Source organism: Acinonyx jubatus, chromosome C1 (assembly GCF_027475565.1).
Source record: "Acinonyx jubatus isolate Ajub_Pintada_27869175 chromosome C1, VMU_Ajub_asm_v1.0, whole genome shotgun sequence".
Classification (NCBI taxonomy): Eukaryota; Metazoa; Chordata; class Mammalia; order Carnivora; family Felidae; genus Acinonyx; species Acinonyx jubatus.
This window is the reverse complement of record NC_069381.1, coordinates 178,503,360-178,791,717: the sequence shown is the minus strand read 5'-3', so window position 1 is coordinate 178,791,717 and position 288,358 is coordinate 178,503,360. Positions and strand designations below refer to the sequence as shown.

Below are 288,358 nucleotides of genomic sequence, written 5' to 3'. Positions count from 1 at the left end.
TTATTTATTTATTTTGAGAGAGACAGACAGTGTGGGTGGGGGAGCGGCACAGAGAGAATCCCAAGAAGGCTACGTGCTGCCAGCAGAGTCCGACCTGGGGCCTGAATCCACAAAACTAACTGCCAGATCATGACCTGAGCCAAAACCAAGAGCCAGATGCTTAACCCACTGAGCCACCCAGACGCTTTATCTAGAGGGCTAATTTTCAATGCTTAACTATAGTAAACATTACAGACTCCTTCTTTTTAGTACTTAAACCCCTGACTTTTTTTTCCTTCAATCAACTACTCAGTGAATTTCTCCACTGGCCCATGATCCTTTGTCTGACAAGTTAATAGATTTGGGCTTAACAACAACAAAAAGCTAGTGGTCTTTAAGAATTCTTCGACAGTATAAATCTACTGTGATATCTCCTAACCAGGATGCCCTGGGGATGTTAATTAACCTTACAGAGACTCTCAGTTTACCACATTATAAAATGAGGACATAATTTAGAATCTTTGTGAAAATTAAATAAGGTAATGGATATAAAATGCTCATTTAGAGCCTGGAACATATTGGAAGTTCAATAAATAGCTCTCTGTTCTAGCAGTAATATTAGTTTTGGCTGCTTTCATATACCTTAATTGTATAATTTGTTTTTGCAAGTTAATGAATGCATAGGGTTCAAACTTTAGAAAAATAATTAATCTGACAGAAAAATGAGATTTTCAATAATGGGGATTTTTCTGATTTCTTATATTCTCTGCTAGATATCATGGTTCTGTGACTAGCTGTTTAGGAAGTAGGAAAATTGGCTTGTCAATCTTATTATGGACAATTGCATAATTTATTTCCTTAGTAAACTCAATTAGAGCTACAGCCATGGATGGGAAGAGGCCAAAAAAAGTGATTAGAGCTCATAAAGGCATTAGCAGGTCAATAATTGTATAATGAAGAGCAAGCAAGTACTTCCACAATCATGGAAGAAAAGTAAGGTGTTTAGTTAAATTATTATTTGGTATTTAATCAAACACTATTTTTTCCTGAGAGTAAACTGTTAGTTGTGATTTTATTTATACAGAGTAACTGGATTCGCTTAGATTTTCCTGATATAAATGTACAGACTTTAAGGAATGCATTGTTATTAGTTATTTAAAAGTTACTAGTTTCTGAAGTATCCAAGCATATCATTTAACTTTGAAAGATAATGCAAAAAGGGATAAACTTTAGAAAAGTTGTTAATTCATGCAAGGGAAAAAGCCCATAGTAGACAATTTCAAGAGTCAAAATTCAAAGGGGCATTTGAGTGAAAAAGAGAAAAAGAGAGAGAGAGAGACAGAGATAAAAATTTGTGTGTATGTATGTATGTGTGTGGAGGGGATGTCATCGGTGTGGGAAGGGAAGAGAGAGGGAGAGAAGAAGAGAAAGAGAAGGTAATCACTGTTAGACTATATCAGTGGTTTGTTGAACACTGGGCTCACCTAAGGAAGGATCTTTACAAGGTATTGATACTTGGCTTCCACTCCCAATCATTTTGATTTAATTGGTAAGGTGTTTTATCTGGACATTGGGGATTTAAAAACTACCCCAGGTGATTCTGATGTGCAGCAAAATTTGAGAACAATTGGATTAGACAGAAATGAAAAACCAAAAGTCTGGTTGAGGGTCACTTTTTTTTGGCAGCTATGTAGGAAGGAAATAGTGTTCCGTAAGATTTTAAATTAAAACATCAGAAAATTGCTTAAGCATTCTGCCAGAAATGTTAATTTCTTCCCCAAAGGAAGAAAAGTTTGGCTTGTGTACCTTGTTTGAGTTAGTAGGAGTCAAGAAACTTGATTTCTTGACCTGTCTCTGGCTCTTACTGCCTCATTCACTAGCCATTTTATATTGGGAGCTTTTTCAATAGTCTTTGATTTACTTATCTGTAAGTGATGGCCTGAAGCTAGTTAAATTTTATAATGTTTCCTAGCTTTAAATTTCTGTAATTTTATAAAGTAACAAAAATTATAAGGAGTAGCATTAAATGAATAGGATAAAAAGTAGAAAAGACATAAATTAGTAACTCTAATTAAACATGTACCTTTAATATATGTAACCTGAATAAGCTGAACAAACTTGGTGTTGACAGCAGCATGGAGTTGTATTTAAAACACACACACACACATACATATACTCACGCATGCACACACACACACACATAAGCACACACACTGAGGAGAACTCCAACTCCAAAACTCTTTTTTAGTATACTTGATACATAATATTACATTAGTTTTAGCTGTATAACTTAGTGATTTGATAAGTTTATACATTTTGCTATGTTCACCACAAGTGTAGATACCATCTGCCCTGTTACATTGCTATACAATATCATTGATTATATTCTTATGCTGTGCCTCTTATTCCCATGACTTATTTACAGCATACAGGAAGCCTGTATCTCCCACTCTCCTTCATACATTTTGCCCACCCCCACACTCCTCCCCTCTGGCAACCATCAGTTTGTTCTCTGTACTTATGGGTCTGATACTGCTTTTAGTTTGTTAATTTTTTTTTAGACTCCACTTATGAGTGGAGTCATATGGTATTTGTCTTTCTCAGTGTGATTTATTTCATTTAGCATAATATCCTTTGGGTCCATCTATGTTGTCTCAGATGGCATGATCTCATACTTTTTTATGGCTGTGTAATATTCCTCTTTGTGTGTGTGTGTGTGTGTGTGTGTGTGTGCGCGCGTGTGTGTGTGTATGCATGTATATACATGCACACCACATTTTCCTTATTCATTCATCTATTTTTGGACACTTAGATTGCTTCCATATCTTGGCTATTGTTAATAATGCTGCAATAAACATAGGGATGCATATATCATTTCAAATTAGTGTTTTTGTTTTCTTTGGGTAAATACCTAATAGTGGGATTGTTTGATCATATAATATTTCTATTTTTAAAAATTTATTTATTTTATTTTAATTTTTTTAAGTAAACTGCGTGCCCAGCATGAGGCCTGAGCTTATGACCCCAAGATCAAGAGTCACATGCTCTCTGCCAATTGAGCCAGCCACATGCCCTTCAATTTTTATTTTTTGAGGAACTTCCATACTATTTTCCACAGTGGCTGTACCAATTTACATTCCCACCAACAGTGCACAAGGTTCCTTTCTCTCCACATCCTTGCCAACAGTTGTTATTTCTTGTCATTTGATTTTAGCCATTCTAACTGGTGTAAGATACAAGCTCCAGAACTCTTGGAGGCTGAGAGAAGTCATCTAATGATAAAATTGTCTTCCTCAATATACATATAAATGTCCTGAAAATACTCTTAATCATTTCTTAAATTTCTTAAGCCATTTGATCATTTATTCTATTTCATAAAATAGCTGTTTCCACTAATGAAAACTAACTTTTCCCATTTTCTTTTCTAGGTATTACCCCAAACACCCATATGCTCTTTAGAATTCTTCAGCCATCAGGACTTCTTTTTTCTAGAATTGGCTCAGTAAGGCTTTGTCAAATATTTTTGTACCAAATCTAGATTCTAGAGAACTTGGAACTTTTTATGAAGGGTCCCAGAAATCAACCAGAATTTGATACCCTCATCATCTAGAAGGGTGTGTTTATTGCAGAAAAAGAATCTGGGGTGGTCATTGAATACTGGCTGCAGTGGACCTGGAGTTGGGCCTCCTTACCACAATTAAAACAAGTGCACCTGCTTCAGCCCTTCCTGAGTTTGAACAGTCCTGGGCTGTTATGGATTTTACCTCACAGTGTGAAGCATCCTAAAAAGCCAGAAAACTATTGTCTAGCTGGTAGGTCAATCCTAAGGTAAATCTTGCCACATTAGAAGCAGATTAAAAGAAACACTCAGGTTCTAGTAGGACTTAGGTGCTGGGCTGGCTTCAGGAGGGTCCTACAAATGGATACAAAGGAATCACTTTTTCCTAATCACCAGAATTGTGATGGTTGGGAATCTACTGTCAAGAGACTGAATCATACCTCATTACTTTGGTTCCCTAGAGTCACCCTGTCAACTGTATTATGAAATCAAAATTTGAATGTGCTTCCTGAGGATTGCCATGGTGGTTATGGTCTCTTTCTCCTTTCTAAGTAGCTTTATTAACTGTGATAATTCAAGTCTATGGCAAATCTTGCCTGTACATTTCCTTTGGCACTGATCTAATTCAGCTGCTTCTGGTTCTCCAAATTGCGCTGCACCACAGTTATTCTTGTTGCTTCATTATCTGATCTCCTTATTAGGGAAGAAGCCCCATTTGTGTGTCTCTGAGAAGATTAGCATTGTTACAGCATAATCAAAAGAACATTAATTTTTAACATCTCTAATTGAATATTTAAATCTACACTAAAACCATAGTCCTCCAAAGTTAGGCTTAGAGAGAGAGAATAAGTTGTCTAAATTCTTTAAGCTTCCATTATTATATTAAGATGTAGGTCTGGTGGGTTTGAATATCAAGGTTTCTGTAAGCCAGGAGTAAAGGCAGTTTTCTTCATTGCAGGAAGGAAAGATAGTCTTCTTATAAACCTGATGGAATGAAAAAAAAGGAAGATAAGTGAGAGAAAGTTAGATTTGAGGGGTGCTGGAGTGCGGCTATTGAATAGGTGGAAGAAGCTCTACAGTACAATTAGAGCTATGTCCAACAGTGAGGGAGAACTAGGACAGCATTAGTGGAGAGACATAGGTAGGTAGTTGAACCTAAGTCAGGGCTCCTATTTCCCGTGGCCTATGTGCGGTGGGCTGGGGATCTTGAAACCCTGTTTCCTGTTTCCTGGTGGATGATAGAGGAGGGAGTGAAATGTGGAGGTGCTGAAAGAGCTTGTGGGGCTGGCAAAGTCAGGGATGGATGTGAAGCTATGGGAATTTTTTGAATGGAGGTAGAAGGCTGGGTCCATGAATCTCAGTCTGGACAAGACAGGCCGGCCACACCCCAGGCTAAAGCAGACCTTGGTCAGAAACTCTGCAGTAGAAATAAATGGTGGACCAGAGAATGGATTAGACCTGCTTACAACATCTTGAAGATCCCTCTTGTACCACCATGAAATCCAGTAAGCCCTACCACAAAGCTAAATGCCATGTTGTTGGAAGCAGGGCAAAAAGGAGAATCTCTTAAAGTTTTTACCTACAAAGTGAATTATCCCACAGAATTTAAAATCTATGAACATGAAATATTGTATATTGACATGATGTGCCCCCCAACCCATACCCCGTCAAATTCTCCAGTATTCAGTGGGAGCTTGTAGAAACATGAAATCAGACCTGGGAAGTAACAGAGCTATATTTTCTTTGCATGTTTACGTAACTCATGTGTACATTTTTATCCCCTCCCACATATGAATTCTAACAATTCTTCACCTTGGAGTATGCTCTTTCTGGACAGGTAGACAATTGATACAAAAACAGGAGTCTTTGTGATTATGGGTCCACACATAACTCCTGATTTTAGATCTTAAAAACTTTCACTTAAACTCGGAATTTTTCAGTGGTAAGAGTCTGTCGCCTTTGTAGTCTTTTCTTGGGTCAACTATTCATCCACGTTTATGCACTCAATGAATATTTATTTACTAAGATTTCTTAGTTGAGAGAGAGGCAATAAATAAGAAGGAAAAGTAAAAATGGGAAAAAAGAAAAAGAAAAAAGAAAGAAAAGTAAAAATACTTGCAGCATCCAAGATTGGAATGCACGTTAGATGCGTGTTTCAGACCCTAGCATAGTGGTGCCTGGGAGCAAGCAGGCTTTCTCCAAGGTTCCAGATGTTCCCTGGCAACAACTCGGCTTCCAGGGGACCCATTCTTTGCTGGAGGAATGGAGCAAGGGCTCTGAACAGTTCCAGTCTTCTCCCTCACTACTTTCCTCTTTTCTTTCAGCAAGGATTAAATAAGAAATTGGTTGTCTGTGCAGACTGACGCCCCAGCCTGGAATGCCACATGGAGATTCCTTTGACTTCCTCAATTTAGTGAACTCACATTATGCCTTGTGACCCCATAAATCAGCAGTTCTGCAGCCTTGCACACCAGCATGGCAAAGGCCCAGGCCGGGGATCTGCTCAAACAGCAAATAATCCTTTCTGCTTGGAAGGCAAGAAGGCAAAGACAGGCATGTGATTAGTTATTTTAATAATTTGTCCCTGTCACATACTAATACCTTTACTTTTATCATTTCAAAATCGATCTTTTTCAATTTCAGTTTAGTTAACCACTTTCTCCTGTCAAGACAAACAGCATCATATTCCTCATAAATTTTATATCTCTGTGTTAATATGCATATATATGAGATATACATACATACATATATATGTGTAAGTGATGATTCAGTTACTTTCCTCAAAAATTTAGAATGTGGTCAGGTGTATGAATCAATAAGAAAGCAAAATTAGAAGCCTAATAACTTTAAGTAGGTAAGAGATGTTCTAATTTTGATGAAAGTAAATCTATCCAACATGAAGATTTTTCTCTTTGCCTATAATTGTGTGTTTTTCTTTAGAGCCTCTTTTTTCCTATGTGGACACTTCCCTGTGTATCTCTCCCAATGCTCTAATGCTAGAAATTGTTAGAATTCTTTAAAGGGGAATATGTATAATTGTGGCTATAAATTGGACCCTGTACTTTAAAATAGTTATTATAAAACTTTACCTTAATAAAATATATAGAAATATATAGGATGTACATAAATAGTATATATAGAATATATTAAAATATAAATATATAATATATAAGTTATAATATATTTATAAATATATATGTATAATATAAAATTGTCAGAGTTGGATTTACTGTAATTTCACATGACCCTATTTTTAATTTAGTTTAGTGAGATATTATTTCTAAATTAGCAATTAGGAGACTTGGATTTTAATTATAAAATGTTTCAAGAATACAGAATAGTAGGGAAAATAACGAGGAATACTTATGTATCTATTACCCATCTTGTGAAATGTTAACCATCATATTTACAATAGAATTAAAAAGAAGAAAACACTATAGACATACATAAATATTTACGTGTTCCTTCTCAAATTCATTCCCTTCTGAATTCTAAAAGTTATAAACTATCTCGTAGTTGTATTTATTTTTTTATACTTTTTTGTACTTTTATTACATATGTATGAAATAATAAACAACACAAATATTGTTAAAAAGTAAAAATTTATATAAAAGTTATAGGAATCTTGTGCAAGCTGCTGTTTTTTCACTCATATTTTTGAAATGTATCCATATTGATAAATGTAGTACTTTTTTCTTTATTGTAACTGTTATACAATATTGTGATGAGTAGATAGCTGTGCCACATTTTATTAATTTATTGTCCTGTTGATGGATTTAAAATGTGTCTTTTGCATTTAAGGGCAATGATACGAAGAACATTCTTGTACATTCTCTATTATGTACACTTCTCAGGTGTTCTAAGGGAAGGTCATTATTTCACTCACGATGACTGTTTTTTACCCAGTTCTTTCCTATATTCCTGCATCTTCTCTCTCGCCTCTTGATACTGGTTAAAACAGCTCTATTACTAGCCCCAGGCTGCTTTTTATCACTTTGGGTTCACATGGTTAGTATATCCATAACTCTCCAAACAGTTCCTTTGCGGAAAGGATAGTGACAGATCCAAGGTATTCATTCCAGGAAGGCTTGCTTTTGTTTGTGGCATGCCTCCAGCTTATACTATTTTCAGTGTTCATTTGTTAACACAGGGACCCTCGGGTTATGTAGTCTTAAAACAGGGACTCTCGGGTTTTGTAGTTTACATTCAAATTCTAATCTTACATACAGCACAGACCTGGTGTTACAAATTCTCAGAGGAGATAATTTTCTCCCCAGAGCCCATAACAAACTATGTATATTTCCCAGTGTTGGTAGATATATTTTTATTTGACCCTTTCACTAAGGGTGTAAGCTTCTAGAATATACTAGACACACTGTATGTGTCTGTGTGTGTAAGTGTATGTGTGTGTTTATGTGTTATGTATATGTGCATAAGTGTACGTGTGTGCTTATATGTGTTTGTAGTGTCTAGCAGGGTGAGGGGAGTTCTGACTCCAGCTTCCCTCAGTCCAAGGACTTTTTGTTCTGTTCCCTTGTGGTCTTGATGATCTAAGCCCTTGCATTTGTAGGGATTGAAAGAACTCCCCAGATGCCCCACTGACAACTCACACATCATGATTCTCATTATCAGTTCCCTTGTCTTTTGTGGCCTCTAGAGATTTATCTTACTTTCTTGTGGCTGTCTCTGTGCTTTTCAAAGTGTATTTGCTATCTCTTGTGTAACATTTTTAGTTGTCTTGGGGGCATATTTATGGTTGTTGTGTTTGTACCTCAGTTTTACTACATATTGGCAAGATGATTCTCCAAATCGTAATACCAGTTAGCACTCCCACTAGTAGTACCTTTTGTATCATGTCTTTACCAACACTTGGTAATGAAAGAGTGACAATAAAAAAAAAAAAAAAAAGACTCGGAGTGCCTGGGTGGATCAGTTGGTTAAGCATCAGACTTAAGCTCAGGTCATGATCTCCCGGTCTGTGAGTTTGAGCCCTGCATTGGGCTCTGTGCTGACAGCTTGGAGCCTGGAACCTGCTTCGGATTCTGTGTCTCTCTCTGTCTCTGCCCCTCCCCCACTCACGCTCTGTCTCTGTCTTTCTCTCTCGGAAATAAATAAACATCAAAAAAAAAACAACCCTGAATAATAAAGTGTTGTCAGATATAACTTATTTTGTTACATAAGTTAGTATAAAGTGGTATATCCCTGTTTTTTAATGTCCCTTTCCCTGATTATACATAACATTGACCATCTTTTTATAAATACATGTTAGACATTTTTATTTCCTCATTCATGGATTGTTTAGTTATTATATCTGTTTATTCCTGCTTCCTCCTTATTGAACTTTTGTCTGTTTTTCATTCATTTGTGGAGTAAAAAAATTTTTTTCTTATGCTACTCCTTTGTTGTTTCTCTTTTTTGGAAAATATTTTTTTCCCCAATTTATAGCTTATTTTTTTACTTTGCTTAGCTATAAGGAGGTGTCATTTTATTTTTTTTGTGGAGTTTATTTTATTCCTTTTCTTTTAGGATCTTCTTCATCTTTAAATACTTAGGAAGTACTGCTGATCTTTGTTAAAAAAATTTACCCTGGTCTTAATTATTAAAATGTGCTATTAACTTCAGACTGTATAACTTGTACTCTCCCCCACCCATGATACTTTTTCTGTTCATCTTTTAAAATTATAAGTTTCTGTGTGTGAATATTTCTATAGCTTGATGATTTTAAGTGTTCAATAAATGGTGTAATATTGACCCTCATAGGCAGTGACTATGATTAATTTTAGTCTAAGGTTTAGTCTTTGCATTTTCAATACTGGCTACACTATACTTATGCTTCCCTCAATGGAATGTTATGAGAAAAATAAAAAAGTTTAGCAAGAAGATCATGATTGAGCTATAATCTATTATGATTATTGCTATTAGTTAACAATAATAGAAATTATCTGTGACATATTTATTTTTATTATTAATCAATAACTAGGATAGTCACAGTTTATTTCTGCTGTCCTATTGTCCCAGTAATTATTAATCAATAATGTTTCATATATTCTCAAAAGTCCCTGGTTCAGAAGATAAAGGGCATGGTCACTCCAGTTATATCTCCAGGGGTAATAAATTTCTACATTGAGTTTAATTTAATAAATACTATCTATGGGAGCACCTGAGTGGCTCAGTTGTTTGAACGTCCCACTTTGGCTCAGGTCATGATTTCATGGTTTAGTGAGTTTGAGCCCTGCATCAGGCTCACTGCTATGAGTGCAGGGCCCAATTCGGATCCTCTGCCTCCCTCCCTTTTTGTCCCTCCCCTGCTGATGTGCACGTGCTCTGTCTTTCTCTCTCAAAAATAAATAAACATTTAAAAAATGCTATCTAGGATTCTTGATTAAGATGGCGGCATAAGAGGATGCTGGGCTCACCGCGTCCTGCTGATCGCTTAGATTCCACCCACACCTGCCTAAATAACCCAGAAAACTACCAGAAGATTAGCAGAACAGACTTTCTGGAGCCAAGCGTAGACAGGAGGCCCACGGAAGAGGGTTGGAAGGGTGGAGAGGCGGTGAGTGCTACATGGACTGGTGGGAGGGAGCTGGGGCGGTAGAGGGGCAGCCCGCCCTCAAGGCAGAGCCCCTGAGTCTGGCTTGCAAAAGCGGAGGGGCCGGACTGCGTGAGTTCTGATAGCCAGTGGGACTTAACATCTGGAATGTTGTAAGTCAACAGCTCTGCTCAGAGAGCAGGAGGGAGAGGTGTTGAGCCCCGGAAGACAGAGCTCAGCTTAGCAGGGAACAGAGGCGCTGGCCAGCACCATCTCCCTCTCCCATCCCCCAGCTGAAACCCCAAAAGGAACCAGTTCACTGAACTTGCTTGCACCGTGCAAGCACCCAATGCTGTGCTTCTGTGGATCATCCCTCCGACGGGTCTGCCTGCCTCCCTCCTGGTGCTGCAGGGCCCCTCCTGCAGCTGACCACCAATGACAAATTGAGCTGAGCCTGCCCTTCCCACCCCTGTGCACCTTGCAGATCCATCCCAGCTAATACGCCAGATCCCGTCAAGGCAGCACCACAAGCCTGGCAGTATGCAAGTAGCCCAGACAGGGGCCACACCACTCTACAGTGAGTCCTGCTGCTGGGAGAGGGGAAGATAAGATACACACCAGTCTGACTGTGGCCCCAGCAGTGGGCTGGGGGGAGACATCAGGTCTGACTGTGGCCCCAACCATCAACACAAGTTACTCCAGACAGCACAGGGGAAGTGCCCTGCAGTTTGGCGCCACCACAGGGACTATCCAAAATGACGAAATGGAAGAATTCTCCTCAAAAGAAACTCCAGGAAGTAGTGGCAGCTAACGAATTGATCAAAAACAATTTAAGCAATATAACAGACCATGAACTTAGAATAATAGTCATAAAATTAATTACTGGGCTTGAAAAAAGTATAGAGGACAGCAGAGAATCTATTGCTATGGAGATCAAGGGACTAAGAATAGTCACGAGGAGCTAAAAAATGCTATAAATGAGGTGCAAAATAAAATGGAGGCGACCACAGCTTGGATTGAAGAGGCAGAGGAGAGACTAGGTGAATTAGGAGATAAAATTATGGAAAAAGAGGAAGCTGAGAAAAAGAGAGATAAAAAAAATCCAGGAGTATGAGGGGAGAATTAGAGAACTAAGTGATGCAATCAAACACAACCATATCCATATAATAGGAATTCCAGAAGAGAAAGAGAGAGAGAAAGGAGTTGAAGATGTACTTGAACAAATCATAGCTGAGAACTTCCCTGATCTGGGGAAGGAAACAGGCATTGAAATCCAAGAGGCACAGAGAACTCCCTTCAGACATAACTTGAATCGATCTTCTGCACGACATATCATAGTGAAACTGGCAAAATACAAGGATAAAGAGAAAATTCGGAAAGCAGCTGGGAACAAACATGCTCTAACGTATAAAGGGAGACCAATAAGACTAGTGGCAGACCTATCTACTGAAACTTGGCAGGCCAGAAAGGAATGGCAGGAAATCTTCAATGTGATGAACAGAAAAAATATGTAGCCGACAATCCTTTATCCAGCATGTCTGTCATTCAGAATAGAAGGAGAGATAAAGGTCTTCCCAAACAAAAACTGAAGGAATTCATCACCACTAAACCAGCCCTACAAGAGATCCTAAGGGGGATTCTGTGAGTGAAATGTTGCAAGGACCACAAAGTACCAGACACATCGCTACAAGCATGAAACCTATGGATATCACAATGACTCTAAACCCGTATATTTCTATAATAACACTGAATGCAAATGGACTAAATGCTCCAACCAAAAGACATAGCATATCAGAATGGATAAAAAAACAAGACCCATCTATTTGCTGTCTACAAGAGAGTCATTTTAGACCTGAGGACACCTTCATATTGAAAGTGAGGGGATAGATACAATTTTGCTACTGGAAGTCAGAAGAAATCTGGAGTAGCCATACTTATATCAGACAAACTAGACTTTAAATTAAAGGCTGTAACAAGAGATGAAGAAGGGCATTATATAATAATTACAGGGTCTATCCATCAGGAAGAGCTAACAATTATAAATGTCTATGCACAGGATAGAATACAGGAGCCCCCAAATATATAAAACCATCACAAACATAAGCAACCTTATTGATAAGAATGTGGTAATTTCAGGGGACTTTAATACATTACTTAAAACAATGGATAGATCATCTACACACAGGATCAATAAAGAAACAAGGCCCCTGAATGATACATTGGATCAGATGGACTTGACAGATATATTTAGAACTCTGCATCCCAAAGCAACAGAATATACTTTCTTCTCGAGTGCACATGGAACATTCTCCAAGGTAGATCACATACTGGGTCGCAAAACAGCCCTTCATAAGTATACAAGGATTGAGATCATACCATGCATACTTTCAGACCACAATGCTATGAAGCTTGAAATCAACCACAGGAAAAAGTGTGGAAAACCTCCAAAAGCATGGAGGTTAAAGAACACCCTACTAAAGAATGAATGGGTCAACCAGGCAATTAGAGAATAATTAAAAAACATATGGAAACAAATGAAAATGAAAATACAACAATCCAAATGCTTTGGGATGCAGCGAAGGCAGTCCTGAGAGGAAAATACATTGCAATCCAGGCCTATCTCCAGAAACAAGAAAAATCCCAAATACAAAATCTTAACAGCACACCTAAAGGAAATAGAAGCAGAACAGCAAAGACACCTAAACTCAGCAGAAGAAGAGAAATAATAAAGATCAGAACAGAAATAATATAGAACCTAAAAAAACTGTAGAGCAGATCAGTGAAACCAAGAGTTGGTTTTTTGAAAAAAATAAACAATTGATAAACCTCTAGCCAGGTTTCTCAAAAAGAAAAGGGAGATGACCCAAATAGATGAAATCATGAATGAAAATGGAATTATTACAACCAATCCCTCAGAGATACAAGCAATTATCAGGGAATACTATGAAAAATTATATGCCAACAAACTGGACAACCTGGAAGAAATGGACAAATTCCTAAGCACCCACCCACTTCCAAAACTCAAAACAGGAAGAAATATAAAACTTGAACAGACCCAAAACCAGTGAAGAAATTGAATCAGTTATCAAAAATCTCCCAACAAATAAGAGTCCAGGACCAGATGGCTTTCCAGGGGAATTCTACCAGACATTTAAAACAGAGATAATATCTATCCTTCTCAAGCTGTTCCAAAAAATAGAAAGGGAAGGAAAAATTACGATTCATTCTATGAAGCCAGCATTACTTTGATTCCTAAACTAGACAGAGACTCAGCCAAAAAAGAGAACTACAGGCCAATATCCCTGATGAATATGGATGCAAAAATTCTCAATAAGATACTAGCAAATCGAATTTAGCATATAAAAAGAAGTATTCACCATGATCAAGTGGGATTCATTCCTGGGATTCCGGGCTGGTTCAACATCGCAAATCAATCAATGTGATACATCACATTAATAAAAGAAAAGATAAGAACCATATGGTCTTGTCAATCGATGCAGAAAAAGCATTTGACAAAATTCAGCATCCTTTCTTAATAAAAACCCTCAAGAAAGTTGGGATAGAAGGAACATACTTAAACATCAGAAAAGCCATTTATGAAATACTAGCCCATAGCTAGTATCATCCTCAATGGGGAAAAACTGAGAGCTTTCTCCCTGAGATCAGGAACACGACAGGGATGCCCACTCTCACGGCTGTTGTTTAACATAGTGTTGGAAGTGCTAGCATCAGCAATCAGACAACAAAAGGAAATCAAAGGCATCAAAATTGGCAAAGATGAAGTCAAGCTTTCACTTTTTGCAGATGACATGATACTATACATGGAAAATCCGATAGACTCCACCAAAAGTCTGCTAGAACTGACACATGAATTCAGCAAAGTCGTAGGATACAAAATTAATGTGCAGAAATCAGTTGCATTCTTATACACTAATAATGAAAAAACAGAAAGACAAGTAAAGAAACTGATCCCATTCACAATTGCACCAAGAAGCATAAAATACCTAGGAATAAACCCAACCAAAGATGTAAAAGATCTGTATGCTGAAAACTATAGAAATCTTATGAAGGAAATTGAAGAAGATATAAAGAAATGGAAAAACATTCCATGCTGATGGATTGGAAGAATAAATATTGTTAAAATGTCAATACTACCCAAAGCTATCTACACATTCAATGCAATCCCAATCAAAATTGCACCAGCATTCTTCTCAAAACTAGAACAAACAGTCCTAAAATTTGTATGGAACCACAAAAGACCCTGAATAGCCAAAGTAATTTTGAAGAAGAAGACCAAAGCAGGAAGCATCACAATCCCAGACTTTAGCCTCTACTACAAAGCTGTAATCATCAAGACAGCATGGTATTGGCACAAAAACAGACACATAGACCAATGGAATAGAATAGAGACCCCAGAAGTAGACCCACAAAAGTATGGCCAACTCATCTTTGACAAAGCAGGAAAGAATATCCAATGGAAAAAAGACAGTCTCTTTAGCAAATGGTGCTGGGAGAACTGGACAGCAACATGAGAGGGATGAAATTAGACCACTTTCTTACACCATTCACAAAAATAAACTCAAAATGGATAAAGGACCTGAATGTGAGACAGGAAACCATCAAAACCTTAGAGGAGAAAGCAGGAAAAGACCTCTCTGACCTCAGCTGTAGCAATCTCTTACTCGACACATCCCCAAAGGCAAGGGAATTAAAAGCAAAAGTGAATTACTGGGACCTTATGAAGATAAAAAGCTTCTGCACAGCAAAGGAAACAACCAACAAAACTAAAAGGCAACCAACAGAATGGGAAAAGATATTTGCAAATGACATATCGGACAAAGGGCTAGCATCCAAAATCTATAAAGAGCTCACCCAACTCCACACCCGAAAAACAAATAACCCAGTGAAGAAATGGGCAGAAAACATGAATAGACACTTTTCTAAAGAAGACATCCAGATGGCCAACAGGCACATGAAAAGATGCTTAACGTCACTCCTCATCAGGGAAATACAAATCAAAACCATACTCAGATCCCACCTCATGCCAGTCAGAGTTTCATTTGCTAAAATGAACAAATCAGGAGACTATAGATGCTGGTGAGGATGTGGAGAAACGGGAACCCTCTTGCACTGTTGGTGGGAATGCAAACTGGTGCAGCCACTCTGGAAAACAGTGTGGAGGTTCCTCAAAAAATTAAAAATAGATCTACCCTGTGACCCAGCAATAGCACTGCTAGGAATTTACCCAAGGGATACAGGAGTGCTGATGCATAGGGGCACTTGTACCTCAATGTTTATAGCAGCACTTTCAACAATAGCCGAATTTCAACAATAGCCTAAATGGCCATCAACTGACGAATAGATAAAGAAATTGTGGTTTAAATACACAATGGAATACTCCTTGGCAATGAGAAAGAATGAAATATGGCCTTTTGTAGCAACGTGGATGGAACTGGAGAGTGTTATGCTATGTGAAATAAGTCATACAGAGAGAGACAGATGCCATATATTTTCACTCTTATATGGATCCTGAGAAACTTACCAGAAGACCATGGGGGAGGGGAAGGAAAAAAAAAAAAAGAAAGGTTATAGAGGGAGGGAGCCAAAACAAGAGACTCTTAAAAACTGAGAACAAACTGAGGGTTGATGGGGGTGCGAGGAAGGGGAAAGTGGGTGATGGGTATTGAGGAGGGCACCTGTTGGGATGAGCACTGGGTGTTGTATGGAAACAAATTTGACAATAAATTTCATAATAAAAAAATGCTATCTATGTGTATTAATTCATGTCCCTTGTTTTCTGTATTAGTAAAAATGCCGTCTTTTGTTGGAAAATGAGCAAAAATACCCACAAACGACTCATTTTACATAAGAGAAATGTTAAATTCATATTCTAACTGCTATAATGTATTTGTCAGGTGCCAGAGAGAATCTGCTTCTATTAGATGGGCTCTTCCTTTGTATCTTTAAATGTTTTACCTTGAAATTATTTTTCAAATGGCCTCAGATTTCTTTTAAAATAGAAAGTGTATTGCATCATAATATGAACAGATACTTATGACATACAATTAAGTAAAAGATCAGAATATAAAATTGTATATATAATCTCACTGTATCTATGTTGGAGGGAATCCTATGTATAGAAAAGAAAGCTAAGAGAACACCAAAATTTTAATAATAATTGTGATCAGGGGATGAGATTATGGATAATGTTTTTCTACTCTTTTCTGTTTTCCAAATTTGCTTTCATTTCCTCTAATTATTTTTTTTTATTCACCTGACAGGGGATGGGACAGCCTACTCCCATTTCTAGAAAGCAGTTCCAGAGAAGATTCTCATTTGTTAGATGTAGATAAGCTTGAGCCTGTTGAAACATGTCCTAAAAACTTTACAGCCACAGGTATTCTTTAGAGAGATTTAGCTCCACCTTAAAAGATTCAGGATGAGTGGAAAACAACAAAAACTTAATACTGAAATACTGTATTAAAAATAGAGTTGTAGTAGGTGTTGACTGGTTTAGGTCAGATCAATAAGAGAAACATTAGATAATATCTGTATTTGTTTTCTATAATAACTTGCCTTCTGGACTATCAGTATTATTATTATGCTTAGCTGTAGATACTTAACAAAGTATCTACTTTGAATTATGAAAGAATCACTGTGTAGGGAAAAGTCTAGTTTCTCAGTTTCCTTGAGAAGCAAACCATTTTATGATTCAGTCATTGCGCTTTTGGAGGTAACATATTAACTGCAGGTAAAATATTTGAGCAAATACATAATTCTTTGAGGATTGCATTTAAAACCCAGTTCTTTAAAATGGATAAAGTGGGCCAACAATACTACATGTCTTGGCGGTTTCTGCATTTTTTTAGTCTTCACCCTTGTAGACGTCCTGACAGGTATGCTGAGACAAGCAAACAAGTAATTTGTTTAGGATATAGAGCAATGGATTGTATTCAAAACCCTGAAGGCCTAAAGAGGACCTTTACCCTGGCAAGAATTGAAATTCACCACACAGTAGTCAGCATTTTATGCAGTCTTATGCATTTCCTAAGAGTTTGTGGTTCTTAGGCCTGGCTGTGTATCAGAATCACTTGGAGACCATTTTAAAAATAGCAATACCTGGGCCATGCCCAGACCTATTCTGAGTGAATGGGCCTCAAAGTGAGTATTTTTTAAAAGTTGCTCAGATTTCTAATCTGCAGCTGGGATAATAATCATTACACTGTAGCCATGAGGACATTACTCAGTGTGTGCAGGGAAGCTGCTATTAGTATATTCTGATCATGACAATATATAACACAATCTGCACTCTGTGTGTGTGTGTGTGTGCACGCATGCACACGGGGAGGTGGATGCACGTTTGTTCTTCATTTAATATCCAACCTTGGATAGCACCTTGCTTTATTTTCCGGATAAGAGCTTTATCTTACTTATCAGGAAGAAACTGGCGGTGTGTTATAGATAACTACTGCTTCTCTCAACTCTACAACATAGCACCAGCAGAAAAACAAGGCCATTGAATGAATGAACCAGTACTTGAAACAGTGCTTCTACAGCTCTTAGCCTGATGGCTAGGTGTGCTAACTTGCCTTGGTAAGGTTTTCTTAATTAGGACTCCCTCTACTTCCTCATGTGACTTACTCTAAAGCAGTTGTGGAAGATGCTACTATGTTTGTAGCATTAAAATGCCTAATGTTTGTGACCCAGCAAAGCTTTTCTGCAGAAAGCTCCTGAGGACATATCCCCACCAGCTAATGTCAAGGTAAAGCGGTCTTTGTAACAAGAAAGGAGACCATGTTACTCCTGTGCCTACAAACTCAAGTAATTCCTTGTTGCCTTCATGTGCTTTAAGTCCATGTATTGCCTTGTCCTTCCTACCAGGCCAGATTTCATATCACCATTTGTCTTCTTCCCCCTCCTTCCTTCTTTCATAAGCATTGAATTGGGAAAAATAGTTGGTCACTTCCTAGGCTTGTGAGCATCAAATGAGAAATCCAGAAACGTATTTCGTATGGGGCCCAGAATAAGATAAGACTAATAAGAGCTTGACATAAGACTAAGTACACACGCTGCCCCCGGAAATAAACAACAATAATGACAGTAAATCTACTCTCGTCATCTTGAAGCAGTTGTCTGTTCCTTCCTATTCTGGTTAGCATAATTTGCATATCTGTTTTAAGGCTTATCACATTGTATTGCAGTTGGTGGTTTGCCAGTCTGCTTAATAGCATATGACCTAGTGGACAATAGGCACATAATTAATGTTTATGAAATCAACTGCCACTGATTTAGGGGTTTCAAGGAATGATAGTGGTTTTTTTTCTTGTTGTTGTTGTTTTGTTTGTTTTTTTGTTCGGCCATCTATTTTCTTTCCTCTATTCAGACCCTCAAATATCCATTTAATGAATGGCCGAATGGTTCCCTTTACAACAAAGAACTGATATTAACTATGAACGCAGTTCATGGAGTGCTGCTAACTGGCTCATAGATGGTTCAAAACTTTGAACCTTCACTTCTAAGACCTAAGACCCTTCTCCATAAAACCCTAGACCTAAGACCCTTCTCCATAAAATTAATCTCTAACTGTATCTAAAATGACCACAGAAAAGTTTAAACTAGTTTGGAAAGTCACTATAATGAGTCTCCCATAACATTGTGGTTGAAATTCAGTTGCTTAATCTATTTCATTGAAAAAAGAGTGAATTATCAAGGCACATCTGTTTTAATTTTTCTCTTTTAATGGGGCCAGTAGTGTAAGTAGGTCAGTATTGAATGTGGTTGCCAGGGTTTGATATTATAGGTTTTTATGGTGTAGCTGTTAGTTTTCCTTTCATCAAAATAGACATGTTAGAGGATGGTTGGTTATTCACATTGAATTTCAAAGTCCAGTTTAGGATTTCAGAATAAATTATTGTGTTCTGCTGAGTTGCTAGTGAGCGAATTGTGAGCCTGCGTCTAGCCCATTTTTCTGGGAGCCTGGCCTGGTGCTTGCATAGTGTTCTAGAACAGATTCCCAAGTCCCTCAGGCTGTGTCCTTGAGACCCAATCTGGTGAAAGGCTGGAGCTAAAGCGTTCCTGTTATAACATTTGTTCAGTTAGTATTTATTGAATTTCTGCTGTATGCTAGATACTTTGATTGGTGATAATTTGATTCCAGCAGAAGGATTAACTTGGGAATTCCTGGCGCCATGTCAAAGAGAGACATGAGCTCTGTGGGACTCAGGGGCTTTATGCAGCACTTCTTACATTTCAGCAAGTGATCACAGCTCATGTCATTCACTGAGGGCACCTCAAGGCCTGCTGCTCCTTAGCTCTTTTACACTATTTCCTTAACTTTCTTTTTTCCTTCTTGCCTTCCTTTGTAGTTACTCTGTCTTCAATCTTAGGTTTTTAGATTGCCAACTGTATGAGGGGAGGAACCATGTATATATTGCTCTCTGTTGTATCCATGTTGGGCACAAGTTGCAAGCTACTGTTACTCAGAACAAGGATGTGCTCCGGTTCTAGATTTGCAGCTGGAAGCAGGTTCTTTTTCCTCCACTGAGGGCTTCTTTCCAATGAGACACAACAGAAACTGATAGTATAAAAGTAGAATATAAGAAAGGGGACATGCCCAGGTCAAAAGGGATTATTGATGGTTACAGTTGACATTCCAGTCAATGCTTGGTACATGCTAATGAAGGACTGGGCAAGATGAGAATGTTCTGAGAACCTGTAGATTCTCAGAAATACTGGTCTGAACTTGTTTGGTTACAGGAAAAATGAGTACAAGGTTGTTTCATGGGCCTGGTTGGGTGTAATCTTGACTCCACTATGAGTGGCCAGGCATTTGAGTTCCAGGCCATCTGGGTGACCACAGCTGAGGATTTGAGCTATAAAATAACAACGAACATCTTTCAGAGGCCAGGATGCTTAGTAAAAGGAAACCATCAGTTTCTTACAAATACCAGGTTTAAACCTAAACATACATTTGGATTTCGAGTATAATATTGACATCTGATGTACTTTGCTGTATCAATTTGCAGCAGCCTATTTTATATCTCTGGAGATGCCTGATATATCTAGTAGTTAGCAGCCACTTCATGGGAGAGCCTAGGATTGAGGGATGTCCTATTTTAAAGGATTATTTGCTTCAGTAGTTCTTAGAAGGGGTATTCCAGAAGGAGTATTCCAAGGATCTCTTATCAGGACAAAATTAATAAGTGATTATTGAAGTCCCAAAAGGTAACTGGAATGCCAGGAAGGGAATTGAGTAGCCTTCATATCAAGAATGGATCCATAGAGGCTCAACTAATTAATTGTTCCAACTATGAAGTGGGACCAAGCCTCCAGAATTCTGTTCCAACTCAGGTTGGAGCCCAGTCTACTGGTTGAAGGCATCCACTCTGCCTATTGAGACAACTGGGAAAAGAATGACAAGAAAAGGTGATCTGCTTCACATTCTCAGACCAGAGTAGAATCCATGCTCAGATACTTTTTCAGGAGAGATTTACTATGACAGAGGCAGGGGCCAGAGTAAATAACTGCTAATTTTCAGCAGTCATATCAACAGGACGCTGTTAGTGTAGGCTACCATATAAAGACCCAGGAATGACTTGATTATTCAGAATTTTTTTATATAATGATTTTGACTTATTAGTGTACCTACATTTCCAATATTCCAAATAATTTATATTGGGTTGTATAATATGAAGAAATAAAATTATATTTTGATTACAAAATAATCCACAGACTATGAAGAAACCACACACCCCACTTAAACACCCACTAACCACCCACAGTTTTATGCAATGATTATTCATTTCTCAAATATTAGTCATCCACATTCAAAGGGTTAGCTTCTATAAAGAGAAGTTCATTTTCTTTCTTTCTTTCTTTCTTTCTTTCTTTCTTTCTTTCTTTCTTTCTTTCTTTCTTTCTTTCTCTTTCGTTCTTTTTTAATCTTACTTTTTTGGAATACTCAAGGTTTTCTCCAGCAATTAAAAATAAAGCATAAAAATGATTGTGGCCTAACAGTTTTGATAAAGGAAAAATGTGCTGGGGTTCAAATATATCATCCAAAGGATATTAGCAGCAAATACTCCTCTGAGGTACACGTAAAAACACATACAGCACCTTTCATTAAGTCACATGGCATTGACAATAACTTTTAACTTGTGTTTACTCCAGAGTTTAAAAGAGAATCAGAAAAATATTTAATCTATTCAGTTCTTTTCATCTTGTGCCAAAATATATCTTGGAATTTCAGTGAGATAAACTAGTTGAATAAAAAGAAAAGATCAAAGACAACATTTAGAATGTTGGTGAGAAACACATGGAAGAAATCTAAATAACATCCAAAATAAACAAGTGGGAATTTTTATATAGGACGCAAAACCATAGGCAGTAACAGCCAAACACTGCCAGAACTGTGTGTCACCAAATTTTTAGGTATAAATGAGATCAGAAGGGTTCCCAGGGGGATGTAGCATATCTCCCAGCACCTGCTACACTTGTTTCTTCTGCTTCAGTAGAGCTGTCAGCGATGAACCTTTGTGGTGAACTATTTGGGAGCTATCTTCTTGGCTAGAAATTTAAGTGACACTGCACAATGCCACCACTGACAGATCTAGCATGGGGATTGTGGGAGCCGTCATTCATTGTTAAGACATGTCCAGTCCAGGGACACTGGTTTTCTATGGTGCCCAGCGACAGGGACTTCTGTCTTCTTTTGGGATAGCCAAATAACTGAACTAAACCAGGAACTGTTTATTACACATATGTTTGTATATGAATGTTTATTGTACATAATTATTTGTCAGCATAAAATGATTTTCTAGGAAAATTAAGCAGTTGTTTATTTATCTGAATCCCTGAATAATATTGCTAAGTAGTTTGTGTTTTCCTTACAGCATTCATTTTATTCTATTCTATATTATATTTACTTGTTAACACCTGCGTTAACTAGATGCTAACGAATCAGAAGTGAACATCTGAGAAATTCACACTTAAGTTCTCCACAGTTGGGACATCATTCTTTCAGCTTTCCTAGGCTGTAGAAGTGGTGGCTTCCTAGGCTGGTGCTGAGGTTGCAGAGACTAGGCTGCAGGGTACCAGTAGTGGCAGTAGCCTGTTGTCAGGAGTAGTGGAAGGAGATGTAGCCTGAGGAAAAATGAGAATCGTATGCGAGGAAATGATCCATAAGCCTGTCCTATGTATCATCAGATTTAAAGGCAATGAGTGTGAGCCGCCAGTCAAGAGGCTGAAGCAAGAGGTCTGGAGCTGAGGATGAGGTCATGAAACAGGACGTGAAATGGGTCAACACTGGTGATTAAGATTGGGAACAAAGCCAGGATGCCAGGGCTCAAAATTATTGCGTATAGTAACAAAGGAGCCGATTGACTGATTTAAAGGTACAGGGTTAGGCCAGCCAAGGATTTTTGTTTCCTATTGTAGGTACATAATGAATTTCTTCTGGATGAATCAAAGTTATTAATTGTATATTCCACAAAGAGTGAAAATAAAGTGGCCTAACCCCAACCCTAATAAGCTCTTGACAGAGTGAAACAATGATAGTTTGAGAGTTTGATAAGCGTGCTTTTCATTATTAGAAGGAAGGTTTTTTTGGGTACTATTCAGCCTAGAAGCTTTTCATATTATATCCAAAATCAAATTCATAAAAATTTCCCTGCTGCAGAGAAAAAGCATTTGGCAAGGGAAACTTTAGCAGGAGTATTTTATGAAACATATATTGTAGGAGAGCCACGTCTTCTGAAATTATCCATATTTGTACAGTCATGTGGTAGATTGTATTTTTCCAAAGATGGTCTTCACAATATATCCCATCTCACATGCAGTTTCCACAACGTGAGATTGACAAGTTTTCCATCAGTTGGTAGGGTTCCTGTTTCCTCCCTTTGAACTGGGAAGACCTTTGTAACTGCCATAACAGAGTGCAGCTGAGTGAGGCTATGTGACTTCAGAGATGGGGGAGGGCTATAAAAATGCCACATGTGTTCACATTGTTGTCTTAAGATGTTTGCTTTCAGATGTGGCCATTATGCTGTGAGGAAGCGAAACACCCACATGAAGGACTGTATGTAGATAGTCTAGCCCACAGCTGCACCTAACATCCCATCCATCCTACACCCATCATAAACACTGGATGTGTGAGTGAATGAGCATTTAGATGATTCTGTCCTAGCCAATACATCCCACATCCTCACCTTCTTGCCCTTACTCAGCTCATGGCCTATGAGGCAGAAGTAAGATGTTGCCAGTGACTCTGCTCGCAGTTCATATTTAAGAGCAAGGCAAATGATGTTTATTGTTCTAAACTACTAAATTTGGAGCGGTTTGGTATTTAGCAATAGATAACTGGAACAAGTCATGAATAGAAACAATTACAGCTTGTGTTATAGAAATACCCCATTGATGAAGACGACTCCTGGCCATTCTTATGAACTTGGTTTCAGTTTTTCGGTACTCTTACCAAGGGAGGAAATTTATCATATGAATGTAATACTCCTTCATATCTGATGAATGTTGGTTTCAAAATAAGAAAAAAATATTAGTAGCAATTTATGCTTACAGTATAAAATGTATTCCTAAAAATGGCTACTGTATATTCAAAAGTATTGTTTTTGCTCTCTGAATATCATTGAACATATTACATTGATGATAAAAATAAAAAAACACGATCTTAGGCAGAAATTTTTTTAACACTTTACATGGATAGTGACAAAAGGCTGTCCCTAGACGCTAGTTTTTTTTCCCAGAAATACAATTTGCTAATGTAGAGATGTCAGAACAAATGACTATTGGAAATGACAGCTTATAATTCAATGCAGCACTAATTTGAGTATTTTAAAAACTTAATTATTCATTCAAAGGAAATCTCCAGTTTCCTGTGAATGTCTTCCGTATCAAGAACAGTGTACATTTCCATTATAACATCTTGGGTTGAAAAAAAAGAAAGCATGTAACATTTATGTTTTAATTGAGTTAAATGCCCAAGACTTCAATGATATTGCATGTGATATGCCAGGGAAAATAAAAATATCCTCAGATGAAAGAAGTGCTAATAAGTCCTGCTTAAAATGTCCCTGAAATAACTAGGTATTGTGCATTTGAGCAATTATTCTTTAAAAATATAAGAGATTATCCATTTCAATTTGACTGGAAATGACCGCAAGCTTCTAAAAAGAGGCCCAATGTAATCAACATGGCACTTGAGAAAGGTGATTAATAGCGTTGCATGTGTACAACATCTGAACCATGGTTCTCAAGAGAGTGAGGTTGGAGGGCGTGTGGCAGGACATGGACAGACTGGTTGTTCCCTGGAGAATCAGAACCATTTCTCCCACATCCTCCCTTCACTTCCCAACCTCCACTATACCAGTGGAGTAGTGGGGGATGCTGGGGACTTGAACAGCTTTGGGCCAGGTTGTGGGAAGAGAAACCGAAGGACAGAACAAAGAAATACGGATTACAAAAAGATTTGGCAGAATGGAATTTTTATTTGGGCATAGTAACTACAATGAGAACTTAGTTAAGAGCTTGAGGGAGATTGTGACATAGAGAAAATAGGCTATAAGAATGAGAGAGGAAGAAAAATTATGTTGGGCTACTTATTTAAAAAACTTTTTGCATCTGAGCAATGAATTGTTTAGACTTGAAGAATTGATTTTGTGAAGAAGTTGTTATTTTTGTATTTCAGTGTAACCTGGTTCATCTTCATATACTGGGAAGCTCAATATAATTTTCATACAGATTTTTTTTACTTTGAATTATGCTATTTAATGTGACAAAATGAGTCATTTTCCATTGAAATATGAAAATGTTGGTTTAGAGCATAAGAAATAATATTTTAAGGGTTGCTAATTTATTCTTGGTAATGTTCTTTTTACATTAGTAAGTACATCATTTTTTCTAAATAGAAATGCTATATTAACTTCTAAAAAAAATCCCATGAACTACTTTTGATGGACATATTTTCTTAAGAATGTAGCTGTGGCATACATTATGATTTGCTATCAGACCTCTTTCGCTATCCTTGCTGCCTTTGACCGTCTTCATTTTTTCAGGTTTGTATCCCCCGGCCCCCACCAGTGGTCTGGTTCATCCCCTCATCTTTCTGTTTGCCTCCTTAATCAGGCCCTATGCATCCGTAATCCCTGACAGCTGACCAATGACCCCACTGTGGTTACTGTGGGAAAATACAGTAGGTAGTATTGCAAAGACTTGTTTCCCGCATGTTTTTGTCTGGTGTGAAGAGCATAGCCTTGTGCATTAACTCCATTAACTGCAGTTTTTGATAATGTTTCTAATTCAAATCAAGGTGAAGTTCATAAACACCCTTTGGAGACCGGATGGGGAAGCATAATTGAAGGCACTGTAATAACTAATATGGAAAGGTTTACATAGTTAGCCTAGATCCCTATTTACAGCCTCGAGTATTTTAAAACCCAACATTTAGAGAGGGTGCTGGGTGGTTGGGCACTGTTTAACTTTGCTACCAACCAGGCTTTCAGTGTTAAGGAAGTCTATCCCCCGAAGAAGTGCTTAGTCTCTAAATGTCAAAACATTCTCCTTTTTGAAAGAACCGTTTCTTTTGTGTGCAAAAGGTCTTCCTCTGACTCACTCCGTGTGTTCTCCTTAGCATTAAAAAATAAACAGAAGCGACATATCCTTAAAATAGCTATCTGAACTTGAGTCACCTGTGCATCCCTGAAGCTCTCTAAATGAATGAACTGTCAAACATCACACAGCGGTGGGAATTAAAACTGCTGAACTTAAGGTATTAGAGACAATACAGGGCTTCTTCAGGGCAGCATGTCTGCCAGAGTTCACACAGCTGCTGTGTCTCCACATTTCTCCCAGTGTATTAAAACATTCCCTTTGAATAACACAGTCTCTCTGCTACATTACTTAATCTCCGGGTGATTTGAAGCCTTCAAACCATCATCCAATTAGAGCTGACACTCTTCTAGTTAGCTACTATATCTGGAAGAAGAACAAAGGGGGAATTTAAGAAAAAGACATGTTGCTTCGATTGGAGAAACGAACAAAGATTGATCATGCCTTTGTGGAATTGTGGGCATTTATTAATGGAGCATTTTAGTTCGATGCAGTGCTTATTTATATTTGCTTAAAACCTGTAATGTTGGTTTCCAAACTGCCTGTTTAACTTACTGTAACAGGGATGCTTCTGCTTCTCTGCCCAACCGTCCCCTAACCTCAAACCTTAGTAGCAATTAAAAGTTTGCTCTCCCTGCTGCCTTCTTGCAAATTTCTCTTTTACTGATTCTATGGTTATAGCCAGTAGTGACCAGAGGTGCCAAATCCCCTCTTCTCTGCTGGAGCCCCACATAAAGGCAGTGGAATAACCATCTCCCATTTTACCCTGACCATCCTGCTTCTTCACCAGACTAATATTCTAGACGACACTGTTAAATGCAAAGTTAGGGAATTCTCTGGAGGAAAGGACAATGGAGTTGAAGTTCTGTCTCCCTTGGATACATTATTTTTACACAAGCTCTTCAAGGAACTCTGTGCAAATCTTCTCTTGGGAACCCTCCTGCCTTTCCACAAGAGTAGACATGATTCTTGATTTCTTTCTAAGCTCTCAATTTTAAGTAGGACCCCGAACTTCAGCCAGATGAAAGTTGATACTCATTTCTGTGCTCATTTCTGTGTTGATACTCATTTCACATGTTCCAGGCAAATAATGTGCTCTATTTTATGAGGAAGGATGGAAATGAATTCTCCAGTTCCTGTCTCCTCTTCCTGTGGCCCTACTGTGTCCTTGGCTTGATGATGTAGTTAAATAAGCATATCTCTTCAAGAGAAACCTGAATGAGTGTTTGTTTGTTTTTGGACAATGTAGCCTGTCCCATTGTGAGGAAAGATCTTTTCTTCTCTTTGCAGGGTCTGCCTTGCCCTTTTCCTTTATGGACAGTGGGGCCCTGATTGGGCTAAGAAACTCTAGGCTCTTTTCAGTTCCAAGATACAGTGACATCCTGTGAGCGTAAACTTTTTTTTTTAAGTTTATTTATTTATTTTGAGAGAGAGATAATGAGTGAGGGAGGGGCAGAGAGGGAGAGAGAGAATCCCCAGCAGGCTCCTTGCAGCCTTATGTGGGGCTCCATCTCATGAATCCTGAAATCATACCTGGGCTGAAACCAAGAGTTGGACGCTCAACTGACTGAGCCACCCAGGTGCCTGTGAACACACACTTTTTTCCCCCCAAATTTTTATGTTTATTTTTGAGTGAGAGAGAGACAGAGCATGAGTGGGGGAGGGACAGAGAGAGAAGGAGACACAGAATCCGAGGCAGGCTCCAGGCTCTGAGCTGTCAGCACAGAGCCCGATGTGGGCTCCAACTCACCAACCGCGAGATCATGACCTGAGCTGAAGTCAGATGCTTAACCGACTGAGCCACCTAGGTGCCCCTGAACACACACTTTTTAAATATTCTTTTTATTACCCTGGGAATGTCTCCTGAGCTGATTAAAGTCTTTTGATGGAGATGCTGATGAGATAGAAAGGAGTTTGCTTATATCCTTTGCTGCAGTGCTGCAATGATCTTACTGCACGTGAACTCTCAACCTCCACTGGGGACTGGTGGGTACTTGTGGTCTCCTGAGCATACTCCGTTTTCACCTTTATAACTTGCACTCATTCTGCCACTAATATTATCTTCCATACTCAAGTCATTCCACAGATAGGATCCCTCTTCCTTGAACTTTCTTTCTTCCTCATGCCTGTGATAGTCTCATTCACTCCACATATCCATGCTCAGCACAATTTGTCTCTGCTACTCTTTCGGCGTTCATTTTGTATTAGTCTACTTGGGCTGCCACAACCAATATGACAGACTGCATGGCTTACAAAGCAGAAATTCATTTCCTCACCATTCTGGAGACTCGAAATCCCAGATCAAGGTTTGCAAGGGTTCCGTTCCCAGTGAGAACCCTCTTCCTGGCTTATAGATGGCTGCCTTCTCACTGTGTCCTCACATAGTCTTTCCTCTGCGCACACAGGGAGTGAGAGAACAGTGAGTTCTCTGCTATCTCATAAAAACACTAATGCTGTCTAATCAGGGCTCCACCTTATGATTTCATTGGAACTTAATTACTTCCTTAAAGGCCCATCACCAAATATTTGCATCCAGGGGGTTAGGGCTTTGACACATGAATTTGGGGGAGGCACAAATACTCACTCTGTAACACATTCATTTTGCTTTGTTTTTATAGTCATGGATATAAATATGTGTATATATGTATATATATTTTATTTTGCTTTGTGTTTATGCATGAATATAAATATGTGTATATAGGTATGTATAGTTTATCAAAGCATTGTAAGCTCTTACACATGTGTCTTACACATTTTTACGCTTTGCCTTTTTTTGGTACTGATTTCATGCTTTCTGATTCACATAATATATTCAGATATGAGCCATTCACATGCTAATTTCCACATTCACTTTCTAGCATACATTGTTTAATTTAAAAAATCCCCACTTCCAAGGTTGCTTTACAATTTTAGATAATTCTTCAGGAAAATAACTGTTGGAAAATCTCTGGCTTCTCTAATCTTAAAGAGAAAATGTCAAGAATCTTCTCTTTTTCAAAGATCTATTTTTGTTCATATTCATTATATGAAATAAAGAATTTCTTATATCAGTTCTGTTAACTTCTTCTTTTTTCCTTATAATTTTTGAGTTTCAGTGACTTTGGTAGAAAATTACTTCTCTGTATGATATTTTAGTTGTTATATCCTAGATCATAAGCTTACCATTGTTTTTCTGATGTCTTATAATCTTTGAATATAGTAATTCCATAGGTGTATTCTAAATTGGAAGACTGAAAAATATTGAATGAAATATATAATGAAATAATGGGCACATAGCACATTAATTCATGCTACATGTCCTTGTGAAAAGAAGACTCAGAACTATTTTTCAAATGCTTCCCGTTTCTTTTCCATTAAACACAAATTTTGCTTCTTAATGTTTGTGTAGCATCTAGCTTGTCAGAAAGCAGTTTATCTTGACTTCACATGAGTTTTTCTTTTCCTTTCTTTCTTTTTTTCTTTTCTTTTCTTTTCTTTTCTTTTCTTTTCTTTTCTTTTCTTTTCTTTTCTTGAGAGAGAGAGGGGACGCATCACAGGAGGGGAAAGGGGAGAGGGAGAGAGAGTTTTAAGCAGGCTTCATGCCCAGGGCAGAGCCTGACACAGGGCTGGATTCCATGACCATGAGATCATGACCTGAGCTGGGCACCCAGGCACCACCCCCAACACAAGTTTTTCTCAATTTAATTAAGTATATTTCATATAAAGATTTTTATTTTTATTTATTTTTAAATGTTTATTTATTTTGAGAGAGAGAGAGAGAGAGAGACGGAGAGAGAGAGAGAGAGGGCACATAAGCTGGGGAGAGGCAAAGGGAGAGAGGGAGAGAATCCCAAGGTGCTTGACATGGGGCTTGATCTCATGAAACAGTGAGATCGTGACCTGAGCTGAAGCCAAGAGTCAGATGCTCAACTGGCTGAGCCACCCAGATGACCCAAGATTTTTATTTTGAAAAGACTAATCATCATTAAAATTACACTAGATGTTTCATATAATGGCACTGTTTGTTAATACTGATTATAATATAAGCAAAAGAAAAAATAAAAACAATGTGGATAATTGCCATTTAAATTCTTAATTTCAGAATTTTTAAGTCTCAGAAAGAAAAATATTTTGAGTAATATATTAGGTCAAACCTAAATTGATGGAATTACTTAGTCAACTAAGTTCTATGAGTTTCATTTTATTTATTTCTTTTTAAAATTTGTGTTGTATCTTTAAAAAATTTTTTTTCTAATGTTTATTTATTTTTGAGAGAGAGAAATAGAGAGTGAGTGGGGGAGAAATGGAGAGAGAGGGAGACACAGATTCCGAAGCAGGCTGCAGGCTCCTAGCTGTCAGCACAGAGCCCAAAGTAGGGCTCGAACCCATGAACTGCGAGATCATGATCTGAGCTGAGGTCGGACATTTAACTGATTGAGCCACCCAGGTGCTCTTGTGTTGTACCTTTGTGGGAAAACAATCTATCGATTTTCTAAAACAATTCCAAAATTTTATTTAGCAGACCATATTGATTATTGTTACAGTTTTGGTCTCTTTAACTTTTTAAGGAGCCAAATCTCAGAAGCAGCTGCTGGCAGGATTAACATTCACACTATTCAGGGAATTCATATTTGTTTCAAGAGATATGACGTTGTTGAGTCATTGTTTCTACCTGTCAAGAATCCCTAACATTTAATTTATATCTCACTACATGAAGGTAGTTGATATTCAAAAGTATATATGATATAAACATTAGAAAACAAGGATCAAATTTTTTTATTAATGGATATGCCTCTAATATATTTAATACTGCAATTTTGTGCACATTATTGCTATTGATTTCTTTCCAAGAGAGAGGCAAGATCACAAACTATTCAGTATTTGAAGATTGAGAATAAAAAAGACAGATATGTACGTCACTATGACAATGAGATAATAAGTGTGGAATTCTAATTACTGGACCTGATGGGGAAAGAAATCTGATAGAGTAAACAAGTAATTATTATAAAACTGTTGATAGTGTAGGTAAATGACTTGTCCCTAAAATTAAAAAGTTAAACTTAGTTAATTATATCTTAGCTAATAAAAACTTCAGTGATAAGGTTTATAGATTGGTGAAAAATTAATGAATGCTTTAATGAATTTTCTAGTAAATTATGTAAGTCAGAAGTAACTTAATAAGAAGTCTGAAAATGTTTAGAAGAGATTAGATTTATTGAGATATAAAATAAAGTTAGAAATAGTAAAACTCCATTTTTAAATAGGAGGAATTTAAAATGAAGTCTGCTCTATTAGGTTGTATCTCATTGTCTGAAACAGTCTAGCACAAGGTTGCAGTTAATAAATTAATTATTGCATTAATTATGCAACTAATTATTACATAAATTAATATTAATATTAATATTAGGCACTCTATGAAAATAAAGGGTGCATGTATGTTGTAACTCTGAGGGCTGTAACAACTCAAGGTTGTCAATTTAAAAAAAATGATAGTAGGAACATTTAACATGAGATTACCCTTTTAATAAATGTTTAAGTGTACAGTGTGGTGGTATTAACTATAGTCATGATGTTGTATAGCAGATCTCTCAAACTTATTTATCTTATATAACTGAAAATGTATACTTATTGAATACCAATGCCTAATTTCCTCTTTCCCCCAACTCCTAGAAACTACCATTCCATTCTCTGCTTCTATGAGCTTGGCTATTTTAGATACTTCCTGTAAGTGGAATCATATAGTTATTTGTCTGTCTTATTTTACTTAGCATCATGTCTTCTAGGTCCATCCATGTTGTCACATATTACAAGATTTCTTTTTTTGTAAAGACTAAATAATACTCCATTATGTGTATATATCATGTTAAAAAATCCACTTATCCATTGATGGACACTTAGGTTGTTCCTACATCGTTATTTTATTTATTTATTTTGAGAGAGAGAGACACAGAGAGAGAGAGAGAGAGAGAGAGAGAGCGAGCGAGTGAGCGAGCATGAGCCAGGGAAGGGCAAAAGGATGGAGAGAGAGAATCCTAAACAGGCTCCCAACTGTCATTGAGGAGCCCGATGCCAGGCTCGCCTGAGCCAAAGTCAAGAGTCAGTTGCAGAACTGACTGAGCCACCTGGCACTGTGGTTGTTCTACATTTTGACTATTGTGAATAATAGAGCAATGAACATGAGAGTGTTTATATTTCTGAGATCTTGATTTTAATTTGTTTGAATAAATACCCAGATGTGGGATTGCTGGGTCATAGGGTAATTTTATTTATATTTTGAGGTAACTCCATTTTGTTTTTCATAGCAGCTGCACCATTTTACATTCCCTTCAACAGTGTACAAGGGTTTCAATTTTTCCACATCCTTGACAACACTTGTTATCTTTTGTTTTCTGATAATGGCCATCCTATAACACCCAGTGCTCATTCCAACAAATGTCCTCCTTAATGCCCATTGCCCATTTAGTTCATCCCCCCCACCCAAATCCCCTTCAGTAGCTCTCAGTTTGTTCTCTGTATATAAGAGTCTCTTATGGTTGGGGTGCCTGGGTGTCTCAGTCAGTTAAGCATCTGACTTTGTCTCAGGTTATGATCTCATTGTTTATGGGTTTGAGCCCCATGTCAGGCTCTGTGCTGACAGCTTAGAGCCAGGAGCTTACTTCAAATTCTCTCTCTCTGCTCCTTCCCTGCTTGCACTCTGTCTCTCTTTCTCAAACAAACAAAAAACAAAAAAACCCATAAAACATTTAAAAAAATAAAAAAAGAGTCTCTTATGGTTTGTCTCCCTCCCTGTTTTTTTTCTTCCCTTTATGTTAATTTGTTTTGTATCTTAAATTACACATGTCAGTGAAGTCATATGATATTTATCTTTCTCTGACTGACTTACTTTGCTTAGCATAATACACTCAGTTCCATCCACATTGTTTGCAAATGACAAGATTTCATTCTTTATGATTGCCACAGAACATTCCATTGTGTGTGTGTGTGTGTGTGTGTGTGTGTGTGTGTATATATATATATATATATATATATATATATATATAGGTAGATATCTCTCCCTCTCTCTCTCTCTCTCTCTCTCTCTCTCTGTCTCTCTCTACACACACACACACACACACACACACACACACACACACACACATCTTTTTTATCCATTCATCAGTCGATGGACACTTGGGCTCTTTCCATAGTTTGGCTATTGTTGATAGCACTGCTGTAAACGTTGTGGTGCCTACGCCCCTTCAAAACAGCACTCCTGTATCCTTTGGATAAATACCTAGTAGTGCAATTGCTGGATTGTAGGGTAGTTCTATTTTTTGTTGTTGGTTTTTTTTGTTGTTGTTTTTTTGAGGAACCTCCATACCGTTTTCTGGAGTGGCTGCACCAGTTTGCATTCCCACCAGCAGTGCAAAAGGGTTTTTCTCTCTGCATCCTCACCAACATCTGTTGTTGCCTGAGTTGTACATTTTAGCCATTCTGACAGGTGTGTAGTGGTATCTCGTTATGGTTTTGATTTGTATTTCCCTGATGATGAGTGATGTTGAGCATTTTTCACGTGTCTGTTAGCCATCTGGATGTCTTATTTGGAAAAGTGTTTGTTCATGTCTTTTGCCCATTTTTTCACTGGATTATTTGTTTTTTGGGTGTTGAGTTTGATAAGTTCCTTATAGATTTTGGATACTGACCCTTTTTCTGATATGTCATTTGCAAATATCTTCTCCCATTCCATCAGCTGCCTTATAGTTTTATTAATTGTTACCTTTGCTGTGCAGAAGCTTTTTATCTTGATGAGGTCCTGATAGTTTAGTTTTGCTTTTGTTTCCCTTGCCTTCAGAGACCTGTCTAGTAAGAAGTTGCTGCGTCCAAGGTCAAAGGGGTTGTTGCCTGTTTTCTCCTCTAGGATTTTGATGGCTTCCTGTCTTATGTTTAGGTCTTTCATCCATTTTGAGTTTTTTTTTGTGTATCGTGTAAGGGGTCCAGGTTCATTCTTCTGCATGTTGCTGACCAGTTTTCCCAGCACCGCTTGCTGAAGAGACTGTCTTTTTTTCCATTGGATATTCTTTCCTGCTTTGTCAAAGATTAGTTGGCCGTACATTTGTGAGTCTATATCTGGGTTCTGTATTCTGTTCCATTCATCTATGTGTCTGTTTTTGTGCCACACTGTCTTAATGATTATAGCTTTGTAATACAGCTTAAAGTCCAGAATTGTGATGCCTTCAGCTTTGGTTTTCTTTTTTCTTTCTTTCTTTCTTTCTTTCTTTCTTTCTTTCTTTCTTTCTTTCTTTCTTTCTTTCTTTTAACATTTATTCATTTTTGAGAGACAGAGACAGAGCATGAGTGGCGGGGGGCAGAGAGAGAGAGAGAGAGAGAGAGAGAGAGAGAGAGAGAATGAATCAGAAGCAGGCTCCAGGCTCTGAGCTGTCAGCACAGAGCCCGATGCGGGGCTCGAACCCATGGACTGCAAGGTCATGACCTGAGCTGAAGTCGGACATTTAACTGACTGAGCCACCCATGCACCCCTGCTTTTCTTTTTTAACATCACTTTGACTATTTGGGGTCTTTTCTGGTACCATACAAACTTTAGGGTTGTTTATTCTAGCTCTGTGAAGAATGCTGGTGTTCTTTGGATGGGAATTGCATTGAATATGTAGATTGCTTTGGGTAGTATTGATATTTTAACAGTGTTCTTCCAATCCATGAGCATGGAATGTTTTTCCATTTCTTTGTGTCTTATTCAATTTCTTTCCTAAACTTTTTATAGTTTTCAGTGGATAGATTTTTCACCTCTTTGGTTAGGTTTATTCGTAGATATTTTCCTTGTTTTAAGTGCAATTGTAAATGGGATTGATTCCTTGATTTCTCTCTCTGCTGTTTCATTATTGGTATACAGGAATACAACCAATTTCTGTACATTAATTTTATATCCTGTGACTTTGCTGAATTCATGGATCAGTTCTAGCAGTTTTTTGGTAGAGTCTTTTGAGTTTTCCACGAAGAGTATCATGTTGTCTATGATGAGTGAAAGTTTGACTTCCTCCTTGCCAATTTGGTTGCCTTTTATTTCTTTGTGTTGTCTGATTGCTGAGGCTAGGACTTCCAACACTGTGTTGAATAACAATGGTGAGAATGGATGTCCTTGTGTTCCTGACCTTAGGGGGAAAGCTCTCAGTTCTTCCCCATTGAGGATGATATTAGTGGTGAGTCTTTTGTATATGGCTTTTATGATCTTGAGGTATGTCAGATCTTACATTTAAATCTTTAATCCATTTTGAATTAATTTTTGTATGGTATAAGATAAGGGTCCAGTATCACTCTTTTGCATGTGAATATCCAGTTTTCCCAACATTATTTGTTGAAGGGATATGCTTCTCCCATTGTGTGTTTTGGGACCCTTGTCAAATATCAGTTGACTGTATATGCATGAGTTTATTTCTGGGCTTTCTATTCTCTTCTGTTGGTCTGTATGTCTGTCTTTATGCCAGTACCATCTCATTTTGATTACTATAGGTTTATAATAAGTTTTGAAATCAGCAAGTGTGAGGCCTCTATCTTTGTTCTTATTCAAGATAATTTTGTCTGCTTAGGGTTCTTTACCATTCCATATGAATTTTAGGATTGGTTTTTCTGTTTTTGTAAAAAATGCCATTGGAATTTTGATAGGGATTGCAATGAATCTGTAGATCCCTTTGGGTAGCATGGACATTTTAACACTATTAAGTCTTTCAATCAGGAACATGATTTGTCTTTCTATTTGTGTCTTCTTTAATTTCCTTCATCAGTGTTTTAGTTTTCAGTGTACAAGTCTTTAGCGTCCTTCATTAAGTTTATTCTTAAGTATTTTATTCCTTTTCGGTACAGATGTGAATGGTATTGTTTTCTTAATTTCATTTTCAGATAATTTGCTGTTAGTGTGTAGAAATGCAACTAATTTTTGTATCTTGATTTTGTACTTTGCATCTTTACTGAATTTATTGAATAGTTCTGTGTGTGTGTGAACCCTTAGGGTTTTCTTTTTTTTTTTTTAATATTTATTTATTTATTTATTTGTTTATTTAATATATGAAATTTATTGTCATATTGGTTTCCATACAACACCCAGTGCTCATCCCAAAAGATGCCCTCTTAAATACCCATCACCTACCCTCATTTCCCTCCCACCCCCCATCAACCCTCAGTTTGTTCTCAGTTTTTAAGAGTCTCTTTTGCTTTTTTTTTTTTTAATTTTTAATGTTTATTTTTGAGAGAGAGTGAGACAGAGTGTGATTAGAGAGGGAAGAGAGAGAGAGAGGGAGACACAGAATCCGAAGTAGGCTCCGGGCTCCGAGCTGTCTGCATAGAGCCTGACATGGGACTTGAACTCATGAACCATGAGATCATGACCTGAGCTGAAGTCAAACGCTTAACTGACTGAGCCACCCAGGCACCCCTAGGGTTTTCTTCATATAAGATCATGTCATCTGCAAACAAATAATTTTATTTCCTTGCTTCTAACTTAGACGCCTTTCTTGTTCTATCCTAAATGCACTGGCTGGGACCTCCACTACTGTGTTGTGTAGGAGTGGTTAGAGTAGACACCCTTGTCTTGTTCTTTATCTTAGAGGAAAAATTTCCATTTTTCATCATTAAATATGATGCTAGCTATGGGCTTTTCATATTTATTGTGTTGCTTTCATATTATTATGTTGAGGTTATTTTTTCCTTTACTAGTTTATTGATAGTATTTTGTCACAAACGGACATTGTAATTTTTCAAACGTATTTTCGGCATCTATTGAGATAATATTATTATTTTTCTCCTTCATTCTGCTAATGTGGTGTGTCACATTAATTGATTTTTGTATGCTGGGTCATCCTTGTATCCCAAAGATAAAATCCACTTGGTCATGTTACGATTATTTGCATGTGTTGTTGAATTTGGTTTACTAGTATTTTGTTGATGATTTTTACTTGCATGTTCGTCTGGTATATTTATTGGTCTATCGTTTTCTTTTCTTGCAGTGTCCTTGTCTGACTTTGGTATGATAGTAATGCTAACCTCCTAAAATGAGTTTGAAAGTATTTCCTCCTCTTTAATTTTTGGAAAAGTTTGAGAAGGAATGGCATTAATTCTTTAAATGTTTGCTAGAATTCATCTATGAAGTCCTCTGGGTCTGGACTTTTCTTTCTTGGGAGGTTTTTTCATTACTGATTCATCTCTTTACTAATTATAGATCTGTTCAGACTTTCTTTTTCTTCATGTTTCAATCTTGATAGGTTGTATGCTTAGGAATTTATCCAGTTATTCTAGATTATGTAACTTGGTGGTATATGGTTGTTTATAGTAGTTGCTGCTGTCCTTTTGTTAACATTTCCACTCTAATCTTTATTTCCCTCCTTCTGCTAACTTTGGGCTTAGTTTGTTTTTCTTTACTAGTTTATTGAGGTGTAAAGTTAGGTTGTTTATTGAGGTATTTCTTTTTAATATTGGTATTTATTGTTATCAACTTCCTATTTATTTACTTATTTATTTATAATGTTTATTTATTTTTGACAGAGTTGGGGAGAGTGCATGCAGGGGAGGGGCAGAGAGAAAGGGAGAGAGAAGATCCAAAGTGGGATCTGTGCTGACAGTAGAGAGCCTCATGCAAAGCTCAATCTCATGAACCATGAGATCATGACCTGAGCCAAAGTTGGATGCTCAACTGACTGAGCCACCCAGGTGCCCCTTGACTTCCTTTTTAGTATTGATTTTCCTGCATCTCAGAGGTTTTGATATGTTGTATTTTTATTTTTGTTTGTCTGAATGTATTTCCTAATTTTTTTCTCTCTCTCTCTCTCTTTTTTTTTACTGTTTATTTTTTATTTTTGAGACAGAGACAGAGCATGAACAGGGGAGGGGCAGAGAGAGAGGGAGACACAGAATCTGAAACAGGCTCCAGTCTCTGAGCTGTCAGCACAGAGCCCAATGCGGGGCTCGAACCCACAAACTGTGAGATCATGACCTGAGCCGAAGTCGAATGCTTAACTGAGTGAGGCACGCAGGCGCCCCATTCTAATTTCTCTTTTTATTTCTTCTTTAACATATTGTTCAGAAGTGTGCTGTTTAACTTATACTTATTGTGAAATTTCCAGTTTTCTCTCTGCTGTTAATTTCTACCTTTTTTCAGTTATGGTTGGAAAAGATATTTCATATGATTTCAGTCTTTTAAAATTTGTTGAAATGTTTTGTGATTTAACATGTGATCTATACTGAAGAATGTTATATGTCACTTGAGAAAAATATATATCCTCCTGCTATTGGGTGAAATTTCTATGCATGTCTATTAGGTCTTTTTGGTCTTTATGGTGATCAAATTTTATTTTCTGTACTTCGGACCTCTCTCAACATTTCTTTCTCTCTTTCCCTAATCAGGATATTTATGCTGCTTTTAGCAGTTTACAACATAAATCCTGCAAGCATACATACTTAATCTCTAAAAGTTCATTTTTTCCCCCTCCTAAAATCTCCCATATTTCCAGCTTCAATTTCTATTTCCTCTTTCCACTCTAGTTAAAATACCTATCAGTATAGCTGAATTCCTGGGCTAGCTAATGTTATAACTATTTTGTATAACTAGATCTCGTTTAAGTCTCCCAGTCTATTTACATATTAGTTTTACTCAGTTTTGTTACCAAAAGTTTCGCAGTAATTAGGTAGGGCTCTCAGGGCTCAGGGATTTAATGCAGACCCACATTATGCAGACCATACGCAGGTACAGAGCTGTTCACTGTCCTAATCATCACTATCCAATCTCCTTTATGTGATGTTATTGGAAAACTAAAAGTGTTTATATTAAGAATATATTTACCCTTTTTTACTAAATGTACTGAGTTTTGTCATTGTCTTTATAAGTTATTATACAAAGGCGTAAACATCCAATTTTTGCAAATAAAATTCTAGTGAATTTTAAGGTATAATTTCAAATTTTGTAGGCGACTTAGCTCTCTGGGAAGTGATGTTTGAGAACTGCTGTAATCACGTGTAAAGCCATTGATATTGAGGATCTGGCTGCATTAGACAAGTTAACAATTGAAATGAAAAGTGACAAACATGATGACTGAATACTTTCTTCAAAAGAGAATGATTTAACTTTCAAAGGATTAAGAAAGGGACTTTTGGAAAATGGATGGATCTTTGAGTAATACTGCAAGGAAACAACCCTCTTGTATGATCCTGCTGTCAAGGTTAAGATGAAAACATGTGCAATTGTGTGTGAATAATTTAAAAATTAAAAAAAACAGTTATGATGGATTAATTTCTTGGTAAATTTTAAGAATCGGCATATGGTTGTAAACATATCCTCTATTTCATTAAATATTGGAAGATAAACTTATTTTAAAATGTTATATTTCAAAGTAAAGTCTCATTTATATATATTTGTTATTACCTATATAAAATTTTGCTCTGGTTTTAAGGTGGCTTAAGTGTTTTTTCTTTGACACTCTGAAAATTTAATAAGAACTCTGAGCCATTGTGTGTGTGTCATTATGTAGGTTAAAAACTATTTTTTCAAAAAAGAATAATTTCTTGATTTGTCTGTATAGTAAATAATCTGCCAACTTCCTGGACACTTTCTGTATATGTATAATTAAATAATCTGTTTTATTTAGTAGATGGGCATGCTTGTTCAATCACTTTCATATGATAAAGAACTTATATAACTCTAAAGCAAAAAAACCCAAAACAAAACAAAACAAAAAAACCCAAATGATCTGATTTAAAAATGGGCAAAAGGCCTGTAGAGACATTTTTCCAAAGAAGACATACAAATGGCAATCAAGTTCATAAAAAGAAGCTCAACACCGCAAATCACAAGTAAATGCAAATCGAAACTGCTAAGAGATATTACTTCACATCTGTTAGGATGATTTTTATCAGAAAGATAGCAGATAATGAGTGCTGGTGAGGGTGTGGAGAAAAGGGAACCTTTTTATGCTGTTACTGGGAATGCAAATTAGTACAGTCACTATGGAAAAGAGTATGGAAGTTCCTCAAAAAATTAAAAATAGAACTACCATATGATCCAGCAATTCTACTCGGTATTTATCTAAAATAATTGAAATTAGTATCTCAAAGAAATATCTGCACTCTGATGTTTATTGCTCCATTATTCACAATAGCCAAGGTATGGAAACAGGTTCAGTGTCTGTCCACAGATGAATGGATAAATAAAATATGATGTGTATATATACAATGTAATATTATTGAACCATGAGAAAGAAGAAATAACCATTTGCAACAACATGGGTGAATCTACAGAACATTGTGCTAAGTGAAATTATCCAGACATAAAGACAAATATCATATGATCTCACTTATATGTGGAATCAAAAAAGGCCAAACATTTTTCTTCATGTTCTTTCTTTTGTTGTTGTTGTTGTTGTTATTTATTCTCAAGTTAGTAACATACAGTACAGTCTTGGCTTCAGGAGTAGAACCCATTGATTCATCACTTACATATAACACTCAGTGCTCATCCCAACAAGTGCCCTCCTTAATACTTATCACCCATTTAAACTCCCCCCAACTCCTCCACTCCCATCAGCCCTCAGTTTGTTCTCTGTGTTTAAGAGTCTCCTATGGTTTGCCTCCCTCTCTCTTTTAATCTTATTTTTTTTCCATCCCCTATGTTCATCTGTTAAGTTTCTCAAATTCCACATATGAGTGAAATCATATGATACATTTTTCTCTAACTTATTTCACTTAGCATAATACCCTTCCGTTCCAACCACGTTATTGCAAATGGCAAGATTTCATTCTTTTTCACTGCTGAGTAGTAGTCCATTGTGTATATGTGTGTGTATATATGTGTATACATCTTCTTAATCCACTTCTCAGTTTATGGACATTTGGCCTCTTTCTATAGTTTGGCTATTGTTGATAGTGCTGCCATAAACATTGGGGTGCATGTGCCCCTTTGAATCAGCATTTTTGTATCCTTTGGATAAATTCCTAGTTTTGCAATTGCTGGGTTGTAGGGTAGTTCTATTTTTAATTTTTTGAGGAATCTCCATACTGTTTTCCAGAGTAAAAAAGGCCAAACTTGATACAGAGAGTAGAATGGTAGTTAGCAAGAGCTGGGGGGGTGGAAGAGATGGAGAGACCCTGGTCAAAGGATATAAGCCTTTATTTATAAAATGAATAAACTCTGGGGATCTAATATACAGCATAATGACTATAGTTGATAATAATGTGTCATGTACTTGAAATTTGCTAAGAGAATAGAACTTAAATGTTCTCACCACACAAAGCAATAAGCTAACTACATGAGGTGATGGATGTGATAATTAACCTGACTGTGCTAATCACTTCACAAAGTATACCTATGTCAAATCATAACATTGTACACTTTAAATATATAATTTTATTTGTCAATTATACCTCAATAAAGCTGAAAAAATGAAAAGAAAAATAATCCCCCAATCCCTTTGGTGTAAAAATGTATGTATTACATTTGAACATCATTTAAAATATTTCTCTTAATTTTTGGCATATTTTCCCTTTAAAATTAGAAGAATTCAGAAGGTAAGGAGGAAATAATATGCTTTTAGTCTATTATATACCTATACCTATACCTATAAGTCCCTGACTTATGATATTTTGACTGAAGATTTTTTTTCTCTATGCTGGTGTGAAAGCAGTGTGCATTCAGTAGAAGCTGTACTTCGAATTTTGAATTTTAAGCTTATCCCAGGCTAGAGATGTGTGGTACCATGCTTCTTGTGATGCTGGGCAGTGGCAGTGAGCCACTGTGGCTCCCAGTCAGTCACATAGTTATGCAGGTAAAAAAACTGGTGCATGCAACTACCCTTCTGTACCCATATGACCATTCTGGTTTTCATTTTCAGTACAGTATTCAATAAATTACATGAAATATTCAGCACTTCATTATAAAATAGGCTTTGTGTTAGATGAATTTGCCCAGCTGTAAGCTAATGTAAGTATTGTGCGTACCTTTAAGGTAGGCTAGGCTAAGCTATGGTAAATTTCACAGTAGGTTGGGTGTCTTAAATGCATTTTCAACTCATGATATTTTCAGTTTAGGATGGGTTTCTTGGGATGTAACTGCATCGTAAGTTGAGGGAGATCTATACTGTAGGTGATAATATGCTTATAGTATTATCTAGTAACCGATAATTCTAATGTTGTATCTCAGTGTTACAAAGATATTAAAAGTATTAATATCTTTAAAGGTATAAATATCTTCCCTTGTAGTCATTTTTCTACCTGTAAAAATATTGAGGAAAAATTTTTATCATTGTTAATTTGGAATTTTTTCTAATGTCCTCAAACCAAAAAACAGGCATTCAAACTAACAACAAACAACAAAACATGCCGCCTGTGTAGGCGGCATATACATCCACACTCTGTAAGACAACTTCCAAGAAACATCGATCATATTGCATAAGATTATTAAGGGGGAAGAACTGGCCTTCTTTCTTCCATTCCTCTCCTTTTCCCTAGTCTATGTGAGTACTCTACTCAAGGGATCTTATAAACTTTTAGAGATGTGAGCTGTGGGCCTCAGAAGAATGACATATGTAGCAGTGCTTCAACTGAATACTTTGTAGAAGTTGTAGAGACTGTGACCAGGAAAACGGAGACAGGTGTCTTACTCCCCAGTTGGATGCTTATGCATGAGACTTAATGACCTGCCCTCTGTGCCTTTTTGGAGTGGAAGTGGGGAAGATAATTCAAGGATGGTTGGGAGAAAGAGGGAGAGAGAGAGAAGTAAAGCTGTCTTTCACTCTCATTTTTTATTGGCTGAACATGTGTCCTTTTTAGTGGGTCAAGAGAACATCACAAGGTGTGTGAGCTTCAGTGGTCTGGTCTATGTCCCACCTGAGAGAACTGGACTTTGGAAAGGGAACACCAGTAGGAAGGGCTGTGGCTGAATGCTAGAGCTGGAAGTAGAATGGGAGTGGAGTTATAAGCAGCTAAATGGGAGTGAATTCCCCATGTCAGCAGGCTGTTTAGTGAGGGGCCTCCTTCAGGGCCTGCTGAGAACCTGTACCCGAAGCCTCTGGGAGCATTTGTAACCGGGGGGCTGCAGTAGCTGCAGTTAATAGTATACCTTTGATCTATTTCTGTACTCTCTCTAGCTATCCATTTCTGGAAATGCTGTAAGAAAAGGAGAGGGGAAGAGTGAAGGACAGCTGATTGGTCTCTATTCCAAGCTCCTTCCTGCTGGGGCAAAGGCCGGAATGAACATGGAACTGAATGCAAGGTTGAGATTTTAAAATCAATTAGACTAGACTGAAATACTTAATATTTGAAAGCAACTGGGAAGCTGTAGGATCTGTCCAAGATGTTATTAAAGGATGGAGAAAGGAAATTCAACAGAATGTTTGAAGACAGTGGTTCAAGAAAAGTAAAACCACACCATCTTTGTATCCCACTGAGTTCAAGGGCTGTTCGATAGGGCTGTTTTACGTGCTTATAGAAGCCGAGGTTATGCTGTTGATTTCAGTTTTGCTTTGCTTTTCAAAATTTAACTGCAGTGTCAAAAATATTTTCCTATATTATTAAAAAGTCTCTCTCTATTATTTATGTGTGTTTATGTTTTGAGGTGGTTAGGAAATAAAGCCGAAACTTCCAGAGAAAAGGGTAATCTTGCTTATCCTACTGCTAGTACTCAAAGAAGAGGAACTTGATCCCCACTCCAATTCTGAATTTAGCTCTTTAGGAAGAAGATGCGGAGAGAGAGGAAGAGAGCAGGAGAGAGAGAGAGACAGAGAGAGAGAGAGGGAGAGAGAGAGAGAGAGATCTTATTAGTCCTAGTACCTTTCATGTTAGCACACTAAAATAAGATGTTTTGCATAACATAAAAGGAATTAAACACATTATTAAAACAATGCGATCTATTTTATACATTACATTCTCTTTAATTTCATATTCCTCTAATTTTACAATTAAATTTTTTTTAATGTTTATTTTTGAGAGGGAGAGAGAGATGGAGTGTGAGTGGGGGAGGGGCAGATAGAGAGGGAGATACAGAATCTGAAGCAGGCTCCAGGCCCTGAGCTATCAGCACAGAGCCAGTCACAGGGCTTGAACCCACAAACCATGAGATCATGACCTGAGCCAGTCAGATGCTTAACTGACTGAGTGACCCAGGTGCCCCCCAATTTTACTATTTTAAATAAAGCTGTATATGAACATCTTTGTGTATTAACTTGTTCTTTATTTGGGATTATTTTCTCAGGATGGATTTCTAGAAATGTAACCAGAATAGAGAGAATGCCTTTTTAAAATGCTGAATATATGGAACAAATTGCCTCTTAGAAAATTTGGCTATGAAAGAAAATTAAGACAACAAAAATCATGTTAAATCTCACCAGTCAGAGAAGCATTACTACTATTTTTTCCCAATATTTTGCCTATGCTTAAATATTTTTAAAAGTAAGATTATGTACTCTACATGGAAAACCCAAAAGGGTTCACCAAAAGCTGCTAGAATTGATACACGAATTCAGCAAGGTTGCGGGATATAAAATTAATGTACAGAAATCAGTGGCATTTATATACACCCATAATGAAGCAGCAGAAAGAGAAAACAAAGAATCAGTCCCATTTACAATTGCACCGAAAAACATAAAATACCTGGGAATAAACTTAAGAGGTAAAAGGTATATACGCTAAAAAGTATAGAAAGTTTATGAAAGAAATTGAAGAAGACACAAAGAAATGGAAAAACATTCCATGCTCCTGGATTGGAAGAACACATATTGTTAAAATGTTGATACTAGCCAAAGCAATCTACATATTCAAAGCAATCCCCATCCAGGTAACACCAGTATTCTTCACAGAGCTAGAACAAATGATTCTAAAATTTGTATGGAACCAGAAAAGACTCCGAATAACCAAAGTAATATTGAAAAAGAAAACTGAAGCTGGAGGCATCACAATTCCGGACTTCAAGTTGTGTTACAAAGCTGTAATCATTAAGAAAGTATGGTACTTGCACAAAAACAGACACGTAGATCAATGGAACAGAATACAGAACCCAGAAATGGACTCACAAATGTATGGCCAACTAATCTTTGACAAAGCAGGAAAGAATATCCAATGGAAAAAAGACAGTCTCTTCAGCAAGTGATGCTGGGAAAACTGGTCAGCAACATGCAGAAGAATGAACCTGGACCCCTTTCTTACACGATACACAAAAACAAACTCAAAATGGATGGAAGACCGAAACATAAGACAGGAAGCCATCAAAATCCTAGAGGAGAAAACAGGCAACAACCCCTTTGACCTTGGACGCAGCAACTTCTTACTAGACAGGTCTCTGAAGGCAAGGGAAACAAAAGCAAAACTAAACTATCAGGACCTCATCAAGATAAAAAGCTTCTGCACAGCAAAGGTAACAATAAAACTATAAGGCAGCTGATGGAATGGGAGAAGATATTTGCAAATGACATATCAGAAAAAGGGTCAGTATCCAAAATCTATAAAGAACTTATCAAACTCAACACCCAAAAAACAAATAATCCAGTGAAAAAATGGGCAAAAGACATGAACAAACACTTTTCCAAATAAGACATCCAGATGGCTAACAGACACGTGAAAAATGCTCAACATCACTCATCATCAGGGAAATACAAATCAAAACCATAACGAGATACCACCACACACCTGTCAGAATGGCTAAAATGAACAACTCAGGCAACAACAGATGTTGGTGAGGATACAGAGAGAAAAACCCTTTTTGTTTGGTGGGGACGCAGACTGGTGCAGCAAGTCTGGAAAAAAGTATCGAAGATCCTCAAAAAATGAAAAATAGAACTACCCTAATATCCAGCAATTGCACTACTAGGTATTTATCCAGAGGATACAAAAATGCTTATTCAAAGGGCACATGCACCCCAACATTTATAGCAGCACTATAAACAATAGCCAAGTTATGGAAAGAGCCCAAATGTCCATCAACTGCAGATGGATAAAGATGTAGTATATATACACAATGGAATATTACTCAGCGATCGGAAAGAATGAAATCTTGCCATCTGCAACAACATGAATGGAACAATAGTGTATTATGCTAAGCGAAATAAGTCACTCAAGGAGGTAAATATCATATGATTTCATTCACATGTGGAATTTAAGAAACAAAACAAATGAACATAGGAGAAGGGAAGGAAAAATAAGATGGAAAGAGGGGGCAAACCATAGGAGACTCTTAAATGCAGAGAACAAACTGAGGGTTGCTGGTGGGGTGCTGGGTGGGGGGATGGGTGAAATGGATGATGCACATCTAGGAGGGCACTTGTTGGGATGAACACTGGGTGTTATATAAGTGATGAATCACTAAATTCTACTGCTGAAATCATTATTACACTATATGTTAATTAACTTGGGTTTAAATAACATTAAAAAAATAAAGAAAGAAAAAAGGAAAAAACAGAAATTTGCAGTAAAAAAAAAATGAGATCATGATTGGTGCACTTGGGTGGTTTATTGAGTTAAGCATCCCAGTCTTGATTTTGGCTCTGGTCATGATCTTATGGTCATGAGATCAAGCCTCGTGTGGGGCTCTGTGCTGACAGTGAGAGCCTGCTTGGGATTCTCTCTCTTCCTCTCTCTCTGCCCCTCACATGCCTCACTTACTTGTGTGCACTCTCTCTGTCAAAATAAATAAACTTAAAAAAATTGAGATCATGATATATAATAAGATCTGTGAACTGCTTATCCGAACCAATTTGGTATCATGAGAATTTTTCCATATTTAAATATTTTTGAAAATTTGATTATAAAGATGAATTAGTTTTTTACTGAATTGATTTACAAAAATTTAGTTTTTGTTTTCTTTATCATGGATGCTTAGACTGTTTTAACTGTTTTGGAATTATGAAATTGCATTGAACATCCATGAATAAAACTTTTTCACATGTATCTGTGATTTTAAATATTTTGCTAAATTGCTTTCAAGAAAGTACTCATCTTTCAGTACTACCAGCAAATTATAAGAGACATATATTTATATTCTTGTTTGTGTCTCAGTTGGCATTGAGAATTACCATGAAAGTTTTTGTAAGTTCCATGAGGAAAAACTGATATTTTAATTTTCATTTTGATTATTAATGAGGTTGAACTTTTCATTTAATGTTTATTAGCCATGTGTGTCTCCTCTTGTGTGTTCTCTGTTCATGTTTTTTGCTCATTTAGCTATTTGATACATTTGCATTTTAAAAGAGGAACTCATTTACATGAATAAATCTCTAGGGAACCTATGTAGGAAATATTTTCTAAGCAGAGAGGGATCTTCTTTGCTCTCTCTACTTTTTTTAGGAAAATGCATTCAACAAAAATAAATATTGAGCATCTACTTGGTATAAGAAAGTGTGCACTGTATGAAATAGATTGAAAAAAAAATCTGTCCCTCAAAGAGGAGGCTTGTATTATTTGAGTTTAAAATGGTTAGTCTGCAAGGCGCCTGTTGGCTTAGTCGGTTAATCCTCTGACTTCAGCTCAGGTCATGATCTTGTGGTTCATGAGTTCGAGCCCCGCCCCGGGCTCTGTGCTGACAGCCTGCTTCTTCGGGTTCTGTGTCTCCCTCTCTGTCTGCCCTTCTGCCATTCATGCTCTGTCTCTCTCTCTTTCTTAAAAATAAATAAACATTAACAAAATTTTTACATGTCCATTTAAAAAAAATAAAATGACTAAGTCTGTTGCTTCTTAAAGGTCACTGATTTCTCATTAAGAAATCATAAAAACTAATCAGTATGCTAGAGAAAATATAAGCAATAGCAAAAATGAAAATAATTACTCAAAATATTATCACCTTAGTACATAACTTTTATACTTTTTGGATAGCCTCCTATTGCCTTTGCATTTTGACATAGTTTTAATCAGACTCCACATAGTATTTTGTATCTTGTTCTTTTTACTTCACATTATAGCTTAACTTAGTCTTTTGTTACTAGAAGTCTTTATTCTAATGGTTGGATCTCCCCACAACTTATTTAATTATACTCATTTGGGGGCATTTAGATTTTTTCCCTTTTCTAATGGAATTTCTTTAGGTCTATTCTATGCTTATATTTCTTGGAAAGTTAACTTTTTTTCACTTAAAAGTGTATGGTGGCCACAATTCTCAATTATTTTCATTTAACGCATGAATTTATTAGAAAAAAACTAATTAAAAAGATTTAGGGAGTGACAAAGCGTAATTTTTGGAAATATTGCACTTACTGTTGGTGATTATTTTTTGGGTGGTTTCCTTGTGTACCCCAGATCGTACCCTGTTAATTGCTATGAGATGCACTGGAGAGAGCAGTAGACGTCAATGATAGAAGACCTTGCTCAAACTTCATATGATCTTGGCTAAATTGTGATTTTAGAGTCTCCATTTTTTCATCTATAATGTATGGCTTCTAAAGCCTGACCACATGATATTGTTATGAGGATTCAGTAGAATAGCATTCAGTATCTACTACAGTATGTGCTCCAAACTGGTTTAAGTTAATATTAGATTCTGCCCCCATCCCTGCTGCTCCATGCCCCCCCCCCCCCCCCCCCCCGTCTCATTTAATCCATCATCTTCATTCTGGCTATCTGAGAGCTTGGCTTGGCTTAAGGGGTTAGATTTTTAATTTTTCTTTTTCACATTGTTGTATGAACAGGCTCTTAATCGTGGCCTTAAGTTTTCTTGAAACCCCTAAAATATAGTAATTATTGATTTTCCATCAGTCTATTCTAAGGCAATTTGTGAATATAATTTCAGTTCAAAGAAATCTTTTTTTCTGTGGTTGACATTTGCCAGAGTATCTTACAAAGAACCAGGACCCTGAGTCACAGCTCATGAGTCTGCTGTTTTTTTCATAAATCCAGGCTCCTGCCCCTCCTTTTTACTTCTTATAAACTTTATTCTCGATAGTCATGTCCTTGAAACTTGTCTTTCACATATTTTGCTTATCAAGTAATTAAGATTTTGACACATGTCGAACAGGATTACTCAAGATATTCTATCCTAATTCCATAGTAATAAAGTTACATTTTAGGAGGGTGAAATGAGATTCTGCAAGTGTACCTTCACACAATGCCTTTCATTCTCATGAGATAAATGATACGTGTATACATGTGCTTTCCTTATCAAAAGGCATCACTGAAATAAAATGGGAAATTCCTGTTCTGCAAAAGCTACCTTCTGTTTGGAACCCAAAGTTAAAGGGAAACTGAACTTTACTTTTATCTGTAGTAAATGTATCCTTTACTATATAGCATATATTTTACTGGACATGAACTATGTCATAATGTCAGAAGTTTGCCCATGAGCAGAATGAAAGAACATTATGCATATGCATTTCAAAAAGAAAAATCCATTTCTCCCAGGCTGTTTTGAAGAAGTAGAGATGCCGTGTTTATTTATTTTTTTTAAAAAGGAAAGCCTGTTTCAATATAACTATTGTGTACCGTGTGCAGTTCATATTTTTCTGTTTTAGTGTGTTAGTATTAATATAGTGGATGCAGAGGGAAAGTACACAATTCTATTGAGTTACCTAAATAACGTGTATAGGGTGGGATGAGAGGCAAAGGAAGGGCAGAGGTATAACGAGAGCAAAGCCTGGGTTGTGTTCCACAGTCGAACTACTTCACTTCAAATCGGTTCTCTGTTCTAACCTACTTGCTTGACCTTTAGCAAACTATTTAAATTCTTTAAGCCTCCATTTCTTTACCTATAAAGTGGGATAATGATTATATTCACCACACACTGTTGCTGTGAAAATGAAACTACTTTGGTGGTAAAGGCTTTTGCAGTAGAGAGGTATTCTCATTCTTAATGCATCTTAGATTTTACCAGAAAATAATTTCACCGAGAGTGGGTGTGGTCAGTAGTTGATAGCTTAGTAAATTCAAAGGAGTAACTAATGATTTGGGTATTATAATTTTTCCCCATACTACCCATCCTATCCAAATTATGGGCAGGGATAAAACACAATACAAAACAAAATAAAATAGCTATTGAAAACGATATGTGTTTCACTAAGCTTTATGTGAAAACAATGATAGAAGAAGCAAATTTTAGGAAAAAAATATTCATAATTTTAGAGGATTATGCTGTCAGAAGTTGTCAGTATTCCTTAGTGCCTGCTTCTTTTGAACTAGCACTTTGGTACAGATCATTTATATCAGTCCTATTTTTTTCTTCAACGGGAAGACACTGTATGAAACCACTTGAAGAAAGAAATGAACAAAATAAAGGTAAAGAGAAAATGGGAAAAGAAGGTGGAAATGAGAGAAGCAAGAACTGTCACTCGAACTTCCTAGTTCATAAATATTAATGTCAGCCATGTGCAGAATAAACATTCTGCTTGATATCTATGATATCTTTAAACATTTTCTTTTTTTAAAAAATTTTTTAATGTTTATTTATTATTGAGAGTCAGAGAGACAGCGAGACACAGAATCTGAAGCAGGCTTCAGGCTCTGAGCTATCAGCATATAGCCCAACACTGGGCTCTAACTCACAAACCATGAGATCATGACCTGAGCTGAGGTCAGATGCTTAACCGACTGAGCCACCCAAGCACCCCTCTTTAAACATTTTCAAGAAAGATGTCAAATCAGTTACTTGGAAACACTTTTTAAAAATTAAGCATTTTGAAATGAACATGCAGTGATACAAATGATAGTTAAGTGTAGTATCTGCTTTAGTTGATGACTCCACATCACCCCTTTCTTTCTTAGCTATATTTTTTTCTATTAAACCATTATTTATATTTCAGTAGAGTTTCTAGTAATGTCTTTTTTCAGTTCCAGGATTCAATCCAGGGCATCAGATTGCATTTAATCTCCTTTGGTCTATGATAGTGTCTCAGTTTGTCTTTGCCTATTAGTTTCCTATTGCAGCTACAATAAATAACCACAAACTCAGTGGCTTAAAACAATGCAAATGTATTATCTTATAGTTCTGGAGGTTAGAAGTCAGAAAGTGGGGTTTACTGGGCTACAGTTAGGCTATACACATGGCTGTGTTGCTTTCTGGAGGTTCTAGGAGAGAATTCATTTTCTTGCCCTTTGCAGTTTCCAGAGGCTGCTCACATTGCTAGCTCTGTGTCTCTCTTTTATTTAAAAGTTTGAAAATTTTAAAATTTGACATATATTTGACATATATGTTTCAGTTGTGTGACATAGTGATTCGACATCATGCAATTATATATGCATTATATACAGTATGGAATGCTCACTACAATTAAGTGTAGTTACTGTCACCATACAAAGCATTACAATATTATTGACTATTTGTAGCCTCCTTTTATTTTCAAAGCCAGCAAGGTCCAGGCATTCTCATAATGCCTCTTTCTCATTCTAACCCTTCTGTTTCCCAATTTCTCATTTAAAGATCCGCGTGATTATATATGAGGATCACCATGATAACCTAGGATAATCTCCTTATTTTACAGTCAGCTGACTGGCAACCTTAATTCCATTTATGAACTTAATTGCCTATTACTTGGTAACATAACATGTTTATAGGTTCTGGAGATTAGGATATGGACATATCTGGTGGGCCATTATTTGCCTACTACAGCCTGTCCTCCTGCTCCCAAAGATTCATGTCTGTTCCGCATGCAAAATATATGCACCCCATCCCAAGGTTCTCAAGCATCAAGTCCAAAATCTCATTTCAATCTTATCAGCTCAAAAGTCTCAAGTCTCATCATCTAGATCATCTAAATCAACCATGAGTCATGCTCTGTGCATAATCCATCGGGGATACAATTTCTTTCAATCTGTGAATATGAAATTTAAGAAACAAATTATTTACTCCCCAAACACAATGGTGGGATAGGCATAGGATACCAGTAATAGATGTTTGGTTCAGAAGAAGAGAAAATAGAAGAAAACGGGAAGCCATAGTGTATTGTAACCTTTAAAAATTTGTTTTTTCCTGCTTCCTCAATATGTCTACAAATAGGTTGTAAACGCCTTGCCTAGGTGGTCAAGTGCATCAGTTTGGTAAGGCTGGCTCCCACCAGAAGTTCCCTTCTTGCCCTCCACTGACTATGACCTAGTGACATTCAAATGCACCAGTGAAATCCCCTAATGCTTTTTTTTTCTTGCATTCCCCACCTTGACCCCCAGTAAAGGAACTTGCTCACATGGCCTTGCTCTCTCTTGGCTCCCCACCTGCTTGGATGAGCTTGTTTCCTTGGTGGTCCTTCCCATGTCGTCCTTCTCTCAGAATGCAATGACTCTCTCTGGGACCTAAAAGTATAATACACTTTTTTCCTTAGGCTTTCCTCTGTCTCTCCTCTAATGGCCACACCTGACTAACCATCTTATAAAAGAATATGAAACACACAGGTCCCAAGCAATTTCACAATCCCTTGAAGCTCTCCGTTCTGCCCCCTGGGGTTAACACTCCATCCTTGGAGGCATTCTTCCTTTTTCGTAAAAGGTAGCTCATGCTTGCAGCTGAGTAGTTTTATCAATCTGTTTCTTGCTTGCAGAACTTTGGGAATCTGACAGCCTTCTTGCATTTTGCTTTCTCTCTTCTAGTCCTAACTTGCAGCATTTCTACTGGTATGACATTCTCAAGAACCTAACAACATCATGATTTTAGGCCAGTGAGTACCATGACAGATGTCTGAGCTACAGGGCTGTGAGAAAATAAAATTGTGTTGTTTGAAGCCACTAAGTTTGTGGTAATTCATTAGTATAGCAATAGAAAACTATTACAATTGGATTTGGCAGTATGGAGGTCATTGGTGATATTGACAAAAGCTGTTTCAGGGAAATGAGAAATGGAAGCCTGTTTAGAAGAGATTTGAAAGAGAAGGGGAGATAAACAATTGGAGGGAGCGCATATAGACCACATTTGAGTTTTTTCACATATTCTACACTTTTCTTACCTCCACCTTAGCGCATTGTCTGTCTTGACTAGCTTGTTCCTTCTATCCTAATTCAACCCCATTTTTATGGTTATTCCTATCATTAAACTTTCCTTACTTTCTTAGTCTGGACTCTTTCTACTTAGAATTCCTACCTGGACATTGACTACATTATGTAATGTAATCTCCTCTTACTGAACTCCTTTGCATGTTCAGGACTGAGTAGTGTGCTTAGTTGGAATAGAGGTCAATAAATGCTTATCGAATTAGTAATTATTTGGGGGGCTCTTATACATTGATAAATTAAACAGTTATAAAATATACCCCATTAGTCTCTGAAGTTTATTACTTCTATCCTTTAGGTACAGTTCAGTAGTTAGGCTTCTATTCAAATATTTGGTAAGGTAAGCAGAAAGGTTAACCAACAGAACAAATACCCATCAAATTTCAATCAAATTCTAGCTTCAGTACATAAAATCTGTTTACATAGGTGAAAGCTCTTTCCCAGGGAAATATTTGTAGATCATTATCCTAAGTTTCAAAAGTAAATTTTCAAGTAAGTCCTAGGTTATGGTTTTCCTTGGAAATAAGAAAAAAAAGCATATTTATAAAACTGAATATGAAGCTATTTAAATTTCAGGAAACAGGGTGCTAGGAAATGCTATAAACATTTGAAACCTTCAGCATACCTGCATTGAAAGCTTAAATACACACAGCCATAGGAGCTAGAAACTTCAACCAATTACAATAATCAGGAAGCAAAATTTACCCAAATAAACAGAACACATGATTTAAGTTTTAAGGTGTTACAGAATTTTACTTCCTTGAACTTAATTTACTTGTAAACTTTTTCACTTATTCCTATAAATTCTCTATACTTCCTCTCAGCAATCCACCCCTTCAGTAGACAAAATATCCTGTGGCTTCAGAAACCACATTGTTCAGGTAATTTTTTTCTGCTCACTCACCATGCACCAATTCCCACACTTTGTCTTTTTTTTATCTGATAGGCACTGAAATTTGCTTTGAGCAAGCAGCTTCATTTTACATAATTGGAGTCTTTCATCTTGCAGTTACACCCATTTGAAACAATCTAGAACAAGGAAGAAAACAAGTGGTGTTTCTGAACAGCCAGGAAACACTTTCACAAAGACCAGATTCTACAACCCATAGAAATGAGTCTTTGGAAAGTGTCTTAGGCCCTCACCAAAGTCTGCTTGCTTTCACATATCTGTTTATCAGTGCATCCTGAGAACATGAATGATGTCATAAAACAATAACTAATATTCATGATGCGGTGATCTTGAGGTAAGCAAACTTGTGTTTCATAAATTAGAATAAATTGGAACAGGAAGTGGGCAGTTCATCACTGGAAGAGTTCCATCCAAAACAGATGGAATAGGAAAAGCTTGAGCACTCAAGAAATTGCCTTCATCAGTTTACAAAATACATTTTTGTGGAACATGTCATTCCAGATTATACACGACAAAATTTCAATGGATCCACCAGCAATACCTTGTGATTTTTTTCTTTACGTTTGTAATTAAAAGTGTTTGTACATTAGTTTGAAGATAGCTAAAGAAATCCTAGGGCATCACAAAACCTGTTGGGGTTCACATGACGCGAGGGCTATGGAAAGAAAGTCTGGCTAATGAGTCTCTGAATCCAGATCACTTGGGTTCAAATCATTACTCTGCCACTGATGAATTTGTGAACTTTGTCAAACTATGTAACCGTACTCTGCTTCAGAAACTGTCTAATCCAACTTTTACCCACTGTAGGAATCTCTTCTCAAATTCCCTGATAACCATTTAACGTCTATATGAAAAATTCATGGAAAGGAACTAACTCTTTTAGGAGTCTTTCTTTCATGGCATGGTTCTGCTGATTTCATCCATTCACCTTAGAGTACTTTTTGGAGCCATAGAGAATAAAAATACCCACCATTTATGGAGTACTGACAATGTTCCAGATAATGCACTACACACCTTGCATGTATTATTGATAATCCTTAAAATAACCTTACAGAATTGATATTTTAACTTTCTTCTAGAGATTAAAAAACTGAGGCATAGAGGGCCAAAGATCTTTTCTGAGGTCATACAATGAATATGTTTAAAAATGGTGAAGTATTCTTATCAGTAATGGTCCTTTAAAATATTTGAAAGTATATACTAGTTTTCTATAGGCTCTGTCTTTCTTAAAGCAAGCAATTCCTCAGCTGTTCTTTATATGAAACGAGCAGTGCATTTTCTGTTACCTTTCCATGAATGTTTAGAAAAATTTTTAATGTTGGTATTAAGTGTGTTATCTAGGTATGAATACTGTTGTCTAGATACTGCTTATGCTGACTTAGATACTACTCTATTACACGGCCTAAAACATTTTGTTTTGTAGCTGTATCAAAATGTTGAGTAACTTTCAACTAGAGATCAACTAAGTTTTTTCCTCCTTAATAAAAATGCTACCAAACTTCATCTCTCTTGTACACATGCAGAGTTTTGTTCATTAGTTTTTTTTTTTTATTCATAGCATGTCTGTTAATTTCATTTTATGGGTTTCATCTCAGTGTTCTGCCTTGTCAAGATCATTTTGAATCTTAATCCTGTCATCTAACACATTAGCACTGCCTTTCAACTTAGTGTTATTTGCAAATTTGATAACCATCCTTTCCATGCCTTCTTCCAGGCTGGTGTTAAAAATATTTAACAGGAAAGGGGAAAAGCATGCTACCAGAGACATTTTATTATTTTTTTCAGAGGCATTTTAATTAATGATGCTCTGTCTAAATGAATAATGGTCAAGCGATAAAAAAAAAATGATGCAGCTTTGTTTATATAGTACTTAATAGTTTCAAAACCCTATGTTATCACAATCTATTCCAGTTATAACCACCTAACTGGGTAGACAGAGATACTAGATTCAAGGACAACAGGAGAACGGGGAGAAGTGAGTACCTATGTTTGCTGGGATTTTAGGGGCCTTGGAAAGACAGCTTCTTCTCTGTAAGTTCCTCCTCATTCAATTCATTGCCATCATGAATTGAAAGGAACTTTATTCTTGTGACTTAAGTACAATAGGAGTTTGTGTATTATTAAAAATGCCAGTCTTTTGTGTTTTTCTTCCACCATAGTGCTTCTCACCATACTGTATATTTTATTTATTCTTTATTTTCTATTCCACTAGAAGGTAGTCTCATAGGATGGAGTTTTTTTTCTTCGTGTTTTGCTCACTGCTATTACCTGGCACCTAGAACACATAGTAGATGCTTATAATAGATTCTTAAAACCTTATAAATAAATGAATAAAAAAATCCTTAAGGTTTATAAATCGGTCAAGTTTTCATAAATTTGTTTTAGGTCCTGCAGAACAAACTTTAGTAGATTCATCTGCATCAAGGCAGTGAGTATCTATAGACCAGACAAATGTGAGCTCTTTGCTACTGAACTCTGCCCTCATGCCTTGTGTCCTCTGTCACCCTTCCTACTCCTCTGACCCAAAATATTGGGGGCAGGTGCTTCCCCCATGTTCTCCAAGTTTCCTAACACTTTCTTCATGTGGTCCAGGTCTAAGTCTGGTTCTGCACTGGAGTCCCAATTCAAGTTTTTCTTCAAATGACCAGTATAGTCTTACAGATTTTGTGAAATGAAAAACATCTCACTTGAGATGGAAGTCCCAGATACTGAAAGCTTGCCTTCAGTTCTCATTACTGCTTATTTGCATTCTTTGTTGATTACATTCCTTAACAGGGGCACACATCTCATTTACTTAGTATCCCAATGTGTAGCTTGCCTGCAGCTTCACCACAGATGCTGTAAGCTCAGGCCAAAATGAAGGTGCCTTAAGGTCTGGGCTCAGTTGGGTCTAACCAAGCCCTTGTCCCTCTCAGAATCTGCCCTGCCTTGGGGAGCCTGGGTGGCTCAGTTAGTTAAGCATCTTGACTTGGGCTCAGGTCATAATCTCAGAGTTCCACGTGGGGCTCTGCTGACAGCTCAGAGCTTGGAGCCTGCTTTGGATTCTGTGTCTCCCTCTCTCTCTGCCCCTCCCCCTCTCCCTCCCTCCTTCCCTCTCTCTCTCTCTCAAAAATAAATATTAAAACAAATTAAAAAAAAAAGAATCTGCCTTGTCTTGTATTCTTCTCCAGTGATTCCAAGGTATTGCAGACAGAGACACTGGGAGGGAATGTGACATTGCTGATATCTGAAGGATAAGAAACCTAAAAGCCAACTGTGCCTACCATGTGGGTTTGCACAGAAGGCCTCTACTTATATTATTACTGAAATAGTTTGTATATGTACCCCATCAGATATAATGAGGAAATAAAATACATGCAAAACACACATTTTTTTTCTTTTTTTAGGCTGGAGAGAGAAGTGACCTAATTATTGTTTTTAACTACTTGACGGATTGTGTCCATCTGTTTTTCTCCTCCACCAGGAATAGAACTAGAGGAAGCAGGCTTAATCTGTAGCCTGAGCCTTGTAGTTTAAACATAAAGGAGAATTTCCTGACAGTGAGTAGTGGATTATGGAATTTTTTTCTTATGAGATTTAGAGTTCCATCTGGTTGGGGTATGTTTGATGCAGTTGTCTCTGAAAGTGGCAGAGGTACGTGTATATGTAGGTTAAATGAACTCTCAGAGATGCTTATTACTAAGAATTTATGATTACTTACAAAAAAGAACTATAATAGCTTCATGCTTTCCTAATATTTTTAATCTAGATAATATGAATTTTTAATTGGTTGGGGGAGTACATTTAAAAATAACTTCAAACATGAGTGTTCAGCCACTTCTAGAGTGTGGGAGGGCAGATCTTTGAATTTTGAAAAGATTGAACATGGTTTACTAAAATGTATTGCTGGGCTTGCCCTAGATGAAATTGTTATTTATTCAGTTATGTTTTATTTTCTAAAATTGAGTTTGAATGTGGAATGAATATATTTTTCATGTGAAAGTATTTGAATTAGACAATCAATAGTAGCAACCTAATGCCCATCATACTTGCCCAGGCATATAAAAAAAGCTTTATAGACCTTGTATTTAATTATAGTTACTCAACTAGTTTAATGATAGATAATGGTAATAGAAATAAAAACAACCCAGTGACTGAATTATACAATATGGTTATCTGAAACAATAATATAGTTAGAGAATAACTGAAGTAGAAATAATGACAACAGATAAGGAAGAAAGAATCTTGGTAGAAAATATAAAATATTGAAGACTGATAATTAGGGCCACCTGGGTGGCTCAGTTGGTTAAGCGTCTGACTCTCGGTTTTGGTTCAGGTCATGATCTCACAGTTCTGTGAGTTGGAGCCCCGCATGGGGCTCTGTGCTGCCGATGTGGACCCTGCTTGGGATTCTCTGTCTTCCTCTCTCTCTGCCCCTCCTCTGCTCACACTGTCTCTGTGTCTCTCAAAATAAATAAATACTTATTTATTAAAAACTAAACAAAAGACATAATTAAAGAAGAAATTTTATGATACTAGGGGAAATACTGATATACTGATAGTAGGGGAAATACTTTTTTTTTCTGTTTTTTTAAAAAATTTTAATTCCAGTGTAGTTAACATACAATATTATATTAGTTTCAGATATATCATATAGAGATTTAAAAATTCCATATATTACTCAGTGATACTCTTAATCCCCTTCACCTATTTTACCCATCCTACTTACTGCCCTTCTTATAACCATCTGTTTGTTCTCTGTAGTTGAGAGTCTGTTTTTTGTTTTATTTTTTTGGTTTGTCTCTTTTTCCTCCCTTGTCTGTTTTGTTTCTTAAATTCCATGTATGAGTGAAATCATATGGTATTTGTCTTTCTCTGACTGACTTATTTCACATAGCACTATGCTTTCTAGATCCATCCATCTTGTGCAAATGGCAAGATTTCATTCTTTTTTATGGTTGAATAATATTCCCTTGTGTGTGTGTGTGTGTGTGTGTGTGTGTGTGTGTGTGTACACCACATCTGTATCCATTCCTCTATTGATGGACACTTGGGCTGCCTTCATAGTTTGGCTATTGTAATTAATTCTGCAATAAACAAAGGGGTGCATATATTCTTTCTTTCTTTCTTTTTTCTCTTTTTCTCTTTCTTTCTTCCTTCCTTCCTTCCTTTCTTTCTTTCTTTCTTTCTTTCTTTCTTTCTTTCTTTCTTTCTTTCTTTCTTTCTTTTCTATTTCTTTCTTCTCAAGTTAGTTAACATACAGTGTAGTCTTGGCTTCAGGAGTAGAATCCAGTGATTCATCACTTACATATAACACCCGGTGCTCATCCCAATAAGTGCCCTCCTTAATGCCCATCACCAACTTTCCCTACTCCCCCCAAACCCTCAGTTTGTTCTCTGTATTTAAGAGTCTCTTATGGTTTGCCTGCCTCTCTGTTTTTATCTTATTTTTCTTTCCTTTCCCCTATGATCATCTAAGTTTCTCAAATTCCACATATGAGTGAAATCATATGATTTCTTTCTTTCTCTGACTGAGTTATGTCCCTTAGCATAATATCCTCCAGTTCCATATACTTTGTTGCAAATGGCAAGATTTCATTCTTTTTCATTGCCAAGTAGTATTCCATCATGCACCACATCTTCTTAATCCTTTCATCAGTTGATGGACATTTGGGCTCTTTCCTTAATTTGGCTATTATTAATAGCACTGGTAAACATTAGGATGCATGTTCCCCTTCGAATCAGCACTCCTGTTAAATTCCTAGTAGTGCAATTGTTGGGTCATAGGGTAATTCTATTTTTAGTTTTTGAGGAACCTCCATACTGTTGTCCAGAGTGGCTGCACAAATTTGCATTTCCACCAACAGTGCAAGAGTCTATCTTTTTCTCCATATCCTCACCAACATCTATTGTTTCCTGAATTGTTAATTTTAGTCACTCTTACAGGTATGATGTGATAGCTCATTGTTGTTTTGATTTGCATTTGCCTGTCGATGAGTGATGTCAGGCATCTCTTTAATGTGTCCATTGGCCACCTGATAACCACTTTTAACCGCACTGAGAAATCTGTCTGCCTTTCAAGTTAGAAAGTGATTGCTGGGGCATCTGGGTGGCTCAGTCAGTTAAGCATCCAACTTCAGCTCAGGTCATGATCTCATTGTTCATGGGTTTGAGCCCCGTGTCGGGCTCTGTGCTGACAGCTCAGAGCCAGGAGCCCACTTTGGATTCTGTGTCTCCCTTTCTCTCTCTGCCCTCCACTGATCACACTCTGTCTCTCTCTAAAATTAATAAAAATTAAAAAAAAAGATGATTACTCTATTTACTTACTTGATTCTATTTGAAAATCAATTGTACAAATGGAAAAAGAATAGCTAAATTTATACCAATAGTGTTTTAATGTTTTAATTAACAAATTTTAATTAACAAATTTTGAAAGAACACCAACATGATGCTAAGGAGACCATGTCAGGTGCTGGCATTTTATAGTAACTTAGACAATGCGAATTACTCTTCAGGTTGGATTATTCTTAATATACAAAAGAATGCAAAAGTCTGTTTAGACATATCTGGAAGAAGTCACAGTGTTAGAGATTTTACATGATATTTCTCCTTCTTCCTAGCTTTGTTTTAAAAAGAGGAAATGATTCAGAAATCTGTCAGTCAGGCCATGTAGAATATACCAATATCTTCCTGCAGAATAGAAATTAAAGTTTGAGAAGCCTCTTAGGTACTATGTAAATGCAAAGAAATGTCTTAGAGTTCCACAATTCCAGGCAGCACTGGTGAGTAGTAGGTAGAAGTCATAACGCCTCAGTGACTGAAGTTCATGTCACTGTGGGAATTATATTACTTTTGCTTTCCTTTTCCGAAAGTCTTCTGCCTATTTGCTGAGTATTCTCTCCATTGTTTCTCAGGTCCCAATATAATTATACCTAACCTATGTTTTACTTTATTCAATATGAATAGGACTTTATTCAATGTCTTGGATAGGTCTATATATTCCCCACCATAACTCTTGTCTTTTTTTTCAGTACAAGTAGAAAATTAAGAGTATGTGGCATGTACTTTGGAACAGGACATTCTGGATTTATATGAGATAAGAAAATTTTAGAGCTAACATTGTAGGGGGTCCTGCCTCATGTGTTTGAAAATGAGTGATTTGGGTGAGGGACTCACATGGAGAAGTCATCCTGTATCATTGAAAAAATAATCATATTAGGTCATATTTAAATATGTTAATAAAGTAGATTTTAGCTTTAAAAATGAGAATGAACTATTAGTTACAAGATCCATTATTACATAAACTCAAAACTGGGGGAAATGTTTTTACTTTAGTAAAAAAGATTTTAGTACCTTTCAGGGCACTGTTAGTTGTTCATCTTAGAAAATTTATTTTTCTCTTTTTCCTAGGCACATGATCACACAATTAGAAACTATATTACCCAGCCTCCTTTGCAACAAATGCCATGTGACAAAGTTTCCTGACAGGTAATATGAGGGGAAGTGATATGTGCAACTTTGCCCTCATTTACTTGCTCTGGGCTTACGCCATGTCTGGAACACAGACATACTCAAGACCCAGCTTGACCATGCTGTGGAAGACTATGCCTTAGGGTATGACAGAACAAAAGTAAAAGGAACATAGTCGCTTGATAACTGAATGGAATGAAACCCTTCTACCAAGGTGGCCACTTACTTTGGAAGATATGTGAGAGAGAAATAAAGGCTCACTTTTTTTTTAATGTTTATTTATTTATTTTGAGAGAGAGAGTATGAGCAGAGTAGGAGTAAAGAGAGAGGGGAGGGAGAGAATCCCAAGCAGGCTTCACACTGTTAGCGCAGAACTTGATGCGGCGCTTGAACTCATGAACTGTGAGATTTTGACCTTAGCTGAAATCGAGTTAGATGCTCAACCGACTGAGCCACCCAGGCAACCTGAGGCCTACTTTTTAATTTTAATTTTTTTATTACTTGTATTTTGAGGGGAGAATCTGGCTTTATAATTTTTTTCTTTTATTGATATATTTTCAGTTTTGATGTGGCTTCTTCTCTACATTTAGTTGTGGAAAGTCTGTTGGTCATTTTCTGAGTTATTTACACTAATGTGGCTGTCATCCAGATCTATCCATGGGACAAGGTGAGCTTAGGGTTCTACTCTGCTATCTTCCCTGGGAGTTCTAAGGCCTACTTTTTTTAACCTGTTGTTTTTAGTACAGAAGCTTATTTGTTACCTAATTTGTTTTTTTTAAGCCTTTAAAACTTTTAATCATGAAAAATTTCAAACATACAGACAAATTGAAAGAATAGAATAAACATCATCAATCCACCATGCATATTTAATAGTTATTAACATTTCTTCATGTTTGCTTCATTCATCTCTTTTTTGGTTAAACCATTTTATTTAATTATTTATTTATTTATTCTTTTCAGATTTTATTTAAATTCTAGCTAGTTAATATATAGTGCAATATTGGTTTCAGGAGTAGAATTCAGTGATTCATCACTTACATACAACACCCAGTGCTCATCATAATTAGTGCCCTCCTTAATGCCCACCACCCATCTAGCCCATCCCCCAGTGACCTCCCTCCATCAACCCTCATAAGAGTCTCTTATGGTGTGTTTCCCTCTCTTTTCCCCTTCCCATATGTACATCAGTTTTGTTTTTTAAATTCCACCTATGAGTGAAATCATATGGTATTTGTCTTTCTCTGATTTATTTTGCTTAGCATAATACACTCTAACTTCATTTGCGTTGTTGCAAATGACAAGATATCATTCTTTTTAGTGGCTGAGTAATATTCTGTTGTTTATTTATATCACATCTTCTTCATTCATTCATCACTCAATGGACATTTGGGTTCTTTCCATAGTTTGGCTATTGTTAATATGTTATCTAACTTGTAATACCTTACAGACAAATATTTAAACCAAGAAAAAATATGGTGAGATGTTAGTTTTGATGGTAAGATGAGGATTAACAAGAAATGCTTTAAGTTATACTCATGTTTATGTTTTTATTACTTTACTCCTTTCTCCTTTCTATTCACTGTCCCTAGGAGACTGGCCTGTATGGATTATGGAAACAGATTTTTTTTTTTGCCATCTGCTTTCTGGGTGGGTTTTGGCAAATGATCAGAGGTAGGTGAATGAGATGAAGGTGTATACTTCCCTTATTGCCTCCATGTAAGGGTGCCTTGGGATGTTTTCATTACTGTAACTGAAGGTAGCTCTTCTTTCAAGGCACCCTGCTCCACATGAGTCTCTTCCTTTTACAGTAATTGCTCCCTCTCCTGTCCCATTGAAATTAATAAACCTAGGTTATAGAACCATCCTTTGTGGTTCTCCTCACCCTGTCAACACCTTTATGAATAGTCACTTTGTAATTAAATTCTCTCTGAATTATCTGGAGTGTTCCATCTGTTTCCTGTTGGGAACCTAACTAAAACACTATTTATGTATCATTCTTTTTAAGTTTAATGTTACCTGAATGTTAGGAAATTATTCTATGAGCAACCTGAAATAGCTTTATTTTTATGAAGACATAAATTGAAAATAAATTGGCCAGAAACTACACAATTATGTTCTAGGTAGCTAAATCTATATAATAACAATTATATTATAGTGAGAACCTGACTTAGAGTCTTTTTTCCTTACTTCTGAAAGTTTACTAAAATTACAGAATAGTTGGAGTAAAGCAACCAAACAAAAACAAAGACTGCTAGAGAATAGGATTTAAATTAGTCTGTTCTAGGAAGTGATAGCTCATGTCCCTTAATGGCTCATGGAAGCTGGCAGTAGAAACAGTATCCTCAGGGAAATGGTTATATATTATGGTCCTCAAATGCTGTGGAACAACAAACAGTTGCATCATGGGTTTTAACAACCATTGACATTAGATTAGTAAAAATCCTTTCATTTTGATATGAGAGTAACCCAGTTAGACAATTAGATTGTTAACTAGGTTTTTTTTTTTTAATTATATTTATTTTTATTTTGAGAGAGAGAGTGCGTGTACATGAGTGGAGGAGGGGCAGAGAGAGAGGGAGAGAGAGAGAATCCCGAGCAGGCTCCACACTGTCAGCACAGAGCCGGTCATGGGGCTTGATCTCATGAACTATGAAATCATGACCTGAGCTGAAATCAAGAGTTGGATGCTTAACTGACTGAGCCACTCAGGCGCCCCTTAGATTGTTAACTAGGTTTAACAAAAGGTGATTCCTTTGCTTACATAACTAAGGATCAATATTCAAAACATCATGGATCTAAAGATTGCTTCTTCCTGATTTCTTCTTTTTAGTTTGTTCTGTATATTGACCACATTCTGAGGCAGGCTTTTTTTCTCTATGTGAGGAAAGGTGGCTGGCTGCTGATAGTCTTAAGCAAATATGGGTATTTATAGCATGTGATCCCATGGGAATAGAGCCTGTCTCATTTTCAGAGGTGATATATCACATCTCATGGGGGACTCTGATTGGCTTCACCTCGCTGAAGTTCCCAGTTCTTATCTGTTGTTCATGGGGGATGTCATAGTTTGAGTGACTAGCTTGGTTGGCCACAAGACTAGTCTAGTTCATGTTACCAGTTCTGTGACCAAGAAAGATCATGTACTGTGATTGATGGCCCCCTAGAATTATGAAATTGAGGAAGAGTCGGCATCTTGATGTCAACTGGTTTTTTTTTTTTAATTTTTTTAATGTTTGTTTATTTTTGAGACACAGACAGACCATGAACGAGGGAGGGTCAGAGAGAGAGGGAGACACAGAATCCGAAGCAGGCTCCAGGCTCTGAGGTGTCAGTACAGAGCCCGACGTGGGGCTCGAACCCATGAACCGTGAGATCATGACCTGAGCCGAAGTTGGAGGCTCAACCGACTGAGCCACCCAGGCGCCCCTTGTTGTCACCTGTTTTTAAAAAAGTTATTTAATGGGTGCCTGGGTGACTCACTTGGTTGAGTGGCCAACTCTTGATTTCAGCTCAGGACATGGTCCCAGGGTCATGGGATCAAGCCCTCCGTGTGTCAGGCTCTGCACTGAGCACGGAGCGGATTCTCTCATTCTCTCCCTCTGCCCCTCTCACCTGCTCATTCTCACTCTTTCTCTCTCTGAAATAAAAAAAAAATAAAACCTAAAAAGTTAAGATAAGTCACTCAATAAATGAGGTTGAATGTTTTCACATATTTGGTAGAGAAGTTCATGTTTTTGGACACCTACTTCCAGTAATGGCAGACTTGGTAATTTCAACTAACTTTGGCTCTCAAGAAAATGAAAATATGAAATAAAATATTCAAAAATGACCTGTTAAAGCATCAAATAACTAATAAGTTAGAGAAATATTTCTGAAACAAAATCCCAGAAAGATGAGGATTCAGAGAAGCAAGAGCAGCACTTGATACTAGTTTTACTCAAAGGACATTTGCTTCTCTTAGAATCTAGAAGTGGGATTGCTGGGTCGTATCATAATTCTAGCTTAAAGTTTTTGAGGAACTCCCATACTGTTTCCCATTGCAGCTGAACCATTTTACATTCTCACCAACAGTGCATGTAAGTTTCATTCCAGGCTTCTCTTTCTAATGCATTTTTATTATTCTCTAAAAAACTGTAATGTTATAAAATTGTTGAAAAGCCTCAACTTCTAATGACTTTTCCCCCTCTTTTCTCCTGTTAACCATGAATCTAACAGGAACCTCAACTCAGACTTAACTGTAGCAAAATTAAAATCATTGTGTACGCACACACTGACATGCTGCATGGATTAATAGTGGGTACAGGGATGGTTCTCTCAAAGCAAAAATAAGTTACTATTGTAAGAAAGGGCAGATGATTGATGGGACACAAAATCAACCAAATCTTACTATACTGTTTAGAGAGATTTTCTTTCTTCTTCTTTCTTTCTTCTTCACTGTCTTAAGAACTTACCCTTTCCAAAAATTTGAAGATGAAAATGAATAACATTTTCCATACGTAAAAGATTTAAAAAAAATTAAACTGCATTAGAGGCTACTCCTGACTATGGTGATGTAGAATGGGCTTGTGCAAAATTTGCCTTCTCATGTTCCTTTATTATTTGGAATAATGGAAAGAATACAAGATGACCCTTACACCAAATTCTACTTAATAGAGAATGATGCCATAGTAACAGCACAGTATAGAGTATCAAGACTTAAAAGTTTTTACTAGACCAGTATAACTCCGAAGGGTGTTAAAAATCGATCTCTTTCATCTCTTTCAAGAAAATACTGAAAGGAGTTCAACTTTCATATACTTAAGGTAAGGAGAGAGTAGAGCAAATTATAGTCCCAAAGCTTCTGTTCTCCTCCTCTGTAATAAGCATTGAAAAAGGGAACAGCTGGAATTTTTAAGGGACATCTTTTTTCCCAGTGTTGAATTTTGTAAAATGAAGCAATTAAGTGAGTTGGTTAATTCTAACTCCTTAAAAATTTGTGATTAGTTATCCATTTTCTAATATGCAAAATATCTAATACTTTATCTATACACAGAAGTAAAGAGCTACAAATCCTGTTCTTCACCTAAGAAAAGGGCTATTTGTCAACAACAAACTTGACTTTTTTCTTTGGAGGAGTTTTCAAATATCAGTAACTTTTGTGGTAGGTACCCCATGATCCTAAACCTGTTGATGGTTTAAAATTCTTAAGAACAGGTTTAGGAATTTTGGTCTTACTAGTTGTTTCAAAATTGATACAAAAGGTAAGTAAATTATGATAAAATTGTATTACTCAAAGTGTCTGAAAGCAGTATTGAGAGTTCCTCTGAAATTTTAAATAAGTGAGGTGGCTTAATGTTTCAGCTAAATGTAGGATTATCACACTTGTGGGCTTATTTCCAGCACATTTCTAGAGGACAAGCTGTAGAGCATAAAAGAATGTGGTGGATAACTCAGAAGTGAAACCGAAGATGTAAAGATGGAATGGTGTTGAAACTTCTATTTTTACTCCACATGAAAACTGCACATCTGTGAGCCAGTTTTCTAGAGATTAATAGACTAGAGCTGTTAACCTTGAGCTGTCCAAGGAGGGACAGGATGGGGTTATTACTCAGTGAATGGAAGAAAACAAAGTCATAAGTACTAATTCAAAATGAGGTGAAAAGTTCAACATTTTCTCTGGAGGAGTTTTCACCGGAATATCTGAGAAAATCTGAAAAAAAGTCTTTCCCTAAACTTTTGAGGGACAGTGGTGAGAATATTTGGGATGGAGAAGGAGGAAAAATGGGCCCGGCTGTCCTGCACACACAAGATTTAGCTAACTACAGTGAATTGTTTTTTATGAGGCTTCCTTTGAATGGATTAGTACATGAAGGATCAGTGAACATTCTTTCATAATTTGCCTTTGCCTCTTTTAGAAAAAAAGTGGAAGGCTGATTGGGAGTTTTGATATAGCATTTTTTTAAAATAAAAAATTGTGAGAATGTCATAACTTTCCATAGCTTTGTATGTTTCTTGGCTTAATAGATCTCTCATTTTATTTCTGAGATTCAAAGAAAATAAAAATGACCAACATAAAAATAGATGGCTATTTTTTTCATTTAGAAATTATTTATTCACAGAAAGAGAAAACAGTTAAAAAAATCTCTAATGAAGAATTCAGATGATGTTTTTCAAGAAAAGGTTATATTTTATTGTGTTACCCACATACAATGATTTCCTCACAGGATGAGCACAGTATTTAGCACAAACAATTGCACTGCTTTTCCTCAACCCATAAATTTATATTGTAGACCACATGAGGTACTGAGCCCTGTGTGGAAGGTCATTTTATGAGCCCCATCTTGTGCTGTCAGTTGAGTTTTACTTCATTCCCTAAAATTTCAGAATGTGGGTGAAGAGTCATCAAGTCTTTTAAATTCACTGAGGAGTAAGTGGGAATTGATAAATTATTTACACAACTCTAATGAAGTCTTGCAGCTTTCTACTAAAAAAAGTGTTCAGCATGGGTAGAGCCTAAAAAATTCTAGTAAATTCATTTTACCACAGTAATCTCTTCTGAAAACCAGACTTATGCTAAAAAACTATAGAATTGTGTGGAACTTTACTCCACCTTCATCACTGAACCCAACACTTCTCTGAAACTGAGGAGGGTGCTTCACACCCGAAGGAAGCTCATTTTTGGTCCTAAGAACCTGGATTTGAATAAGCAAATCAAAATTACTTATAATCAATCTCTGCTCAGTCTAACATTACACATGATAGCTTTAGCTCTCCCGCCCCCATTTCTGATGCGATTGTGTAGTTTAGCAAATATTACATAAAAAGCAAAACTTTTTAAAACCATGTATTTTTTGCTTTTTCTGTCTTTCTTGGTAGTTATGGCTTCCTATGGTTAAAAGGCAATTAGGGATTAAAGAAGGTGATTGAATTAATGTAGGCAGGTTTTATTCTCCACCTTGCTTTAGCACAGATCAAAGAAGATGAATGTCCAGGCATTAGCGAATAATTAAAAACCAGGGTCCCACACAGGAATTGTTGTCCTTGTTTCTCCATGTATATCATCAAGAACTCTTCACTTTTTTGTCCCTCTTGTCCTTGCCCGCATTTTAACTTCACCTATTCTCAAATGCTAAGTGTACAGAGTTTTCCATGTAGTCCTCCATATTGATTTGTGAACCCCTTTTGGTGGACAGTTCTGCTTCCTCCTGAGGGAGGGTTGGGAGGAGGAACTGAGGAAATGGTCCCAAACAACTCATTTTTTGGTCTTCACTAGATGACTGGCAGTGGTCAGTTATTGTGTGGTTACTTTTTCTCCTTGAACCAATTAGAGTTCTATTGGTGGTTATTTGTGATTTGGAGTCTTATCTTTCCATCCTTCCTGAACCTTTAACCAGCTTTTAATACAAAAACAAACAAACAAATTTGTAGTGTAAAAACTTAGAGCTAATTATACTTTCTTAAGTAATATTCTAATGCATGCTATCTATAACCCTAATGTGCAGAGATTTTTGTTTTCAAGAGTTAGAGTCATCAAAATTGATTGGAATCTATTCTATTAATGGTTAAGGACAGTCTTATCGAACTTTTGGGAAGTATTGAACTTTGATTTTGACTAGCCCTTTTTCTTCTCTTAGTACTCCTTCTATTTAGTCAGGACAGTCTTCAGTCTTCTCAAAGGCCATGCCCAGCTCCTATCCTTCCACTGGTATTTTTCTTCAACAGTATTTCTGAAAGTTCTTCACATCCTTCCAGACTTTCTTTTCCTTTCATCATCAAAGTTTTCTTTACCTCTGTCGTAATATCTTATAGTCTTGTTACTGCTTAATCTATTCACAAATTTAAAGGAAATACTAAAGACTGGTAAAATGAAATAGTTTACATTTATATTTTGATGCAAAGGAGTTAATACTTTGTGATTTTCAGGCCTCCGTCAAAGCCTGTGAGAAAAAATTTTTGCATAAGATTTCCCCTATTAATAGAATTCATTAGATCATATCTATCTTCAAATGAGCAGTAGAGGGGGAAGGATGCCCTGAAAATAGCCCAAATAGTACCTGAATGACTTTACCTTCCTTAGTCTCCATGTATGTTACAGGTAACCCTCTTTCTCACTGCCACTTTTCCTCTCTCATCACCATGGATGCTTCAAAACCTGCATAACATGATTAGGACACATTGCTATTTTATTTTGAACCTGTTTATGCTATGTCAACCACAATGGCCAAATCCTCTTTAGGTCTAGAATGTAGTTTTTCATGTACACGATTTTCTATTATAATTAGACCAGATCAGTATGACATAGATTAATGGGTAGTTTTAATAAAACAGTTTTAGTTCTTCACTCCCAGGCACCCCTCTTTACTTGCAATTTTAGCTGGAAGTTTTCTATTTAAGACTATGAATAGGTCAGGAACTTAATCTGTTTAATTTTTCCATATACCATTCCTCATTATGGCTAAGTATAAGAGGGCATTTAAAACATGCTACTTGAGGAAAAGACTAAGAAACAATTATTTCTGTGCCTGATTTTGTATTTTATATTTTAAAAGACTACGATTTAAGTGTTGCAAACATTAGGAACTTGAAAATTGCTTTATTATCATTTTTGACCTTATCACAAAATGCAGGTTCATATTAGAGCAATGATTAAGTGATTTTCACCTTTGTGAACACAGACATAAGTAAAACAGTTTTATTAACATAAAATTCATGTTGTATTAATTTGCTAAATAGGCATTCATAATACACAAAGGCTGACTAGTTCTTGATGTCAAAGGAATTGTAGTTACAATGCTATACACACACACACACACACACACAGAGAGAAGAAACTGGACAGTGTTATGCACATGTTTATGATTTAAAATTTTTATTTTTCCATAATGCAGTGAATGAAAGTCAGTCATAATTTACTGAAGTCTGTTGCCTCGGGGCTTAGAACATTCTCAATATTTAGTAAGCAGAAAAACCAAACTAAAATTATGACTTATGAATAATGAAACAGACAAATCCACTCCCTCTGGTGAAATGGAAATAAATACTGCACACCTTTCAAATATTTGTTTATTTGTCTATTTTACTCACTTTTGCCCATAGGATTCAGTTTTCTTCCCCCTTGTCTTTTTAAATGGAAATGACTACAAAATGGTTCCAATTGAGAAATAAATTTTCAGAAATACTAAGGTTTTTACTCTATTAGTAAACATCATTGGCTGTTTGCAATTATATATATATATTTAATAAAAAGTGAATATTGTATAGCAAGGCCTAGTGATGGTGGGCAGACATCCGAAATGGAGGAATATTCCCAAATTAAAGCTTCTTTTCCTCTCAGAAAGTGACCTAGAACTAAGATATCTGGACTCATCTGCCTCAGAGAGGGTCAGGAGATACAAGTTGTCTCTGAAGTTTGTCTTTATGTTTTATGAACAAGTCCCAACCTGGAGGCTATGTCTGATTTATGGGGTTGGCTTTGTTCCACCTGTCACAGTGGTGTCCTGGGGAAGGCAAGGCAGCAGCTAAGCTATCAGTTACCAAAAGCCTCACTGGTTGGAATCACTTTACCTAATGGTGTTTTCCAAGCTGTGTTCATTATTATAAAGACAATGGTGGTCACAATGTCTGAAAAGGCAGACTTTCAGATACTTTATTTTTCAGTTTGTACCTCTCCTGGATGGGATAGTTAGTATATTTGATAGTGTTTAAGTTCAGGTTGTTTTGAAATACTGTGATTTTGATGGTATGGATATATTAGGAATACACTTCCTTTTGTATAGTCTTCTTAATATTTGATTATTTGAAAATAAGAGATGGGTTCAGAAGTTAAATTTTTCTTTAAGGTTAATTTTTTTCTACTTGCTAAATTGGTAGCTATTCTAGAAGGGCTTTAAGACAGAGCACTGAGTTATTTTCGTTATTTTCTTACCTTGGTGAAGGTGGGATCTGGGGTCTTCCAGAGGGTCAGCTAAAAGGGTAATAATGCTGCATGTAGCATCATTGGAGAGGGGAGAAAATAGGGTTTTTAGCTATTTCTGGGCTTAATAGTATAGTATCATTATTTTACTTAGAAGAATTTCCAGATCTTAGCCGTAATTAAATATAATAGTACTGATGGCTATGTACTAAATATGTTAAATACATTATTTCATTTAATACCTAAGCAGTAGTTATTATTGTTGCCATTTTCATGAGTGGGGATTCTGAAACACAGAAAGGCTTAGTAACCTCCCCACAGGTCACATAGCTTGTAGGAAGTAGAGGAAATACTTGATCTGTGTCTTGTGACTCTTCTGCACATTCTCTTAACCACTGCAGTGATTACTGATAACACCCAAAGACAAAAGGACATGAGTTAAATCATTTTACCACTTTCCCCCCACGATTTGTTGTAGCTTCATGATACATGACTGTTTCAGAGACTGAACAAAAATAAGCACTTCAGTTATTTCAGTTATTCTAACATGCACTGTCCAACACACATTTTCACATGTCTTAAATTGGGGTGCATATAATAATGACTGAGCTTTTATAATCACTAACTACCTGGTAGTAGTTGTGACATAGTTGTCATTGCTGTAACCAATTCATTTTGCTTTTATTTTCCTTTTAATGTATGCAATAGAGTGATACATGAAGAAAATCAGTGTCAAAGTAAGGCTAAAAGAACTCTCTCTAAATGTAAAAAAAAATAAATGATGGGAAAGCAACTTTTAGACTTTGTCGGTGCAGTGGGTTTTTTTGTTTTGTTTTGTTTTCTGTTTTTGCTTTGTTTTTGTTTTTTTTTTCTTATTGTGACATAAAATAGTGTTTAACAGCATCTTAGATTCAATGAAGTATAAGATGTGTTATATCTAGACAATGGCCACCCAACCTATTAGTACTAAGAAAAAAAAAGCACCAGTGCTACATTTCTCACTGTGCCTGCTAAATTGTAAATTTCTTGTCAATTGTGTTATCTTTATACCTCCATTTCATCCAGTATAGTGTCATGCAAGTGAGAGATACTGAATAAATCTATGTTGAATTGAATGTGTAATGAGACTGATTTTCTTGTTTTCCCTGTGAGGGAAATTTGAAACAAGAGTTCCAGAAATATTTTAAGCAGTGTCAGCATCACTGTAATTATTGTAGGACCTCCTATGATGATGACCTCCTTGAAATATCATGCTCATTTTAATGTATTCATCATAAAGAGTGGTGGCCTTCCAGAAAGGGCACAATTTATGAAGTCAGGAGATTTTAATTTTAACCCTACCACAACCTTCCTATCACATCTTAGGTAAATCACTTAACCATGTCCTTAGTCATATATAAGAATAATAATTAAGGGTTCTCACAGCTATTTTACATGGTCAAACTCATTGTGACTATAAGTGAAATTATAAATGCAAATCATTTTAAAAGCTTTGGAAAATGCTCACAAACATAAATGCATAATTGTAAAAAAAGTTGTCTCAATTTAGGGAGCTTGAAGTTTCCAACAGAGCCAAAGAGAACCAGAAGCCCCTGCTTATTATGAACATCATCAGGACAGAGACTGTCCTACTCATTTTTAATTGGTACTGTTTGTGGCACAGTAGATGTTCAAGACATATTTGTTTTATGAGGGGATAACTGAATACAAAGGCAGAATGAATAATTAAAATAGATTTAGGGGAATATGTATAGATTTTGTTCTCATACGACTGCATAATCCTTTGACAGGAAATGTGGAGCAAGGTTTAGAGGTCAACATTTTTAGGATTACATGCTACTTAAAAAAAAATCTTTGTCCTTGATCTGATATATTTGAAATTTCTCAGCAGAAACTATAACGTTTTGTATTACAAAATCTTTTTCTGGAAACTGTGCAGATTTCTAAACCAAGACCCAGTATATAACCAATAAGTTTTGGAAACTGAATTCTTGTCGATATTAATTTTTATAAATACCAATAACTGTGGATAGAATTTCATGTTTAAAAAATTTATCATGGCAGATTTGCTCATCAACACAGAAAAATATGCTTTTCTACTGCCACATTACTTGCCATATTACTTTTCTACTGTCCATATTACTTGGACCCTTGAAACATGTGTTTTATTTTGTTTTATTTTATTTTATTTTGTATTTTATTTTATTATATTTTATTTTTTAAAGTTTATTTATTTTTGAAAGAGAGAGAGAGAGAGAGCATGAGCAGGGGAGAGGCAGAGAGAAAGGGAGACACAGAACTGGAGGCCGGCTCCACTCTCTGAACTATCAGTACAGAGCCCAAGGTGGGGTCAGAGTTGTGAACCAGGAGATCATGAGCTGAGCCAAAGTCGGATGATTAACTAAGCCACCCAGGCACCCCTGAAACACATGTTTTAAAATATGCAGATAAACCTGTCTCTCTTAAGGATGTGAGCTCAGTTAACAAAAGTAAAGTGTATCTTCTTCTTTCTTCCTTTTTCTTTCTTTCTTTCTTTCTTTCTTTCTTTCTTTCTTTCTTTCTTTCTTTCTTTCTTTCTTTTCTCTCTTTTTCTTTCTTTCTCTTTCTTTCTCTCTCTTTCTTTCTTTCTCTTAAGAACAGATTTAGGAATATGATATGCTGCCGCTTGGTGGCACTCTTTACTCACTTAATGTTGCTTTGATGATAAGAAAAATGTGTTTATAATAAAGGAAAGTGACATCCAGGGAGAATTTCAATAGTCTAATTTTAGACATAGCATTCAGGTGTTTTGAAATTCTAATAGCTTGGATCAGTTAGTTTCCGGAGCTTGCCAGTGTACTGTTAGGTCTAAGGAATGCCACTCGGGTTATGAAATGCATCAGGTTTGCATATAATGATGATTTTACTCTGCAAAATTTGGCACAGTTGATTTACCTCTTTGATTTTCTTTTGTCTCTATTCTGGGGGACATGGTTTTAAAAGCCTGACCAGTATATGGATAGTAAATACATATAATGAACGCTTTTTAAAAAGAATATTCTTCTTTTAAGAAGAAATAATTTGGTTCAGTAAAAATTCAACAAAGTAATGTATGACAGCCTTTTGGTTACTGGATAGTTGAACCTTATTTACAAATAAGATTTAGGAAAAAGTAATCAAGCAACAGCTGTCATGAGCCAGTTTACTCATTAAAGAGCATTTTTTAGGTATGCAAATTGAGGTAAATGTACACACATAATACCAAGTGGAATGGGGTTGTTGTTAGTTAAGTCATTCAGAAGGCAAACTGTTAATAATGGCATGCTGGCCAACTGTCACTCTTTCACATGATCAGCCACTATTCCAAAGGTTTAATTTGACATCAATCATTTTCATAGAACATTAAAAATTATATTAGAATATTGTCACTGGGATACATGGGAAGAGAAATATCTGACTCAGTCTGTGTTATTCTTGCTATGTATAAAAAATACTCAATACTAACCGTTTTTCAGCATTTGGGTTAGGGGGTGGAAAACATTAAAGATCCATGCCTATCTTCATTACAATCACAGTGTCTGGGCAACAGTCCCAGCCTCCAGCATAAAGAATCTCCCAGAGCATAGCACATTAGTGAGTACAGTTCAGCTTTATCAGCTGTAGCATCAATCACATTCAGAATAGTTATATCAGGTCCCCACCCAAGCCACTCAATTATGAAAATCTCTCCAATGAAGAACTAGCATGTCATTGCATTCACAATCCACTTAGACAAGCTCATTGACACTAAGATACCATGTCTCCCATGTTAATAAATGAAGATCATTGAGAAACACCTACATGTTTTTAGGACATTGTTTCTCCAAATACACTGCCCCTCCTTATCCGTGGAAGATATGTTCTAGGACCTTCAGTGGATGGCTGAAACCGCAGATAGTATCGAACCCTATATATTCTGTTTTTTTCTATACATATATACCTATGACAAAGTTTAATTTACCAATTAGTCACAGTAAGAGATTACTAACAATAGCTCATAATAAAATAGAACAAATAACAATATACTATATAGTAAGAATTATGTGAATGTGATCTTTCTCTCTCAAAATACCTTATTGTACTCTACCCATGTTTCTTGTGATGATGTAAGATGATAAAATGCCTAGTAATGAGATAAAGTGACTTAAACGAAGTAGGCATGCTGACATAGAATTAGGCTACTATTGATCTTCTGTCCATACATCAAAAAGAGGATCATCTGCTTTGAGACCATAGTTGGCCACGGGTAACTGAAACCTTAGAAAGTGAAATTATGCGTAAGGAGGGACAACTGTATAGCCTGGGAATGAATGTGCTTCCAAATACCCAGATGATGGCTAAAATGCACATTTCCAGGCCCTGCTAAAGGGATGGGGGTTAGTGTGGGCGGACAATCACTATTTTCTTTTCTTTTCTTTCTTTCCTTTTCTTCATTTTATTTTTTAAAGAGAGAGACAGAGAGAGCAGGGGAGGGGTGGCAGAGAGAGGTGGGGGGGAGAGAGAGAATCCTAAGCAGGCTCCATGCTATCAGAGCAGAGCCTTGATGGGGGGCCCAGTCTCACGAAATGTGAGATCATGATCTGAGCTGAAATCAAGAGTCAGGTGTTTAACTGACTGAGCCACCCAGGTGGGCAGTCACTATTTTAAACAAGTTGTCTGAGTGATCCTTATGCTTATTAAAGTTTGAGAATTACTGCTTGGTGAGGGGCAAGTCTCGTGACTATTTAAACATTGAACGTAATTTCTGTTCTCTACTGTATGTGCGTGTGTTTGCCACTGTTCATCTTAACAGTGAGACAGTTTTTATTTTAAATCTCTGTCTAGGGTTCTTAGGAAGCAGGGGTTGGAATTTAGAAAGTTAGGATGTATCAAATATCAGAGAACCAGACAAGTTTAGAACTTAAACTACAGAGGAGTATTCTGCTTGAATTCTTTGTTTATCCAGAAATCTACTGTTTTCACAAATATTACTTGTCCCCTATATATATATCCTAGGATGGTGTTTAGGGTTGGTACTTTTTCAGGGAAACTGACATTTGTCAATCATCTGCTCTGCAACAGATTTTTTTTTAAAGTAGCAAAAATGAGTTATTCAGGAATAACAGACAATTATAATTTGGGGCAAGCAAGCTATAGCAGAAACCATAGACAAGTTTCTACAACAGATCTTTATATTTGTTAAATACCTATTAATCCAAAGTTGTGCTCTTTGATCTATTTACTTATTACACAAAATGATGTGAATATCTCATCATACAAACCTGGTAAGAATAATGATGGGGGTGATTTGTTCACTGTTAATCAGATTCTCTTAGGAATGTTTGAATTATTATTCTTAAGATGCACTTTGAAGACTGTTGAGAATCTTTGTTTCATCTTTAAGTGTGTCTCTATTTTCAAAATTTTGTGTCATATGGTGTGTTTTTAGGAACTTTCACAGGCTCTGTTCTTATCTTTCATTTTGTGAGCTCACAACAATAAAACATGGCCTTGAGCCAAAAAGTTCAATCAAGTACTTGACCTTTATGATTTCCACCATAATATTTCTTTAGCTAGTGTAGAAAGTGTATGTAGCTGAATTGGCATACTTTGTATGCTAAGTATGCTAACATAGTCAAAAGGGATACATAATTGTGAATAACAAAATCCAATTTTGTCATATGTTTTAATCCTATATTTCTAGGAGGATATTCTATTACACTGTGCAACTTAACAAGAATAATTATCACTTCAACTTCTTAATCACTATGAAGGGCCATGATAATGCTCCTCGTTCTCCAGAAAGGCAGCCGGGAAATCACACAAATCAGACTTAAAAAGCTCCTTTTTTGATTCCTACAAGAAATGAATTCCATGATGACCATTGTGTGATGTGAGTGGATGAGAGAGCATTTCTAGGTTCATCAGCATTCTATTCTGTACCCACAACTTATTGATATGAAAACCATGCTTCTAATAATTGAGACTGCTTCTATCATTTTTCTTTAAGGCTTGCATACTGATGGTAGTTGGAAAATAGCTTCTGTTATTTCAACTCTTGCTTGCTAATGAGTGTCTAAAAGTGGTTTGAGAGTAATGTGAACAAGATCTCTCAAAAATATAGCCACTTTGGAGGCAATATAGTAAATATCATCTATTAATTGTTGAATATTAGAACTGAGATGGGCTATAGAGGTTGTGTGGCTCAAACCCCTTATTTTATAGAAAAGGAATCAAGTTTAAAGAAACCAATTTTATTTTCACTGTAAAATCAAATTTACAGCTTTGCATAATAAAATGCTAATATGAACTGCAGAAGAATGAATAAAACTTGATCATTCAGGCTTACACTTCATGGTTGAAAAGTCTCAAGCTGCTTTTCGTTTTGTTTTATTGTCTTTTGACTTCTTTCCATAATCATTTATACTTAATACACATTTCTCTAAATGAGATATCAATGAAAACCCTAGTTTTCTCCAGTTGTTTCTATATTAGAACATATTTTTTTTCTGGACAATATACATTTACTCTCACAATCATAAAGGGAATTGCTTAGTAATATTTACCATAATTCACGATAATACTTCTAGCAGATTTTTGTTTGGTATATTCTGTTCTTCCTTGCCTTGGACTGGGAGAATTTGACTCTGAAGACCCGATTGCTTATGAAGTTTATCTGTCGATGGTGCTTGGGCTGTGCTTTTGGTGCTTCTGACAGTCCCTGAAAGAAAGGGGTTGGGAGAGGTGAAGGCAGAAGAGCGGACTCAGTACAGAACTCTTCTTGATGCCTTGGTGTGACTGCAACGGACTCAGCCTTGCACAGGGCTGAGCGGGGGAGATTACAAAGAATAAGGACAGACACGATGTGTGGTGGGAAGATCACAAGCTGGGATTCTTTTATTTTAGCCTATGGCGTGTGACATACAGCATACATGCTGTGATTCTCGCATCCCTCCTTCGCCTTCCCACATCCAGTCACTCACACACTTTTGCCATTTTCTTCTTCACTGGGTCTTAGGCATTTGTCTCTCTTCGATAAAATGTTTCACTCTGAAAGACTATTAGAGATCATCCTGCTCAATCACAGATCCATTAAAAGAATCATTGCTATAGCATTATTGATAGATGATTTTCTAATGTGTACTTGAATATTTCTGGTACGAAAAACTCGCTACTTTTACAGGAATTTTATTTTATTATTAGACCACTCTAATTGTTAAGAGTTCACTTATATTATTTCACTGATATCATCGTAGTAAAATAATTTCCTTTGCAATTTAACCTTTGGTCTACGTTGTGGACATAAATTACTCAAAATAAGTAGTTTTATATAGTACTCTTACCCCTCCCCTCCACATAGAGACACACATTTCCCTTCTTCATGCCAAATATCCCCAAATTCTTCATGTTGACACACTGTTTTTCAGATCATTTGTCAACCTCTTGTGCCTTTATCAAAATATATCAGACTCTCCCTAAGTGGGAGCTCCTAGGTGGCTCAGTCCATTAAGCATCTGACTCTTGGTTTCAGCTCAGGTCACAATCTCATGGTTCGTGGGTTCAAGCCCCACATTGGGCTCTGCACTGACAGTGTGGAGCCTGCTTGGAATTCTGTCTCCCTCCCTCTCTCTGCCCTTCCCCTATATGCTCTGAATGAATGAATGAATGAATGAATGAATGAATAAATAAATAAATAAAAGAAACTTAATATGGGTGAGTTGAGCACAGTAATTTTCCCTTCTCTGGAGGCTATACTTCAACCAAAGTTTAAGTTTGAGATTGCACTAGTTTTAAGTAGCAGTGGTGCACTTGTTTTGGTCTTAGAGTCAACCACTCATCTTTCCTTCAAATAACTCTTGAGTCGACAGTTCCCCATTGTGTACTTTTGCAATTAATTTATTGAATGCTACACTCATAATTGTTTAATTTCGCTGTTTTCTTTTTTTACTTTTTGAAAGAAAAATAAACTTAATTCTGTCAGTCATTATAGTAATTTGTCCCAGTTCTAGGCCATATGAAAATCTGAAAAGCGTATCACATCCAGGTGGAGCAGGGAAGCTTGAAGGTCAGCGCCTGTGGCACAACTACCAAAAACTCACTCTGTAGGTTGATCAGCCATGGATCCACATAGCTGTATTGTCATCAAATCCATATCTAATGTTACCAAGACTTGTCAAATCTCTTGTCTATGTCAAGGTGCTCGGCTTCTTTTGCTGTTCTCATCATTTACATCTGTTCTCCATCTCTTGTCCCTCATTTTATTCATAGTTAGCTATAACATGTAGAGTCTTGCTAGGCATAGACACTTTCTCATTCCTGTTCTCTAGAGATGCCGGCATTATTTTCTTAAATACTATTCTTTAGCAAGTCATTGAACTAGGGTCTCAATATGATATTCATGGAACTTAGGCATTTTTGTTTTTGTGGGCTTCTTCCTCCATACACACAAACATATTTAAAGTTGTATTTTATAATTGTTTTTGGCATAAAGTTAGTTTTTTGATGTAGAAGTTAGTTTCTTCTTTGCATTTTAAATGAAAATATTGTACACTTCAGCATGGGGCTAACTGTACCTAATAGATAACCTGGTCCTTCATTGAAGTCTAACATTAAGTTTCTGCTCCCAAACCTACCATGATAGTTCCTCCATTACTTTTCCTTCCTTAGTCCATCTATCTAATGTTTTCCCTGACTGTGCTGAAATCGGGCCTCTGTATTCTGGATGGCCTACATACTGACTTTTCTGATCACTAATTCTACATCTTTCACAGTATACAACAGCTATATGTATTTGGTAGTGGTTCAAGATACTTACAAATTGTTTCTTTTTGTTAAATAGGATAAAAACTTCACTTTAATATTTAGTTTATAATTAACTTTAATATTTAGTTTATAATTAACTATTACTAGTTTAGAAGTGACAATCATCATTAGCAGTTACTAGAGGTTGCACTGTGACACTCTTTTCAATTGATAAGTGCCTGAAGACATTTTCTACATTAAAAAAATTTTTAATTCTTTTTTTTTTCCTGATTCATACATGTACACTAAGTTCAATGGAGATTTTTTAAAAATACTGGATGTTATATAGAAGAAAATATAGGTCACCAAGAATTCCATCACAAAGAAAAAAATGTAATTATTTTTCCCTGTTTCTTTCCAGACAATTTATACATAAACTACGTATACTTTTAATAAAATTAAAATCATACTGTTATCATACCATACCCTAATTTTTTCACTTAGCAATATTCTGAAAACATAAGTCCATGTCATTAATTATTCTACTAGGCTGTGATTTTAATTACTAAATTATGTTTCTTTTCTGAGTATACCATAGTTTATTTAACGTATCATCCATTTTGGGGACATTTAGGTTGTTTCTAATTTTTATGAGATTATAGTTGGGTCTATTGTGTGTATATTTTTATATTTTTTTATTCTTTAATTGCTGCTGGAAAATTCAGGATCCTGATACATGGTGGTAAACGGGAAGTATGGTTAGTGCAGTAATTATCCTCATCAAAATTTCTGGGTGTTTGTATTTCTAAAAATAGAGTTAAAAAATTAGGTTGGTTTGCTTTGAATTAAAGAAATATGATGTGAAGGCAAATGAAAATTAGGAGCATGAGTTTTGAAAATGAAAATTTTCATAAGTTTAAACCTTCAAAAAAGCTTACAGTAGTAATATTTTGTCAGTGAAAGTCTAATCTGCTTATAATGAATGAACTGGCTTATCAAAATGATCCTAGTTTTTCATATAGTTTCCACATTGAAGAAGCTGTGTATTGCTTTGTGCACTTTATCTAATAAATGTTGCTTAAGAAACTAAAAAAAAACCCCAGCAAAATTACAAGATCTATCATGGTTTGAAAATGCAGTGTGAAAAATCTCTTTTATTAGGCATTGTCTCCCATTTGAAGAAGAAAGATGGATTGATAAAAGCTATTAAAAACTGGAATTAATGCATATTTTATGAACTCTACAACATTAAGGGGAAGATTAAACTTAAAGGTGGCCATTTCAGACTTTACACAGCAGTTTATAATTTTATTTTCATCCCTTAGAGTAACATGGGTGTAATGCCAGCAGACCAATTATGTTCCAGAGATGAAATAACCATCTTCAGCAGCTTGGCAATCAAGGATCTATTGTCTAAAAATCTTCCTGGTGTTTATAGTGTAAAATTGCCCAGGCATCTGCTTTTTTATTCTGGCCAAATTCAGATGGTTTCCAGTGTCCACAGGCCCACATATCATCTCTGACCTTCTACTGCAGTGCTCAAAATGTTTTATACTGACTTGCAAAGTGCTCTTTCCCATAAAGGAAGCTATAGCCATGAATAAAGGTAAAAGAGCCGCAAATATAATTACGTGAATGAATTAATCCAACGCCGATTTATACTACAGGAGAAATAAAAATGGCAATGTTTTCACATATAATGTGAACAGAATTTTGTTTCTTTTTAATGCATTCAGACACCAGTCATATCTTTTAACATTTACAAAATGCAACTCTAATTGTTAAATGACTTCTTCCACTCATAAGTCACTCCTGTGAATCATCCCTCAAAGATACAATCTATGAAGAATTGTTGGATGGAATGTAGAATTGGAGATAAAAACAAAGGTAACGTAGGATCATTTTACTCCAAAGAATAATGAACTTGTAGATTTTGCATTTTGCTTCTAGTCCCATTTCAAGAAGTTGTTTCAACAAAGTGGTATAATCACATGCCAAAAACATGCACAGTAAATAAACTGGATATGGGATTGTACTGGATAGATACTTTGGGGTGGGTTGGAGTGGGATTTAAGGAAAAGTAATTTGAATATAAATCGATGATATTGTGTTTTTTAATAAATATCTATTTTTTTAGAGAGAGAGAGAAAGAGAGAGAGAGAGAGAGAGACAGCGCAAGCAGGGTAGGGGCAGAGAGAGAGAGGGGGGCAGAGGATTCAAAGCTTGGAGGCTTCCAAGCTGACAGCAGAGAGCCTGATGCAGGGCTTGAACTCATGAACCGTGAGATCATGACTTGAGCTGAAATCAGACACTTGACTGACTGAGCCACCCAGGTGCTCCAATGATACTGTGTTGATATAAAAACATTTCATTCAGCACTTAACCAGGTGCTGGTCAATTTAAAAAGGTAATAATAATAACAGTTGTTACTTACCAAAAATTTATACATCTCAACTAGACCATTTATATATAGGATAGCAAATCTTTGCAAAAAGCATACTAAGTACTGTTAAAAAATTAAGTTAAAAACTAAGGCTGGCAGGAGCTGGAGGGGTGCTAAGAGGCTACTGGTAGAGCTGATATCCGAACTGACGTTGTTTAATTGCAAAGTCTACATTCTTTCCCATACACTGTGTAATAGCTGGGCAACCATCTTCCCTCTGTGGTTCATACTGAATAGACTCTGGAGGCTGTTGTCTACATCTGATAACCTCTATGACTTTTTGGATTTGCTTCCCAACTGTAGAGTAAATGCTTAGCCACTCACAACACATTCTATTCTCCCATGCTTGAGTATGACAAGTCCTTGCTAATGAACAATGTAGGCGTGGCTCAGTGGGCTGTCAAACCTCTGGCAATGGCAAAGGATGCCCAGAGGGTAATTTTTGAGTTTGTGGAATGCCTTGTAGTCAAAATTCTTCAGCCTGTATCATTGGAAGACTAATTGTTTGAGTGGGTTCTTTTTCTGTTTTATATCCTAGGCTGCTCTTTGGGGAGTTACTAATCACCATTAAATACATAATTTCCTAGTAACACAGCCACACTTTATGAAGTTGTCCCTATAAGAATCAGCTTCATTATAAATCAATGCTTATATATCTCTATGTCGTGTGTGTGTGTGTGTGTGTGTGTGTGTGTGTGCGAGAGAGAGAGAGAGAGAGAGAGAGAGAGAGAGAGAGAGATTTTAGGTTTGTGGGTCATATTTTCAATCACTATTTGCCTATCCCTTCTGAATGGCAATTATGGCAACCTTTTAAGTTCAGGTAGAGTTTCTCTGAAAGATGTTAGCCTGCTGGTATGAAGGACCTCCTTGAGATCCTCCAAAGTGATTTTTATATATAATCCAGTGTCTACATTTAAAATCTGGTGATGCAAAGCATTTTCTCAAAATTTGGTAATGTTTCCCTGAACTCTTTTTTCATAGTGAACAGAAACATTGAAATTTTATTTTTATTTAAATAGATTATGACTTTTGGCAAGTTGCTTATTACTTATCCTTGGTTTCCTAATCTAAAAAATGAGGAAGATAATAGAATTCATCTTTGTAGATTATTTTGAGGATTAAAGTAAATCATACAGAGAATGCAAGATGCCTTGCTAAGCTGTAGTCATATTAAACATTCAATAAACGTTAGCTAATACTAGTCTGTAGAAGCATGAATTCCCTTCGCGTTATGTAGTTTCATTTAATTGGTATAGTTTATGCAAGTGAGAGAGAGTGGAGGCCTCAGAACAAAGGCTGTATTAGAAACAAGAAGAGAAAGCATGTGAGGAGAAAAGGAGAGTGAAGATGGGAAGAAAGGAAAGACAAAAGGAGTGTAGAGGAATGGAAGAGGAGGAAGAAGACGAGGTGGAGGAAGGGAGGGAGGGGAGAGAGAGAGTGCCTGTGTGAGTTTGAGAGCAGCGCGAGCTGGCCAGCTGGCTAGCAAGAACATTTGGGTTCAAAGGAGGGAGATGCTGGCTGTAGGCCAATATGAGATGAGGGACAGAGGCTATGAGTTTTCATTACCTTCTGTTTTCAAATTTTAGTTTATAAGAAACTGTTTTAAAATGGTCTACTCTATCCACATGTTTTTCTCAAGGTGGAATTTTCTTGTGGTTTGCATATGGCTGAAGTGGAAAAGTTTTTGTTTTTGTTTTGGTGGGGAAGGTATATGATACTTGGTTTTCAGAAACGTTGAGAGACTTATACTGGGCAAAAAAATAGAGAAACCATTGACTTGTGATTTAGCAAGTTATGAGAAAGGAAAACATTTGATAGCTTTTTTATTAAAAATAATGACTGTTTCATGGATAGTGAGTGCTTAAAGAAAATATTGTGCTGCCTTCTTTGTAGAAAAATTGGTTGCAACAAAACCATAAAAGACCTGTAATTATACACTATTCTGCCAGGACCCAGAGATCTGCAACGTATAGACCTTTGTGCTTTGATCTATTTCTTGGAAGATTTGATATTTTTACAACCTAATGGACTACTTAAATCCCAGTGGATTACATCCTCATGAAATGGTATATAATCAGTTTGATGAAACATAACTAGCATGCCACTGTATAATAGGATACATCTTATGTATTGGAAGCTGGACCACTAAAAATAAATTTCCCTCTTACAGGCTTATATAGTTATTTCCTTTTTCGAATACACATGCGGTAAAAATTCCTATGTACTTTGTTAAAACCTTATGTAATTTCTGCATATCTATTGTTAGATTTTTATTATTTTAGTGAACATTTAACTTGTGCTTTTTAAAATAAAATAGTTTATTTAGATTACCAGTGTAAGAGAATTGTCTGCTTTATCTTTTATTTTTCGTTTAAGAATTTAAAGTTATATTTATAATTTCTTCAAATCAAATACAGGATGTCTCGGAGATCATCCAATCTCCTGATCCAAGACTGATTCCTGGTGACCTTGTTAATATGAGATTTCTTTTTAAATCCTGGTTTTGTCCTTTGTTTCTAGGATCTTTGAAAAATGACATTTCTGTGCAATTAAGTCTCATCATCTGCAAAATGTTGTCACAGTAGCTGCAGTTGAGGTTGACTAGAACAAACTGTTTTACAATATTACATGTGATACTCTGCCAGCAAGCCAGCTTAGAACATGATGCATAACATTGCTCTCAGCAAAATTTCATTGCCAGTTCCAGTAATAATCAGTACACATGAAGATACAAAATTAGATAGTTATTGTTCAATTTGAACTTATGAGCTCCTAAAAAAAGTAGCTCATAAATGTTCAAAAATGGAGAATTTTACCCCTTAGCTTGTGAGACAAAAAGAACAGCAAGGGGTCAACTAATATCTGTAGCAGGCCAGGCTAGATTATGGTTAAACTCAGAGTCACAAGAGGCCTTATTGTCAACAGCTCGTATGGTAACTTTATTGTCTTCTGTGTGTGTGTGTGTGTGTGTGTGTGTGTGTGTGTGTGTATAGTTTCCCCAAGATTTTTAGAATAAGCCCATCTGAGTCAGAATGCAAACACAATGCAATTAGTAAACTCCACCTACATATTGAACATATGTCAATATTGTGATTTTATTAATTTCACCCTCATAAAGTGGTTTCATTTACAGTATGATCTTACTGAATTTTTACTGTCACCTTAGAAGTCCCATTAAAATCAATGAGAGCTGTGATCTCATGCCAGTGCTTTAAATGTGTTGTGCCCGGGACTGAGTAGACAGAGAAAAATAGTAGAACGACAGGAGCAAAGCTTATGGTACCATATATTTTCTAAATTGTCTGATTCTGATGGACTGGAAGTGTGTGTTTCATGTTTGGTTTTCCCTCTTTTGGAAAAAATATTTTAAAGGGTTTGAATCTTGAATTTGGCTCATTATTTTGTTTATTTAAATCTAGATTGATTTACTTTTGCATATGTGCCAATATATCAATTTTTTCTACTTTGCATTACTGAATTTTCCAAAATAGTGGCTGTGCAGATGGTATTGTCACATTTCCTTTCTGTATTATGATGCCTTAAAAAATCCATAAGCCAAAATTTAGATTTGGTAAACTATAGAATATTCCTGTTTAAATTCCATTTCGTAGAATTTACTCTTGTGATGTATGCTTTTAACCAGCTGGTTATTGTTTCATCTTTCTTGCTACAAATAGGTAATTCCTGTTGCCTGACCAGTAACATAGCAATAGCTGCGACCACTTCTGATATCGATCTCTTGAGATCCTTTCAAGCAGCTTTCTGAAATGAAGTGTCATTGGAGGTTAAAACCAGGCTGCTTCTATTCCTACCACAAATCAAGACTTCAGAAGCTGAGGCCTGAACCAGAAACTAGATTTGTTTGTTTCTCTCTCTCTCTCTCTCTCTCTCTCTCTCTTAATGTCTTGGACAGAAAGAGAGAACATGGGGCAAGAAAAGACCAAGAGAGGAGTTTCAGTCAGTAGAAGACAGGGATCACTACGCAATTGCGATGTGCTTTAGAAGTGTTAATAAGCACCTTCACACTGACGATTAAACTGTAGAGGGGCAAAAGAAATTGGTTTTAAATCCATGAGTAGTGGTAGACATATAACATTATCATTGTGGTTTCTCAGTTGTTTTTTGATGGGTCTGAGCAATTAAAAAATTTTTTTAACATTCATGTATTTTTGAGAGAGAGAGAGAGAGCGAGCGAGCAAGCGAGCAGGGGAGGGGCAGAGAGAGAGATGGAGACACAGAATCCGAAGCAGGCTCCAGGCTCTGAGCGGTCAGCACAGAGCCCGACGTGGGGCTGGAACTCACAGAGTGCGAGATCATGACCTGAGCTGAAGCCAGACAATTAACCGATTGAGCCATCCAGGCACCCCTGGGTCTGAGCAATTTAAACCATTGTGGAAACCATTGTGAGAATAATCTCTTTGAGAATTTACAGGAGTTTAAAGAATTAATAGTAATAATGTTCATAGTAGGTAATATTTTTTAGGGATTTATTGTTTTCCAGGGATTAAAAAATGTTTCGAAATTTAATGTGCATCATAATTCCAATGGCACAGTAGTGCCAGTTTAAAGAGGAGAAAACAGCAACAGAGAGGATATATAACCAATGTCAAGCAAATACTTTAGATCAGAGGCTTAGGTGGTTTTGATCTAGAAAGTCTTGACTACAAAACTGGAGTGATCAACTTTGCACTTGACCGCCTCCATGTCTAAAGGACTGGGAGCAGAGCAAAACGTCCGATCATTTCATACATCTTTTAATGGTTCCTTCCAGCCTGGGTGCTAAGACCAGGAGTTTGCCAAATGACTGTATCAGAGAAACAATCCATGTTGGAGTTGTTCTTGTGGTCCCTGTCATACTGCTCTGTGTAATCTCCACATTTTCATTCTTTTCTATTTTAATTTCTGATCTTCTTCCATCTAAGACAATTACTTTCTGATTGTATTTGTTACCCTGATTGCTTGGGCAAAGTAAAATTTTGGGTATCAAAAAACCAAACAAACAAAAACCAAAATGAGACATTTTCTGGAATCACCACATCTTATATTCTACTGAATGTCCTTCTTTGTATGTTGACAATGTAGAACTATTGCCAAAGAGAAGTAGAGAATTGTGGCAAAGCTCTGAAGTTTTTCTAGGGGAAAATTTCAAGGATACGATCTATTATTAAAACAATTGTTGAAGCTTTATGGTCTATTTATTTTCTGCTTGAACTGGATTGGTTTTTGACTTTTACTACAGACATTCAGTAGTTATGTCTCTGAAGAAGAAGAAAAAAAGAATTAGTGATTTGGAAAACTATTTGTACAATCCAGCCAATTGCTTTCCTTGTGCTGCTTTTCAAATGTCTGGAAGGCACTTACTTGCCTCATCCAGCATTACTGTTTCCTCATTTCTTTCACACTTGTTTCACTGCATATAATTCTTCCACTGACCTTATTTGAAATTTATCTCTGAATAAAGGTATGTAAGGTCAATGCTTATATGTTTAGTCCTGTTGAAAACCATATATACATGTCCTATTTTACTTATAAGAGGGCTTGTTGGTAATTATAGCCACATGGGTAGTAATTTTTCTATACATGTAATGAAACCTACATTTTGGAAAACTATGAGGAGAACAGTTATTCATTTATCAAATACTTGGGGGAGAGTGTATTTAGAGTTGGGCTTTCAAAGGTATAATTTTAGAGTATTTCACTTTAAAAGATTTCTCTTTTATCTTTATAATCTTTAAAAATATTATTACACAACACTTTTTTTAGAGATTCAGACCATTTGAAATGCTAAGATAAAGAACATTTACAGATTTTAGATGAGTACAAAAGAGAAAGCAAACCTTACTTATATCCCCTCAATTCCAACACTGAAAGAAAACCACTGATAGACTTTTTTACGTGTAGTCTTCCAGCTTTTTTCTTATGATATATATACATATACATATGAAAAATATATGTACAATAAAAGCGGTATTGTAAAATATCTGCAGGTTTTTAATGTTATTTTTTCTCATTTGAATATATTAAAATATTTTCTTATGTTGAATATTCTTCCATAATAGCATTTTAACCTCTCTTGTAACTGAGGCAGCTCTGGCAGTTTGTTGAGGCCTCTTGTTATGGATTGATTTGTGTCCCTCCCTCCCCCAACCCCCCCAAAAAAAGATATGTGGCAGTCCTACGCCTAGTACCTCAGAATGTGACCTTGTTTAGAATAAGGTTTTTTTCAGAGATAATCAAGTTAAAATAATATCATCAGAATGGGCCATGATCCAATATGGTTGTGTCCTTATTAAAATAGAAAATCTGGGGCATTTGGGTGGCACAGTGTGTTGTGTCCGACCTGATTTTGGTTCGGGTCATGATGTCACAGTTCAGGAGACAGAGCCCACCATGGGGCTCTGTGCTGATAGTGTGGACCCTGCTTGGGATTCTCTCTCTCTCCCTCTCTCTCTCTGCCCATCCCCAGCTTGCTCAGTCTCTCTCTCTCTCTCTCTCTCTCTCTCTCTCAAAATAAATAAATAAACATAAAAAAAGAAGAAATTTGGTGACAAGCACATACAGGGAGAATGCCATGTGAAGGTGAAAGCAGACATTGGGGTGATGCTTTTACAAGCCAAAGAGTGCCAACGACTGCCAACAAAGCAAAAAAGTTAGGAAAGAGGCATAGAATAGGTTTTTCTTCACCCATGAGATGAAACCAGTCAGGCTGACACCTTGCTTTTGGATCCAGAATAGTGAGGCAATACATTTCTGTTGTTCAAACCACCCTGTTTGCAGTGCGTTTTCTGGCAGCCCCAGAAATCTCATCCACTTACGGACTTCCTTTTCAGAAATTTATAAAAAAATACCTAGGATTAACAAAGAAACTAATTACATTGAAAAATACTAGAGGGGCACCTGGGTGGCTCAGTGGGTTAAGTTTCTGACTTCAGCTCAGGTTACGATCTCACGGTTTTTGTGACCCACAAAAACATGTGACCGATGCTTGAGACCCACATCGGACTCTGCTGTCCGCGCAGAGCTGGCTTCAGGGACTCTATCGTCCTCTCTCTCTGCCCCTCCCCCATCTGTGTGCGCACACTCATTCTCTCAAAAATAAACATTAAAAAAAAAGAAGATAAAAAAGAAAATATTAGAAACGTTTTGTAATATAACAATTAACACATTAACTGTGACCTACCAGTAGATTTAATAACTGTCATAATTTAAAAGTAGTGATGGTTGTATCTGTGACAACTATTACATGACATGAGATGAAAATACCTGTGATTTCTATTGCTGACAGTATAACAAAACAAATACTGCTAATACTAGTGTGGTTTGTTTTCTCCATTCATAATTGAAACATCAGTTAGGGGCTAGTGAAAATAAAGATGTCAGTTTTTATTTTTTCATCTAAGTTCATGGACCCCAAGTGAAGAAACTCTTGTTTCCATACTATAACATTACTTGCAGGATCCATGGCTAACAAATAGTACACGTTTGAGAAGATAATTTATTAGTTTATAATTTAAAATAATGGGTCAAAGGAATCAAAGCATGCATACTCCACTACTTCCCACTGTAGAATGTACTATCATCAGTCCAGATATCCCTTTCGATTCCTGTCTCTATTCACTTGCTGGACATTTTCACATGGATGTCCTACAGGAGGCTGAAACTCAACCTGTACTAATCTCATTATTTTGCTTTCCAGTATTAACTCATGTTTCCTAGAAAAGAGAGCCTGAGGCGAAAGTTACATGCTAGCACTATATTGCAGGGTGCAAGCCCAGGGGAGCCAGTGAGGAGAATAGGAAAGCAAGTCAGAGATAAAGGAGAGCATATATAAGTGGATGTGTTACCAAGCTGCTCTCAGGTTCAAAACAAGTTTCCGTTGTTGCTCAGTTTCACAAGACATTTTCCAGGAGGCAGTATGAAATGATTGCCTCTTGCAATAGTCTAGAGCAAGGAAGAGAAAAGATAAATTGATCTTTTCATCCTCTCGATCTTTTCATATCCTATCTCTCTGTGATCAGTTTACAGAATAGGCTCTTAACTCCCCAGGCCTTCTAGGTTGTGCTATTCACCCCCTCCAGGCAGTCCCTGGAGAAGGCAGATTTCACAACTGAAGCAGCAGCATTTACAGGACAGACCGCAGCATTCAGGGCAACCCTGGGGCACTCCTGTCTTCCTGTAGCTTGTAGCCTCATGGGCTTAGGTGGGTGAGCCTGTGCACATGTGTGGGCACCAGGTGGGACCCAGTTGAGTTCCCATTGTAGAAAGGAATTGCCAAAACAGGTGGCAGGTGACATGTGTTGTGAGGCATGAGGTAGGTGTTTTCAGGTTGTACCAAAGGGAATTTGGGAGATTAGGAAAAATTTGCTATAGTGAACCTAAGTGGCCAAGCAGGGGGAACACACAATGGTCTATCTGGCCATGGTCATAAAGGCAGAGATGGAGACCAATGAGCTTTTATCTAATGAAAATTGAAACTCCCTTTTGGGCTTAGCTAAATGTGATTGGGCCAGATCGTTCTCCTGGAGGGTCATAATGACATCAGGCAGGAATCAGGGCTGAGGAAATCTGGGGAGGTACATAAATTGGGTCTGGTGAACTCTCCATCCTTCAAAACCTGCTCTTACTTCATATTCGTGCTATACATGAGTTCTGAGATAGCTAAAAGATTATACGCAGCCTTTAAAATTATGCCTTAATTGTGCTAGATGAGTTGATCAAGTCAAGCACTCTCAATTCTAGATACTTTAAAAAAAGGTAGAAGTGTAGTGGATGACAAAGGATATGACATCAATTCTTCCTTACCAGATTTCTCTCATCTGTGGTCCAGGGAAAGATATCTCATGGACCAGGTATCTTCCTTTTAGGATGATTGAAGTGGTACTTTATAGAACATACTATGGGTGCATTGGTGTCCTGACGCCTTTTGGTAGGGGGAGAGTGTTAGAAAATTTAAGACGAATCATCCAATCTGGATAAATGGAATTTACTTACGAGTAATTCATTTTCCGAGCCCCTGAATCTCTTCATTAGAAGGCTATGGCATGACTTCCTTTGTTAAGAAGGAGGATCAGAGAAAATGCCTGGGCCAGACTCAATCACTGTCTATTGAATCACAGGACAGAATTTACTGAGATTATTGGCTTTATGTCAATGAATAGTGTTCAAGAGACAATAGAGAGTTGGCTTTGTATTAGTTGGAACTTGTAGGCAAGTTGGCATTTGGAAACCCTATTTGATATGCATGCATCTCAAACTCAGATTAGATAGGCAATATTTTGTTTTGGGGGCAGACTCTCTGTCTTCCTTTTCTACAAAACCCCTTCCAGTCTCCCATGGAGTATGTAAAGGCTGGGGATTAGAGTTTAGAGTTTAACTTTGGTTTGATTATTACCCACGTATCTTGAATGTGTTTATCTTTTCCTCTACCCTGTGAATTACTTAAATGATGTCTGCCCTTGCTTTCCTCACCTTTGCCAGGTGTTTCCAAACAGAAGGGCTATTGCATTCTCAACACTTTTTCTGAGCCATGCTGTGGAGGTTCAGCTGACATTAAGATTAGGACTTCACCTAGTGCTGACATGACTATTAGTACATTATCACACAAGAGTTTTAGTTGTTCATTATCTGTTGAGTTGTTTTCTAACATGGATGTACAAGTTCCTTTGCTGGTCCCATTGGCCATTGCCAGACTTCCCAGGAATATTGTCTTCACAGAAAGCAGTGGATCAGGGCCTCCTCCTCTCCTTTTTTTGGTGATGTGGTTATCTTCTTACAGAAAAGGACCATATGCAAGCACTGTATGTTTTCCACACACAGGGCTCTGTTTTATTACCCTCCTCCCATCTGAGTTGACAAATAATTACTTGGTACAACTTTAGCAACCCAAGTTTGCCTGAAAATCCATGCACTGTCATGGGCCACTCTCATTTTCTTCTTTCTTATTTGTAGATAGGATAGAAACCCTGAATTTAGAGCTAGATACCATCTTGGATAGTCCTTGGGGAATTATGGGGACATGCTTACATTGAGGTATCTAGGGATCTTTCTAGGTAAAACCTATAGTAATATTCAGAGTATTGTTTACAGATTGTGGCACATAGGACCCTCACACTGATCAGAGACAGGAACATTATTCATATTTCAGGCAGAGCTGTTACGTCAAGGCAAATAAACAACTTATTCCCCAGCAGGATCTCAATATTAAGTTCACACATCTTTAAACTTGGAATAGTTTTACTTCAATTTTACTTTTCTACCTGCTCAGTTCCATTTTCACCTTCTTTCCCTTTGTATTTGGCAGAAATTTCATAGTATGATAGGAGATTTTGTGAGCATGTTTCCATTGGGGTTTATACTCTACAAACTAACTAGAAAACAACTAAATAATTAAAGGCACAGAGTTCTATCTTTTCTAATATTGTCTTGAATTTTTCTGAAATAGCCCACTCTCTAACATATATGAATGATTATTTTATAAAAGGGATTAAATATAAATAGTTTGAATCACAGTCTTGAAATTAAACCCTTCTTCTTGACATCTAGTAGATTCTTGGAATACTTCTAGCAAGGCTTCCTGAGAAGCAGCTTTCAAAATCAATGGGGTGTCCTGAAAACAGAGAAATCTTCCCAGAACTGAAATAAAGTTAGGGCAAAAGGAAAGGTATATTTAGCAAAACTTCAGAAGCTATTTTTTTCAAATAGATTTGCCTGAAGTCTGTTATATATGCTACAGACATTAAAATACTAAAGAAACCAAGGGTGATATTCTATAGTTTTTATCATTTAATTTGATTTCTAAAACATTTATCTCTCAGTAGACAGATTGAGAACATGCATACGAAAGAACCATCAATGGAGCAAATTTTGGTGATTCTGATCTTTCCTGAGCAAATGTGGAGATTAGTTTTTAAAAAGGTGAGGATTTATATATGTGTTATTTTTAACAAATTCTGTCATGTTGGAATTATTAAATCTTCCTTGCATACAATTTATGGATTGGGGAGTGAATTTGTTAATATGGAACATATTTCCTGACTTTATTACTGGGCTATATATTTTCTTGTCTTCATACTGTAGGCTACCTTAGTCATTTTTATGTTCTTTCTTGAGAAAAGTCTTTGGCAAGCATAAATGAGTGACTCAATTTTATATTTTTGTTTCAAGATTGTACATATTCTCTTATCTGGTCTAATGTCTATGTGGTTAATATCTACATGGTACTAAAACATAAATTTTATAATCTCTTGGACAATTGAGTGCTTTATCTTTTGATACACCAGGATTAAACCCTAGGTATTATCTTATCCAGTCAAAAGCCTTCTTGTTATTCTGTGATGCAAACATGAAGCAGGTATATTGATCTTGCCTGACAAGCCTAGATATTGGTTCAGATACTAATGGATGTGAATGCAGTCTTTTTCTAGAGTGTTTATTCTTGCTCCTTTTGAAACAATGCATTTGCCAGAGTATTATGGGGGTGCAGTCTATGTCTTAAAACAGTACTCCAATTGTATTGTAATGTAGTCTATGTGGGTTTGCTAACCAGAAATAAAAGTTTGTGCTTGAATATCTTTATGGAATTTCGAGTCATCAGTTTGCTATATTTTAGCTGGAATAAAATTATTATTTTGGAGAAGGGATCATAAAATGGTATCCAGGGTTGATTAAAATAATTCTACATTATCATACTGTTTAATCAACTGCACTGTTTCCTGAGTAAGAGTGCTGGTATGTAGCCCAGGAACAATTTTAATAGCATTACGAGTTGTTTACAGGGAACACAATGTTTGCTGTGTTAGGCTGAGGGGAGTCATACAGCAACTGTGGCCAAATGGAATAACATTGCTTTTGGTTTAACGTTTTGGAACATCATAACTTCATAGAGGTTTATGAAGAGATGTCCAGGCAGGGCTCACTGTATGGCATCATGTGAACCTAGAGGATGTGTGCATGCGTGGATGGGGAGGTTCTCACATTAAGAAGACATTTCCTCTGCAACCAAAATGCTCTCAGGTCGGGAGTAGGATGATGTGGAGAGTGATTTCCCAGCTCCGGCAACACCACACAGCAGTCTGCAGCAGGAACCAAGGGGTATAATAAGCAAATAATGCAAATTACTGCAAACCAAATAAATTCAACCATTGCCCATAATTAGTAAAGGATTCAGCTCATTTTGCAGAAGGCTCTGTAGATTAAATTCCAACTCAGAAGTGTACAGCTTGATCAGTAAAGTTTGTAAATGGCTTTACAGATGAGGGATGCCATTGAATAGTGAAGACGCACTTCAGTTGCTAAAGCTTTTAAAAAACTCCACAGCTGAGATGTGCTGCAGCCCAGAAGCAGGTGCCCAGATCTGTTACAAGTTAAATGGAATCAGTGGAGTATTCATATTCACTAAGAGTACAATCTGAAAGGACAGTAAATGATATATAGTGAGTATTTTATTTATTAAATTCTGCAAGTCAGTTAGCAAAGTAGGTAGCCATCTGACAGGTACAGAATAAATGTAAAACTAAATGAAGAAGTCATCAGAAATAATGATACATTGGGGCATCTAGGATATCAAAAATTCACCCTAGAACCACAGTTACCATTCCATAGGGGGGTACATTCACAAGGAAGAATGGCCTACAGGAGGAAAGTACCACATTATTGTTGGCTGAACTTGTACAGTACAGGGAGAACTCTAGTAAGCTGATCTATGCCCATGCTTTTTCTTCAACAAGTTGGCTTTTCATAGCTTCATATCAGAAAAGGCTATAGGTGGGTAAAACATGCTCCTTGTTTGAATAATTAGACCTTTACATTCCTGAAGATAAAATAAACATGTAATCTTTTATCTTATTTTGATCAATAAAATTGTTTGGAAGATCAAAAGTGGTAAAGACAATATAAAATTTAGCATTTTAATATTGATGTTGTCCATTGTTTTACCTAACATTTTGGGGAGTAACTGCCTCTGATTTTTTAGATTTTGCTACTGAACAATATATATATAGAAAGAATTCAAATGGATGGAGGTGGGGAGGAGGAAGGTAATTGGGATGACAGAGAGAGAGAGAGAGAGAGAGAGAGAGAGAGAGAGAAGGAGAGAGAATGAGAGGTTAGTATGGTTTCAGGTCTTTGCCCATTCAGGTAAGCTTTGCCTTTACTGCCGGAGTTCTGCCGACCGGATGGAGAAAGAAGCCAGCAAATCACTTCAGTTGCAGAAAGTGTCACCGACAAGCGCTACCCTTTTAATATGCAGCCTTCCTCCCTCTTGCAAATGTGTCTAACATGTGTCTGGAGACAGGATCAAACAGATTTTCACTAAGCGTGCTAGCCTCTCCTCTGAACTACTGTTGGGCATGTCAGACTTTCCACCAGCAGCCACACCTGGAGGCTTCCCCAGTTCTCATATACAATTTTCTTTGGAAGAAAGAAGACTCTTGATTTTTGGAAGAGTCTTGGAAGACTCTTGATTTTTTCCCACGAACTACATTCTCCTCTCTTTCACGCTCTTTACCTCACCAGTTTTACTCTGTTTAGTAATGTCCTGCCATCATCCTCTCAGTTGCCCAAGCCTGACAGGTAACTGCCATCTTGATTTCTCCCCTTCCCTAATGACACAGTGAGGCGTGTTTTATCACATGCCCGTTTCATACAGTATCCTGAAGTCTACAGGAGTAATGTTAAACATGAGAAAATGCAGAACATTCCTTGTGAACACCAGAGAAAACCCACGTTCTTTGCTTGGAATCAGTTTTCTCAGGTCTGAGCATTTTATTTGAGAAGTTTTACATTTTATGTTGTTATTTCATTTTAATGTTAAAAAGCATTAAAAATATAAGTGTGGCCTGAACCATCTCGATCATCGTCTTAGAAGTATAGCATTTCAGTGCTTGGGTTTGAATTTTTTGACTAAGATTTCTTTGGTATCAGAGAATAAAAATGACATTGTCAAGAATTATGAAAGATGGAACAGATCGGATTTATTATGTGAAAAATGAATTTTATATCAGTTTAAGACCAGGTGATCTCAAGACACAAGATGCATTCCTGAAAGGAAAGTTTTAATAGTCATTCAAAGAGCAAAAAGGGAGTTTAGTTATTACTAAAACCTCAAGAGTAGAATGTAGGTCTGAGCACTCAACACTTTATTCACTTTGCTTACACCATTGAGTTTCCTACAAAATAGTAACATCCTATCAGATTAAGGTAGTTTATTTGGATTTCACTGACTTTGAGATTAGTTAGCATTTACCTTGCAAAAGTTAATTTTGTAATTTGTAAAAAAAAAAGTAAGCATTTAAAATTGATATTAATGTTACATGTGCATATTTTAAGTTAACATAAAAATAATTGAAGTCAGTTTGTACGGGGCTGTCTGTGAGAATGTTTTCTTTTTCTTTAATTTTTTTTAATATTTATTCATCTTTGAGAGACAGAGCATGAGAGGGGAAGGGGCAGAGAGAGGGAGTCACAGAATCTGAAGCAGGCTCCAGGCTCTGAGCTGTCAACACAGAGCCCGACGTGGGGCTCGGACTCACGAACTGCGAGATCATGACCTGAGCCAAAGTCAGATGCTCAACCAACTGAGCCACCCAGGCACCCCTGTGAGAATGTTTTCTATGCCATCTAATTCAATAATGAGAAGAGAAGTTTAAAAAGAAATTTTGACTAGGGTAAGATTGTCATGAGTTATGTAAGAATAATAAGTAAATAGATGATGTGCACTGCATATTTACAAAGATCTGTCACAGGGAAGGAGCTGCATGATATTTTTTTACGGAATTCTGCAGAGTTGTTTTGTTATGTTGAGAATTGTTTTATTATTTGAATATTTCTATTATCAGGATAAGCCACAGTGAATAAATTTTCTGAAAAGCAAAGAATTTGTAAACTAGACTAGAATTTGTAGACTAGTTTGGAATAACTAACAGAGATTTCACATTTGGCACTTGAGCTGGTTTTGGTGAAATTCATTTAGTTGTGCAGTGTAAATTTTAATAAAAAAACCTTACCCTCCAGTTATTCTAAATGAACTTTAATTATTGTATTCTTTTATATTTCCTTTGTAAAATGTATTAAGGAAAATGCAATGTTAATTCAGATGACAAAGGCACTAGCTGTTTTTAAGCCACAAATACTGTGAGGCTTAGTTTTGGCATATCCTGTGAAAAACACAGATAGAAATGTTATCATGACAGCTTATCTGTGCAGGAATTTGTTGACACTATTCTTATTTATGCTTAAACAATAACCTGCTTCTGTCGTTACAGTCTAAATATAGAGAATCATATTTTCTTCTCTTTCATTTTGTGTAATATGTAGCTAATGGCTATTGTTAGGAGGTTTCTAATTTTATTTTATTCTGATGATTATTTTACAATATCAAAGCATATAATGGCTTTGAATATTAGTGATATCTCACGTCATATCTGTGAGACAGTAGAATTACTCAGATGGATCTTCTCATACATGTTACACACAGCCCTATACTAAGTGAAGCAGTGTCTTTTCCTTAGAAAATTACGCTCTTTACCCCTTTTGATTTGTTCTAAACTCTTTTTTTTTTCCAGGAATGGGGGCAATAACAGGTTGCTGCATTTAAAGTATTTCATTAGATTCTAATTGTGATTAAGGGGTACATTTGCAGTTCACCTTATGAGTATAGTTTAAAGATGTGAAGCAGCCCACAAGGGACCTTATTAGCCTGGTGATTACAAGTTAATCAGTAATACCTAGAACAGAGAAATAATGAAACAGGAAAACAAATTTTTGATGCATTCATTATTAGATTTTCTTGGCTTTTATAGTTTAAAAACTATCAGGCTAATGTTTGGTGCTTTCATTCTTCTAAATTATGCTATCCTGAGGGAATAGTTCTGTGCTTTCCAGCAAAACCACTGAGGGACAAGTGTCATTGGGTCATTTATTTTATTGTAGTTTCTTCAACTCAAATAAACATTTAGAAAATGAGGGGTAGGAGCAAGGCACACTACCAGGCACTGTGATGAGTACAAATGCAAGCAAGAATGAGGCGTACGTAGGAGTAAACACATGAAACAAAGCAACATGTAGTTCCAAATGGACAGGGAGAGGAAATTTCGTTGGAAATATCAGAGAAGGGTGAAAATACTAGAATTCGACCATCGCTGAAGAAAAGGAGGTTAAAAGTCAGACACAGTAACATGGCATTCAAGGAAGAAGATATAGTATTAGCAAAAGTGGAGAGGTAAAAATTGTTTGGTTGTGTTTGAAAAACATAGGGTACAGAGTTTTTTTAGAGAGTAAGTTACATGTAAAAGTGTAAGAGGAGATAAAATTGAGAAAGAAAAATTGGGCCCAGATGGTAGAATAACCGAGTGAATACAGTGTTGGGCTTGAACTTTTATCTGTAGGTATTAGTGGTCTGTTGGAGACTGTTGTTTTTAAATACACAAGTTTTGTAGTACTTCCATTTATTTTATTTATTTAAAAAAATCTTTAAAGATTTATTATTTTTGAGAGAGAGAGTGCAAGTGGGGAAGGGGCAGAGAAAGAGGGGGGGGGGACAGAGGATCCGAAACGGGTTCTGCACTGCAGCAGCGATGTGGGGCTTGAACCTACAAGCCGTGAAATCATGACCTGAGCCAAAGTCAGATGCTCAACTGACTGAGCCACCCAGGTGCCCCAGTATTTCCATTTTTAAAAGAGAAGAAAATGATCACTTTTGACAATTTGGAGAATAGAAGGAAATAAAGTATAACTTATTTGTATACTACCTTGAATCGTTTAAGTTTTTTTGTTCATAGATTTGATGGAAGATGAGAGATAGGACTCACACTAGACTTTGAGAATAAGCTCTGACAAGCCAGTGTAAAGAGTCCATGCATGCTGCAGCTTACTTTTTTTGGAATGTGAAAAGCAGGCCTATGGATTTTCTAGCATTGCAGCATGCATCTTACATATTTCCCAAGATACTCTCACATCCATTATTTCATCTTATTCTTGTGAAACATGTAGCAGGCCTAGTATTAGCATCATATGTTAGTGAAAAAAATTAAATAGCTTTGCTGAGGTCAAATAACCAATGGAGAAGGCAGAGCTAGATTGGAATTCAGGTTTCTCAGCACGTGTTTCAGTGTTCTTACCAGTCTATTATTTCAAACCACCAGAATAAAGGCATGGAATAATAGTGGTTTGCATTTCCTTCACATATGAAACAACCCTTCCAGGTCATCTATTAGTGCCAGGTGCCAAGGCAGTGTGAGGTTAAGAGGTGATTAGACATGGCCTTGTCCTCCTAGCCTTGCCTGGAACACGGATAGTAAAAATCATAGTGAACATTCACTGGACACCTTGTCTGTTCTGCACAGTACTGGGCCCTGTTTCATGAAAAACGTTCTTTCTTCTGGAAGGACTTCAGTTGGAGTAGAGCATCACTTCAGATGGCTCTTTGCATTACCCACTCATACCAAAGGGGAGAAATGACTTCTCCAGTTGGTGAGTTTTGAAGAAACCCGGGTGAATTCCATCTGGCTTTGTCTTGCAGCCAGTCTGCCAAGCAGGTGAGGCCAGTCTGGTCTGCCCTGTGCTGTGGAGTGCCCCCTGCAGGGGAAGCCTGTGGTGATTCAGTTGTGCCAGTGACTAGGTTGGAAAGTTTGACTCAGGGGTGAAGACTACGTATTCACACCTAGCTGTGGATCTAAAGGCATGTCCCCCAATGGACGTTCTTAGTAATAGAGCTGACATCTTTATTTCTTTATGTCTGTCTGCATTGGATCTATACCATGTATGGGAAGAGAACCGTTATTTAATCACCAGTTGAACATTGTGTCTATTATCTTCTTATCAATAGCAATAGGAAATAGCTGATTTAATATTCCCAATAAGGAAATTGAGGCTTAAAAGATTAAGTGATTTGCCTATGGTCACACAGCTAGCTGGTAACAGAATTGTGTCATGAGCTATCTCTCTGCTTGAATACGTTCCAGACCATAATGAAAGATAAACATATGCCTTAAGAAAGACACACCATGTTGTTATGTATTCAGTTCCCAAAACAAAGAGAATAGCTTGTTTTCCAGTAATGGAAAGGCTCAAACAAGTGCAAAACACCTTTTGAGAACAATAGCTTTCGTTATGACCAAGCTAAACTATTTTTAAAAACATGGGGAAAAAATCCTCTGATTTTATTTATGAATCAGATGCCATAATGTACCCCATTTTGTTCTGCATAGTATGACTCTTAGCTTCTATTCCACTTCCTACTAGATAGCACTGAATATAAATTTCAGTTAGGGAAGTAAAGGGACATGGTTTCCTATGGGTGTCACCAATACCTAACTAAATTGCATCCTAACAAGAAGAATCTGGTTTTTCAGCTCAAGCCGGGACACAACCCAGTTAGACTCAGTGGAGTGTGTCTTTTACTTGTCTGATTATACTTGGAGATTCTCTCTGTATCAGTTAATTACAAGAGCACCATGCAGAGAGGTGTTCTATGGATTCATTATGTCATGTTATATAGGAGATAACCTATGTTAATCATAGTATAGTTAATACAAATGTATGACAGAGGGCTAGAAATCCTACTCTGCAATTTAGCTTCTGTGCCAGGGGCTCCCTAAGACCATCTCTAGGTTCAGTAATTTTCCAGGAGGACTCATAGGACTTGACATGTAGTCATACTCAGGGTTATGATTTATTACAGCAGAAGGACATAGAACAAAAGCAGCAAAGGAAAAAGGTACACAGGGTGAAGTAGTGGGGAAACCAGGCACAAGCTTCTAAGGGTTCTTGCCCAGTGGAATCACAGGGGAAGCCCTTAATTCCCCAGAAACAGCTTATGACAACGTGTGTGAAATATTTCCAGAGAAGCTCATCAGAGACTCAGTGCCCAGGGTTTTTATTGAGAGTTGGTCAAGTAGGAAGCCTCTGCCTGGCACATACCAAAATTCTAGATGTTCAGAAAGACAGCAGGTGTTCAGCATAAGCAATATTGTGTGTACAAAGAGTTTAGGTGAGGTAAGCCTCTCTTATCAGTTAGTGGTAGGAAGTCTGTTTCCAGATGTCAGCCAAGGGCCAACCTTACAAGAAGGCCTTTCTAAGGATAAGCAGTCTCAGATCTGCTATATTAGCACTTTCCTGCACAGCTTTCAGTGAAAAAAAAATGCATAAAAAATAGAGCTCAGTGGTATTTTATTAAGGAATGATAAATAGAATACAATTAGGCCTTTTTTAGTTTTTAAAGAAAATAAATTTAAAAATTCCACTTAGGGGCACCTGGGTGGCTCAGTCGGTTAAGCATCTGACTTCGGCTTATGTCATGATCTCACAGTCTGTAAGTTCGAGCCCCACGTCGGGCTCTGTGCTGACAGCTCAGAGCCTGGAGCCTGCTTCAGATTCTGTGTCTCCCTCTCTCTCTGCCCCTCCCCTGCTCATGTTCTGTCTGTCTCTCTCTTTCAAAAATAAATAAACATTAAAAAAATAAAAATAAAAATTCCACTTACTTTCAGACTCTTTTAATTGGCTAGTTTTCAAAAATAGGATTGATATCAAAAGCCTATTTTCTGTTTCTTACACCAAACTACTTTTCAATAGTAAACTGCTTTGGACATCTTCTTTGGGTTTTAGTTATAATAAGAATTCAGTTAAATTGAAAAAGAGACAAAGAATCACCAGCATTTCTATCATCCTAAGATCACTGCTTTAACGCCTTGATATGTGTATTTCAATTTTTTTGTGTGCATATGTACGCTTGTTTTTTCCTTTGCAAGTAGAAATCACACTTTCTTAACAATATATCTTCTCTTATCACTGAAAATTATTCCACATTACTGTAGATTCTGCTGTATAGAGGTACTGCAATGTATTTAGCCAAGCCTCAATTACTACATGCTAGACACTGTTTTAGGTAACACAACCAGACAGTAATCTGCTCTGAAAGAGTTGACATTCTACTGGGCAGAGGGAAAAAGAAAGAAAAGGAGAAAATGAAAGAGAAAGAAATTACAAAATTAGCAAGTACAGTGAAAAATTCCACTATGTGATCGAGAGAGAAGAGAAGCTGCTTTATCTCAGATGGCAACTCAGATCTCTTAAGGAACATGTGGGTTGAGCCCTGAATGATGAGAATTAATTATAGGGAGATCTGGAGGGAGAGTGTTCTAAGCAGAGAAGCAGTCATTGCAAAAGCTTTGAGCCAAGAATAATAGTGGCCATGGGGAGGGGTTTGGTTTATTTTTTTTTCCTCCTATATGCTGGGGGGAATCTTTAGGGGTTGCTAAACTGGGAAATGATGAGTTAAAATTTTAAAACAGCACTCTAGGTGTCATGGGGCTTCCACTTTAGGAAGGGTACTGTTACTGTAAGAATTGAAAGAGGAAGGAAAGGAGGCTTGGCCCAGAGCTACAATAGCAGAGATGAAACAAACTGGTCATAGTTGGGAAATACTTTGGAGATAGAGCTGGTTATATACTTGTTGATTTGAATGAGATATGAAGTTTGACCCCTAAATGTTTGACTTGACCCCTAAATGTTTGGCTTGACCATTCATTTGAAAGAACAAGTTACTTTTCCCTCTTTGCAGTTTGTCTTATAATTTATTTATACTGTTTTTTCAATTTTTTAATTAAGATTTTTATTTTAATTCCAGTGTAGTTAACATACAGTGTTCTAATAGTTTTAGATGTACAATATAGTAATTCAACAGTTCTATACATTACTCAGTGCTTATCATGATAAGATACTCTTTAGTCCCCATCACCCATTTCACCAATTCCCCCACCCACCTCCCTTCTGGTAACTATCAGTTTGTTATCTATAGTTAAGAATCTGTTTCTTGGTTTCTCTCTTTTTTCCTTTGCTCATTTGTTTCTTAAATTCTACATGTGAGTGAAATCGTATGGTATTTATCTCTCTAACATTTCATTTAGCATTATAATCTCTAGTTCTGTATCTATCTATCTATCTATCTATCTATCATCTCTCTCTCTCTCTCTCTCACACATGTTTTTTATCTATTCATCTATCGATGGACTCTTGGGCTGCTTCCATAGTTTGGCTATTGTAAATAATGCTGCAGTCAATATCAAAGTGCATGTATCTCATTTAGTGTTCATCTCTTTAGTGTTTTTGTATTTTTGGGGTAAATATCCAGCAGTGCCATTGCTGGATCATAGGGTATTTCTGTTTTTAACTTTTTGAGGAACCTCCATATTATTTTCCATAGTGGCTATACCAGTTGGCATTCCCACCAAAAGGGCACAGGAGTTCCTTTTTCTCGACATCTCACCAACACTTGTTTCTTATGTTTTGATGTTAGCTATTCTGACAGAGATGAGGTGATAACACATTGCAGTTTTGATTTGCATTTTCCTGATGTTGAGTGATGTTCAGCATCTTTTCATGTGTCTGTTGACCATCTGTATGTCTTGTTTGGAGAAATATTTGTTCATGTCTTCTGCCCATTTTTTAATTGGATTATTTGTTTTTTGGGTATTGTGCAGTATAAGTTCTTTATATATTTTGGAAACTAACCCTTTATCAGATATGTCATTTGCAAATATCTTCTCCCATTCTCTGGGTTGCTTTTTAATTTTATTGATTATTTCCTTTGCATGCTCAACATCGCTCCTCATCAGGGAAATACAAATCAAAACCACATTCAGATATCACCTCACGCCAGTCAGAGTGGCCAAAATGAATAAATCAGGAGACTATAGATGCTGGAGAGGATGTGGAGAAACAGAAACACTCTTGCACTGTTGGTGGGAATGCAAACTGGTGCAGCCTCTCTGGAAAACAGTGTGGAGGCTCCTCAAAAAATTAAAAATAGACCTACCCTATGACCCAGCAGTAGCACTGCTAGGAATTTACCCAAGGGATACAGGAGTACTGATGCATAGGGGCACTTGTACCCCAATGTTTATAGCAGTACTCTCAACAATAGCCAAATTATGGAAAGAGCCTAAATGTCCATCAACTGATGAATGGATAAAGAAATTGTGGTTTATATACACAATGGAGTACTACGTGGCAATGAGAAAGAATGAAATATGGCTCTTTGTAGCAACATGGATGGAACTGGAGAGTGTTATGCTAAGTGAAATAAGCCATACGGAGAAAGACAGATACCATATGTTTTCACTCTTATGTGGATCCTGAGAAACTTAACAGGAACCCATGGGGGAGGGGAAGGAAAAAAAAAAGAGAGAGGTTAGAGTGGGAGAGAGCCAAAGCGTAAGAGACTCTTAAAAACTGAGAACAAACTGAGGGCTGATGGGGGTGGGAGGGAGGGGAGGGTGGGTGATGGGTATTGAAGAGGACATCTTTTGGGATGAGAACTGGGTGTTGTATGGAAACCAATTTGACAATAAATTTCATATATTAAAAAAATAATAATAAACATTTAAGCAATAACTTAAAAAAAAGTGATTATTTCCTTTGCTCTGCAGAGGCTTTTTATTTTGATTTAGTCCCAGTAGTTTATTTTTGCTTTTATTTCCCTCGCCTTAGGAAATATGTCTAGAAAATTGTTGCTATGGCTGATGTCAGAGAAATTACTGCCTATGTCTCTTCTAGGAATTTTATGGTTTCAGGTCTCCTTTTCAGGTCTTTAATCCATTCTGAATTTATTTTTTGTGTATGGTGTAAGAAAGTGGTCCAGTCTCATTTTTTTTCATGTAGCTGTGCAGTTACCCCTACACCATTTGTTGAAGGGACTGTCTTTTTCCCATTGTAGATTCTTTCCTGTGTTGTCAAAGATTAATTAACCATATACTTGTGTGTTTATTTCTGGGTTTTCTATTCTGTTTCATTGATCTATATTTCTATTTTTGTGCCAGTTATTTATGCTATTTTTGAAAGAGAGTTTAGCCAGCTTAAAGTAGAGTAAACTAGGAAGTTCAAGTGGCAATGTCAAGGGATGCATGGAAAACTTAGATTCAGTTCAGACTTAATAATCTCCAAGGAGGTGAAATGTACGGATGATGCTTATAATCAGTCAGGTGTTATCTAAATGGGGCTTGTCCACTTTCATGCTATGTTTTTATACTTATCTGCCGGTCTGACATATCTATATGCCTCATACTCACCAATTCAAGTGAGCCAAAGGTATGAAATAATGTTCAGAATAATTGTCCAAGATTCCTTCTGCTTTCCCTACTTTAGTCCATGTTTGCCTTCCACCAGACTCTTGACTTCATCTCCATTGTTCATTTAAAATTCCAGCTCTTTTTTGGGATCAGCTTCAACACTGAGTTCCTCCAGCTTCTAATATTTCCTGTTATCCTCAAGTTTAATCTTTGTCTTCCAATTTCTCACTCACTTCAGGTAATCTCAGACAGGATTCTCCATCTTGACTAGCTTCTCAGAACCCTCAGAATAATTACTGGCCTCAAATCATTCACCTAATATTATTAAATGATATAATGATAAATTGATAAATATGAAGCATGTACTACCATATAAAACACATCATAAATGCTCAACTAGTGATAACTATTATTTACCATAGTGTCCTGCAGCAAGGAATTGTAAAGTGAAAACAAACTGATTCAAGTGATTGCTTTGCCTATCAATAGCTAAAAAAATAGTTTGGTTAATTTTCGTTTTTATTTGATCGGTTAAATATTTAGTGTTAGGCTCAATGTAGGGGTGTGTCAGCTGGTGGTTGTGGTAATGTTCATTTTATTTTAATAAAGGAAAAATTTTGTCATCTGCAGAGAGAAAAAAAGGAGGCAATAAAGAGAAAAGTTGAAGATAAGTAGGGTGACCATATGTCCTGGTTTGTTAGTGACAGTTAATATGTGTTATCCTAGAATTCTTATTTCTAGTTCCCAATTTTATTCCCCACCGTGGCACTGTCCAGTTGAACTTTCTGTGATGATGGAACTGTTCTATATGGAAACTATCCAATATGGTAGATCCTAGTCAAGTTAGCTATCAACTACTTGAAGGTGACTGGTATAACTGAATTGATTTTATTGAACTTAAATTTAGATTTAATTCAGTGGCCAGTGGCCTCTATATTGAATAGTGCAGCTCTGCAATATGGTTTGAGTGGTATATTGTATGGTCACCCTTAATTTAAGTCATCAAAGCATAAATAATCCAGGTAGAAGATTTTTTAAATTTTTTATTTCATTTTTTAAAAATGTGTACTTATTTGTTTTGGGAGAGAGCACAAGCAGGAGAGGGGCAGAGAGAGAGAGAGAGAGAGAGAGAGAGAGAGAGAGAGAGAGAGAATCCCAAGGGGCTCCACACTGTCAGCACAGAGCCTCAAGAACTGTGAGGTCCTGATCTGAGCCTAAATCAAGAGTTGGATTCTTAACTGACTGAGCCACCCAGGTGCCCTTAGTAGGTTGTTTTAGAAAATCAAAGTAACTTTGCCTCTTTGCTACCATAGGAATTAGGTGACCACACATGGGAATTTTTCAGGTAGGTGAACGAATAGTTTAGAAAGCTTAGGTCAAATGATCTTAATAAAAGCCATAAAACAAGGGGTATCTTCTAAAAGCGAAGAGGAGGTGATTGGGAGCCACAAATTACCATGCATCCTAGGGAGGGAACCAAGGCTTCAAGTGGGAACTAAACCTTCTCAGCTGTGATAATGATGCTTCATGTTCTTCCCATGTTTCCCATTCCATCTGTATTTTTTATCATTTCTTATCTACTACAGTTCAAATATTCTATCACCTCACAAGTTGCTCCTTGTATGCCTAATTAGCATACAACCAGTAAGAAAAGAAAGTGACCTTTTCTTGACTAATTTTTCTTCTTCAGTTCAACAAGAGCCTATGAAGTACTGTGCAATTAACAAGAATGTAGAGAGCAGTAAAGGTCTTATTTTACGGTTTAAAAGGGATTAATTTTACAAAGAGCAAACTAGTTATGATTCTAATAGTAGTTAGTATTTGTTCTTTAGCACAGTACCTAATTGAGACATTTTCTGTGTGTTAAGAGACTAAAAGAATGTGATTATTTATTTATTTTTGCATTATGTTTAAATATAGTTATTCATTAAATAATAATTAAGAGTGACATACAGACCTAATTTATCACCTTAACACTTACTGGCATTCAAAGTTTGACTTGTTTATATTTATTCTTATTGAAGAACAAATGGAATTATTCCATTTCAGATGTGAAAAGTTATTTTTAAATGCTTCAGCAAGTTAAGATTGCTCTACTTTGACTTAAATTTATTTTTCTTCAGCTAAACATTCATAGAACTTTAATCTAGTACGACCCACTGATTATAATATTAATTTAGCTTTTTCTACTTATATGGGGTTGCATTAAGAATTAGTGATACATGTTTTATTATTGTCTCTAGAAAATATTATTTCACAGCAGAGGGGAAAAAATGTCTTTTTTTTTTTTTTGGTTGTTTTTTCACCTCTGAATCTCTGGAAAGGCCAGCAAAAATGACATTGCTTTCTGTGTCTCTTAGGAAAAAAAAATGCTGGACCTAAAAATCACACAGCTGGTCTTTTCAATTTTCTTAACTACTGAATTGGATTAACTGCATGATCTGAGTCAATTGATTGTGCAGAAATCAATGGCTGAGAAGGCCAGATCTTCTCTCCTGGTTGGCCTCTTTCCTAAGCCTCTGAGCATGTGGTGTTCACTCAGTGCACCATCAACTTTTAAAATAAATTACTTTTTAAATACTCAAGTTATAAACTTCAGTGTATGTTATTTGTCTTGAAAATATCCAGTAAATGAGTAGCAAAATATAATTTAGCAACTTGTATGAAGAAATAGCATTTATTTGCCTTTTTTCCAGTTACATTTTTTATGGAACATCTAGTTAACAAACATATAATGAAAAAAGGAAAACGCCGTATTCAGCCTCCTAATATTGTCATGACATACGTATTTGGAATATTTCTCTTTACATATATGTATATATATTCATGTATATGTATATGCATGTGTATGTGTGTATATATTTATGTATATGTGTGTGTGTGTGTGTGTGTGTGTGTGTGTGTGTGTGTGTGTGTGTGTAGGTGTGATAAGCAGATAATGGCCACCCAAAGAGTCCCACAGTTTAATGCCTGGAACCTGGAATGTGATAGGTTGGTTGCAAGGCAAAGGAGAATTAGACTGCAGATAAAATTAAGTTTGCTAGTCAGGTGACTTTAAAATAGATTATCCTAGCATATCCAGATGGGTGTGCTCTAATGGCAAGGGTCCTTAAGAGTATAGAGGCAGGGGGTGCCTGGGTGGCTCAGTCATTAAGCGTCCGACTTTGGCTCAGGTCATGATTTCACCGTTCATGGGTTCAAGCCCCGTGTCGGGTTCTGCGTTGACAGCTCAGAGCCTGGAGCCTGCTTCTGAATCTGTGTCTTCCCCACTCTTAACCTTTCTCCCACTTGTGCTCCATCTCTGTCTCTGTCTGTCTTTCTCAAGAATAAATAAACGTTAAAAAAAAGAATATGGAGACAGAAAAAGAGAGATAGGTGATGTGATATGTGAAGGATGCAACATATCATTATTAGCTTTGAAGGCAGAGGAAAGGAAGCACTGCAGACCACTCAAAGTTAGAAAAAGCAATAAAACAGATTCCTCCCTAAGGCTTCCAGAAAGGAACACAAGCCAACTGGCATTTCAATTTTGAGCTAACGAGATCGTGTTGAACTTTCAACGAACAGAACAATAACATAAATTTGTGCTATTTTAAGCCACCAAGATTGTGGTAATTTGTTATAGCAGACATAGAAAACTTATATAATATGTATATGTGTGTATGTATATGTAGTATATGTGTAAATGTACGTGTGTATGCATATATGTGTATATACAGATAATATGTACTAACGGGAAACATAATCTGCATGCTATTTAATTTGTATTTTCTTTTAAAAAATGAGCATTTTTCATGTTATTAAATATTCTGAAGCACAGTTATAATAGCAGCATAATATTCCATTATATTGACATAACTTATTTTTTTTGCTGTTCTCTTATGTTGGAGAAAGATTATTTTCTTTGTTTCATAATTATAAATTGCATGCACTAAATATTGTGAATCAATATCTCATAATTTTCTTAGGATACATTTGACAAACTTTTAAGTTATTTTATACTATTAGGTCTTTACATTTAACAATATCACTACTTTAGAAAAAAATTGGGAAAGTGTTACCATCTAATTAAAATTAGTTTTTTATCTGTATGAACTTGAATGTGATACAGATACCCAATTCTACCTGCTGACACTTAGTATAGTAATTTTGGGTTAATATCCAATGCAGTAATGAAATATGGACCCTTTATTCCCTTGTCCCCATGCTTCTATAAAGGACTTTAATGTGAGATGCTATTCAAGTAGCACACCAGCTCCCTGTTTCCATTTTCTTTATTGCTTGGGAGAAGTGAACTAACCTGACCGAGACAGTTGGTAAGAAACATCATCCAATATACCACACTAATCAGACTCCTATAGAAATTTTTCTTGGGTCATCTGGTTGCTCTCTGGCTCTTCTGAGCCTCTTTCTGCTATTCAGAAAACACAATGGGTCAAGTATTTCCCTGTGTGGTTGGAAAACACAATATTCTCGGGCTATTGTGCTTAGAACTACAATCTGTGTAGATAGATTAGCTGCTGGAGAAAGGGGTTTCTAGGTAGCAGTTCATTCAATAAATACCCGTCCTTTCATTTCTAAGAGTATGCTGTGGAGTACTAAAATTATTAAGTAATTATATTATTTCTCCATGGGAATTTGGAGGAAGTTTAACATGAGACTATTCTTCCTTACTCTTATGCTCATAGCCACAGAATAGAATCATTTGTAGAGCTTTTTAAAAAAAAAATAGTGAAGTCACTATGGAGATTCTGATTTCCTTGGTCTGAAGTGGACCCTAATTATTTTTTAAGCACCCTAAGAGATCTTAGGGTGAGGGGCCCCATATGACACCATATCAACTGGCCAGCTGATGTATCTTTACATCAAAAACACAGAGGGGGGAAATAATAAGATTTACATGACTAACAGGTCTTGGTAGTACATAAAAATCTTCAGAAGGCAGCATTAGTCTTCCACTGTGAAGGAACTTAGTAGCACTGTTTTGAAAATAGGTGGTTTTCCTAGCATAGCATTATTGCAATGTACTCCCAAAGATTCAAGTGCTTATTTCCCAGTCCATTGAATTAGGAGCACTCACTTTCTCTTTTGTATTATCCTTCCTTAGAAAAGGTAGTAGTCAATGGCTATTTCTACTCTTGTTCTGAAATTGACTTTCCTTCTATTTCCTTGTCTCTGAGTTTTATTTTCCCCTTGCCTCAAAATCACAACAAAAGGAAATTGAATGAGTAAAGTGAGGAGAAGCAAGGAGCTGGAAAAAAAAGCCTGTAATGAAGAAAAAAGCAAATAAGTGGTAAAGAAAAAAGACATGGGAGAAGGTGGGGAGAAAATGGAGGTAGTATGCTATAGTCTATGCTTCCCTGTGCTTCACATGTGTTAAAATGTCAAAAGTAATTTACTTTCCTTATGTGTGTTCTTCTAATAGGAATAGGATGTGATAGGATGGGTTAAACAAAATAGAAGTGCATGGGACCAAAAAATAATATACCATCTCTTATCTGTTCCGCTAAATCACACCTAGTAGTCAACATGAGATGTGTTAAAACTCCAGCTTCCCATAATAAAGTGTTACCTTCATCCATATGTAATTCCCATTTTCTATACAAATTCATATGCAGAGGGAAATGGGAATTACATATGGATAGAGGTAACACTTTTTTCCATGCATTTTTCCGTAATATGTGGATATATAGATATATCTCTAGAGGGGTGATGATGATGATGTTGATGATGTTCATGTTGATGAAAGATAGATAGATAGATAGATAGGAGTGGGTGTCCACATGACTATTCCATAGACTTATATTGGATTTATAAATGTTTTATTCTTCACTGGAAACCCTAGTATAATCAAAGAATCTTTACACTATGCAAAATTTTTCTATGGCTAGTCTGATATTATTTTGCAAATAGTGAAAATCAGAAACACAAAGTTATGAAGGTCAAATTACTATTAATGACGATCTTATGACTGAGATTTTGGTGTGTAACAAATCTCTTTCTTCGTGATATGCAATGACGAAAAATGAAATGGAGTAGAAAAGCAATGTGAGAAAATTACCATGAAACATTTATACGAGAGGATCCTAATTATAGCAGTCCTGAGGCATGATAAACAGCTGAAGAATAGAATATACATTCTATTCTTCTGTAGATGAAGTAAGTGGCTGCTTGCCTAGGACTTGTGATCTGAGCAGTCTAGGAATCACCTCCTCACCCCCACTCTCAGACAGCCCCTGCAGCCTCAACCAGTGGCTTGTAACACTGCTAGAAATCCATCTTGTCAAAGCAATTATTCAGTTATAGTCAATGATTTATGTGTCTTTATATTTCTATAACCAAGCCTAATTTTTTATGAGTATTCTGTCTTCATTTGACTATTAGTGGGTAGAGATGTATTTGTACTTTAGATGGTCTTAAAATTCATGAAAATTAAATTTCACAGTCTGAGTGAGACTCAGTTAACACATTCTTATGTACACATAAAGCCCAGGCACTTAAAACTTAGGAGTAGAAAAACAAATAGTATCACTGGCAATTGTAAGAACTGAGTCATTATTGCTACAATACAGTATGTTAGTGCATGCCCATGTTGTTTAAACATAATCAGAAAATGATCAAAACACCTTCAGGAGATTTGTTTCAATATTGGAAAGCTAGTCAGGCAAACTGTTCAGTTTATCTTGATATATATACATACATATACACACACACACACACACACACACATATATATATATATATATATATATGGAGAGAGAGATCTGCAGGAATAGCATTTTTCTCATGTACACATATAGAATATTTATAAGGAACATATATTATACAAGTCCTTAAGTAAATAAGAATATATAAATATGTAGGTGCTTCATGTCAAACAAGACAATGGATGTATAAAAAATAGCTATATGAGAATTTGATGATTAAAGCTATCATCACACATTCCCATTTAATAAAACTCAAATGAGATTTACTTTATTGTAGCTAATATGCCATTCCTGCCAACTACTTGAGACTCCTATATCTCCAAAGCTTAATGGCTAAACCTTTAGAGATTTAATGTGCCACCATGTCTTGAGAAATGAGCAAGACATACTTGATTAGTTTGAAAGTGAAGTGTGCATTTCTGTGAGACTATTTAGCAGGCTATAGCTTATGTGTGTAAAATGTCAGGCTTTTTAAGTTTGAGGTGAAGCCAGTGTCTTGAGATCAACTAACTTAAAATTTATTAAGATAAGAGGAAATATGTCATTCAGCATATTTTGAAACACAAAAAGAATTCAGGGAGGCTGACAACACGTTCAATTCAATATGCACTGTCAGACTGTCAAATGACTCGAAGATGTTTGATGCTTCATAGTTGCAATAGGTGTCTTTGCCAGCTTTGGATATGTCTGGTTTTACCACATTGTGACAATCTTGTGCTCTGATTGCCTTGAAGTTTAATGCACTTCTATTTTGAGGCATTTACTGAATTGTATTAAGAACCGTGGTGCTTGGGTTATAGAAGCGGTATCATTTTTCTTTATTCCATTAAAAAGGTCTCTCATCTTCTTCCTATATATTTTCCCTAGCTGGAAAAGAAAATATTGCTGTCACTTTCAGTGGGGTTTGCCTTTCATCTCACAGTGGCATTTCAGGTCTCTAAGTGGTATCCAGTTTATTTGTATTCCAATGCCACTTCAGTGAAGTGTGCCTCTCTGTCAGCTGAATGCAAGCTTCAGGTGTTCACTACTTGGAAGCCATGCCATGAACAAATTGACAATATCAATTGTAGCCAGTCCTCTTGCAGGTAATTTCCACATACCTGCTGAATAAGAGTTCTCAAAGTTATTCAGCAGCACTATGTATAATATTTTTGAGAGTAATCTGAGATTCCTTTCCTTGACTTTCTCAAACTATGATATTTTATTGTCAACTTCCTTTCATCATATTGAAGAGTAACTTTTATTTTATTTCCAAGAAAATAGTCTTAATTTAATATTCAATTTTAGTCTTTTCAAATTCTTTCAATTTACTGTTAAGGTCAAACTTTAATCCCTGTAATTTATAATTTCATACTTCCTAATTTTATAATTTCTGAAATCTGAGGGATAATTCAGAATTACAACATACATAGCCTAACACAATATAACAACATATTTTGCTGTCCTTTTTTAAATTTTTTTCCCTTTTTATCACTCACTTATTTTAGAGACAGAGAGAGCAGGGGAGAAGGGTGGAGGGAGGGAAGGAGGGGGGCGGGGAGAGAGAGAGAGAGAGAGAGAGAGAGAGAGAGAGAGAGAGAGAATCCCAAGCAGGCTCCATGCTCAGCACGGAGCTCTATCCTATGGGGCTCTATCCTATGATCTTGGGATCATGACCTGAGCTGAAGTCAAGAGTCGGATTCTCAACCAACTGAGCTACCTGGGTGTCCCCTACTCATTCACTTCTAAAAGGTTCAATTATTATAGAATATTATGTGATTGACGTATCACATTTTAAAATATCCCCTCAAGTTTATGGTAGATTTGCTGCAAAAAAATGGCCCCAGTGTTCCACTCTTTCTTTATGATGTTGCATTGTAGCTCCTCTCATCAGGGCTCAAAATCTTCCTCACTAACTCTTGAATCTGGGTTACTTTGTGACTTGCTTTTGAGTGAAATGCAGTGAAATGGAGAGCATGCTAGTTCCACGTTCAGGCTATAAGAACTCTTGTATACATCCACTCTTTCTTGGGACCCCTTCTTCAAGGCTGGCCTTCTGGAGGATGAAATACAACTTGAGGCAGAACCAATTTATTCAATAGAATCACCTACATCAGTGTGTTCACATTCAACCCAAGGTAACCACAGATGAATAAGCCCAACTAAAATCATCTGAGCCCAGCTCAGGCAACTCATGGACTCATGATAAATAATAACGTGTTGAATTTTGTGCCTAGATAGAATGCAAAATAAAACAACTCCTTACATTTGGTTAAAACACACCAAAGAGTCAGGTCAAGGAGGAAGCATGACTTTTAAAGATCCTTGTGAAAGATAGGGGCGCACCTGAGTAGCTCAGTCAGTTGAGTGTCTGACTCTTGATTTCGACTCAGGTCACGATCTCATGGTTTGTGAAACTGAGCCCTGCATCGGGCTCTGCCATGACAGCGTGGAGACTGTTTGGGATTCCCTTTCTTCCTGTCTCTTTCTCTGCCCCTCCCCCACTCATGCTGTCTTTCTCAAAATAAATAAATAAACATTTAAAAAAATCCTTGTGAAAGATAAAGCTAAATCTAGCCATACTCGTTTTCTCCAAAAAACTTTCTGAATTTCCTAAATCAATCTCTTATGCTCAGTCATCACTTAGGTGTTGCAAAATGCAACATAGAGAAACCAATATTTGAGCTGGGCTTTGAAGAGGGAAAAAGAATTTGTAATACAGAAAAGGAACAAAGTTGTCTTAATAGCAGGGTGAACCACATGAGCAAAGATGAAGTGAACTCAGCTGGAATACAGTTGCTTATAGAGGCCAGGGTCTGATGAGACTGAAAATTGGGTTGGGACTAAATTGTAAAAAGCTTTCTCAGGCAAGTTAAAAAAATGTGAATCTAATCCTGTGGGTATTAAGGAGACCAATGATAATTTTTGATAGAGAAATGACAATAACTCAGGAGATAGAGTGGAGAGTGGCTTAAATGAGGGTGAGATTAGATGCAGGGAAACCAGATAAGATGATTTATCCAAAATCAAAATGATGAAGGCTTCCATCCTTCCAAAATGATGAAGGCAGTATCTAGAGAGGATGGAAAGAAGAACTAAATTCAATACGTTTTCACAGTTAGAATTGAATGCTTTTTCCGAGTTAACTGGTTAAAGTAGGTTAGGAGAGGGGAGGAACAGGGAAAGCACAAAAGCCTAGCATTTCCCCCAAATTTACAGGTTAAGAGATGGGATGGATTGTGATACTTTCATTCAAATGGAAAATATTAGAATAAAAACATGCTGTAAGAGGGGAATAATAAATTTGGTTTTAACATATTAATTTTGAAGTAGTTTCAGTTCATACAGGTTAACATGGGAATTGAAAATATAAGATAAAGCTAAGTATAATAGAGTTGCAGTTGCCTATCTCAGCATTTTGATGGCAATTAAAGGCATGGGAGCCTGGGGATACCCAGGGATAAAGTTAGAATACAAAAAGAGTAAGAAAAGAAGAGAATCAAAGAATGGAACTCTGGGGAATACAAAAATTTAAAGGACAAGAAAAGGAGGATATGCTATAAAAACACTTAAAGGCAACTTTCAGATGTGGATAAAGTTTTAAGAAAAAAATATCCTGGAAAAGAATGGTGTGAATTCTTCAAGGGCACAGTGGTCAGTAATGTCAAGGGATACATAAAAGATGAGGAAGATGAGGTTTGAAAGAGCAGCTCTATTGGCGATTAAGAAGTGACGGCAGGAAGAACAGCTTCATCAGGCACTAAAATTCCCTACTTGTTAAGAGTAGTTAATAGATAGATGAGAATTAAATAAATTGAAAAATTTAATCTATGCTACATTGTCACAAATTTTGATGAGGAATTAAAGGAGAGAATTAGGGCTTGAAGGAAAGGTAGGTAAAGATGAGCTTATTTGTGTTTCCTTATAGACCACTAGGAGTGATCCCTAGAGAAAAAAAGACTAACTGGGTTTCAAAGACCTAGCAGGAACTTGTTTCTAGGGTGTAGGTGAAGCACCTTTGAAAATGAGAGAGGGCACCTCAGCCTGGTCAGAAGAGAAGAATGGACATCAAAATAAGAATGTTTAGGAGAGGAATTCCACCTGATAATCTTGGCTTTTTCTTTTAAGTCAGAGTCTGTTGAGTGTGAAAGTATTGAACAGAATAAAGGTTTTGTTATAGACATCATGAGAATTCAAAAGGAAGGTGAAAGAAAAAGGAAGTATGATCCGAAACAGTTCTGAAGGCTCAGTAGAGATTGAGAAACTCTGAGGTTATGGTTATAACGATGTGCATTGATTTGTGTGAAGTCCAAGGGTAGCGGTGGAGGAAGTAGATGATTATATTCATTTGTTTGAGTGAGAACGAAAAAAAAAAGACTGTGTAAAAGCATGCAAAGTCGTAATGACACTGTTTTAAAGAAAGACTGTAGTCAGGATAGGAACCTGGAGAGAAGCCAGAGTGCAGTTTATATTTACAAGGAAGATTGAAAATGCAAGGTAAACCCTCTTCAATTCAATTCTACTCTGCTACAAAATAACCCCTACTGTGGCTTTTTCATATAGAAAAGTTAGATGTTACCTGACTCATGTCTGTTCTCCTTTAACACTAATTACAGTTTCTCTAGTTTGAACATTTTATTACTACAGCTTTTTTAGGGAGCATTCACAATTGTAACCTACCCAAAACATTTCCTCTATTAATAAGACACTATTATATTTACCTTTCCCAAGCTAAGGTAAATGTCAGGCATAGTTCAACAAAATAAATCTATAATTCTCAATAGACACAAATGCTTATTTTATTAATGCCAACTCTTACTCCATTAAAATCACATAGGATTGGCATTGTGTACATATTTCAGATAAACTAATTTTGTTTGTTAATATGAAATACATAAGGAGAGTAATTAAAGCATTTGGTGCCCTTTTCTCCTGATTCCATATGCATGGACTTAGAAGATAATAATTAAGATGAATTTGCTCAACTCAAACACAGACAACATAAAAATACAAAGGTAGATAGACAGATGGGATATATGGATAAACAGATGGCCATATCACTTTAGAAAAATAAAAACTTGCTTGTTCTAATTAACAGTGAACATCATTCTTTAAACTTGCACCTTGGATCAAAGATAACAGTATAAGCACTAAACCATAGTGTTATAACATGTCGTCTTAAAACCAAAAACAAATACAGAGTCTATTTCAAGATTTTTACTACAGATATTGAACAATTCTAAAGACTGTTGATATGAGTAGCTTTTATGTGAAAGGAAGGAAACTAATACAATTTTATAATTAATACATTTTTAAAGAAATATAGTGATCATTTCACCTTCCTCATTCAAGACTGAGGTCCAGGGGAGAATACTCTTTTTTTTAATGTTTATTAATTTATTTATTTATTTTGGGGAGGGGGGGGAGAGAGAGAGAGAGAGAGAGAGAGAGAGAGAGAGAGAGAGAATCCCAAGCGGGTTCCATGCTGTTAACACAGGGCCTGACTGACTTGGGGCTGGATCTCATGAACCTTGAGGTCATGACGTGAGCCAAAATCAAGAGTCGAACACTCAAATCAGGCGCCCCAGGGGAGAATACTTTTTTAAAAAAGGGACGGAAGTAATCAGGTAGAACTGAAGAGGAGGGTCTGAAATATAAGGTCAATCCCAGGGACTGGCCAAATGTATGAGAAAAGGGACAAATGTTGAAGGTAACTCCAAGGAAAATTTAGGCTTAATCTCAGGTTAGATTAGTTTCAACGAAGAGTCAGGGGAAGGACTGCTGGAATTTAACTGTGAGGGCCATCAGGTCCCATATTTGATGGGTTATTTCAAGGTAGGAAGCATAGACCATTGCTATATTTCCTGCTGAAATCCACCAAGATATCTCTATCTCTCTCTCTCTCTCTCTCTCTCTATCTCTATCTCTATCTCTATATCATCTATCTATATATTTTTTACATGTATATTTTTAAAAATGGGGACATCTTATGCTTTGGCTGGGGGGTGTGGGAGGGAGAGGAGGGTGGGTGATGGGTACTGAGGAGGGCACCTTTTGGGATGAGCACTGGGTGTTGTATGGAAACCAATTTGACAATAAACTTCATATATTGAAAAAATAAATAAATAAACATTAAAAAAATGGAGACATCAATGCTTGCCTGACTTTGTACTGGACCTAGGCATAAGTTTCAAAATACAGTTCAACAGAATATAAGAGGCCAATATAGATAACACTATCTTAATATAGAAGTGGCCTTACTTCTGTTGTTTGTCACTGGGTAACAAAGCTCCCTAACAAAGCTTGGCAATGACTGTTAATGAAGTGACAATTTGGCCACATGTAACTATCCCACGTTTATTTTTCATAACCAAAGGCCAATTTATCCAGGAGCAGAGGAGGAGAAAACACACTGAACTTTTCCAGAACAAAGATTGTGTCTGTGTCTGATAGTTGTGGTCTTTCAGCATCATGTAGTATCTAGAACATAGTAACAGATCAAATAAATGAAATGAGAAATATAGCTTGCTTGTGCTTTTATTTTCACTTAAATATGATTTGTATTGTATATTAATAATGAAAAAAAATTTAATGAAGTTTTTCTATATTTATGAAGTATGAAATAACATCCCTGAAAATTTCACTGATAGCCAATGAGACCATAATTACAGAAAACACTTCAGTTCAAAGAAATGAAATATCAGCATTGAAAATATAAATAGCTAAATGTTAATAGCCTTTTTTTTTAATATATGAAATTTATTGTCAAATTGGTTTCCATACAACACCCAGTGCTCATCCTAACAGGTGCCCTCCTCAATACCCATCACCCACCCTCCCCTCCCTCCCACCCCCCATCAACCTTCAGTTTGTTCTCAGTTTTTAATAGTCTCTTATGCTTTGGCTCTCTCCCACTCTAACCTCTTTTTTTTTTCCTTCCCCTCCCCCATGGGTTTCTGTTAAGTTTCTCAGGATCCACATAAGAGTGAAACCATATGGTATCTGTCTTTCTCTGTATGGCTTATTTCACTTAGCATCACACTCTCCAGTTCCATCCACGTTGCTACAAAAGGCCGTATTTTATTTTTTCTCATTGCCACGTAGTATTCCACTGTGTATATGAACCACAATTTCTTTATCCATTCATCAGTTGATGGACATTTAGGCTCTTTCCATAATTTGGCTATTGTTGAGAGTGCTGCTATAAACCTTGGGGTACAAGTGCCCCTATGCATCAGTACTCCTGTATCTCTTGGATAAATTCCTAGCAGTGCTATTGCTGGGTCATAGGGTAGGTCTATTTTTAATTTTCTGAGGAACCTCCACACTGCTTTCCAGAGCGGCTGCACCAATTTGCATTCCCACCAAGAGTGCAAGAGGGTTCCCGTTTCTCCACATCCTCTCCAGCATCTATAGTCTCCTGATTTGTTCATTTTGGCTACTCTGACTGGCGTGAGGTGATATCTGAGTGTGGTTTTGATTTGTACTTCCCTGATAAGGAGCGACGTTGAACATCTTTTCATGTGCCTGTTGGCCATCCGGATGTCTTCTTTAGAGAAGTGTCTATTCATGTTTTCTGCCCATTTCACTGGGTTATTTGTTTTTCGGGTGTGGAGTTTGGTGAGCTCTTTATAGATTTTGGATACTAGCCCTTTGTCCAATATGTCATTTGCAAATATCTTTTCCCATTCCGTTGGTTGCCTTTTAGTTTTGTTGGTTGTTTCCTTTACTGTGCAGAAGCTTTTTATCTTCATAAGGTCCCAGTAATTCACTTTTGCTTTTAATTCCCTTGCCTTTGGGGATGTGTCGAGTAAGAGATTGCTACGGCTGAGGTCAGGGAGGTCTTTTCCTGCTTTCTCCTCTAAGGTTTTGATGGTTTTCTGTCTCACATTCAGGTCCTTTATCCATTTTGAGTTTATTTTTGTGAATGGTGTGAGAAAGTGGTCTAGTTTCAACCTTCTGCATGTTGCTGTCCAGTTCTCCCAGCACCATTTGTTAAAGAGACTGTCTTTTTTCCATTGGATGTTCTTTCCTGCTTTGTCAAAGATGAGTTGGCCATACGTTTGTGGGTCTAGTTCTGGGGTTTCTATTCTATTCCATTGGTCTATGTGTCTGTTTTGTGCCAATACCATGCTGTCTTGATGATGACAGCTTTGTAGTAGAGGCTAAAGTCTGGGATTGTGATGCCTCCTACTTTGGTCTTCTTCTTCAGAATTACTTTGGCTATTCGGGGCCTCTTGTGGTTCCATATGAATTTTAGGATTGCTTGTTCTAGTTTCGAGAAGAATGCTGGTGCAATTTTGATTGGGATTGCATTGAATGTGTAGATAGCTTTGGGTAGTATTGACATTTTGACAATATTTATTCTTCCAATCCATGAGCAGGGAATGTCTTTCCATTTCTTTAAATCTTCTTCAATTACCTTCATAAGTTTTCTATAGTTTTCAGCATACAGATCTTTTACATCTTTGGTTAGATTTATTCCTAGGTATTTTATGCTTCTTGTTAATAGCCTTTTAAGTTAACAGGCATTAAAATATAGTTAATTTATTTTATTTATTTTTATTTTTTTTTTCATTTTTATTTTATTAGTTTTTTTTCAATATATGAAATTTATTGTCAAATTGGTTTCCATACAACAACCAGTGCTCATCCTAACAGGTGCCCTCCTCAGTGCCCATCATCCACTTTCCCCTCCCTCCCACCCCCATCAACCCTCAGTTTGTTCTCAGTTTTTAACAGTCTCTTATGCTTTGGCTCTCTCCCACTCTAACCTCTTTTTTTTTTTTTCCTTCCCCTCCCCCATGGGTTTCTGTTAAGTTTCTCAGGATCCACATAAGAGTGAAAACATATGGTATCTGTCTTTTTCTGTATGGCTTATATCACTTAGCATAACACTCTTCAGTTCCATCCACGTTGCTACAAAGGGCCATATTTCGTTCTTTCTCATTGCCACGTAGTACTCCATTGTGTATATAAACCACAATTTCTTTATCCATTCATCAGTTGATGGACATTTAGGCTCTTTCCATAATTTGGCTATTGTTGAGAGTGCTGCTGTAAACATTGGGGTACAAGTGCCCCAAAAACATAGTTAATTTTATATGAAGCCAATATAATTTCCAAAGTGATAAAGAGGTAGACTCTGGAATAAGAAAGACTTGGGTTTGAATCCCACATGACCACCTTACTGACTTTGATTGTCAAGACTGAGCTTTGATTTTCCTCTACTGACAAGCTAAATTAGCCTATAACTATTTTATGGATTCTAACACAGATTTGTGGGTCAGAGACAATGGCCTTTATTACTCACAACACAAAAGGGGGCATGAAGGTCCATGCTTTGCATTGGATCTTCTTGCCTGCAAGTCCATGGAGGCAACATGATAAACCCAGATAGATGCACCATAAATAGCAGGTTTGCATCACAGCTGATGATAACTGAGTTTGGGGGATCCATTGTTTTTACAGCAATCAGTAAGCAAGCCTGCTGTTTGTCCAAGGGAGAGGAGTGACATTACCTCATTTCTCAACCTTGAGAAACAAACCTAAAAAATAGTCTAGTGGTCAAGGATTTAGACGTTGGCACATCCAGCAAGCTTTGTAAGAATGCAGAAGACCCAAAGAGTACTGTCGCTCTAAACACTATGTTATACAAATTATTTCCATTCATTTATTAATTTACATATTCACTGTGTCTTCCTTTTAATTTGTTTCATTTTTAATGTGCATCTCTCCTACCAGAATACACAGATTTTGTTTTATTCACTACTATATCTCTAGAAGTATGCCTTCCTATATTTGTTTTATAAAATATTTGTAGTTGAATTTAAACATTATTAGTTGACTAAAAGTTAGGTGCTTTTCTGAGTACCAGGGATAGAGCAATTACCAAGGAGAAAGTCCCTACTCTAACTCTCACGATCCTCATGAGTAAAAGATAGACTATAATCATGGCTACCCCATGTAGTTTTTGAGAGGATGTAATGGATAATACAAGTAGAATATTTAGTAAAATTGCCATTACATAGTTAGTGCTCATGAATTTTAGCAATTATTTATTACAATGTAATGCCCCTACTATTGATACTTATTGCATTTTACACATTATATTTCGAAAAAGTACTTAAAAATATTTAAATTTTTAATTAAAAAAATTTAAGTGTTTATTTTTGAGAGAGAGAGAGAGAGAGAGAGAGAGAAACAGAGTGCAAGCAGGAAAGTAGCAGAGAGAGAGGGAGACACAGAATCTGAAGCAGGCTCCAGGTTGCAAGCTGTCAGCGTGGAGTTGGAGCCTGACGCGGGGCTTGAACTCACAATCCCTGAGATCATGACCTGAGCCGAAGTTGGATGCTTAACTGACTGAGCCACCCAGGTGCCCCTAAATTTTCAAATTTTTGAAACAAAGTACTCAAACACAGACCTGCCTAGAAAATAATGCAATGCAAGATTAACTATATAAATATCTCATTACTTATAAAAGAATACTGTTGAATAAAGAAAATAAGGTACAAATACAACTAATGCATCATCCTACGCCTTTCTCTCTGTCCTGAATTAATGACATAATTTTCATTCATATTCTTAAACAATCTGGGATTTATTTTATTTTATTTTATTTGTGCCAGATGTAGTGTTTTGCAAGTTATAAAAACTTAAATCAGAAAACGTTTCCTTTAAGACACCTTGTCAGATCCTTTTAGTCCTTCCCAAATTACCTCAATGGCATATTTGTAAGAAATGAAAGACTGTGAAATGGTACCTGAATTTGCTATAGTAGAGTCACTTCACCAAATCCTATGCTCTATGCTTTTAATATCTTCTGCTTACACCTATAAGGAGTTTCCCCAATATGCTCATCTAGCATTCAGAAATGATTATGAGTACTATGACTTTAAGACCTTGACCTTTTAAGAATATTTTATTTGGAATATTTTTCTTCTTATCACTAGTTCACACTTCAGGGACTTATTAAAATGTTCTTGCTAATTTCACTTGCAAACTATATTGCTATTACTGGTATTTACTGCACTTAACCTTCACCTTTACGAAAATAACATTAAGGTGTTATTTGCATAAGTTAAAATCATTACATTTGAATGCTGCCCTGACTATATTTTTAAAATGACTTTTCCATAAATTATATTAGAGAAACTTTACTGAGGAAAAGGCATTTTGAAAGGCAACTGAAGAAATTTTTTTTTCATAAGATAAACTGATTTTTGATTTTCACTTTAGTAATGGGTCTTTGGCCAATGTAAATTCCTTTCACTCACTGGGGTTCTTTACATCATATCCCCACTACAGTGGCTACTTGCTTACTTCAACCAAAGAAGCATATCAAATCTCAAGAAACTAATTCTTGTAAAGAATGAGAAAAGAAATGTTGATACATATAATTTTTCTGTTTTCAAAAATTAAGTAGTCTCATGATTGATTATGAAAAATAAAATACAATGTATTTCCTGTTGTTTTCAAGAACTGTAAGAAACAAATCTTTTTCTTTCATGTTTATTTATTTTAGAGAGAGAATGAGAGAGACAGACAGAGCATGAGCAGGGGGAGGGGCAGAGAGAGAGGGAGACACAGAATCCGAAGCAGGCTCCAGGCTCTGAGCTGTCAGCACTCAAACTCATGAACCTGCAAGATCATGACTTGAGTCGAAGTCTGACACTCAACTGACTGAGCCACCCAGGCGTTGCTGCCCCAGAAACAAATCTTAACTTTACCAACACACTTAATTTGTACTATAGTTTTCACTTAATGTTTAGATCTTGTTACGTAAACTTGATACAAAATTCTGCAAAACACAATATTTCTAATGGGCTTTGGGATAAAAAGTTGATCAACAGCCTTGGCACTTTATTCATAATAATACCAAAAGCAACATTAAACATGTAACCAGAGAAACACATTTTTAACATGAAAAAAATTAGCACTCATCCACATTATTGTTGCAGAATTCTACAGCTAATCATTTTGCAGCTCAGAACTAGACAATGTTTGTTCCTCCAGGTTTGAGAAACTACTATTGACAACCCAGAAACTAAGGCCCTCACTAGAGTTGGGTGTCCTTTAGGGTCTGCTGAGAGTTTGTCAAACTCAAGGTTAAGGGCACAGTCTTCCACAGATTGCCCTCACTACAGATACCAGCCACAGGTTTGAGTATCCTCTGGGGCACTCTTACTTCTGATAAGCTAGCGACAAATTTGGATGGTCCCATGACCAATCTCGGGTTCAGTAATTCACTGGAATTACATGTAGAACTCAGGGAAGCACTGAACTTATGGTTATAGTTTTATAGCAAAAGGATACACATCAGAAGAAAGAAAGGGAGAGACACAGAAGGTGAGGCCTGGTGTAATTCCAAATGCAAAGCTTCTCTTTTCTTCAGAGACACAGTAGTCTCCTGGTATCAGTGTATGACAATACTCAGAGTACTGCAAACCAGAGAAGAGTCCAGAGTTTTTACTGGGTTTCATTAGGGTGGCATGATTGATGAAATCATTGCCTATAAGGCTCAATATCTAGTTTTCCCTCCCTGGATGTCAGGCTGAAATTATGTGGCTCAGAACCCCAAAGCTCTAATTTCATGGGTGGTCTTCCTAGTGTTGTTGGTCCTGGTCCTGAGTTATCTTGTCTTCTTAAACTATCTAGGGGACAATCACAACTAACCTCATTAGCATAAAAAACAGGTATAGTCTGGGGGCCTCCTATGAATACTAAAGACACTCATCACTAGAAAAATTCCAATAGTCTAGAGGTTATGTTCCAGGAACCAGAAACAACAGCCAGCCAAATTCTTTATTACACAGGGGAAAGAAACTACTGTTTCACAGGTCAGTATATATTGCACTAAGCCTCTCTTGGTAGTCCCAGAATCTTTTTCACTGTGTCTTAAATGTGACTCAGGGTTAAATAATAAACCTTGTATTTTATGTGGATCTGATTTGGGATAACATATTATCAGATAAGGGTTTTGTAAGTTTACTTTGAGTGAGGTGGTTTACATTGCAAAACTCATACTAATCAGAGTGGATTGTTCGTTCTTATTCTGGGTGCCTATACACCATTGTCCCTGCTACATCTGTGAACTGTGGTCTCTTAGACATATATAAGTAAATACTACTACCAGAGAAAGGGAATGTATTGATTTGAGATAAGAATTTCTCAAACTGCGTTCAGAAAAATGTTTTCCTCAGTGCTCCATATTATGTTGGTAGCATATCTTCACTCTGTAGAGTATAAAGTTCTTATACATGGGGCACCTGGGTGGCTCAGTCAATTAAGCATCTGACTTCAGCTCAGGTCATGATCTTGTGATCCATGGGTTTGACCCCCGCATAGGGCTCTGTGCTGACAGCTCAGAGCCTGGAGCCTGCTTCAGATTCTGTGTCTCCGTCTCTCTGCCCCTCCCCTACTTGTGCTCTGTTTCTCTCTCTCAAAAATAAATAAACATTAAAAAAATTGTTTAAAGTTCTTATATACGCCATTGAATTACCTGGACCTTACCTAGATATACCTGATACTCCAAAGCTATTATGTGTGCCATATGGAGAATGAAAGCTAAGGAACTTAAATGATATGAAAATAAAAGGGCACAATGTCCCTGGCTGTTTTTGTTTGTTTGTTTTTGTTTTGTTTTGTTTAAGTAGAGAAAACGTTACCTATGGAAAAAAATTAAACATCATCACACTGTCTTGGGTTGGGTGGGAGTAAAAGGAGGATATATAGCAGGATAAAATGTGGATTTTAATAGTGTTCTTCCTCTCCACTGAGGGCAAAATAAGAAGCTCTAAGCCTAAGTTGCTGCAAGAGAGATTGAGCTGGGATATAAACAAGAAATTCTTGACAAGAGACACATATCTATGCAAACAGGTTACAGAGGGAGGTTCAGTTCTCTCAATGTGAGATAAAATCTCATATCTGAGATCTTGAAAATGTAATCTGCTTGTGCATCAATGCAAACTGAAAGAAAATTTCATTTCAATGGTCTTTTAACTCAATAATTTTATAATTCCATGTCTAAGCCAAGGTGCAATGATTTTTTTTTCATGAACGTTTAGAAAGATTATGCTTTTAAAAATCATTGATTCATGCTATTAATAACTAATGTAACTGGAATGCTTTATAGTTTGTCTAGTTTTTATAAATGTTTACGTCTGCATTAGGACATTTGATCAATCAAGGTGCAAGAAAAGTTTTATTAAGTAAGCCAGATCGTACCCTATTCAACCTATCTTCATCCCAAGTTTCATAATAGCTATTCTGAGTAAAAGAAGCCAGGCAGACAAAAAAAGAATATATACTATGAAGGGGAGGAAAACTTTTCCTTTCCTCCATTCTAAGTTCTTTGGTTTGGCTAATAAATTGGTATAAGATTAATAAGAGAAAAAAAATAATTTAATACATACAAAAACCCCATTTAAAAATATGAGACTCTAAGATGCTCAGGCAGTTGAGGGCTTATATACCATTCTGAGCTAAGGAGAAGCAGGGAGGGGTCTGAGGCTTCCAAGGGAAAGAAGACAATTCACAGGAAGATGAGAAAAGCAAATGTTTGGTAAACAGATGTTTGCCCTGACATACAGATAAGTCCTTCTGATATAAAAAGTTCTCTCTGGTAATAGCTCTCTTCCTGGTATAGGCCCCCTATCTAAATTCTTTTAGGCAGTTAAGGAAGAAGTAAATAGCTTTTCCTGAGTCTGCTGGGTCTTAATTGCCTTTAGCTCAAAACAACCCACATGCCAAAGTAGCACACATTTTGCTCCCCCTCAACTGTATGATTCCATTTCTGTAACACTCTAGAAAAGCACAAACTAGTCTATGCTGACAGAAAATAAATCAGTGGTTGCCTGAGTATGGGAGTGAGAATATAAGAGTACTAATGCCATTTTGAAGGCCCCCCCTTCTCTTCTGCCCTCAATTGTTTAAAAATAAGATAATCTATACGTATGGAACTCTGACTTACAACACAAGGCAAACTATGTTAACATTCCTGCACATAACTCTCAGACACAATCTAAAACTTACACTGTAACCAAGATAATAATCAATATCATTAAAGGCTCTACAGGGAACTTAAAGAATGCAAACAATGCCAACCCCAAAGCATGTGACAAACAAGTGACTGCAACTGGGGGATCTGCTTGGGACAGATAACTCTACTAGAGCCTACACGTTCTTCTGAAGGGTTATAATTAACCTGATTTTTATGTGCTTAACCTTTGAGCCCTATTTCCCCTTTAAAATCCCCTGCCTGCACCAAGATGGTTAAGACAGTTATTTGGGACTTTACTCAGCCATCTTCTCGGTGAACTGGATTTCTTGAATAAAGTTGTATTCCTTGCGTCAACAACTTGTTACTCAACTTATGGGACAGTGGAGCAGATGGAACTTGGATTTGGTAACAAGAAATGGGTGGGGGTTGGGACGGAGGGATGACAAGGAGCATTAGGAAACTTTTGGGAGTGATTGATTCGTTCATGATCTCAACTGTGATAATTCATGTCAAAACTCATGAACGTATACACTTTGAATATGTGTAGCTTATTGTGTATTAATTACACCTTGAAGCTATTTTTAGAAACTCATTGAATGATATAAAGTCAGTACCTTCTTTTCTTCCCCTAGCCAATATGATACTGTGATTTTTTTTGTAGCTCATCCTCATTCGTTTCTAACTACAGTTAGAGTACTCTTGTTAAACTAGTATATTTTCACCTACTTCCCACTTTATCTTCTTTATAATTTACTGTATTCTTTTTATAATCTTCTATCTCACCTCACTCTTTAATTGAAATGTTTATTTTATTTTTGAGAGAGACACAGAGTGTAAGCAGGGGAGGGGCAGATGGTAGGGGAGCCAGAGGATCCTAAGTGGGCTCTTGCCTGACAGCAGGGAGCTCAAACTCAATGAGAGGCTTGAACACATGAACCAGGAGATCCTGATGAGGGCGGGGGTCAGATGCTCAACTGACTGAGCCACCCGGGTGCCCCCTTTTTTACTTTTTAAAAAATCATTTCTATTAATCCACCTTTGAAGAACTATAATTGAGGAGCTGGTCACTAGTTGGCTCTCTTTTGGATAATTTTATACATTCATATCTCTGATATGCTCAGTTTGTAAAAGAGATGTTGAAAAGTATTACAGATAAGAGGTAGCTCATTTATAATTTCCTAAGGGAAAATTCATCTGGTAACTCCAAAATACTATGTCAAACACAGGTCCATGAAACCAAATTAAAAAAAAATGTTTATTTATTTTTGAGAGAGAGAGAGACAGAGCACGAGCAGGGGAAGGGAGACACAGAATCTGAGCTGTCAGCACAGATCCCGATGCAGGCTCGAACACAGGAAGTGTGAGATTATGACCTGAGCCAAAGTCTGACGCTTAATGGACTGAGCCACCCAGGTGCCCCAAAACCAAATATTTTTAATTGACATAATGAAATGGGAAGAAAAATCAGTAAACTAAAAATGGCAAATATAAGGGAGTTATAATAATATGTCAGTGATAAAATATCACTGAGCTATATCATTTTATGTCTAATACATGTAATTTTATATGTACTATGGGCAGAGTATAGTGCTACGTGTTTTACTTGCATATTAATTCTGAACAATTGTAACAGGTAGACATTGTCTTCACTTTATAAATTATGAAAATAAGATTTTACAGTAGTTTAAATATTAAGTTGCCCAAGAGCCCAAGACTAATAAACAGCACTCAAACCCATGTCTCTTCTATTCTAAAATGTTCACAAGTGTTGGTGTGTGTGTGTGCATACATGTATGTGTACATGCATGCATGCATTTGCAAGAGGGACATTGGTGCTGAAGATGTTTGCTTTGATTTTTAAAATCAATGTTCAAATCCTGAAGTTAAAATTAAAAATCTTAGAGGTGCCTGGATGGCTAAGGTGGTTGGGCGTCCTACTCATGGTTTTGGCTCAGGTCAGATCTCCTGGTTCGTGGGTTCAAGCCCCTCATCGGGCTCTGCACTGACAGCGTGGATCCTGCTTGGGTTTTTCTCTCTTTCTCTCTTTCTCTCTGCCTGTCTCCCACTTGCTCGCTCTATCTCTCTCTCAAAAGAAATAAAAAACAAAAACAAAAGCAAAAGAGAAAAAGCTTAGATTTTTATGCAATTTACGTATCTTACTATATTTGTAAATCTGTCAAATATAAATAAGCATGTTTAAGGTAATATGAAAAAGTTTGGTTCTGCTCGTAAACTAAATTTCTTCAAAAGAATTTTAATATATTTGATTTTTCTCATTCTTTGTCTGAAACAAATCCTTCATGAGGTTTTAAATGTCTCCTGTAAATTAAATAGATTAAACTTATAAACATTGTGAAACTTGAGTTCTCATAAACGTTATAATATTGTAGGTTACTTTGGTAGGTTTTTAATTCTCGGTTTGTAATTCTAAATTAGTTGCTCAATTTCAAAAATTTAAATAGAAATTTAAGGCTTCTACTCTAAATAATTTTTCTTCAATATTATAATACACAAAATCCTAAATATATCGAATTCCTTCTTAAAATAAAAATATAAATACTATGGCTTTGATTCTAAACCTTTCTATTCTTGATTCTAAGTCTTCCCAGAGTTGAATATTGCTGACTCACTAAAAAGGCAGTTATAATTCTTTAAACATTTTTGTCTGTTGCTCAATAAAATGTTGGAGAAAAATATGTTATCAAGCAGACAATGCCTTGTACTGTAGAAGACCATAGTCATTTAATTGAGACTAATCACTTTCTTTTGGGTGTTGATAATGTTTTTGTTTTGGTTTGGTTTTTTGCTGAAACATGCAGAGAATGTTTATTTATCACAGAAGTTGATACTTCTATTTACTTGTAAAGCAGAGTCACAGAGAAAAATGTGGGCAAGGTATTTTCAGGGTTTAAAGGTTTAGCACAGCATCTAATACCCAGAAGGTTGTTCAATAAGGACTTGTCATACTTTTGAGATGCCAACTTTTGGTGCAATACATTGTCAATAATTCACTTTTTAAACATAGATTTTTTTTTAAATGTTGTTACACTCCTTTTTGGCAATTAAGGATTTAATTCAATTTGGTGTGTTGTTGTTTTGTTCTCAGTTATTTTTAGAGGTTGGGTGGTGGAGCATCATTTCCCTTCCCCCAACAACAGCATAGTATTCTCATTTGCAGTTCCTCTGACTGGGCAATTCCAGATTGCAAAACATGGTAGGACACAGCCAGGAGAATGAGGACCTGTAGCTATCATCTAGGTTTATAATATTACATCACTGTGCTCCTTGCAACCTGAGGTCCTCCTTCCAGCCCTCCCGATTAAACTCCCCATTAAAAGATCTTGACATGCAAGATCTTTATCTGGTTCACAATGGTGCTTTTACCAGATTCTCCAGCACTCTTAGGAGCTCCTTGGTTTGGCTCTTTGGCTAATAAAGAAGTGAAGAGAGAAAAGAGAGAGAATGGGGGGGGGTGCTTGGCAGGCTTGGGACAGGGTGGCAGTACCAGGCGCCCTGCTGTGTTCCATCCCTGCCCCAGCGCTTCTTGATAATCTGTTCTAATATGTCAAATGTGTGAGTAGAAATGTAATTATTTTCAAACCAAAAGGGAAATTACCAATATAACTATATATAAGTAGTTATATATATTCTCAAGTTTCTATCTTCCAGTCCATCTGTCACATTTTTAAGGCACTTTGACACATCTAGAAATTGAAATTTTGGCATGAATAAGTAAATCTCTGTTCAAAGCCAGTGGAGAAACCCTAACTTTATGGGATTATTTTTATCCTGGTTATGCCTAATTTTAGTTCCATAAACATAAAGGTGTCTCTAGGTGAGAATATAACAAGGCACTTGATTCATTTTGGAAAACCTTTTTTTATAGTCTCTGAATTTGAAAAAGTGTAACATGCTAATAACCAGGGGGAAAATCACTTTGTAATTCAGATAATTTATTTTCTTTCTTTCTTTCTTTCTTTCTTTCTTTCTTTCTTTCTTTCTTTCTTTCTTTCCTTTAGTTTATTTATTTATTTTGAGAGAGTGAGTGTGAGCAGGGGAGGGGCAGAGAGAGGGAGACAAAGGATCCCAAGTAGGCTCTGCACTCTCAGTGCAGAGCCCCACACAGGGCCCAATCTCACAAACTGTGAGATCATAGCCTGAGCTGAAGTCAAAAGTTGGTTACTTAACTGACAGAGCCACCTAGGCACCCCTCAGGTAATTTCTAACTCTTTGCTTTCAATAAAATTATAGGATGCCCTAGTTGAGTTGCTAGTTAGTAGAGTATTAAAATTAAAATTTGATGCTAGATCTCTAATCTAATGTTCTGACTGACTTTGTTGTAACAGAACTTTTTTCATTCCCATGTACATATTTATGTAAATAAGATTTCTTGAAGTTTATAGCTAAGAATATAAACCCTATGTTATTCTGGTAATAAGTAGCAATCATCTATGAATATATACATTGATTAAAAATAAACAGCCTCATTCATCTAATTAAGAGATATATTTTCAAAAATTAGCTTTGTCATTATAATTATTAATATTGTGTCTCTTTAATTTTTAATATTGTGTCTTTTTAGACATTTACTATTAAAATTATAACAACAATTCAATGTATAAGACATTCTTAATGTCTTAGTGTTAATTCTAGTTTATAGAGTTAAAAAAATTGAAGCATAAAATAAAATACATTATATTAAAGTTCTGCTGGGGAAGTGAAATGGAAATGCAAAATCAAGGGGCAAAAGAATTAATATAAAATTTCTGACTCTTAACAAATAGTGTGTTGATGCATTTCTTTCACTGGATGTTGGTGATTATCAGTTCACAATATTGGATGATGGTAGGTGCTAGGGAAAGTAGATAAAGTTAAGGGAGATTGATTGTTATTTTACTTAACATGGCCAGGCAAAGCCTCACTGAAAAGTTAACATTTTAGTTAGCAGATACCTGGGATAAGAATCTTTCAGGCAAAAGAATCTTCCAGAAGGCAATGTAGAGAGGCCTTCAGGGAGGAAGGAGCCTGCCCAGCATGTTAGATGTCCAGTGTGACAACAGTGCCTGGTGCAAAGGAGGAAAATAGTAATGATAGATTTTGTCTTTTCAAAATTAAAGAATCCACAAGAAAATAGTTTGAAGATCCCTGTGTCCTGTGTTATAAATTGGGTGTTGTAAGATCCCAGATCGAGGATACCAATTATACATCTGTTACTATAAAACTAAATTTCTGCCCAAGCTAGTTTCTTGATTGGCTTTCTCATGTATATTTTACTCATAAGTTGTAGATATGCATTTTCTATCTAACTCTAAAGATGTTTGTACTTAGCGGAAGTTAAGCTATATGTACATTCCTTACCCTTCAGACTTTATGGAATCTTAAATTTTCTTATCTCTTTGAATACTCTATTCTTATGTTTGTTTAAAATAATCTCTGAAAGATTGGGCTCTTATGTGGATGGATGTGTCTCACTTCGATCATTCTTCTTATATACCAACTCCATAGTCTTAGCAACTATGCCACACTGCCTCCCTCTTCTATTAAAAAAAAATGTTCGATATATAAATTTAGGGGCATCAAGCTGGCTCAGTTGGTAGAACGTGCGGTTGTGAGTTTGAACCCCACATTGGGTATAGGGATTACTTAAAAAAATAAAATAAGAAAAAAGATATATAAATTTGTATGAACTGCCAAATTCTATAATGAAACCAAGCGCTATACACTTAAATGACAAACAACATATTTTAAGTATTAAACAAATATTATGCTTAAATATTTTTTAAATCTCTCATTTGATTAAATTGCTTATAAAAAAAATTATTCCAAACCAAACATCTGTTGAAATGAAGTATTCATCTGTATATTGATAGTTTTTTCAGAATTCATTTTTGGAATTCAGTAAATGACAGTCTCTGATAACCTGGTTATATGCAGCTTTATGGGGAAGGAAAAAAGTTTGTCTCATTGGGTTTTATAATAATTGTGCTGTCCTCAGCAAAACAGTAATACAGTGTGAAATATGTGTCAAAGGATGACTTATTTTAAATTCATTTTTTTTCATCAAAATGAAGTTATAAAATTCTATTCTTGATAGTGGAATCACTCAGAATTTTGTGGTTTATAATTCTGTATTGGTGTGGAAATCATAAAATTGGAAAAAAAGTCTTGAAAGCAATTTTATGTACTACTGTGAAAAGAAGTTAGAACAAAGGGAGGAAGGCAAATAAATTATGACTCTAAGGGAAAACTACAAATCCTAGCCTTAGTGGCTTAAACTTAATTACATTTTCTTAGGGGGAAAAAGAAGTTTCTCTCTGAAATCTCAGTATTTATAATAATGTCACTAACTTTGCAGATGATAAAGAAGATTTCTATTTAATGGGTAGAGATGATTCCATTACCTAACTGGAAATGCAATGAATTTTTTCCTAAGTCTTTTTTCCAAAGGAAAAGCTTCTAGAGAAACTAATGGAGAATATCAGTGCACGGATACAACTGTCATTCAGGGCCTTTTAAAAAGCTCTAATGATATATAATTGACAAATAAAATTATAATATATTTAAAGTGTACAATGTACACCTCTCAAAAAATAGTTGTTGATGATTTTCTGTCCTGCCTATTTGTAGGGTAGAGTCCATACGAATGATTTTGTTATAAGTAGTGACAGTTTTCTTATTTATGTTTTAAATGTTTATTTTGAGAGTGAGAGCGAGAGTGAGAGAGAGAGAGAAAGAGAGAACAAGTGGGGGAGGTGCAGAGAGAGTGGGAAAGAGAGAATCCCAAGCAGGCTCCACACTCAGCATGGAGCTCAATCTTATAACTGCAAGATCATGACTTGAGATTAAGAGTCGGATGCTTAACTGACTGAGCCACCCAGGCTCCCCAGACATTTTTCCTATTTAAAGAAAACACAAAACAAAACATCCTTCTTCCCAAGCCAAAAATAAATAAATAAAATGTAGAATGTAATGGTTTGATATATGTGCTTATTGTGAAAGGATTCCCATAATCGAGTTAATTAACATATCCATCACTTTACATCTTTACCTTTTTTTTATTGATGAGACCGCTTAAGATCTTCTCTCAACAAATTTCACTTATACAACATAGTATTATCAACTACAGTCACAATGTCCTACATTAGATTCTCACACCTTTTTTTTTTAATGTTTATTTATTTTTGAGAGACAGAGAGACAGAGTGTGAGTGGTGGACGGGCAGAGAGAGAGGGAGACACAGAATCCAAAGCAAAGGCTCCAGGCTCTGAGCTGTCAGCACAGAACCCAACACGGGGCTTGAACTCGTGAACTGTTAAGTCATGACGTGAGCCCAAGTCGGACGCTTAATCCACTGAGCCACCCTGGCACCCGTCACACCTTATTCTTCTTATAACTGAAAGTTTGTATCCTCTTACAAACCTCTTCATTTCCCCCACTTCCTACTCCCTGTTTTTGCCTATTTAGCTGGTTTCTTTTAATTGTAAACGTGTTGCTAAATTAAGTGTGTATCTTACAGTGACAAGACTTATAGCATAAAAAGACCCTTTATTGATGTGCAATTTAAACATTACGTCATAGACATTTCTCTTTAACCAGTGAGAGTACTTAAAATGTTAAGCCCATAAGTTAATGTCCCAGATGTCCCCTGTATTAGTCTGCTCAGTATACTATCACAAAATACCACAGACTGGGTGATTTAAACAACATATTTACTTCTTACAGTCCTGGAGACTGGGAAGTCCAAGGTCAAGATGCCAGCCAGTTTGAAAAGAGACTCTTAAATATGGAGAACAAACACAGGGTTGCTGGAGGGGTTGTGGGAGGGGAGATGGGCTAAATGGGTAAGGGGCATTAAGGACTCTACTCTTGAAATCACTGCTGCACTATGTGCTAACTAACTTGGATGTAAATTAGAAAAAAATAAATTAAAAAAAATAAAAAGGTGCCAGCCAGTTTGGTTCCGGGGAAGGATTCTTTTCCTGGCTTACAGAACACTACCTTCTCACAGTACACTCACAAGGGCAAAGAGGTAGCTGTGTCTCTCTCTTCATCTTCTTTTAAGGACCCGAATGACTACCCTCCACCCTCATGACTTCATCTAATCACAATTACCTCCCAAAGGCCCCATCTTCAAGGTTTAATGGGGGGACCACAATTTAGGCCAAAGCCTCCCAAAGTATTTGTATGTCATATGTGTATAACTTTCATCATTTCTTGGTTTTCTAGTCCAAAACTTCTTTACTCTTTATCTGTTTCTCTGTATTTAAAGACAACAAAATAGTATTTTTAAATTGCTTTACTTTTAAGCATAATCCTTAAGATTTAAAAATAGATGTTATTTTTTAGATAAATTTTAGATTCCCATCAAAACTGAGCAGAAGGTACAGGGATATCCCTTGCCCCTTTATGCACAGCCTCTTCCATTGTCAACAGCTTCCATCAGTGTGGTGTAACTTCTTACAATTCATGCACCTACATTGACAGTCAATGGGCTGTGGACTACCAAGTCCATAGTTTACATTAGGGTTTTGTCTTGATATTGTACATTCTATGTGTTTGGACAAATACATAATGACATATATCCATTATTATAAAATCATACAGAGTAGTTTCACCACCCTAGAAGTCCTCCATTCTTTGTCTGTTCATCCCTTCCTTCCTCCAGCACCATCAGTGCCAGGTGGTCCCTGACAACCACTGATTTTTTTTTTTTTTTTTTTTTTTTTTTTTTAGTGTTTATTTACTTTTGAGAGAGAGAGAGAGATACAGAGCATGAGCGGGGGAGGGGCAGAGAGAGACAGAGATACAGAATCCCAAGAAGGCTCCAGGCTCTGAGCTGTCAGCACAGAGCCTGATGTGGGGCTCCAACTAATGAACTGTGAGATCATGACCTGAGCTGAAGTCAGGTGCTTAACCGGCTGAATCACCCAGGTGCCCCCCACTGATATTTTTACTATCTCCATAGTTTTGCTTTTTCCAGAATGTCATATATATAGTCCTTTCAGATTGGCTTCTTTCACTTAGTGATACACATTTAATGTTCCTCTATGTCTTTTCATGGCTTGATAGTTCATTTCTTTCCAGTGTTGAATAATCCATTATGTGAAGGCACCATGGTTTATATATCTGTTCACTTACTGAGGGATTCTTGGTGGTTTTCAAGTTTTGGAAGTTATGAATAAAGCTGCTATAAACATCCATGTGCAGGTTTTTGTGTGGACATAGGTTTTCAATTCCTTTTCGTAATTATCAAGGAGTTGAAATCATATGGTAAGAGAATGTTTAGTTTTGTAAGAAATCACCAAACTGTCTTCCAAAATGGCTGTACCATTTTACATTCCCAACAGCAACAAAGAGGGTCCCTGTTGCTTCACATCCTAGCTATCATTTGGTGTTGTCTGTGTTCTAGATTTTGGCCATTCTAATAGGTATGTAGTGATGTCTCACTATTGTTTTAATTTGCATTTCTGGGGGTGCCTGGGTGGCGCAGTCGGTTAAGCGTCCGACTTCAGCCAGGTCACGATCTGGTCCGTGAGATCGAGCCCCGCGTCGGGCTCTGGGCTGATGGCTCAGAGCCTGGAGCCTGTTTCCGATTCTGTGTCTCCCTCTCTCTCTGCCCCTCCCCCGTTCATGCTCTGTCTCTCTCTGTCCCAAAAATAAATAAACGTTGAAAAAAAAATTAATTTGCATTTCTGTGATGACATATGATGTAGAGCATCTTTTCATATGAATTTTTTGCCCTTGTATATATTCTTTGGTGAGGCGGTCTGTTAAGGTTTTGGCCCACTTTTAAATCAGGCTCTTTGTTTTCTATAATCTTGAGGTTTATGAATTCTTTGTATATTTTAGATAATAGTCCTTCAGATATGTGTTTTGCAAATATTTTCTCTGTGGCTTATCTTTTCATTTACTTGACAGTGTCTTTCACAAAGCAGAATTTTGTTTTTATTTTAATAAAGTCCACTTTATCAATTCTTTCTTTTATGGATCATGTCTTTGGTGTTTTATGTGAAAAATCATCACCAAACCCAAGCTATCTAGATTTTTTTTTGTATCTTATTATTCCCCTATTTTTTGCGGTCTTTTAAGAGCTATTTTATAGTTTTGCATTTTATATTTAGGTCTGTGATCCATTTTGTGTGTTAATTTTTATAAAAGGTGTAAAGTTTGTAACTAGGTTCATCTTTTTGCATGTGTAGTTCCTTCTTCAGCTTTACTATACATTTTACTGAGGATAGTGGATAGTAATAATAATAGCTAACATCTGTTGATGTTTGCAAATGCTGTAGGTGCAGGCAACGTTTAAGCGCTTTCGTGTTTTAAGCTCATTTGATTGTTATGACAACCCCCTGAGACAGTCAATATTATTTACATTTTATAGAAGAGAAAACTGATTTTCAAGAAACTAAATAGTTTGCTCAAGGACACAGAGGCAGGCCATTGAAGGAGCCAGGTTTTAAAGCCAGAGCACACTCTGCTATTCATATACCTATAAAATAACTATGCTATTATGATATTCAACAATAAACACCTTGTTTTAAGATTATAGATCTAAATAACAATTGGAAAAGGCAAGGGCAGTAGTCTTGACTAGAGAAAAAGACATGTTTTTAAATTTTTTAAATGTTTATTTACTTTTGAGAGGGAGAGAGAGAAAGGGAGAGGGGCAGAGAGAGAGAGAGGGAGACATAGAATCTCAAGCAGGCTTCAGGCTCCAAGCTGTCAGCACTGAGCCCAGTGAGGGGCTCGAACTCAGGAACTGCGAGATAATGACCTAAGCCCAAGAGGGATGCGTAACTGACTGAACCCAGTGCCCCTAGACACGTTTTTAAGATAGAGAATGTTTCATCACTATGTGTATTACATTGACTGAAATATTTGGATTTTTTGGATCAATGTGTATTACACATGCCTTAAAGTAAATCTGAAGAAATATCTCTCCTTAGACTTGAAATGGTAGGCAGTAAGTAGATGGAAGTATTTACCCTCGTAGTTTGTGGATTGATATTTTAAATTGTGGTATGATTAATTATGACTCATCAAAAATAATTGGTGATAGATGGTAGCCAGATTTATGATGATGCTCACTTTGTAATGTATATAAATGTTGAATCACTGTGTTGTATACCTGGAACTAATATAATATTTTATGTGAAACTGTACTTCAATAAAAAAATAACAATAATTGGAAGAAGTTTGCTCATATTATGTAACTGATTAAATATCACAGACCAGGGAAATTTATGACAAATCATTCTTATTTATTTATATTTTAATTTTTTTAAGTTTATTTTTGCGAGAGAGAGAGAGCAAGTGGGGAAGGGGCAGGAGGAGAGGGAGACAGAATCTGAAGCAGGCTTCAAGCTCTGAGCTGTCAGCACATGGAGTCCCATGTGGGGCTTGAACTCACGAACCGTGAGATCATGACCTGAACCAAAGTCAGACGCTTAACTGACTAAACAAACCACCCATGCTCCCCAAATCATTCTTATTTACAACCATCATACATTGGTGATATTCAGGATTGTAATCTGCATAGCCTACAATGGTTTCCTAGTTTTCAAAGGGAACTTTAAGCTTTTCACACAGACAAGCTGGAGACAAAAATTCATACTTTGGATACTTTAGCTCCATCACCTTACATCTGTTTTGTCTAACTCATAACCAAAAATTCACTCATGTAAATTTAGTCTTCCAGGTAAAATAAATAGTTTAATAACAAATACATGGGTTACACAGGGCACACCAGATGTTTATAGGCTGGTGCTCACATAGTTTGTGCACAGAGAACATCGTAAAGCTCAGGGTTATAAATCTTCATTTATACCTTCTCTGGAGCAGAAGTTTTCATTTTTCTAGCAAACTGCCCAACCTATCACTAAGATCTGTCACATTTTCCTTTATGACATTTCTTATAGCTAATAATTTCTGCCAGTTTTCTGTCACTTGAATTACTGCAACCTGATCCTCATGATGTGCCCTAAAAGCAGCCCTTGACGTTATCATTTAATTTCTTCTTCAGCCAAGAGTGACTTTACCATAATGTCTTACAATCACACAACACTTTATTTATGGATATGAGACAACGTTTTCACCCTCATATTTCCCCTTCATAAATGTTGCTCTTTGGATTACACTAATTAAACCACCCAAAAAAGTGCTCCTGATGTTACTGGCTCCAGACTAGGGAGTTCTCTGGACTGTTCTTGGCAGTTCTTGGTAACACCAGATGCTAAATAAAAAGCTGGTAGTCAAAGCTGGACATAAGATGCTGTAAGAAAAGTGTGCTGTGTATCAGACTCAGAATATGATTATTCTGCCATGTTTCACTCCATCTAAAAGGAGGGGAAAAACAAAACAAAACTCAACAATTATCTTGGAGTCAACCGCAGTCTGAACATATGCATTTTAAATAAACTAAATGTGGATTTGCTGATAAAAAAAAAAATCATTCTCGAGACATTTTTTTCTTCTAGCGTATGTGTAAAACAGAAATTTACATAGCTAAATTTAGCTAGGTTGAACCATATGAAATTGCTATTTTAGTAAGGCAAACACGGTCAAATATTGGCAATTTCCTACGATTCTGCTTAAAACTCAGGTTGTAAAATATAATGACCTTAATTTTTATTGAGAATAACGAGAAACATCGTCATGCAAGCAGACAACAAAAATAGCAAGACACAGCATTTAATGTCCTATAATTTATCTCACTTGTCTGGATAAAGTGTCATGCATTACCTTAATTTTCAGCTACTGCTTATATCTCACACTCTCTAGAAGACTGCCACACAGCAGATTAAAAAGTGGCAATATAAATTACAACTTCTGGTATCTAACATTGTGGTTTCCAAACACTGTGCTGACAAATGATGAGAGTATTATGAACTCTCCAGTTCAATAATCCAATATTCCACCAGTAGTTAGCAAAACTAGTGTGAAATAAAACAAATTCTGAAATAAATGCCAAGGTTAAAAATACTGCTTCAAAGTCTATAAACTTATTACATGCTATTATAAAGTGCCAACAGTTTTCCATTCCTAGTACTTTCGTTTTACTTTAAATCGATTGGAATTACCACATTAAATCTATGTTTTGAGAGCTCAGCATGGGAATAAGAAGTCAGATTCTACACAGTATGGCCAGAAAACTCACAGTATAATTATTTTTTCTTATCATTCTAAGGTCTTTCCTCAAATCCACATGTATTTAAGGAACACACTATTTTCAAAGCACCACGTGTGTGCTATGAAGAAAACTAAGATGAAAAAACTTCTTTTTCCCTCAAAGAATTTACATTCTAACTTTAGAGACAAGATAGGAACATTTATGTGTTTTTTAAAAATAAATTTAAGCGACATGTTAAGATAGCAAAATACAAGAGGCATCACACAGCAGTATGTGATTGTCAGATGTATATAGTATAAATCGTAATTCATACGAGAATTCAGAAGCAGAAAAGATCTTTTCAGACTTGGTCCAGAAGAGGTTTGCCAGTGAAGTGGGATTTGTGCTTCCTTTAATAAAACATCACTGGTGTTTAGAGGAGGGAAAGGGGAGAGAGGTTGCTTTTATCTTGGATGCCAGGGGCTTGGGCTGGGTAAATATTAGAAACGAGAGTACATAGAAATAGTCATTCCCAACTGGGTTCCAATGGGACATCACCACTACTTTCAAGTTCACCATTGTTTCTTATCATAATTTTTGTTACTGAGAAACTTTATTACTCATTATCATCATCCACTTATTTATCACTACGTCAGCTTTTATTTATCAATAATTCTTTGACGTCTTCTCAAAATTCCAATTGATTATCATTTATTTTAGGTTGCTTGGGAAAAAACACATACCAGAATATTTATAGCAGCTGCTTAGGATGGCTAGAAATGTAAGTGCCACATATTTGGGAATAAGAGAGCTCTGTTTTATTCACTTCAAAATGGAGTCTATGAGAAGTATCTCTAAATTTGGAATGTCTTCCACTTCCAGTTTATTACAGATTTATATAGAAACATGTTCTAAGGTTTACTTCTTCTCAACCTATAAAGAAACACGATGAAAGAATTTGAATGACGCGAAATTAAGACACTGTCTCCCCATTTTCTGTATTTTCACTTTTGCCCCCAATCAGAGTTTGTGACACCACACTCAACGACCAGTTCTGACAAAAGGCAGGAGAAATTTAAGCTGACTACCTTCTTGAAATTTGGAGTGACACTTAATTGTTTATTACCTTCTACTCAAAATGATGCTAGGTCAATTTATCAGAAATCACTATATCTGTAATTTAATTTTCCAGTGGAACAATATATCAAGTGACCATTTTTCTTCCTTTGCCGATAATTACCAATATACTAAAAACTTGCTTTTTTTCACTATGTAAATGTGCATGACATTCGTATTGGATGTGCAGTTTTTAGATAGATTTTAATTTATGAGAAGATCATAACATTTTAAGGATTGTTTAATTGACCTTTGCCCTGATTTTCTGCTGCTTCTGCTGCTGTTGAAGCTTGAGAGGTTGGATAGAAATGGGAAACAATTTGCTGAACGAGAAAGAAATGACTGTGAGTGCTAAGTACAGTCTGGGCTACTGAGCTGAGAAACAAAGGCAGTGAAGTAGGAAATTAGGAGCCAGAAAACAGAAGGATGGGACAGTGGAAAAAGAAGACAGAGCGATTGAGAAAAAAGGTAGGGAAAGGGAGAAGAAAGAAGAGAGATCATCATGGGAAATGGGGAATTTTGTGGGACTAGGAGACAATAGCAATAGAGAAGAAAGAAGAATAAAGAAACTTTAGGAGCAAAGAGAGGAGAGACTGAGCAGGGGAGAGAACTTGACAGGCAGAAAGGAGAGATAGTAAGGTTGAGGAGAGGAAATGAGTGGTGAGGAGTGGGTGGTTGAAAGGACAAAGAGAACATAGACTAGGGGAAGGGTGAAAAACCTGTGTGCAAGTTGCCCAAAGCAAACTAAGTCCTATAATCCATCATATAAGTTGCTATAAACATTATAAATATTTAGAAGAAAAGAGGTGTTGGTAAATTGTTAACTTTGGTAAATTCTTCATGTTTGTCCCTCAGCAGAATGTAGTAATTCATCATTGGGCAAAATGACTGACTTTCATGAAAACATCCTTGGGAATTTATTTCAGAAATGAACACATTTCAGGGGCACTTGAAAGGCTTAGTCAATTAAGTGTCTGACTCTTGATTTCGCTCAGGTCATGATCTCATGGTACATGAGTTTGAGCCCCATGTCGGGCTCTGAGCTGACAGTATGGAGCCTTCTCTCTCCTTCTCTCTCTGCCCCTCCTCCATCTCAAAATAAACAAACATTAAAAAAAAAAAAAAAGAAAACACATTTCATTACAAACTTTGAATATCATTGAATAGCATGTGATTTGAATGCCAGTGAGAATTTTCATTCATCAGATGTCCTACTGTCATGCAGACTGTTTTTCCCCCTTGTTTTATTCCATCGTGACCCACCCATTTCTTAAGACATGGCCGTAAGGAATAATATTGAATATTAAAATACTCTGATATCCTTTTGGCTTATTTACAACAAAGTTTTATATTGACAGACCCCCAATCTGCCTTAGTTCTGCCGAAAACTCTGAAATGTCTGAGATTTTACTCTTGTTAGCTAACAAATTAGCCTATCACAATCTCATGAGGGCCAGTAGAAACACAAGACTCCCTTGGGGGGAGACAAAGGACAGTTTGTTACTCATACCAAAAGCAGTAGCCACAGTATCAGCATTTCTGGGTGGCTCCCCAAGCCCCAGTTATTACAAGGTGATATGAAGAGAGACACATGACACAAGTCCATGGGTTGTGTTACGGGAAAGGAACCCCAAGCTTAGAGAACTGGGATCTTTTGTGATAGGTAGTGACCATGCTTGCCCGCTGCTTCAGAAAGAAGCATTTTTATTGTCCTAGATAGTAAGCTTGGCTTCTCTTTGCTCTGGAGAGATAGTATTTCTATCTTCCAAGGTACCATGCAGACATCCTTGAAACAATAGTCCAGAACAAAGAGCAGAGTCTCACTGGTAAGATGTGTGGAAAAACTAAGAGACGTATGAGAATCACTTCTTAACAGGTTGGTGCACATCTGCTTCAAGCTGTATATGTTAGATTGTTCTGAAACTTGTTTTACAAGTTAGGATATTTTTTTTATTCATTTTTGAGAGACAGAGAGACAAAGTGTGAGAGGGGCAGGCACAGAGAGAGAGGGAGGCACAGAATCCAAAGCAGGCTCCAGGCTCTGAACTCTCAGCACAGAGCCTGATGCGGGGCTAGAACCCATGAACCGTGAGATCATGACATGAGCCGAAGTCGGGGACTGTAACCAACTGAGCCACCCAGGTGCCCCTACAAGTTAGGATATTTGATTAATAATTCAACTACCTTATATATACCTTGATTTCAAGTTTCTTTCTATTATTCCTCCATGTGATTTCATTGGGGAAAAATAAAAGCCGAACTGCCATGATAAACATGAATTTAATCCATCTGCTGTAACTATTTTTCTTCACAAATAGAAACACTGATTATCTCCCAAAGCTTCACACCAAGCTCCGGATCTAGGGCCAGCTCTGTCCCATGTGAGAACTCACCTGACTCCATATTGATCTAATCTTGCTACAAACTTTTTGTTCCCTGGGACATCTGCCTTGATCACTGTACCAGCAGATCTCTTCTCTCAGGCTGGGGTCTTGTTTTGTTCCTCCAAATGTCCCAAGAACCTAAGTCCTGATCTTAGCCCCAACCCAGCCTCTGGGCCTTCCCCCCAGCTGTGAGACCTTTGTCACTGACTGGGTTGCCACCCTTGTCATCACATTTTTCCTGCTGCCACCCTTCCTTATTCTGTGTCCCAACCTTTCATTTGGGCACTAACTAAATTCTCTGGCAAGATATTCTTGATATTAATCATCTATTTGAAGAACCACCTTATTATTAATCACTTAACTCCCATTTATTTATTCATCCTATAGCTCCTGCAAGACTACTAAGTTTGTGGATCTGGGACAGATCGTGAGTTTGCAGTGGACTCCCCAGATACTGCACCTGACTGGTCCTGATTACCTGACTAGTAGTCTGCTGGCTACTCCTGGGAATATCTCAAGCTTCTGTCTGACCAGTATGTACGTTCCCAGTCTGGCTCCAGGCATAGCGTTCATTCTGAGAATCATCATGCTTTGTAAGTACAAGATCCTCACTTAAGTTGCTAATATCTGCTATAATTTTCATTTTGAAAGAATTTCGGAACATTTTAGTAGTACTGGATGTTGTAGCTGTCAGCACAGTAGGTTTATCATAAATTTTAAATTAGATACTGTGATATCATTGGCCATAGTTTGTTCATTTCACAGTAGTTAACGTGTCATCACCTACACAATCTAGTATTTTCATCTCAACAGTCCAATATTTTGTTTCCAATAGGAAGGTCTTTGAATATTTTGAATTTTGTTAATTTTAGCTTAAACTGTCATTTAGGCTTCGTTCATTCTTGAAAGTTTTCCACAAATGAACTTTACATATTCACAGCCCCAGGGTCTCCTCTTGTCTAAAAAACAGCGCTGTACAGCTGTCTAACCCAAGACCGTTGTTTCTTCCCTTCTCGGGTTGTATATTTATACATTTAAATGTGTATGTGAATGTGTGTGTGTGTGTGTGTGTGTGTGTGTGTGTGTGTGTGTGGTTCCCTCTGATGTGGGCTATTATGGTTCACTGCTAATGAAGGGGTCTTTGATTTCTAATCATCTTTAAAGGAGGGAAAAAAGATGTATTGTAACATTGATGGTTTGTAGAAACTTTGAGCCCCAAATAGAGCAAAATGCTAGAGGAATATAAACACACTAATAAATAGCATAATATGCACCAGTATAGTCAATATATATCTAGCATGCTGTGAATAATTTATCCTCTTATATAATGAGGTATCTAACCTATATAGCTAATGATTAAGGGGCTAAAATCTTCAGCACATGAATCACAAGTCAAAATAATTCAGTTTACTAGGCATAGAAAATGGCAAAGTTCACAATAACCTCATGGTGTCAATTTAATTCTGCCAGAAAACACAAAGCCGAATAAATCAGGAGATGTGACTTTAATGTCAATTAGTCTTTCTTTCTATCAAATGGAATCATCTCTCAGTCTTAAATTCTAACCAGGTTAAAAGGCATTGTCCAAATTTTATTTCCAAGAGGCTGCAAACCCTTATGATGGATGATCATGCAGAGGAAGTAGTTTGTCTTGAATTATGCAGTTCCACACTCACAGGAAACCCTTTTCTGATTAAACTTCTGTTACCCTTGGACTCTTCCAACAGAAACAACGATGATTTATATGTAGAAACCACTACTCCTGATCCTTTCCATTTTTTTCCTCTTTCATGAATTTTAGTTACTTACCTCAAATCTTTTGAGAAATGTTGAAGTATGAATAGATGAGTGGGTAAATAGGTGCTGAGAATAGATGATAATAGGATAGATGATAGGTAGATACATACATACATATGTACAGAGACAAATGCCCAGCACTACTTATTAAAAAATATATCCTTCCTCACTTACCTGCCAAGCTACTTCTGTCAAGAGTCCATATTTGGGCATTCTTTCTGGGCTTTCTACGGTGCTCCATTGCTCTATTTATCTACCTGTCTTAATTGCTACAATTTACTACAAATATTTGGTGGAGCAAATGTTTTCTCCATTTACTTTTTCATATGTGCATTCTCCAATCTTGACCTGTTGTACTTACATGTACATTTTAGAATCTGTCTTCCAAGTTCTACTGAAAACAAAACAAAACGAAGAACCCTACTGAGATTTTCTTGGAATTACATTCAAGCTCTAAACCATTATTGTTTTCAAACTCATATTCATGACATACCTCTGTATACTTCAGTAATTCATTTTAGTAATTTTACTTCAGTAATATATTTCATTAATTTTTTTATAGTTTCCATGTTGGTGGCTTTGCATACCTTTTGAAAAATTTGTTCTTAGACATGGGATAGTTTTCAATTATTTGAATGATATCTTTAAAAATTTTCTTTTCTTTAAAAAAATTTTTTTTAATGTTTATATTTTGAGAGAGAGAGACAGAGACAGAGCGTGAGCAGGGGAGGTGCAGAGAGAGACAGACTGAATCTGAAGCAGGCTCCAGGCTCTGAGCCCGATGTGGGGCTTGAACTAGTGATCTGTGAGATCATGACCTGAGCCAAAGTTGGACACCCAATGGACTGAGCCATCTAGGCACCCCTGAAATTTTATTTTCTATTTTTTGTTGATGTATAGAGATCAAATTGATTTTTAATATAATTTATTGTCAAATTAGCTTCCATACTACACCCAGTGCTCATCTCAACAAGTGCCCTCCTCAATGTCCATCACCCACTTTCCTCTCTCCCCCACCCCCCATCAACCCTCAATTTGTTCTTTGTACTTAAGAGTCTCTTATGGTTTGCCTCCCTCCCTCTCTGTTTGTAATTTTTCCCCCTTCCCTTCCCCCATGGTCTTCTGTTAAGTTTCTCAAGATCCACATATGAGTGAAAACATATGGTGTCTGTCTTTCTCTGACTTATTTCACTTAGCATAGTACCCTCCAGTTCCCTCTGCGTTGCTGCAAATGGCAAGATTTCATTCTTTCTCACTGTCAAGTAGTATTCCATTGTATATATAAACCACATCTTCTTTATCTATTCATCAGTTGATGGACATTTAGGTTCTTTCTATAATTTGGCTATTGTTGAAAGCACTGCTATAGACATTGGGGTGCATGTGCCCCTATGCATCAGCATTCCTGTATCCTTTGGGTAAATTCTTAGCAGTGCTGTTGCTGGGTCATAGAATAGTTCTATTTTTAGTTATTTGAGAAACCTCTACACTGTTTTCCAGAGTGGCTGCACTAGTTTGCATTTCCACCAACAGTGAAGAGGGTTCCCGTTTCTCCACACCGTCGCCAGCATCTATAGTCTCATGATTTGTTCATTTTAGCCACTCTGACTGGTGTGAGGTGTTATCTCAGTGTGGTTTTGATTTGTATTTCCCTGAAGAGGAGTGACATTGAGCATTGTTTCATGTGTCTGTTGGCCATCTGGATGTCTTCTTTGGAAAAGTGTCCAAAGAAGAATTCATGTCTGGAATTCATGTCTTCTGCCCATTTCTTCACTGGATTATTTGTTTTTCAGTGTGAAGTTTGGTGATTTTTTTTAATAGATTTTGGACACTAGCCCTTTATCCGATATGTCATTTGCAAACATCTTTTCCCATTCTGTCAGTTGCCTTTTAGTTTTTTGATTGTTTTCTTTTCCAGTCCAGAAGCTTTTTATCTTGATGAGATCCCAATAGTTCATTTTTGCTTTTAGTTCCTTTACCTTTGGAGATGTGTCAAGCAAGAAATTGCTGCGGCTAAGGTCAAAGAGGTTGTTGCCTGCTTTCTCTTCTAGGGTTTTGATGGTTTCCTGTCTCCCATTCAGGTCTTTCATCCATTTTGAATTTATTTTTGTATATGGTTTAAGAAAGTGGTCCAGGTTCATTATTCTGCATGTTGCTGTCCAGTTCTCCCAGCACCGTTTGTTAAAGAGACTGTCTTTTTTCCATTGGATGCTCTTTCTTGCTTTGTCAAAGATTAGTTGGCCATACATTTGTGGGTCCAATTCTGGGTTGTCTATTCTATTCCATTGGTCTATGTGTCTGTTTTTGTGCCAATACCATGCTGTCTTGATGATGACAGCTTTGTAGTAGAGGCTGAAGTCTGGGATTGTGATGCCTCCTACTTTGGTTTTCTTCTTCAATATAACTTTGGCTATTCGGGGTCTTTTGTGGCTCCATACAACCACATTGATTTTTTTAAATAATTCACTTTAAATCCAAACATTTTCTAAACTTATTAATTATAATAATTAATGGGGCTTCTGATTTTCTATTTAAATAATTTTATTAACCAAAAATAATGTCATTTTTGTTTCTTACTTTACACTCTTTTTTTCCCCTTCTACTCAACTGGCTACCATTCCAAAATAGTGTTGTCTGGGTATGATAAAAGATGAACTGATCTTAAAGGAAAGACTTCAACATTTCAACATTAAGTGTATTATTTATTGTAAGTTCATTGTAGACACCAAGTATCTGCTCTGGTTTGCTTCCTGGTTCTTTTAAAAAGGATATCAAGTTTTATCAATGCATTTTCTGTATCTATTGACATTACTCCAATAATGTTGGGAATTTCATTAATTGATTGTTAAACTAATAATGAAATCCTGGAAGAAATTTAGCTTTGTCACAATATATTATCCTTGTTTGAAGATTGAGATTCTGTTTGTTAATACTTTGTTTAGAAATTTTCATCTCAGTTTATGAACAAGATTGACCTATAATTTACCTTTCTTGTAATATTCTTACAAGGTTTTGTATAAAGTTACACTACTTTTGACATACAAAGGGAGTATTCCAAATTTTTCTGTCCTCTTGAATAGTAGAACTCACTAGTTGAGCGAATTAGGCCTAGCACTTACTTACTAGACTAATTTTTGAGAATTTTTTCATTACTGATTATATTTATTTAATGGCTTAGAATTGTCCAGGTTTCTCTTTTTTCCAGAATAATTTTTTGACAAATTGTGTTTTTCTAAGAGTTTTAAAATTTCATATACATTTTAAAATTTGTTGGTATTTTATTAAATAAAGCAGTCATCATTTGCTTAATTGCAATACCAGTAATGTTGTACTTTTCTCACAGCTGATGTTGACCATTTGTTTCTTGTCTTTTTTGTCTGTTTATTCTCACCAGAGGTTTGTCAGTTTTGTTGGTCTTAAAAAAAAAGACTTTTGGCATTGTTCATTCTCTCTATAGCCTCTGCCTTATATTTAATATATTTTCCCTTCCACTATCTGAGAACCTGGATGGGCTATGTCTAGAATTAATCATTACATCTTTTTTGAAAAAATATAAATTGGGTGCCTGGCTGGCTCAGTCAGTAGAGCATGTGACTCTTTTATTTTTTTAATTTTTATTTATTTTTGAAGTAGAGAGAGTCAGAGTGTGAGCAGGAGAGGAGCAGAGAGAAAGGGAGACACAGAATCCAAAGCAGGCTCGAGGTTCTGAGCTGTCAGCACAGAGCCTGACACGGGGCTTGAACTCACAAAGTACGAGATCACAACCTGAGATGAAGTTGGACCCTTAACTGACTGAGCCATCCAGGTGCCCCTAGAACATGTGACTCGATCTATGGGTCATGAGTTCAAGCCCTACGTTGGTATGGAACCTACTTAAGAAATTAATAAAATAAATAAAAATCAATTTCAGGTAGATTTTCTCATTTGAAACAGAAGAAGTCAAAGAGAGAGAGAGAGAGACAGCACGAACCAGGGAGAGGGGCAGTGTGACACAGGGCTTAATACCACAACTGTGAGATCATGACCTGAGCTGAAATCTAGTCAGCCACTCAACCAACTGAGCCATCCAGGCTCCTTAAAACTGAATAAGTCCTGATACAGTAAGTAAAAAGTATTCCATTTATAATGGCAAACTTTAAAATGGCATTAAAAATTAGCATTGCCATTGTGCTTTACACTTTACAAAAGTGCTTTGATATACATTTAATCTCAAGCAATCCTTATAGAAACTTAGTAATGTAATCCTTATAACTCATTTTAGAATTATAATTGAGGTGTACAAATTTTTCCAGGCCTCATTATTGCTAAATGATACAGCAGAAACTTGGATTCCTGGCTTCAAAAATTATGCTATTTCCAAAATAATATGGACTGTTAGATTATTAAGCATATTTTCACTTTACATTTTATTGAATTACTTGTTGTTATTGTTTCTTATAATATTATTATTATCTGTCTTCCATGACCTGTTGTGAACTTGTTTTGGCAAAAAGTTCTCCAGCAGTACAGGGCCTAGTACCTTCTAATTCTTTGTTCTGATTGTTACCATAAATCCTGTTCATATAGTCTCCTTCCATGATCTGTCAACATTCATTTTATTGTAATAAAACTGCTATAATATTCCTCTAGGAACCTCCCAAATATTAGCTCCAAATCCTAATCTTTTAAAGCAGTGTAACTCTTTCAGTTTGGCTAGATTTTAGTCTCCAGGACACATAGTTTTGTTTTCTGTAGAACTGTCTTTAAAATATTTTGGAATATGTGGTTAATTTCTGAATGCACATTACCATTCTTTCTAGCACCCTGTGTTCCTGTGGCAATGCATGTAAAGGCATGTGTTGTCTGAGAAACTGTCATCATCACCATCTATTCTAAAAAGAAAAACTGAAGCCTCTTCTTTTTTACATGTGCACAATTTTTACAGCTTTAAACAGATGATGGATGTTAAATACTTCCCTGCAGAATGAATGTAGTTCAATAACACCACTGATCTCACAAGAAAGTCAACTCTTGGTTTTACCCAGCAGGTTGTTCTCACTTCCCTTTATGAAACAACAGGTAATGTTACTTTCAAGCTTACCAATGTATTATAAATGCTTTTCTCAATGACCTCTTTGGTTTATTTCACTGGTTCTCTGGTTATCCTTGCTAAACAAAGTGCTTGGATCCCAGCAGTGAAGCCCTTTGAGACCTCCTTAACCATTGCCCCTAACATTAAGGAAATGACCCCAAAGGGTAAACTGCTTGGCATCCACATGAGAGACAAGCTGTTGACTGGCATCAGTGAGAGATTTTAGGGATTAATTGAGCAGAGGATCAGAATGGGAAACTAGAATTCTGGCTCTGTCTTCATCATCTCTTCACAGTGTGGCGTCATTATATCCAAAATGAAAGTTAAAAGGCTGTTCCTATTAAAAATAAATGAAGTAGATCATTGGAGTGTTTTATATAGAAAGAAAAGGATGGTGAAGGGTGACGGAACAGTTGTGTTGAGAGTTCAGGCCTTCTTTTGAACATGCACAAGAAGATGTGTTCTAACATCACTTGAATATAGAATCTACAATGGTAGGCATGGCCATCGAGGAAGTGACATCTAGTGGACAAGTAAAAAGACACTTAGGAGAGATAGTACAGCACTTCAGAAAAATTACAGATTGGCTTGAAGCAACACTGCACCCCTGCTACCCCTCATTCCCCTGCCACCAGCAAGACATTCACCCCCAAAACCTATGTATGCACTTCCCAGATTTATTTAACCTAAAATACTGAAATCTGTTGGACATTCAATAAACACACCTCATTGCTCTTTCCCTTACCCTCTTCAAATGCACTGCTACCAAATTTGAGGAAACGGACATGTTTTTGTCTGTTACATGTTTTAACACTCCCTTCTGGGAAGAAACTATATTTAGTTTCTGCTCATTGCAATTCTGTTTAAAGAAGTATTTTCAACATCAGGCTCTTTTGGATCTTGAATCAAATTCACCATCAAGAAGGCCATATCATCATGGAGCAAAGTTAGGTCAGTGCCCAGGGGTGATTGATCATTCTTTCTGCCTCCAACTCTCCAAAAAACGCAGAAAATACTTTTCCCTAGCAAATGTTGTCATGTCAGTCAAAGGAGGGCAGTTTTAAAAGGGAGAGATGAGTAAACAAGTATCAAAGGTATCAAAAGGATGAGTACTGGAAAGAGACCACTGAGTTTGCAACTAAGTAGATATAGGTGACTTTACCGTTGCAATTCAGTGATGGGACTGCCCCCAGGCTTGCCCAACTCCAATCCATTATCCAGTCATCGCCAGAATGATATTTCTAAATCTGACCACTTTATTCTCTAACTAAAAGTCTTCCATTGCCTTCCTAATTATTATAAAGCATAGTTTATCTGTTCATAGTATAGTATACCCACCTATCCTTCATTCTAAAGTCACCCTTCAAATACCAGTTTTTATTTTAAACTTTTCCTGATCTAGCAGGTAGAATTGAAAACCCTCTTCTTTGTGCTGTACTATCCCCAGAACTCATTTCTATCATATCACTGACAACATTCAATACAATTTACATATTTTCATGGTTGTCTTTCTTAGTAGACTTTGAGCTCCATGAGGGCAAACACAATGTCTAGGACATTGTAGAAACACAATACTTGATTGCTGAATGATAGAGACAGAGAGGGAGGAATAGAGAATAATGATGGGTGGGTTAATCTTAGAAAAAAGAAGACCTTCATCCCCAAACAGGAGGAAAGGAGAAGAAGTACTAACATAATAGGAAACAAATTAATGATATAATTTGGAAACCACCATCACCATCAAAAAAGAATCAATATCAGCTCCATATAAAACTAAACTGTACAGGAAAGGAATGGTATGTACAAATAAGATGACCTTGGAGCTGGTCTGAGCAACTATCATCCTGTGCTTATCTCCAGGGATGCCTGGACCCATGATAGCCTTGCTAGGATTGGAATAAATGTACTACCTAGGAATTTATAATGTACAGTTTGAATTCCAAAACTTCCTTAGTGGCACCCAATAGCAAGTAGTCTACATTGTTTATTGAGAATGGAGAGTGTTGGTTGGCACCTGGTTTAACCAGTTACATAGTCTTATTTTAGCTATTGACTGATAATTTATAAAAGATTCCTCAAGAAACTTGTGCCCAGTTGCTCTGACACAAAAGTGTCTTACCCATATCTCGGTGAGGCAACATCCAAAGACAAAGCACACCCTATAAAATTGAGAAAGGACCATGAGGACTGTGCCTAGCAATCTCAAACCTCTCTGGTATTTACCTGTGCTCTCTTTTTCCTGCTGTACTATAGCCTTTAACTTTATCAAAGGTGCATATGAATACATACTGTGTAATCCTTACACTTCTCCATCCTTGTGTGATTAATGCAATTGGCACATCATGTAGAGTATTAAAGTGACCCCTGAATCTAATTTAGATGATGGATAAGGCTTTGGGAAGAAGAAAGATTGAGGAAAGGGAGATGCAAACCTTTGATGATAGCCTGACTCCCAGGCTACTTTGGCTTTGAGAACACGCAAATGCTATTATCACTCATGGTAGGAAAAACATGTCACTAGAACTTGGAGGTGGTAGATGCTGGACAAAGGGAGATAGTTAACCAACCACTTAAAAAAGAAATTCAGGTAGAGAGGAAGTCAGCCAGAAATTTTGTAATTTGGGTTACTTTGAAAAAATGAAAGTAGCAGAAAGAACTGAGGAGTCCATGTCCACCAGATTATGGTTGGTGATCCTAAAGAGAATGGACAGCATGCCAAACAAGAATTGAGCAGATATTTCTTTTGATTAGAATGTGACTTAGTCTAAATGAGAATCACTGTAAAAAAAACTACACAGGTTGCACGGGAAGGGAATCAAAGAAAACAAAACACAATTATTCATTTTTGGAGCAATATAAATAGTTCCCTGGCAAGTGTCTACTAAAATGAATTTTATACATTCAGATTCAAGGAGCTATTTCTCTTTTATTTTAATTTTGACATTTTAATTTAAATTCTAGTTAGGTAACATACAGTGGTTTCAGCAGAATTCAGTGATTCATCACTTATGTACACCGCCCAATGCTCATCACAAGTGCCCTCCTTAATACCCATCGCCGATCTAGCCCATCCCACACCCACCTCCTTCCATCAACCCTCAGTTTGTTCTCTATCTTTAAGAGTTTTTTATGGTTTATTTCCCTCTCTCCATTTTCTTTTTCCCCCCTCCTATATGTTCATCTGTTTGTTTCTTAAATTCCACATATGAGCAAAATCATGTGGTAGTTGTGTTTCAAAGAAACTATTTCTCTTGTGTTAGGTACTGCTGACTGGAAGAGTATATTTGGTCTTACTCAGGATCCTTAATTAGTTCCAGCTTTTACAGAAATGTATTTAGAAGGTCAGACTCATTCTATAGAGCTGGATAAAGACAAGATACATAAAACATACCAATAGTGGGGAAATTAGATAGTAAATGAAATACTTTTGGATACCAAATGATATAATCTTTCTGAAGCTTTATGAAATGTTGAAAATACTAGCAGCTTGGATTGTTCATATGATGATACGAGTGTATCTCCTAATTTTTATGCCTTTGACTTAAATGATGAGTTTCTAAATATTTAGGGTACTTCATTCTACTGATGGATGAGCAGGATTATGTACAAGAAGCTGCAATTGACCTCGTGGTTCATTTACTATGAGTAGGGTTGAATGATGAAAAGGATTAGAATTATTCAGAAGAAAGAAAAAAAACCTCAAGACATTTTAATTGAGTGGGGGTGTTTACATGGTTAATTTAAGAGGGTATGGAAAAGGAGGAGATAGATGAAATAGCTAAAATTTTAATGGATCACTATAAGACATTATGTGATCCAGCTGCTTTACCAACTCCTCCATTTATCGTAGATTTCATGAATTTTAAAAACCTCATGATGACACAAAAGCAGAATCTGCAATCTCTTCCAAAGTAGTACTGTTTAAAACAGCCAGTGTTTAAAAAGATTATTCTAAATGACAAGATGGCCAGAGACAGTTAGCACAATGTCCCAGCAGAGAAACTAAGACCATTTGAATTGTCATGCAAAAAAAAAAAAATCCAAGGTGTTAAAGAAATTGCATTAAAATTTCTAGACACTGGTGCACAATATACAACTATGCTAATGAAAGGGTAAAGAGTAATGTGATTAAGTTAGCAGAATAAGATGAAATATTCAAAAATAAAAGTATAGTTCAAAGTAGAATTTAATGAATGCAAATTCTATAATTTTGTTGCATCCCTCCTCCCAGAATCATTATGATGTATGAATGAGAAAGTCTTACTTTATCTAAGCCATTGGGAAAAAGGATGTCATACAAATATGTTCTTCAGTCTCTTTTAACAGGGCAGGTTAGATGGGGAACTTTAGAACTACCTAAACCCACTCAAGTGCTAAATGTAAAACAATATAGGATACCTGGGAAGGGATGAAGAGAGAGGAAGGAACGTCAAGAAATTTCAGTTTTGATTAAAGATATGATAGACACAAGTGAATTAATATCCATAATTTTCTTATTTAATAGTCCAGGGTAGCATGTGAGAAAAGATGTTGGTTTCTGGAGGATAATTCTAGACTCTAGGGGACTGAATAAAGAGGGTCCTTCACTAGCATCAGCCATTCCCAATATGGTGTTAACAATTCAAGTTGTGCAACAAGCTAAGGGAGATTGGTATTCTTTGATCAGTTTGGCTAATGCTTTCTTGTAGATTCCTGTTTTGAAGAAAGTCAAAATTAAATTTGCATTCAGGTGAAACAGACTCCAGTGCACATTTACGGTGCTCCTTTGGGGATATTTAAATTATTCGGCTTATTATAATAACATGGTGAGAAGAAATGTTGATTTATTTCAATCAAAAAGTGCTGTTATTCATTACATCAATAGCATAATGTTGATATCTAAATATAAAAATCAAACTAAGCAGGAATTCCAAATGTTGATTAATTATATAACCACCAGGGAGTAGCCAATTAACCCAACTAAAATATAGGGTCCAGAATAAATAATAAAATTTTGAGTAATTACATGGGCTAGAACTACTAGCAGCATTTCTCAACCCACCAAAATGAGTTATTGTCTCTCTAGCTCCAAAATTAAAACAAGAGGCACAAAGATTGCTTGGTTTCTGAAGAAATCACATACCACATCTGTATATTTTATTGGTTGCTATTACAATAACAAGGGGGAAAAACTGAATTTAAATAATGCTTTGAATGTCATCATGATCTCTTGAAGCTTCAGATGGCCATTGACCTAAACAATTCCACTCTAACTGATGCACAAATGATGTGAGAAATATAAGCATCTGGAAAACTCAAGCTGGCTAAAGCTGTTGGCAAAAGCCCATGCTATCACCCAGTAATCATGAAATTTGAACTAGAATGTTACCTAAGCCTGCCTTATAAGCAGCATGGTTCACAGATTGTAGCTCAAGGATGGAGAGCCAAAATTCAGTCTAGAAGTTCACTGCATAAACACTGGTTGATCATTTCATTTTGACTAAAGAAGGAAAAACAACTCCACTCAATGGGCAGATTGGGGGGGGGGGCGGTATTCCTTGAAGAGCTAGATAATAAATATGATGTGGTATGAATTTATGTTATTTTTAGTAAGTGCCCAATAAATTGTCAGTATGGGCCAGGAAGTAGCTCTTAGATGACTAAAAGATTAGATTAACCCCAGTGGGGGGCGGATTTTAAGAAAAACTTTGTGGACTTCTAGAGGAAACATACGGAAGTGGGATAAGCTGATGCCCATTAAACACACACATACACACACACACACACACACACACACACACACACACACACACACCTTACAGGGGCACCTGTTTAAGCCTCTGACTTCGGCTCACGTCATGATCTCACGGTCTATGGGTTCAAGCTCCACATTGGGCTCTGTGCTGACAGCTCAGAGCTTGGAGGCTACTTCTGATTCTGTGTCTCACTCTCTGCCCCTCCCCCTTTCACTCTCTGTCTGTCTGTCTCTCTCTCTCAAAAATAAATATTTAAAAAATTAAAAAAAATAAATAAAAACCAAGTTCTGAATTTATAAAGTTACTAAAACTAAGTAAATACCCTGTTTGCTCTTTGAAAGTAGTTTCCTGGATGGTGACAGATACTAACTAGACTGTTTGTGGTGATCATTTTGCAATAAATATGAATATAAAATCGTTATGTTGCACATCTGAAACTAATACAATGTATGTTTATTATATCTAATAAAAAGAAAAAAAAAGAAGGAATGTAGTTTCTTAGGTATACAAAATGAGTTGTCATGGACACATTCAATCAATCAATCAGCAACAATAAAAAATAGATGTATCCCACTGTGTGTTCAAAAAGTGATTAACAATTATTCCATTTTATCACTAACATCAGAGACCAAAAGCAACTATGGAATGCCTGTTGAGAATGTCTAGGCCAGTTAATGGATTACATTAAGTCATCACACCTGAATCCAGGTGTATACTGATGTGTCTTGACCAAGAGAGACATTTATTAGAGATTTGAATATACATACCAAGTATCTGAAGCAAATGCCTCTAACACTATTAGAGGCCTAGAGAAAAAAAATACATACATAATGTCATTCCTGCCCCCATCTTGATATATCATTGATGAAGGAACATATTTATCACAGGTGTAGTACAATAGCAGGCTAAGATACATCATGTATAATAGACTTATCATATAGTTTACCATGTACAAGTTAGTCAATTGAATAGAAATTAGAATGTACAACTAAAACATGTGTTACTAAAGGGATAACATCAGCAAGGTGGCGGAAATAGGAAACCCTGGATTCTACTTGCTTCCATGGACACACTGATTCAACAATACATGAAACAATTCCCCAATACATGAGATATCCAGAGACCAGTTGAGAGACTCCTGCAGCCCACACAATGAGGCCATTAGGTAAAGTTGGGACCCTTTTCCCATAATTTCTTCCATCTGGCATAGCACCACCTAATCAGGAGGAAACTTCCAGCTCCCAATTTCTCCATGGTGAGGGAAGGAGAGGACTGGACCATATATCCAACATTCTGAATTTTCTGATGGCTTCACATGAGACTGGTGTCTGTCTTGCCTGAATGTCAGAGTTGACAGGAAAGTGCCCCAGGTTATGAAACACTGAGAATAAAGGTGATGGCTTGGACTAGTGCCCATTCATTGGTCACAGCCCCCCACCTCCCACCTCCATTGTCTCAATGAATAACAAGCAGATGAAAATGCTTAAATATCAAATTCTCCCTAGGGAAAGAGTTGGAGTAACCATCCAACATTCCAGTCATTCGGGGGCTGCCCAAGGGACTAACTTTATCACCTGTCTTGGAACCCTGACAGGACTGGCATACTCTAGATGCCTGGTGGGGCCACTGAGAACAAAGGTAACAATTTGGGCTAGTATGCATTCACTTCCAGAGCCTGCCAGAGCAGTACAGGATTAAGAAAACTCATATCTCCCAGCTTCTCTTTGTGGAGGGCAAGAGAAGACTGAAATGTACATCTAAACTTCAGTCTTTTGGGGACTGACCAAGGGAATGATTTCAGTCTCACCTGTCTCAGAGTACTGATGAAGTTCTGCATATTCTAGATGTCTGCGGGCTGCTGAGAACAACAACAAAAAGGGAACTGGGCCATATACTGCTGATCTAGCAGGACCCATGGTACAGCAGACAGGTGCCAAGGGTAGCAAAAGATTGTAAACTCCTGGAAAAAACAAACTGTCAGTCTCTCTGATTAGGAATTTACAGGTACATATCCAGAGAAGCCATATACACAGGAAAGGTTTGAGAAGCCCCCAGAGTTTCTAGCCAGGCTTATTGGTGAATAGTTTCCAGCCAGGCTTATTGGTGAATAGTTTCCCCTATGCCATGCCAATTGATAAAGTTGGGAGGGTTGGCTTATATTTCAGATATTCAGATACCAATACAAAGTGTCAAGGAACAGTAAAAAGCAAAGAAACGTAGTCCAAACAAAGAAACAAAATCAATGTGCAGGTACCAACCCAAAGAAATAGAGGTATATGGATTATTTGATAGAGAATTAAAAACAACCATCACAAAAATGTCAGAAAGCTCAGAAAAATTATCCATGAACAAAATGAGTATTTCAACAATAAGTTAAAATATGTAAAAAATAAAATAAAAACTGGGAATGTTGGAGGTGAAGAATATAATGATTGAACTGAAAATTCACCAGAGGCATTCAACAACAGACTTGATCCAGCAGAAGAAAGAATCGGCAAAGCTAAAGACAGGTCATGTAAAATTATGCAGTCAGAGGAGCAAAAATAAAAAAGAAGTAAAAAGAACAAAAAACCTTAAGGGTTTTATAGGATACCAACAAATGGATGAATACACACATTAAAGCCATCCCAGAAGGTGAATGGAGAAAGGAGCAGAAAGCTTATTTAAAGAAAAAAAAATGACTGAAAACTTTCCAAATCTGGGGAAGGAAATGGACCTCCAGATTCAAGAGCCCCCAAAATTTCCAAATATGATGAAGCCAAAGATACTAGCACCAAAACATATTATAATCAAAGTGTTAAAACTCAAAGATAAAGAGAGAATTTTGAAATCAGCAGGAAAAAAGCAACTTACCTCATACAAGGGAACCCCTGTAAGACTGTCAGTGAATTTCTCACTGGAAACTTTACTAAAGGCCAGAATGAAATGGGATGGTATATTCAAAATGTGGAAAGAAAAAAAAATCCTGCCATCCATGAATACTAAATCTGGCAAAACTGTCTTACAAAATTGAGGAAGAAATAATGACTTGGCCAGATAAACAAAAGCTGAAGGAATATGTACCAGTAGACCTGCCTGATAAGAAATGCTGAAGTAGTCCTTCAAGTTGAAAAGAAAGGACTCTAAACAGCAACATGAAAACATACAAAGGTTAAAAAAACAAAAAAAAAAACCAAAAAACAAACCCTCATTACACAGGTGGAAAAAAAAACCTCATTAGTAAAACAAAAACAAATTGTAATACAATAATGGTAGTCCATAAATCACTTTTTAAAAAGGTTTATTATTTATTTGGAGAGAGAGAGAGAGAGAATGAGTGGGGGAGAAATAGCAAAAGAGGGAGAGAGAGAATCCCAAGCAGGCTCCAAGTGGTTAGAACAGAGCCTGATGTGGGGCTTGATCTCATGAACCGTGAGATCGTGATGTGAACTGAAATCAAGAGTTGGATGCTTAACCGAGCCACCCAGGTGCCCTCATAAATCACTTTTATTTCTGGTATACAACTTAAATATCTATCAACAGATCAATTGTTAACTGTGTCACCTTAACTGGCATGGATATCCAGTTAAAAATTATATCTGGCTGTGTCTGCAAGGTGTTTTCCTAAATAAATTAGCATATACATATTCATATACATTGAGTCTGTTTCTCTGGAGAATGCTGACCAATAAAATGGATAAAGAAAATGGCATCTATATGAAATAGTATTTAGCCTTAGTAAAGAAATCCTATCATATGCAACAATATGGATCAACCTTGGGAACATTATGCTAAGTGATATAAGCCAGTCACAGAAGTAAATAGTGCCTGATTCCTTTTATATAAGGTACCTAAAGTAGACAAACTCATAGAAACAGAAAGAGAATGATGGTTGCCAGAGGTTGTGGGGAGGGAAAAATGAGAAGTTGCTATTTAATGAGTAAAGTTTCAGTTATACAAGATTTGAAAAAGTTCTAGAAGTCTGTTCTCCAACATGGTGATTATAGTTAACAATACTGTACAATTAAAAATTTGTTAAGGAGGTAGAACTCCTGTTATCCTTTTTTAACCAAAAATAAAATAAACGAACAAAAACATGTGCTTCCTAATTTGGAGGTGGGGTTAAGACAATGAAGAAATGACTTGTGATATCAAATGAATGATATATTCAATATGCATGGAAGTAAAACCACTATTGGATAGATTGTGAAAATGCTACTACTATTTTATATTTAACGAAGAGGAAATAGAGAAGTCTTTGGAACTTGTTTAAACATCTTACCATCTTTCTAATTTTTTCCCCCTGTGCTTGATCTTGTGGTGCCAGGATCTAGATTACATCTTATGAGTTCCAAAGTAGGGATTAGTTATTAAACATCACACAACTACAGTGTCTCTAAGTATTCTAACTGAATTCTTGAAGGAATGATGGTATGAGCTGTAACAACAGCTCTTTCTTTTCTTGTATTTCTTGTATTTCTCCTCTTGTATCTAAACTGGGAATCACAATTACTGCTTCTTTCCTACCTAATGGGCAACACAGTCCTATAAGTTTGTACATAGGCAGCACTACTCCATAGGACTGGGACTGGGCAACCCTGGCCAGCTCCGTGTTGGCCAGCTGTAGAAGTTGCTCCTGTTGGTGAACCTGATAATCCTACCCCAGGAAGGAGATCTAGTTAAAAATGAATGATAAATAAATAGAAATAAGAGGAAATGATTACTGAGGGAAAGCAAACCTATACATGAATAATAGAAAAATGAAAAGTTAAATTCACTTTGGTACCTGTTGAGTTGGTGAAAGTAAAAGAATATTATTTCCAATCTGTAATAACAGATTCCCATAAGTTGAAGCTATTTTTCTCTAGAAGCTTCCCCCTCTTTTTGAAACTGAAGATCCATGATGGTCCTCACTGAATTTGAGAAGCAGCCAATCTGAAAAAAAAAAATGAAGTCATCTATGTGATGCCTTTTCATAATGCTTATGACATCCTGCAGAAAAATGTTTGAAATTACCATTTTATAGAATACATCTATTAGAAAAAACAGACATCTTTTGAGAGGTAACATGCTTTTAACATGCCTTATATTATAATCACCCAGACTTTCAAGTACAAGCTAGCAACATGCAGAGTTTATTCTGGTGATGGGAGCAATAGGGACAGTTGGTGGATCCAATTTTCAGAGACAATATTGAAATCTTCAGTGATATGTCAGTGGTAGTGTCTTCATGAGATTGTTCTGTGGAGTGTGAGTGAAGCCCTTTTGGAAATTCTGTGAACTGCATGGGTATTCTTTACTAAATTCTTTTTTTGCTTAAGTTATCAGACTTGCTTTTATCACTTACAGTTAAAAGCCTAGAGTATTACCAAATCACATATTTAAAGTATGGAGTTGTTATAGAATAGGCCCTAAAATGTGGAATTGGATAAATGCAGTACATGGCAGAATTAGGTAACTCCTTACTTTTTAGTAGAGGACACTGGTGAGTCTTACTATGCAACCATGAAACATTTGATTTGACTACTTCATGTACCTTAAGATGTAGGACTAAGGCTCAGACAGTTGCACAGGAGGCTAGAAAATAGGGAAAGTGGTAGGAAAATTCAGGATGTTAGAGTGCATTTGTTAGTTCATACAGTTTTCAGTAAGGTTGGTATGTAAGACAAAAAAAGGACAGTCTGCAGGTCACTAGTCTGGAAGTAGAAAGAGAAGGAAATGCAGATTTGCTAAGAGGAAAAATATCTGCCTGTGGCCTAAAAACTGAATTGATCGAGATACCCCCTCATTAGAGAATGGCAGGGTTGGATAATTGGAACAGAAGAAAAGAAGAGGATACTTAGCAGAAGAAAAAACTTTGAGGATTGTTGGACAATCTCTGCTGGATAAGGGGACAGTAGAAAGTCAAGATCAGATTCAGAGTGGGGCCTATCCAACCAAGCAAAGTGACTGAGTATCATAGGTAATGACTCTTATATATGCACCAATGGAGGCAAGATCTGGGCCATTTACTGCTTAACATCCCGAGGAGAAAATCCAAAGTAAAGTTGAAATCTCTTAACTCTAAAACACCCCAGTTTTACTACATGGCTTCTTTAAGAATCAAACTCATTTGATATTTGCTTAGGGTTTTGAAAAGTCTAATAGATGAAGAAAGTTAGCTGACCACAAAATTAAAGCTGAAAGAGGTACACAGCACAGTCATTAGGAGCTCAGTCTAGGAGCCAGACTTGGATCTCAAGCCATGTCTGACCCTGGGACAGTTACTTCTCTGCTTTCTCTAAGCTTCAGTTTCCTAATCTTTACATTAGGGCTTATCTCTTGGAGTTTATGTGAGAATTAAAAAAAGAAACGAAGAACATAAACATCAAAGCATATTCCTAGGCACACAGTAAGTATTAGAAAACAATTATTATGGGTTCTTATTATAAAATATTTATATGGAAACTGAATTCTAAATTAAGTTTAATGGACTTAGTCAAAACTGTCATTTGGAAATTTTAAAAATACTTTCTTAACTGAAAGATTATATGATTATAACTTCTCAGCTATGGTTAATAACAGAAGATTCACAGTCAAACTCTGACTATTTAATGTTAAGGTTTTCATTATATAAATAAAAAATATAGGGACTTTACATATATAAGAAAGAACAAGGATAATAAAGGATTTGTCATACAGTAGGAAATATGCAAAGGAAAATATCCTACTATAGATGGCAAAATAAAACTAGATTGAGGGGTGCCTGGGTAGCTCAATTGGTTGAGCGTCTGATTCTTGATTTCAGACCGTCATGATCTCACGGTCACGGGATCAAGCCCCATGCCCGGCTCTGCACTGAGCATGAAGCCTGCTTAAGATTCTCTCTCGTCCTCTGCCCCTCTCCCTGGCTCACATGCTCTAAAATAAAATAAAAATAAATTGTTATAAAAAAACTAGATTGAGAATCCCCTTGTCTCAGAGTTTAACAAACTTCACTAGAAAAGGAAAACTCAACCGATATAAGGCACCAACAGCAATAAACACACAAGACAAACTTGATGATGCAGACTTTGATCCTTACATAATTTAGTCTACTCTGTGTCCTGTTCTCATCACACCAATCCAAAATTGGCACTAGGACAAGAAAGAAGGTAAATAAACAAAATCCTAAAAATCCTTACTAACACAATCTCTGTGCCCCTTCCTTATCTCCATTGTAAAAAACTCAAGATTAGAGAGGAGGTTTCACTCCGGGAAAAAGTTAAGAGAAGTCATCAAATGTGGATGTTCCTCTCTATCACCACCTGCTCTCAGTAGAGCAAGATAAACGGTTAGAGATCCTTATTTTGGAACCTCCAGGCTTGGAGAAAAGCAGATGAGGAGGAAAATAGCCATAATCATATAAACACCAATAAACTGTGATTTAGGGGAACTGATGGAATAGAGAAAGCAGACTTTTGAGGGAGCAAGAAACTAATGGATAAATAGAGATTCGATGCAGTTTAAAACAATAATAAAAATAAAAAAGAAACTCTACATTCAACAACATAGAGGAATCTCATATACATAATAATGAGCTAAAGAAAAAATTCATTAAGAATACACAGTTTAATTCCATGTTTTTCAGAAGTGCAGAAATAGTTTATTAGATACACACATTACAGATTTTTATTTTAAAGTAGAAAAATGTACCTTTATTTGCCTATATTTTAATGTAGGGTCATGAGTTTTCTTCCCCAATATGGACCTACAGACTGGTTAATTTTCAATTTTTTTCATCACTGATAATCTCCAAAGAGAAACAAAAACGTCAAAACAACTGTGAAGCAGACTGAGTGCAGAATCCTTCAAGGATTTTACCAATGTGTTTTCATTCTTTGGTGCTGTATCAGTCACACCAGATTTTATAGCAATTTTTTTTCAGGAATTTTCCCTATTAAATTTTAAGAAAACATTCAAATTACTTTTTATGGAAACATCTCTTTTTCCTATCACATCATCCAAATGAGTTTTTTCAATGTTTAACCAAGTTATGTAATAATAATTCCATACCTGGCAAAATCATTTTTGAGAACAACAACTTAGTCTTGACCAGCACACAGTCCAGTCAGTGAAAGCAAAAATACATGGACACATTAGAGAGAACCTGACTAGCCACAGTCATGGGCATCACTGAGTATGTTTTATAGATGGTATATGGAGTATCAGTTAATTGGGCAGGTTATTTGAGTGGAAGTCAGCTAAGTAAGTGACATAGAGTAAAACAGATTGTCTAATGACAGTAAAAGCAGATGAAAGTAACAGAAAGATAAATGGAATTGGAAAAAAAGATCATCTACTGAGGTGGGGTGGGGGATGAGGAATGGACGATGATTCACTAAAAGATATTTAGGTTTCTTGAAGTACTGAAGTGGAGAAGGAAAAATATTTGGATTCATAATAAAAGAAAACCTTCATTAAAAAACTCCTAAATCTGTAAATAGAAATGCACAGCATATTCTAGGGAAAGTTAAGATAGAATCATCAGCAGTGATCTTTTTTTAAAAAAGCTTAAATTATACTGAATTTCCAAGACAAAAAATATTTCTTGAGCACCGAGGTCAAGGAAAAAACCTGCAATGCTTAAAAGTGTTAAAAATTAAACTGGCTTCACAATATTCCAAACAATGTACAAAGCCAAAACCAATATAGCAATAAGGTTTACAAATTTCTGGAGTAAATAGGGGCACCTTGCTGGTCAATAGAGCATGCAACTCTTGACCTTGTCAGGGTGAGTTCAAGCACCATGTTGGGTGTGGAGATTACTTAAAAACTCCACAAGTTTCTGAGGTAAATAAAATGTAAGCCAAGAATTTTATTTTATTTTATTTTACTTTCATTTCATTTCATTTCATTTCATTTCATTTCATTTCATTTCATTTCATTTCATTTCATTTCATTTCATACCAGGAATTTTAGAACCAGCTAAATTGTCCTCCCAGAACATTGACAGTCCCAAACATGAAAGAATTCAAGAAATATAGCACTGAATATATATGAATATAGAACCAAAAGTAGACACGTAATTGAATTACACTTTAAAAATATATAAATGATATAAAACTTGACAATACAGTAACATAATCTTAATGTCTCTAGTAATCTTTTTTTACTTTAAAAAAAAAGATCTTTTAGGAGCTAAAAATCCCTTTAATTTACCAGTTTCATTTTCTTCTATTAATTCAAGTAAAATTTAAATTAATGTATTTTAAACAGCATATATCCCATTGTCTCATTTTTATAAAACTATTATTTCTGTTTAGCCTTCTTTCATTACAGTGCACAGAAAGAAACAAGCAATTAAATTACTTAATGTTAACTCAAATGTTATTTCTGGATGGTGAAATTTGGAATTTTTTTTTCTGCATGGTTTGAACTTTTTGTAATGCATTTTAATGCCTTTGTTATGTATTTTACAAATATAGCAACTTCATTATTCTAAAAGAAATGAGAGAATACATGAAAATTTATAGGTACAATAAAGATAAAATTTGCCTAAATCTTGACCATTGTTCTAACAATACCCTTTATTTTTAGTGTTACTCAGCTGATCAAAACGTGACATTTGATTGCATAGCAAACACATCATTAATGTAACAAAATAAATTAATAAAAAACCCCGGAATGCCATATGAGCAGCCAACCCTACGGAGAAACTTCAGAAGGAAAATTTCCCTCATTAATCTCTTGTCAAGAAAAGTACTAATTGACTTTAGAAGAAAAATTGATAGGGAAAGAAAGGAAATGATTTAAAAGGACTCAAGGCTTTGCTCTCTCACAAATCACACAAATGATTATTATTCTGTGTGTAACAGACTGAATGACTAAAAATGTGCTCTGTTTAGGACGTTATTATATTTTTCTAGTAGGTGTAGGTTTTTAAACGTAGCATATCCAAGGTTTTAAGGCATGCTGGAAGTCTTCTACTTCCAAAACATATGTAAATGCAGTACATTAACAACTGGTCTTGATTTGGAATGTTAAAAATGAAATTTGTTGTAAAAAATTAAAGGGTCCCTTTTATAGGTATATTATAAAAGAAAATCATTTTAAGTTAGAAGAAAACTTCAAAATGTCAATACTATCAAAACAAAAGTTACAGTATTTCAAGTTTGGGAAAAGAAGAAAGCTTTTTTTAGGAAGGATAATTATTTCTTGCCTTTTCCAGATGAAGAAGGCTTTCTTTCTAATGATCTGTTTATTTCTGGTGTTGAGCTAAATTTAAATTTAAATTGTTTTATCTGTGAATATAATTGAACAATGGTAAATTCTTGAAATTAGTTACCTAGGGATGTTGGGTGACCTCCGATTGGGGAAAAAAAAATCATTCACAGGAAAAACTCCTGTCCAGATATGAGGTCTCTACAGGCACTTGTAAATCCCGTTAATGCTCTAGTTAACATTCTAACTATGACTTGATCTGGTTCAATTTCTGATTCTGTGATAACATGTAATACTGTTTTCTAGAAGACCCACATAATTATCTTTAAGCATGGAAAACAGAGACTTTAAACAATGTGGTGTAATAACTATTTTCTTTAGTTTTCAATGCTTCCCTATTTTTTTAAAATGCGGTATGCAGCATAATATGCTTCTATCATCTTTCTTTCCCAGGGGGACCAATTTTTGTCTTTTCTGTTTCCATCAGCATATGAACTTGTTATTCCTCCTGAAAAGGAAGATAAGTGGGAGATAAAATGGGAAGGGTAAATCATGTTGTTGCTATAAAGTATGTCAATATTGCTCTAATTTAAAGGTGCCAGGACTGTATACGAGGGACCAGCACCACTGAAATCCACTAGCCCCATCCACAAATAACTAAAAGTGACTAACCTGAAAACATTTGTATGTGAATTACCATATGTCCTTATTGTTTTAGTGTTTTTATCTATTTTATAAATGAGTTAAAAAAACTTCTATTTAGTTCTTTCACATCAAAGAATCAATTATTTGTGTTCTTTTTTTTTCCAAAATTTATTTTAAGAGAGAGAGAGAGAGAGAGAGAGACAGCACAAGCAGGGAGGGACAGAGAGAGAGAGGGAGAGAGAGAATCCCAAGCAGGCTCTGTGCTGACAGCAGGGCTCAGTCTCATCAACTGTGAGATCATGACCTGAGCTGAAATCAAGAGTCAGAGGCTTAATTGACTGAGCCACCCAAGCACCCCTAGATTGTTTTCATTTTTACTAATGTAAGCAATGATTATTTCCTTAAAATAAATTCCTAAGATTTAAAGTGCTTATTATTAAGATATGTCCATATTTCAGACCTCTGATATATATGAATGACAGTCCTCCAAGAAATAATACAAAGCTCTGATTTTGCTGAATCCTGGATAATAGTAGTTTGTCACATTTAATGTTTCTGGCAATTTCTATGTAACCTTGACTCTCCATTTATAGTTTTAATTTCCATGCTCTACTTTCTAGCAAGAAGAAGTAAAACACAGGTAGCTATCTATAACTGTGGAGTTCATACCAGAGCCTTGCTGTATCAGACTATAGTTATGAGCAAAGGAAGAATTGACAGGGGTGAAGTGATTGTTGGGAAATAATTTAAATAGAAACAGAAAGAAAGATGGAGGGAGAAAAAATACAAGACTCAGCATGGGTAAGGAGTTAGGGAAGAGTTTTAGGAAATTTGATAGGAGGGAGAAGGTACCTTCTTGGTAGCTTCCATAGATGAGAGTGAGAAAGAAATATAATTATTTCTTAAGTTTGTTGTGTGTTTAAAATGATCTACTCCCCCAACTGTTTTTATTTTCAGGGGATTTTACTAAATATTTATGCTGTTTTTAAATTACTTTTAGAATGTTTGGATGCTGTTTCTTTGAATGTAACTTCAAGTTGTGACTTGTCACCTGGACATGTTAGCTTTGGAAATGTTGTATCAATTGCCATAATTTATAAATCTAAAATACTATGATGTCAGAAACATTTGCAACATTCTTCTTGTTATAATCTTTAATATGACTTTTTTATATTTAATATATTATTATATTTAATACTACTTTTATAAAAATGCAAAAAAAAATATATTTTGGATTTTGTCAATATATGAATATTCTGGCCTATTATAAATAAGGCTTTTGCCACTGCAAGTTCTGTTTTTTTCTCTGTGTTGGAATTACTGTGTGGGTTTTTTTTCGTATTTTTAATCATGACATATTTTATATTAAATTACTCATGCAGGTATCCAAAAAAGTATTCACATTTATAAAGATAAGTGTTTCTATTGTGTTTAAATATTTGCATATTTCAAAATAAATAAAAGAAAGGAAAAGAAATGTTCCAGGTGTGAGAAAAGTATACCATCAACTCATTATATCAGGTATGCATCAATAATATCTCATTATCTTCAGGTGCTTCTTCCACTTTCAAATACTTATTACATACTTACAAAGTGTCAGACATTGTGCTAGACCCTGGAGCTAGGGCACTAATAAAAACAAGTACAGGGTCTTTCTGGCCATAGTTGTTAGACAGGAGTTGGGGGGGGGCAGTGTAATCAAACAATCAAACTAAAATGTAGAATTGTGTTTCACAAGTGCTACAGTATGATACATAATCTTATAAAGATTCAAAATGATGGAATTTGACCTGGAAATTATTTCCTTTTTATTTGATAAGAAACTGCTTTTTTTAATATAAGACTAAAATCTAAAATTTTAAACATATTGTATCCCATAGCAACTATCTTTGAAATGTTATGGTCCATATTCATTACATTTTAGAAACTTCATATAAGTGCAATTGTAGTATGGAAAAAAGTTTGGAAGGAGAAACCAAATGACCCTCCCAAGGTTTCACCAAAAATATTCACAGGTAAGGTGAGCACAGTCAAAAGGGAAATTTTTCCATTGAAATGATAATTAGGTGAACTTTCTTGAGGAAAAGCAATAGAATTCATATATTTGAAAGAGAAAACATTCAAATGTTAAAAATAGATAAAGTAAGGTAAGATCTCATGTACTAAAAACTATTCTTTTTGAACTCTTTGGAAAATTTAAAACCTATCTGATACTTATAAGTTCACTAAATGTAAATATGTCATTTTTAATTAATTTATTTATTTTTATAAATGTTTATTCTTGAGAGAGAGACAGAACACGAGCAGGGGAGGGGCAGAGAGAGAGAGAGACACAGAATCTGAAGCAGGCTCCAGGTTCTGAGCTGTCAGCACAGAGTTGGACATGGGGCTTGAACCCATGAACTGTGAGATCATGACCTGAGCTGAAGTCAGACACTTAACCGACTGAGCCACCCAGGCACCCCAAATATGTCATTTTAAAAGATGACAAAATTATCTTAAATTTCATGGGCAAATTTTAAAACTTTATACTTCTTTGAGATTTGATTGTTAATTGAGTTAAATGAAACTGATATTGAAAATATGTTACTTTAATTATTTAAATAATTTTAAAAGGAGACCAAAGAAATAAAATCATACACATGTTCTTTTAAACCTTATTTCTCCAAAATCACTCCTAAACTTGCTGAAACAAATTAGATTACCTTACCAATCAAAAACATGATAATTTATATTATTCTACCTTTCCTGCTTATACTAAAATAATAAAATAAGTTGCTTTGCCCATGAGACCTAAGAATAGGCGGAACAAGGAGTAAAGTTTAGCTTTGTTCATCTTTTAAATACCATTCCAGGTTATCAGGTAGTTGCTCTACTCTCTTCGGTCATTCATGACCTATGTCATTTTCATCTTGTTTCTCTGGCATCCCAGGGGGGTATTGTTCTCATTTGCACTGTCCTCAGTTAAGTACATCCATGTTCAGCTCACTAGAGGACAAATGTGTTTGTGTACCTCCCATGCTTTAAGACCTAGATGGGCCCAGAAGTAACACAGGTTACTTCTGTTTCTATTCCATTCGCCAGAAACGTGGTCATGTAAGTACATTATGGGAAGAGGGGGCTGTATAGTCCTCAGCTGGTGGGCATGCCCAGCTATAATTTTATTTCCTGTTTTTGATTCACATTTATCAGTTTTCCCCATAATTCTGTTTTGTAATGAATTTAATTATGCATAAAATATTTCTGTCATCAGATTTTTTTGCTTAAAAAATTTGCTACTCACTGTCTTGTTTTTATCACCTAAAATATTCATTCCTTCTATAAATATTTATTGAGCAACTGCTCCATATTGTTGCAACAGATATAGAAAATTATATGTCAGAATTCTAGACTTCCAGAAGTTTGCCATGTAGTTGGGACTGATATATGCCAACAAGTTTGTCATTTAATAGTAGCAATAACTCTCATAATAACTCTGTACCCTCTTTATAAACATTAGGAAAACTTGAAAAGTTAAGTAAAACAAATAGAAATGCCCTAGATCTATCTTTTCCAAAGCCAGTGTTACTTGATATATTTAATTATAATATATATGCATCAAATTGTTAAAGCAAATAGACACAAATTAGAATTCTTCCACAGCACCAAGTTTCACTGAATTTCAAGAATCTAAGCCATAAAGAAACTCATACATAGCAGACTATAACAGACAGTTGTGTAGTTTACAGGAAAATTTGCAGGGAGCCAGGCATAAACCAGTAGGTTTGTTTACTCTAAACAATCTTAGACAGTTGTACATCTTGATAAAACATTCCTCAGATAATGACTTAACAGCTAGCAAATACTATGAGTTTGTTTGCCAGGAGTTCTGTCATTAGCATGTTTATAAAGATTAGTCGAGGTCACCAGCCTTCTTTCTAAGAGTGATACAGTCAGGCATCACCAACCCAACCCAACAAGAAACTGGATTACAACTTGCTCTGTTAACTATTTAATTCCCATGAAGAGTTCTCGTTTCTTTCCTCCAAACTTCCTGTCTCTCCAGTTGTATTCATGGTTAAATAAACTTAGTCATAGAGCTATGAACTTCTACATATATACGAATATTTCCACAAACTGTTTTACTAAACAAAAAATATCAGCTTGAACAAATAGCTGGCATGGGTATTTTATTTGCCAATTTTTAAAAATTATTTCTACATTAAGGGACATATTAAAAGAAGGGCGATAAAGCCATTACATGATATTCTTCTCAGGGCAAAGCCAGAAGCTTGAGAACAAAACCCAAGGTTTCCCAAAATTCTGCTGTGGCCATGAGTCCAAGCAAAGCTATTCACAGCTGGGATTTGAAGAGACCCAATATTAGGAGGTAAAGAAAAGACTCATGAGAGAATAAAAATAGAAAGAGAGAAAGATATAGAACATTTTAAATCACTTTCTTTTAGTACATCTAGATTCAGTCCAGTGGGGTCTCCAGACTCTCATACAAATCACTTTTCCTCATTGACCATCATGGAGAGTTTAAGAACCTACAGAGAGTTAAGATGCTCTGAAGTGAGGCTGTGTGAAGTCTATAGCTTCATTTCATCCAGCCTTAAGAGTCACTGCTGCTATATTCCAGAAAATTAATTTTCCACCTAGTGATTTTCTTTGGTTTTCCAATAAGGGAACATTAAAAAAATCTACAGATCCAAGAATTTAAAGAGCTGGAGGCAGTGTTCAGTCAACTAGTTCTAACACAGTCCAAGATACCCTGAAATTAAGGGCAGAGGAATAGAGGTTACTTGAAGCTATGAGGATATAGGAACCCTTTTAAGAAGACTATTTAAAGGGATCAGTGGGGTAAAAACTAAGTTATGATTAATGTTTACATTTAAAGGTTGAGAAACATAAGGAAGTCTAATATGTATTTCCCTTTTTTAGTGTGTGTGTGTGTGTGTGTGTGTGTGTGTGTGTGTGTGTGTGTATGTGTGTGTGTTTCATTCAGAAAGGTGAATGTAGAGAGCTAGGATAAATGGAGCAAAGTGGAGCATAGTCAACAGTGCCATGTTTCAGAGAAGTCAAGATAGGTATGGACTGAAGAGAAAAAATGAAATATGACGTTTAGTTCATTGTTGACAACAGAGGGATTTCATTAGAGTAACTGGAGAAAGAAACAAAGCTTCCAAAAGATGAAGAGTGAGTGGATGGTCACCGATTATGGCAAAGCATGTTAATTCATCTTTTGAAGAATATTGCAATGAAAAAGAAGAAGTCATATTGAATTTAGCCTACTAATATTTTTGTTGGCTTTAACATCTACCCAATGCTCTAATTTGCCAAATCACATATTCCCTTTTTAACCATTTATTGAAAAAATAATTTTTGTAAAACATTGATGAAATTAAGAATACTAATTTTCCAAAAAGTTAGAATTGTTCTCTTGGCATCTGTTCTGTTAAACCATACTGGACCTGTTTTTAGTCTAATGAAATAATTCACTTATTAAGAGCACATAGGGCTTTCACAGATCACTCAACATAACTCCATTGTAGTCAAGCTTCTTTTTTACAGAAGTTTAAAAAAATATTTTTAAATTTATTTTTGACAGAGACAGAGCGTGAGTGGGGAGGGGCAGAAAGAGATGGAAACATAGAATCTGAAGCAGGCTCCAGGCTCCTAGCCATCAGCACAGAGCTCGACATGGGGCTCCACCTCGTGAACCGTGAGATCATGACCTCAGCTGAAGTCGGCTGCTCAACTGACTGAGCCACCCTGGCACCTCTGTAGTCAAGCTTCTATCAAAGGGGTCTAGGATCCTTTTTCCCTTGAGACTTTTTTTAATTGCAAGAGAGAGGAGTATATTTACTTAGCTGACAATTTAAAACTGAAAATAACGGCACCTAATACCTATTTCAATCTTATTCAGAAGATACTTATTTTATCTTAAATGACAAACAAAATCTGGACTAGGAAAATGCCATTGTTTAAGTTTCCTTGAATTTAAACATGGGAATTGTGAAGATCAAAACAAGAAACTGAAAGAAGAGTTTGGGGTCAGTGAAAAGAAGAATTGTAAAGCTATGGATTGCTGGAAGAGATGGTCATTCCCTAAGCCAGAGAGGAGCACAGTCTAAATTAATATTGTAACAGCAGGAAAAAGAAATAATGAGATAGTGCTGATAGTTACAGTGAAAGAAAAGCAGCAGATATCAGCAATAAATGGATTGGATACAGAGACAAAAGAACAGACATAGGATTATAGTACTTACATTAAAGTATTTTGACCAAAAAAAAAAAATAGTGTTTTAACATAATTTAGCTACTGATGCAAGGAACAAACTTTATGACCAAACATAGTACTTCAGGCTGGTGCCTTCATTAAAATGTTATTTGAATATCACTAATCAGTGAAAGACATGAAGTATTATAGTTCTATACTAATTTTACTCTTAGAGAGTTTTTATGCTCCCACATTTGATGTCAGGGAATGTTGGGTCTTTTGTATATTAATGTATATTTTGCATGTGTGTGTGTGTGTGTGTGTGTGTGTGTGTATACAGTATACACAAAAATATATACTTTTTTTAACTTATTGTTTTTTTAATATGAAATTTATTGTCAAATTGGTTTCCATACAACACCCAGTGCTCATCCCAACAGGTGCCCTCCTCAGTGCCCATCACCCACTTTCCCCTCCCTCCCACCCCCATCAAACCTCAGTTTATTCTCTGTTTTTAAGAATCTCTTATGGTTTGGCTCCCCCCCTCTATAACTTTTTTTTTCCTTTCCCTCCCCCATGGTCTTCTGTTAAGTTTCTCAGGATCCACGTAAGAGTGAAAACATATGGTATCTATAGGGGCACTTGTACCCCAATGTTTATAGCAGCACTTTCAACAATAGCCAAACTATGGAAAGAGATTAAATGTCCATCAACTGATGAATGGATAAAGAAATTGTGGTTTATATACACAATGGAATACTACTTGGCAATGAGAAAGAATGAAATATGGCCTTTTGTAGCAACGTGGATGGAACTGAAGACCGTTATGCTAAGTGAAATAAGTCATACAGAAAAATATATACTTAAATCCCCATATGTGTGTATATTTATGTTTATTTTTTCATAGTGGTTTATAATAAATCTCTATTCTTGTGCCATGGGCACATAGAAAGCTTAATTTTTTTAAAGTTTCAAATTCCATTAACTGACCAAAAAAAAATTATGCTAGTTGAAGAACTCTACATGATTTCTATATTAGCTATATGATAGTCCAAATATCTTCCCTTAACATATACCTTTATAAGCCATCTAGACAGATGATGGTGGCACATGATAGAAGGAACCTGGATCCCCAAGTCATCAGGTAAAGAAGATTCCTCATCCCAAACCACGTTGAACTTGGCATGAGCAATAAGTAAACATTCATTGTGATAAGTCCATGGATTTTAGGGTTCGTTACCACAATAAAGTCTCACCTAATCTGACTAAAAATGCACAAGGCTCTGGGTAAACAAAAGGGAAACATCTACTCTGAAAATTCTCTGCCATAGGTCAGTCAGTCTTCATAGGGCTTGGGATTCAAATTAATGTCACCAGTATTGTTCAGAAAATGCCTAGCTGAGAAATTAAAGTTGTCTTTAGTTGGTGGCATGCGTTGGGTATATCATCAAGGTATGAACTGATAAAACACACCAAGTATGTGACCCCAAGTCAAAACTGTACCATTAAAACATATGAGGAAACAAGCCACTATAGACAAAAGCCATCAGGTAACAAAATTATATTCCAATGATTTCAGATACTGGAATTATAAGACCTAGAATATAACATAAATATATTTTAATTGATTGAATCTAAAAACCCAGAAAAAAATATACTATCATAAACAAGCAGACACATTTTAAAGTGAAACAAATAAAATAAAAAATTGATATTAAAAATACCTTGAATATGTAAAAATAGCAAGTTAGATACTTCTGAAAAGATTATCATAAGCAGAAGAAATGTAAATAAATTACTCAAGAGACAAGAAGAAAAAGAAATAAAAGAGAGGTTAAGAGACACAGAGGATAGATTGATGTGGAATATATTTTAATAGGAGTTTCAAAAGATAGTGAACAAATAGGAAAGAAACAAATGACTGAAAATTTTTCTGAAATTGATGAAAATCATACATTCTCAAATTCAGGAAACATCATACCTCCCAAACAGGATAAATAAGAGAAAATTACATTTAGGCAAATCATAATGAAATACAGAACACCAAAGACAAAGAGAAGATTTAAAAGCAGCCAGAGAGAAGGAATGGCAATTAGGCTGACTTTGTTCACTTAAGTATCAATGATGGTATTTTGTGAATGACCACTTGTAAACATAGACGAAAGACAAGAATGGTTTAAAACTACAAAATTTATTAACTCAATTCAGTATATTAACAGATTGAAAAAAAATGAGTGGATCATCTTATAAGAGTATGTTAAAGGAGCACTTTTCTGTTTTACAGAAACTACAAAGAACAGGAACAAAATAGTAGGTCCCATATACTTGCACATTTAAGAATTTGCAGGAGAAATGGTAGAAAACTAATTAGGGGATGCTTGGCTTTCACCTGATACAAGGATATACAAAGGGTAATGAAAGCGTTGATCAGCTGGTTAGAGAGATTAGTTGGGAATATTTCTTTCACAGAGTTGTTGGAGTGCTCACACTTCCTCCTGACAACTTTCAGGGAAAGTGAGGAGAGGGTCTTCAAACAAAGAGAGATGAAATACAAAGGAACTACTTTATATATATGTCCCTGGGGTTTGGGGCCCTAGGTTTTGGAGCCCACAGGAAATTAGTTTGCTAAATATGCTTGAAAAGCATATTAAGAGGATGTAGCTATGGACCTAAGGCTGGAGAGAATAGAGAGGTTAGACTAAATTGGGGTGGGTGAAATTTGCACTGGCCTATCTTTTTTTAAAAGATTCAACCAGCACAGACCATTCATGAATGGGACTTTATGCAAAACAATTTTTTGGAGAGGGAGACACACAGAAAAAATAACTCCTGGAAACACAGAAACTGAGAGTCAGAGTCATAAATGTTACACTGAAGATGATATAACCTGTAACACAGGAATTGGGGTTGAAAGTTTTCAGAGGAAAGCATTTAGATATCTCAGAAATGCTCTCCAGAAAGAAAAGTGGCAGCTTTGAATATCTGTCAAGTCCAAAAGTTTCTAATCTTGAGCTGGAGAATACGAGGCACTTAAAACAAGTCCTGTTTTTTTTTTGTTTTGTTTTTTTCTTCCCCTTGATCTTACTCTGGAGGGTCCACGACAGTTAGTGAACAGTGGAGGAGACAGAGTTCTGAGAAAAGAAGTTGACCATGTTCCTTGTCTTCCAGGTCTGATACAAAACCAAGCTTGGAAATGGAAAAAGTCTCTGGACTTGTAAAGCTCAGATTTCAGATTAACCCCACATGGATAATGTAGCACTATAATGACACTATTTTGGGGCTTAGAAGTGGTTTTAGACTTGAATTGACAGGAAACACCACATGATCTACATTATATTTCATCCGAGGTCAGGAAAAAGCCAGGACATAAAATAGGTATGAAGTGAAGGGGGGGGGGGGAGATTTTGTCTGTTCATACTCAGCTGATTTCTGCTCTTCAGTGGTTCTAATCTCAACAGATTTAGACAAAGCTTTCTATAAACTTAAACACTCATTCATGCTAAGTAAATAAGTATCTCAGCCAACTGTAAATAGGAGGACATTTCCTCAACATTGAAAAAGTATATCTACCAGTTATACAAAGGAAAATTCATACTTAATAATACATTTAAAAATATTCCTCTCAAAATTAGGAAAAGGAAAGACTAGGGTGCCCTCTGTCATTGATTATTTAATATTGTACATGCGGTAGTCCTAATGCACCTACTAATATAATTTAAAGTATCATGATTCAAAATTAAAAACAACTGTCATTATTTGAAGGTATAGATGGCTTCTAAAGGAAATGTTAGAAGAATATACAAATTGTTATAATTAATCATATTTCAGCAAGAGTTCTGATGAAAATAAATATACAAATGTCAGTTATATTTCTATTAGCGGCAACAGACAGAAAATGTAATTAAAAAATTTTTTTTAACGTTTATTTATTTTTGAGACAGGGAGAGACAGAGCATGAACGGGGGAGGGTCAGAGAGGAGGGAAACACAGAATATGAAACAGGCTTCAGGCTCTGAGCTGTCAGCACAGAGCCCAACGTTGGGCTTGAACTCAGGAGCTGTGAGATCATGACCTGAGCTGAAGTCAGATGCTTAACTGACTGAGCCTCCCAGGCGCCCCACAACATAGTTTTTCATGAAAAATAATAGACTAATTTGAAATTTTTATATGGAAGATTAAAAGGCAAGGGGAGCCAAGAAAATGTTAAAGGAGTTAAAGATGGTGATTAAGGAGTAAAAGGCAGGGAGGAGAGAAGGTTCTTGTCCTATGTCTTTTTATGAAGCTTTAACACTTAGAATAATGTGCCATGGTGATAGACAAATAGATCAGTAGAACCCAGAAATAACATCTGGAAATTGGATAAATATCAGAGGTGGCATTGCAGATCACCATAAAAGGATAGACCATTCAATAAATACTATGTTATCTATATGAAAAAATAAAATAAAATTGAATATGTAAAACATCAGGTAGGTTAAGGACCAAAATAGAGTAAGCAAATATTTTATAGGTGAATAACTTTATGGTCTCAAGAAATTGTTAACAAGACACTGAAGAAACATAAGTCATGAATATTATGATTCATCAATTTGACACATTCAAAATAAAATTGCCTGTTCATCAAAAGACACCTTTAAAAGTGAAGAGACACCACAGATTGGGAGAAAATACTTGAAGAGCATTTAAAAATGGCATAAGATTAGAGTCTATAACATATGAAGAATACATCAATAAAAGAACAACAACCAAGGGAATGTACAAACTATGTAAACAAATGATTCTAGAAAGAAATACAAATAGCCAATAAACATAGGAAGAAATGCTCAACCTTAAGGAAATAAAAATTAAAAGCACAATAAAATAACCATTTTACATTCAGAATTAAGAAATTAAGAACACTGACAATACCTAGATCAATGGGAATTTTTATGCAGTTCTTTATGGGAGTATAATTTGATGCAGCTACGTTGGAAGGCAAGGTGGCGTTATTTTGTAAAGTTAAAAGTGCACACATTCTGTGGATCAACAAATCCATAACTTCTTGATAGTTAATCTGAGAATCTCTAGCACTGTCTAGACCAGCATGTGCACTGAACCATCATAAAAATATGTAGAGCAGCATTTTTTTAAACAATCCATTCCAAGAAGAATGAATACATAAATTGTGACATGTCAGCATGATAGAATCCTCTACAACAGTGAAGATGGTTTCACTAGACCTGTACAAACATCATAGGTAAGGCTTAGAAACAAACTTCTGGCTGAAAACTGGACATTCAAGCATATTACCTACATTAATGATACCACTTAAATTAGAATAGGGTGACACAGAGAATTTAACAAAATTGTTAACAGGAACACATTTGTATCTAGTCAATGAAGTAATGAAAAAGCAAAAAGGGGACTCTGGAATCTCAGAATAGTAGGTGCAGAGAGCAGCTAAAATTCCCTGGGGCTGTAGAAACAAAACTGAAACTCAGACTGGAGAAAAGGGCTAATTAATTGGTGCTGTTGTTCGCAAACCAGGAAGGACCCTATGAAGTTGGGATCCAAACTGCTAAGGTAAGGGGCATCGAGGGCTAGTGCCTAGCCTCCCAGGAGGTGGCCAGAAGGCTGGTTCTGGGAATATAAAAACTACAAACTGGATTCAACTGCTACCAGTGGAAGACACTGCTGCTGCTGGAGTGAAGACGAGTTGCCAAGCTAACGATCACAGCAATAAGGAACAAATCAGAAGAAGCAAATCCCCTTTTTCTCCAATATTCAATCTCCTTCTGGTCCTTCTATTGGTAGATCCCAACAGGAAACCAGCTTGTGAAGCAGAAATGTGGTCTGCAGAGTCCCTGCCCCAGCATCACACAACAGAGTGTAGAAGATGGGTGGCAGCTGAGAGACAGTTGTTGAATAACCAGTACACTATTTATTTAAAGTTTAAAACCTGCCAAACAATATTGTAGGTTCAGTCTATACATGATAAACATATAAAGAAATGCATGGGAACAGAAAACACAAAATTCAAAATAGAGACTACCTCTGATGGATATGGAGAGAAATGTGATCTTAAAGAGGCACACAGAGCTCTTCTGTCCTTTTCAAGTTTTATATTCAAGCTGGATGGTGTATTCCTAAGTATTGCTTAACTTATCCTCTAGGCATTTTGGATGTCTGAAATGTTTCATTAAAAAAAAAAACTAGCCAAGGGATGCAGTCCTTTTGCAGAAAGAAAGAAATTAAGGAAGTATACACACTTAAATCCAGAGAACTGTGAGACCACACCATCTTGTCTTATGGTGTTTTGTTTACACAGTAAACTCAAGATAAAAGTTCCTACATTGTGATAACAACTAGAATATGGATTCAGATCGAGTAAGTGTTTTGTGGTACTAAGTGGCAGGTTTTCAAATCTCCTCCAGATTGACACTTGCTCCTGGGAAGAAGGGCAAATCGTCCATGAAGTCCCCATCTGCTTGTCTGAGAAACATCTGTGGGGCTGTGGACTCTCCTAATTTAGGTGACAGTAATGCACCTACTAGTGAAATTATTCCTCCTTAGTAATAACATCTACTGGCTAGAGAAAGCTTTGAAAAGACATTTGTTTCAGGTTGCTTAAAAGTGAAACCTTAAAACACACATTGAAATTTTTTATTCAATGTTTGTAACTTTTATCTGACATTATACAGATTTATTTTGACAACCTATTTAGTTGTTGACAAGTCTGTTTTGCTTTATTGTAAGTGCATTTTAAAGGTTTATGTTGAACATATTTTGTATAAATCTCATAATGATGCGAAGACAAACATCAGGAAAACTGAATACATCTTCCAAATATATTTACCTTCATAAGACTGCTTGGAACATAAACACTAATAAAATGTTTCAAAATGCTTTCATTAGAAATCAATTCAGGAGCACCTGGGTGGCTCACTCAGTTAGGCATCCAACTTGTGCTTAGGTCATGATCTCATGGTTCATGGGTTCAAGCCCATGATGGGCTCTGTGCTGACAGCTAAGATCCTGGAGCCTGCTTCCAATTCTCTCTCTCTCTCGCTGCCCCTCCCCCACCCACACTGTGTGTCTCTCCCTGTCTCTCAAAAATGAATGTTAAAAAATTAAAAAAAAAAGAAACCCATTAAGGCTTCTGTAACAAAAATTGCTTGAGCAACTGTATCTAATATAGTTAGATGTCTATTCACTGACCAAACCTTGGGAGACAGGTACCTCCCAACATTCCACAATTACCAAGAAAGGATAATTATATCTCCCAAATGTCTCACCTTCAACCATTTCTTTCCATCCCCACTGCCAATAACAATAAAATCCCAGCATCTTCTCTCTCTTCTATCAGCCTCACTACTGATAGTGGCTGGTATATCATGGATTCTTTAAAATATTCTTTAAAATACTAGTTTGAATGAATGGATGAAATTTAAGTGTCTCAAAGTTATTAATGCCAAAAGTGTTGAGGTACAGAATCAAGTAGGTAGAGGTATATGGAAAGTATAGGAAGGTAGCAGGAGGTATGTGAAGTGGTGATGAAAACATCATCATGTTACATTGTTTTCAGAAAGTCTTTGATATTTTCATAGTGTAGAATTAGGATTATGGTTTTCAAAATTGACCATAAAGATAAATTTTCCATGACTACTTTCAAAATGCAAAAGTGACTGAGATGGAATCATAAATGGAACTTTGTAGGAAAGCTGTAAAAATATATGTATAAATAAGCCTCTCAGTTCACGATTCACCAAATCAAGTTATCAAAGTTCTTAAAAGAAACTTTCTGACATTTTATTCTTATTTATTTTATTCATTTATTTTTAGCTTTCCATTTATGTAATATCATGTCAGTCACACAGCAGATATTTAATAAATGTTACTGATTCAAATGTCATTTGCTAACATTTCACAGACACTGACTTAGATATTTTTGTTCAAAAACTTATTTTGTTATCCTTAACCATGATAAGTACTTAAATATTTTGATGGAAAATTAACTTCTTATGTTTATGAGTGTATATTCTTCCTTCAACTAAATAATATTTGATTCAGCAGTCATGCTTGGGTTATAAGTATTTGTGGAATCCAGTAATTTAGGAACTTGGTAATTGGTACAAGTAATGATTATTTATCACTAGTAAATTTGTGTTATAAAAACCTTCTCTGGTGACATTGGATAGTGGTTATATATCTATTGTTTCATCTCTAATCAAGACTAGAGACCATTGAATCATCATAAAATTTAGAGTAAGACTAACTCTTATTCAATTTTTTTTCTTAAAATTATTTAACTAAGCTAAAACTAATGGATTTTGTTAAAGACAGTATTGTGGTGTACAACCAAATTATTGGCTACATATTATCAATTTTCTAAATAGTTCCAGTACATATTTTTAGACTTGTAGATATAGCATACACTTACCAAATATGTATTGTCATCCTTCATTTGACTTCTTTATATCTTGAAAGTACTCATGCTTGTGGTTCTTTCAACAGTGGAGGGACAGGAGAAGAAAATCAATATGAAATTACTACTGGGTCCACTATCAGACACTCACTGGAGTCCTAGATCTGCTATTTAGTAGCTATGAAAACTTGAATAAAGCTCTTACCTTCCCAGAGCTTCAGTTTCCTCTTCTCCATGAGAATAACAATATCTGGTCTGCTTATCTCAGAGAATAGGTAAGATGATAGACATGAAGTCTGGGTAAAATGCAAGGCACTGTGTGAATTTAATTAACATTTAATATGTTATGAGAGGGGGAGGATTAAACCAGCGAAGAAAACATGTACTTTGTGCTGGACAGCCTAGTAGTTCCAAAATGGGTCTCCCCAGCTCCTAGCCCAATACTCAGCATATGTCCAATGGACATCTATGTAATTAATTAATTAAATAAACAGAAGAAAGAAAAATGGTTATATACTAGTAACAAGAAAAAGCCTAAGACTAGACTAACACTGGCAGAAAAGTCACCATGTGAGGTATGCTTAGAATCTAGGAGGCCCCTTGCTATTTTAACTACATCAGTGGTTCTACAGGATAGCAAAGCATGGAAAATAAGCATCCATTGGGAGATACAGTGTGTACTGCTATGGATAAGGAGTTCGGGGCTGAGGTTCCAGATTCTTTAACAAGAGTGGAGTGTCTTGCAAGAGAGTGTAGTAGGCACTTCCAGGCAGACTACTTGAATCACTGTTGTTTCCCCCTCCTCAGGAAAATGCACTGATCTACAGAGCGCGGGTCTAACACATCTACTGAGAGACTCCATGTGTAGCCACACATAATTGACGAGTGGTGACTGCCAATCCCAAGCCACTTAATCAAATTCTCTTTCCCAGGAATTTTGTAGTTTTTACCAAGTCACAGAAATGAGATGTCAATCGAGCAAGACTGTATCATCTATCCCTTGTAATAAAGGGAAGATCCACAAATTCTACTTCAGAGATGCTTGGTTCCTCCCGAGTTGTTCATATCTTCTTACGATTCTGTATGATACATCATTATCCTCCCAATACATTTCTCTTTATGCCTGAGCTAATGGAGTTAAAAAAAAGATTTTTAAAATAACGATATGTAAGATACTTTCTGTGACACTGAGCTGTGTCATACAATCTGCTACCTACATTGAGCCAAGTTTAGTTGTGAGTTACAAATGCTGCCAAACTGGTGATCCTGGGGAGAACCACGACTCCAAAGAGAAGTGGTTCTAGAAAGAAAAGGGAAGACTTTTGATCAGACCACTGATTACATTAAATACAAAGGAATTTAAACCCAGGTGGATGAAGAAGGAAAACTAATAGCTTCATTACATGGAACAAAAAAGGAAATCTTGTATTTTTAGGGAAAATTTCTCATCTTCAGTGAAGGTAGGTGCTCACATTTAAAGACAGGTAAAATGTGAGTAGGATTTAACAGTGCATTTCCTTAGCCTGGAGACATTCAGTCCATAAATATTCTTTGGACATCTAATGTATGGGCAAGGAAGTAGACCATTGAAACTTTCAACTTTTTCCTAATTTATGTTTATGAAGTTACATAAACTTCAGGAGACTCTTGAATATGGAGCATAGCCTAAACCCAGAGTGTTCTAACTAGTAGTTCAGAATTACAAACCCATGTTATAATTAATAAAAGCCTTATAATTATGAAATCATACACTGAAGACCACAGAAAGACACACATGACAGGCAAGCCATGTTTATTCATCACCAAATGATTTATATGGATTAATTCCATAATATAAGTCAGTAAATTAAAAATTTTAACTGAATTTAAGCACAATCCTCCAGAGAAATTCATTGCCAGAGGAAGAAATAACATTTTGAAACAGTTTCCAAAAACAGGGTTAGTAGCTAATGTCATTAATATTCTAAAGCAGTCCTCTGAGACTCAGCATAGACAAATCATTGATTTTTACATTTATCTTTCTTGGGACTTTTGTAGTCACTTCAAGGTGTCTTCATGTAATCCACTCATACCAGAGAATGTTCTCAAGGATATTCTAAATAATTAACCTTCTCACACTGGAGTTCAAGTGTCTCTCTGTGATAAAGCACTTGAACACCTCAAAAGCATAATTATAGGCATACCCTTGAGAGTTGGGATATATCAAGTTCTCGAAACGAGGGTGGATATTAAAACTGATATAGCAGCAATTAGTTATTATGAATTTTCTCCATTACCCAGCCTGGTGGATTGTGTCGGTGAAATATAATTCTGCTTAAAGGAGTCCACATAATTTCTGATTGCTGCTCTCAATCCTCAGCCTCACATTTATTATAGTATTTCAAAGGCAAAGTCATCAAAACTGATTTCGCTTCCCTTTTTCTTTTCTTCCATTGTTGAATCAGTTATGTATTAGCATAAGGTCACATCTAAAGTAGACTTCTTTTTTATAGATAAATAAGAAATTATCTTTGGAGAGGAAATAATGCATCAATTAAAAATAGTAAAAAAGGAACCCTTGCAGAATAAGAAATCACTTAACTAGACAACTTACAAATGTGTATAGGTTTCATAATTCTTAAAAACTGTGGTTTTAAATGCATGAAACAAGCAATTTTGCATATTTGGCCTTGTGTCAAATACAACAGGTCTATAAACCTTTCATCAAAAGCCATTTGGATATTGATCTAACATGTACTTTCACCACCACTATCTTAGTATGTAGATTCTAAAATGCAAAATGAATGTTTTTATATTCTTCTTATAAACACATACGTGCATCCAGCAAACAATATTTTTCTAAAACCTCACTCTACTAGAATCATTAAAAAGATCATTCTAGTGGAAGTTAAGACTATCCTATGACAGTGATAATTTTAATATCCTCTGTCTCTAGCACTAATGTTTGATACATTGTGACAGACAAGTTTTTTAAATGATTTTGGTCCAAAGATTTTAGGAAGAGGGATTCCTAATAAACAATACACTCTACTTGAAGTTTTTAAAACTTACATTGAAAATTTTTGCTAGGAAATTGCTTGCAATAGTCCCATTTATGGTGAGAATAAGTGTGTGTGTGTGTGTGTGTGTGTGTGTGTGTGTGTGTGTGTGTCTGGATATAGATCATTTAATATTATAGAAAGTAACTTTTTCCTCAAAACCCTTTCAGTGGCTTTTCATATACTGCTAAATTATATGAAAAATCTTTGCCATGCCTATAAAATGCTACATAGTCTAGGCCTTCATTATCATTTTGACCTCATCTCCCACCTTATGCCATCAGTTATCCCTATTCAGCTCTTTTCTCCTAATTCTGGCTCCTTTATGTGCTCCCAAGCCTTTGCTCATTCTTCCGTACTTTCTCAGTGCTTTCTCATGATACCTTACTCTCTTAATTCCTTCAAATCTCTGTCCCAATGTCATCATTTTCTCTCTGGTTTATTTTACTTATCCTACCTTTGTTTGGTTTTGTTTGTTTTTATAGTACCCCTGACATGTTTGTATGTCTATTTTATGTTTTCTATCTATAGAAAGTATATTTTATTAGAGAGAAATTTAATTTTATTAATTGTTATATACCCAATGCCTAATGCAGTACCTAGCACTCAGTAGTTGTTAAATTATTATTTTTTGGATAAATAAATGGATGAATAAATGAATGAAATCAATTTTTAAAATCAAACACAAACATTGTTTTTCATGCTTGGTGTTATGACATAAAAATTCTGCTTTATTTTTTCTTATAAGTCTTCAATCTATCTATAATTTTTTTACCTAAGTTTTTTTTTGTAGCTCTAATAAGGTAATAGATAAATACCAGTCTGTAAAACACCATAACCATACCCATACATAGTAACATAATAACAAGAACTTTAGAACCATTTCATAGACTATAGTTGCTCTCCCCAGTGACTCTTCTTCAAAAGCATAACAATGAGGAAGGAAGGAAGGAAGGAAGGAAGGAAGGAAGGAAGGAAGGAAGGATATTAATTATGTGAACTTTAAACTGGATATGTAGTTTTAAGGCTAACATTTTTCTGATCCCTACATCTGTCTAATGTCTTTAGTTTATATCACTCAATCTTAGGTTTTTTGTGTAGAAGCATTCAAAAAGCAATTTAGTGAATATGTAGTCTTTCAGTATATGATCATTATAAATGAAGGTAATAATGACTGGTTATGGGAAACCCAACCACTCTGTGATGACTGAACACAATAATCAATTCCTTTCCAGGAATGTGATCTTGCTTAAGAAACATTATTATTCAATATGCACAAAATATAGTTTAATTTCTAAAAGTTTTCTTAGTAACTTGATCTTTACTTATTTGTCTAGTACTCCTAATAATAGCATATGTCATTCGCATGTATGATAAAATGGAATCTAATTAAGACATATGCTCTTATCACATCCTTTGCACATTTGTACTTTACTTAAGGTCTGTTACATAACAAAACTTTAGCACCTAATGGTATATTGTATGATAAAACTTCAGCACCTTAAGTTTATTTTCCAGTAGACATCTGAGAGTTTCTATTGGTAGATAGAATAGAGAGGGATGAATGCAGGATGGTACCACCAAAACTAATGATCAAAAGATAGACCTAGTGTGTGGTATCTAGACAGCTGTTGAAGCTAGAGTGGGCATTAAGAGAACAACATTATCTGTAACTGGACCCAAGTCACCAAATATCCCAATATGTTTTATTATTTCTAGAAAATAGGCACATGACTTAATAGAGTTATAAGTAAACAATTATTGGATGTGATAATGGCTGTGAAAAGGGGTGTTGCTGAGAAAATGAGCAGAATGAGAATGAGAATAAAGACCTTTTTCAGGGTGTATGGTCAGGGATAGCCTCTCTGAACAGGTAATGTGTAGATTGAGACCAGAACGATTCAATGGAGTTAGTTGTCAGAGATACAGGGACAAGAGTTGTCCAGGCAGAGAAGAAATATGGGCAAAGTCCCTGAACTGGAGAAGAACTTAGCATATCTAAAGAAGTAGCAGCTCATAATATCAGGAGCACAGAGATCAAGAAGGAGAGACAGCAAAACAGGCAGAGATTTGTCATTCAGTGTTCTGTAGACTGTGACAAGACATTTAGGCATGATTCTAAGTCCAACAGAAAACTCCATGAGTTGTTTAAAGCAGAAGGCTATGAACACATTTATGTTTTAAGAGTCACTGTGGCTGCTGTGTGGAGAACTGATTGGAGAAGACCAACAGTAGATGGCAGGGGGGTGGGGGGGAGGATGGTGCAGAGTCCCACGGGGAGAGGGTATTGGTCTCCATGAAGAGCTGTTACCAAAGTTTAGGAGAGATGGCCACATAGAGACATATCTGGTAGGAAGAATTGGTAGGCTAAATTGATAGATTGGATGTGAGGTGTGTAAAATATCAAAGTTGCTTGGCATAAAAGAAACACTTAAGTTACTTACATATGTGAATATATGATGTGGTCTCTTAGTGACATTTACTAAGCTTTTTTTTAAATAAAATTTAAAAAAAAATTTTAAATTTATTTTTGAAGGAGAGAGAGAAAGCATGAGTGGGGGAGAAGCAGAGACAGAGGGAGACACAGAATTCGAAGCAGGCTCCAGGCTCGATGCTGCCAGCACAGAGCCTGATGCGGGGCTCGAACTCACAAACCGTGAGATCATGACCTGAGCCGAAGTCAGAAGCTCAACTGACTGAGCCACCCAGGGGCCCCCATTCACTGAGGTTTTATATTATTTAGATATATTTTCTCATTTACTTCTTTTAATAAGTCTCTTAAGTTCTTAGATATGAAAATAGGCACAAAAGATTCGGTACATAGCTCTATCACTAAGTAAGCTAGTAAGTCATAGAGCTTTGATTCATACCCATCTTTATTCAGAGCCCATACTTGTAATTGCTAAATTATACTATTGAATTTTTTTAGTATTAAAATTACCTCTCAAGATTTTAGATTGATCATGGCAGACTGAGCAAATATTTTTTTGCTACCTTCCCAAACCACATTAACATGGACATTAAAATAACAGGGAAGAAAAAAGCAGCAAAGGCTTTTTAAGGGACAATTGAAGGCAGCAATATAGAGATGTCGACAAAATTTTAGGAAACTGAAAGCAGATGGACCAGTTGCTAGTGACTTGGCAAGCAGGAGGAAGTGGAAACATAATTTATTATACAGGTAACAATGGAAAGCAATGTATGTCTAGAGAATTGAAAAGGCTCAGGATATGTTTACATTGGAGTGCAAGGATCAATTGAAAATCTGTATAAGTAGTTAGGCTCTCAGATTTCCTATGTAGTCCAAGTATTTTAGGTATTTAATCTTCTTGATCTTTCCAACAGGCTTATATTTTGGGGATACTTAGCCAAAAGTGTGGCAAAATCAGGGATATGAGAATCCCTGAAAGTGGAGGGGAGGCATTACACAGAGAGTAAAGGGAGAAAATGGTGAAGCCATAGTTCCTGCACTTACTCAACTACCAGAATGCCATTATCCACTCTTAACATCTATGAAGAAGTCGAAGGATTGGTCCAATTAAGATTTTGTGGTGCAGTCCCTCAAACAAGTGGGGTTTCATCTGATCACCCATGGGCAGCCCCTTCCCTTCACCTCTAACCTTATACATACATAAAACTGCAAAGGATTGGGAATCAGAATAGATTGAAAATCAGGATATCACTGGGCTTCATAAACAATACTAGAAGCAGGACATCTGGTGCCTCTGTCAGTTAAGCCTCAGATTCCTGATAACAGGTTCAGGTGGTGATCTCACAGTCGTGGGATGGAGCCCTGGGTCAGGCTCCGTGCTGAGCATGGAGTCTGCTTGGGATTCTCTGTCTCTGTCTCTGTCTCTGTCTCTCTGCCTTCAAAACAAACAAACAAACAAACATTTAAAGAAGGCTAGCAGACAAATAAAATGTTTCTGAATATCTGAGCAAAATTTATTTTCAGCCTCAAATTCTTTACTCTCCTGAGCTCTCAAGTAAGTATAAGAGTGGAAGAAAGATGAATTATATGCTATATTCGACAGTGCTGAGATTACACATATTTCTGTGGAAGGTTCGGGGCTAAATTATTGCTAGGTACATAAAAAACTAAGTAGAAAACAGTGACTCAGTTAATAGAAAAATGTTCAACAAGAAAGGAATTGATTTACTGGAAACAATAATTGTGATATAATCAATAATGCTATTTAAGCAAACTAATAGATTTTATTATATAAATATATATTCAGACTGTGCAAGAAAGTGTTTTACTATGTGTTTGGTGCCTGCTTTTATGAAATGCAAGTTGTTGAGAAGTGCAGATAGTTTGGGAGTGGGCCTGATGAAATTTTGAAGTCCCAAATAATTATGAAGTTGTACCTAAGCAGTCAGTTAAATAAATTTGTATTATTATAATTTTACTCTGCACAGAATGGTTCTACCTGGACACGTAAGAAGCTCAAATTACACTGTTAAAACGGAAATAAGCTCCAAGCTGGCCATCACTCTGATGGCAAGCTCAGAATCTCAGATTTAACTAAGGAACTTTATTTTATTTATTTTGTTTTGTTTTGTTTTGTTTTATTTTATTTTATTATTTGTTTTTAAATTTTATTTTAATGTTTATTTATTTTTGAGAGGCTGAGAGAGACAGAGTATGAGCAGGGAAGGGGCAGAGAGAGAGAGGGAGACACAGAATCCGAAGCAGGCTCCGGGCTCTGAACTGTCAGCACAGAAACTGATGCAGGGCTTGAACCCATGAACTGTGAGATCATGACCTGAGCCGAAGTCGGACGCTTAACCGATTGAGCCACCTAGGTGCCCCACAAAGAAACATACTTTAAAACACAATGACAAAAGCTTATTTTAAAACAACAAGCTTATGCCATAAATTATTTTTTGGCATAGGTTATTTTTGGCATAGGCATAGTTTTTTGGTTAGGTTGAGTTTAAAATAAGCAAAAAAACTGATGAAAGCAGAAAATTCAGGTAATGCCAGAATTGAATATTTGGGCACCTTTGGTCAACAGTGATACCTCTTTCCCACTCTGCAAATGCTTAGATTAGCCTTTAAGAAATATGGAAGAGATCACAGATATGAAAATTTTATTATTTATTAGTTTGGGAATTCATAGAAGACAGGTAATCAAAACTTATCACATATGTTCATTGCATATAGATAAATAATATATTTACAGTTAACAAAAAGGAAAGGAATTCAAAGAAGAGAGAGAACTATTCTTTTATTAATACTGTTAGTGTAAAAGACTTGAATGACTCATTTTTTTTTCTACGTCAGAGGAAAAGTTTTAGAGAAACTGTTAAATATGAGTTTAATTTACATGGAAATACTGTTGCAGGACTTTTTTTTTACCACAGTATCCAGGATTCGTTGTCTCATCACTTCAAAGAATGAAGAGGTGGACACGAAATGAGCATCAAGCAGGCAAAAGTTTATTAGTGTAAGATTAGAAACGAAGAATAGTAGGAAACCTCTGTTAACAGAGAGGGGACATTTGAAAGTGAATGCCCAAGGACTGACTATAGGTGAATGTTCTTGTTTTATAAGGTTCTGGTCAGCCCTCCCCCTCTGCTTCCCCTCATCCCTTCTCAGATTCTACCCTTATTGGCTTGATAGCTCTAGGTGCTGGGTTGTCCATTCCTGATTGTCCCGTTTTCATTGTATGAGGAGTGGTCTAAGGCCATACTTTTGTCTTTTGTCAAATTCCTGAGGGAAACCTGAGGGGGAGTAGGTGGGGTCTGTTACATTCTTAAGAGGAACCTTACCCCTGAGGAGGTTGCTATGGTCAGACATTCCCAGCATTGTTCCAGAATAGGTGTTTTTCCCCACCCAGGAACCTCAGGTCCTAATCTTTCCCTCTTTGCCTACTGAATCCTATCTTCTCCTATCATATTACTGTTTCTTTTTGATTCTTTTATATTTATAAATAATCAATAATTTATGCTTCTGATAGCGTGGGGTTGAATGTGTGATTAAAAGATAAGTGTAGATTTTGTTATATAAAAATATAAGGGTGAAAATAAGGTGAGTGATAATAGCTGCTTTTTATTGCCACTGTTGAATAGACATATTTAATTCAGCATGACAAATATTTATTAAGCTCCTACTGTATATGGGATGCTGTACTGGATGTTATTGGAGAGGCAAAGATGAATATGTAATGTTGATGGGGAGAACATAGGAGGAAACTGTGATACATGAGTGATTGTAATTGAAGGCACAATATTAGCGAGAAACTATGTGCGACATCCTGGAGGCCATTTCTAAGCTCTACCTCTAGGGTTTCTGATTCAAGAAGTCATGAGGTGGGGCCCAAGAATTTGCATTTCTAACAAGTTCTCAGATGATGCTAATGTTGCTGACCCATGAACCACAGGTGAAAAATCAAATTCGGTTTTCAGAGTCATACATATCTTTACTAATGTGTTATTTGAGAAGGATCCAACATGATTTAATGGTTAGAATTGATTGCCTTCAAGCTAGACATTCTGATTCTGCTAGTTTTCTCAAAAATATTTATTAGAAAAACCAGTATGATTTACAGAAATGAAGGAAATGTTGAAAAAATAACCTTCAAAAGACAGGAACCAGAATAGCTTCACATATTAAAAATCAGGAATCAATGAGCCGTGATTGTATGAAGTTTTCTTAGTGATGTCTGACACCCAACAGATTTCAATCCTGGTGTAATTCCCAGAGTAGAGCATCTCTCCAGCCTAACTTGGAGCACACAGGGTCTCCCTAGCCAATGTAAGACAAGGCAGAGATCAACAGCCTTTCAAGATTCTGTGGTGGGGGCTAGAAGTAGTCCTACAAAGTGCATTTGGGATGCCATGACTAGAAGAAGGGGGAGTGTCTGCCAGATGAGCAAAAATAGTGAATGTCATTAAAATAAGCCATATTTTATTAGGCAAACCAATAGAGGATATGTTACTTCTAGACACAGAGAATTATAGGCATGAAGGAGAGTAAAAACAGAATATTTGGGACATATGGAATGGTCCATTATTTTGAAGTATAAAGTACAACTTTGGGAAATAAGGTAAGAAAATGTAGGTTGGAGATACTTGTGAAGGACATTGAATTCAGGGAAAAAAACAACAACAACACTGTTGATTAGTGTTGCAGAAGGTCATCCAACAGTTTCTCCTACTATGTAACTCTCACTGACATGCCCACCCACCCCATTTAACAGCCCCTTCTTCCTCTATTGATTTTAGGTTTGAGATTCTTTATTTCAATTTCACTTTTTATCAGATTCTCTATTCTCTTGCTCTGTTGTTGGAGGAGGTCATCATCAGGATAAGACTGCTGGTTGTTGACCCAGGAGCTAGATCTGTGCAATCAGAGGCTCCTCCACCCCCACCCTGTCCTTGACATTCACATGCTACCCCCCCCCCCCCCCCCCCGTTCCCACTGTGGGAGCTGTTTCAAGGATGGAGCCTTGAGAGGTTCTCTGGATGGTACACATGACTAAACCCAGTTAAAGCCTCTATATAAACTTAGTTTTAAGAGTCTGGCTGGTGTGGAAACTCACTCATCTTGCTGCTGCCAAAGACAAGACTTGTGCGTAAGTTCTGTTGCTTATTAAACCCACCACTTACCAATCTTCAATGGCCTGCCTCTTCATTGGACTCTCCCTGCCCTCTGAGTTTGGGGGCCAGTTTCAGATTTCACCTGGGGAACCTTTTAAGGTTAAGATCCAATAATTAATGGGGCATTTTTGAGCAGATCAGTGATGTGTTCAGAAAGCAGCAGTGTGATTCTTTCAGGGACAAAATGGAAAGAGGAACCAACTTGGAGAGTGTTCCCAGATTCAGAAATCAGATGAAAGATCATAACTTAGGGCATTAACAAATGAAAGGGAAAAAATGTGAAGATATATACTTTTAAGATAGAATCTACAGGATGGTTAAGATAAAATCTACAGGATGGATTGCCTGTAGGGTTGAAAGAAAAGGAGGCATTAAGCCTGAAACCTATCTTAGAGAACATCATGTATTGAGTGAATGGTTTAGTGGCTTCTAAAGTACCTTTTAACCCGATCATTTTAGAAGCTGATGATTGGCATGTCTGCCAGAAGACATCTTAGGTTAGCTCTGGAGTTCTTACTGGGAAATAATCCATTCTCTATTATCTATCTATCTATCTATCTATCTATCTACCTAGAAAATTAGAAATCACTTTCTAATGTTTTTTTTTAATGTTTATTTATTTTTGAGACAGAGAGAGACAGAGCATGAATGGAGGAGGGTCAGAGAGAGGGAGACACAGAATCCGAAACAGGCTCCAGGCTCCGAGCTGTCAGCACAGAGCCCGACGCGGGCTCGAACTCACGGACCGCGAGATCATGACCTGAGCCGAAGTCGGCCGCTCAACCGACTGAGCCACCCAGGTGCCCTCACTTTCTAATGTTTTAATGTTTATGGAAATATTTCTTGTCTCAGCATTTAATTATGGTTCTAAATGTGCTAGTATTACATGAATTATTTTTTCTTACTTGTTTGGTTAAGCTTCTGTGATCAATTAATAAAAAATTTACATTTCATTTTAGGCTAAAATATTTTAAGCAATTTGCAATTATATACATTGGTACCAATTGCAAAGGCATATGATAGTATTTTTGTTAAAGTCACATTGAGATATTATTAACATGTGAGGCTGATTGATTTATTTTGTATCATTACGGAGTACAATTTGTCTTAAGTGAACATTTTATGATGTGCTTTTGAATTTTTAAAATGTCCCTTTTCCAACATATGAAAGTGTGATATGCACCCTTTTATTACAGAAGTATATGCCTGAGAACACTAAATTAATATATTTTGTTTAATCTAATGAAAAAAGGGCATTTTCTCTTGAAGATATATTTGGACCCGGACTATATATAACAGTGTTGCTCAGTATTTATTCTAGAGGACAGATTTTAATGTTGGAGTGAAGGCAGATTAAGCGGATAGTCCCAAATGTCTCAGGTATATTTGAAGATCTAAAACCAAGGCACAGGGACTGATGTTTATCATTCCTGTATTTAGGTACAGAAATGTTAGAGCTGGTAATATTAGCTGTTTCATCAAGCCACTTAACCTTTCTGTACTGCTTTTGTTATTGGTGACAGTGTAATAAATGTGCCTACAATTCATGAAGAAGTTAACATAAAAAAAAAATACCAAGAAACTTCTGAGTCATGAGATAGCATTCATTATAATTGTAATTAGATTTACAAATTTTGAGGTAAAATCCTCAGTCACAAGAGTATTCTGCTGTAAAACTACAATTTTATGTTTGAAAACTATTAGCAGAATATTGCTACTGGCATTTGTTTTCTTCAGGAGCAAAAATGAAGGAAAAGTTGCCCGAAAGTCAGCCAGCTGCTCATGATACGGGTTTTTAAAGTAGTCAGTTCATATTTCTTAGTTACAAATCAAGGGCAAGCTTTCCAAAGAAGTGCAGAAAACTCAAGGAGCTGTTACATCAGAGTTTAATCAAGTCTTTGATGCAGCATTTCTTTGAAGCTTTATGGAAGTTATTTCATCTCAGTATGATTTGTTTTTCTCTAATTCTAAATTGAGACAGATTTAGTTTATGTTGGTGTTCTACCTGCTTTCAGCCAGGTTGCACTAAGCAGGCTGCAGTAAAAGTTGTAGTTTAGAGAAAACCCTCTGGAACAGACTTTCTGAATTCTTGCCACCTATTAGCTGCTGCCTCTGGACGAGCTATTTTATTTTTCTGTGCTTCAGTTTCCTGACTTACATAATGGAGATTATCTACATTAAGGCTTTGTTGTAAAAAGTAGATATAAAGATTTAGTACAGTGCTTGTAAAATGGTAAGCAGTACATAAGGATTTGCACATGGAAATTTAGACAACGGGGAATGCACATCAAAAACTAAACATTGCTGGGGCTCCAGGGTGGCTCAGTCGGTTAAGACAATGACTTCGGCTCAGGTTATGATCTCATGGTTCGTGAGTTCGAGCCCTGAATTAGGCTCTGCGCTGACAGCTTCAGATCCTCTGTCTCCCTGTCTCCCTGCCCTCCCCTGCTCATGTGCCCTCTCTCTCTCCCTTAAAAATAAATAAACATTAAAAAAACAAACAAAACTAGGCAGTGGTTTTCTCATTCCCTGGCGTTTTGCCATGATGTAATTAATAATAATAACCAGGCAATGGAAGTGCTCTAAATTCATTATCTAATTTAATTTTCCAATGAATTCTATGGCATTGATATTATATCTTTATTTCTCTAATAAATAACTGAAAATTGGGGAGATACCACATACTTGCCCAAACTTACTGTGTTAAATGGTGGGCCTGGGCTTCAAATTCATGTACTCTTAGAGGCCTAGAGATGAAGTATTTTGCTCTGCAGACTCTAGGAAATCTAAGGAAACCTAAGAAAAAGTACTTGGGAAAATAAATTACCAGTGAGGTTCTGCAGAAAGATGATGGGCAAAATGAGTTCGCAAATGAAACAAATATTTGTGTGCCACCATTTCTTTGAGTGTGAAGCTACAGTCTTGGTCTTTCTGATCCCTTTCTTCAAGAGCTTCCTCAAAAGGGAGGTGGTTATGAAAATACGTCCGTAAGCACATCATTCTTAGCAAAACAATTACTTTTCATATGCAGATACATAAATGCAAACTATCAAGTAATCCTCCTACGTCTGTCAGAAGCTAGTAAGTAAAAAAACAGTTCATTTTTACTTCACTAAAAGATGTGTTTCCTGTCCACCACCCAAGAATAGAATGTATGTTACTTGAAAAACAGTTCTCATCAAATTTTACTGGTCTTGATGTTATCATTTGAATCCCATCATTTGGCTGCACCTTCCGGATCATATGAAGTCTGTGAAACAGTGAAAGGGACTTCTGTATTAGGAAGAAAAAATGAGCTGACTTTATCACCTGCAACAGGGAACTGAGTTAAATTTACACTGATGATCATTTCTAGTCTAGGAAAGTCTAAATGCCTACCTAAGTATTCTTGTTACTCAGAAACATGGCAGATTACAGCAATGAAATCCACACGTTCCTTGTGCATCCACACAAAGAAGCATTTATAGAAAATCATTTCAAACTCCTTTTTTTACTTTAAATTTTATTACAACTTTTCTCTAATTCTAGCCACCAATTTAACTTTTCTTTATGTCCCAAGAGTATTGTTTTATCTATTTTTTTCCTTTTTATTATAAAGGAATGTATGTTGTTACATGCCATCTGTTGAGAGTGGAACAGTTTGGACAAGGTGGTAAATCAGGGCAAAAAACTGTAACTGGTGATTAGGAGATTGTCCTGAATCTATTAATAATCCCATATGTAGTTTTGGGGTCATCAACCATGTGCCAGGTACATTGTAGGTGCTAGGGACCCAAGAATAAAAGTGTGGTACCTGTGTTGTGGATTTCATAATCTAGCAATTATAAGTAGCTGACTATAAAGTACGGTGGTAAGTGATATAGTGGGGGTGGGGTTTAAGAAGAAGGACAAGCACAATTACCATGTGCTATTTAGTGCTGGTCACTGTGCTGGGCCCTAATGTATTCATGAAGTTAGGCTTAAGAGAAAACTGAGAAGTTGAGGAAGTTTTAGTTTGGTGTCACACAGCTAGTGATTCTGGCTATGATTAGAACTCAAATCTCCCATTTTCTAAAGCATTTGCTTTTTATACCATAGCAGTGTTTACAAAACATGCCTGAGTATAACAAATTTGCTGGGGAATTTCTTTGAATACAGATTCATGGCTCTAGCACCAGAGCTACTGAATCAGACACTTTAGGACAGGGACAAGAGAATCTGCATTGTTTTTAATGTTTATTTATTTTTGAGAGAGACAGTGTGCAAATGGGAGGGGGATGGAGAGAGAGAGGGAGACACAGAATCCAAAGCAGGCTCCAGGCTCTGAGCTGTCAGCACAGGGCCCCACGCAGGCTGGAACTCAGGGACAGCGAGGTTGTGACCTGAGCAGAAGTTGGCCACTTAACTGACTGAGTCACCCAAGAGCCCCGAGAATCTGAATTTTTAAGAAGTGCCTCTTAAGTTTTTAAATTTTATTTATTTTTTATTTTTAATCAGGCAGGTTTTAGAAGCACTAATTATCAGCCTGCTACATTCTATGTTTATTATGGAGGACAAAGAGATCATACCTGGGTGAAGGACAGGAATGTACATGAATGCTTTGGAAGAGGAATATTTTTTATGGTTTTAAATATTTATTTGTTTATTTATAAATTTATATCCAGGTTAGTTAGCGTATAGTGCAACAATGATTTCAGGCATAGATTTCTTCATGTCCTTTACTCATTTAGCCTATCCCCCCTCCCAAAACCCCTCCAGCAACCCTCTCTTTGTTCTCTATGTTTAAGACCCTCTTAAGTTTTGTCCCCCTCCCTGTTTTTATATTATTTTTGATTCCTTTCTCTCATGTTCATCTGTTTCGTATCTTAAATTCCTCATATGAGTGAAGTCATATGATATATGTCTTTCTCTGACTAATTTTGCTTAGCATTATACCTTCAAGTTCCATCCATGTAATTGCAAATGGCAAGATTTCATTCTTTTTCCTTGCCGAGTAATACTCCATTGTGTGTGTGTGTGTGTGTGTGTGTGTGTGTGTGTGTGTGTGTGTGTGTACTTCTTTATCCATTCATTCATCGATGGACACTTGGTCTCTTTCCATACTTGGCTATTGTTGATAGAGCTGCTATGGGTGCACGTGCCCCTTTGAAATAGCACACCTGTATCCCTTGGATAAATACCTAGTGGTGCAATTGCTGGGTTGTAGGGTAGTTCTATTTTTAACTTTTTGAGGAACCTCCATACTGTTTTCCAGAGTGGCTGCACGAGCTTGCATTCCCACCAGCAGTACAAAAGAGATTCTCTTTCTCTGCATCCTCACCAACATCTGTTGTTGCCTGAGTTTCTTAATGTTAGCCATTCTGACAGGTGTGAGGTGACATCTCCTTGTGGTTTTGATTTGTATTTCCCTGATGATGAGTGATGTTGAGCATTTTTCATGTGTCAGTTGGCCATCTGGATGTTTTCATGGAGAAATGTCTATTCATGTCTTTTGCCCATTTCTTCACTGGACAGTTCATTTTTTTGGGTGTTGAGTTTGATAAGTTCTTTATAGATTTTGGATACCAACCTTTTATCTGATATGTCATTTGCAAATATATTCTCCCATTCCATTGGTTGCCTTTTAGTTTTGCTGATTGTTTCCTTTGCTGTGTAGAAGCTTTTTATTTTGATGAGGTCCCAATAGTTCATTTTTGCTTTTATTTCCCTTGCCTCCGGAGACGTGTTGAGTAAGAAGTTGTGGCGGCTAAGCAAAGAGGTTTTTGCTTCCCTTTTCGTCTAGGATCTTGATGGATTCCAGTCTTACGTTTAAGACTTTCATCCATTTTGAGTTTATTTTTGTGTATGGTGTAGGAGAGTTGTCCAGGTTCATTTTTCTGCATGTTGCTGTCCAGTTTTCCCAGAACCATTTTCTGAAAAGACTGTCTTTATTCCACTGGATATTCTTTCCTGCTTTGTCAAAGATTAGTTGGCCATATGTTTTCAGGTCTATTTCTGGGTTCTCTATTCAGTTCCCTTGATCTGACTGTTTTTGTGCCAGTACCATAGTGTCTTGATGATTTTAGCTTTGTAATACATCTTGAAGTCTGGAATTGTGATGCCTCCAGATTTGGTTTTGTTTTTCAAGAGTGCTTTGGCTATTTGGGGTCTTTTCTGGTACCATACAAATTTTAGGATTGTTTGTTCTAGCTCTGTGAAGAATGATGGTGTTATTTCGATAGGGATTGCATTGAATATGTAGATTGCTTCTGGTAGTATTGACATTTTAACAACGTTCGTTTGTTCTTCCTATCCAGGAGCGTAGAATATTTTTCCATTTTTTGTGTCTCCTTCAATTCCTTTCAGAGGCTTTCTATAGTTTTCAGTGTATAGATTTTTCACCTCTTTGGTTATTTATTTTTAGGTATTCTATGGTTTTTGGTGCCATTGTAAATGAGATTGATTCCTTGATTTCTGTTTCTATTGCTTCATTATTGGTGTGTAGGAATGCAACCGATTTCTGTGCATTGATTTTATATCCTGTGACTTTGCTGAATTCATGGATCAGTTTTAGCAGTTTTTTTGTGGAATCTTTTGGGTTTTCCATATAGAGTATCATGTCATCTGTGAAGAGTGAAAGTTTGACTTCCTCCTGGCTGATTTGGATGCCTTTTATTCCTTTGTGTTATCTGATTGCTGAGGCTAAGACTTCCAATACTATGTTGAATAACAGTGGTGAGAATGGATATACCTGGTGTGTTCCTGGCCTTAGGGCGAATGCTGTCAGTTTTTCCCCAGTGAGGATGATTATTAGCAGTGAGTCTTTCATATGTGGCTTTCATGATCTTGAGGTATGGTCCTTCTATCCCTACTTTGTTGAGGGTTTTTATCAAGAAAGGATGCTGTATTTCGTCAAATGCTTTATCTGCATCTATTGAGAAGATCATGTGGTTCTTGTCCTTTCCTTTACTGATGTGATGTATCACATTGGTTGTTTTGTGGATATTGAACCAGCCCTGCATTCCAGGTATAAATCCCACTTGGTCTTGGTGAATAATTCTTTTAAGGTATTGTTGGATCCAGTTGGCTAGTATCTTGTTGAGGAATTTTGAATCCATGTTCATCAGAGAAATTGGTCTATAGTTCTCCTTTTTTAGTGGGGTCTCTGTCTGGTTTTGGAATCAAGGTAATGCTGGCCTCATAGAATGAGTTTGGAAGTTTTCCTTCCATTTCTATTTTTTGGAGCGGCTTCAAGAGAATAGGTGTTAACTCTTCCTTAAATGTTTGGTAGAATTCCCCTGGAAAGCCATCTGGTCCTGGACTCTTGTGTTTTGGGAGAGTTTTGATTACTAATTCAATTTCCTTACTGGTTATGGGTCTGTTCAAATTTTCTATTTCTTCCTGTTTCAGTTTTGGTAGTGTATATGTTTCTAAGAATTTGTCCATGTCTTCCAGATTGCCCATTTTATTGGCATATAATTGTTCATAATATTCTCTTATTACTGTTTTTTATTTCTGCTGTGTTGGTGGTGATCTCTCCTCTTTCATTCTTGATTTATGTATTAGGGTCCTTTCCTTTTCCTTTTTGATCAGACTGGCTAGTGGTTTATCAATTTTGTTAATTCTTTCAAAGAACCAGTTTCTGGTTTCATTGATCTTTTCTACTGTTTTTGTTTTTGTTTTCTTTTGTTTTTTGTCTTGATAGCATTGATTTCTGCTCTAATCTTTATTATTTCCTTTCTTCTGCTATTTTGGGGTTTTATTTACTGGTCTTTTTCAAACTCTTTGAGGCGTAAGGTTAGGCTGTGTATCTGATATGTTTCTTCCTTCTTTAGGAAGGCCTGGATTGCTATATACTTCCCTCTTATGACCGCCTTGCTTCGTCCAGAGGTTTGGACTGTGGTGTTATTATTGTCATTGGTTTCCATGTACTTTTTAATTTCCTCTTTATCTTCTTGATTAGACCATTAATTCTTTAGTCTTTAGGGTGTTCTTTAGTCTCCAAGTATTTGTTTTCTTTCCACATTTTTTTTTTTTGTGGTTGATTTCGAGTTTCATAGTGTTGTGGTCTGAAACTATGCACGGCATGATCTCGATCTTTTTGTACATGTTGAGGGCTAATTTGTGTATCAGTATGTGATCTATTCTGGAGAACATTCCATGTGCACTGGAGAAGAATGTATATTCCACTACTTTAGGATGAAATGTTCTGAATATATCTGTTAAGTCTATCTGGTCCAGTGTGTCATTCAAAGCCATTGTTTCCTTGTTGATTTTCTGTTTAGATGATCTGTCCATTGTTGTAAGTGGGGTGTTGAAGTCCCCTACTGTTATGGTATTATTATCAATGAGTTTCTTTATGTTTGTGATTAATTGATTTATATATTTGGTTGCTTTCACATTTGGGGCATAAATGTTTACAATTGTTAGGTCTTCTTGGTGGATAGACCCCTTAATTATGATATAGTGCCCTTCTTCATCTCTTGTTCAGTCTTTATTTTAAAGTCTAGATTGTCTGATATAAGTATGGCTACTCCCACTTTTTTGGGGGGGGGAATCACTGGCATGATAGATAGTTCTCCGTCCCTCTATTTTCAATCTGAAGGTGTCTTTAGGTGTAAAGTGGATCTCTTATAAACAGCATATAGATGGATCTTGTTTTCTTATCCATTCTGCTACCTTATGTGTTTTGATTGAGTATTTAGTCCATTGACATTTAGAGTGAGTACTAACAGATATGAATTTACTGCTATTATGTTCCCTGTAGAGTTGGAGTTTCTGGTGGTATTCTTTGGTCCTTTCTAGTTTGTTGCTTTTGGTCTTATATTTTTCCTTCATCTTTTCTCCCCTCAGAGAGTCCCCCTTAAAATTTCTTGCAGGGATGGTTTTAATGCATGAACTCCTTTAAGTTTTGTTTGTCTGGGAAACTTCTTATCTCTCTTTCTAATCAAACTCAACACCAGCTAGTATTATTATTATTATCATGATTCTAAATTCTGATTCAGACATCTTGTTTGTGTCTGTGTTGATTAAATCCCTGGCTGTCATTTCTTCCTGTTCTTTCTTTGGAAGTGAATTCCTCTGTTTCATCATTTTGAAGGAAGAAAAGGAATTAATAAAGTAAAAAAAAATAAAAATTAAAAAAATTAAAAACAGCACAATAATGTCAAATAAGTGATGCTTGATCTTAGGTGTGTTTTGGTCTGGTTGTTGAAAGGAGCTTGATAGATTAGAGAAAAAAGGATAAGCTAAGAAAAGAAAAAAAAGGCAAAAAAAGTTTGAAAATTTGAAAAAAATGAATATAATAAAATAGAATAAAATGAAATGTTAGAAGTAAAATAAGATCTAAAATTTTACAAAAATGTAAAAAATAAAGTAGGAAAAACTAAAGAAAAATATAATGAAAATAAAATTTTCTCTTTCTGTATTCAAGGATAAGAAAAGAAAAGAAAAAGAAAAAAATTGAATAGATGGACCAGCGAACAGACTAAAATATGATTGAAATGACATCAATTTCACCTAGAAGTCAAACTACGAAGCACTTTACAGTCTGTAAATTAAGTAGGCAGAGAGACTAGTGGTGTTTCTCCTCAAGAGGGAGGTTGGCCCAGTTGGGCAGGGCTTAATGTAACAGCTTCATTCTCCACTGGGTGGTACTGCTTAGCTTACTGGGGTGGATTGTTGTGGCAAAGGTAGGCATGTATGCACATGTGCAGGAGGTGTGAAAATGGCATCACTGAGCTACCCAGTCTCTAGTATCCGAACTCTGTGCTCTTCCCTACCAGCAGTCAAGCACCCCTCCTTTGTCTCTTTTTCTGTCCACTTCCTGCTTTTACACTGTCGGTGACCACGCCATCAGGCTACCAGGCGGCACCTCCTTCCTGAGTTTTATCTCAGATGCAGCTGTATTTCCCAACCCCTCAATTCTGAGGGACTGTGGCTTTGACCCGTTCTGACCCTCTAGGGAAGGATATCACCAGGCAATAGCCAGGTGCCTGCCTGCCCCAGGAATGTTTGTAAGACTGCTGCTGCCGATGCCTAGAGAGTGTAGTTGGATGCTAGCCTGCCCCAGAAAAAGTTCACGCAATTGTGGAGCAGCAGTGTTTCAGGGATTAAGGTAAATCACAACACACATCTGGCACTGGGCTTCCCCCTTAATGTCCTTGTTGCAACACCAGTGAATGTGGTTGTTCTCCAAGGTCCACTGGAAACTGCCTATGGGGTGGCCTCACAGCCTCTATCAAATGTCCTTCCAGCAGGGGAACCACCTCTCCCCATGTGGCTGGAGGACCCCTTGGACCTTGCTCTCTGCTCCTGGGGATTCACCCTTTCCACCAGCACACCGCCAGGTATCAAGCTGTGGAGTTTCAGACTCTGCACTCCCCCTGTTTATAGAGTCATAATGGAATTTAAACCCTCTCTTTTCTCCTTTCTCTCATTTGTTCAGTCCCTTGCATACTCTTCCTTTTCTCTCCAACTGCTTTTTTTGGGGGGTGTACTTTCCTGTACTCTCTCCCTGTCTCCATCCTCTTTCCACAAGCAAATATAGCTCCCTGCTTTCTGTGGCTTCTTTCTCCCCCAGTTCACCTTTTTGTGCCATGTAACTGCCGAGTTTTGTGGATCAGTTTGTGTGGATTATTGTGTTAATCCTCAAATAAGTTTTCTAGGTGTGCAAGACGGTTTAGTGTTGGTCTGGCCACATTTCGGGGATGAGAGATGCAAAAAAACCATCCATGCTCGAGGAATGTTTTTTATTTTAAACTTGATAGGAGTTTGCTAAATGGTGAAGGGAGAACTTTTGGTAATGACTTGATTGTGAGTAGTATTTTGTCTTGCTGTTGGTAAAGGTAAAATAGATTTCCTGTCTCTCTGGGTTACTTTAATTCACCGTGATATGTTCTAGGCAGACAGATGGTAGATAGATGGATAGATACATAATAGATTGGTAGATAGATGCATACATACATATACACTTATACATTCAACATAATTTCTCATGATTAGCAATGTGTATATAGATGGATATATATAGCCATATCTAGAACTTGAATATGACACAACAAATGTAGGTGAATACACTTTAATAAAAAAATAAGTAATTACAATATTTCTTTTAAGTTGCAAGTTTTGCAAACATATTCACTATTTTATAGAAGCCCCTTAGTGAGCTACAAGCTAATTTTCATCTCAAAGTCAGCTTTTTAAGTTAAAAATATAGTAAATGACTGTATAGAAAATTTGAACATTGGGGACTTATCTACATTCTACTTATATCCATATATATATATTCATATATGTATAATATGTATAGAACTATATTGCTAGCACCTTAACATAAAAATGAAATTTAAAATATTTTCTCTTACCTATCTTTATATGTATATATTTACATTTACTTGTTTTTTTTGTATCCTGCTGTTAAAATTTATTTTTTTCTTTCTCAACTAAGAAACACACAGTGAAAACAATCAAACTGTACCAGTAGGCTTAAAATGAAACACAGCATCACTCCTCAGCCATTCTCCGTTTCATAAGACCAGCTTCTCAGAGGCAACTAGTTTTGGCCCTTGTAGCTGCTTCTTTAGATACTTACTATAATATTTCCAAATACTGGACTTATCTTGCTGTGATGGATGCTGTGATGTGCTGTGCAAATCCCCCTTCTTAAATAAAGGATTTATTATTCAGATGTTGCATATGCCACTGACAGGCAGTTCTAAGTCAATAGCCTCTTCCAGTAATTGCCTCAGTTAAAAGAGCTACATCCCCTAAGATCACACCCCTTTCTTGGTTAGTCTCTATCCACTGATTAATCTATCGGGTAAGGCAGGGAGGATAGATAAAGTCCTCATTCTCTCCACACCCTCATCTCTACTCCAGGACTGTTCCAAAAGGATCATGCTGCCTCCAGACTGTTCTGAATGGTCATCCTAACTTCTTTCAGAGCAGGGTTAGCTGAGATGTTCGATTGAAAGTGCAGTGCTGCTTAATTTTTCCTTTTGTTCAGTCCTATTCTCTTTCCTTCCTTTCTGTAGATGTTAGACCCAAGACTGCTCCTTAAGGAGCTACAAGCTAATTTCCTTCTCAAAGTCAGCTTTCCAGGGAGCTCAACCTCCACTGTTGCTATTTATTTATTTCTATACTTTGGATATTATGTATTGATTTGTGGCTATGACTCAGAAATATTTAATTCTTACACCATAGAACCTGCCTATTCTATGTTCTTAATTCCTTTTATGCTTGCAGGATTGCTATACTAGAATTCTTTTTTCTATCTTTTTTTTTTTTAAAGTAGGCTTCACTCCTGGCATGGAGCCCAATGTGGGGCCTGAAGTCATGATCCTGAGATCAAGATCTGAGCTGAGATCAAGAGTCAGACGCTTATCTGACTGAGCCACTCAGGTGCCCCCAAATTCTTAATTAAATAAAAGATTAGGGTGTATATTATTGCAACCAGGAAAATATTGCTCATAGTTTGGTCAAACAGTATATTGTAATTGTTTTTTTTAAATCATAAAACTTTTAGTTTATCTAAGAGTTAATAATTGCCTAACCTTTTCATTTATTTCTCTAATTGTCTTCAAATAACCCCTGAGATCTGTAATCATTCAATACTGTTTTCTAAAATGCCAAATGCATCGCATGGTTTGTCTTTTCCTTTTTAGAACACTTCCCTCCAATAACACCCTACTGTTTGGAATAGCTTTTTGCTGTCCAGGCCTGTTGCATGTTTATTGTTCTGGGGCTTCTATTCATCATCTTCTACATTTATAGGATCCCACGTCTCCCTTTTTGTTTGCATATTCATTTTGTTGGAGCACATCCTTCAGTATATTTCCTAGGAATAAGTGAAAGGGAGATATTGTTTTGTCAATTCCTTTGTTATATTTTCTTTAACCTTTGTACTCTGCATTTCTGTGATTTTAAGTAATAGTCTAGATTTTTATTATTTTTAACACTTTTAAAAAAATGTTTATATATTTATTTTGGGGAGGAGAGAGAGAGAGAGAGAGAGAGAAAGAGAATGTGAGCACATGAGTGAGAGAGGGGCAGAGAGAGATGGAGAGAGAGAGAATTCCAAGCAAGCCCCATGCTGTCAGCACATAGCCTGATGTGGGGGTTGAACCCCCGCGCCTTGAGATCATGACCTGAACCAAAATCAAGAGTTGGAGGTTTAACAGACTGAGCCACCTAGGCACCCACTGGCCTAGATTTAAAAAATTTTTATCTATTATGCTAGACAGTTGATTTAGGTGATACGTCTCTTTTTTCAGTTTTTTTCATCCATAATTTTGTGCTTTCTATTGTATGTCTTTTTTTTTTTTTTTCAACGTTTATTTATTTTTGGGACAGAGAGAGACAGAGCGTGAACGGGGGAAGGGCAGAGAGAGGGAGACACAGAATCGGAAACAGGCTCCAGGCTCTGAGCCATCAGCCCAGAGCCTGACGCGGGGCTCGAACTCACGGACCATGAGATCGTGACCTGGCTGAAGTCGGATGCTTAAACAACTGCGCCACCCAGGCGCCCCATATTGTATGTCTTTTTAAATAAGTAATTAAATAAGTAGTAATTTGATGTGTAAGCCTTGTTAATTAGATATTGGGCTTTCTGTATTGATTTTTTTAACTTACTAATTTTCTTTTCTCAATATTTGTATCATTTTGTTTTACTTTTTTGGAGATTTTCCTGACTGCTCCAAAATTGCCATTAATTTTTCAATTGCCATATTTTCAGTTTCTGAATTATGTATTATTCCTGTTTTTTTCTTTTATATAGTAATTGTTGTTTTAGAAATGAAATTCTCTTATTTCCTCAATAATACTAATTATAGTTTGTTAGGTTTTATTCTGCTTCCTTCATTTGCTCTGTTTCCTCTTATTTTTCTTTGTTTTTGTTTTTTTTTTTTTGTTTTTTATTTGCTCATGTGCCTTTCCTTCTCTACCTAGTGATTTCTTTGATGTTCATTTAAATTTAAATTTAAAAGTGAGATTTTTAAAAAACTGCACAGAAGTTTTAGGTGCCTGGCAGAGCTTATCTGCTCATGGGTTTCACTGTATGATTATGTGATTAAGCCAGCCTTTTGGGTAGGAATATTAAACTTTCGGCACATTGTGGTTTATGTTTTTTCCAAAGAAGAATCTTGTGGTCTCTAGCCTGGAGGTAAAAAAAAGAATGTATGTATATTTGGTTTACAACATTCTGAGACCATGGATTTAGCGTCTACTATTTCTTATTAGATACTGTTTTATTTAGTATTTTTTTCATTTATATTCATGAGAGATTATTGTCTGTTTTTTTGTTTTTGTTTTTCTTTGTTTTGTTATTTAGTATTTTTTTCATTTATATTCATGAGAGATTATTGTCTGTTTTTTTGTTTTTGTTTTTGTTTTTCTTTGTTTTTGTTTTTTCTTCTAATGCTGTCTTCAAGTTTGGATGTTAAAGTTGTTCTGGATTCATAGATCAACTTTTAATATTTGTTTGTTTGCTTGTTTTTAGTCTTCGGGATATTTTATATTAAACAGTGTTTTTGTTTTTATTTTTCCTTCAGTCATTTAAAAAATTCATCACTGAAACCATCTGAGCCTAAAGCTTTTTTATAGAAGAGTATATATTGTAAGACATAATGGATATAAGACTTCAGATTTCTATTTTTCTTTTTGTATCAGTTTGGTAGGTATTGTTTTTCCAAAATTTGGTCAGTTCATCTAGATTTTCTAAATTTTGGTGCAAGTACTTCAGATGTCTTATTATTATTATTACTATTATTATTATTATTATTATTATTATTTTGCTGTTTCTTGGCTTTATAATAATGTCTCCTTTCTCACTCCTGATATTCTTGCTGTATTTCTCCCTTTTTTAGTTTAACTAGATAATTTATCCAATTTATTAGTCTTTTCAGAGAACCAAATTTTGGCTTTTTGTTTCCTTATTGTATTTATTTTTATTTTATTAGATTCTGTTTCTATCTTTATTACTTTTCTCCTTCAACATTCTTGACTTCTGTTTTTTGAAATGAGTCCATATTTTGTATGTTTTCATACTAGATAATGGCTGAATTTTGGAAATTAAATCATATTCTAAATTGTATTCTTTTTTAAATGTTTACTTATTTTTGAGAGACATAGAGTGCAAGCAGGGGAAGGGCAGAGAGAGGGAGACACAGAGTCCGAAGCAGGCTTCAGGCTCTGAGCTGTCAGCACAGAGCTGGAGGTGGGGCTCGAACTCAAGAGCCGCCATTCATGATCTGAGCTGAAGTCAGACGCTTAAGGACTGAGCCACCCAGGTGCTCCAATATTCTACATTCTCCTAAATATCAAATTTATCAAAGAAGACATCACATGGAAATTTTAAAAAATAGTATGAATTGTACGATGAAAAAGAAATATCAGAGTTATTTCCACTTCTGGTTGAGTTTTCAAAATTCTTAAAATTCTGTCACTCTTCGTCTAAGAACTAAACAAGTTAGATAAACTATAAAATTTAAAAAAACTCTTCCGAGAGTTGAAAACACAAAGAAACTTAACTGGTCAGAATTCCAGAAAATGCTCAGGACTACATGAGAGAGAAGACATCCATGCTATTCTCAATCAAGATGGAATGATGGATAGAAAAGAATCTGTCCTGGATGGGGTTAAAGAGAAACCTGCCAAATCTTAAAAGAATTTTTAAAGGCCACATTTAGGCTGCATGACATTAGAATAATGGGGAGCTCCAGCCACAGACACAGGTTAGGCACAGACTAAATCTGCACCCACCTTCCCACTTTTTCCCATAAATTCTCCCAAAGGCTTGAGAGTAAGATAACAAAGGCTGGGAACAAAGCAGGAGAGCTATGATATATGTTCTCAGCCATGCAGAGATTCTCTGAGATCCAAAGCAGCTTCCCTTTGAAGGTGAGGACATAGTAAATGCTGGGAGAAATTCATCCAAGAAATCTGGGCTCTTGGACTGAAGGCATGTCAAGAGAACTGAGCTAAATCTAGGTGAGATGCTCCAGAATTCAGCTATGGAAGACTGAAAGTGAGGAAGGAGAAATGAGAGAAACTCCCCTTGAGGCAATCTGGGTTTTCACTGAATGTAAAGCATCCACATTCCCAAGGCTAGAGACGGGACAGCAGAGCAGAGAGAAATCTCCCCAAATGCAGAAAACCAGGGGTGTGAATGTAGAGAAAAGAAAGGGAATAACACACTGATGCAAAGGTTGGAAAACAAGCTATAAAGGAGACAGATACCATAATGTGGAAGCTAGTGGCTTAGATATAAAGCTACAAGAGATCTCTTCAGTCTCAGCAGTGTTCAAACTCTTGCCAAACCTTACTGAAGGGAAAATCATGGCCTGGCTTTCAGAACATTTGAAGACAGTGTTAAACTGATTCAAGATGAAAGAGTTTGTTTTGTAATGTTCCTTTCTTTTAATGTCCTTCTCAGGTTTTGGTGTCAACATACAGAGTGTGTTTTTAATCCTTAAAATTTGTTGAGACTTCCTTTATGGCTTAGCATAATGTCAAGTTTTATAAACGCTCTACGGGCATCTGAAAAGAATATATATACTGCAGTGTTATTTTAGTGTTCTGTCGTCAGTTTTATTAGTTGTGTTATTAAAACCTTCTATATTTTTCCTGATATTTTGATTGCTGGTCCTGGTAGTTACTGAGAGAAATGACTATAAGTTTCCTAACATGATTGTTCTTTCCATTTCTCCTCGTATTTTTGTCGATATTTGTTTCATATATTTTGAGATAACATTATGAAGTTCTTACAGACTTGGAATTGTTTTGTTCCTTTTGGAGTGACAACTTTATCATTATGAAATGCCGTTTTTTTAAATCTCTAATAATGCCTTCTGTCTGTTTGGTTTCACATGAATATAAGAATACCAGGTATCATTTATTTAGTATTTATATGGATTTTTCCTTGTCTTATGTTCAGCCTCTTTGTGTTCTATTTAAGCTGTTTCTTTTGTAAGCAGCATGTATTTGAGTTTACCTTAGGTATCTTAGTAATTATTTTCTGTTCATCTCATGTGTTTTCCCTGTTTTTTTTTTTTTTCTTAAACCTTCTTTTGGATTAGCCAGCATTTTCTATGATACCATTTGCCCTCTATTAGCTTCTAGGTTAGAGCTGCTTTTATTACCCTTTTTCAGTCTGCCACAACCTGGAAGTGGATGAGGGATTTAAATCATGCGACAGTTTTTAAGATGTTGGTTAGGTACCTCACCTTGGAATGCCATTATTGATAGCATTTTGGATACTCAGGTAGGAGTATGAAATGTCATATTGAGTATCATTTGCAGTAGCATTTGGCAGACATGTAGGGGTCAATACTGACTGACAATACTGACTCCTACTTGGCCCTCTATTTTGTGCTCCCCTCTGGCACACAGATGGAACCACTTTAGATAACTGGTAGAGCTCCCCTCTGGCAACAGGTTGTGACACTTCAGATAACTAGTAGAGGCGACTGGTACACAGAAGGCTCCACTTTCGATAATTAGTAGAGATCCTCTGGTGCTTAGATGGTGCCACTTTAGATATAACTACCCCGTGACCTCACCACCATGTTCCTCACTCTATAAAAGCTGTGGATTGAAGTCCATGCTTCGCAGAGATTGCGGGAATGATGGCTGTGGAGGGTGGTCTTGCATTGCCCTTGATTGTCAGTGTGCCTGCCCACCCTGTAGCCCCTGTCAGTAAGTTACCCTGAATAAGATTTGGTCTAAATGCATGGAGTGGCTCGCTTCATTTTTTGGTGTTAACATGCTTCTTGGTCTTGAGGATGTATTACTGACCATCCTCCATCTTCTAACATATGCTTTGCATCTTAAGGCAACAAAAGGCCCAGAATTGTTGTACTAAAGTTTTGTGTCAAATTACCTAGAAAATGGGGAAGCAAGTGAGGTAGGAAACTGTTCCTGAAGTTTTATTGTATTGTATAAGGATGATATTTAGATGCAGGTGGGATTTTTTATGTTGTGTGAATTTTTTATGTGTTGCGGGTTGTTGATGAAAACGTGCGGAGGTGGCTAAATCCTACCATCCTCAGCTCCTTCTTTACCACCACCACTGAGTCCTCGTTTAGAGTTAATAGTCGTTTGCTTGTTGTGCTGAAGATGGAGTTACTTCTATTTTTTTTTTAATTGGACATTGTGAGTTTCAAGGGAGGAAAGTAGAGTAACCGTGACTTTACTTCACATTCCTTACTTGGAAGATCCTCCCATAAAAACTTGAGGCTAGCCACTAATCCACAGTGACTAACAGACACTTGGAGGAAAAGCTTGGCATGATTGGGAATATCTTTGTTTGAACTTCCTGGCTTTCTATTCCCACTACAGCAGAATATTTCTTCTTAGTAATTTTATGGCTTAACCAGGTCAGCCTAGCTTTTTTACGCAGTCAAGCAATTGGACCTTTTGATTTGGATTTGTGACGATGATGATGATGATGGTGATGATTCAAAAACTACTTGCTGATCACCTGGCACGTGCCAGGCATCACTCAAGGCATGTGATCTGTAGCAGTGACTCCAACAGAGAAAAGTTTCTGACTTCATGGGACTTCTATCCCAGTACGTGGGGAGGTTTAGTAGAAATTTAAGAAACTACTAATACTTATTGCGCATTTGCTACATGAAAGGTGCCCTTTTAAATGATCTACCTATCTTAACTCATTAACCGTCACATCAGTCACATGCAGCAGATACAACCTGATATGGAGGAAAGCTCAAATACATAAGTAATTTGGCCAATGCCTTTTGCTTAGTGGGTGGTAAACTCCAGAGTTCAAACTTCGATAGGGTGGTTTCAGAGCCTCACTCTTAAACTCTGTAATATGACCATGATAATATATAAATTGATTTAATGATGGTTTGGAAAGAGAGCCAAGGCTACAGTAAGTCTAGATAAAAACCATTCTGTGGTCATTGCATGATTTTGAATTTTCTCCTTCATTGAATTAAGGAATTGATAATAATATTGAGAATGTAACTTCAACTTGTAACATTACAAAATACTATGTTTAGTGTAATGGATTAAAGATATTTGAACACTTTAAACGTTTTTTTTAGATTTTTTTAAATGTTTGTTTATTTTTTGAGAGAGAGAGAGAGAGACATAGCATGAGTGGGGAGGGGCAGAGAGAGTGAGACACAGAATCTGAAGCAGGTGCCAGGCTCTGAGCTGTCAGCAGAGAGCCCTACATGGGGCTCGGCCTCACTAACTGTGAGATCATGACCTGAGCCGAAGTCGAATGCTCAAACAACTGAGCCATCCAGGCACCCTGAGATACTTGAATGCTTTTATGGTTGTTTTTAAAGAATTCAAAAAATAATGCTGTGGAGTATTAGATATGAGCATATTTTGGTATATTTGTAGTTACCACTCTGCAAGTAGACTTTACTTTTTAGAACAGTTCAGATTTATAGAAAAATTAAGAAGCTGTATAAAGAGTTCACATACACCCTTGCACATTGTTTTCTTTGTTATTAGTGTCTTACATTATTATGGTACATTTGTTGTAATTAATTAATATTGATACATTTTTAGTAGCTGAAATCCATAGTTCATTCAAATTTTACCAGTTTTTTTTCCCAATATCTTTTTTTTTGTTCTAAAATCCCATTCAGATTACCACATTACCTTTAGTCATTGTATCTACTTAGGCCCCTCTTGACTGTGAGAGTTTCTCAGACTTTGCTTAATTTTGGTGGCTTTGACAGTTTTGAGGAGTATTAGGGTACATCATAGGATGCTCTTCTATTGAAATATAGCTGATTTTTTTTATGATTAGACTGATGTTATGGGTTTTGGGCAGGAATACCATAAATTTAAGGTGCTATTTTCATCACAATATATTAGGGGTACGTGCTATCAACATGCCTTAGCACTGTGGCTATTGACCTTGATCACCTGGCTGTTTGCTGGGTTTATCCACTGTAAAGTTACTCTTCCCTTTCCTGTTCCCTCCACCCTTTCCATTCTGTACACTTATGAGGGAAGTTACTATGCAAAGTCTAATTTAAGGAGTGGGAAGTTCTGCTCTTTCTCCTTTTTTTAAAAAAAAATTTATGTCTTTATTTTGAGAGAGACAGTGCCAATGGGGGAGGGGTAGAGAGCAAGAGCGAGAGACAGAATCTGAAGCAGGCTCCAGGCTCTGAGCTGTCAGCACAGAATCCAAGGCAGGGCTCAATCTCACAGACTGTGAGATCATGACCTGAGCTGAAGTCGGATGCTTAACTGACTGAGCTACCCAGGCACCCCTCTTTCTCCTTGTGAATGAAATATCTGCATAGGTCATTTAAAATTCTTCTGCACAGGAGATTTATTCTTCCCATTTACTTATTTATGTCCATACGGATTCATGGATATTTATTTTATTATTTGGGTTACAAGACCCAATACTATATTTGTTGCTGAGATTATTCCGATTTTGTCCACTGGGAGCTCTTTCATTGGCTGTTGTGTTTCTTTGACATACTTTCATCAATGTGGTGTTTGTTTTTAAGCACTTCTTTACTTTATGACACTAAAAGTTGCTCCACACTCATCTTGTATATTTCCTGTCCTAATTTTAGAGGCAGCCACTTCTGCAGGAAGCCCTGGTCTTTTGAGAATGGTAGTAGAAACCACGATCTGGGCACTAAGTGTGCTCATTTCTACTGGGACGTGATTTCTTTTAGGCCCGCTCAGTTGGCAGAGCAAGGAAATGTATGTATACTATCCCATGTGAAAGGTAGAGTTTTTAAAATATTAATATATGTAACCATCTCTATCTATATTAAGTGAAACATGACTTCATACTGATGTTTCTGACTCCAGCACATTAATTACCACATGGATCATTCTAGTCTCCTCCACTTGTGTCTGTAAATTTCCACTCTGATAGTGAGAAACTGGCTCACACCATTCACCATATCTATATGTGTATTATTCAGTTTCAATATATGTGCATAGTAGTGTTGAGATTGTTAACCTATATTCCCATGGGAAAGAGCTTTATTAAGCAGAATTTGGGGTTTATGTGCAGTTTCCTTTGCTTTTCTCTTACAGACCACTCCTTCCCAAAGTTATGTAGGTCAGCAACTTTTTCCTCCACTCCCCCTTCAGGGAGATCATTTCATACATTTGGAACACATTTAGATTCTCTTGTCACAGTCTCAATTTTTTTTATGATTAGGTGAAATCTATTGAAAAATAGAGCTTAATGTTTTGTGATGAGGAGTTCAATTTTAGGTAGCTCGATATCAATAACCGAACCTAAAATGAGAGTTACCGTGTCCATTTCCTGTTCTTATTCTTAATTCTGATTTATAGATGCTCATTTAATGCGGTTATTGTCATCTGTTGTTAAGCTTGCTTTAGTAGTAGTGTACTAAAGCAAGTAAACAAACTGTAAAAAAATAAAGTGTGATTTCATTTATATAATAATTTTATTTTCTAAATTTGTTCTTTACTCAGTAGGAGAAGTCAGGCAAGAAGACCCTGAAGTCTAGGCTTATTAGAAGGAAGACAGTATGTGGTAAAAAGAAATCTTGTAAAGTTGACCCAGTGAAATTAACCTTTAGCTCTCCCGGGCTCCAAACAATCACCACAGAATGTTCTGGGGTTGTTATTTGCTGAATCTAGTCTCCAGAATAGTTGAGAGGAGCAGTACTATCAGTATGTGAGTGTGTTTGCAGGGTCTTCTGAGCCGGGAAGCTTGTCTTTCCACCTGGGGGTGCTACCGAGTATCCAACTCTAGTGGCTTTCTGTGTAGAGTTATCTTTCACTTGCATTAGAGTAACTCATTTCTTTTCACTTTGATAGCATTTCTCAGTTAATCACATCACTGTCAGGTTGTAATAACAACCACATACTTTATAATGTGGTTTCAGTCGTAACACTTCATTTAAAAAAAAAAAACACTTCCCCCTCATTCTCCGAGTTACTCTTTATACTTTTTACATTTCAGTCATAGCTTATTTTCATCTGTAATCTCACTCCTCTCTCTATGCACGTAGCCATGGAAACCATCACAGAATGCCTGCGTTTTACCAATCATGGTATAAATTACAGGCCATTACAATTGTGATGTTACTGTTCTGGTAAGAGTGCTGCATTTTCACCTATGAAAAGGGTTATGACTGCTATTAATTCTAAGAGGATTTTTGGTAGCTTGTGTGAGAGTAGGTCAGGAATGCTGTGGTCTTCCCCTCAATCAGTGTCACAATGAGATAAGTCATTATTGGATAGTTTTAATAGCTGCTTTTAAGGTTACTGTGAATGACTATGTCCCTAATTAAGATTCTTGATTCCATTCTAATTTCCCATTAAATATTAAACCTCACAAAACTCCCTTTAGAAATGGGATTCTACATATTCGTGAAACATTTACTTGGTGCTAGGAACTGTGCCAGATGTTACAGGCACTAATCTCAAAGAGTAATGGAGAGAATGAAACAAATGTGCAAATAAGCATAACAGCAGAATATAGAACATTAATTAGTCAGGGACCAATGAGGAAAATAGAAAGCAGTCAACATATTGAAGACATGGAATTTAATGCCAAGGCATTGGTTGTCCAATTAATGAAAATGAGGACAGTGAAACAACCCAGAGATTGGGAAGAACAAAAGGTGCTACCAGCCCTTAGCTGGAGAGACAAAGAGGCAGTGTTACTGACACTCAGATCATTGGGTCACCAAGTGGAAGATAAAATCCTGGAGAGCTAGTCTGGCAAGTGCTAAAGCCAAGAAAGGACAGAGCAGCTGTCAGAGACACCAGCAGAATAGAAGGAGAGGGCAGACCTCTGGCTTTTCTCTTCCTTCAGAGTTCCAGTCTGTCACCATTGCTTTCAACTGGTCAAACCCAGCAGAGGGTCTTTGATAGAAAGCATGGTGAATGCACACTGCAAGGATCGTCTCTTATTAGGACTCGGAGGGAGCAAGAGAAGGGCCAGGAATGCATCCAAAGGCAAACAGACCCAGGGCTGTTAGCGAGTGCTATTGAAGTTTTAGCACAGGGATAGTTGAGATCAGAGTACTCCAAAGTTCTTCTCACATACTGAACTTGGCTCTTTTCTGTATTTGGACTGCATCATCATGCACAATGATCAGTTTCTACTTGATTGGACAGGCAAAGTTTGAAACTACAGAACAAGTGCTGTAAGATGTTCGCTTGTGAATTTGTTCTCTATCCCCTTCTGGAGATATGTCCTCCATCTTTAACTCTGGTCCCTGGCTGAAAAACAGAACAGAACAAGATTTAACGCTGCTCTGACTACCTCCCACACCACAATAGCTTCTTTATCATTATTTTTTTAAACATTTACTTATTATTGAGAGAGCATGAGCATGGGAGAGGCAGAGAGTGGAGGAGACACAGAATCCCAAGCAGGCAGCACAGAGCCTGACATGGGGCTCGAACTCATAAACCGTGAGATCATGACCTGAGTGGAAGTCGGACGCTTAACCGACTGAGCCACCCAGGCACCCCAACACAATAGCTTCTTTAAACTGGTAAAGGTTATTTGCATATCAGGACCTGCTTCTGCTCAAAACAAAACAAAAAATTATAAAACATGCACACACCCAAATCTAGAGTTGATCATGGGTAGTTTCATAAATGTCCACGCTTAAGTAAGTTATTTTGTGTTATATGGGACCATTTATGTTAAAGAACATACTAAACCATATAATGTTTTATTGATACACATGTAAGGACAGCAAGTCCATGAAGACAGAAACAAATAATTTGAAAGATTTTTAGAAAAGATAATACACACACAGCAATACATACTCAAATATGAACAGTCTACACTTAGATGATAGAATAACAAAATTTAATAATTTGGGGAAGCCAGAGTCCCCAAATTTCCTAAAATTTATTATGTTATTATAAAATAAAAATGTTAAATAAAATCTGGGGTTCAGCAAATCTTATGATATATTTGATACTTTAAATTTTTTTCTACCTTTTGCTTTTCCTTTCATTCTTTCCCGCTTATTCTAAATATGAGTGTATCCTATTATTTATATTTAGTACTTTATTTTGTACTTCCTGGCCATGACAGTCTTCAGAGATTTCATCCTCTGCTATGGATTTAATTATCATATTTGTGCAGAAACTTTTTCCAAGTATACATTTTTAGTTCTGAATTTACTCCTTTGTTTCTGTGCAGTATCTCTAATTAAATACTGCCATCTCACTCTTGGGATGTTCTGCCATCATTTCTAGTAAAACACTTGAGTATCAGTAAGGGTCCAGGCAGGAAACAGGTGGCATGCTCAAAGAGGTAGTTTATTCACTTAATCACTTCAGTTATTTACAGTGGTGTGGGCAGGATTAAGGGAATATTAAAAAAGTCATGTTGATACATCCAGGGACTGGAAATATCGAGAAATTCACCACTGAATGTCCAGGGAAGATAGCGGTTATTAGAACCTGGAGGGAACTGAAGCTAAGAAAGACGGATGTCTTGAGGAATACTGTAGCCAGGGAGATGTATGCAACCCCCCTTGGGGGGAGCAGTACCTGGCCTCTATTTTCTCCCACCTGCTCCTTTCCCAGCCCTCTCACTGGCTTAATCTAATAGGAATTCAGAGGACCCAGGAACATAAGTGATGTATATATATCTCATCATATATCCTCCTGGAGGACAGACCAGGCCAGTGGAAAGCAGAGAGTAGGTATGGAAGCCTGAATAGAAAACAATCAGCCTGAAATCTAAAACCCAACTCATTATTTTTCCCAAATCAACTTCCTTTCCAAATTTTCTTAATCTTACTAATGTTATGTGTTTTTTGTTTTTTTTGTTTTATTACTAAAGGGAGACAAATCAAGCTTTTCTGCTCATCTTGGGTGACAACTTCCAAGGCTACCCATCTGATTTCTTTCTGTCCAAGTCTCCAGTAATGAGGATGAAATCTTGGGGATCACCCACTGGCATTAGGAGACACTATAGATAGATGAACAAAACCTATAGATAGAATCTATAAGAGCATCAAATGCTCTTATAGTCAAATCAAAGCCTGTGGAGTGTTTACTGCTCATCTGTTTTCTGTTCATAGGGATACAGAGAATCTGGTGAGCTCATGTCACATCAGATTCGAAGAATTGAGCTGGTACTGGTGGTGAGTTAACAAGACTGAGTAAGGCGATCAAAGGGTGCATATAAATGGAGCCTGCAGTCATGATTATAGGAATGGTACAAAGTCATTAGATGGAGGGGAACTTGTGAATCTTTTCACAGGAAACAAGGCAGGAACAGAGAGAATAGGGATTAGAGAGTATATACAGGATGGGGTGACTGGGTGGCTCAGTCAGTTAAGCATCTGACTTCAGCTCAGGTCATGATCTCACAGTTTGTGAGTTGGAGCCCCAGGTCGGGCTCTCTGCTGATAGCTCAGAGCCTGGAGCCTGCTTTGGATTCTGTGTGTCCTCTCTCTGCCCCACCCCCGTGCATGCTCTGTTTCTCTCTCTCAAAAATATACATTAAAAAAAACCCCAAATACCTTCATTATAAAAAAAAAGAGTATACACAGGTTTAAGTAAAGTGATCTGAACATAGAAACTAGTGCATCATAGAAAGCTACTATAGAAAAATTATGTGTATTCTTGATACCATAAATGTGTGTGAGTTTTGAACTTACGTGGACCCTGAAATGTGTTTAACAATCCTTTCATGTCTCTCTTGGACAGCTACTGGAAAGACTATTCTAAAACTTTACCATTCTCTTTAAACCCCCTACTTCATCATTGATCTTCAGTCTTTTTATCAGGGGATGATTTTCTCCAAACTCTACATGCACAGAAAGCAGACTCTCTGCTTGGAATTTATTCAACTGTCTTACCTAAAAGCTTATTTAATTTTTTCTTATATTGTCTTTTTCTCTCACCTGTAAGAGATACTTTTCCTTGACTGGAACCTCTGATCTCATTTCTTTTTTTTTTTTTTTTAAATTTTTTTAACGTTTTTATTTATTTTTGAGACAGAGAGAGACAGAGCATGAACGGGGGAGGGGCAGAGAGAGAGGGAGACACAGAATTGGAAGCAGGCTCCAGGCTCTGAGCCATCAGCCCAGAGGCTGACGCGGGGCTCGAATTCACGAACCGTGAGATCGTGACCTGAGCTGAAGTCGGACGCTCAACCGACTGAGCCACCCAGGCGCCCCTGATCTCATTTCTTATCACCTTCTCTGATACTTTGATCTACCAATTGACGATTTTTCTCTCCTTTATTGTTAGCATTTACCTTCATATTATCTTATCACTAGCCTATAAATATGTTTAAATATCAGCCTTATTAAAAAGGATTTCACAGACCCAACCTCGCTCTTTATTTTTTATTTTTATTTTTAATATATTTTTAATTTTTTTAACATTAATTCATTTTTGAGAGAGACAGAGCATGAGCAGGGGAGGGGCAGAGACAGAGGGAGACAGAGAATCCAAAGCAGACCCCGGACTCTGAACTGTCAGCAGAAAGCCCTATGTGAGGCTCGAACCCATGAACTCTGAGACCATGACCTGAGCTGAAGTTGGATGCTCAACTGACTGAGCCACCCACACGCCCCTCCACCTCTCTTTTAGCTATCATTTTATCTTTCATTTCCTCTAATGCCAGTCTTCTTGAAAAGGTATACTGTGTTCATAGCCACCTATTTGCACCTCAAATTCATCCCCTTATCTGCCCCAATTTGGCAACAATTATTCTACTGAATATGTTTCACCAAAGCGCACAATTGAGTTTTGGTGTGTGATTTTTAACTAGCGCATCAATCTCATGGCACTTCACTCAACACCTCGAATGAACAAGTGTCTTACTGTCTTTTTCTTCATATTCTATCTTCTTTCATAAAGCAACATTTTTAATATCATGAATACACAACATTTTGGGTATCTAAACAGTGGGCTGGTGAATAAAGAGATGACCATTTGTAAGTATGAAGAAAGGATGAGCCTGTGGAGAGTTGAAGGCACTGGTGGAAAAGCATTTTACCTCATCAGCAGTGGGGTTCAGCCTGGCTAGGGAAAGAAGTGAGAATGGGAGACACTGAAAAAATTGAAGAAGTTAGGTTGTGTGAGAGGGCTGGAGTGAGGAATTGGTCTGGATACTTTCCATAGGAGCAAAGTTGTATTAACATGGAAGACAGTGGTAGCAGAGAGGGATTTTACTCTAGACTTACACCTGTATCAGGAAGCAGTTCTGGGTAATGACAAATTCTAGCCTGGACACCAGGGGACGTGGTAGAAACTAAGGTGAAGAGTTGTAGTTTTAAATGGTTAAAAAATGGTGAGATGATGTGTTTAGGTGTTGAACGGGCAAAACATGAAGATGTTGACCATTCCAGGAAAGTATTAGTTTTTGGTGATGAAAAGCCAACATGAGAACAATTGAGCTACTATAGTCTGGAAGCCTGTCAACAAACACAAGTGGAGAGAAGAATTTGACAAGAACTGAGGGATTCGTGATGAAACTTCTTTTTCGCCACCAACTCACAATCAGCTCTTCATTCTTTTTTACTGACATTTATTGCTACACAATTCCTTTATGTAGCTAGCTGCTGCGTGAACTACTCTTATTCAATGCTTCTTTCATGTATGCTTATTATTTCATCTTACAAAGAGACTGATGTTTTGTTTGGGTGGGGATTTTGAATATTATGATTTTTAAAATAACTTTTTTAATGTTTTGAGAGAGAGAGAGTCAGAGTATGAGTGGGGAAGGGGAAGAGAGAGAGGGAGACACAGAATCAGAAGAAGGCTCCAGGCTCTGAGCTGTCAGCACAAAGTCTGACACTGGGCTTGAACCCATGAACTGTGAGATCATGACCTGAGCCGAAGTTGGACACTTAACTGACTGAGCCACCCATGTGTCCTGAATATTATGATTTTTTAAACTCTAAGTACATGCCTAGGACAGTGTCTTTATCCCTGTGCTGATTTTCTTTAAATATTTGTTGGCCAGTACATTAAAGATCATATTCTTAAATAGTCCTATCTTTGAGTAGTGCTTTCTTGATTATTTAGAAAATATATTTATGGCAAAATATTTACTGAAGAGTACTGAAGAGTACTGTCATCTCTTTTGTTTGACAAATTTAAATCATTTTGTGTCAGTGATGCTAATTAAAATCTTTCTCAGGTAATTTGTTAATTGGTACATGTTGGTGAATTAAAAGAATTGACCAAAAAAGAAAGTTTTAAATTTCACATTTGTACATTTTGTTTGAATTGCCACCAAAATTTTGATTAGTTTTTTTGTTTTGTTTTGTTTTGTTTTGTTTTTTTTTTGGTTATGATAGTCATGAATCTTTGAGAAGGAAACAGCTGCAGATGTTAGGGGATGGAGGGAGGTTTTAAGAGTATATTCTGTTTCCTCTCTGAGACAACAGGGAGAGAAATCTGTTAGCTCAGCAGGGGAAGGTTGTTTTGCAACTTGAAAAGCTTTTGATTCTCTTTTTTTATTCGTTTTTTTATTTGGGAAACAGCTGAAAGGCTATACTAGCAGAAATGGTGGAACCAGAGAAAGTCAAGTTTTTAAAGATAGACTAGAAACACAACCAGGTTGGAGCCAGGCACAAGGACATTTCCAGCAGAGCAAAGTGTGTGCACAGACAGAAAATTCTGACCTCTCATTGGGCTGTCCAAGGATTCTTCATCCCAGGAAGCTCTGCAAAGGAAAGATCAGAGTTGTATAATTTATTGCATTTGATCCCGAACCCAGAAATCACTCAGGCTTAAAAAGGCATTTAAAAATATCTACATGCAGTATTCTTTTTCATCCAGCATTTAAAGATATTAGAGCATAAATGAGCCCACATCTGCCTTAACTGCATTGTTGTTTTTTAAGACTGCTTTGTTTTGAATATGTGAAAAATAAGACTGATTTTTAAATCCTTAGGGAGAAAATTGCTTCCAAAAGCCCATTTCATTCTTCAGGACTATTATTACAGACCAAAACATTAAAATGCCAGAGAGTTGGTGCAGCAAGAAAGTAAAGGTCAGTCGGCATGATACTAACTTAGTCAAAGAAAGTACTTCCCAGGTAAAAGCATTTCTGCTTTTTTAAGAAAATAAAAACGGTAAAGAAAACAATTCATTCACATGAGGTTCATTTGACTTTCTCGGAGAAATATAGTTCATTTTTGCTGCCTGAACTAGGAGGCCTGGAAAAATCATGGTGAGCTGCTGTTTGCATTTCACAAGTTGACTGATTGACTGACTAATAGCCACATCTTGCTCTGTAGGGGGAGAAGAAGGGGAAAAAAGGAAAAATGTAAGTGTACCTCTGTGTGTGTGTGTGTGTGTGTGTGTGTGTGTGTGTGTGTGTGTGTCCATGCATGTACAGGCTTGTGCAAGCGCCTGTGTTTGTTGCAACCCTTGTTAAAAAATTCAAAAGATAGTTTTGGAAAATGAGGAATGGCCTCTCTTACTAAGAGATTATGAAGTTGTGCACTTTAAATGAAAACAGCATAACTGTCACTTATTCACACTACAGATATTCATTAAACAACTGCTGTGTGCTTGGTAATTTGCTGTGTGCTGAGGAGAGGTAAAGTAGCAGATTCTCTGTTTTCCAGTTGCTTATGAGTATGTTTTGTATAAATGTTTAGAGATTTTGTCAAGGTACTTTGGGGAGCAGGGTTAAAGGTCAAGGAAGGTTTAGTTCCCGAGGATGATGGTGGTAGCTGAAGGCAACGTTGGGCCAGAAAGATGAGCAGATACAGAACATGGAGGAGTATTGTGGCACATAGTGAGAGATTTGGAAGTGCAAAGCGTGGGTTCACACAATCCTCGTTTTTCCCCTTTCAAAACCTCTTTATCTTTGCTTCTCTCAAAGCAGTGCATTTATTTGTAACAGTAAACAACATGACATTTTACAAAAGAAAACTGAAATATGAAAAAATTCCAATTAAGATGTTTACAATTGAATCTGACACCATCAAAATAATACATTCAGCACATAGGCTTTAGAAAAATATTTTAAATTGGCTTTCTTTTGGGGTCTGCGTATTGTCCACAGTTCAGTTACTGGTTCGGTGGAGTGAATTTGTCCTGGAATGCATAAATCCAAGAGGGAGACCTAGTTGAGCTATGCTTTTCAAAACATGTCACTGCTGCCATGATTCCATTACTCACTTCCTGAAGCATGCATCTGTTTACTCAAATATAATATTTATTTGTGTATCTTACACTTCTACACTATTTCTCTGTAATAAGAACTTTATAAACCAATGTATTATTTGCCTTAGCTTTGGAGCTTCCAGAAGGCAATTCCAGATCTAGCAGACACACAGCTTCTTTATTACTTATCATTGCTCCATAATGTCTTGATTAGGAGTTGTAAGGGCTATTTCTTTGATTAGTGCATGTTCCTCTCAGCAATACCTATATGCTTGTGTGTGTGTGTGTGTGTGTGTGTGTGTGTGTGTGTCTGTGCGCATGTGTATACATGTGTATTTTGTTTTTTATTTTCACTTCTCCTCCAAGGGCCATCTTTAAAAACTACTATGGCAGAAAGCCGTGTTAAGAAGGTAATTAACAAAGGAACATGCAAGTAATATCGCAGGATATTCCCTATAACTGACTAAGGATTCTCTGCCTGGTCTCAGAGATGTGTGGGTAACAGACCTTTGTTTTCCATCTCCTCACCAAATGCAGAAAGATCCTAAGGCCAAGTTTTGTTAGCAGAGAAAATCTAATGGAAGCACGTGCTTATTTCTGAGTGCCCTATAATTCTCTGTTCTTGGGTGTCATGCTCGCATATAACCCCAAGATTTGTGAGGATCACCTGGCCCAGGAGAGGTATCCCCCTTGACCCTCACACATGCCCAGAGAGCCTACATGCATTGGGTCTCATTATATGTATTGTGCATGCAACTCAGGGAAACAGTTTACAGAAGGCTGCTTTGTAGAGAGATCACTGTCAAGCAGGACACCTTTGAGAGACAAGAGAAACACCAGTAACAATTGTGCAGGGATACAGTTGTAAACCAGGACTGTCCTGCTGAGCTGCACTATCCATTTATGTTGAACTCTGATACAAGTCCCATTCACTTACTCATGGACTTCCTCCTCAGCTGTGTGTTTTGTGGCGAACATTTTGGGGCGAATGCTTGCATCTCTGCCTTTCTTGAAAAATGTTGCTGATTTCTTATTTTATATCCTAACTAGGTGACTTCTTCCTTTTTTTTAAGTTTATTTTAATATATTTTGAGAGAGAGATAGAGAGCAAGCAGGGGAGGGGCAGACAGAACCTAACCGGTCAGCACAGAGCCCAAGGTGGGGCTTGAACTCACGAACTGGTGAGATCATGACCTGAGCCAAAATCAAGAGTTGGACGCTTGACCGACTAAGCCACCCAGGCACCCCAGGTGGCCTATTTCTGTATCTTTATGTAATAAACTTTGTATCTGCTTTTTCTTCTGTCAGTATAAGCCTGCCATTGATATTTCTGAAAATGGGAGTTGTGCAGATAATAATTGGCATCTATAGATATATAAAGAATTTGAACCTTGGCCAAGTTGCTTAACCTCTCCCTGGCTTAATTTGTCTGTAAAATTGGATGATAATAGTATCAATCTTATATCCATTATAATATTTACTTAGTATATATTAACTGTACTCAGAGTTCTGGTGATAATGGAATTAATGTATTTGAACTTTGAACAGTGTCTATCATGTACAATGCCTGGGATCGTAATAGTAAGCACTATTATCCTGCTCCTCACTGCCTCCGTCACAGTCCTAGAATCTGTGTTCTTTCCCCAGATTTAGGAGATGTGATATGATACCTCTTTGTTCACATCCTCAGATCTTCTTAGTTACAGTAACTCATCGCTCCATGTGTCATTTTCTCCCACACTAGAGTCATTATTGTTGAGATGCATTTTGTTATTTAGCTTCTCCTGCCCCAAATTCACAAACAGCACAACCTTACGGAAGCCTGCAAGAAAACACCCAGATTCATTACAGCGACTTGCTGTCTCCACAGCTGATAGTCTTGTGACTCTTCTTTTGATCTCTATGGGATGCAAGAGAGAAAAAACAGCGCCACCACCGGGCTTCTGGGAGCGCCAGCAACAGCTGCTGCTGTGCTGTAGGTGCTCAGCAAATGTTTGTTGAATTAAACTGCGTTTTAAACTTTGCTAAATATATCTTCGCAATAGACTTAACGAATTCCACAATATTTTCCTGTGACTAGAGGTAATTACATGGTTTGTGATACCATAATGATGTTTTTGGTGTTGTTGACAGATAGTTTCCCCTGACCTGTGGCAATGTATTGTTAGTGAAATAAATGTTGGGTAGCTTTGTACACTGGCTTCATTTTTTTTCCTTTTGTCAGAGATAAAATGAGCTTAAGCCAAAATTTTCAGTGGAGTTTTTAACTGTAATATTTAGAGCTCCAGAAAACGTTATTGTGTACACATGACACTAAATGCAATTGGGATAAAATTATTTTTCTGGAATGCTTGGTTTCATAGGAGGTCGGGAATTTGCGACTTCCATCAGTAAAAAATGTTAAGTGACCATTTACTCTGTTAGACATTAAGCTAAACACCCCTGGAATAAAAAAAGACAAATAACACATAGGCGCAATTATTGACATAATAAGTTTTAAGATGTCATAAAACACCGAAGCAGAGATGGAAGATGTCAAGTGGGCAGTTAGATGAACAAGCCCAGAGGTTGCAAGAGGGGTCTACACTGGAGACATAAATTTAAGAGCGTTGGCTCACAGAGGACATTTAAAGCCTTGAGACTTGATGAGCTCACCAAGGGAGAAAGTATAGATTACAAAGAAAAACATGTAGATCTGGGCTCTGGAGTGCTGTGATATTAAGATACAAAATTCTTACATAGTCCAAAGGAAGAGACTCCTCTGCTACTGGTCCATGTGAGGCAGATCTAATTAAATATAGAAGCAGAACTGTGATTATGCCTGTAATTTAAAATGTTAGCAGAAACATGGTAAAATATGCCTCTGTTGTTTAGTTTTGATCTAAAGATGGCCAGTCACTTTTGAACTACAGTGATCAGGAATATACACCATAGGAGCAATCAGCATTTGAAAGACTCATGAAAAGCTTGCCCCATAGCAGTGATTCAGCTGTCTGAATTTTCCATCAGCATCACAGGGTGTGCCACATAGCTAATGGAGAACTGAAGTTTTCCATTACTGAAGCTTTGCTAGTGAAATGGGTACTGTTCAAGGTATGTGCATTCACTAGAAATATAAAAACAACCCCACTCTTTGAGAATCAGAAAAATCTATTCTAATGAGTCCAATAGCCTATCCCCTTCAGAAATGTACCCTAGGCTTAAGATTTCCATCTAATCTGTGTTCAAAGATCTAGGGAGAGTTCTGTCATTTGACACCTCATTGGTAGGTTACCTGAATCTTGCTGCTACAATTGTTGTAAGTGCCATGACTGAATTTTCATACAGATGATTTTAAAAACATGAGTTATTGAATATATTATATCACATTCTCTGTTTGCTTCATAAATGATTGTATCAGTGGCAGAATGTAGTCAGATACTGGTTTTCATTACAACATGTGGCCTGGTAGCAAGGGGTGTGTGTGTGTGTGTGTTTGTGTGCGCGCATGTGTGTGCATGTACATGTGTCCTCAACTATTCTGTCAGAGACTATATTGATATTTATCAACTTAAAAATTATAACACTATGTAATTATTGTAAGTTAGTTTGCAATATGACATTATGTGAACATCTAGTGTGATAGAGTGATTCAAACCTATTAGAGAAGTTTGTAAGAAGAATGGAACACCCAAAATATCTATGGTGTAGAGAGTTGAGGAACTATAACTAAAAACAAAATCTTCTCCCTTCCCAGAAATCCCTTCCACAAAGTTAGTAAAGAAAGGAACCACTTTTATTATTGAATAAGCATTAAACCAGAATGTGACACCCATCACAGACAGTTGGCTAAGACAAAAAAAAAGAATCTTATCTTTTCATATAGTCAAGTAAGTACAGTTACATACATCTTCTAGAGATAAATAATAACTAGTCTTCATATAAGAGGATTTCATGGTACCATTTATTACATGGTTCATCCAATTTTGCCTGGTTGTTGGGGTAATCATCTGTTAGCTAATTGGTTTTGTTGAGAGGAAAAACAAACTTATTTCTTATGACAGAGAATTTTGCAACTTGGAACAAGGTACCCACTGAAGTTAGGCTTCTACCCGTCCACAGAAACTGGGCGATAGGAGCACTATCCCCCTTGATGTTTACATTTCAAAGAGATGGCCCCCTGATCCTTGAGAAAGGCAAGGACAGGAGGTAAGAATTTGTAGATGTCATGGTGGAATGTTAACACAGGTCAGGGCTGTTTAAAGATGCTGAGCTAGGACAGGCATAAACTGTGTAACCAAAAGCATAACAACATGCATTCTAAGTGGCCCACAAAATAAGTTAATTTGGAAGGAATATTATATAGGGTTTATAAGAGGAGAAGTTTGCCCTGCTTCTTTTGAAAAGTATCTTTTAAGGGACTTCCACAGAATAAGCAAATGACAGATTAGAGATAATAAAGAGTACCATAGAAAGTGTACATAGAAATTGTAAAAATGATCAGGAAAAAAGAAATATTTAGAACATAGAGAAATTGATATAATTTAGCTATAAGTTTTCTGAACAGCATAGCAGTCATATTAATTAAAATGGACATAGTGATTTATATGATTGTTCTGTTAAAAACACAGGAAAACTGGGGCACCTGGGTGGCTCAGTTGGGTTAAGCATCCAACTTTGGCTCAGATCATGATCTCACAGTTTGTGGGTTTGAGCCCCACATCTGGCTCTGTGCTGACAGCTCAGACCCTGGAGTCTGCTTCGGATTCTGTGTCTCCCTCTGTCTCTCTGCCCCTCCCCAGCTCATGCTCTGTCTCTGTCTCTCAAAAATAAATAAACGTTAAAAAAAAAACAAAGGAAAATTACAGAAGTAATACTTTAATAGTCTAAAATTTTTATATGTAGCTTTATACAAAAGGTCTAAGTAATATCCTCAGCAACGTTCAGACAGCTAAAGCAGTGAAATGCAGTCCAGTAAAGCATTCTGATAGGTTGACATGAAGTATGTATAAATTTAAAAGGCTAGAAAATGGGTTTGGTTTGATGATAGAGGGTTGTGATGAACAGGTTAAGCAAGGCATTTGAACTTGATCTAACTGGCAACAGGAAGATAGGAAAAGTTTTTCATTAGAGTGAGGGACATGACATCATCATTTGGAATATAAATGGGGCATTGTGTTCAAAATAGATTAGAAAGAGGAGGAAAAAGCAAGGGCTTTTTAAAGATTTTGCTATAATCTAAGGTACAAGATAATTTCAAGAGTATGTTAAGGGGAAAAGGGAATGTATGTCAAAGATACTGTGGAAGAAACATCTACAGAATATGACCATCCATTTAATATTGAGAGAGAAGTATTTGTAAAATAATGAATTGCAGTTTTGAACAAGCATGTCTTCATAGTTTTGTAGACCTTCTATAATCACTATACAATAACATGTATCTATTTGTACTTTTTTCTTATTCTTTAAAAAGTAAAAACAAAAGCCTTTGTTCTCTTCAAAAAACAGAGTTGGAAACCACTTTAAGTTACTTGGATTTGTGGATATGGGTTAACAGTTACATTAGATATTGGCATGACCAGGGTAAAAAAAAATCAGAGATTTATATATATCAGAAATTAAATACACATTCTGTCTTATTAATTGGCCTACCGACTCTTTGACTCTTTGTCTTCATTTTTATTGTCTTTGCCATGAATTCAGTATTAGGGTGAATAACACTTGACGGGGGAAACATTATTGTGTGTTTCTATTGAAGGAAATTTAATCCTTACACCTATCTTTGAGGTTGATGTTAGCATTTGCCTCGTTTTGTTAATGAAGAAACTGAAGCTCAGTGAGTACATCTTCCTCAAAGTTACTTAGCTGAGAAGTGGCAGGGATGGGGTTCTTGCTTTGGTCTGACTAATTCTACACCATGTTGTTGACTGATAATTAGGATTTGATTTTTTGGCCGAAGTCTTCTTGCATCTTATTCCAAATAAAGCTTTAGCTGTTAATCTCTTCTGTAAGACAGCAAAGACACAGGTCTTTGCTTTGTACTTAATCTTTGTTGTCATCCGATCTTGCTTCTGTCTAGCCGTATTTCCACTAAGGTTTAAGTTTTTCAGTTTATCTACTTGATTGTAATTTTCTGTTGCTCAGCAATGTTTGAAGAAATCAGCATATAAACAATCCTGATGTCAAGTATCCCTATACCTTTATTATAATGATATGAAAATATTTTTCATTATTTCTTAGTTTATTTTACAGTGTTTTCCACCTGGGTAACATGGTGGTGGAGAATTTCTCGAGTGGCAGAAAAACAGTGAAGCCATGTTTGTGTGAATACAGTGCCAAAGCAATTAGCTAAAAGCTTAAATGTCAATCATGTCTTTCTTTTGTTACCCCAAACTAGGTCCCCAAACTGTTTGGAATAACTTTTTTAATTAATCTATGCATTGGTTTTTCTTTGTATAGGCAGTGCAATAGTCAAATATTGTTTTCCTTTTCATATCACTTATTAATTAAAAGATGATTCTTTCTTTTCTGAAACCAATACCTAGTTTGTCAGAAACTGCTTTGTTTCATTTTTCTAGATGCATAATTACCCTGAGAAATGAAGCAGCTATTAGATGCAAATTACATTTAATCCCTTTGAGTCCTAACAAGCACATCAGTATTTGACATCTAAAGAAAAGTTCTGACTCAGAAGACAGCTACAAAGATTTTATCTCATGTATTTAGGCACACACCCTACACATTAAAATTATTTTATAAGTAGGATTTTGGTAAGTCATGGAATTTTCTTTTTTTAATTCTCATTAGGATAAATACTATGAATGCTATTGGTATCACATATGTAATTTTGCTTTTGAGTAGAGCCTAAAAAAAGTTGGCAAAGAGATGCTAAGCATTGGTGCAAATCTAATTTATGATGGCTTTTAACAACCAACAGTCCAATAAAATACTCCAGCAAAAGAACTTTAAAATTAACGTGTGTGTGTGTGTGTGTGTGTGTGTGTGTGTGTGTTGCCTTGGTATGGAAAAATTTTTAGCCAAAACCATGATTAAGCCAGATTCCCTGGCTTTTTTTACTCCTGTTTATCTGCCAACAGTTCATAGACGAAAGGTGCAGGACATCAAATTGACTTAGTGGGATGTTAACTCCCGTAACATTACGGGATTACTGATCCCGTAGCTGAGATCATAGCCTTATAAATAACCCCTGTATTTGTCTGAACCATAGTAATATTAGGAGAATGTTAAAATTTGAATGTTTTAACTAGTAAGTTCGGAAGAGTAATTTGACTATCAAACTAAATTATAATTTGCCATATAAAATGGCAGCAGAGATTGGTTTATTATAAACTAACTCTAATAATAATTATCGCAAATGTGACTTAGTTTGATTTAAATCAGAAATGATGCAGAACAGACCTAATCTTCTGAATGAAGAATAGAATTATTGTGATTATGAGTAAAATATAGAAATACATACCACAATTTCACAGTTCTTTTCAGTGAGCTGAAACCATTTAGATGGTCACTTCCAGGAATACCATATTTTATTCAGCAATTGCTTTTGGTCCATGTTGTCCAATATAAAATATACAGTGAACTTAAAGTGTAAAGATTAATTGAAACCATTGAAAATGAATGAAGAACAGGTTAAGAGGGAATGACAAAATGCTTTCAAAACAGGATAAATACACATAATTAATCGATACTACTTCTGTGGGCATAGAGAGGAGAAAAAGCAGTAAACATTTGGTTAAGAAAGGGAGATTCACTATTAATTTCCTCTTCTAATTTCTGTGGAATACTACATAGCCCAGAAAGATTACACAGAACCCCTGTTATGTAAAGAGGAAAATCCAGGTAATCCTATAGTGGATGATGTGGCTAGTTTCTGTCTTAGCCTCCACTCTCTGAAAATGCACATCCTCAGATACCATTGCTATAAGGATATAGGCTGCTGACCAGTGTTTTACAAATCAGATGTGTACTTAGAGATTAGCAACATTAGGAGGTGGCTTTGCCTGAGCAGGTGGCAAACATCATGATTGAAGGTATCACAGTTCCCTGGGTAGCAGGAGCATATGTTTTGAAGTCCAATCCCAGATGGGACGGTTGTATACTGAGGATATTTCAGGCAGAGATGTTGTAAATGTGTGTGGACATGGTGTGTCATGTAATTTCAGAACTATGTTCACCACCCCTCTCAGAGAGTCTGTGAGCCACCTAATGTCATTTCATAGGTTGTTTTTTATTTTTTAATGGAAACTAGCCATATTGGATTTTCTTGTTTATAAATAAGAACTAGAATAAATTCTCTTGCCTCAACTCTATCCACTACCAATAGAACTTCCCCTAGAAGTTAATGAATTCCTTTGTCACTTCTCCTTCCTCCAGAGTTGCTTATATTGTAGCATGTCTTAGGTCAGGATTCCCAGGAATTGGACTCCGTGGTTCTGAGATTCTGAGATGGGGAGGAGCATGCAAGATAGAGACCAGACTTTCCTTTCTGAGGTGGAGATGAGTATTAATAGCGCTGGAAAGAAGGAGAAGGAAGCAGGATTGAGCAGAGAGAGCTTCTGGGCTGTGCTGCAGTTTCAAAGAAGACTCCAAAGAGCCCCATGTAAAAATGGGAAGCTTGAATTGTTCTCACAGTGGTCCTCCATGTTGAGTAGCTCTGGGATGTGAGTTGCCTGGAAACGGGGCTGACCCTGGGCCAGGTGATGATTTTCATCTAGAGCAATTATAATGAGGATTGGTGGTTGACGAATTCCAGCAGTTGGAAGCATACATCATTCAGGATACAGCATCCATTATGTAGCTCATATGTTTTATTAGTGTTATTTCTTTCCATAGCTTTGCCCCATAAGACTGACAGCTCTCAATCTCATGGAAGGATTTTCATAGTGGTAAAGCTTCTAATACTTAAACCTTTGAGCTCTGATGCTGACCTTCCTAGGGTTCAGCCATGACTAATACCTACTTGCTGTGTGACCTTGGCAAATGTATCACATCTCTGTTTCTTACTAATTTTCTTGTATATAAAATGGAGATAATAGTTCCCTACTCATAGAGTTATTGTGAGCTAGTCTTTGTAGAACTAATAGTGTTTTTATTTTTTTGCATGGTATAAACATTCAACTATGTTAGCTACACTTTGCTTTTTTTAATATTTATTTATTTTTGAGAGAGAGAGACAGAGCACAAGCAGGGTAGGAGCAGAGAAAGAGGCAGACACAGAATCCTAAACAGGCTCCAGGCTCTGAGCCATCAGCATAGAGTCCGATGTGGGGCTTGAACTCACAAACCATGAGATAATGACCCTGGCCGAAGTCGGACACTTAACACACTGAGCCACCCAGGCGCCTCTAGCCAAACTTTAAAGTGCCGAGAATCTGCAAGGGTGCCTTGCACTTATTAGGTATTTGAGTTTCATTTTGTAGGTGAGTGCATTATGCAACATGATTTAAAGACCCTGATAGCATTGTCTGCCCTAAAACATCCCTTCCTTTCAGAGAGGTACTTATTAAGATGAAAAAGTTTTTCTAGGATCAAGGTAAGTATATTTGGTCCATGTAATATCATCTTAAGCAGGAGAAGTTAATCATAATATATTCTCAGGCACATGAGCTATTAGGGCAGTTTTGATAAAGGAAAAGGGGAAAAAAAGAATGCACAAGGAAGCATGGTTCTAGGAGAAATACTCTGGCATAAAGATACAGATGCCCAATGGGAAATCTCCAACCCAGGAGGAGGTGGAGGTGTTGGTCAAAGACCTCTTGTTATCAGACCAGGAACTCTTTGATAGTAGTGGGCATGGTACCTGGCACTTGCTTGTTATTGAAGAAATAACCAGCACAAGGTTTCCTGATCCTGGAGAGGAAATACTTTAGGGTTTATAAAGGTCTGTGCTCTCTAAACACTCATTGCTTCCTAATTAGAAAGTGATTTATAAAATCCTTTTGGTAGGACACTAATTGCAACCAAGAGGGTGGCCTGCCTTTCCTTTTCTTTTTGAGGGCACAAGTGACCAGTGATTTTTGTTTGGAGTACAGGGTAGTCTTCTCTGATAAGACTCTCCATTAAGATAACATTCATAGCTCTTTTTTGTTTTCCTTTTCAGACTTGATGGAAAATGTGAAATGTTTATATTACTCACAGAGCAAACATCCATGGCTATAATTTGTGATGCTATTATGTTTCCAACAGAGGAAAGTGTTTTTCTCTGGGACTTTGGGGCACTGTATTAGGACATGAGAGAAGGGCAATATAATATGTGACATGAGGGAGGGGTAGCCTTTCTCAAAAGACACTATGCTTATATTTTCCTCTCCACTTTCTGAGAATTTTCATCACCTCAAACAAAGGAAATTAAACACATGAGGAAAACAAAGTATTTTTTTGTTGTTGTCAGGTTTCTGATCTAACAATCATTTAAGCACCTGCAGGATCCCCACACAATGCAACATGTTTTACTCAGGCCATGTTCTTCTAGAAATGTAAACAGTTATTAGGAATGAAAACATCTGAGAAAAGTGTGAAAACTTCCCAGAGGAAAAATATGAGCTAAGATACACTTATCACTTGCCCTGTGTTTGAGTCTGAACTGAACACTTAACACTTGATCTCATTTAATCCTCACATTACCCTATGGAGGTAGATGTTATCCTTAGATTACAGAGGAAGAAACTGAGGCTCAGTGACATGGAAGTAATTGTTTGAGCTTATTTGGCCTCCACCTCTCCGTATCACTAAGTGTACTGACTCAATGACTTGCTGATATTTAAGCTTGTAGGCTAAAACCCTATCCATGATTTACCAGGGGATTTAACAGAAGCAGCTCTAGATTCTTCCAACTATTGGCCAAAACACTGAGATACTTCCAGTGTTGATGTTTTAGAGTCTATCACAAGATGAACTTGAGGAGGACTTTTATATGAGTACCATTTATACTTCCTTTTGGGTTTCTTAAGAATTGTCCTTACAGGGGCACCTGGGTGGCTCAGTCAGTTGAGTGATCCACTCTTGATAGTGGCTAAGGTCATGATCTCACGGTTTATGAGATTGAACTCTGTGTTGGGCTCAGTGCTGACACTAAGGAGCCTGCTTAGGATTCCCTCTCTCCCTCTGTGTTTGCCCCTCCCCTGCTTGCGCTCTCTCTCTGTCTTTCTCTCTCTCTCTCTCAAATAAATAAACATTAAAATAATTAAAAAAAAAAAGAATTGTCCTTACATGTCCCATATTGGAATCCTTATTTTATGTCAATTATATCTCAGTGAAACTGGGAAAAAAAGTAAAGAAAAAAATATGTTTCAGAAAAAAATAAAATAACAGATTTGGGGGTCCTGCCACAGACGTTCTAGGTAGAATTTATGGAAATGGTAGCAGAAACTTATATCTCTGACGTGCACTGCAAGTGATTTTTAAGCCCACTTTGAGAAATACTGTTTTAGCCTTGGACCTTAAGAAGAGGTAGGGTACGTCACAATATTTGTGAAAAAAAGAAAGTAATCAAAGTGTGGTCTTTGATTAATGGCTCTGAGAAAGAGAATGAGAAACATATCTAAAAATACTACCTTAGAATTGGAAAGGTTGATGGGTGAGAACAATAAGTTATTAAAAACCAAGAATAATTTAAGAACTAATTTTCCAGATAATTGATAATGAAATGATCTGATAATAGTGCAAGTGGAGTACATAAGGGTGAGGTTTGAAGAAGCTGTAATTAAGAGGATTAAGGAGACCAGCTGCAAAAGAATTAAAAAAAAATCAAGATAAATTATAACAGGGCAGGAACAAGAAATGTACTTCCTGGGGATAAGGCAGTTTTAAGAAAGAGGCATTAGGTATTAAATTTATCTGAAAATCTGTAATGGAAATTAGAAGAATGACACTTTGGCCTTATACAGAAACCTCCATAGATGAAATCTTTCTTGGGAGGTTTATATGTTACCTGGATTGAGAAGTTCTCTTTTGCTTCATACAATAATAGTTAATATACATTTTCATGCTAGACATTATTTCCCAGTGTTTAACTAAAAAAAAATGTTGATAGCATTCTACTAAATATATCTGAATCGTAATTTTTATGCAAAACATAATTTAAATATAATATGCAATTATAGGGGTGCCTGAGTGGCTCAGTCAGTTAAATATCCAACTCTTGATTTCAGCTCAGGTCATGAACCCACAGTTTTTGAGATCAAGCCCTACACAGGGCTCTGTGCTGACAGTGCAGAGCCTCCTGGGGATTCTTTCTCCCCCTTGCCTTCCCTCACTTACACTCTCTCTCTCTCAAAAATAAATATATAAACATTTTTAAAAAGTATGCAACTTTAAAAAATAGAATTTAGGGGTGCCTGGATGGCTTAGTCGGTTAAGCATACGACTTCGGCTCAGGTCATGATCTCACGGTCTGTGAGTTTGAGCCCTGCTTCAGGCTCTGTGCTGACAGCTCAGAGCCTGGAGCCTGTTTCAGATTCTGTGTCTCTCTCTCTCTCTGACCCTCCCCTGTTCATGCTCTGTCTCTATCTCAAAAATAAATAAACGTTAACAAAAATTAAAAAAAATAGAATTTACATTTTGATAGAACAGCAGTATTGTTTCCTATTCATTGAATAATTGGTTATAACTTAACATAGTCTGTATATTAGTTTCCAGATGTTTGAAACATTTTTGTCTGATGTAAACAATACTTGATTTGGAAATCAATATAATGAATATATATTTCTAGATTTTATACTTTAGTCCACTGTTTTTACCAATACCTATCGTTTGTGTTCACTGATTTTAGAGTAAAATACGAATTCTGATAATGCACATTCCCTTCTCCATAAACATTGCTATTCTTGTTTTAATTGAAAAATTTGAGACAATTTTTGATTCACTTATATTTAAAAGAATATAGGGCGATCCATTGTATACTTTCCCAATGGTAGCATTTTGCAAAATTATAGTATATCATACTAGGATATTGACATAGATATAATTTATCAATCTTATTCAGATTTCCCTAGTTTTATTTGCACTCATGTGTGTGTGTGTATTTAGTTCTAAACAGTTTTATCACATGTGTAGTTTTGTGTATCCACCACCACAGTAAAAATACTGAAAGGTTCCATCTCCACAAGGACCCCTCATGCAGCTTTTTTTGTCAACACACCCATCTCCCTCCAGTTGTGCTCTTTCTCTTTCTCTTTCTCTTTCTCTTTCTCTTTCTCTTTCTCTTTCTCTTTCTCTTTCTCTTTCTCTTTCTCTCCATACATATATATATACACACACACACACACACACACACACACACACTCTCAGGCATTTATATTTCTTTCTTTCTTTATTTATTTATTTTTTTCAATGTTTATTTATTTTTGAGACAGAGAGAGACAGAGCATGAACAGGGGAGGAGCAGAGAGAGAGGGGACCCAGAATCCGAAGCAGGCTCCAGGCCCCGAGCGGTCAGCACAGAGCCCGACACGGGGCTCGAACCCACCGACCGTGAGATCTCGACCTGAGCCGAAGTCGGACGCTTAACCGACCAAGCCACCCAGGCACCCCCAGGCATTTATATTTCTAGTGAAGTTTGAAGATTACTTTGAACAAATCCCAACCCACAACACACAAAGTGGGAACTCTGGTTGTACTTGCTTTAAACATTAAAATATTAATTATAGGAGAATTGATAGGTCTGCCTTCTTAATCTTTCCATCCAGTGTCAATGCCCACCACACACAGACCACCAGGAACAACCTAAAGTTGAGCAAGTTGAGTTTATTGTTCTTGGCAGCAAAGGAGAACACACATGGGGGAAAATGGGGTGTCTCAGATTGTTAAAAATAGTCTATTCTAGGATTTAGGATTGTGTTAGTAATTTTGAAGAGGATTAAAGGAAATAAGGCTTTGCCTTGGATTGGATACTGTAAAGAAGGAGGGGCAATTCTACAATTGGGGAGGGGGTAATAATAGATCTCATCTATAAGGAAGGAGGAATGAAGTGAGTCTAGAGCTAATTAGTAAACAAGAAGCAGACGCTCATATTAACCAGGAAAGAGGAATTTAATTAGTTTTGTTGTTTGGACAATATTCATGTTTATCTGTATTCAAAAATGATTAGGGGATAGAGGTCATTGTCTTATTTATTTATTTATTTTATTTGTTCATCATAGTGATCGAGTAGCCTTGTCTGATGGTATTATTCTGTGAAATTGTGTATCTTCTACAGGAGAACATGTGATCGCCAGGTCTACTCCCAGGTATCCAGGATTGTTTTTCTCTTGCTCATCAGGAACATGGTAAGATTTTCCATTTGGTCAGATCTTAGAATACTTATTTTAGTTAACATTTCATCACCGAAAAATATTGTTCTCAATACATTTATTACTAAATATCTTTTGGGTTTTGTCACTATCAAAAAGAGATTTTCCTCCTATTTTTTTTTTATTGGTAGTGATTGCTTGAATAGAGAAAGCTATTGGATGTTGTATATTTATGTCAGGTTTTTCTACCTTAGCAAAGTCTTTTATTTATTTTGTTTTTGAAAATTTTTTATCTTAGATTTTTTATCCTTTAATTAGGATCATTTCATCTTTTCCAGTACTTATGCTAGTTATCTAAATTTCTTGGATGTTTGCTTTAGCTTTTGTTAAATATTTCAAGGCAGTATTTAATATTAATAGTGAAAATATTCATCTCTGTCTTTAACTGGAAGGATTTTAGTGTTTTTTTATTTAATGTAATATTGGGTTGTGGTAAGATAGTCTTTATTGTATCTACGTATTTTGTTTTTGTTAATATTTTATTTTGTGCTTTTACTGGAAATGACCGCTGATTTTTATCAAATGTCTTTTGATCGTCTATTGATGTGGTTATTTATTTTTATTCTATTAATATATAGAAGTAATGGATTTCCTGATAAGCTTCTTGATAATGCATCCTCTTCCATTCCTGTAATAAACCTTTAGTCATATATTTTCATTTTGATTTGTTTCTGCATTGTACTTGCTAATATCTTGTGCAGCATGTTGTATATGTTACCAGAGAGCTTTTAGAGTGACAAGAAAAATATTAAGTCTCTAAATAAATAGCAAAGATCTTGGCTAAATGTAAGAAAAAAAACGTTCAAATTTGTTAGATGCACACGTGCAGAGACACACAAGCAAGCACAGAAAAAAACATATACCATTATATTCATAGACTTGTCAAAAAATAAAAAGAACTGTATTTCCTATCACTGGTGATGATCTGTAAAAGACTTAACTCTTGCACACAGTAGGAAAAGTGAGTGTTGCACTGTGGTTTGAAAAAGTATCTGTGAAAACAAAGCTACACATACTTTTGTTTAACAATTTCAATTGCATTGAATCTATAATACAGGTAAATAAGAGCACAATGACTTAATAAATGTGTGAAAATATTTTGAGTAAAATAAAAGGAAAGAAAAATAGTGGAAATAAAGACAATTCCTGTCAATAGGGGCATGGCTTTGAACATGGTGGGGTATCTACACCATGGAATATTATGCTGTCATTAAAAACAATGAACTAGTTCTCCACTAATTAGCCTGGAGGGATTTCCATGATGTGTTTTGGAGTGGGAAAAACAAAGTGTAAAAAGGTTATGGAAGTAACCTCAATTAACATAAAAGTTACAGCAAAATTTGTGTATGGTTATGTGCACATATTATGTCCTATATCTTATATATCTTCTTAATATTCAATGAAAAATAATTTGAAATACATATTTAGTCTAAATATTTTTTTCTTTCTTATGTATCCAAATATAATGCTTTCTTTCCATGTGGATACAAAATTCAGCTGTTTTATATGAAAATATATGGTAGCTTTTAATATATCTGGTAACTGTATACTTGTGCATAAATGACACTAAAAAGTAATAGAAAAGAAAACAAAACAAAACCCAAAGGGCCTTGGACTCTGGAATGATAGTACAATTATAAAACTATTTATATTACTCTTTATGTCGCCATTTCCCAAGATTCAAAATATGAACAAATTTAATACTTCAAGAAAGAATGTAAGTTCTGTGATTCAGCATTAAAAAGCAAGTTTAACTTTCCATGAAGCTTTCTACAGAAATGCAAAGTATATCTCGACATATCTACATTTATGTAAACCATGTGAAGCGAGCAGAAGCAATACTGTAGACACGCCTCTTAATGATTTATTATAGTAAGTGACATGTAACAATGAAAAGGTGAGCTGGTGGGGGACTCTTCTCCAACCCTGTTTCTGTCACAGCTGGAGGTGCATGGTTTCCTTGTTCTTGTGAAAGAATTACTTCCACATCGTGAGCTCCTGCAACAAGAGTTATATATGAATTGTCTTTTCTTCTTAAGTATTAATAATTCAATCATATGTAAAAGGAACTTAGTAATGCATACTATAATTAAAGAAGTCAGAGCTTCTAAGAGCTCAAGATATTCTTGGAGATTTACTCAGATGCTATCATCTTTACGTGATAACAGTCCTTATGAACAAGTGTTTATATTGACAGTGAAATTCTCTTTAAAGTGAAAATATTTATATCTGCAAGCTAATTAGTTTTTAAATTTATTTGATCTAAAACAGCTAAATTTTTTTTCAATAAATTGTATACTTCAATGCAGTGGTTATTAAGCTTGCTTTCTTTCTTTCTCTCTGCCTTCCTTCCTACCCTTCCTTTCCTCTTTTTTTGCTCTCCTTCCTTCACTCCCTACTCCCACCACTCTTCCCTCCTTCCTTCCTTCCTCCCTCCCTCCCATCTTTCCTTCATCCCTTCTTTTTGCTTATTTTTTTTTCATTCTACCATCAAAAGTTGTGTGCACATAAACTGAGGACAGGTAGCTTTTATTTCCTTCCTAGGTTCCTATAGGAAAGTATCTTTAAAGACCTAATTTCTATTTTGCTTATGCAAACTTGCTAACCTTGAGAAAAATCAAAGGATAATTTTTAGGGGAGGGGAAACAAGCTTACATAATATCTATAAGTATTTATATGATATCTATAAATATTTGCCCTGTGCAAATCCACTAGTATTCTGTTATTACTAAGTACAGTTTAACACTGTTTCTGTCAATTGGTTTTTGAAGGTTTCAGTGGGATGTGCAGCCAGGGGAAAAATAAGGAGGGCGATAGGTACTTTAAAGAAAGGCATAAGAAAGAAAAAAAATACTTAGAGAAAATGATCGTTTTTTTCTGATTTAGTCCTTTACTTCTTTAACAAGTATTTATTAAATGCCAGGGAGTCTTCCAGGTGCTATAGATTCAGCTGCAGTAAAAGGGAAAATGTCCCTGGGGCTTATTTGCTGGTTGAGATCTCCCCAGGTAAAGAATGAAAACAGCCCTCAGAAATGATCTTGAATGTGCTTCCAGAAAGGATATTACCCCCTGGGAAATAAAAACTTCCCCATAAAATAACACAACACTGAAGTTTCATTGTCACCAATGCCTTAGATATCTAATATCAGAAAGGAAAGTATAATAGAATTGAGGAAGGAAATTGTATCTAGAGATCCATCCTTTAATATAATCTCTCACAGATTATTCAAAGCCACCCCAATTTTAGGAAGTATAAAGGACCTCCGGCAATGTGAATTATTTAAATATACAAAGGTGTTGCTTGTATGCTTGTCTATCTCTGCAAACAAATGAACATCAAATATCTGATAGAAATAGGCTCATACACATGTTTTTACTTTAAATAATGCATTAGAGTGGAAAGCATTTATGAAGAAACAGGCAAGGCAAACAGATTTTTATTTCTAAAAGACTGAGGAGTAAACATGTCTTCTTAAGAAATTGGATTAGAGCATTGTACCAATGAGGACAGATGGATAAAGAATTAGTAAAACATTAAAAATCAAGTAATATAGGCAAAACATTAGTTTTATATTAAAAATTGGGTTTTTGTAATATTAAGTTTCTCTAGAATGGTTACATGGCAGAAAATTCAATATTTATTTGCTGGTGTAGTTTATATTTACTTGGATAATAAACAAATGTCTGAAATTGACTTGCATTCTCTCTTCTCTCTCTCTCTCTCTCTCTCTCTCTCTCTCTCTCTCTCGGACCCCATGTGCACATATAATTCATTTTTCTAAGTATTTGTTCATTGCATTTTGTCCAGCTATGTACTACCTGTCATGAACTGTGTTTGTGAGAAACTTCCAATCCAATAATACGTGAGTATGTAAGATAGAGTCTAAAAACAGTAGAAACAGCTGCAAATGACACAAGGTGATGTATACATTGGTAACAGTTGCCTGACCAAAGGGTGATCAGATGGGAGAGTATTTGGGAAACCTTTATGGAAGAGAGATATCTAGATCAGAATCTGAAAGTTTCCAGTTTTGGATTGGAATACAGTACATGTAAAGCACAGTAAGCAACAGTAACAGGATTGCAGCGGGGGTGATGTATGTTGGGAGCAATGGTGAGACCAGTCTCACTAGAGTTGCAGGTCTTCTGTAGACGGTAGTGGGAGAAAAGTTAGGAAGAATTCAGATTTCTCAGAAGGCTTGCATAGCAAGATCAGATAGGCAAATTCCTTTTAAGTGGCAATGAGAAGCTGTTGAATATCCTTGAGGATTAGGTCAAAGCAAAAGAATCTGGTAAAATACTCCAGGAGCGATTGGAAGTATAAGGTTTTTAATACGGATCACATACCATACACACACACACACACACACACACACACACACACACACACAAAATATAAGAAGAATGCATACTAGAAAACAGCGAGTTTTCTCAAGATACTAAAAGGTTACTTGGGCTATGAAGAAGGAAAAATTTGGAGGGAAAGTAAAAAGAACTTCATTGAATTACCCTGTAGAAGGGGCTCTGTGGCCACTCATTTTCTTGAGCCAAGTTCTTTTCATAGTAGTAACATACCCTAACCTGATTTCTGGAATGTAAGAGTAGAAAGTACCTGTGGCTTACCCTTGGAAGAGATCTTCCAGCAGGGAGGGTTCTAAAGAATAAATAACTATGTGGTGTGTCTGTGAAGATAAAGGTCTTAGACAACCTTATCTAGTTACCCGCAACTCAGCTTGGTTTGAAGTATGAGAATATATTCCTATATACTTCAGAGAGGCAGGGAATTAACCATGAGGATCCAAGGCCTGGAAGGGAGTTCTGAATTGCAAAGAGGAACGAGGTAGCAGCAACAGGAATGCACTGAGGAACAAGTGCCACATGAGGTGTGATTTGAGGTCTCCAAGGATGGATGATGATCAAGGACCAGATAGGCATTTCCTGTTCTTGACACCTTTGCTGTACTTATATTTTCTTCAACTTACCATGCAAACACAACACATTGTGTGTGTGAATGTGTATACACATGAGTGTGTGTCTGTGTGTGTGATACAAGAGGTAGGGAGATGGGAGGTCGAATTATCTATTCGTCACTGTAGAATGAGAATCTATTCAAAGTAGAAGTATGGCTATAATAGAAAAACAAAGGTTAACTAATAGCTATTCCTTATACATATAGCTCATTTGATTATGAGTTCTGACTCTTTGTGTGTGTGACTGGCAACACGTACTCAATAAATGTTTCTCAATTAAATAGAACTATTGATTGAATTGAATGAGGACTTATACATTCTTCCATCCACTTTAGGGTACCATACTTGTTAAAGAATAGTAGATAGCTATGGAATCCTTATACTTAGTTGGACACATAGGTCCTTTTTATTCTAAATGGAGGAAACTACCTTATGTCTTCCCTAGACTTGCACTCTTACTCTAGACCATTATTTTTTAGTGCACAGCATGTTTTCCCTTGGAAATCCTGCTGAGTTGAAAACCTACAGCTACTTGGAATTTTTTCAATGTTTAAAAATAAATTGAAGCTTCTTTAAAATACAAAATTAACAGAGATTTTTATTTAGCATTTAATGACTAAGGCAGGCATATTAACCTGTCTCCATAGCTATATATTGAAAATACACAAACTTTCACATTTAATGAGACCTTTGAATGTATATTTCAGCATTACATTTAGAAATATATGATTATTTTAAGCATTCTACAATGTTGACCAGAGATGTGAAAATTGATGTCTTCATTCTTAACAGTTGGTAGTTTTCACAGCATGATACCATGCTAATGGAACCTTGACTTGCACAGTGAAGTGAAAACCAATAACTCTGTGCTGAGGGTATAATATATGGGCGATTTATATATATAAGTGTTCATTCAAGTGTAGGCATATTTACATAAACGAAATATCACTTAAGTATACTTTGAAACATGTGAAAGCAAATACAGATTTATTTTATTACTAGTTTTAACATTTATTATAGTTAATTTAAAAATACAATGTTTTGATTTTTTTCTGGTTTTAGAATTAATTAGTATACGTTGCAGAAAAATTGGAAAAGTAAAGAAGTGTATAAGATGCAAATAACATTATCTCATGATCCAAATACTTTGTTGTATTTCTTACGGTTCATTTTCAGTGTACAAAAATTATTGATCTGATCAGAACTGGATAATAGACTAAACCCATCAAATTTCATTTTTCTACTTTGTTTAAGCTCTAGTTCACATAATGCAAGGAATGAGTTTGGCTTCATAGCAAACTGGTCCTTTACCAACCTCCATTTTCCCTCATTCCTCACTCCAGATTCAAACCCTCTATGCAAATAAATCTGCTTCAATAATTGTTACAGTTATATAGTTATATAATATGGTTTTTGTATAGTTAATATATATACAGGCTTGTTTTGTTATAACAACTCATCTATTGTTGTTTATTAAAAAGGCAACATTACAAAACCTAAATCCATAGCCATGTTTCCCTCTCTTTGGTTTGATATTCACTTCTTATAGCATATGTAACATTTGTAAGCTTTTATGATTTATAAATACCTAGAGGTTTTTCTGACTTCTGTGTCTAGATAAACAGCTCATATACAGTGGCACTCACTAAATATGAATTGACAGCGTCTCCTTGTTGGGATATAGGTAGAGTGATCGTTGGTGTGTTTCATGGGCCATGAGTTCATTGCCAATTGATGTACTACAGACTGTAATACAGATCAGCTGAGTATGGAATACTGTTGTGGCCATAGCTGTTTTATGAAATTCTTTATGAATTCCCCCATTTTTATTTATGACTGTGTTCCATGTGGTCTGTTACTCTTTTATTCCTCATCCAAAACTCAGAAAGAATATTTCTATTGAGATTTTCCATTGGTATGCATAAACAACTGTGGTGCTTAAAACTATTTCTCATGGGGCGCCTGGGTGGCTCAGTCGGTTGAGCGTCCGACTTCGGCTCAGGTCATGATCTCACAGCTCGTGAGTTTGAGCCCCGTGTCAGGCTCTGTGCTGACAGCTCGGAGCCCTGGAGCCTGCTTCTCTGTGCCTCCTCTCTCTCTGCCCCAACCCACTCGCATTCTGTCTCTGTCTCTCTCAAAAATAAATAAACATTAAAAAAAATAAAAAAAAAACTATTTCTCTCAGTTAATGCAACATTGAACTGTAGAAGTTCCTAGAGTGAAATAAAATGGCTCTCCTTAGACTGACAAAAAAAACCCTGAGGCACTCTGCTTATTTAAATAGAGTGTTCTTCAGCAAAGGTTGCTCCATCAACAATTAGTGTCTTCTTCATAACTCCTAAATTATTCATTAATGCAAATCCAAAATCTAATCACTTTATTCTCCAGCAAAGTTGAAAGAAGAAAATTAATGGTATTTATTTCTTTTTTAAATACAGTCTCTAGTTCTTCTACTTTTAATGTGTTTGAATAATGATAAATATAATTTTGATATGCAGGGTTTCTATAGCAGTTTAATTTTTTGAATAACAAAGGAAAGATGAAGACAGGATTTTGCTGGTTTCTTTTACTTTTCAGAAAGTCCCAGAAGATAAACTGCATCTCCTGTATATGTGAATTTCTCTTTGCTGGCAGCAAAAATTCTGCTAATAGTTTCATATCCATTCCACACTTGTACATTGAATAGTTTATGGCATATCTTTAACCTGCATCTCTCTTCCTTCCCTGCCACAGAGCTTCATAAACAGAATAAAAATCAGGCTGCAGGTCTCTCCTTATTACTGCAGAAATATGACTACCACCTCAGGGCACTTTCTCCAAGGTTACCTTCTGGCCAGTGCAACATTTTTATGTCCTTGGTTCCCTTCTGTGAGGAAGGAAAATCAGATGTTGATGATTTTTAACTATATAAAACAATGTGTGTGTGTGTGTGTGTGTGTGTGTGTGTGTGTGTGTGTGTTTAAGGTCTTCTAGATACTCTGTTTAGAAAGCTGATTATGTTCACCTTGGTTCTCTTGGTCTGAGACTTAAAAGCAATTTCTCTGCTAATTGTATACAAATTAATGAGTTATTATGATTATTCTTTTTCTCAAATCTTATTCCTGCTGTTTCGCTGCTTTTGTTTTTCTTTAGCTATGATGCCAAAATTCATTTAGTTTCATCTTGTCCTGTAGCATATTTTCCTATAAGCCATGTTGAAATCTTTTATGGAAAGATATGGAGTATAAATGTAAACATATAGACAGAAGTTCGTATGTTGTGTGTCCTGTGCACCTCTGCTATGCTGGCAGAATGATTGATGTTAGGGCCAGTTTGTAAATTTTTCCCTTCAGTTGGAGGAAACTGTGAGGTCAGAGGAAGACAAAACAAAGTCCTCTAATTTTCACATATAGAGAATATGTATTATTTAGGTGTGGAAGAGAAAAATTTCATCTAAAGGTAAAATAACACAGATAATGAATAACAAAACTACTCCCTGATATTTTGTCATCTGTGTATAGCCAAGACAAGGAAGGATTTATATTTTAAACATACAAATTATAAGAAGAGATGATAGTGTGATTGTAACACTTACATAAATGATTCCTGGTCATGTGACTCAAGCCTGGTCAGTTCGAGAATTACATTTCAGGTGCCCCAGTGCGTGGCTCAGGAAGATACATGACCTATTCAGAACCAATGAGAATCAGTTTGTGTAAGAGATCCCAGTATTGGCAGAAGCAAGACCTGCCTTTGTACTTAGTCTGTAAAATGAGTAATAATTTTTTTGTCCAAAGTTTAAGTAGTGGACATTTATTGACCCTCTGTTTTAAAAACAGTAGATCAGGGTCATTGTGATACCTATGATGGCTTGGATAATAATTGAGTAAAGCATTCTCCACTCCCCACTTGATGCAATACTTGGGGAAAGTAATCAGGGGCCTCAGGTGTGTCCGTGTAAGTCACAGATTATATAATCTTTACTTTTTTTGAGTTTATTTATTTATTTTTGAGAGAAAAAGAGAGAGAGTGAGGGGAGAGTGAGGGGGGGAGGAGCAGAGAGGGAGAGAGAGAACTCCAAGCAGGCTTCGCCATGTTAGTACAGAGCCAAATGTGGGGCTCAATCCCAAACTGTGAGATCATGACCTGAGACAAAATGAAGAGGTGGACACTTAACCAACTGAGCCACCCTGGTGCCCCAGATTATATAATCTTTAAAGAGGCAGTTTACATAGTCTATAGGATGAACAACAACATGACCCAGGATTTGTGAATTTTATGACTTCCACAAAAGTGAGGTCCTAATGATTAACTTTAGAACTTAGATGAAACTTATTCTAATGATTGATTCAACTTTTTATGTGAAAATACAACTTGGTAGGGAAAGTCAGTTAGGTCATATGAAACTGACATTTTACTGGCTTTTTAACAGAAAGTGAGAATCTCCTTTTTAAATTTAATATTCAGACTTCCATCTTTTTATAAAAGAAGTTAGTCTATTGAAGTATATACGCTCAATTTGAACAATGTGGATGAATTCTCAACCTTTTCTTTTCAGAGAGAGTGTTGAAATTTTTTGAGATTTGACAAGAAAGAAATTTTTAATAGTGAGTTATAGTTAAAAATACATTTGTGTTAAAACAATTTTTATTGACCATTTGAGGGTCTAAAAAATACATTACGCTTTTAATTGCATGGCATTTGTTAGTAAAGGGTTGAAGCATAATTGTTAGTGAGCTTTCAGAAGTGTTTCTTCGAGATAATGTTTGAATAATCTATTGCCCGAATTTGAATAATTTATGCATGAACCAGTGTAGAGTTATAATTGCAATTACAGTGTTCAGTTCAGTAGCAATGAGTTGCGTCTGAAGTTGGTTGCCGATTACAGTGTATAGTTTAGGTTCTGTTTTTCATTTCATTTTTAACAAAGGATTTTGAGTCAAGGGAGATGGTTCAGAGCTTGACAAAAGTTCCCAAGTGAAGTTTTAAAGAGTTTCTTTCTAAAGATTTTTATTTCATTTTATAATTTTTTTAACCAATTCTAAAATCCAATCTTGCTTGCTTCTGTGCCATAGAGATAAAGCAAGGGACTGAAGTGCCCCTGGTTGGACAGAAAGGACTTTTTTACTTTTATTCTGAAGGAGCAGCTGCTCTCATCAATAATTTCCCGAAGCGATAGTCCTGGAGTGTAAACAATATTTTATACGGATGACAGTGGAACAGAATATGTTATTGCTGAAATTTGTGCACTTCACTGTGGAGAATGGATTAACCCTGTGTAACACAGCATCAAATACATGATATTTTCTGAATTCAATGAAAGGGTTAAGAGTTCTTACACAAAGGAAGTTTGACTCAAAAGGAAACAATGTAATCATTTTATTTTCACAAACATACAAAAAATTTCGTATCACCTTGTATCCTAAGCAGCTAACGCTATTAATCTTAGTATTTTTCCAATCAGTTCAAATTAATTTTGTAATGTAACATTGGATTTTTGCTCTCTTGAAAAATTTGAAAATGATACTGAAGCGTTGACAGTTTTAGAGGCCTAATTTTCCTTATTTTAGAATTTGTCATTGGGCTACGAATTATTTTTATACCTAATGAACTCAACAGAAACATTTATAAAGATTTTAATTGGTTTGATCAAAATTAAAATAATTTGAACTATCTTTGAAGATCAAGCATGTCCATAGAAATCATTTGTTGCTACAAACTTTGAGATTTATTTTCACTCATTACAGCCCAGTATCTACAGTTTTCTTCCCCCAAATTTTGTCTATTTTTGCTACAAAATAATAATATTTCTTAATTTTACCACTCACATTAAAGATTCTCACATGGGTCTTGACTGAGAAATATAAAATGAGTCATAAAGGCTGAATTGTATAATTCTTGCATCTCCGATATCCTGTCATATACTGAGTTAAAGATTCGTAGACTTAAACATTAGAAAGGGAACTGGAGTTCATTCAGTTCTGTCCCCTGCTTCTAAGTAAGGCAAAACAGTACAGAGGTATTGTAAGCATGTTTCAGTAAAAATCTTAAAATCAGATCAAATGATACAGCATTTTAAAATAAGTTTTTTTCTTTTTTCACAGGCTGTACACTCAGGAATATAATTTATTTCTGCTATAATGTAGATCAATTTTCATTTGCTACTTTCTAAATTTACTTTTGAGATCATCAAAAAAAATATGAAAGATGAGCTAATTAAATATGAAGCCCCCATTGGGATTACTGAGAAATTTGAAAAGGAAAGGTGTAACTGAAGATTTATTTTATTCTCTGTCTTGTTGAATTAAAATAAATTTTTTTTAATTTTTTTATTTTTTAATGTTTATTTATTTGGGGAGAGAGAGAGAGACAGAGACAGAGACGGACACATGAGTGGGGAAGGGGCAGAGAGAGAGAGAGAATCCCAAGCAGGCTCCACCCTCAGTATGGAATCTGACGTGGGGCTCAATCACATGACCATGAGATCATGACCTGAGCCAATATTAAGAGTCTGACGCTTAACTGACCGAGCCACCCAAGCACCCCTAAAATAAATTTTTGTTATTAGGTTTCTCCCAAAGAAGTTGAATACTGTATTTTTATTTCTTTTGACTTCTTTCAAATGTGAATGAAAAAAGAGACAACATTTGGTTATCACAATTATACCTTATTAAACAAGTTTCAGAACGAATATATAGTTTGAAGTATAGATAATGATTACTCTGATATAAAAATATTCATTGAAAAATTCAAATTCAATTGATAAAATTTGTTTCCAAGTTTGTTTAAAATGATCAACAGAGATGAATCTATTTGGACTATAGTAATTTACAGTTGGCTAATTACAAGTGGCACAGGTGGATTTTATAAAGAAATAATTTTGACTAAACAACATAGCATAATCAACATTGTAAGATGATGTGTTTTTATCTATTTAAGAGAAAATTTGTGTTTCACATTTATTATAGAGGAGTAGTGGATAGGAAGGAATATGAACCCTATAGTTAGACTGCTCTGCCATTTAGGATATGTTGTGCCTTTGAGCAGGTCACTTGGGAAAGTCGTTGTTTCCTCATCAGTAAAAAGTAGCTACCTGAGACGATTCCAGTTTTTTTTTTTTTAATATGTGTAAAGAATGTAGAATAGCACCTGGCACATCGTCAGCACTCTGTGTATTTGATATCAATTATGGTTTATGTGTAAGTAGATAGCATTTATTTTAGATGAATTTATTTTTTTAAGTAGTACTCTCTACTTGGTAACTTTTGAGAAATAATAATTTGGATAAAATTAAAAAAAATTATAGTCTGAGGGCACTTGAGTGGCTCAGTCTGTTGAGCATCTGACTCTTGATTTCAGCTCAGGGCATGATCTCACAGTGGTAGAGTGGAGTCCCATGTTGGACGGCATACTGAGTGTGGAGCCTGCTTAAGATTCTCTCTCTCTCTCTCTCTCTCCCCCACTCACATGTGTTCTCTCTCTTAAAAAAATTTTAAAAAATTATAGTCTGAAATCTTCCACTAATTTGGGTGGTTCTTTTTTTCCCCAAATTACCTTCAATCAGTAAGGTTTTCCTTTGTAATATATCGGTTCATGATTGGGTGCACAAAAGGAAAGAAAGCACTTTTTTGAAGAGCTTTATATATTCAATATATTCATTTCTTTTCATTCATTATTTGTTTATGGAGGATCCACAATGGAACAATTATATGCAGTATAAATACATGTATATATGTATATTCAATATATAAATATACAGTATTGAACATAATTAAATATATTGAATATGCATCTATTATATAATTAGAACAAGATACATATATTCATATTTATATATATAAAATCGTCCCAAAAGATTTATGAGATTTTCATATTCTCTCATTTTATTATACTAGAAGAAATAGGAACATGAAATAGATTAGGTTAACTAATATATGACAGTCTAGGTTTCTCTACGCTGAAACACATTCTTTTCCCCAAAATGCCATATTGTTCATAGATAGAAAATTTAGGTCAGTGATGGGTGCTATAACTAAGGATGACTTAGTATGGTAAGATCAAAATGCCAAGAATATTAGAGTTTTTATTTATGTTAAATGACTCAAATATCTAAAAAATAGCAAAATGACCTCAAAAAATAACAGCTGACAGTGTTTTACTGTTTATTAACAATCTTGGTGAGGTTACAAGGTTTCTGAGTCCATGTTTAATAGCTATGCTGTATTTTAAATCCAAATTACAATGATTGAATACATTAGATCATTTAGGAATGCTTGAACAGTGCTTTAACAACATCTGATGAAGGAAATAGGCCATTCTACATGAAATACTCATTACTAAGGAACAGTTTATTAATGGTAATGTGTTTGCAATATAAATAAATAAAATAAGTAAATAAAAAAGTCATCTAAATTATTTCTGAAATAGGATGACATGCTTTAAAGACAATCAAGCATTTTTCAGGAGATCTAACTGGTGAAATTACAGGCTTACATCTATAACAGATCATTCATAGAATGATATTTTAAGGATATTTAAGTATTCCCTTACACAACTATTTTTTTCTAAGATGATCAAATTGACATTTCTGTCAGGACTCGAAAGCGACTAGAAGACACAACTTCCTGAAGTAGTGTCTCATTGAATTTAGTCCCAAATAGGATTTAGTTCCGTTAAGCTCTTTTGTTGTATGCATTTTAAAATGTCCTTTGAAGATGATAAACATATTAACCAAGAAATTGCTGGATTGAAAAATGCTGGGCAATACATAGAGGTGATTCTAAAGGATATTTATATAAATATATATCATTTTCCAAAAAATAGAACAGTATCCATTGTGATATCAAAATGGATTATTCTGAATTATGGGCTTTTGCTTATGAAAGATGTAATAGGCTTACGTAAATTTATGCTTTACATCTTAGCAGAACATTCACACGCGTGTCTCGTGTATAAAATAGGGTGGTGGTAATCAATTGCTACTTTCCCAAAGTGGAAGAAGTTTGCATAATGATTAAAAACATGAGATTTAGGGTAGGTCACTTTTTAGCTCCATGACCTTCAAATGACTTGAGCTTTCTAAAACCTCAGTTTATCTTTTTGTAAAATGAGATTCCTGATAACTATGTGCTCAATTATTCATTAATATTAGTGATTCTTACTAAAATCAAAGGTAACATTTCCTTACCCATTATGGCAGGGATATAAACAGCTAATTTTCTAACTCACTTCCAAATGTTTTTGTTATTGGCCATATAAGCCATTGAAGAAAAGTATAATATTTAAAAAAAAAATTTTATGTTTTATATTTGAGAGAGAGAGAGAGAGAGGGCAGGGGAGGGGCAGAGAGATGGAGACAATCTGAAGCAGGCTCCAGGCTCTGAGCTGTCATCACAGAGCCTGATGTGGGGCTAGAGTTCACAAGCAGTGAGATCATGACCTGAGCCAAAGTCGGACGCCCAACCAACTGAGCCACCCAGGTGCCCCAGTATAATATTTAATTTTACTAAAAGAAGTTCAATGTAAACTTGTATATTTAAAAAAAAACTCAGAAAGCTGTTTTTTTTTTTACAACTGTGCATAATATTTACATAGTTGTGTTCACACAGGGATCCAGAACTGCATATCTGCAGAACTATTAGGGTCTCAATTGAGAATGTCTAAAAAGATTTTAGCAACAGGTGCAAAACAGCTGCAGTTCTATTTCAATAATAACAGTGGATGGATTAATTCTCTGTGGGTTTTCTTTTATGCATTCTGAACTGACACTAACATTTAGGACACGAAGGAAATTGAATAATAACCAAAAATCACATTTTTGTTGGTAAGGAAACTTGAGCATTGAGAATTATTTGACATATGCCTTAATAATTAATTGTCAAAGCCTAGTTTATTCTTTAAGATCACCCTGTATTGCAATATCAGTATTAGCATTGAACAGTAGGATGAATATGTGCCAAAATATGCAAATTAGTTTCTTTAATAACAAATCTAGCTTTGTAGTAAAATTTGATGTAGATACTACTTAAAACTTTTTTACTCCAAAAAAGTTTAAGAGGGTGAGTCATTTCCCATTGAAACTATTGGCAAGTTGTCATTTTTAATTTCTAAAAAAATTGTTTCTTGGTTCTAAAAGATGTTCCAATTCTGAAATTTTGTTTAATATGCCTCAATATGAGATATAATTACAGTGAAGTGCAAAAGTACTTACAGAGTATGTACTATATGCTGCTGGAAAGTAGAGAAGCTGTTGAAGAAGTAAAATGGAAGAGTTGCCTAAAGAGTGTTCAGTGTAATTCAAACCATGAAATGGTTTGAATAACTTTTAGGTGGCAAATTTTGTGGACTTGAGAAGGTTACTGGGCTGATTCGTAACACAGAAACTGGAAAGACATTCCTTTTTGGGAGATGTGAGATAATATCAGTTCTTGAAAAATTATATTCCAGATACTGGTGGCGTATCCAAGAGGGCTTTCAGTGTGATGAGGTGCTTGTGTCTGTTTTCATTCTGCTGGCCGACCCATCCAATGAGTCTGTATTTCAGCTGATACATCATTCATGTCTGCTATCCTCTCATATGTTTTCATTAAAACCACATGTCCTTGCTTCATGTTTATAAGATTCTCTGTTTTCTCTCATAGGATAACAATTTTGCCTTAAATTCTCGATCTTTCTGTTTCATTAGCCCTGCTTCTTTTGGTATAGTTCTGCTTATTGCTCATATTTCATAATGCTAAATACCAGGGATGTCTTTAGTCTTGTGGATGTGAGTGTCAGTTCACTCTTCCTGAGAATGTCATCCTCCTGAGAATGTGCTAGCCGTGTGTAATTGGGAGAGGGGAAAATTCTGTGGGGTGGGCATGGGCTCTTTGCCCTGGTTTGGAGGAATGAGTGTGACATGTGTACAGGTGCAGTGTTTCTTCTTTTCCTTAGTTTGACACCTTATGTTTGCCATCTTGTTGTTTTCTAGAGTTTATTCAGTTGATATGGCTGGCAGGCCAGATTTTACTTTTCTTGCACAAAACCAGCTATAGAAATTTCCTAAAATTTTGAGCTTGGTTAAATTAGAAGGTTTATTCAAGATAGAGGAAAACAGTTTCTTCCTTTCTTTCTTTCTTTCTTTCTTTCTTTCTTTCTTTCTTTCTTTCTTTCTTTCTTTCTTTCTAAGGTAAGCCCTAGGCCCACTGTGGGGCTTAAACTCATGACTCTGAGATCAAGAGTCACATGCTCTACTAAGTGAGCCAGCCATGTGCCCCAACAGTTATTTCTTTTAAAAGTACTATTTGTACCTTTTAAAGGATTTCCAGTTGAGATATATCCTTTGAGAAGTAGGATATAGTGAGCAAGGCAGAAGCTATAGGTTCAGATTTCATAATCTTCTTGCTAGGGTTGTTCTCAGAAAGAATTGTAAAGGGAACTTATTCATTTTGTTTGTGTCCTTACTTCTTTCAGTGTCATTATCCTCTCTCTGACATTTCACCCTATCCTAACCTATTCAGAGTTCTTTATTAAGGACTTCGCCAAGCCCAAATCCTTTGAGATCCCACTACAAATGTAGTATTTTAATCCACAGGAACCACCGATGGCAGGGCAATGAAAGTTCTTCTCCCTTTTATTATTAGTTTATTAGAAACTATATTTCCTTTAATAGGAAATAAAAAAGGTAAGATTTAAAGGACACTTTTGGTAAATCTGGACTAAAAATAGTATGCACTAATGCTTCACATTTTCTTGGATCTGATGAGGTAATCATTGAAAATCATCTTGTATATTAGTGTATATATGTATTTTTTCAAAGATAAATGAGATGGCCAAATTTTGATAATAAAGATGAAATTATCACAATTATGTATATTTTTCTACATTTGATCTAATTCACTTGTTATAATTTCATTGTATTATTATATATTTGTCTTAGTTATCGTTATTTATATCTAACTGTATCTATCTATTATATTTATCTTAACACCTGTATTGATGTGAGTAACAACATGAAAATACTTTCTATCAGTCTGTTATATCATGCAGTATTAATTTACTGACATAATATTGAACTTTGATCACAATGAAAAATAGTGAAATATTTTAAAAGATGAACAAACCATAAATGACAAGACCATTTATCAGTGTTGTAAAGACAATTGTACTTTGATTTCATTTCTGAGAAACTGTTTCGTGGTGAGTTGTGTGATCCTAGGACATGTATTTTTATCTGTAGATCCAAACTTGATTTTTAACCAATATAAATTAGTTCTCCAGTACCAATTTGTGCTAATGGAGCACAAAACCTTCTCTTTGAATTTAGTAATATATTTTGTAAATAACTTTCAAACTGAAAAGGATTTCAATTTTGGCCAATTTATTTTATGTCTAATTTATAGGAGATCCACTGACTAAAATCTTAGGAAAAAAATGGTAACATAAGACTATGGGACACATGTTGGATTCTTGATATATTTAATTGATTCCATTTCATAAATATCAGTAAAACCATCCATGTGATAGACATTTATTGATAACACTGTCAATAACACTGTCAATAACACTGTTTCCTCTAGGGAAACAAAGATTAATTAAAACACTGTCTCCTAGCTTTATGTAGTGAAAACATATATACAATAAAGTGATAACACTTATTATCTATGATTTTGGGTATTGTTTAAACATGATCTAGATCTCTTATATTAACTGTCCAATTCCAAATTATGATAGAACATTTAGAAGGATGGCCTTCAGTACTTTAAGATGCTTTCTACATTTAGATATAATATCTTCTTTAAAAATTACTGGAAATATTACTGTTTAATTTATTTAGTATTAAGCCCTTTTTAGGACTTCAGACAAATGATACTTTTAAAATTATACATGTATGCCTGAGGCTGCAGGTTCTGAAATCTAATAAAATATGTTTAATGCTAAATAATTTAAAAACAAAAACCATTCACAGATTAATTAGGGGCTCAAGCTAATTATTCTGTACCTTTTATTACTCCTGGCAGACAAATTGCTACCAAGTCAGCCTGTTCTAGCTGAACAGCTATTGTAAACCCTCAATTTTGGCTTTGTAATGGAGACTGTCACATTCATTACTAATAGTATTTCTGCTTTGTTGGTTAGTGAGGCTGGGACACTTCGAAACCAGCAACTTATTTTTGGACAAAATGTGCTTTTGACATCCCTGCATAGGGAAACAATGAAGATTTTGAGAAGAATGAAAAGATGGTTTAGATCCTTGAAACATTTGATTTGGTACATCTCTGTGTTTGCTGTGTTTGAAAATAATGAATACATGAACATAATTTTTTAAAAGTAACAGTTGTGGGGTTTTTTGTTGTTGTTGTTGGGGAGTGGGGGGGGTGGCGGGAGGCAAAGCCATTTAGGGAAGTAGCTATGGCAGGCAACATTTAATCAAGGTGAGGTCTTTAAGATTAGTTAAATTTGAAGCATTGGTTAACTGGGAAGTCCCTTGTGTTAATAGTTTGGATTTAGTTGTAAATGATGGTAGAGGTGAGAGCTGAGATAAGGAGGCTAATCTGCAAGGCAAAGATGAAACTGTGGGAATCCCAAAGAGAGCTCAAGCAGCGGAAATCCTGCAGAAAAATGGACGGAAAAAGAAGGTAGGGAAGGACAGGATCTTGCTTTTTCCTCTGTCTGAAATGCCTCCTGTCTCCTAGCCTCCCTGGCAAACTCCTGTTTATCCAAGACTCAACTGAAATCACTTAGTCTCACTGCCCTGACACGATTTTCTTTTTTTGTATTCCCATTGCACTTGGCACAAACCACTATTTCTAACCTTACCAGAATTTTTTTAGAGTTACTACTTTATTTAGCCATCTCTGTCTTGAGATCACAGGACAGGTGTCTTATATCTATGCATTTTCAGTACCCAGAAAAATGTCCAATATCATACATAATAGTTATTGAATAAACAACTTGTTTGTATTTCTCTAGGAAAGATGGTGGTTGGGTTTTGAAAATGTCAAATGGTGCTCTGGATATTTTCTTCTTCTTTTTTTTAATGTATTCATTCATTCATTCATTCATTCACTCACTGTTTTTTAAATATTTGGAATAGAGAAAGGGCACAAGCAGGGTAGGGGGAGAGAGAGAGGGAGACAGAATCTGAAGCAGGCTCCAGGCTCCGAGCTGTCAGCACAGAGCCCGATGATGCAGGGCTCAAACCCATGAACTGAACTGTGAGATCATGACCTGAGCCAAAGTCAGATGCTTAACTGACTGAGCCACCTAGGTGACCCTCTCTGGATATTTTCAATTCTTAAATAGCAGGTAACTGGCATTAGCATACCTAGACAAGTTGTAGTGCTTTTTGCTCATAAATGGATACTATAGGGAGAGTCCTGGAGCCTTTGAAAGATTGTGGGACTAGAATTGCTTACAAGTATGGTGCTTATGGCCAGCAGTAAAGCACAGTTGATAGCACAGTTATGTTCCTGCAGATATTTGCAGAAAGGGCTAATCAAGGGAACTTGTACAGCGAAGGCAAAAGACCTTACTCTTAAGCCTTAATCCTAAATCTCACGTACAAGGAGGAATGAAATTTATGGGCACTGTTCCAGGAATTTGTAGAAACCAGCTACTAATTGTGCAAACATAAGCTTGTCTAGAATGCAGCTACTCACATATCTGTGACCAAAGAACATCCCTCCTCTATCAAGGAAGACTGTCCTCCTTGACCCAGCATGCAACCTGTGCACCTGTGAAACTGAAGGTATCTTTTTCCAGGCCGGTGATGCCTTTCCATATCCAAAGTTAAAGCAGAGGATCCTAGAGAGATTTAGAAAACATGATTTAAGATGGAAATCATAAGTTGCAGGATCTTGTGGAGGAAGAAGAAAGTGAAAACTAAAGTACCATGTTAGAGAACAAAAATAGAAGGGAGGAAAAACATTAGGCCAAAGAATCTGCATAACAAGCATGTGTCTCTTCCCACAGAATTTGGAGCTGGGATTTATGGAGGAGATCATTATAGCGTGCCTGTAGATCAAATAAGTCAGAGGCTGGAAGGAGTGAGGAACAGTCTTTGTAGAACAAAATAGAGCAGTTGGGGCTGAGCAGCTCGATGGAGTAGTGCCTGCCCTACACAATTAGTAAATGTGTTGTGGGTATTACTGTCTCCACATTTCAGATGAGGAAATGAGGACACAGAAATGTTAAATAACTTTTCTATGTATAAATTTGTCCCTATACAGTATGGCCTCAGAGCCAGTGTTGTTAATCACTGTGCTGTGTCAGAAATCAGGTAGTTTTAACAATAAGAAGGAAGCAGAATTAGAAAACTTAGCTTGATAGCTCATCAAAATTAGCTTCCTAGGAATCTGCACACTAGAGCATATCTCGTAAATTGAACTTACCCACATTGACACTGGCCAAGTTGGACAGACACAGCCTTGTTCCCAGAGGTTTAACCTATTCCCAAAACCATTGCACACAGGCAAATATAGAATACAAGCATGTTGAGGGCAGCGTGGCCCAAATGAGAGACCAAGGCTGACCAGGTCTGCTCAGCTGTTCCTCACAAGCTTGCTAATTAGGTGAGTTTTTGGGAAGTGTGTTGGGATGGAGGCTCTGTTTTCCTGAGGGGAGTGGGGATTCCCACTGCTTCATGGAAATATGCATGGGAAGCACTCAGATATGGTGGGTTGGAACACGTAATCAGAATATAGAAAAGCGAAGTTGTATTTTATTGAATTCTGAAGTAGGATGTTGAATAACATAAAGTTAGGTGCATGGGCTTTAGAGGCAGCAGATCTGTTTTAAATTCCAGACCTACCACTTACTAGCTGTGTTGTCTTAGGGAATTTATTTTCTTTCTCTGAGACTCAGTTTCTTTATACCCCAAATGGAGATAAGAATATCAACCTTTTGGAGTTGTGGCATTGTATATAAAATAATGCATCTTATGAAACGAAATAGTCCATACCTAAACCTTTCAGATGAAGGACTAAGAAGTGGTTGTCTAATTGGGGTACAGGTTGTTCCTCAATAACATTTCTCTGCAGTCCTAGGCTTCAAAAGCAAGGCCTGAGGCTTCTTGTCAATGTGAGATGTTGAAGAAGTGGATTCTTCTAATTAACTCAAGATGGCAATCTCCCAAAGCTGTCTGTTTTCAAGATTGTAGATATTTCATTTCCATTCTGTTATGATAAAGAGGAATATGATGAAGATGATCAGAATTACCTCCCATTACGAGCTTGTTAATTTGCTGTAATTTTCTAAGCGTTTTCTTGGAACACATCCAGAAATTTACAAAAGAGATCATCTTCCATTTCATACTGCTACAGACTGTGAAACAATCACTAATTTGAGATAATAAGTATTGTAGCTTATGTAAACATACATAAATATAACACATGCTGGAAAATGCATAATGTTTTCATTCATTGACAAGTATGCCACCAACCAAGACTAAATGAAATGTATTTTTGGCAGAGGTTATTCCTATAGAAGATGAGATAAAGGTATGGATATATGCTCAGACGATAGTATACTCCATTAATCATTTCTTCAATAAGTAATTATTAAGTACCTTCTGTGTATCCGGTACTGTTCTCAGCAGTAAGCAAGAGGGACAAAAGCCTCTGTTGTGGAGTTGTCTATAAGATCAGCACAAATCGGTAGAACCTTGTCAAGTTATTTTCCCCCTAAGTTATTTTCCTTCAGCTTATACAATTAAACATATCTATTTAACAAAATTAGTCCTATTCACTGTTCCCATGGTGATAGTAAAAGCCGGTTTACTTAAACTCTATCCGTTACTAATTTTTAGTAAATGACACTAACTTGATTCAAAAAATGGAAAGTTATGACTACCCCTTTCATGGAATGACTATTATATGTGATCTGTACTCAGGATGTGATACTTTATTACTAAACTAGCATAGAATTTACTTCATTAGGCTATGAGTATTAAATGTATATCCTTGTCATTCTTTGAAAACTGGTGAGCGTGTAATGTGTACGTGGTTATGCTTCATCAGTCAAAATATGTGATTTACTCAAATGCCTCATTTCTCAGTCCATCTTAATTAACCCTCCACCTGTTGAGCTCCTATTTGGTATAGGGTCTTTTCTCTTTTTGTTTTCTTCATTTTTATTTAATTCTTACTCTCGCCCCCTTACTTTTCTGTTCTGCTTTTTCAACTGATTATTCAGGAAAACTTCCCCTGGCTCAGCTTTTGTTCCAAACTCCTTTACAGCACTTTATACTGTCTCTTGTGAAATATGATTCCTTTGAGTAAGCCCCCCTGGAGTTGCTCCTTACAAAAGCAAATTATATGGTCATAAATACATCAGTGAAGTTTAAACACCCAGCCTAAACAACTCCTGTTGCTCCCCTGGGACTTAAAGCTCTCTCAGAGCCCTGTACGCCAGAAGCCTGGAATCAAACGTGTACAGTGTATAAAAGCGTCTATCCACAGGATCCTTTATTTACCCCTCACATTGTTTTAATATTGCTTGAGTACATGGATGCCACAAATTTTTTTACCAAACCTTTCATTTCAATTATTCCACATATTCACAGCATTAGTATGAAAAAATGGATTCTGCTATTTTCAGATGAAACAATTACAAACTTGTGATGCAAAAGAGGAATGATGTAGAATTCACACACTATCACCCTGCACAAAATGACACTGTCATGTACAGCAAGAGCCTATATTATCTTAAAGTTCACTGGTTGCCTTTCGTAATTGTTTTTCCATCTTTGAAGAAATGTGAAATAAAGATTTTAAGCAAGAACCATAAAATAAGAATAGAGATATTATAAAAATAATTTGAAGTCACCTTCGCTATTTTTGTATAAATGCATAAGTTTCAGCTGAGGAAAGACTTGTGAGATATTCTGAAAGCAAATAACAAAGAGGACTTTTTATAGTGCCAATGATTATGTTGATTTCTGGCAGCCATCAATTATAACTGATGTCCACTATAATCCTGATTGATGTTTAATGCCAATCATTTCTAATTATTGTGATTTAACAAAGGAAAAGTTCTTACAGAAATGTATTTACCTAGTTGACAACCCCTTTTGAAGTCTCCTTAATTGAGAATCTGCTTTTGACATGTCTCTGTATCTTTTACCATTTTCTTTATATCCTGCTCTCTGTTCTCTCCCTCTCTTTTCAATCTCCATTTCAACTTCTTCGTATTTAAGTATATGTAGGGAAAACTTGACATTTCAGGCCCAAGAAAATTATCTAACTGCCTGCTGACAAATACATAAATATATATATCTATATTCAACATAGAAAACTGGAGTTTTAAATTTTGTATACTTATGTACTTTTACATACGTACTTATATACGTATGTATGATGTGTGTATATATGTATGTATGTGCATACATATGTATGTATGTATGTATGTATGTATGTATGTGTGTATGTATTTATGGGGGCAAAGAGAGATTGCAAGGGGTATGGGGCAGCTGTTCTGTCTTTTTAAAAAATAATTCCCTTACCTAACCTTAGTGGCTTTGATACATTTGAAGTCTGCAGTGTTAATTTGGTACAAAGTCAAGGATACAGTTGGGACTGGTTGGATTTTTCATTATGACACAAGTAAAGAATTAAGTCTTTTTTTTTTTCTGTGTGGTGTGGTATGTTTGGATTTTATTCATTTATATCTTTATTTATTTTTTATTTTTTAATGTTTATTTATTTGAGAGAGAGTGCGAGTGGGAGGAGGGGCAGAAAGAGAGAGGAGAGAGAGAATCCCAAGGCTCCATGCTGTCAGAGCCGAGCTTGATGACGCAGGGCTCTATCTCACAAACCGTGAGATCATGACCTGAGCTGAAATCAAGAATCTGACACTTAACCCACCCACCCCACAATGTTTATTTTTTGTTTGTACTATATGTTCACTGAGGGAAGGCTGTGACTCTGTTCTACATTGCCTACTATGGTCCCATTAAAGATTACCACTATCTGGAACGTTGCTAGTTCCTATGGTAGAGGGAAAAAGAATATAGTGCATAGACTTTTATAACTTCTGCTCAGAAATATTGCCCATCACTTTGGGTCGTGTTTCATTTTTCTAAGGAAGTCATGTGGCCAGGCCTGACTTAACTGGTGTGGAGAATTATAATAATACCCCAGGGAGGGCAGTGAAGAATATTTGTGATCAAAATACAATCTGCAGTGCGTTTTTTTTAAATCCTGAAACAAAAATAAAAAGAGGACTTGGGAATTTTTCTCATTGAGCAAGGTGTCTATTTTCGGCCAATAAGGACAAAAAAAAAGTGTGCCCCAAGGACCATCAGAGCTCTTTAGCTGTCTAACTAACTCTCAGTCTAATCCAACTTCAGATGCCAGGAGAAATTTATGCAGTAACAGAAATGCATTGTTGCCCATTGTGTCTTCTCCATAACTTGCATAAACTTTCAGTAGTAGTGGGTGGGAATTTGGGAATTCTCTCTCTTCCAGCCTTAGAAATACAACTAATGTGAATGACAGTGTCATTCACCTTTGCTGGAGGAACAAACAAACACTAAATCTTCAAGGTGTAACACTGAGAAGGTTTGTTTCCTGTTTGGTCAAAATGTGATACATTCAGAATGTCTGTCTTAAGCTCGTTCACCCAGAAAGCATACTCTGAGATGATTTGTGTCCATGGTGCTTAGTGGAGAGAGCCCTCAGAATCTACCTGTGGCTGAGGTAAGAAAGTAGAATTAGGCAGAGGGAAGAGTTAAAATGTAATGCAGTCTTTGTTTTTAAGTTTTAATTTAAATTCCAGTTAGTTAACATACAGTATATTATAAGTTTCAAGTGTACAACATAGTGATTCAACACTTCCATACAGAGCCCTATTCCCCTCAAGACAAGTGCACTCCTATTAATCTCCATCACCTATTTTACCCATCTCTCTGTGTACCTCTCCTCTGGTAATCATCAGTTTCTTCTCTATAGTCGAGTCTGTTTCTTGATTTGCCTCTCTCTCCCTCTTTTCTTCCTCTTTGCTTATTTATTTTGTTTCTTATATTCTACATATGAGTGAAATAATATGGTCCTTGTCACTCTCTGACTGACTTATTTTGCTTAGCATAATACTCTCTAGCTCCATCCATGTCATTGCAAATGGCAAGATTTCATTCTTTTTTGATGGTGGAGTAATAGTCCATTGTATATACACCACATGTTCTTTATCCATTCATCAGTTGATGGGACTTTGGGCTCTTTCCATAATTTGGCCGTTGTTGGTTATGCTGCTATAAACATTGGAGTGCAAGTGTATTTTTGTATCCTTTGGGTAAATACCTAATAATGTAATTGCTGATCGTAGGTTAGTTCTGTTTTTAACATTTTGAGGAACCTCCGTACTGTTTTATAGAGTGGCTGCACCAATTTGCATTCCCACCAACAGTACAAGAAGGTTGTCTTTTCTCCACATCCTTGCCAACACCTACTATTTCTTGTGTTGTTGATTTTAGCCATTCTGACAGGTGTGAAGTGATATCTTATTGTAGTTTTGATATCTCATTATATTTCCTTGATGGTCAGTGATGTTGAGCATCTTTTCATGTGTCTGTTGGCCATCAGTATATCTGCTTTGGAAAAATATCTATTCATGTCTTCTGCCCATTTTAACTGGATTATTCATTTTTTGAGTGTTGGGTTTTATAAGTTCTTTATATATTTTGGATAATAACCCTTTATTAGATATATCATTTGCAAATATCATCTCCCATTCCATAGGTTCCCTTTTAGTTTTGTTGTTTCCTTCACTGTGCAGAAGCTTTTTATTTTTATGAATCCCCAATAGTTTATTTTTGTAATGCAGTCTTACCAGAGGTCTCTCACCTAATTTTACTGTAATGTATGGTGGTGCTGGGATATTTCTTTTATAGGCTTTATAAAGTTTATTTTACTATTATTATTTTTTAATTACTTATTTTGAGAGGGAGGAGGGGCAGAGGGAGAGGGAGAGGGAATCCCAACAGGCTTTGTGCTGTCAGTGCAGAACTTGCTTCTGGACTCAAACTCACAAAATGTGAGATCATGACCTGAGCTGAAATCAAGAGTCAGATGCTTAACTGACTGAGCCACCCAGGAGCCCTGGGATATTTCTTTTAGAGTTGCCTTACCTGGGGAAGGGAGCCAATCTATTATACCTCTATACCTCTATATTGACCAGTTATTATACATGTGCTACCCTTAGAGAGGGATAATAGACTTGGCAAAGAAGCTCTCTTGGGCTGAGGAAAATTTCTAGAGAACAACTCAGCTGAGAGCTTTCACCACCACTAACAAGGGAATCTTGATGTGCCACCACAACATCCACTATGATTGGCTTCCTCTGTTTTACAGATGGACTATTGATAACTTGTACTCTCCAAACCTAGCATGGTAGTGGACAAAGGAGCCCATCTTTCATTGTTTGACACCAGTTCATGGGTGTAACCTAACCGCAGGGGTGGCTAGGAAACAGAGGACCACATAGATATTTACTGTTAATAGTCTCTAACACACTGCCTGATTTATTAGATGATACTTTTTAGTGCCTGAAAGAACTTGTTTTCACCAAGAAATGCATTTATTGGGGAGGTAAGATTTATGTAACATTCTTCCAAATTTAGAGACTGGGTCATTATACGTGCTATTTTAGGATTGCACCGTATAGAGGTAAGGGATACTTTATACATTACCTCAAAGGGCCTCAAAGGGCTGTGGACCCGGGGCGGCAAAGGAACTGAGGAAGAGATGACAGTATAGCGAGGCACAGGGGACCCCGAGCCAACAGCCTGAGGCCCCGAGGTTCATTGTACACCTTCTTATATACGTTTTCAGGAAAAACGGATCAGCAATGATTAACAGCAGAAACTTAGCAAAGCATGTCAACAATGAACATCTGATTCAGCTATCGTACGTATCTTGTGGGAGAGCAGTTTTGCAGATACATATGTTCTGATAAGAATCTTTACGACAGAAGCAAAGACAAAGAAGGGAGGGAATGCAGTGTGCTATATACAGCTGGATTCCTTTAAGCAAAACATCCCTATCTGCGTACTAAAGAACAGATCACATTTTCCAAGAGCAATTCACTCAGGTCCTTTCAGTTTATTTTTAACCTTATGATCTTGAGTTGTCTCAGAGTTCTTGGAGCCTGAATAAATATGCGCCTATGGTTATTGTGGTGTTCTGTTTCCCACAGTTTCCCCTTTCTTTTTTCAAAGCTGCAGCTGCAGTTAGCATCTTATGATGAAAGCTCTGTGCATTCATTTGCCTTCTGAGGGTGCGGTATCCTATGAGGAAGACAAGACAACATATTAAAACAGCTAAAAAGCAGCCACCAAGGCCATGTGTGATGCTTTGCCACCACCATCAAGGGATCCAGTCCTTCTAGGGTGTGAGCAATATCAGAAGCTAGTTGCCCATATCAGGTTTGGGGAAGAGAATCCTCAAACGTATGGAAAATTTCCTGTTGAAGTGCTTGAATGTCTAAAGATAAATTTCCCTGAATATTTTGTAAATGATATATTGGATTTAGTTGCTTTCAAGACTCATTCTGCACGTTGTATGAGATTCTTTAGTTGTCACCATGTGGGAGGAGGGATCGGAGCCATCTTCCATTTTCGGGGTCTCTTCAGGGTCAGTGCTGCCATCTTGTTCACTGGGGGTTGGGTCGTTAGGCCTTGTGGTGGCTGAGGAGTCTTCTTTATCTTGCTGATATCTAGTCTTGGGCTGGACTTTCCAAAAAGGTGTCCATATTGGTCTACTGGATCCATCTGGAATGACACAAGCATAACCAGGGCCTCAGGTAATAAGATTCCCGGGCTGCCAGTGATTATCTTCATTTTTTAGCCAAAGAGGGGTTTTAGAGTGTGGGAATCTATTGGAGTAAAGTACTTATCCGCACGGGTGTATGGCTCACCCTGCGGTAAATTAAAAAAAATTTAAGGTAAATAGTGCTTGGGCCATAATATCTCGGGGAGAGACTCCCCCTTTCTTTTTAGTTAGAAGTTTGAGTAATTGTCTTTTAAGGGTTGCATGTGCGCGTTCTACTAGAGCCTGTCCTTGAGGGTTATAAGGAATACCTGTGACATGTTGGATCTGCCAGTCCAGTAGAAAGTCATGTAGACGTTTGTTTACATAAGCGGTTCCAATATCGGTTTTAATGCTAGTGGGCCATCCCATGACTAAAAAACAGGCAAGTACGTGTGAAATAACATGTCCTGTTTTTTTACCCCCAAGAAGGGGGAGGCAAAGAGAAATCCAGAAAAGGTATCAATAGTAACAAGAACATAAGAGAGGCGCCCCAAAGCTGGAAAATATGTAACATCCATCTGCCAAATACAATTTGGAGCAGTACCTTGAGGGTTAACCCCTGATGGGTGCTCAGTTAAATGCAGAGGTCAATGGGACAAGAGGAAACTATCTGTCTGGCAAGGTGCATGGGAATCTTATAATGTACATGAAGGCAATTAGCATTGGTATGTAAATGTGAGTGTTCCTCATGTGGAGTGAGAAAAATAGGTGTGGCAAGTAAATCAGCGGATTGGTTTCCTAAAGCCAAAGGTCCAGGGAGATTTGAGTGAGAGTGGATGTGAGTTACGTATAGGGGATGCGTCCGAGACTGAATCTCAAGCTGTAAGTCTTGAAGTAGAGGGTTAATGATAGCATGGGTAGTGGAGATAAGAGCAGTCTCCAAGGGATTCAGCAGACCTACTACATAAGCAGAGTCAGAAGCCACATTAAGAGGTCCTGGGATAGATTGTAAGAAATAGAGAAGAGTGGCTAATTCAACCTGTCGGGCAGAAGTATATGATATTTGCACAGATTTACACAAGGAAGGGCCCAAATGCTGGCTATACCAGAAGAGGAGTCATCAATAAACTATGTAGGTGCTGAAGGGATAGGGGATTCACAAACGACACGGTTGATGACCCAGGGGATTCATTTCAAAAAGTCCCACAGTTTTCCTGAGGGATAATGACATCCAATGCGTCCTGTGTAATCAGCAAAGGCAAACTGTAAAGTGTCAGAGAGAGGGAAAATGTCCTTAAAGGTAGTTGAGGCAAGTGGTAAACCAATGAAAGCTGGATCGAATCCCAGGATTTGAATAGCTCTTTTTCGTCCTTGAATGATAAGTGAGGCTATAAGAGAAAGACAGGGGGTTACAGTGCAAGATGTCTTCATGTGAAGAGTCACCCATTCCAAGGGTCTATCTTCTTGTGCCAAAATTCCTGTAGGAGAGTGAGGGGTGGGGAAAATGAGGAGGATTACAGGCAGTGAAGGATCATGTCTATAAGTGAAAGAGGTTTGTAGGCATTCTTCAACGAACTGGAGTTCATTTTCTGCTTCTGGTGACAAGTGACGTGGACTGTCCATAACAGGATCACCTTGTAGGGTATTAAATAAATTTTGTAATTGGTAGGTGGGAATGCCTAACAAAGGGCATATCCAATTGATATCCCAGAGGAGTTTTTGAAAGTCATTAAGTCCGTTAAGATTATCTCTGCGGATCTGCATAGTTTGTGGCTTCACAGTGGACCGGTCCACTATGGTACCTAGATGGGGGTGGTGGTTTGAATTTTTTATGGGGCAATAATAAGCCCAGCAGCAATGAGGTGAGAAGAGGTATCATTATAAAGCCTTTGTAATTCCTCTTCAGTTTGTGTGGCTATCAATATATCATCCATATAATGAATTATGTAAGCCTGAGGGTATGCTAATCTCACTGGTTGCCCAACGTGGCCAATAAAGTATTGACACATAGTAGGAGAATTAGTCATACCTTGAGGAGCAATGTCCAATGATATCGTCTCATATATTCCTAATAGTTTGGGCTGGGTACTGGGAGAACGTAAATTTCTCTTTGTCATCAGGATGTATTGCAATAGTATAAAAACGGTCCTTTAAGTTAATAATTATTAGAGGCCATTGTTTTGGAGTCATTGTGGGTGTTGGCAAGCCTGGATGCAAGGTACCTACAAGTTTTATGATGGCGTTAACATTTCTGAGATCTATGAGAAGCCTCCATTTTCCTGATTTTTTTTCTTAATGACAGATACAGGAGAATTCCAAGGGGATTGGGAAGGCTCCATATGTCCTGCCAATAACGGTTCTTGAATTCTTTGTTCTAAGGCCTGCAATTTTTCAGATGAAAGGGGCCACTGAGGGGTCCGTACAGGATAAGCTGTCTCAGTAAATGCTCTCTAGCAGTCTTACTGCCTACCTGTCGTTCAATAGCCTGTTTAAGCCTAGAAATAAATTTAGTGTAAGGCTCTGTGGGTCCCTGTATAATTTTTATATAGCTTTGTCCTACTTCTCCTGAAGGGGTTAATTTTTCCCAAGCAGCTAAACGATTTCAGAAATTTGAGCAGTAGCGGCCAGCAGTGTTTTCAACAATTGTTCTCGTATATCTGAGAAAACACCAGATCCCGTGAGCATTTCAAAAGAAATATGTTGCATAGGGGCGTAGGGGGATTGGCTCTTTTAGCTCAAGCCTTTGAGTATGCTGCATCTGACAGCCACATTTTTCCATTGTAAAAGATCTTGGGGTTTAAGACATGCTCGTGCCACCATATACCAATTGTAAGGTATCCATCTCCAGAAGCCACCCACGCCTTCAGGATTTCTATCATACATGGAGCATTAAGTCCATACAAATGGCAAGCCTTTTTTAATTCTCTTAAAGTATTCAAATCCAAGCCCTCATAAGTTGGCCCGGCAGTTTGGTTTCCTTCAATAGGAAAGGCCATAAGTAAATCGCTCCCTCCTTGACGTCTAAGTTCCTTTTCTGAGGGAGTTGTGAATGTCTAGGGAGAGGCTCTGGTATCTGAGAAGGAGAAGCATCCTCCTTTAATTCATCCAACCGTGGTGGCAGGGCAGTAGGTAATGGCCTGGATTGTGCCACTGTGAAAATTCTTTACTTTCAGTTTTAACTTTTATAATGTTTCATCATCCAATTCATAAGCATGGAGAGAGGCGGCCGTTTTTTTGTTTTTTGTTTTTTGTTTTTTTGTTTTTTTTTAGCAATCTCAGCAGGAGATGGTTTATCCCCAGTCTCCTTAGTATTAATAACAACTCTTATAAGAGCCCATATAGGCCAGAAGTCAAGGGGGATAGTCTCTCCTTGCTGCATGGCTTTTATAACGTTATTGTTAACCCGAAGCCATGTGGCTTCATCCAAAGAACCCTCTTCGGGGAACCAAGGATTGTATTTTATCACAGTCTCTAAACATTTTTCAATATGCTGCTTAGTGACCTTTGCTCCATATTCTTTCAGAAAATGATATATTAGAGCAGCAAAACTGGAAGATTTTGACTGTGATTGCCCCATTACCCTGTAATTAAGTTTCCTACGTACCACCTTCTTTAGGGTTCCAAATGCTTGTCGATGTCTCCTCAGTGGGGGCTTCAGGTCCCTGTTTGGGCACCACTTGTTGACCTCAATGGGCTATGGACCTGGGGCTGTGAAGGAACTGAGGAAGAGACGACAGTAAAGCGAGGCACAGGGGACCCCGAGCCAACAGCCTGAGGCCCCGAGGTTCATTGTACACCTTCTTATACACGTTTTCAGGAAAAACAGATCAGCAATGATTAACAACAGAAACTTAGCAAAGCATGTCAACAATGAACATGTGATTCAGCTATCGTACATTTCTTATAGGAGAGCAGTTTTGCAGATACATATGTTCCCATAAGAATCTTTATGACAGAAGCAAAGACAAAGAAGGGAGGGAATGACGTGTGCTATATACAGCTGGCTTCCTTTAAGCAAAACATCCCCATCTGCATACTAAAGAACAGACCACATTTTCCAAGGGCAATTCACTCAGGTCCTTTTTAACCTGAGGTTAAATAAGGTTATTTTTAACCTTATAATCTTGAGTTTTCTCAGAGATCTTGGAGCCTGAATGAATATGCACCTATGGTCATTGTGGTGTTCTGTTTCCCATAATACATCACTTTTCTCTTACTGATTCAGAAAAAAAAAACCACTTTTTTTCATGCCATCTGTAACTGCAGAGAAAAGAAAGCTCTCCTTCTGAAATTATCATCCATGCCAAATACATAGGTTACCAATGTCATGCTACAGTGAATTTAGAGAATGTGCTGGCAATTTTTGTTAGGATATAGTTTCATCTTCAGTATGAAGGTTTGTTTCATTCACACAACAGTCCATAAGTAAAGGTCCAGATATGGCCTATCTGTTCCATGAATCAAGGACCCAGGCTTCTTCTAGTTGTTGCTCTGCAATCCTGAGAACCCTCATTTTCATGTCCCAACGTGACTCTCCACTATGTCCAAGTTTAAAGTAGCAAGTTACAAGAAGGAAGATAAAAGCGTCATCCGTCCTTCCTTCCTTTCAGCACACATTGGACCTTGTTTGTATCATTTCTTTTCATATTCTATTGGACAGAAGTTAATCAGGTAGCCACACCCAGCTGAAAATGGAAGTCTTTACCCTGGGATGGCCCTGTACCTAAGAAGAGGTGAAAGGAGAGTGTGAGATAACTATCTGGTCTGCCACGATGGCCTGGAACCTGTCTGGTAACATCAGGTTGGGGACTTGATTATGGCAGGGATCTCTGTTTTCATTTCTAAAGAGTGGGAGAAAGGCATTTACGTCTCTCTTTTTTAGGTAAGGGTGCAATGAATATACTTATCTGGGATGGAGTAAGATCACTCTTCAAAGAGCAGGATGTAAAATTGTGCTCATTAGAGCATAAAATAAACTTTAAAAATTTTTGTTCCATGTTAAAGTAGAGAGTTAATTAAAATGCATTTAGAATGTTAATTATTTTTCATCAGTATTTTTTATACTTTTAAAATAGTACATAAATGTGTGTTATTCTTAATTTAAATTGGCATTCACTATATGACTTCTAGAATAGTGTGTAGATGATCTTTGTGTCCCTCCAGGAAGCGAGAGAATTTGTTAAAACATCTTTGATGAGGCATTTTGGCTTTATTTGGTGATAGGAGTTAAATACCTTTCACAAAAGGGCTAAACATATCATATATGTATCTCATTTAATATACCAAGAATGGTAATACTAATTTAAAGATATTATTTAATGGAATATTAAGATCATTTTTACTCTTTGGGTACAGATATTTATAATTTACTGACCCTGGCATTATTTAACTTTATTTTTTCATGAGCCAACTTCTATAGCTCTCTTTCCTCTAAAAATCCTTTTCTTTTGTCTCTTGAAATGCTCATTCTGTAGGGCAAAATTTTATATTCTTCTCCAAACTTCCTACCTTAACTGAATTATATAGCTCCAAAAGACTGCATTTTTTGAAGATCTTTTGACTGATGTTACTCATTATCCTGTAAGCCAAATACCTCAACTTTGGGAGTGGATTAGCATCCTCACCACCCTCATAACCTAGCTTGTCTCATTCTTTTTTCTCTCTGATCCATATTGGACATTTTCCTTACCCATGATTATGCCAATTCTAAGTTCCTACTTTAAAATAGTCCACTTTATAAGCAACTATACTTTTAACTCTCTCACATCGAAAGAGAATATATCATATTAGAAAAATACAAACTTTTAAATCAGTCAGACTTGGGTTTGGATTTCAGTTTTGGATTTTTTAACTGTGTGATCCTTGGTCGTTTACTTAATCAAATTGGGCTTTAGTTTTCCAAGTAACAGTTGCCAATCAAGCTTTAAACATAGATGCACACTTAGGTCAGATTCCCTAGCCTCTTATTGCATCTAATATAAAGGAGCACATATTCCTACCTGTTTTAGATTAAACATTGAAGCTCACTTTCTTGTTCTTTCCATCATTCCTTGGATTCAGAAGAAAAAGACAGGAGGCTCGTAGCTGGAGCACATGCAATACAACTCCACGTATGTGTGATACCCAAGACATGGTAAGAAATTAAAATATCCTGTGTATTCATAAAAGGTTGAAGGAGCCAAGGTACTGTCTTTTCCTGTTTTGGTCAATATAGAGTCAGCACTGGCAGAATTATTGTAAGAACTAGATAATTGATCATCAAGTGCAAAGTCCCTAGAATATACTAGGTGACCAATAAATGTATTACTATTATTTCCACTACAAAGGTTGCTCAACTATTTGAGATGTTAGGCCCCCCCACGTCTCCTGTCAGCACTGTGCTTGCTTCTCCCTTCTTTAGCACAGATCCTGTGGTCCATTACTTTGGTGATTCTCTTGCCAATGCCAACAACATCCTTGCCTTCTAGTCTCTTTCTCCCATCCTCCAGACAGAATGAAATCCCATCTCAACCAATTATCTACCTTTTCTAGTTCTAATTATGGCTTTCTAATGACCACTGCAAAAGTGACACAATAATGCAGATTTCCATCACAATAAACCTATACCCTCCGGCGTTAACTGTGCATTGACTTTGGGCTACTTAGAAGTTATTTTCTATTTTTCTAGACATTCTGTTTGTCTGTTTTCTGCAGCAATTTTTAAAAATCACCATTATTGTGTCACACTATTCCATCCCCCTTTCAGAACATGGCTTCAAGTTTTCCTCTTTACTAGCCTCTTCCCATTTGAAGTATACTTAAGTCCCCTTTGCCTATAAACCCTTGTCTTTACCTCATGCCCAGTTCCGTGTCCACTATGTCTCCTCCCTTCAGTCTGCATTCACTCCCTTTTCTCCACTTCTTCATTTCCCGTTCATACCTAAACTTTTGAATTTTACTTCTGTCCTATCCATTTTGATGAGTCCACTTCTACTAATGCCATATGTTGCTGAATACAATAGACATGTCTATGTCTGTGTCATCTTTACCTTATGTTTGCATTTGTTAATATTTATCACTCCTCCTTCTAAAAAAATTCTTTTCTCCTGGATTCCATGATCCCTGGTTCTCTTCCAGTGTCTTTCAATGTCCTTTGCTGTGTCCTTTTTCTTAATACTGGCACCATATTCCTCTCTGATATTTTTTCGTAAGTTCAAATAATACCCACACTCCTCTAAGCATACAAGCTCTACCCTCTCTGTTTTTCTCCCTGCCTCTCTGTCTTTGTCCTTGGCAAGTCTTCAATTCCTTCATGCAGACTGTGTATTTGAATCATGCTAACCAAATTGTTCTCTTTTCCTTCTTGTTCTTTGTGCATCTTTTCCCTCCATTTGCAGTACTTCTTCTTTCTTTGTCTTTGCTGTGTCTTACTGGTTTTTCATTCTGACTTTCCTAACATCTCCAGCATGTGCCTGGCTCCTTGCTTGGTGTCTGATGTCCTGCTGTGCTTACTCATGCCTGGCATTCACCCTACTGTACAGTAATTGTCCATCTACTTGCCAGTCTCTATACCCCTGTCTACATGGGTAGTAATGATCATATTTCTCATTGTGACCCAAGTTCCCAGGAAAGTGACCAAAAGGGGCTCAATGCATCATTTAGAATAAATTGGTTAATCCTAATTCTTCGTCATATCTGACTAAACCAAATGAAATGCCTGTTTCTTTATGTGTGAAATACAAGGCTTACTATCCCTGTTGACGATGATGTTTTTACCTGATCTGTTAATACGTAATATATCTTTTTTTAGTTTTTTTAAACTTATTTTTGAGAGAGACAGAGACAGAATGTGAGTGGGTTAAGGACAGAGAGAGAGGGAGACACAGAATCCGAAGCAGGCTCCAGGCTCTGAGCTGTCAGCACAGAGCCCGATGAGGGGCTCAAACTCACGAGCTGTGAAATCAGGACCTGAGCCGAAGTCGGCCGCTCAACCGACTAAGCCACCCCGGCGCCCCTGTAATATATCTTTGATAAATTTTTTTTATCATCCTGGCTATCATAGGCAATATTTCTTTGTCAATGAAATAAAATGTATATTCTCTATCATCCTTCTCCAAACGTCATTGTCTAATGGGCCCTACTACCATTTCAGCAGCCCATAAAGAAAGCATGTTTTTACTCAGTCCCATCCCTTCTAAAATCTTGCCATTATTTTTTTCCACAAAATCTTCAAAGCTTGTTCTTTTCTACTTTGATTTCTGCCCTTGCCATCTTCCATCTGAAATATGGCAAGTTTCTCCTCTAACTATACATCTCTAGCTGTGTAGCATCGCTCTCTGTCTTTAGTTTCAGCCTACAAGTTTTCTTCTTGACTCAAACCCTCTGTCCACACTCATATTTTTTTTTTAAGTCAGGCTTTGTTAATGGCTTGGCATTCTGAGAACTTGCTTACTATACTCTCAGGGAGAACTGGATCATGTGTGAATTGACTTTTTTTTATGAGGTCATTTGCTGTAGATAAAGTAGATAGTAAAACCTCAGAAAATCTAGGATTGTCATTTGACTGGAAAACGAAAGGAAAGTTTCCCAGTTTATCTTGGCCCATAATTTATCATAATAAATGCTTCAGAGATGAATGCTTTCGAACATTCCCTGAGATTTTCTGGAACTTTTAAATATGCATTCATATTACCATTCTCCAATTTATGTACTGTGAATATTTATTAAGAATAATTCACAAAACACTGCTGAAGACGATAAATTTAATAATATATCTTGTGGTAAGACACACTTGAAATTTACAGAGCTTCAATAAGCCTTTTCAATACTTTCTCAGATTTTTTTTTCATTTTAACATTTAGCAAGAGAATAGTTGAGACCCCCTTTATACCCACATTAATAGGTCTTGTGACTGTTGGGTGAGTTTGACTTTATATTATATATTTTGCTATCAGGAGATTAGTTATAACTGTGAAAGCTAGTGTGGGGATTATGTGGAGTCATACGAAAAAGGAGAAAAATGTCTCAGAAGAATGTTCTCTATTGAAGGAAAACCATGAATCACTCTTTCCCAGAATTGTGTTGTCTATTTGTGACAATCATCACACTGATGGAATTCTTCTTCAATACCATTTCTCTTGCCAGTTAAGAAAAAAATTTCTCAAGAAAATGACACAAGGTGTCCCTCATAATGTAGGTAGAATATTAGAGAAAAAAAACCCTCCCATATAGCCCAGTCCCATCTGTTCAGGCTAAAATTGACATTTGTGGCTTAATAATCTCTTCTCATAAAGAAGTAAACATGCGTGAACTTTACCATCAGACTTTGTCTCATTAGCTGTAATTGAATAAATCTTAGCATTGTTGACATACTAAGTTGGAGGGCAGCTATAATGAAAATTTTAATTCTGTATGCTAGAAATTTTACAGTGAGCTTTAACACAAACCTTAGAATTGCTGCTTAGGAATTGTGCACTGAATGATATATTGGTTAATCTCAAAAAGATAATTTACTTACAGTAGAAATCTTGAAAGAAATGAAGAGCTCAAAGAGGAAAATAATATTACCTGTAATATTACCTATAATCTCATCTCCTAAGGCTAACTAGTTAGTTTTTTAAAAATTCCTTCCAGAATCTTTCATATGTATCTCTTATATAATATGAATAGATTTTCATTATACCTAGGGTCAGGAAGGAGAGCCACATATCTCATTTTCCCAAATTAAATTTCGCTTTCTCTTTTCTAGAATGGATAGGAAATCTAATCTCCTTCATTTGTCCAAAGTTTTTTTATTTAACATTTTTTGCATGACCACTTAACCTTTCTCACACTGGTTATGTTTGCTATATCTTAGGACTTTGCAGCTGCAATCCATCTTTTCATTATGTTCTTTGATCTTCCTAGTAATACCAAGCAACTCTGTTTCCAGGGTTATTTTAAAGTTTGTAACATTAGGCTTAAAATAATGTTTGAAAAAGTAAGCCCAGTGCTTTTGGGTCATGAATTGTGATAATAGATTTCAATTTAAAAGGTTCAGAAAACAACTTGAATTCAAATTCTGACAATATTTTGTATTTTTGTTAAGAAGACTGATTATAAACTGTGAAGCTCAAATCTTTCTCGTGGCATTTTTATGTTCATTTGTGTTAACACCTATACACCTCCCTCTATCAGAACATGGCCTTCCCATTTCTAATTCTTGCCCATGAATACAGGGTCAATTTTGGATAATTTTGGGTGGAGCGGGAAGGAAGAGATCTTGTATGGAAACAAATATAACAATTTTTATTTCACTTACTCAATTCTTCAGTAGAATTTAAATTTTATCTAGATTTTATCCATTTTTAATTTACTTCCAAGTATTTCCTTTTTGTCGCTCTGTACATTATTTCTTTCGGCACGTTGATTTTTGTTATCAGCCACAGTACATTTTTTGCATTCTAATACTTTATAAGATTTGATTCTCTTGGTATTCTAAACATATACCATCTACCACTAATGTCTGTTTCTACCTCTAAATTTTTAGATCTCTTAATCCTTACTATTGTCTAATTGCATTGGTTAGTTTAGAGCAGTGGTAAATATTATGATGTAACCAGTTATTATTAATTATATTAGCACATATTCCATTGTTAAACCATCCACATATAGATCTTCCTAGACTCATGATGTGGTTACCTCCTGATAAATCCATTGTAAGTTGAAGATACCATTAAGTCAAAAATGCAGTTATTACACATAACTTACTGAATATCATAGCTTAGCCTAGCCCACCTTACATGTGCTCAAAACATTTACATTGGCCTACAGTTGGGCAATATCATCTAACATAAAGCCTGTTTTGTAATAAAGTGTGAATATCTCATATAATTTATTGAATACTGTACTGAAAGTGAAAACAGAGTGGCTGTATGAGTACAGAGGCTATAGGTGCATCATTTGTATCAGCAGGGCTGACTGAGAGCTGCAGTGCCTTGCTGCTGCTCACCGTCATGAGAGAGTATCTTACCACATATTGCTAGCCTGGGGAAAAGATCAAATTCAAAATTCAAAGTACAGTTTCTACTAAATTGGAATCACCTTTGCATCACTGTAAAGTGGAAAACTATAACTTGAACCGTTGTAAGTTGGGGACTGTCTGTATTTTGGGATTAACTCCATTTGTGGTCATGTGTTGTTCTTCTGATGGATTGCTTGATCCCATTGGCCCATTGTCTTTTCAGGATTTTTGCAACATATTTACAATAATGGTCTTGTTTTTATCATGACACCTTGGTCTGATTTCAGTATCAGCGTCATGCTGACTTTGTAAAAAAGCATTTGGTAAATGTGATTTTTAATCATACATGGCTATGATGTCTAGTTGTGTGGTCAAACACTAGCTTAGATGTTGCTGTGAAGTAATCTTGTAGATGTAATTAACATTTACAATCAGTTGACTTTAACTAAAGGAGAGTGCCAGCAATAATGTGGACGGACCCCATCCAATCACTTGAAGGCCTTAAAAACAAAATCTGAAGTTTCAGGAAAAAATGGAATTCTGCTATAAGACTATGACGGCTCTTGCCTGAACTTCCAGTCTTTGGCCTGTGTACATGTTCCAACATGCCAGCTCCCCAGATTTTTTGAGCTGTTGGTTTCAGTTGGTTTTGTTTATGTGGAGACTCTCAAATGATACAGTAGTTTCCTTTTTTTCCCTTCCTTCTTATACAGAATATTTTTCACCCTTCCCTGATATAGGGAGGGAAGGGGGAAAAAAAAGTAAGGTGATAGACACTGAGGATAGAATCTATTACATTTTGTGTATATATAATCATATCACTTGTGAATAGGGCCAATTGTCTCTTCTTTCCATTCATCATGTCTCCTTGCTGTTGTTGGCTGTTCTTGTATTATTATACTGATTAAATTGTTAATACAATTCTGAAAAAGATTGGAGATAGGTGTCTTCACTTTGTTTCCTATCTCAAAGGGAAGTAATGTTTTGCTGTAGGGTTTTGTCTTGTTGTTGTTAATATAGGATACATATTAGACAATTAAAAAAGCTATTGCATAATTTGTGCATAGGATTAAAAAATACGTGTCATGACTGAGTAAGTTCAGCACATGAAGAGCTTCTTTCACTTGATTTTTTTTGTGTATTTGTGAAAATATATTTTTCATCTGTGGAAGTTGTTAAAATCAGGTATTGAAATAACATGAGTATAGGGACAGTCATTCATGTTGTTCTGTCATTAAATGGTAAAACAAAATTTTCTAAAAATAATTAAGCAGGGTCAATAGCATTGCTTCAGTGAAAATTAGCAATAAAATATTCTGTTGAGGGCAAAATTCTTATTGTATTGTTAGGGAATACTAAAAGCACATAAAATTATTTTAAAATACTGTTATTTATTCTAACTCATTAAAAATGTGTATTTTTGTGTTTTTAATCTACAGTACATTAGTGCATGGATATAATTAACCGCCAAGTATAAACATATAAATATTGAGGGAATACTGTCAGAAGCAAACTTTTCCTTATAGTCATGGTCAAAAAGTTTAAATATCATTATGCCATGAGAAACTTGGCAATTGTAGTATATCTGACAGAATGTTTTAATGCCACCATTATACTTGAGCTCAAATGTTTTGGTAAAATTTTTTTAGTGAACATTGCAATAAGGTTAGGAACTATTTTCTCAAGGGCAAGAGTGAAGGGGAAGCCAGAGTAATTCTAATGAATGAGCATGACAGAAAGGAAGCATGTGTAAAAGGTGGAAGTAGAGATCAAAATTGCATTCATTTTTCAAACCCAGCATCAACACTGGCCTTATAGATAAGACTGAAAAAAAGATAAAGAGAACCAGCCAAGACCTTGGTGGTTAGGAGAAAATAAAGATTAGTGGTTAAGCCCTTGGTGAGAAAAAAACGTTCTCTGAAAGGGTTAACTCTGACACTTCCTCAGGGTCAGAGCTGCAGGAGGTCATACAGACAGTCCACCTCTGAGGTAGGTTTCAGAGACACAGGCCAACACCAGTCCTCCGCTAATGATCTGCTGAGCCTTTGAGACATCCAGGCAAAGTGTCAAGTAGGCAGTTGTAAATATGGACCAGGAATTCAGAGGAGATTTAGAGTAGGAGATATTTATTAGTTGGTTGTAGCATTTTAGAAGGTAATAGAAGTTTAAGGAAAAGGGGTAGATGAGGTCTGCTAGGGAAATAATGCAAAATGAGAGAAGAGTTTCAAAAACAATTTTGGGTTTAGAGTTCATGTAGCAGACGAAGACACGATTGATAATGGGGACTGAGGTAAAATAGAAAGGAGAGAAAACGAGAGTGCAGTGACATGTATGCAAAGAAAATAGTGCTTAAGAAGGAGGAAGGGGTGCTAAATGCTAATGAACAGCCAAATAAGATGAGGACTAAAATATACCTGGTAGAGTGAGTGATGTGGAGGTCAGTGGCTGAATAATGGAGGCAGAAAGCAGATTGGTGTGTGCTGAGCAGTGAGTAGATGGACGCTCAGGAAAAAGAGACAGCCAGTACTCTTTTAGAGAAAAGCGTTCAGAGTAAAAAAGCAAGAAATGGGTGGTATCCTAAAATGGAAAGGATTTGTTAGAGAATCTATGTTGTCCATAAGGTACCACATCAACTATTAATAGTTTAGTTACAGAGTTCTGAAAGCTGATTATAAAAATTATGGGCCCAATTTATGATTTTGGCATTACTGACATATGATTGGTTATTTGTGTGTGTGTGTGTGTGTGTGTGTGTGTGCGTGTGTGTGTGTGGTATGATTGTTCTGAAGAAAGCCATTCTATATTCTTTGTAAATATCTGATGATACTGAGGTCAATGGATGCTACATAATAAACGATCCATAACACAATGCATTTATTCTCCCTAAAAGGCTAAAAATTCTTATTTATACCTCATTTTGGGAAAAGAATCAAGACTATACGAGGATTGAGTGCTCTCTTTATTCATGTAAATAGGGAGGGTAATTATTTTGATTTTCTAGCATCAAGGAAGATCTTTATTTTCCAACCCGTCCTCTTGGCATCTGGAGAAGCAATAGACCAAGAGAAACGATGTGCCTCCCATTCTGTACCTGCCCTAAGGATTCATCTGCTGTTCTCAGCGATTACTTGGCACCCAGCTTCCTATTCAGGATGGAGAAGATTTTTAGGTTGAATAAACCTAAGTGACTACAGTTATAATTGTTTGGTAGCAGCAGAAATAGTGAACAAGCTGCTGAAATATAGTAAGAATTCTTTGGGGGAGATGTGGGCAGTCAGCCAACGAGAAACTTTACTGTCATACAGCAACAGAATGAAGTTGGTAGTGGAAGAAAATTCAGGTTATTTTCTTTCCATTTTGATCCTGGAGAAGCTGGAAGGCTTATTTCAGAGAATTAATGCAGTTTTTTTTTTCTTTCACACAATCTGTTGGTACCCTCGGGTTGGTAATCTGGAGAAATAACTGTTAAATTATTAAGTTCCCCAAAGAGAGATAGACTTCATTTAACAATTGCTGTGAGATCATGCATAACTAGATCCAGCCCACACAGGCCCTCATTTTATCAGGGCTATAGAAGGAAAAAAGAACAAGAATTGGAATCAAGTTTATATCTTATTAGAAATTAGAAAGTTGGGCTGGAGTTGAGAAAGAAGCAAAAAAAAAAAAACAGGACGAAGTTATACTGGGAAGAGCAATAAGTTAAGTATTGTAAAGTATTTCAAATGACTCGAAATGGGTTGTGAAATTAATTCATGAGTCTTTACTACTTTAATAAAAGTAGGATTTTCTTCATAATAATGTCATTAGTTTGAAAGTATTGTTTTTAAATCCCATGAAAACTGAATTAAAATTCAACCCAATTTTAGTCTGGATATTTTCACTGTCTGAGGAGGTCTCATTTCTTCCTTTGCAGATTGCATCATTTTCCCAAATAAAATGGATGAATGACCGAAAGATACCAATAATCATAGTGCAAGATTGTGAGGTTTTTTTTTTTCACTGACGAGAGACTAGAACTCAAGAAGCTGTATAATAAAGCAAGAAGTGGGAGAGGCCATGGCAGAGAGCTTTGAGTTTTCAGGTCTCCCCAGGTTCCACATGGGGACAATTGGTGAGGTGATACCAATGCCCAGAGTGGGGATTCTACCGGGGAAAGCCTCCCAGCACTTTCAAAAGGGTTTGTACCTTTCTCTAGAGTCCTGTGGTACCCCCTGAGCCATTCAGTTGTTGCAGAGATCTGGTTCTGTGCCTAGTACCTTACAAGATGCAAGAAATTATTGGCAAAATTCCAGTATCTACCGCAGGATAGAGTGAATCTGTTGTTTCCCAGCAACATCTCTCTCTAGCTTCAGACTTTAGGAATCTCTGAGCTTATTTTTTCCAGAGAAAGACAATGGAGTGATATCACATAATTAATTGTCTAGAATATTTACTACATGCCTATGTCTACCATTAATATACCCGAGAAAATTGAATAAGTATTTCTTATATTTTTGTGTTTCTTCCCTAATTCTCAGATATTTGAAAATTACTATTTTTGGTAAAATATCTCATTTTTGATTTAGATAGTTGACACTAGGTATATGTGGCTACTGGTGAAAAGTAAAAAGAACTGTTTTCTTGACAAGCTAATAGCAGCTCCAAAGCAGCAGATGCCGCAGAACTTGGGCTCTAGCACCACACTGATGGGCTTCCTCTTTTCTTCAAGATGAAAAGATAGAAAGCCTCCAATTTTATTTTCCTGACTCCCTTGTAGCTAGCACTCTGGATTTAAATTATTTTCTGGAAAATTGATATGCCTGCAAGAGACGCAGAAGGCAGGAGGGAGATGTTGCTGTACAACCAGCAAGCACAATCTGTAAACACTAATGTTTATAAGCAGTTGGCAAAATTTATATCATTTTCAAAAGTAATCCATTTAGGGGAGCCTGGGTGGTTCAGTCAGTTAAGCAACTAACCCTTGATTTTGGCTCAGGTCATGATCTCATAGTCTATGAGATGGAGCCCTCTGGTGAACTCGGCACTGACAGCGTGGAGCCTGCCTGGGATTCTCTCTCTCTCTCTCTCTCTCTCTCTCTCTCTCTCTCTCTCTCTCTCCCCCCTCTCTCTGTGCCCTTCCCCTGCTCACTCACTCTCTCTCAAAATATATAAACTTAAAAAAAATGTAATCCATTTACACCAGGTTTTAAAACATATTTGCATAGAATTCCTTGAGTCTCCTGTCTCTCTTTTCTTTATTGCAATTTTCAAAGTTTATGATCAAAAAATTGTGCTTTTTCCTTAATAGCAGAGTTCTTAGTTTGCTTTTGCTTTACTGTTTTATTGCCGGTGGTTACTTTTGATCCTTTTTATTTTTTGAGAGGTCTTGTGATCTCATTATTTTTGTCCTGTTATACTATTCTGTCACCTTGGGTGCAAACTTTATGGGTGGCATGAGTGTCAGAGAAAAGAATCCACACGACAGGCAATGTCTGTCCTTAGCTCCTTGGTCAGGGTCAGTTTGCTGGATTCTGCTATCTCATAGTCCTTTTTCTCTCGTCTGACCAGTAATTGACAATAGATGAACCAACCTATGTATGTAAAGATTTATCTCCATTGATAACATTGAGAGATAAACACAGGTCTGAGCTACTCAAGAATTCACTAATTTGGGGTGCCTGGGTGGCTCAGTCGGTTAAGCGTCTGACTTTGACTCAAGTCATGATTTCCCAGTTTGTGAGTTCGAGCCCCGCATTGGGCTCTGTGTTGACAGCTCAGAGCCTGGAGTCTGCTTTGGATTCTGTGTCTCCTCCTCTCTCTGCCCTTCCCGTGCTCATGCTCTGTCTCTCAATAATAAATAAACATAAAAAAAACTTAAGAAAAAAAAGAATTCACTAATTTAATCAGGTTGATAAAAATCGTCTGGTGTTCACTCATCTGTCTGGTTTTGATGGCATCTTTGTCCAGGGTACAAACCCCTCACAAGCAACTCCCCAGACTTCCCTCCAAGCCAGTTAGAGCATGGATTTCAGAAGCTTCTTACTAATTACTACTTACTTTCTTTGCTTGTTGCCTTTCACATGTGATATGATTATTAGAAGGTTGGAGTGAGCATGAGGTTGGGGAATGAATTGTAGCAGTATTGGTGCCAGCTAAGTTCCGTCTTGATCAGGACCTCTTCTCCATTTGGCTGAAACTCACCTGTGTTCTTGGCTTCTGCACCCACATAGTAACAATAATTTACAGACTTTGTGCTCGCTATCTCCTCATCTTATTTGATTTTCTTAATGTCTCCTCCAATTCACTCATTTAACCTGAAGAATATTTTCAGTCCTTAGTCCCAACACATATATTTATTGTGTAGTGCATTTCTGGCCTTTAAATCTTCCATATTTTCCTACGGCAAACACTAAAAAATATAAACTGATTCTTATCATTATTCAGAAATGTGAAAAATATGAATATATATGGAAGTAAAAATGATTTTTCCCTTAATCAGCATGATTAACATTTTCCTAACTGAATTCTTCTTTTTGTCACCTGTTTGAATCAGCATATGTTGTGACATATGATGTAATTAGGATGTGAAATTAGAATAGGTCCATAATAATGATTCACAGAATTTAAAAGGTTAAAAAAAAATCACATAGCATTTTACAATTCAAAAATGCATCACCAAGCAATCTGATAAAGTTACTTTCTTCTTATAAGAGGGACTACTGCAGAGGGAATTTTTGAATTAATAGAAGCCTCATGAATAATGGCAAACAGGTGCTTCATGATACAGAACAAAACCATGAAGCATGGTGGCCTTGAATATGAAATCCCCTTTCTGAAAGTCCTATTTTTTCAGTCAGCCCTCAGAATCGAATAGCATTTAGATTTTTGCATGTAGAAATCAGATATTTCATGAACTCAAGAACCTGACTAATCACTTGTGAATACTAGAATCCTGTAAGAATAATAGAAATAAATTCTTATGGAGGAGCAAAGAACATAGATCTAGTGGGTTTTTAAGAACAAAGACTGAAATATTTCATTATATTTAGAAAGAATTGTTGCTTGAAATCTCATATTAAGATGTGTTCATTCAGGTGCCAAGAGCGATACATTGATGAATTACAGTACAAAGGAGAGAAAAGGAGAGGAGGGTACACTACTACATATGTTACTAAACTCATTTCACCTGTAAAGGGAAGAATATTGATTTCATTTATCTCACTTAGTTGGGAGTCTGACTTAAGAAAAATTCAAGTTCATTGACATCAACTCTAAAGATGACAGGATTGTATTGAGAACAGAAAGGAAAGGGAGCAGGAAAATGATAAATGTAACTTGATTAAGAAAATTTAAAAACACGATTTTTCTTCATGAAAAGGCAGCAAAGGAGCCAGAGATTCTGGCTGCATCTTTAATCTATGGTGACCTCAGTGGCATTTGTGATCTATGGATTTAACTTATGAGTGTGTGTATGTGTGTGTATGCATGTGTGTCTGTGTGTGCATTTTTTTCAAGAACAATCAGGACACACAATTCAATAGAACTACTGCACAAAACTTCTTTTTCCTGAATGCTATTGATTTTCTCTGTGTGAGTTTGTGTTTTGAAAATAACAACAAACTATAAAATTAATGCAATGAATATATTTTGCTTTCACACTTTTTCAATTAAAATAAGTACATTTTTCACTTACTGAATTGTCCTCTTTTATTGTTTTTAAAATGTTTTTTTTTTAATTTTCTTTTTTTTGAACGTTTATTTATTTTTGGGACAGAGAGAGACAGAGCATGAACGGGGGAGGGGCAGAGAGAGAGGGAGACACAGAATCGGAAACAGGCTCCAGGCTCTGAGCCATCAGCCCAGAGCCTGACGCGGGGCTCGAACTCACGGACCGCGAGATCGTGACCTGGCTGAAGTCGGACGCTTAACCGACTGCGCCACCCAGGCGCCCCTAAAATGTTTTTTTTAAAGCATGGAAGGTATCATTTTTGTTGCCTCTAAGTACCAAATCGTTTACTGTGATTCTTCAATTATTCAAGCTTTATGTTTCACATGCATTTTCTGTCGTTCACGTGTTAATTATTACATTAGATGCAATGGGAAAGAAACATAAAGATGAATCAAACCTAGCAGGTATCTTTGAGGACATTATGGGATATGATCTTCATCACATATTTGAGAGATTGTGGTTTTGGCAAGAGTTTTTCCAATTTCTGCATGGTGGGCACTCTCTTTGGAAGGCAACGACTACTGTCCTTGGTCTAGTGGGAGCGATTCTGGGCAGAGTATGGGAGCATGATCTGCTGCTCAGGTGAGAGCAGGGTCCATGCAAACAGGAAAGGTCACCTACATCTTCTGGATCCTTTCTGGTATAAAGTACTGTGAGAATGCTGTGCATTTTACTAGGAAGAAGTAGAACTCCCAGATATAAAGTATTGCCTTGACCTCATCTGTCATTCAACATGCACAATAGCATCTGGTGCCGGAGTGAGCCTATGATGGGAGTGAGAACTGTAGACTTGGATGTTCTGGTGCCCAGAGGAGAGAAAATTAATAGCACTTGGGGATGGAAGAGAGGCTACTTGAAAGACTGAGTTTCTGCTCCCAATTAAAAAAAAAAAAAAAGTATTGCTTACTTCCTGTTGCCTATAAAAAATGCAAATATATGAAAAGACAAATTCTTTTTTATGCAGTTGGAATGCCCTCAGTAGATTTTTAATTTGACAAATTAAGCAAAGCTAAATTATTTTATAATTTTATTTAAATTCTCCTCAACTATTTTATTCAGATATTTGTAAAAAGAGAAGAGCAAAGCTCCTTTAAGCAGCTAAGAATTGCTGGGTCTCTTAAGTTATGATCTTCAGTGATTTTGTACAAAGTAATTAGTGAAAGCTATGAACAATAAGCTCCAAATGAGGGGGGTGTGAATGACTACAAGATGGCTGAGGGAATAAATCTCACCTTAGATTAAATGCAACTTGTTAAGCGTCTCTGCCTTCTTGTGTTTTGTAGTGATAGGAGCTGGGTAAAGGAGAGAAATAGCTACCCTTCATCAAAACGGCGAAAAAAGTCTAAAGCACTTTATAACTAAATAGAAACAATAAGGCTACAGATTAACACCTTACTTTAGATAAACCTCCATCAGCAAGTCAATTAGGGAGAACAAATAAAATGGACTATTGAGGTGTTATACTTTTGCACTTAGAGATGCAGGGCAGGCAGAAACCATAGAGCTTAGAAATGTTGGAGTCCAACTAAAGATTTGGGGTGCATTTTCATTTTACACTTGATGAAGAGGTTATCTGATCTAAATTAAGTAGTGATAGATAATAGTTGAAATATATGAAAAGCAGAATATTTAATTCCGATACGTATTTATGGTTTCCCCTTTGGTCATTTTTTTTTCTTAAAATTACTATTTAACCAGTGTGAATTATATATGATTGGATATTTTTTGGTATTTTATATTTTTAGCAATAACCTGACACCAACTAAACTCCATGCTAAACTGTATGAAACACAGCACACCTAGGCAACTGGGTAGCAGAAAACATTCCATAATAATTTTACCAGAATTTAGGGAAGATAAAGTGAGTAACTTCTAGGAAAACTTCTAAGAGAAGGATGAAATACACATTAGCCTGTTAACTGCAAAATTCAGAAGGCAGCTAGGTCTACAAAATTTGTGGTTGTTTTCCCACAAGGAAAGAATGCCCCAGAGCATCCCATGGAACAGGAACTCCCTTAATGCTAGTTAAAGGAGATGCTTAGCTGCTGTACTTAAGTGATAATCCATTTAACTGGACGTGTTGAGTTACCAAATGGTGACTAAGTGTTGAGTTATCTCTTTTGTGCTAGCTGAGTTTGTTTCAGGCCAAGAGAAATATGCTAAATGTATTTAGTTAACACAGTTGGGTTCTCACTGCTTTCTGTAAGCACATTAATCCAGAAAACCCAGAAGACATTGTATTAAAACACAGTGTAATATGAGAGTTTAAATTCCAAAAAACAGGTATTATAAGGTGATACATGAAAAACAAAGGTGCATGAAGCTCCTTTTTCATTAAATTTCAACTCAATCTCTGTTGTCTCTCTTCTCATCCCTTATTCTGTACTCGAATGAGGCTTTATGGCTTTTTCTTGAGAACAAAACCTGTTTCGCAATTTAGTGTCAATGTCAAAATAGAAAATCTATTTTTTGAATACACCAAGGCTATTTGTTACCATTCATATTTTCCTGCAACTGTGGCTTTTTTCTTTTCCCTGAACCTATTTCCCATGGTTCTAATATAAAGAAGTTCTGCATTTCATTTTTTACAATTTCCAAGTATTTTTTCAAATTGTGCTTGCTAAAAGCCTGTTGTGGGTAACAAAACTAACTCCAAAGAGTTGACAAAGATTGCATGTATAAAGTGACTGAGAGCTTAACAATTTTATTCCAGGAAAAAAAATAGCTCCTTCAGGTGGTGGTCTGTTTATTCACAGCTTAAGAGAAATCTCTTTGTCTTGTTTTCAGACTAACTTTGAGAAAGAACCAATGTTTCTTTGGAAGCCATTCTAGGGAATGTGTGAAAATACTTTTGAGTTTATATAATATGTTTTTTCTTCGTATTTTGTCTATGCATACTTTTTTTCTATGTATGCTTTTCCTATTTGAGAAACACTACTCAGATCCCAGCAAATGAGATTTGACTATGCCATTACCCCTTGAGTAAAAAGTAGCAAGCAAGATTCAGAGGGGGATAAATCTGCAAAAAGATTTCTAAAATATTTATTCCTCAAAATAAACTAGAGTGATATATGGACAACTTGCTGAAACTGTTTGTTCTCTTTCTCCATTATATAGTACAGGGCTGCAGAACATACATAACCTTATATGGAAAAAAAGTATGAGAAAAGGCATCAAGCTACTTTTAAAATGTATCAAGTTATGTCCATATAAAATTACATGCACACTCTGTATGCTCCCTGTACTTAGGCATTCTTTCAGTGTCAGCATCACACAATAGCTTTAGAAGGTGACACTATTTGAATCACCTAGAATTTACTACAATTAGTGTATGATTTTATGCTTGCTTTAAATAAACTTTAATGTGGTTAAAATTCTTTGGTGAGTTTGCAAGCCCTCCTTGGTGTGATTAATGTAAGTAGGAAAGAAAGTGGTGGTTCTTTGAAAGGCAAAAAGGTACCAATTCTTTCATGCTTTCTGTAGGAAGTCAGTGTGATAGGAAAGAGGACGGTGAAAGCAAACAACTAGCAATAAACAGAAATGCACCAAAATTAGAAAATAAGACTTTAGGCACCTCACATCTTTCATCACTGTGATTAGATGTGCATATACTATGGGCACAGCCTGAGTTTGTTTAAGTTACCTTACAGAATATTTAGTACAATGCCAAAGACATATGGAGGTAAACCTGATTTTTGATTGAGTGTTTTGGGAGGTACAGAAACTTTGGAAAACAGGAAAAATTTCAAATTGAAAGTATCAACCCCTCTTTTTTTTTTTCTTTATAGCAGTTAAAGCCTAACCTTTTTCTTGTTTCCATCTTGTGACTGAACCATATTAACTGGATTCTAAAAAATAGATCATTAATCCAGTGAGAAGAGCTACTGTATTATGGGAAACTGAATAAAACCATAAGATCATATACAATCTGTTAAATTGACGAGAATAGAAGAATTTGTCAGCCCTAAAATACCAAGATGATGTAACTTACCTGTGAGACCTCATATAGCATTTTGCCCACTATCTAGCATTAACTCATTAAAAAAATTAAGTTGGTGATATGCAGTTTTATCCAGATAATAATTTATCTGGAGTTTTATCAGTTGACTAAAGATTTTCTACACTGAGACATGTCTTGGTAAAGTTACTGGGTGTTAAATATAGAGAAAAAATACCATAGACATTTGGGGAAGATAATTAGTTACCATTGCTAGCAAAAATAAATCAAGCTGGCTGTGTACTTTATATATCCCATCAACAGAGCATTGGCTGCAAGATCCTTAGGAAAAGAAAGTGCTCTAAGAACTTTTTATTCAATGAAGTAGTTTTTCAGAGCTCAAATGACAGACAGCCATTTTCAAAATGTAAGAACAATAAACAAAACAAAAAACAAACAAACAAAAGAAATCTGGCTTACCAGGGGATGAATTTAAGAATGTAAAGAAAGACAATGGTAGTAAAATTATATCATTTAAATATATATAACTGTGGAAATTATGGTCATAACAAAAACATAAATATTCTAAATATTGACAATATGGAAATTGTAATATGATTAACAAAACAGGAAGTAGAAATTGAATATATATCTGTAACTTTCATGGAAGGATATTTAATAGATATGATTTCACGTTAATAAAATATGGCTCCTAATTTTTATTCAGCTTGAGTAGTTTGGTTTAAAATATGGCGAAATGGAAAATTTACTTTTTTAAAAAAAGCTGAGTATGTCTTTCATTCAAATTTGACTGCCAAATTGCATGATTTGTTTGTAAGCAAAATGAAAAATATCTATTGTATTGCAAAAACTAGACTTTTTAAAAAAAATCTCATCCCCAGTAACTTTTATCTATTTTTAAAAATTTCTCTTTTTTTTCTACAAGCCTCCTAGGTGAACGATAATCCTCAAGGGATTTATCTAACTTGTTCAGGGTTTTTTGGCCTTGGTTTCTGCCTCTGCAACAGAAATCATCTCTTTTTTAGCATACAATCTCTTTAATTGGAGGTAGTGGGGAGAAAAGAGAAAAGAACACTGAAACCATAATATGTCCTTGTATCTTGTTCTAATACCAAAATACTTAAATGGAAAGGTATAAGATTTTTTGTTTAGAATTTAGGACTAATATTAAAAATATCAACTCCTCCTGCCTCCACAAAATAATCTAAAGATAGATTTTGCACATGCTTTGAGAAATAAACTATCAGTGTCAACTTTTAATATATTATTTAAAAACTTGCATAAGACTTTATTATATAAAACTGCCATCTAGAAATGTACTAATTCCTTCTAGAACATAGATCTCTTGCCCTCTTTATAGTATTGGACTCCTGACTCTAAAATATTTATAGAAGTCAGACAAATTCCTCTAGGGAAGTAAGAGCAACGTTACTGTGTATAGTATGAACTTTTATGTCTCCTTGTTTATATTGCAGGCTACCCTGGGTGCGTTTTATATATTGCAATAGAACAAGTAGATGGTAATAGAGAAATTCAAATTAGAAATACAACGGGCTTATGTTATTTGATACGATTAAAATACATAAACTTCACCCTAAAGTTATGATATATTTCAAAACCTAAAAGAGAAATTCATATTGTTTTTGTTACATTAATATAACTCA

General features: G+C 36.4%; 1 long non-coding RNA gene across 1 annotated transcript; it reads left to right on the top strand.

Annotated features, from left to right (window-relative positions):
• The first annotated feature begins 56,943 nt into the window (after nucleotides 1-56,943).
• Nucleotides 56,944-238,495, top strand: LOC128314095 (uncharacterized). The gene is made up of 3 exons (XR_008295500.1): nucleotides 56,944-57,123; nucleotides 143,753-143,958; nucleotides 236,281-238,495. It is a non-coding gene; the product is annotated as an uncharacterized LOC128314095 (long non-coding RNA).
• The last annotated feature ends 49,863 nt before the right edge of the window (nucleotides 238,496-288,358 follow it).